Here is a 243,353-nt window from a genome sequence, read left to right as displayed (position 1 = left end):
TACCAAATTCTCTCTGTAGGAACTTACCGTTCTCTGCTCAAGATACCGTACTCACTATGTTTAGTGATTTTCTGTTGGATTTTGGAACCACAAATCAGTGGAGTATTTTTTCTTATTATTATTTTACATCTACAGTATGGATCTAAGTTTTTAAAAAAAAGTAAAGGTATTTTGCCTCTGCTTCCTCAAAATGCACATGCAATCGATTAAAGGTCAGTAAAAATTAGTTTTGAGACTATTTTTTTAATTACTCGAGTGATGTCATTTCTAAGATCCGACAGTAAGGATTCTTAAGCCATGTAAGTTTTGCCATCCAGCTTTTTTAGCTCCTGTCATCTCTTTAAGAAAGAGTCAATGGGATGCAGAATGTCCTTCTTTGTTCTCTCTTATTTTTTCTGAAATATCTGAAGGTCAGGGGGCATTGAAGATTAAAAAGCTCTGCTGAACCTTCATTAAACTCTGGTGGAGGCTTATGTGTACTCAGAATCAAGAGGAGATATCTGTGACTGCTTCATCCATCAAATTCACCAGACACCTGTCTCAGACACCCTGCACAAAAGCCAGTTTCCAGGGCGTCACAATGGATGTAATTATATGTAAATATAAAAATATGTAATTTAGCTCTGTTGGTTTGCCTGTCAGTAGATCATTTTATCACATACTTCACAAAGACAGACATGTGTCACCGTCATGATTTAATTATGATCAGTGTCAAATGGGATCAAGCCTGACGAGAATTTGCAATGAATGTTAAGATCATGATGTTAGACATTTGTATCACATGTTAAGACATTGGTATCACATAGAAATGTTTAAAATTGAATAGGAGAAACTAATTTCTTGCAACTAAGTTCCTATCTGATACTGGCTGACAGTTAATAACACCTAAGAAATAGATCTTGGCACTTTACAACAATTTATGACTCAAATTCATGTATTATCTAGTATGTCTTAACCAGTTCTGCAGATGTTCAAGTTTCCTCTGCTTCAGGCAACACTTTGATTTGCTTCAACTATGACAGATTAAATCAATGCACCTGATTAAACCAGTTAACCATCCTTTAGTATTTATCTTCTACCACTGCCAGTTCAGTGCATGGTTTACTCCAACTTTCACTTTGTCCCTGCTCTGACAAATGGGTCTGCATGTGTATTGATTGAATGAAGAGGTCAGAGGAATGTCTAACCAGTGACGTGTGGTGAGGTTGATGGCTGGTGAGGCACTGAATCCTCTGGAGTCAGATTTACAATTGCTAAAACTGCAGGTAAAAGCATACACACAAGAACATAGTTGTCCTACAAAGAACATTTATTCTATATGCATGGATAGAACACTCTTCTTGTGTATAAATTATTCATATGTACTGTAAACATTAGAAAGTATACAGATGTGTTCAGCACACATTTGACCCTCAGTAACTATTTCTAGTATTTTTCCAACTTCAAAGTCTAGTACTTTAATCAGTGTATTTAAATGTTTTCTGTGAAAATGATCATAAAAATAAAACAAAAGATTTTACTTAACAGTCTTTTCATTTTTTTTTAACATTTTTAAAAAACGAACATTGAAAAATGGCTGCAAGGTGGTGCAGTGGTTAGCGCTGTTGCCTCACAGCAAGAAGGCCCCTGGTTCAAGTCCCAGCTGGGGGACCTAAAACTGAACATCAATGGGGGACCTTTCTGTGTGGAGTTTGCATGTTTTCCCCAAGCACACATGGGTTTTCTCCGGGGATTCCAGCTTTCTCCCACCGTCCAAACACATTCTTCCAAATTGTCCGTGAGTGTGCATGGGTGTGTGATAGGTGTGACCCTGTGACAGATTGGCAACCTGTCCAGGGTGTCCCATGCCTTTACCCATAAGTGACCGGGATAGGCTTCAGTGACCCCGAAAGGGACAAATGGAAGAAAATGAACATTGAAAAACATGTTTTGCCGATCCCTCTACACACAAAACTCTATGATATGTTCAGTGACATCACAATTATGACAGGTGAGGCTGTCATAATCGAGATAAAATAGAAAAAGGTAAATTAAGTAAATGTTATTTTTCACTGATCTGTGTTAAATATACATTTTCAGTCAACTCGTCAACACGTGTTCCACAGTTTCTGAGGTTAAAACCGCCAAATTTGAGTGTTGCACGATCACAGATGGAGCGGAAACTCCGGGTGAGGCTCTGAAGCACTGTGCCTCATGTCTGTCTCATGTCTGACGGCAGCCAAGTCTAACAGGGATGTCTATTTATCATTCACATGTCAAAAGCTCTGTGGGGAAGAGTAACTGAGGTTTGATTGGCACTAACCTTGTTTTTCTTGAAAAATTATTAATGATTTAGGTTATTGGGCCTGCTTTTGTCATAAATATTTAATCAAACCTGCCCCCCAGTTCCCTTAATCTTCTTCAGAAGATCTGTGCACATGCTCCTGAACACAATGAGGGTGAGTTTGAACACAAAAGTAAGCAGTTTTTAATGAAACTGTTCAGAAATTCTTACACAGACACCAGAAATGCACTAAGTGAAAGCTAAACCAGATCATAGTTCAACCATCCATAGATAGAAAAAAAAGAAGTGATAAATATATTAGGAATTTTGATTTTCTATTTAAAGCTCAACATTTTTCATTAAATATGTATGCAAGTTAATGGAGCTGCACCTTTCATGAGTGTCAGCATCACTAACCCTTATTGACAGACCTTTTATTAGCCTGTCTTGTGTTTTCAACTTGTGATTTTTAGCAAGGAAGGGACACTTTTCAGAAATGTGTGACATAAACAAGATGGTAAAAAAATTCTAATATGTAGTGCTTTATGTGGTTGTATAAAATAAGTGTGTTTGGGATGTGTAATTGATAACATAGAGGTTATTGTGTTGGGATGCAAGGGCGGGCTTACCATTAACCACATTAGGACAAAGTAGAGAATGGTAAGGGGCAAAAAATGTCTAAAATAATTTCCACATCCATTATTACTGATCTCTGTCATAAAAAAACCCACATCCCTTAAATAGCATAAGACTGTTGGCCGTCTCATGTGAAAGTGTTTCATTCGCCCCCGTCCATGTGTGGCAACGGACACCAAATTGATGACAGATGAGCAAGTTTGCTGCTGATGCACCGAGGTTCATGATCCACAGCTGTCTTCAGTTCAGTTAATTACCCTCAGCCTCTTTAAGTGTCTTGGTTTCTGTTCATCCTTGTCAGGTCATCTGCTCTGTTGTGTCACCAGTTTGGTTCTCCCCATAGTTTTGTCGTGTTTCAGTTTGTTTATTAAATGTTTTATTTCCTGTCACCAAACCTGGTCTCCTGCATTTTGGGTCCTCCACCACCAGTTCCTGACAGAAAGGGACAGAAAAGAAGAGGAAAGGGGGGAGAAAATTGCCATTTTCAGAACATTTGTTTATTTATTTTTTTATTGATGCCACTACATAGTGTAGTAGTGTTTGTTTCACTATCCAAGGTTTTGTGTTTTTTTTTTTTCCCCCCTTTTTTATTAAAACTTGACAAATTAAAAAAAAAAACACAAGATCATCATTTATGTCTTACTAAAACGTGAACGGGTTGGTAACAAATTAGCACATTTATTAAATTAAATGTTTTCATGGAAAAAAAAAATTATATATATGTAACTGAGCACCTGGAAAAACATGTAAACTCCACGTTCAAACATCAACATCGTTTACGTCACTTAGCTTAGCCATAGAAAGAAGGTAAGAGTTGAGCCAACAATAGCTGCAGTCAAAATGACTATGTACTTAAGCCAGTGTTTCTCAAACTTTTTCTCTTGTTCCCCCCTTTGAAGAAGGAAAAATGTTCATATCCCCCCCAACCCCGAAAAAACAGTGAAAAATTAAGCCAAATATGTCAAACTTTAATACCATATTAAAATCTTAAACATTCTTTCTGCTAGAGACTAGAAAAAAATTAAATAAAGGATCATTCACCTTGTAAGAACAATAACAATAACCGATAAAAACCGACAAAAAGAAACAAAAAGTTGTGTTAATGGCTGCAATTTACCTGCTTTGTGCTACACATCTTTTCAAAATGAGGTTGTAGGTTTGTTACTGCAACTCTCAAGTCATGCTCAATATTGAACCTGGCTCTGTTCTTTGTTTTCAAAGTGGCAACAGCAGAAAATCTGGGGGGACAGAGGCATTACATCCATTATACAAGCATTTCTCCATTCTTCAACAAATATGATCACAGTTGCAAAGAAAGGTGGGTGTAGGTATTCTATCCGTACCAGTCGCACGTGCGAAATGCGTCAACATCCGGGCTGCATTACCGGTCAAGGTATGTGACTACAATTTTAAAATTCATTGAATTGCCCTGATCTTATTATGTCACTGGAACGGGCACAAAGAAACATTTCCAATGGTATAAATATCATTCAGACCGGTCAGAGAATAAGAAAGTTATGGCATTTTAAGTGTTCACATGTCGGTCATAATTTTATTCCTGAATCATAAAGGAAAACAACAAAAGGTTTAGCGACCTGAATCAAAGATGGGAATATTCTTAGTGTCATAACTTTCTCATTACTTGTCCAATCCAAGAAAGGGAGGTATCATTGTAAAGCTATTCAAAAGAACTACAAGAATTAAAGTTGACATCAAACCAATTTTTATTTCTTTATTATCAAATAATTAATTAGGCAAATAATCAAGAAAATGGTACAGTTCAATTTGAAGCTACACAGATGCTGTGAGGCAGAGTAAATACTGACATTTTCAGCATTACATTTAATGTTTATAAAATGATTTAGTGTAAGAAAAACACCTTTTAAAGCAGACATCTTATTTCCACTAGATATTTTTGAGTTAACAGAAAGAGAAAATCAGAAAAAAAATGAAAATAATCTATAAAGTCTGCAAAAATATTAAACTAAAGGGATAAAAATACTACGAAATATTTGTAAAAAGTCATAATTTATTTTTAAATAAATACAATAATAAAACAGTTATTTAATTAAAAATACCACATTCTAAAAGTATTTAATTAAACTACATCTGCTCTAGTATGTTTGTGTGCATTCACTGCTTTGACAAAGAGACTTGCGAACAAAAAAACAGTACCTGCTAACTTTTATTTTCTCATTAAATTTTCAGGAGGTGGAAAATACAACAAAAATCGTCTAGTATTGTCAGGAACTGGTGGTGGAGGACCCAAAATGCAGGAGACCAGGATTGATGATAGGAAATAAAACATTAAATTAACAAACCGAAAAATGACAAAAATATGAGGAGAAACAAAACTGTGACACAACAGAGCAGATGACCTGACAAGGATGAACAGAAACCAAGACACTTACATAGGCTGAGGGTCATTAACTGAACTGAAGACAGCTGTGGATCATGAACCTGAAACTTGAGTGACTGACAAGAGGGAAACCAAAAACATGACAAGGGAAACCAAACCACTGAATCCTTACAAGTATCAAAACTAGACACCAACTAACTTAACTTAAAAAGCTGACTAGTGGTTTTGAGAACCGGAATTTTCGTCCAGAAAACTTTCTATGTTATACTGCACGGATTAAAAATATTTGAGAAGCATGTCAAAAACAAATTTACTATGTTACTATGTTATTAACCAGATGTGCTCGACCTTATGCTACCTACTGTTCAAGCAAGTCAACGCTGCAGCCTCGCGCACAGGTCTGATCGCTGGTTTGGAAGAAAATTCCGGTGGTTAAGATACTCATATGTGTATGCTAAGACGTTAAAACAGCCGTTAACAAGATTCTTATATTGTATTGTTATAAATGTTGTATTTTGTATTGTATTCTGCAAATGTTCAATGAAAAAAAGGAAAAAACAGTGTGTAATCCTGGAACCGAGCAGGTGGCCCCCGTAGGCGTACAGGTCGCGCCCCGTCCCCTCTCCCGTCGGCTGCCTCAGCAGATCCTGGGTAGGTCACAGCCACATCTTCCAAGGTGCCGTCTCCCTCATCCTCCGATGGAACCCTGTCTTGCTTTTTTGGGATCTTCTGATGGGCTTTGCCACCAGGCGTCTGGGGCCTCGTCTTGGCCTTACATGGTTGGTCCCATCTGGCCTTCGTCTTGGGATTTCGGCTGCCAAAAAACAAGTATATGGTTTAAGTTGGTTGAAATGCACAACACTCTTTGACCCTCCCTGAACAGGAACAGTCTATAAAGCACTTCTGTTAGCTGTTCACGAACTCTAAAAGGGCCCTTAAAACACCTTTGTAGTTTGGCACACAACCCACTCTTCCTGGCTTTATTATGGACCCAAACCAACTCCCCCTCTGAGTAATATTGGAAATTAGCCCTTTAGTTCAAGTCATCTTTTGTGTGTGCTGTACGTGGCTTAATCCCACCAGCAGGACCCGGTTTCTGGTGTGGTGGCAGAGACATATGTTCAGGCGGTTCTACCAAGATTTTAACCATTGACCACACAAACTTACAACCAGCATGGAGGTCACTTCTGCTCACAACACCCCCTCACTCATGGTGAGGAACTTTACACCCAAGATCCCCCACTTCCCATGAGGTTTAGTAGCTGAAGATGGGGCTAACCCCCAGGTCGCCACAGTATTATACTCTGACTATGAATTCGGAAGCCTCAGTTGGACTATTAGTTAAATTTTCCTACTTTTCTACAGTAACTTTTCTTTAAACTTGTTGTGATGTTGTCACCTTAGAATGAAGCAACTTAAGAAAGATTTGACATGACAGTTTTACACCAGATGTGCCTTTTTACATGGAGTATTTCTTTTTTGATTCCATTCCATGACATGCTCAAAAACACACAAAACACTCTTGTCAGTGTTAAGGCTTACTTTGGATTCTGTCTGATTGATTATATATAAACAAAACATGTTATTTCTGGTAGTTCATTATAGAATGGACAGACGTACAATATAACTGACTACATTTGTATATCAAAAGACAATATAGGGCTTGCAATAGCTCTCATTAGATTTCTGAGCACAGTACATGTTATTTGATGATGGGAAACCGAAATATTTGTGATTTTAGAGCTTTACACAATCTTTTTAGTTCAATGTGCATGTGTACTGTAAACTATGATGTAAACGTGCATGCAAAACTGTTAGTGACGGCCAGTGAGACTGCACTTCCACAGATGTCAGCTCACGTAACCTTGCTTTAAACGCCCTGTTTTTACACCGATGTCCAGCGGTTGGAGTTCCTCCGTCAAACCTCCCAGAATGATAGCAAGCTCCTAGTTCATTTGCTTCACTTGTTTTTTCACAGGGTCTGTGAAATGTGCGCGCATGGAGTCACAGATTAACAGAGATGGTGACGCGTGGAAAAAACCAACTGGTTTCTTTACGTAAACCTCACTCAGCCACACTTCCTTCCCCCATTCTCATGCCGTCTTCTTCTCCGGCCGAAGTCCCACTACAACACTTTAGGTGCACCGCTTCATAGGGCGCCCCCTACATTTAAGACTTTTAAGTGCGCCTTATGGTCGTGAAAGCACGTTATTTAGTTATTCCCAGCCTATGTTAGAATATTTTTCTAGCATTTAAATCTCCCGAGCAAACTTCCGGAAACAGTCTCAAAGTTCCAAAATATACTTCAGCTAGCCTCAAAATAAAAGTAAAAACAATCATAACTGACTTAAACATCGCACCAAAACATCAGTAATTTTAATACCCCAGTAGACAAAACGGTAATATTTGAATTAATGGAATTCGACCTACTTTTCAACACATGACAAAACAGATATTTTATAAGGAAGATACAAAAGGAGTTAAAAACATGGTTTTCAGTGAAAGGACTAAAGACTGCGGTCAACCCAGCCGTCTTTCGGATCTCCGGTGTAAAATCAGCCGCTCCTGAAATTTGTGTGCACTTGTATTCTCAGCTTTACGGGATCTAAGCGAACACTGCTGAAAACAATTTCCGGTTTTCAAAATAAGTCCAAAACACTGAAAAGTCATATGACTGAAAGAAAAAGAAAAAAAAAAACCGTACTATTCCTATATTAATTAAATGTAAGTTTATCATGAAAAAGGCTGAGATACAATTGGGTGTGTATAAGCAACAAGTTGGCTACATAGACAATCATTTCCAGGCACTTTTACCGAAGAAAAGTTTAATTATTAATATTTGAAAACCCAAATATTTTGTTTTCATAAAAAACAATGGTCTTTTTCTGACAAAGGCACTATGTTTGAGACACTGTAGCAAAAGATTTAGCGCTAATCCATGATAGTAACCACTTTAATTCCCTTAAAGAACAAGTTGGCTACACATGTCCACGTACATTTACTGTAGAAAAGTGGAATTATCCTGGTATGGACACCTAAATATTGTACATTTTAACAAGTGCTGATTGCCTTTTTCTAACAAAGATGCTATGTTTGAGACACAGTAGCAAAATGTTTTCTTTGTGAAAACATAAAAAAATTGGGTTTTAAAACATGAATCTTCTTTCTCTTTCGGCTTTTCCCATCAGGGGTCGCCACAGCGAATCATCCTTTTCCACCTCACTCTATCATGGACATCTTCTACCCTAACATTAGCCAACTTCATGTCCTCTGTTAAGACATCCATGTATCTCCTCTTTGGCCGTCCTCTTGCCCTCCTGCCAGGCAGCTCCATCTCCAACATCCTTCTACCAATATATCCACTATCCCTCCTCTGAACATGTCCAAACCATCTCAGTCTGGCTTCTCTGACTTTGTCGCTAACACAGGCAACATGAGCCGTCCCTCTGATGGACTCGTTCCTTATCCTGTCTAACCTGGTCACTCCTAAGGAGAACCTCAACATCTTCATCTCCGCTACCTCCATCTCAGCCTCTTGTCTCTGTCTCACTGCTACCGTCTCTAACCCATAGAGCAGAGCTGGTCTCACCACTGTCTTGTACACCTTTCCTTTGAGTCTTGCTGGCACTCTTCTGTCACACAACACTCCTGACACTTTCCTCCAACCGCTCCAACCTGCCTGCACTCGCCTCTTCACCTCTTTTCCACACTCCCCATCACACTGAACTGTTGACCCCAAGTACTTAAACTCCTGCACCTTCTTCACCTCAGCCCCCTGTAACCTAACGCTTCTACCTTGATCCCTCTCGTTCAGACACATGTATTCTGTCTTACTACGACTGACCTTCATGCCTCTTCTTTCCAGAGCAAACCTCCACCTCTCTAGCTGTTCCTCCACCTGCTCTCTACTCTCACTGCAAATTACAATGTCATCCGCAAACATCATTGTCCAGGGAGATTCCTGTCTTACCTCGTCTGTCAGCCTGTCCATCAGCATAGCAAACAAAAAAGGACTCAAAGCTGATCCTTGGTGTAGTCCCACCTCCACCTTGAACTCCTCTGTCTGACCTACAGCACATCTCACCACCGTCATACTTCTCTCATACATGTCCTGAACTACTCTGACATACTTCTCTGCCACTCCAGACGACCTCATACAGTACCACAGCTCCTCCCTCGGCACCCTGTCATACGCCTTCTCTAAATCTACGAACACACAATGCAGCTCCTTCTGACCTTCTCTGTACTTTTCCATCAACATTCTCAAAGCAAAAATGGCATCAGTGGTGCTCTTACGGGGCATGAAACCATACTGCTGCTCACAGATCTCCACCTTCTTCCTAAGCCTGGCTTCCACTACTCTTTCCCACAGCTTCATTGTGTGGCTCATCAACTTTATTCCTCTATAGTTGCTGCAGTTCTGCGTGTCACCCTTGTTCTTAAAGATCGGAACCAGAACGCTTCTCCTCCATTCCTCAGGCATCTTCTCACTCTCTAAAATCCTATTGAACAACCTTGTTAGAAATTCCACTGCTGCCTCTCCTAAGCACTTCCATACCTCCACAGGTAGGTCATCAGGACCAACGGCCTTTCCGCTCTTCATCCTTTTCAGAGCCTTCCTAACCTCATCCTTTCCAATCTCTGCTACTTCCTGCTCCACAACAACCACATCTTCCTCCCTTCTTTCCCTGTCATTTTCCACGTTCATCAGCTCCTCAAAATACTCCTTCCATCTTTTCTGTACACTCTCCTGGGTTGTTAGCACCTTTCCATCTCTGTCCTTAATCACCCTTATCTGTTGCACGTCCTTCCCATCTCTGTCTCTCTGTCTGGCTAGCCTGTACAAGTCCTTCTCTCCTTCCTTTGTGTCTAACCTGTCATATAGCTCATCGTAAGCCTTCTGTTTGGCCTTTGCCACCTCTCTCTTCACTCTACGCTGCGCTTCCTTGTACTCCTGTCTACCTTCCTCAGTCCTTTCTACATCCCACTTCTTTTTAGCCAACCTCTTCCTCTGGACGCATTCCTGTACTTCCTCATTCCACCACCAAGTCTCTTTACCGTCTTTCCTCTTTCCAGATGACACACCTAGCACCTTCCTACCTGTTTCCCTGATAATTTCTGCTGTAGTTTCCCAGTCATCTGGAAGCTCATCCTGACCACCCAGACCCTGTCTCAACTTCTGCCTAAATTCCTCACAAGTTTCTTCATTCTGTAGCTTCCACCACTTGGTCTTCTTTTCTGTTTTCCCTCTCTTCTTCTTCCTGACCTCCAGAGTCATCTTACACACCACCATGCGGTGCTGTCTGGCTACACTCTCTCCTACCACCACTTTGCAGTCATTAACCTCTCTCAAATGGCCTCGTCTACATAGGATGTAGTCCACCTGGGTACTCCTACCTCCACTTCTGTATGTCACTCTATGTTCCTCTCTCTTCTGGAAGTAAGTGTTGACTACAGCCATTTCCATCCTCTTCGCAAAGTCCACCACCATCTGTCCCTCCAGATTCCTTTCCTTCACACCAAACCTGCCCATCACCTCCTCATCACCTCTATTGCCCTCACCAACATGCCCATTAAAGTCTGCTCCAATAACAACTCTCTCTCCTCTGGGGAAACTCTGTATGACCTCATCCAACTCACTCCAGAATCTCTCCTTCACTTCTAACTCACAGCCAACCTGTGGCGCATACCCACTGACTACATTCACCATCACCCCTTCGATTTCTAACTTTAAGCTCATCATCCTGTCTGAGACTCTTTTCACCTCTAGAACACTGTTTACAAACTCCCCCTTCAGAATCACTCCTACCCCGTTTCTCTTCCTATCAACACCATGATAGAACAGTTTGTATCCTCCTCCAATACTACGTGCCTTGCTGCCCTTCCACCTTGTCTCCTGCACACACAGTACATCTACCTTCCTTCTCTCCATCATGTCTGCCAGCTCTCTGCCTTTCCCTGTCATTGTGCCAACGTTAAGAGTCCCTATTCTCAAACCTATGTTCCTGCCTTTTCCCTTCTCTCTCTGGCCACGGGCCCTTCTGCCTCCCCTCCTTCTTCGACCAACAGTAGTCAAATTTCCACCGACACCCTGTAGGTTAACAGCATCGGTGGCGGTCGTTGTTAACCCGGGCCTCGACCGATCCGGTATGTCTAAAGTGTTGTGGATGATTCGCATGGTTATTTTGGCAATTTTTACGCCGGATGCCCTTCCTGACGCAACCCTCTCTATTTATCCGGGCTTGGGACCGGCACAGAGGCAACTGGCTTGCAACCCCTGTGGCTAGCCAGGGGTTGCAAGCCAGTAAAACATGAATGATTTCACTTTTCTACCGTAAAAGTGTCTAGAAATGACAGTCTGTGTAGCCAACTTGGTCCTGAAGGGAAATATAGTAGTTACTGTCATGGATAAGAGCAAAATCTTTTGCCAGTGTCTCAAGAATATGCCAAACGGTCAAATGTTTGATATTTCACACCTGGATTGTTCAGTCTTTTTTTAAAAATTGAGTGTGAGATTATTCAAAACAGTTCAGAAGTAAAATATACTTACTCTCACAAATTATGAAGAAATAATATTTAAGGATATTAAAAATTTTATCACAAATACCAAACAGTTTTAGACTTTTTAATCAAGCCAAGTGTGCTTATGTCTACACTTCTATGTTCCATTATGAAGTGTTTGTACTGAGTCTCGAAAATCATATATCATAACATGTCCACATGTGAAAAATTAAAATACAATTAAAATTAACAAAAATAAACAGGCCATGATATGATTGGGTGTATGTTTATACACACCCAATCTTATCTCAGTCTTTTTTTCATAAAAAAAAAATATACATACATATGATTAATATAAGAATAGTATGTCTTTTTACTTTCAATCATTCACATGCCTTTTCGGTGTTTTAAACTTATTTTGAAAACCGGAAATGGATTTCAGCCGTGTTCGCTTAGGTCCTGTAAAGCTGAGACTACGAGAGCACCAAAAATTCAGAAGCGGCTGATTTGACACCGGAGATCCGAATGTGGGCTGGCTGGACCGGAGCTGCGGCTACCTGCAGCAAAGCCAGTTCGCATTGCGCCGTGGAGGCGCCCCGGGCGGGTCGCCACAGTAGACTTTGTTTTGTGGGCTGAATGTGGGGGGCTCGAACGGTGCTGCTAATTTTCACAGCCGCTTGCTTGAACACGAATCGGAAACGCGCAGGCCATTCAGAGGGACTTTGGAGCTGGCTCTAACCACTGCAGCGGACCGGTAGAGAAGGAGCCACGAATGCCACACGGCCAGGCAGGAGAGAGAAAAAAAACAAAACAAAGGTTCCGGTCTAGAGAAGGTAAACACGTCTCCTTTCCTAGTCGATGACTTTTTAAAGTTAATCTAAGTGTACTTTTATTAGACGTTAGCGTTTTTGGACAGTTTTGATGCATCATTACATGTTGACGATTATAAAGCTTATATCGTCTTGCTGTTCTTAAGCCCACGATAAGCCTATAACCCAGCCCCCCCCCCCCCCCCCAGTGTTTAATGACATGCACTTTGTAGACAAAAAGAGGAATCAGCACATGTGAGGCATTGTTGTTTTTGCATCTTTAACATCACTATTTTTTATAGTAACTATAATAAAGCAGTATCGATCCATAAATCAAATGCCTTCTGCCAACCGTATATCACATATGCAACAGACTGTTGGGGGGGCTGCCCACCCAGACTTCCAAGTTCCCCACAAAACTAAAAGGTTTATGTGAAAGAAGCTGTTCTTACTTGTTCAGTGGCCCCAGGCCAGCATCTACTTCACTGTGCACAGCCTATTATCTGACATCTGGTCCTTCTTGACAAAGACGTATGTGGTAATAGTATGTTTCAGCACAGGCGCTTAATCTGTGTAATGCCTGTTGTTGGGAAGGCGAAAACACTTATTTCTCTCTGATCATCATTCGACACTTTTGCGTCTAAGACGCCAGGGGGAACAAATAAATATGTATTTTTTCAATTTCTGTAGGTCTTATGGGTTCTGGAAGTTTTTGGTTCCAGAGGACTCTCTTGATAAAGCATTCACCACAAGTGTAGTTGTGTGTAGTAAGATTTTCTCCAGCTCTCATGGTTTTTGCATGAAGCTAGAGATGGCTGCCTGCACACTCGTCTTTTTTTAAGTTCTTGGTTGTCAGCTTTTCGGAGATGAAAGGCAGTCATCTTCAGAGTGCTCCAACATCATGCCAGTGACTTGTGCTAGTTTGTGCGTTTTTACCCCCAACTTCTCCTGACACACATCTGCAAGTGTCGTTTTTCCATTATGAGATCATGATGTTTTCTACCGCCTGCTCCTGAAGCTTTTCGTCTTCTGTTGCTTATCTCTCTGTGTTGAGTGGGGGGTTTGTGACAAGGCTTTGTTTTCCACAGTCTGAGCCAACGCAGTCCCTACTGCTCATGCTCAGTGACAGGCCAAAGGTCTAAAATAAAAAACACATCATAAGCCAATGATTTTCCACAAACCCAGTTTTACACAAAGCAGCCTTTGGGGCTGTCAGAACAAAACAACATCTTTGAACCAAAGCGGCTGCATTTTTCTTTCAAATCTTGGAGGTATTGGGAAGGTCATCCTATCAGAACATGGTTGTATTTGTGCCAGAATTTGACACAGCTATTAACAGGTTTTCCATTCGTTAGATCAATTTTTGAGTGTTCAAACTACAAATATTAACAGTGTAAAGCAAGAAGCTTCACTTCCAACAAACGTAAATGTCTAAAGAGGTTGTGATCCTTGCACATCAGTCATCAGAGCTCCTCGGTTACCCGGGCGACGAGTATTGTGCTAGTGGATGCAAACGACACTGTCATATTTGTGAACGAATTGAGGGCAAAATAATTTTGGAGATTAGATTTTGTTCTAATATATCCACATTTTTTTAAACCTAACATCAAGCTTTTGGTTCTTACACCAACCGGACACAAAGAAAAGGCAATATAAATAGACTGTTTTTGCCCAAAGAAATGTTTTGGTTTCTGAACAAGAATGCAACAGACATGGCAAGCAATGTCAGAGTTATCCAGCTGTACAGTTTTGAGCCAGATATCAGATGAGGAAAACAAAGACGTGCATGGATCTAGTCGTCCACAAGTGGAAGTATCGGAATGGAGCGGAGCAGGGAGCTTGTGTTCCACCCAGTTTTCTATTTTCTAATTCTATTTCTCAGAAATGCAATTTTAAGCATAATGTTTTATACATGTCCTCCATCCTCAGAAAAATGCCACAAGAACATCTTAAAAACAGCAAAAACACGATTGTCATCGGAATGTGTCTTTAATGTATCTGAAAATTTTGGATTAGTTTTGAACTTGAACATTTGGCTCATTCTTTTGTAGAAAAAGCACTTTTACTTTGGCTTTTTGAATCATTTTTAAAACGTGCAAAAATATGATAAGATGATTTCATAGAAAATGAGATTTAAATGTGTTGTCTGGTTTTTATGAATCAAATGTTAGTCCCCAAAAATGTAAAATGTCATTGACTTAATCAGTCCCAGGTTGAGGCAGTTAAAAAGGTCAAGTATTACTTTGTGGTTTAAAAAACGTGATTAAATATGATTGTTTATCAAATTAACTTCGGGATATCTTTTCGAGACGACAATGCTTTTGAACTGTGTGGGTTTAATTAAGAGGATTTTAGCTGCACAAGATGGTTTGACTGCTCGCTCAGAGATTAAAAGGTTGCTGGTTTAATGAGCTCAAACAGCTCTTTTTGTGAGCTTCCACTGCCAAGCCAGACAGCACTGGGTGTTGCTCTCTGCCTCTTATCAGCTCTGAAAATGTGAGATTGTTTCCTGTATGGAGAGTAAAGGTGTAGCCCTCTGGGATTTTTTGCATTCATTTCCCTGAGCGCTCAGGCAGGGGCCCCCTCTTCATACTTTTTTAATCAGGAAAAACAGTCATGCAGAGCCAGAAAACCTACCAGGGATAGAAAAAAACAACAACAAAAAAGCATTCTCATCTTTATGTGTACTTTAGCTCTTTGCATAATCATCAGTTCAGGAAAAATCCAGTGTGACTGAATTAAAATCTTTCGGTCATATTTCCTTCTTGGTCACTAACTCGATTTTTGCTGCTTAAGCGGGAAACGCTTTAGAAGGCAATACTGGAAATGGCATTTTTGACACGGATGCTGGCAGACCTTCATCTCTGCTGCAAAAGGTTCCCCAGCTTCTTTGTTTTTTTCTTTAGTTTTCAGCATCAGCGATTAGTCGCAAATTGAAGACGAAAAGTCAAACTATGGGGTCAGCTGTTAAAACTCTAATGCAACATTCACACCAGGCTTTGCAACACATGTACAAGTGAACACATTCAATGAAAATTCTATATAAATGCTTGTATTCGCTCATTTCTGGCTTCTATGAACTCTTGGGTTCATACGTTGCTACACATGTTTTTAAGTCTGTTTTTGGCTCTAAATACAAAATGCGCTACCGTTAAACACATGTTCAAAATTAAACCAGTTGAAATTTCAGCAGTCGGGGACTCGGATTTGGTAGAGATGTAGCATCCTTTCAAAACACGGAAGTACCAATCATTTGAGAATTGAGCATGAAGGAGGAATTCATAATGCAGTTTGTGACCGGCCGGAATCATGGCACCAAGTCTTTCATTTATTGGAACAGTACTGTGACAGAAAAAGCCTGGATCAAAGATTCACAAGATATGCGCCGCTTTGGGTTTTTGCACCAAGCCTCGTCCCACTGTGAGTATGGGTACATGAGGCTAGTATTGGGTAGCGATAGTCCAGTGTGGACACAATAAAAGTTAATTGCAGATTGCTCGTTTAGTGCGTTCTTGAATGTACATTACATATCATGAGTCTAAATAACATTACGTGCAGAAATGACCCACTCCAATAAAAAGCATTCACTTGTAGGCGTCCTGATCCATCTACATCTTTGTTTTCCTCATCAAAGCTCTTTTAAAATAGCTCAAAATATGATTGGAGTGGTCTTTAAAGAGTGACAGAGTCTCTGGCACGTCCTCGATTTCATCACAGCCCTTTGATTATGTGGGAAGCAGGTCAAAAGTGTCTTCATAGCACTTCTTGTTAGTGACCAGACTTTGAAACTTATCCTTTCTGGACTCTCCGCCAGGGAAATATTTTTTTTTAGCTGTTGAACTCCCTTTGTCTCCTCTGTTTCTGCAGAGAGTATCTGACATTCACTGAGTTCTGATGAGGACAGTTTGACTTTTGCTTCTCACCTCCTTTTGATCACATTGACTTAGGTAAAAATGTTCTAATACAAACCTGCCTTCTGCTGCCATAAATCAAGCTTTGGCTCCAGGCTTTTATGTCTGCTGCCATTTGTCTCAAATAACCAAATTTTATGGATGTTTAGTTTTGCAGTACATACATCAAAAAATCCATAATGGTTGTTCTGCAATAGTCTCATTGATGTGATGTTTTTGTTGAGGATTTCCCAATCAAGTTTTTTTGGGCCCGATCTGATTCCGAGTCATTTGATTTGAGTATCTGCTGATACTGAGTCCTGATCTGATACTTTTCAGATTTAGGTTTTTCCTTATTTTTTTTATTTCATTGGCATTGTTCTATTATTTAACCCTTAAACAAAGCACGTCTGTGAAGTGGGTTGAACAGTCAAGTAAAAATTGTGTTACTATTGACTTGAAAAAAAAGTTAATTATAATTTATCATAGTAGTAGATCATCTGGACTTAGTTTTTAAAGTTAGAAGACGTTTCACCTCTTATCCAAAAGGCTTTGTCAATTCATTTCACAAAGCCTTTTGGATAAGAGGTGAAACGTCTTCTAACTTAAAAAATATAAATCTAGATGACAACCCCTAAATCTACTACTATGATGGAATCAACCTGGATGAATGAGAGTCATCGACTTAATTTTAATTTAGTTATATAGGTGATAATTAGTCATGTGAGAAAGCTTAGTGACTTTAGCTTTAATATCTTCAGAACGACTAAACATTTTTAACGTAATATCTTAATTTAAAATCATTTAAAAATAATGATCATTATTCATGACTAGCTGATATCATTTGAACCATTTATTAGTTGTTGTTGTTTTCTAGAGATAATGGAAGTCTTTTTTAAACACTTAAGACTTTAATCTTGTACGACACAATATTTTGGGTTTTATTACCCCAGTAGTTCATTTTCCTGACTGGGGCTCTGTCAGAGAAATATAAAAAGGCATAATAAAGAAAAGATCGGGTCTAAGGGGGTTAAATCACTTTTCCCCAGAGCTAGCACTTCTGCAGCTGTCTCACTGTCGCCGCAGGAGAGCTCCGTTCTATCAAAAAGATACATAAACCCGATCTTTTTCTGTTGAAATACCTTTGTGGGTCATCGTTTGGGTTGAGACAAACCAATAGACACTTGCTGTCAGGTTTAAGCTAGCTTGACAGAACTGTTTTTGTTCGCTTCCCGCTTGAACTGATGCCGTATTCTGCTGCGCTTTTTGGCAATAAAATGTTGTGATCCATTCATGACATGCAGACTACTAGTGGAGTATCCATCCAGAAAAATAAGCTTCAAATATAAAGCTCCGATCATAATCAGAATAAATCAAATATCCGATCACTTGACAGACAACATCTGATTTCGATTGAGTCAGCAACTATGTGATCGGCCCTGAAATTCCGATCACGTGATTGGATCGGGACATCTCTAGTTATTGTACAGAGGTGTGTGGTTTCCTAAGCATCCAAAACAGACAAGATTCATGTTTCTCTTCTTTTGTTTAATAAAATGTAACATGCAACTTTAAAACCACAATTGGTTCATCCAAAGATACAGGACCAGATCAAAGAGTTCTGGGGCTTCATTTATAAAACTTTGCGTAGGATTTGCGTCAGAAGTGGCGTACAGATGAAACATAGGACGTGCGTACGCACAGAAATATTCGGATTTATTAAACCGTGCGCACGCACATCCTACGCATCTTTCCCTTTATAAATCACAACCGATTCTAAATGCAGCGCAGCTTTTTGCGGCTACATGACACGCCCATAGTTGCCCATAAATAGTCCGTGAAACGCCCACAAATTAATATTCATGGCTTGCTAAATCATGGCAAACACAGAGAGGAAATCAAAAAAACGTAACTTCACTCAATGTGAAGTAGAAGTTATGGTTGACGAGGTGGAAAAGAGGATAAAACGTTGTTTGGAGGGCACAGTGTGGGCATTACTAATGCCAAAAAGGCACGTGAGCGGCAAACGGTGGCAGACGCCGTAAATGCTGTAGCCTCACAACCTCGGACCGTGGCCGAAATAAAAAAGAAATGAAAGAAATGATCGGACATCAAAGTCGAGGCAAAAAAACGTCTAGCGCTGCATCGGCAGAGTGTGTCCGCCACGTGGGGGGGTTGGGGGGGGGGCGGGGGGGGCGGGGCGGCGCTGACCCCTCTTGATGAGAAACTGGCCGCTATTATTGGGGAATCCCTATTAAGTCCCCTTATCGGCGTCCTCCTCGGAGGGGACGCCGACGCGCCAGGGTCAGGGTGACACAGGTAAGAGAAATAATTAAAATGAATGCAGTCAAGTCACATGTATGCAGGCTACACAATTACAGATTATTAATATAGAACAATTTTATTTTAGTTGCTGGGTGTTCCAGCGGGGCCAGTGGTTACGATGCTGCAGCTGAGCAGCCGTCTGGCCCCAGCGTCTCCACGGCACGCGGCTCTCAACCCTCCAGCAGTGGACGTTTCCTCACCGATGCAGTCCTTGAAATGCAGAGGGAAGACAGTAGTTCAATCAGAGAGGTGGCCAAGGAGTTGGGCGAAATCAAGATCGCCCTGACTGAAATAAACTGCACGATGAGGGAATTCTTAAATAAATAATATTTTCCACACCTCTTTTTCTTTATAAGCGACGCATCACTTCCAAACGCTGGCGCACAGCAGCAGCAAATGGCTCAAATGCGTGGGGATGGGGTTCAGGGTCGGGGCCAACACAGCAATCAGCGCCAGGGGGTAGAGGCACGTTTTTAAGCTGTGCCACATTGTGTAGCACAGCACATGCCAGCACGATTTGGCACACACTGTCACTTTCACGTGTTTCTTCCATCTGCCGACGGTGTCGCCATTTCTCATTTCACCCGTTTTTGTGCGTACGCCTGGGTCAGAGCTTGCGTGGAGGACCGCACATTTTCCCGTCAAGTTTGCTTTTTATAAATCTCAACTATTGCGTAGAGAGTGGCGTACGCCTTCTTTTGTGCGTACGCACAAAAGAAGGCGTACGCCTTCTTGTCCTTCTCCATTGTACAATGGTACTGGGGGCAATTACCATATCAATGAAGAGCAGTTAGCATCACTCAGTGAGGGTCCTTAGGCAAGGCCCTTAACGCTACTGCCTCCCGAGCGCAGTTCAGTTGCAGCTCACCGCTCCCCCAGGGGATGGGTCAAATGCGGAGAAGAATTTCCCCATTGAGGGATAAATAAAGTATACGGAAAAAAATAAATAAATAAATAAATGAGGCCCCTGGTGTTTTGACTGCTACTATGGAGGACTACTTGCTATTAAGTTATGGTATAGAAGCCTATTTAAGAGTCCACACAGCAAGGCGGTAGTAGATGCCAACTTATTCATGTGTTTAAGTCAATGATTTTTGCAATTGTGTAGGAATAACTTTGTGTCTCACAGAGAAATGTGTGAAAGAAAAACAGTTTTAAATTTCAACAGATGGGGTGGATGAAGTCATATGTTTACGTGTGACACTCAAGCCTCTTGATCTATCTGTGTAGGGCAGGGTTGGGCAAAGTACGGCCCGCGGCTGGATCCGGCCCGCCTCCATGTTTGGTCCGGCCCACTGAACAATATCAAAGACCCATGTTTTTTAATTTGTAATCTGTAATCAGACTCTGTGGATTTCATCGATCACGGGTTATTTTTAGAACGTAACTCCTGCAATAAACTAGGGAACTCTGTAGTGGTGATAAGGGAATGCAGATATATGCTTAGCTGCAACAGAAGACATATAAATGTGCTTTTTTCATTATTACTTGGTGAGAAACAGACGTGCAGGATACAGCGCAGTTGCTCAGTTTTAGCTCAAACTCTGAGACGTGTGAGGAGCTGCAGCCCTCAAAGTCTCAGCGGGTCAATGACGGGAGAGGATCCACTATTTGGTTTTTCTTTTAAATTTTTCAGTATATTTTTTCCTGACTTTTTGTCTTTGAAAATCACAGTTATTTGGTCATTTTTTAATTTCATAAATACACTCTAAAAAGAGTATTTGGGCTGTAGTTGGAAAGATGAACTTTTTACATTGATCTAACTTAATTATTTAGTTTGGTGAAAATAAATCATTTTTTTGAGTTCATTCAACTTAAAAATAACACTTAGTTTTCTGACATAGTCATTTTACTTTCCATCAACTTAATTCAATTAAGCTGGTATTACTTTGGTGTGAAGCTGTCAATGCGTCATGACGTCATAACGTAAGGCAGCGCAAGGAATTGTGGGATACATTTTCTTTGCCCATCTGGGCAGATTGTAAGTCTGAGTTTTGGTCCATGTGTTTTGATGTCTAGCTGTTTTACTCTGTTTTAATTAGTAATTTAAACTGTTATGTTTATTTCTTTCTGCACCCTGAGTTACAGTTTGGGAGAGGACGAGGACGAACTCCCTGGTGCGGAAAAACACTGCTCCCAGTAGTAAAGGCAGAGTTCACGACACGTGAGCTCCTGCCTTGTAATGCGAGACATTACTGGGTCACTCATGTCTCTGACATGGAAATCACAAGGCCCATTGGTTGTAACTTTAGAAAAGTGTGTCAATTCAAGTTGTATAAACAAAAACAAAAAAAATGTAAGTTAGATAAACTTATTAAATTGAGTTGGATAGACATAAAAAATTAAGTTGAATAAACTTAATTCAATTACGTGTTACCAATTGAAATGATTCAATGAAGTTGGATCAACTTTTTTCTTTTTAGAGTGTAGTGTTATTTATTTTATTAAAAGGATCATGAATTAATAAAACTTTATTATAGGGCTTTGCAATAACAGAAAGATAAAAGAAGTTTAAAGAAAAAGAGTTATTGTGGCTAGGGTTGGGCGATGTCCCCTAATTTGGCCGTTGACGATGTTTGCTGTCAACCATCGGGATGGACGATGACATCGTCGGGGGGGGGGGGGGGGGGTGTTTTTACATTTTTCGTTCTTATATAACTGCTATTCGTTATTTCGCTTTTTTCCTTTTATTTCCCAACTAATGGTTAATCCGCGATGATCCAGTATAAACTGAGGGAAGTGACTTTTACTGAAAAAGTAACAAGCAAAATAGAAAAGAAGTGGTCCGCTCCCGCACTTAACTAGCGAAGTGGACCGGCGGAGGGCGGATTTACAGCTTTATGTTTGATGGGAGGGGGGGGGGGGGGTACATGAGCGGTATGTGTGGGAGATTTAAGACTGCGATCCGTCCCGCAGCTCTAGGGGTACGAGCTATCAAACTCAGAACCGGGTCTAAACGTGTGTCTGAGCACAGTTCGAAACGTCAGCACACACAGCGGTTTGAGCTTCAAAGCAGAAATGTCACTCAGTTCTTAGAAAACATTCAATCAATCACGTGGATTTGTGTTTCCAGTCGTTTCCCGACTAAATAAAGGCTGATGTTATTCACAGGATGCAGCACCACCCAAAGCTTATGTTGTTAGCCCGTGTTAGCATACTGCTAATCCTGGCTACGTTCAGAAAAAGCACTGACCACACGGATTAAAATTCAAATGATGAGCGAACAGGTGTTTCATAATAACCGTAAAATTATTAAAAGCACGTTTAGAAGATCGTCTCGTATTTTACCGAGCTGACATGTCAATGCATATAGCCGCTCGGCGCTGTTATCGTTTTGTATTGAATTGTTACCTTCAATAAAGTTTGGAAAAAAAGCCGCTCGGCGGAAGTTGTATCTTCTTCCGGTTTTCAAACTGCGCATGTGCGAATACTGCGCGTGTGCGAATGATTTATTCCGACCGAAATTGTGACCTTAGTGAACGTTTTTATATTCTGAAAACATTTTTCTGGGCCCATGTACACGGTTGGATTCTAATCCGACCATTGATCCCATCAGGATATTTTGTACATGTAACCGCGGCTTATGGTGTCGACGCGCAACGTGGCGGGGGCGTGGCATCACGATGGTGGTCTCTCCATCGGGATGTCAGTCACCCATCACGATGGACGATGATATCGTCCATCGGCACAACCCTAATTGTGGCCCTCACAAGAAAAAGTTTGGGGACCTGCTCTAGCATCCATGTTGTGTTGGAAGATTTGTCACTAAAGTTTCTACCAACTAGTGTCTGGATAGGTCAGTTGATTAAGTGCAGGACTGGCACATAGGACATCAGGGTTTCATTCCCAGGGGGCACGATGAGCTTTATTTAGTGTGGGTCCTTGGGCAAGAGCCTTTGCGCTACTCTCTAACCATGTAGCCAAGTCTGGGTTCCCCTAATAAAATACAGGGTTGTGTCAGGCGTAAAAATCTCTGCCAAACCATATGTGTGAATCAGTAAAAGCTGATTCGCTGTGGCGACCCCTGAAGGGATATGCTGAAAGGTGAGTAACAACACTACAGTTTAGACCAAAGGAATGCTAAGAGTTTCCAGAAACCATACCATTTAGTTTGGTTACGTTATAGTTGTAACCTAGAAAAAAGCAATTGTAGGTTGTTCTTTTGCCTATGTCTTCAGTTACCATTGATACTTGTATGGATATGTGATGCATTACGAACGTACAGAAAAAGTCTAAGCTATTACAAATGTTTTAAGTACTCATTTATGGAAGTTGTCCTTTTTATCTGTAATTATTGTAATTATTTGTATTTAAAAAAAAAAAGTCAAGAATTATGACTTGCACAATGTGTTTACTTATGTACTTAACAAAGTTATGCTGTAACCAACTATTTGGAACTCTTAGTTGACAGTAAGTGCCCTGCAGACAAGATGGCAGTGTTTGTGGCTTTTATTATCTTCGTGTAGATGTATAAATGGCTTTTAAAGCCAGAGAGATGCTGACTTGTAGGACTTGTTCAAAGTGATGCATAGCTGTGAATATACGCGAAGACCAGATGCCTATGTAAGAGGTAATTTCTACCACAATTCCTGTAGTTTGCACGGATATATATCAGGGTGACAGTTACTGCTGTGACTGTGCTCTTTGAGCTCATTGCTGCATTGCAGTTTTAATGAAATCAAGTTAATCACTTCTCTCCAGACAAGCAGAAGTGTTTTATCCATTCTTTTATGTCTGCTGCCTCTTAGATTACATCAGATTACCTGATTCAAGATAGCTAAACTGTGGGGTAATAAATATTTACTCCATTCAATGAGTCTGCCATTCAAACCTCCCCTTGGGAAGCAAATATCCCTGTTAGCCTATTAGACAGCTGCTTGCGCTTGCACCAGCTGTCGATGGCAGATAATTGGCAGAGTATTCATTAGGCTTGAAAGCTAGCTCTCATAGAAAGAACAACTGCTACAGCCACAACCCTGTTGAGCATTTGGTGACCTCTGACCCAGAACCCCTCCCCAACAAAGTGCATAGTTTAACACCTATCAGGTGGTTTCCCTCTGTTTCAGTCTGGCCACACATAAAAAAAGTTGGCTTTCAAGGGTTTCACTCATTTACCTTGTTATCTACACTGGCAACATCTGGAGTTATTAATTGTAGATCATCGGGGTCTTTGTCTTTTATTGTGAAACCTGGTTTTCTGCCAGAAATGTTAAAACAGTGCCTCTGTTGTTGCTGAAGTTTGTTATGAGGTGCTTGTGTGAAGTTCTCAATGAAACATCAGCGCCTTTTTAGATCATCTGTACGTGGCTGTTTTGTTTTTTCCTAAATGTTGTGATCATTGGACTCCTGGAAACAGGTCTCAGTTACGTACCTTTAGGGTTTGCTTCATTATAGGACTCACATATAGGACTCCTTTCTCAGTCTTTCTGCTGGGTGTGTCAAGTATTGTCAGAATGAAGAGAAAATGACTTAATGAAAAGTGCTGAAAGTGTTTTCATCTTTTTCAATGACACCTTTTGAGTTAACAAGCTGTGGTTACATTCCAGTCCAGGCCAAAAAAAGATGGTTTAAGCTGCTTTTTCTAACTGTATCTGATAACCAATATCTCCATGACACAATGAAGGCTGTCTTAATTAACAAAACATTTACATTTAGCAGTAACATGTCACAAATGTCTTAAGCAATATTTTAAAGTCCCACTCCAATCACCTTTCGATCTATTGTCAAAGTCTTCCCAGTGGTCTTTTAATTATGATTGTAACATTTTTAGCCCAAATTAAAAAACCTTTTGTAGTTTCCTCTGACATAGTTTCTGCAGAGCAGCAGTAGTTCATCAGAAATTCACCTCTGAGTTGTGGGCGGGACTTTACTGAATTAACTTAATCAAACTAAACCAAAGTCTGATTACTGACCTCTGTGTTTGCAGCTGCAACATCATGCAGCATGTTTGGTTCGGTTAAATTAAATATATCTTGTGTACTTCGTGCAACAAGAGTTTATTATCCTTTTACTTATCCTTTATTATTCTAACAGTTTATAATCCTTTACTTTAGTCCACAGTGTTCTGTTTTAAGGTTTTTATTCTGTGTCAACAGGTTTTCAACCACCGAGACTGGTTTTGGGGAGGGGGGCGTCTTTACACTGGTGATTTATTTTTCAAGGTAGGGGAGTGGTCTGCCGCTTCAGCCTCCAGCCAACAAATTATGTCCTTGTTCAAACATAACAGTGCATTGTGTTGGCTGTTAGGACACAGAATCCCCTCCGAGTTGGTCTTAAAATACCTTGTGGTTTCCAAACCCCAAATGCACATTAAGGAGACATGAAAGAGACGAGTTCAATGAGCAAATATATAGAAATTTAGCTCTCATAACGTTTATTTCACATCTTTATTATTCACTTTGCATGAAAGATAATCCCCACAACTAGTAAACCTTATGTCTTAAAGACCCACTCAGATGAAAATGGTATTTTTTATGTTTTTAACATGTTCTTGTAGCATTTTTCTAATGATGGAGGACATTTAGTAAGAAATGAAGCTTAAAATGGCATTTCTCTAATTTTTGCAAGCAACAAGCCCCTTGCTCCGTTCCATTCTGATACATTCACTTGTAGATGACTAGATCCATGTGCGTCTTTGTTTTTCTCATCAGAGCTGGTATCTAGCTGGTCTAGCACAAAATTGTACAGCTTGATAGCTATAATATTGCTCACCGTTTTTGTTGCACCAGTAATGTTAGGTTGGGGTTGTAATGGGGCTATTAGCTAGCGGGAGAGAGTGTAAACAAATGGATGATGGGAAGTAGAAGTGGGCTTACTCCACGGCGACAGTAACACTCAGAGGCAAATTTTTAACCAACTACTGCCGTTCTGTAGAAACTATGTTTTAGAAAACGACACAGGTTTTTAAAAAAAAAAAAAAAAAATAAAAAAAAATAAAAAAAAAAAATATATATATATATATATATATGATATAATGTACAAAAACTGAAAGAAATATCCATAACACTGACTTTATTGTGATCTGTATATAAATATAATTTCAATTTGTAAGGTCTTGTGCTGTTTTGGTTTAGTTTTTCCTTCTATATTTTTTTGTTTTGTTTCTAGGTTAGATTCAGTTTTTAAACAATGTATCTACCTCCTTCATCTTCACACCAAGTTCCAGTTTGTAATGATCTCCTTTGCATTTTGTTAGTCACTTAGTTTCTGATTTTCAGTTTGTCCCTATTCATCATGTTCATTTTATATCATGGTTCTGTTCAGGTTTAACTTTATACACTGTCATATTTAAATTCCTGATGAAAACATTGTTGGAATATTAGATTATTTACCGTACATTACAGGAGGTATTTATGTCTGGCTAAATCTAATCCCTTTGTGATTGGTTGAAGAGCAAACAAATGAGCACGGCAAATCTATTTCCTGTTTGTATCTCTTTTAAGTTTAAAAAGGTTATCTTCCAGTGCACATGTAAATTTATTTTTCACTGTAGTCTTTGGCAGTTATAGACTGAAGATAAGATAAATTGGACTGTTGGGAGATCTCTGAACCAGACAGCAGATTAGACAGACAGCCTAATTATTAATGGAGTATTATGTTTTGGGACTTGGGGCTTTTCTCAAACCCCTCTTCGGTGGATTAAAGAAAATGGGGTTGGGCTTGACCTATTACCATATTTTGTGCACTGTAAGGCATTTAAAAGTCTTTTTTTTTCTATACGAGTGCGCCTTATAATCCAGAGTGCCTCATATATATATATATATATATATATATTAATTGGTTGAAAGCTATAAAGCATTCAACCCATTGTTTTCCTGTTTCTCTTTCTTTCTTTCTTTCTTATTGTATCTTCCGCCATTTTCTGGCACTTAACTATTTCTACAATCTTTCAGCTATTTTAACCATTCGACTAATAAAATGTTCAGCTCTTTCAGCTTTTTCCAGCTATAACGTTTGGTCCTCAAAACCCTTAAACTTTTTAAGATATTCCAGGATTTTAAGGCATTAATTACCTGTCAATTTCTGACCTTGTTTGTAACACATGAAAAATATCGCTAAAACAAATGTTACTGTCCGAATCTACAATTCCGGAACACCCTCGAAATTTCCCAGAAGTCTCTGCGAAAAACCAGTGTGCATTGATGCTCATTAGATTGGTGAATATAGACCACACTACAGTATGTTTCAACAATTTTTGCAAAGAAAATGTATTTAAATTTATTTTTTAATAAAATGTCAGTTTTCATCTTCATAACACAGTGGATTCATAAATGGTCATCGCAAAATGCTCATATTTAGGGGCACAGTTAAGTGGCAGTTTAGCTTAGGCAGTAGAGCAGGTCGTCCAACAACCGAAGGGTTGGTGGATCGATCCCTGCTCTCCCCAGCCAGCTGTCGCCCCCCCGAGCGCGGCTAGTCTGCAGCTTACCGCTCCCCCCTAGGGGATGGGTCAAAATGCGGAGAAGAATTTCCCCATTGTGGGATAAATAAAGTATCATTTATTATTGTTATTATATAAACAACACAGAGGGAAATCGATTACGTCATAATCTCTGGTTAAAAATAAATAAATAAAAAAAGTAGTGAGCATTGTGTCCGAATTGCTTTTATAATCCATGGCACTAGATAGTCCCACACTATATAATTTTTTAGTTTTTTAGTGGTTGGGTGGGAGTTTGGACATAGCCTGTGTCTACGGTAACTATCTGTTAGTAACACGTAAAAGTGTGCAGACAATACCTGTAACTCCCAACCTTGTTTGCAGCAGGTAAAAAACAGAGATACTGCTAAAACAAATGTTACTGTGACCAATTTAACGCCCAATATTGTTAGTAATACGTAAAAAAAACACACTACGACACGGCTACACATTAGTAGCAAAAGTGTATTTACGATAACGCCAAACTTTAATTGAAACTTGGTAAAACACTAATATTTTGACAGACCGTTGTACCTCTCAAAATTGCTTCGCCATGAGTAAGCACAACAGATTTAATCTTTATGCAAAGTGCTTTGGATTATATAGTGCACTGTCATTTTTGAAAGAAATTAAGGTATTGAAGTGCACCAAAAAACTGTATTCTCAAGCATTTACTAAGTGTTTTTTTTCTTAGAAAGATCATTTCACAATGACTTCTGTCAAATAACTGTAGTTAGCTCAGAAAATCTGTGTGCTTCAAAAAAAAGACAACAGTCTATAATAACAGTTTGATATTTTTAAGTTAGGTTAAATAAGTTTAAATTTGAGTGCATAGGACTTAATTGGTTCATAATGTGGTCATGTGATTTTTCTTTCGGTTAGATGTGGCATCACCAACCCTATTTTTTCTGAAACGGCAAATAAACCAGAAAGAGGCTACAATTGGTATACCATTTCATGGTCAAATTTAAAACAAATGTAGGTGCACTCTTAGTACAGTTTTCATAATTATAGGATTTGGCCTTGGAGGGGACAAGATTTCTAAAATTGACCCTTGGTAATAAATGGGGAATGACTTGCTAGAGTACAAATACTCTTTAGGCAGTTTGGTAAACTGTATTTGGTTCCATTTACCTCTATTGACAACCTAATTTTAATTCAAAAGCCAGCCTCTGAACCCTTTCAAAATATGACAATGGTGTTCCAAATCTAAAACTTTGTAATAAAGTCATTGGATGCAAAGTCAAAGCATCCTTATTTGTAAACTTGCTACTTTCACCTCCGATATAATAACCTCTTGGCGTTCTTTTGTTTTCAAAGAATGCTGTTTCTGAAGTGCAAGTTGTAAAGGAAGTGTGACCAATAGATTTTTTTCCTGATCGCTTGTCTGCTCTGAAAGTTGAAAAGATCCAGAGAACGGCAGCTTTTCCTTAAGGTTAGGGTCAGCAACTCCCACAGCGGGTGACAGGAAGCCAGAGGGACTGACTTTACACAGCACCTAATGAGCCTCTAATTGATATCCAGCTGAAACGCCCCACAGAGTCTTAATGCCACTTCCAATGGGCCCATATAATGTCCGCTCTTCATTAAACTAACAAGAGGCAGAATGCCTTGAAGCATACATTTTATAGCGGAAGTCACAGCACTGACATGGCAGTTGGTAAGCGAAAGAGTTTTCTGCTGGAGTGAATAGATAACACACAATTGCACAGTTGTACACACTCACAACCACTCCCTTTTTTTTGTTTGACCAACCAGAAAATTAACAGTGACTGTGTCCTTTTATTTCATTGCTTTTAATCTTTGTTGGTCACAGTTTAATGTCTCTTCCAGCTGGATTCCTGGAATGTAAATAGAAAATTTCCCTGCATTTAATGAGATATAATGCTTAAAATGCAGTGACGTTTAAGAAAGGGTGTTAATCCAAAGAAATAGTTTAAATCCTCTCTCCAACAACAACATTTTTGGTAGTTACGGATGTTCACATTTTGAGCATTTTAGAATGGAAGTTGGCATCCATAAAATATTTGGCATCGTTTTTAATGGGTCCCACTTGACTTGGTGTGCCCCAAACTAATACCTACCACCCATAGCCGTCTTCTGCGAGCTATTTTGTCAAATTGGGTTATCTCCAAGCTTGTCTTTAACATTCTTACACTGCTAGATCTTCTTGGATTTTGACGGTACAAAGAGCTTTAGAGTCTCTTTGTGTTAGCTCCCTACCATTGACTGTATAAGAGAACTTGCAAAAAATACCTTACTTCCAGTTCCCACGAAATTAAGTCAATTCTATCGCCATTTTTTACATGATACAGATGCTGACAAGTTGGAACCAGATTGGTCCGAGACTGTCTGAGTGTTCATTTCTATGCCAACCACTCCCACCAATCAAGAGTGACCTTGGTGGAAGTCCACACCCCTACTACTTGTAAACAGGCTTGTGAGAATCTGTCAATCACATGTTTTGAATTTTTGACATGAGACCACTTACAGGCATCTGATTGGCCAGTTTATAACTTGAATAACATTCACCACAGAAAAAATATCCTGAAAAACATTTGAATTAGCAACAACATGTTAAAAAAAGGTAATAGAGCAAGAATAGTCATTATGATTATTAACTCAAAAATTCTGGAAAAGGTAGTCTCTGAACAATTGTCAGAATTCTTAGATAAAAGGAGTATCTATGACACTTTTCAGTCAGGTTTTCGTAAACATCACTACACAGAGACCTGCTGAAAGTGTCCAGGGATATTTTAATGTCTGCTGATTCTGAAAAATACACTGTCCTAGTTTCACTAAATCTTTCATCAGCCTTTGGCACGTTGACCACCAGATCTTATTCGACAGATGAAGGGACCTGATTGGTTTGTCAGGGTCAGTTCTCCACTGATTTTCCCCTTACTTATCTGTTCAGAATTTCAGTGTCATGGGCAACCACATAATGTCTAAGTCAGCAGACTTACAGTGTGGGCTTCCTCAGGTCTCTGTTCTGGGCCCTGTTCTGTTTCTCCTACACATGATCACTTGGGATGATTGTTTTACGTGGTATATGATTTTTGTCTTCTAAACATATATATATATATATATATATATATATATATATATATATATATATATATATATATATATATATATATATATATATATATATATATATATAAATATATATATATATATATATATATAAATAAAAAGCAAAAAAAAAAAAAACGCCCCTCTCACCCTCCGTGGGTGGTTTCTCCTCCAAGCTCGGGTCCTCTACCAGAGGCCTGGGAGCTTTAGGGTCCTGCGCAGTATCTTAGCTGTTCCTAGCACTGCGCTTTTCTGGACTGAGAGGTCTGAGGTCTTTCCAGGTATCTGTTGTAGCCACTCCTCCAGCTTGGGGGTTACTGCCCCGAGTGCTCCAATTACCACAGGCACCACTGTCACCTTCACTTTCCATGCTTTCTCCAGTTCTTCTCTGAGTCCCTGGTATTTCTCCAGTTTCTCATGTTCCTTCTTCCTGATGTTTCCATCGCTTGGCACTGCCACATCCACCACAACGGCTTTCCTCTGTTCTTTATCCACCACTACAATGTCTGGTTGGTTTTCCATTACCATCCTATCAGTCTGGATCTGGAAGTCCCACAGGATCTTTGCCCTCTCATTCTCTACCACCTTCGGAGGTGTTTCCCATTTTGACCTTGGGGTTTCCAGTTCATATACTACACACATGTTCCTGTATATTATTCCAGCCACTTGATTGTGGCGCTCCATGTATGCTTTACCTGCCAGCATCTTACATCCTGCAGTTATGTGCTGGATTGTTTCAGGGGCCTCTTTGCACAGCCTACACTTTGGGCCTTGTCTGGTGTGGTAGATCTGAGCCTCTATCGCTCTGGTGCTCAGGGCTTGTTCCTGAGCTGCCAGGATGAGCGCTTCAGTACTGTCCTGGCCAGCCCTTTCTAGCCATTGGTAGGACTTCTTGATATCAGCCACTTCAGTTATGGTCCGGTGGTACATCCCATGCAGGGGTTTGTCCTCCCATGAGGATCTGTCCTCCAGCACTGTGTCCTCTGCTCTCCATTGCCTGAGACATTCACTGAGCACACTGTCATTTGGGGCCTTGAGCTTGATGTACTCATGCATCTTGGATGTTTCATCCTGGATAGTGGCTTCTACGCTCACTAGTCCTCGGCCTCCTTCCTTGCGGCTAGCATACAGTCTCAGGGTGCTGGATTTGGGATGGAACCCTCCATGCATGGTGAGGAGCTTTCGTGTTTTAACATCCATCGTCTGTATCTCTTCCTTTGGCCATCTTATTATTCCTGCAGGGTATCTGATAACTGGCAGTGCGTAGCTGTTTATTGCCCGCGTCTTATTTTTGCCATTGAGCTGGCTTCTCAGGACTTGCCTTACTCGTTGGAGGTATTTAGCTGTTGCAGCTTTCCTTGTTGCCTGCTCCAGGTTGCCATTTGCCTGGGGAATTCCAAGGTACTTGTAACTGTCCTCGATGTCTGTTATTGTTCCTTCTGGGAGTGAGACCCCTCCTGTGTGGACTACCTTGCCTCTCTTTGTCACCATCCGGCTGCATTTCTCGAGCCCGAATGACATCCCAATGTCAGTACTGTAGATCCTGGTGGTGTGGATCAGGGAGTCAATGTCACGCTCGCTCTTAGCATATAGCTTGATGTCATCCATGTAGAGGAGGTGACTGATGTTGGCCCCATTTTTGAGTCGGTATCCATAGCCAGTCTTGTTGATTATTTGGCTGAGGGGGTTCAGACCTATGCAGAACAGCAGTGGGGACAGAGCATCACCTTGGTATATCCCACATTTGATGGACACTTGTGCAAGTGGCTTCCCATTGGCTTCAAGGGTGGTTTTCCACAGCTTCATCGAGTTTCTCATGAAGGCTCTTAGAGTCCTGTTGATGTTGTACAGCTCCAAGCATTCAGTGATCCATGTCTGTGGCATTTAGTCATAGGCCTTCTTGTAATCAATCCAGGCTGTGCACAGGTTGGTGTGTCGTGACTTGCAGTCTTTGGCGACTGTTCTGTCGACCAGGAGTTGGTGTTTGGCTCCTTTGGAGTCTCTACCAATGCCCTTCTGTGTGTTACTCATGAATTGATCCATGTGCCTGTTTATCTTGGTTGCAATGATGCCTGACATGAGCTTCCATGTTGTGGACAGACAGGTTATTGGCCGGTAGTTGGATGGGATTGCACCCTTTGAGGGATCCTTCTGGATCAGGATCGTTCGCCCTTCCGTTAGCCATTCGGGGTGAGTCCCATCTCTAAGCAGCTGGTTCATTTGTGCTGCCAGGCGCTCGTGGAGTGCGGTAAGCTTCTTTAGCCAGTAGGCATGGATCATGTCAGGCCCCGGTGCTGTCCAGTTCTTCATACCTGAGACTCTTTCTTGGATGTCAGCCACTGTGATGGTTACTGGATTCTGTTCAGGGAGGTTGCTATGTTCTTTTCTCAGAGAGACCAGCCACTGGGCATTGCTGTTATGTGCTGTCTCTTTCTCCCATATACTTTTCCAGTACTGTTCAGTTTCCAGCCTTGGTGGGTCTGCTCGGCTGTTTTGACCCTGCCACTGAGTGTACACTTTTGCAGGTTGAGTTGCGAAGAGCCTGTTTATTCGTCTGGCTTCATTGTCTCTTGTGTACCTCTTTAGGCGGCTGCTCAAGGCTAGGAGCCTTCGTTTGGCAGTTTCCAGTGCTTCAGGTATGGACATCTGGCTGTATCTCTTAGGTACTTGCTTTCTCATTGTACCTCTTTGAGCCTCTGTCAGCTTACTCACATCCTTCCGAGTTGCCTTGATTTTGGCCTCTAACCGTTGCTTCCATGGTGGGTACTGTTTTCTTCCATGGTTGCTCTTATAAGCAAGCATCTCAAGGATCACTGCTGCTGAAGTGTAAACCAGTTCATATTTGGATTTTTGGGACCAGTGGCTACTTCCTATTTGGAATGCCAGGGTGGAGCGGTCACCAGGTCTAGTTCTAATATGTAGTCAATGACCCCAAACATATACCCTCCACCTAAAGCCATCTCATGTGAGCTAGTTCATCAAATTGTGTCGCCACGTCTTTAAACTGCTAGATCTTTTTGACAAGTCAGACATTCTTGGATTTTGACTGTACAAAGAGCTTTAGAGTGTCTTTGCATTACATATATTTTCCTGTGTTTACATTGTTAAAAGTAAGGATAAATGCATGTATATTTCTTTCACTCAGTAACAAAAAATTACACATTGTAAACTTATCAAATACTGAATATGACATCATATTTATTCACTGAGAGAGGTAGGTTAATCTCGCCCTAAACTTAGTTTAGAGAAGAATTGCTGAAAGGAAAAGCAAAAGTCAGCGCTGGCATGAAGTTGGAGACAATTTGCTTTCAGTGCTTTATTGAGATTGCATTATAAACTCCCCGCCAGACATTAAAAAGAGTATTCTCTATGACAAATGCTTTTAGAGTATTTATTCAAAATGAACAATTAAATGCTAATAAGAGAAGAGGTGCCAAAAGCTGACATATTTAAGTATAATTTATGGAGATTATGATAAAATGGGCAAAATTCATTCTGGAAATGTTGTCATCTCCCGTTAAGGGTAAATGCTTTGCCTCATTATGTTTATTACATTAAACATTGCAGCATTGTTTTTTTTTTTTTTTTTGTAATAGCAGAGACCTCTGAATGTGCATAATGGCCAGGGCCGGCCCTTGCCAATTTGGTGCCCTAGGTAAGATTGGTGGTGCCCCTTCGCATTGCAGTAAATTTAACTGCTAGTCTACATATACTTACAAGAAAGTCAATAACTTTGTCTCTGCAAATTTTTTTCTTTAAATACTGCAACTGCACATATAAAAATACTTAGAAAGAATAAAAAACAATATTACAAAAATGAACAATTTAAAACATTTTAAATGTTTGTTTCTCTTTCGGCTTTACCCATCAGGGGTCGCCACAGCGAACAAGTCGCATGGTAAACTTGGCAATGTTTTACGCCAGATGCCCTTCCTGACGCAACCCTCTCAAAGCAACCGGGCTAGGGACCGGCACAGAAGTAGAGAAGGGAACAGGGAGCAGCCCGGATTTGAACCTGGGTTTCACGGACGGAAGGCGCCGCAAACCAGCACGAGCTGTTTCAATTTAAACATCGAGCTGTTTCTGAATTTAAAACATTTTAAATACAATATAAATACTGTAGCTGAAAGTATATATTAATACATGTAAACAAGTGACATTAACTTAAAAAAATAAGATATTAAAGCAGGGGTGCTCATTACGTCGTTCGCGAAGTAAGGAAGTGATGGTAGATAGCGAGCCATGAAATTTAAATAAACAAAAACATAAAAATGTATTTTTAAAGAAATCCGTCACATCCTGTAAAATATGTCACTTGATTGACATTCAGAACGGCCAATCGAACATCCTCTGAAACAAAAGTCACTGTGTTTAACTACATTGAGGACACATTCTTTTACATACAGACATAGAGAGAGAAAGAGAAAAAAGAGAGAGAGATAGAGAATGAACTTCTTTTGATAAATGATTCAAGATGTAAGTCTAATGTAATCATATGATGATCACTAATGGCAACCGGATAAATGGAACATCCATATACCCTGTTGCTATAACTGTTAGTGAGATAAGACCAGAGAGAGAGAGAGAGAGAGAGAGAGAGACAAAGTGATGTACTGTAGATCTTTTGGAGCTTGATGTCATAAAAGTAGCTTGCATGCCAAAAAAGTATGGGCACCCCTGTATTGAAGAAACAACAAAAACATTCTTTTTTTTATTTTATTTAAAAAATGATCTTACAAAGACAAGGTGGCGCTTTGGTACTTGCCTTAACTTTAATTACTTAATGACTACACCACCACCTCCTCTTCAATCTGACAAAACCTTTTATTGGAGCAAAGTCTTTTAAAACATCTTCATATGACAACTGTTTTGAGACCATATAGTTTACACTTATGAGTTTATGACGGCATCTTCACTGAGACGTTCTTACATCATCATAGATTTCAAGTACGTTTTAATCAGTTTATCCTTTAACAGCGAGAGTGGCAGAGATTCTCAAAGTAGGTTGCAGTTAGCAGTTACCGTATCTGTTAGAGGAGATGGACAGTGAGCTTGCTCTATTGCTTGGTTTCTTATCTTCCACAGACAAATGCATTTTCTCTTAATGGATTTGTAGACTGTGCTCAAACCTTTGTATTTTTGAGAAATGAAAATGGGAAATCATGACAATATTGTTTAATTTTGTTTTATTGTCTTTAATTAATAATGATATGATGATGATGATGATAATGATGATATTTCTTCTTGTGTCTAGTTGGATCTCCTACAAAACAAATATTGAATTGATTGTTCAAGCTCTTGTGCTGTAATCTTTAATAGTAATGAACAGTAACCTTAAGGCAGACCTGCCAGTGTTTGTGGTTCCTTCGCACAGATGTTTGACGGTTAAGCAGTGTGCCTTTCAACAGCTGCTCAGACACAGCCCGCAAGCTGCTGTTACAGTAATCCTGTAAATGATTAGGCAAAACAGTTATGGTGCTGTCCAATGTGACAGAGGCTTTCAAACTGCCCAACGGAGCGAGGAACATCAGAGCAAACGACTGAGCGATGGGGAAATGAGGAAAGCTTCACAAGGAGCTGTTTTTGAACAAAACAATCTACACAACATGTCTTTTGTTTTAATAAATATCACATATTTTAATGTTTGTCTGCTTTTGCTCACCACAAAATGGTAAAACTCCAACAAAAACCAATGGTTCTAACTAAAAATGATTTATTTAAAAGGGGTCTTTGTGCTTCTACTATTCTGTGACAAACTACTAATGCTAAAAGTATTTTAAGTCTACTTTTGACCATGTGGTAGTATTTGAGTGTGTGGTAATGGAGTGGAAACAGTAACAGATTGGAATTGTTTGCTCTAAAATGCTTTTTTGGAATGAAATGCATAGTAGTGGATTGACGCTAAAAATAAACTCCCTAAAAGTAGAAACATAATTTAATTTGAGATTTAAGCATGCGATTTACTAGATTTGAGTTTAAAAAAAAGCCCTACAGTGAAAATTTTTTTAGAGTACCCATTAAGAAAAACCTAGAAACAGTTTTTTTGTAAGCGGCAGTGGAGTAGGAAGGTGCAGGAGTTTTCTAAAGTATTATGGCCAAAGGGCGATGTGCTATCTGGATTTGCTCTTTCTTCCTGCTTTTTCCCCCTGTTAAGTGTCTGTTTGAGGCAATATCTTTAACAAACATGCGGCAATTGTATATGCATGAAATCTGGGTAAAATGTCAATTTCAAAAAACGCAATGTGAAGGAAACCCCCTCAATAAAACTGGGAAATATATAAAAAATATTTGCCAAATTACAATCTTCAAGATAATCTTGATCTAAGAAAGCCCTAAGTTATACTTTTCTTTGAGTGCAATATATAATTTTCTTGGTATTATAATACTTGTTTTATAAAAAGTAATTTAATGTAATGTAATACAAATGTGAATGCATCATAAGTCGAACATTAGCAGTGCCATACAAAACGGGAACCAGCACTATCACCATTTGTAAAAACATCACCTTACGTTAACAATAACCGTTAACTAGTTGACTAATCGCAATAAAACAATTGTTGACTAATCAACATTCATAAATAAAAGACTTCTGGGAACACTTTTAAAAAACTCAAAAGATGATCAGAGTGGGACTTTAAAGAATTTTTTTTCACTCAGTGCATACATAAACTTAAGAGACAGAAAAGGGGATTCCCGTCATTTTTTATGACATGGTATTTACTTTAGTTGATTTAATCCTCACATGTTACACATTTTATAGCAGACAGACAGAAAGTCTTATTAAAACATACAACAATCTAAAACTATAATCTGTAAATTGAATTTTTGCCAATTTCTTTACCTAATGCAAAGCAGTAAATCTGGACTTCTGAAAACACATGTTTTTACTTCTAACTGTATTCGTTTGTACGTGTCTTCTGTCTGCTACACAAACACATCGCTACTCTGTGCTTTTTCCAGAGTTTTGACAAAAATAAAACATGATCCAGGGAGAATGAACATATGTTCTGAGCAATCAGGCCAGTTCCTCTACTTGTTTGTCTCACTGCACAGAGCAGTAGATGGTTCACGGTTTTTGGGCTCCAGCCAACTACATGAAGCCATTTGTACTGGCCGAAAGCTTAAAGACTAGAGGCCTCTGAGAAAGAGATGAGAGGAAAAGCTTAAAAGTCATTTTCAGTTAGTAAATAGGAACTTGGATTCTTCTACTTAGAGAGTTGTTTGATCTCAGTTCTGGCCTTTTCATTTATGAATGCACACACCCAATGGACACGGCAGAATTATGTGTACTGTCACATGATTAACACTTGATGTATCCATGGGAGCTGTCTCCATGGACGGTGTTTTAATGTTGACTGACAAGAGTTTTCAGCGAAAATCCCATCGTGGGAGACCATGGGGAGGTGTTTTGCCCCTTTGTATCATCATCAGCTCAAGGGGACAGCTGTCTAACCAATGTGACCTTTGGTTTAGCTGTGCAAGAGAAGTATCTTTTTGTGGCTTCTGGCATGTTCCTTTAATCCCAAACTAATGTATTTCTGTTTGTATTTTTTTTATTTTTTACCAATCATACTTGCAAGAAGTTGCCTAATTGTTTCTCATCATGGCTCCAGATGATTGATTTTTCTTGTCTCCTTTGCTTTAGAAACTCCTTTAATAAAATATTTGGGACAAATACAATAAATTGAATAATTACCCCGGCTTCTTCTTTTCATGGCTTTGATTAATTTAAAATTTCATTGGCACTTCTGTGCAAAATTCTTAAAGAGAAATTTGCAAGTCGTAATTAAATAAAAAGAGTAAAGTCTATCTGACACTCTTGAAAGTGAACACTTGAAAGATAGGTATGACATCACCGTGTACCTCGTCTCTGGCTCGCCTTTACTACTGCTTCTACTCCTGGCTGTGGATCCTACCTCTGGCTTGTCTCTGCTCTGTAACTGGCCGTGTACCTCCTCTCTGCTCCTGCTCACCTGGCTGTGGATCCTGTCTCCGGCTCGACTCGCGCCCCCGACTGTCCCCCCAACTCTGTCTGGATGAAGCTTGTCTGCTGGACTTTAAATATGCAGTTGTAGAGTTAGATAAGTTAGTTCTTCTCTATGAGTTCTGGTAAATCATCTGTCTGTCCTGGTGGAGGATCCCTCCTTCATGTGGGCACCCCTGAGGTTTCTTCGTTTTTTCCGGAATCAGTTTTTTTTTTTTTTTTTAGGAGTTTTTCCTTACCACAAAGGGGGGTCTAAGGGCAGCTTATCTCCGCTTACCTCCGCTTATCCGGGACCGGGTCGCGGGGCAGCAGTCTAAGCAGAGATGCCCAGACTTCCCTTGCCCCAGCCACTTCCTCCAGCTCCTCTGGGGAGAGGTGTCTATACAAATAACATTGAATTGAATTGAATAGTGCTCTGCTTTTTTGAAACTATAGGAAAATGGTTAGACAAAGCAATCTTTAAGGCAGCTTTAAAAGGTTTCTTAATGTCACCTTCAAATTAAAAGGCCACTTCTCCTCTGTGTGCTGTTCCAACCTAAAAGACAATTGTCAAAATGTACCTAAGGAAAGGTGCAGTGAAAATCTAGTTACAAAGATGGAGGATGTTTTCCAAGTAGATAGAAAATATGTTAATTTTGTGTAAAGTTAAAATTTCTTACTTTGAAGTTAAGACGATATTTGTTTTTGAAACAACTTGCCTGAAGTTGCGTTAACACCGCCCTTAAGTGGGCCACTCCCAATAACAATCTCTGTAAATATGTGCAAAAAGCGAGTTTCGTTCAAAACCCTCGCGTTCAGACGTTGCTACTTAAGTTTCTACAAATATTTTGGGGCTCTACATACAAAACGTGTGGCCATTGAACGTGCATTGAAAGTAAACCAGTTAAACTTTGACCAATCAGAGACTCGAATTTGGCAGTGGTGTATGGATGGCATCCGCTTTTAATGCATGTAAGTGCCAACCCTTAAAAAGTTGAACATGGAGGAGAAATGACTAATTGCAATTTGTGCCCGGCCGAAATTATATGACACCAAGTCTTTCATATATCAGAATACAGCTGTGACAAAAAAAAAACCTGGAGCAAAATTCACAAGACTTGCACCGCTTCACCATTTTACACCAAGTCTCTTCCAACTGTAGGTGGCAGACATGTACTGGTAAACCAGTAGAGAAACAAATAGAAGAAGATGCCCCTCCCTGCTTGTCCAGTGTGAACACCATGGACGTCAAAGAACCCGCTTTTATGCTTTCTTGAAGCCGTGTCACATGCCTGGTGTGTCTGTAGCTTAAGAGTTAAGAGAAGTGCACCTAGCTCTACTTGATTTCTATTTTAAATGAGCCTCAATCCTTAAGTCAAAAGGTAATAAGGCTGTACTATTTTCATGGTGTCAGTGTGCGTTTTGTATATAAGAAGCAAGGAAAATGTGAGCCCTGTAGAAGGGAAGAACCAAACTCCCTTTTACAGAAATACCTATTGTGGTTCACATCACATGACTTCTGACATCTCCCACATATTTGAGTCCTCCACTCTGAAAGCTGAAGGCAGCTGGAAAGCTCTGTTGGATAGCTGCTCATCTAATGATATAATGACACATTTAGGCAGAGTGCTTAGATGCTTTGCATCACTACTCTGAAAGCAGTTCTTTATTTCAGATCCTCCCACAGAAGAATCCTAATAACTGCCTCAGTGACAACCAGTCCTTGTTGCCCTGCATGCTTTTTTTTCTGAACCACCAGCTTTTGTTTGTAGTTTTTGTTGGATAAAGATCAGCAACAGAGTGAACGGTTACATGCCAGAGTGCCCACTCCTCTGGGCTTTATTTCAACTAAGCCAGATGTCAAGTTGTTCCTGCGATCTGCCAGTTCAGTCAGCTGAAAGGAAAGTTTGATTTGACTTGGGTGTCTTTGCAGAGATCACCGGATTTCAGCACTGCAAGAGGATTCATGGTCGGTGAGATGTAGCGCCCCATCGCTCTCAAAGCCAGATTTGTTGTCTGTTCATGGTGAGTCCTCAGCTTCACAGAACCTATGTTTACCTGCCAAACATCTCAGTGCACCAAAATGGCAGCGAAATGGCTTCAAAAAAGAAAAAAACAAAGAAGCAAGAACAAAAGATTTTTATTTTATGACTTTAATGAACCTTTAGGTGAATTTACAGTACTTTCATGTAAAGCTCCTCAATACTCTTAGTATCTTTTTTGTTTAAATCTTATCAAATTTGATAAATTCTTTACATTTTTACTGTTGTCTTTTGTTGCACCTGCCTCATCTTGTGTGCTTTTTATTACAGTAAGTTTGTCATAGTAAATATATAGTTGAACTTTTAATTTCTTTAGACAGACCACATTACTCAATTGATCTGCAGCTCCTCAAATAAACATTTCTGCAACAAACTTTAAAGACCAAGTTTGTTAAAAAGTGGATTGTTTTATTTTATGAAAGAACATGTCTTATAAGTACATTCTTCCTTATTTCATTAGGACCCACTCTGATAAAAATAGTGTTTTTGGTGTTTTTAACATGTTCTTGTAGAATTTGTATGGTTATGGAGCTCAAGTATAAAGAAAATTCTGCATTAAATAGCATTTTTGAGTATTTCTTTATTCAAATAACTGTAAATCAGGACCACACTGAAAAATGATGTCAGAAAAAGCTTACAGTTGTTACGTAGAAGTTAGAATCGGCAGGTTACCTGCTGCCTTCTCTGCCTCATCTAGCTCAAAACTGTACGGCTGGATAGCTCCAATTGCTGGCTATTTTTGTTTCACTGCTAATGTTAGGTTGGAGGCGTATAAACAAGGAATGATGGGATATCAGAGGAGGCTTACTTCTGCGCCAAAGGTCCTGCCCACAAATCAGAGGTAGATTTCTCATGGACTACTGCCCCTCTGTCCCTTTCTTGAACGTGTCCTCACTTCTGATTGATGTGTCAGCTTGAGGCCATATGTAATTACTTCGTGACTAGCCAGCCATAGAATTGTTGTTTTTGGCTCTGAAACCGATCTAAAGTCGAAGCAAAACCTTCAGGTGTTAGCATATACAGAAAACAAGCGCTGTCGAGAATTGATACAACAATTTTTATGAGTAAAAACAACAAAAAGAAGCAGGAAATTACAACTTTACAATCTCATTACCAACAATGCCTTCATTTTTTTTTGGACTATAAGTCGCTCTTGAGAGTAAGTCACACTTTTGGGAAATTTATTACCAAAATACAGGAAGAACATTTCATTTTGAAATGCAAGTAAAAAACAGAATAGATAAACAATAATAGACTAAATATATTGGTAATGAAGCTGAATATGGTAACCATATTCAGCCTCATGAAACATAGAAATCTAGTATATTTGCGCCACATATAAAGAATTATTCAGACAAGCATAACATAAAGAACAGGCTAACAAGTCAACTAAGCTCTTTATATCACTTCAAATCAATAAATCCATTGAATTCTTCATCCTCTCTGTCACTTTAGAAAAATTCCGCCAAGGCTGGTGTAAAAATGAGCAGCGCTTCTTCTTCTGTCTTGCTGTCAGAAGCAACAACTGATAAACACACCTACAGTGCCCTCGAGTGGTTGAGTACAAGTCCCCGGCCAAACTATGCTGAAAACTGAAGGGGGACCTGGCTGCAGAAAAGATGGAGCCATCATTAGCCAGAAGTGAAATGCCACAAGTTTTCAGAATTGTAGAACCTTTTATTAAAACTTTTTAGTGTGAATAAACGGTTTAGTGTGCAAAATGAGCTTAAGATGTTTCACGGTATGTTAAAGGGCATAGGTCTTGACATAGACATCTTGGTGTTAAAGATTTAAAGCTTAAACGGAGAAAAAAAAAATCATAATTGTTAGGGTCCCAGTTAAATTAGTCTTGTTCGATGAAAAAAATTAGTATTTTTTTAATCAAAATGTGGAGGAAAAAATCAACTTCTGATTCTGGTCTGAAAATGTTTATTTGTTTCAAGTGATTTTTGAACTTTGCATGTTGTCAATTTTTTAAAATACTTTTGTTTATGATATGTAGTTTTATTTGATCAGTTATAGATGAGTAATTACCTTTGTTGTGTTAGGAGAGTTTGGCTCCCAAACTGCAGGGGTATGCAAAGCGACACTCGCTGGCCCACATGTATACGGCTGTGACCAGTAAAACGCAAGCTGGTAAATGGAGTGGAAGACTAGCCCCATTAAACTCTGACTCTCCTCTGAGAAGGAGGCTAACAGCTCTGAATGCTGGCCTCTTGCTCCCTGGCAGAAAGTGCTGACACAAATTTTTCTCTGACAAAAATGCCTTCTGGCCGCACGACACTGGCTCTTTTCTTCCTTTTGATTGCTCCGCCGTAAAGCTGGGGCTACACAAAAGAGACCCAGTGTGCCACTGGCATATAGAGGGTGGCGTAAATTATAATCAGGCCATAAACTAGCACAAAGTACTGCATTGCTCACAGTTTACATGGGGATAAGTGAACCCTTTGTTTTGGAGAGGTGATTGGGATTTTACATGTTTTTTATACTTTTATCTCCTGCTTGCAAGTTATTCTGGGAAACAAACTGCAAGCTTCTTTGTCAAGGTGGTCCTATTTAACAACCTCATATACGATGCTCTGCAACATTGTTCAATCACGTGCAAATCCTAGTAATTTACTCGGCATCTGGGTCTAGGAAAAAGCGCCCTTTTCTTTTTAGCTGCTGTGCAGATCTGTCAGTTAGATATTGACCCATAGTGGTGACCGCAGTGTTGGCAAGTTGTCTAGAGAAAATAAATATTTCTTTCATCGTAAATTATTGGCTACTATTCCCTTTAGTATGCATGTCATAAATGATGGAAGGCATTTATGCTTTAAAAAAAGCGTTGATGTTTTTGCTGCTTATCTCTTACCATTAAAATGCTTTGAATACTTAAACTCCAGTCAATTGAAGGCCTTTTTTACTTAGTGTCCATCATGTATTGACCAGTCAGTTGCTTTTGGCTGCAAGTGCTTGTGGGGATGGTGATGGCTAGATTGATCAATGTTGTCAAGCTGCTAAAGGGAACGTGAAGAAGGTTGGTCCTCAGTGGGATGTGTGGGTGGGTGAGCTGCAGCCTACAGCTTCTGAAAGGGAGCTATGTTAAATCTGACACATCAAAGCCCACATCCCCAACACTGACAGCTACTGAAAACACATTTCAGTAGCATGATAAAGCAGGCTTGTTTCATTTTCCCATTTGGTAATGGAGGTCTATGTTGACATGTGTGTTGAAGCCATGTTGCTTTATGCCGATCTCATCTAACCTATTGACGGAGAACTGGACAGAGCAAGTGCGATGTCACCCAAAGAAAATGCCTTAGCGTGCTTGTTGGCTTTGCTCCAGGTGATAAAAAAGGATTGTGCTATTTGCCTTCTGCACAATTTGCAGTCCACATAACTCTGTTTTTGTAGTATTTTAAATAACTGAAATACCTCCACACGGGGGCCAAAATTTAATGTTTGAGTCACCGGCCAAGTTGGCTACTAGATTAAAAAAAAAGCATCTACTGACCAAACATATTTTTTACCGGCCAAATTATTTTTATTATATATCATTGACATTAAAGCTGCGGCGCTCTCATGAGGGAAGGAGGAGGATTCAGCACATCTGACAGGTCGCAGTTTTTGGTGTAACACCGACTCTGTAATGCTTCAGAGACACTGGTTAAACACAGTGGATTCAATTCTGGTATTATTTAGAAAATACAGTTTTTTTTTCATTAATGTCCAAAGAATTAATTTTGTTTTATTTATCTGCCACGTCCTAAAGTCTGGTCGTGAAAATACTGTCTGACTTTAAACCGGTATGTGTTTACATTTCGGCAACACACAGACCACCTTGTTAGCTTAGCATCATAGCATTAGCGTCTAACAATAGCGCTGTCTCCAAATCAACACTTCTTATTCTGTCTGTTGCTGCTGTAAGTGAAGCAGCTTTATCCTCCAGTTTTGTATACTGTTATAAATCGTCACATGTTCCGCCGCTAACTTCACATAGATGACGGGACTGTGGGGGTGGACGGTGTCTCGCGTGTGTTTGTTTACCTTGCAAACAGACGGTAGAGGAGAAAAGGAAAAAAAATTAACTGAAAGGAGAGTTAATAAACAAAACTAATTTTACGCAACGATTTACTTGCCATGTGGTGACTAACCCGCTAACTTTTACTCTCCAAAGAGGAGAAAATGCTCGCAACTGGCAAGTGTTAATTTTGAACCCTTCAAAGCAAAAGTTTATCGCGATAGACTCTGTTTTTTGTATAGAAAAAGTTCTATCACGATAAATATTGTTTAGTTTTCTTGCCCAGCCCTAGGAAAAGATATGTCCATATCTCCTCATGGGTTCATGAGGTCATTCAGAGACTCTCACAATACGGTGAGCCTCACAATATACTTCACGATAATCGCGCTTTGAGCGGTACTTCCGTTTCTCTGTGACCCAGTTTGACGACTTGCTGTCCCGCATTATAGTTTTTCGTTTTTTATTCCACTGTACCAAAACTGTGTATACAGATGACCTCTGTATTCCTGCACATCTCTTTCCCTGTTTATTTTTCTGAACACTCCTATTTTTGTATATATTCTTTCAAAATGTGTATTTGATAACTCGTCATTACCGTCTGTACATGCTTGTGCCAAACTCCTACTTGCTACTGTGACAAGGAAATTTCCCATTCGTGGGATTAATAAATAAATAAATCTAAATCTAAGCGGAAAGAAGGCCTGATCGGAAGAAAAATACGCCATGTAAACACGCTGTTCGGAATAGTCTACCCCGATCAGACTCGTTCGGATCAAAATTTCTTTCCGATCGAGATAGGTGGGTTATGCCGATTGTTGATCCCATCGTTGTGCATGTAAATAGTTCATTCCGATCGTGTGTCACTACTGCTCTTGTTTAACGTCATGCATAGACGGTGTTTCGCTCCAGAGAAAGCTTTGGAGCTCAAACTGGAACGACCGGCTGCTCTGAGGTTGCCGGTGTGCAGCGCGGAGCGCTGCTCCGCCCTCGCCCCGCTGGCTCCTTGCCTCTCCCTTCTCTTACACCCCTCGCAAGGGGGGTGCTTGGGAGGAGCACTTCGTGCCCCGTGATGTCTGGACCCTGCGCGGTCCTGGGTTCAGGTGCCGGTGGACGGAGCAAACCGTGTCTCTGAGCAGAGCAGCCAGACTTCTAACTTTGTTTTTGAGGGGAGGGGAGGATGCTTTGTCACGTGTGTGTTTTGTTGTTTTGTTATGTGTGGGAGACTTTGGACTGCGATCCCGCCGCTCTGGGTTAGCAAGCTGCTCGAGCAGAGCTCGGACCCCCAGCTCACACTTTGCTTTGGGGCGGTGTGTGAGCTTTTCAAAGCAGAAATGCTGCGCAGTCCTTAGAAACCATTCAAACAATCACCTGGATTTGTTACCAGTCGTGTCCCGACAAAATAAAGGCTGATGTTATTCCCACATATTTACGTGCAGCCAAGATGCAAATTGCAGCATTTCCCGCATCGATTCTATGTTCATCCAAGGCTAAATGTTGTTAGGGCCTGTTAGCCTTTTCCTAACCCTTCTTCCGGCTCCGTTCTGCAACAAAAAAAGCACTGACCCCACGGATTAAAAATAAAATGATGAGCAAACAGGTGCTTCATAATAACTATAACAATAATAAAAGCACGTTTAAAAGATCATCTCGTATATTAGGGAGCAGCCACATATCTATGTATGTGGCAGCTGAGCTTGTTCACAGCGAGACTCATTTCTTCTTCCGGTATTTTAAAGAGAAGTGCGCATGTGCAAATGATTTATTCCGACTGAAAGTGTGGCCCATGTAGACGTTTGTTATAATCGAAAAAGGTTTTTCTGGGCCCATGTACACCGTTGAATTCTAATCCGATATTTGATCCGATCAAGATATTTTGCACATGTAACCGCGGCTATTGAAACTGGATGCCCAAATCGCTTTCAGTGGGAACACAGCGTCAGCGAAATGGAAAAACACTTTTTTTTTTAACCTGTTTACTTATGGCAAAACCATAACAGCTAGAATTCACACTGGACTGCAAATACACCCCAGAACACCCTTAATGTGCACTCAATGTTTTAATTTTTTAGCAGGTGAGGCATGCATTAACTCCACAGTGCTTCATGATTCCTTCTTCAAAAAGAAATGTTCAGTGCTGTTTGCTGACTTATATGGTTGTAGCTAGCAGCTGATCTAATTGTCATTCTGCTCATTTAAGCATGCAGACTGCTGCACTGTTGTTGAGCGGACATTTGCTCACCCCAGGGATATATTAGCAATTATGTCTAAAGAGCCGTCTCAGGTGTTTTTTTTCTCCCCAAACAAGGACTTCCTTGTTTTTGTTCATTATCAGCATACAGAACAGAAATAATAGAAAATAGATAGCATAATATGTTGTGACTTTGCAATTTCTTCAACCAATAATGTCTCTTGGAAAAAAATGTTCGAGGAGAGCTAGTTTTTGTCGTCATTTAAATATTGTTTATCATAACTTTGACTTGCTTCCAGTACTCTTCACTGAGACCAAAGGTCTCCAGAGAAGGAATAAATAGCAGAGAAATCAATCTCTGCTAATGTGTGGTTTGAAAATAACATGCTGTGAACAGCATGAAAATAAGATCTGCATTGTTGTATTAGCAGAGCTCTGCAACTGTCATTCTGCTTCATACATAATTACTGTGTAGGAAGGAGATATGCAAAGTTGTCGTAAATCCATGTTTATTTTGTCAAAACAGGAACCCTGCTTCCACCACTTCCTAAAATTTGTGGCCTATAAATAAGAAATCGGTTCAGACCCTAGTCTGCATTCAGTTTTTCTGTAGAAATGTTGGATTGACTTGATTGCAGAGGACTATAGTAGTCCATGTACTCTGCTATTTAGAGGAAACTAATTCAAATGATAATTTAAATTGAAAAAGTATGCATACCAAACTGTAAACCTAATTTTCCAAGTCCAAAATAGTATTTTATAAAACTAATAAAGACAGCACATTCTTATTATAATAATTATTATTATATATATACCAGTACTACTTTATTAAAATTTTTCTTACACCATATGTCGCATATCGTGATTAAGTCAGGGTTCTAGTTTTGGTCCTACTTGTTAAAGTTGGTCATTGTCTAAAAGCTTTTCTTTTAACACGATCAGTAAAACATCTATGATCAAGAGGCCAATCAAGAGACCAACTTTGTGCATAATTTAGATGTGAAGGCTTATGATTATATTCTGTGAATTACCAAACAAACTACCCATTTGTTCCAGATATTAAATTAAGGCATAAAATGATTACGGGAAGTAGCTTGTCTTGCTAGTGTAACACAATGACCTGTTCACCTTGTGAATTGACCTGTCTTTAGTTACTTTTTCACCCTTTAACAATGAAGCTGTGGCCAGCGACAGCAAAATAATGCACACTCCTTGAATTACCTTAACTCTTCAGATGGTAAACCAGCTGACTGAGAGAGCACTTCACAGTAGTGATCATTAGATAATATATATTTAGCTTTAAATAATACTTAAAATCCATGGTGTTGTTTTTTTATGATTATTGAGCCATTGTAACCATTGCTGGCACATGTATTATGAGAAAAAAAGTCAAACTATTTCTCTTAACAGAGGATAATAATTTATGTAAAACAGAAAGATGCTAATTATTTACTGAAACACCATTGGAACATCTTGCTGTTATAAATGCATCAATGCCTTTCTTCTTCTTTATTGAGGGTTTTGATGTTTTATGGCTTTGTTTTCTGATTTTCTTTAGAAAAGAAGTTAATTTGTGGTAGTGACTAAATGTGGCAGTAACCTCAGCACCACATGTCCTTGTTCCCCCACACATGATTGACGTGTCGCGAGGCTCTGGCTGGAATCTAACAGACATTTATTGGTGGCTATCTGCCATCAGAGGTCGGTTGCTTAGTTAATGTGCTAATTGGCTTTTAGTTTCCTCTGGTCTTGTCTTTGCTTTCAATCAAACATCACACTAGCATGACAGCACTTAAAATGGCAGGTGAAGCTGGAAAAGAAATCAGTTAAAATCCTTTCTTTGCTTCCTACGCAGTGAATGGCAGTCCTGAGGGCCACCTTTGTCCTTGTTGGGCACACTTTTTCATTTTTCCGCAGATTCCATAGTCCTGGGATTGAAAAAAAGTATTCTCACCAAATATGAAAGTGGAACATAGGACATGTATGACAAGAATGTGATTGAGCAAATAATCGGAAAAATTTCCTTTAAATGAATTTCATTTTTCATCCATCTTCTTCCGTTTTGTCCTTTACGGGATCCTGGCCACTTAGGCGCGAAGGCAGGGGAGACCCTGGACAGGTCGCCAGTCTGTCGCCGGTGAATTTCATTTTTGATTCCAATATTTGATTTAAAATACATTTCAGTTTAATGTTAAATTATACTAATGTCAGCATTCTTTTAAAGGCTTATCTCTAAACAAAAACCTGCTAAATCTTTTTCAAAAGTTGTTGGAAAAAAAAAACATTAAACAGATTAGTAGGCTTAAAACTTGAAAACAAATTTGCACTTAAAACATAGTACACAACACAAAACACAGTTGGATATTAGATTAAGGAAAGGTAATGAAATTATGGTTTCATTTAAAAATTCATCTTGTTCTGAAGATCAAAATTTATTTCATGTCTTTGGATATTTATGGCTCTTTTGGAACATTCATTCATGAAGCCAGAAGTTTTAGATGCAATGATTTTCAGTCTTTTATTTTGTTTTGTAACAAATACTGAGACTATGTGGAATTTTGATAAGTTGGATTTTCTATCTGTCCGTCCGTCCGTGGCAGGGAGCATATACTTGAATATTTTAGCTTTTTAAGTATGTTCCACGACTTGATAAAATCAAGATGTTTGATTAGGTAAAACCTTTAAATATCCAAACATACTTTTGATAGTTTGCCTTTTGATTTAATGTTAATTAGGATTATTTATACTTTTTCTTAGAATTTAGTATTTTTTTCATATTTCTGACTTTTTTATTATTCCTTTTTTTCCATTATATATTATTTAGTTCCTGCTTTAATTTCAGACTTGTAATTTTCCCATTAATCTTTAAAGTATTGTTTCCTTTTCTGAATTCCTTCTTTATTCTTATGATGAAAAAAAAAATTAAAGAGTCATAAAGGCCTCTTGGCCCTAATCCTTTCTGCAATAATTAGAGCATAACCCCTTCATCTTTTTACTTTTAAGTGAAGTAAAACCTAATTACAATTATTACGTTTTCTTTGGTAACCCCATTTAACTGTAAGTGCTTTTATTATCTTCATTATTCTTGACTATTTTTGTATTTTATCCACTTTTGAAACAGGTTTCGTACTTAAAGTTTAAACAGAAGTCAATATGACTCTAAGGTTTTCACCCACGTTTTGCTTCTTCTGGTATGATTTTTTTGTTTATAGTGTTTCTTCTTTCATTGCTCGCCATAAGCAACACTGATTACATAAAAATGGAACAGTAATACAGTGTAAACCCTCCAACACTTCAGCTCATTTGCATTCGTAGGGCAGACATATTCCCTGCAAAAGCGGTTTGTGGATGAGATGAAAGAAGATTACAAAGGGTGCGCTGTTAATTCACAGTGGATAAAGAAGTTCTACAGTGAACGTGAGCATGGGAGAGGTGTACAGACAGAAGTGGAACGATGCATAATTCATCAGGAAACGGTTTCATCTCCCATCTCAGTCAGTGTGCCGCTTCAATAAAATCCTGATTCCATCCATGCCTGTGTAATTTGCAGTCTTATTTCCCCAGACGTGAACAAAACAAGCTGTTGTCAACAATCACTTTTGACAGTTGGACATGTTTTTCTGACTGTCTGTGAGCCCAGTTGTAGGCAGAAAGTCAATTTTTCAGCACCAAATGTCATCTTGAGAACCCATTCGACATATATAGAGTCGCTTTCAATCTCCCTCCCCCTGTTTGGCTGGATGGCAATATGTCATCGATCTGTTCTATTCTTGCCTCTGTTGTTTGAAGCCATACTCGCTCACTCGATCCATCCCATTCTAACTATATCTTAAGAGTAGGCAGAGTTCTCTGTACCTCTGTTGGATTACAGTAAGTTTGTCATTCCCTTTTTCTATTGAAATGCAGAACCATATATACAACCATTTTCTCTAGATTCCATTATGATTTAAAAAATTGAAAGTTTTACCCTTTTTTTTGCATCTTTTTAAATATTGCAAGCAAACTTTGTATAATACATCATTATTAAATGCTGTCACAATGAGTGTCATTCTTTTCAAGGCCATAATTATCGTCTTAGTTGAAAACAATCCTCCCCGTCTAATTCAGGCAGGACGCTAGGTTATTATTTAACATCACATCCTACAAGGTCAAGGTATAGGGGAGGGTTTAAAAACATCATGTGGATATGAAATCGATCTGAATTTTTTTAAAGTTGGTATTAACTCATTTCATTCATCTTTAGCATTTTTAAAATTTTCATAAAAAAAGCTTACTTATTTATAAATGTATTAAAAGGTTTTATTGTGATTTATTATTATGGTTTTCTTAAAGACCCGCTCCAACCCCCCACCCCCACCCCTGTACCCAGACAACTCCATCAGATTAAGAGAGCAGCTGCTAAAATACCATTACAATGCAGCAAGCACATATTTGAAACTGCTTGTGTCTCTGGAGTCCCACAAAGATCAAGGTGTAGGTTCCTCAGAGGCTTGCAGTTATGCATAAACCTATTCAGACACCCCTAAACAACACTCACAACCAGAAACGGCTGCAGTGTTCCCAGACTAGTCTTCAAACAGACTCGTTTACTGATGCCAAATGCCGTGCTACCCTGAATGGTCCCTGAATGGATGGATGGAGTAGTTGGTTGTTGGTTGATGGCCACCATGTCCCAACAAGGCTGTGACATCATCAAGAATGTGGCAGAGTTGTGTTTTGGGCTGGAATCATGAGGAGAGGACTGGTTGGCCCATTGACTTTTCGGAAGATGTGAAAAGGACCTCTGAAAAGTATGTGGAGTTTTTGACTGACCACTTTCTTTCGTGGTCCAAAAGGAAGAACTGTGTGTTTGGTAACAAAAACATCATGCATGACCATGCAATGGACCATCTCATGCTGCAAGGAATGCCTCTGCATCATTGGCAATGCAATGCCCCCCCATCCTCTCCTAACCTCAACCCTATTGAGAACCTTTGGAGCATCCTCAAGCAACATATATATGAGGGTGGGAAGCAGTTCATATCCAAACTCTGGGATTCTCTATTCTCCAAAGAAATTCAAGCAGAAACTCTCCAAAACTCACAAGTTCAATGGATGCAAAAATTGTGAAGCTGCTATAAAATAAGGGATCTTATGTTAACTTGACCTTTTAAGATGTTTTTGATTGAAATAGGTTTTTATTCCAGTAAATATGAACTCCTAATGCAGAAAATTCAACAAAAGACCATCTTCAGGTCTGCGGAATCAATAAAATGTCGTGGAACTCTGTTGTACGTAATAATGTGGAACAGTGCACTTTAAGGTTTTTGTTTGTAAAAACTACTGTTATCTTTAGGAGGTTTCTTCAATAACAATTAATATAGACTCTAATGGTTAGCGACTCAAAAATTATGCTATCATTTGCAATGATTATTTAGAAAAATCATTGAAAAATATAATTTACATAGCAACTTGAGATGCGCTGTAAATGTGTAATACCAATAATGTGATATGAAAAGGATAGAAATAGACAAACATAAGATTTTAAAGAACAGTGTAACTTAAAAATAAAATTAAAACATCTAATGGAATACGTTACACTAAATAACAAACCAAAGTCAAAAGATCTTGGTTTCAGTTTGAGACAAAACTGTGACATCTGCTGGCCTTCAAAAATTAACAACAACAAAAAAGCAACTGTTCTTTTTTTGCACTCGACTCTTTAGATTTTTTTAAACGAGTGTTACAAAATATTTAAAAGCAGAGCATTAATCAATTAACTTTCAAGCTATTAAATGTTTGCTGGAGACCTTGCAGATGAACTGCCAAAATGCATCTCCCAATAAAAATCCTGGCAGTCCGTGCAGAACTGCAGTGCAGCTGAATGGCTGTCTAATCTCACCATCCACTGCTTTGCTGCTGTGGAGCGCAACAGTATAAACCCATTATTGCAAAATGTAATGTTATCAAGGACTTATGAATAAATGCAAAAAGCACTACAGTGTTGGAGGAAGGCGTTTAATCCATGCACTCATAGGAAAAAGTTTTTGGATGACTTCCTGTGAAAGTAAACTCTGCGCGGAGCGGTTATGCTAAATATTGATTGTCACAGAAATCAGCATATTTTTTCCATTTGGGCTCACAGGGTGTAATGAAGTGTGACTGAATCGGTCATATGCTGTAAAAGATTCAATTCTGATGCACATCAAAGCAATCAAGTAAACAGTAAATAGTTAGGAAAAAGTGCAAATATTTTTAGACTTGTGATAATTTAATGTCATCATTAGTTCAGACTATAGATGGCCTCTTAATTTTAGTCAGTGCAAATGTTGATTACATGCAGTTACCCACATTCTAAAACTGACCATCATGCAATGACCATCTTATCCTTGAAGCTGCCTGTCAAACCCTGTCTTGTATCTCCTGCTGTACCTTTGTTTTGTGTTTTTTAGCAGCGCTGAAACAACAAAGGTGAACAAATGGGACTTTTCAAGAGAATTCATGCAAAGTCCTGTGGTTAATGAAATTTACATGTCATGTTTCAGAGCAAAGAACAGGTTCATCTTCATCGTTTAAATGTGGAAGTGGGTGGCAGTGGCTCAGGTGGTCGAGCAGGTTGTCCAATGATCGAAGGGTCGGCGGTTCGATCCCCGCTCCCCCCAGTCAACTGTTGTTGTGTCCTTGGGAGGAGGTCCTTGGGCCTCCAGTGTGGCTCAGCTGGTGTGTGTGAATGTACATGAATGTCCCGGTGATGGTAGAGCGGCCGTAGGCGCGAACTGGCAGCCACACCTCTGTCAGCCTGTCCCAGGGCAGCTGTGGCTGCATCAGTAGTTACCATCACCAAGCATGAATGAATAATGGACACATTGTAAGCGCTTTGAGCGTCTGGAAAAGCGCAGATAAATCCAATCCATTATTATTATTGTCATAACTCTTGCAGGGATTTCCTGATCCGATTGGAACTGATTTCCGATCACGTAGTTTCAAACTTGATCGGAAACGGATGTTGTGTCCCAGTCAGGGATCGGATATTTGATCAGCGCTATATTTCAAGCATTTATTACACTAGAACTCTAGGTATCAAGAATGGATGGCAAAATTTTATTGCCGTGAAACGAAGCGGAGTACGGCACAAGTTCAACCAGGAAGTGCACAAAAACAGTTTGGTGATCTAGTGAGATCTTCACAGTATCAGATCAGGGGATTTGTCAATTGTGTTTTTACTTTTTGACAATATTACTGCAATCTTTAACCTTTTTACACATAGTTGTCCTATTTCTGCTTGATTGTTTAAGTTACTTTACAGAAGTAATTTTTTGTTTTGTTTTAAATGATAAAAGAAGGTCAATTAAAAAATAAAAGGTACAACCTGGATCTGTTGATTACATTTGTTCATTTTATTAAATGTGTTACAAAAGTATCAGATGGAGACTCCGTATCGGCAGATATTGAAAATCAAATAACTCTGATCGGGGCCAAGAAAATCTGATTGGGATGTCCCTAATTCTTCTGCGACTTTTTGTGTGGCAGCATATGTTGCAGCAGCACTTGTGTAATGGCCAGCAGGTATAGCAGTGAGGTCTATAAATAAAGAGGCTGGATGAGGGACTAGAAATGATTGCTGCAAGTATTTAACTTCATGCAGAAAAAAAAATAGCAGTTAAATGAAACATTTGTTAAAGTATTTCACCTTTATAGCAAAACCATTTAGTCTGTTTATGGCTTTACCTTACCTGCACATTAATTAAACACTAAATATTTCCTCAAAAGTGATACTTCTGGTTACTAATCCATCTGCAGGTTCAGTCTGTAGGACATCTTTGTGAACATTGCATAGCGACACCTCTACCTAACATAGTTATTGTTGTTGTTCACAGAAACGAGCAGAAAAGAGCATGGCAAGCTAAAGTAAAACATAACGGAATCAGAGCTGCAATGCTGTTGTTGTTTTGATGTCTGCAGGGAGAAATGCTTTTTCAGAATTCACTTACAAGCCGTGCCGTCTGCCATTGAAGAGATTTCAAAGAAGACATGTGGTTAGACAGCTCTTATTGAATGGCTGTGCATTGTGATTTTTTTCCTCCATGTGCATAATCTGGCTAAGAGAATTTTGAGCACCTACCTGCATGGCAAACAGTATTTATTTGGTCTTCCCAGACGTTCTCTAAAACAAACGAGGCTAAATAAAAGGCCAGGAATTACGTTCACTTTCATTTGGCTCTTTGTGATTCTAATAAAGGTTGACAAGCTATTTTGGTCTTTTCCTATGAATGGATTTGAGTGAGAGGACAGAAAAGGTCTGAGTCTGTTCAAACTGGGTACAGACTTTGTAATGAAACCTTGTGACAGCTGGCTTGTGCAGGAGGACTTCAGCTTCCCCCGGGATCACGCCGCAACCAGTGCACACGGATATTCACTGAGTGTTTGGGATGCGCTGTTTTATAAGTCCTATACTTTCACAAGAGTTTAGTTCAGATTTGTTGTTTATTTTTTGTTAAAAAAAAAAGTCAGGCAAACTTATCAGAGAGAACTTATAGAGATATAAGTTAGAAAAATGTAAACTTTGGGTACATTCAGAAAAGTGTAGACAAAATGTCATTGTTGTTACATATTTTTTAGATAATTTTAAGGTTAATTCATGCATATGCGGATGGTACACTTATTTTTTTAAAGTTCAGACAGACATTATTTGGACAAAAGAATGTAAAGAAGGGGCCCAGTGACAGACTGGCGACCTGTCCAGGGTGTACCTCACCTTCACTAAACAGTAGCCGGGACTCGTCTCTGGCATTCCCGTGACCCCGAAAGGGATATAGTGGGTTAAAAAAAATTGATGGATGGATTGGATGGTTATTTACAGTTTTCATGGGTGTTAAAAAGTAAATATCCGTCCATCTATCCATCCATCCTTCCATCCATCCATCCTTAGAACCAGCTGAATCCCTTTCAGGGCCATGGAGTTGCCGGAGCCAAACCAGATACTGCTGACGGGGTTACACCCTGCACATGTCGCCAGGAAGTTGCACGGCCCAAAAGTAAATGTACAAAATGTATTAATAAACATTAAATCTTGAGATGAATTTTTTTTTTTACTTAACATATCCGCATCCATCAGAGTGTTTTAAAACTGTACCTGACAGATGGAACTAAATACACACACATAAAAGAAAAAAAAAATTCTGATCCTAAAAGTAACAAACGAGGTCTTTTAGACCAATCCCATCCCCCATGTGGTCCTTAGTGATATAGATGTCTGCACTGCCCATTGCAGTGCTAGTGGTGCCAGAATAAATCTAGATGAATAAATAATCTGTGGCAGGGCTGGAGGGAAATTTAGTCCGCAGCAACCCTAAGCGGTTTCTTCATTGCCTTGTGCGGCCTCTCACCTTGCGCGCTGGGCCCTGACACTTCCCTTATTGATATTGCTGTGATTAATGGAGCTCTGCCCCCCCCAACCATCCTCAGACAGGAGAATATGACTTATCTGTGTCTAAAGCGTGCGGGTGTGTCCTGCTGTAAGGAGATGCGAGGAGATTCACCACTGGATGCAACTCACTGGATGTTTTCTTGCTTGACTTTAGACATACACGTCCAGAATTTTCGGTTTAACCAACAGAAATGAAATGTTACATTTTATGAAAATATGTTTTATGACTATATCATTCTTATTTGATTTATATTCAGACAGAGAAATTGTGCTGTAATTAACCATTATTGAAACATGGCTGACCTTCAGTTTTTGCACGTTTCTTTCACATTTAATCGTGAAGAGCCCTTGAATGTTTTTGTTGTGTGAAGCTACGCGTGTTCGAGCGGGCACGTCCAATGAAAAGTCTATGTAAACGCAGTGGTACGCGCGTTTTAGGCTTCTGCTTTTAAAATTCTTGTGTTCGCGCACTGCTACCTATGTTTCTATGACCATTTTTGGGTTCTACGTTCTAAACGCGCTGCCATTGAATGCGTGTTGCAAGTTAGGCTAGGTTGAATTCTGACCAATCAAGGACTGGCTTTGGTAGTGAGATATGGATGGAATTACAAACTGTTAATTATGGAGGTGAAATCAATAACTATTGCTGTCAGAATTATATGACACAAAGTCTTTCAAATTAAATATAGCGGTGAAAGAAAAACACTGCAGCACAGTTCACAGTGCTTTGACATTTCCCACCAAGTCTGCCCCAACAGTAGGTGGTGGACGTGCTCTAGTATCGGGTAAAGACAGTCCAGTGTGAACACCATAGCTAAACACATTCTTGGTTTGAGTGTAGCATTAGAGCTATATTCCTAAAATAATTATTTTCCCCCACTAGTTTTCAATAACTTTTCTCCCTTTTCCTATTGGGCCTTCTGAGATTTCTGCTTTAAGGTAATCACATTAAACAATCCTGCCCCCCCATGAGAAGTGTGTGTGCTCTATTATTGTGTTTGTGTGGTTTGGAGGTTTGGAGTAACATAATAGAAATCCTATAAGACGGCCCAACTCTAACATCAATGGCCCCATTAAAATATACTTTATTGATTTGGAAAAAAAAGCTTTGTAATGAATTTATTGGGTGGGGGTAGCATTAGATTTGATTAGCATTAGTCTTTCATTCATCCAGATTGATTCCTTTGTTGTAGTAAGTTTTTACAAAAAAAAGCACTACACTCTATAATGAATTTAACTCAAACACACTCAACTGTTGTTTTTTTTTTACTTACTACTTGCATTAGATCAGTGGGCACAGTTGCTCCCACAATGTAGTCTTTTTTTTTCAAGGCTTTAGCTACGTACACACCAGACATGTAACAAACGCTCAAGATAGTGCTAAACGTGGGTTTTTAAATTTGCGTTTACTTAGCCCATGGTGTTCATGCTAGACAAGCAGGGAGGGGCTTCTTTTCCTTTTTTCTTTTTCCAACTGTAACATGCGGACATGTTACAGTTAGAAGTGACTTGGTTTCGAAAGGTTGAAGCTATGCAAATCTCGCGAATCTTAATCCAGGTTTTTTCTTTCACAGCTCTATTCCGATATATAAAAGACTGGGCCCAGAGTTATTAATGTCTTCTTCCAGAAACACACGAGAGCAGGAGTTTTGAACTCAGTGGACCCAATCCCGTATTTACGCCCGTTTACATAGACTTTATATTGGAAGTGGTCACTTGAATGCACTTTGCTGAGGGTGGTAGGAATGCAGCTTCAAAGATTCATTATTTAACTAAGAAATGCAATAATGTCATTTCATCCTTTATTTTAATGACACAAATTGTTAAACCATTATTTTTCCATAATTTCAACTAATGAAAGCCAAAAAGGTTTTTTGTTTAATACTACAGTGCCTTAGCTTATGCAGCTCATCTTAGATCCTGAGATGAGCTGCATCCGCTTACACATACATACAGATCATCTGTGAGAGTGTGCTGCTTCTTTCCAGTGCAATGATTGGTACACAAGGTCAGAGATGGTGAGAATGGTCATTTGCAACTCAGATTTGGAGCACACATCATAATACACATTTTTAGACGACATGGATCCCAAGTAAGCACAATGTTCTGTTTGCTTCGTATTTTCCTCAGCACGAGCCGCAATTCGTCAATACGCCGGACTCGGAGTCGCGGTGGTGCTACCAATACCAAGATGAATTTTGGGCAGCACCAATGCAGTCTCTCCATCTATATGCAGGATCCAAAAAGAGATTTTTTCGTCAAAATATGTTTTATACTCCTAAAAAAGTTCTACACTGGATGGAAAAGAAAGGGAATGAGGCAGATTTGAGTAGAACAGGTATAAAAAACAGGTGATGGAGAAAAGGGAGTAGATAAAGTGTGTGTGTGTCGGGGGGGGGGGGGGGGGTGCAGAGTTCAGAAAAAGTAGAGATAAAAGGAGTGGAGACATATAAAAATGCAATGAAAGTTTGAGGTTTAATGTTGCAAATGTCATTAATAAATACTCACAGAAGAAATGGAATTTTTGTACGTAACCATTCGCCCAAAACAAACAGACAAATACAATTAAGTACAATCCTGCATAGACACATGGAAATTTATGCAGATCAACACAAACAACTCTACACACAACATATACAAGCCAATGCAAAGACAATACAAAACCTGCACACAAACATATGTGTCTGTGTAGAAGCGATCTTTAAGGTGTGCTCAGGTGAGCAGTGTAGTGATAAACACACCTCCAAGGAACTAAAACAGTGACACCCCGGGGAACAAAAAATCACACCGTTGAAAAGAAAACTGGTCACCCTGGCCTCATATACTTTCAAATAAGATGCCCAAGACGGCTTTGTTCACCCTCAAAGTACTGTTGGACCACTACTCCCTTCCATTCTTCACTAATTACATGAAAGCATTTGATCCTTTGATGACACAGATAAGATTAAGCACTAATGAACAGGATCTCTTCCTGCATCCGATTTTAGATGGATAATGCCCATTAACTCCTTTTGAAGCTGCATTTTACTTCTCTCTTATCGTAAGAAAAATGCTTGAATGATATCCCTAATGTTCCTTCCAACTAATGCGTTATATTGTTAAGACTGTCGGGGAAATCTTCTGACAGAACTGGTCACGCTAAAGGAGCCCACAGGAAGCCTAAACACGCATCTTCTCTCTTTTTTCCCCCAGCAGATCTTTCTGTAGACGAGCATCTGCTGCAGCCATGTTCAGGAACAGCTTGAAGATGCTGCTGACGGGGGGGAAGGCCAACCGAAAGAGTCGCAGCAGCGGTAAGTCGGTCTTGTGATCGCAAATCACAACAGTGACACATCTGCTTGTCAGCAGCACATGAGGTGTTGACTCAGTTACTAAGAATATTTTAGGAGGCAGAACTGCAACTCAGGAGGTGCAATTTAAAAGAAAAAAAAAGTTAGGAGCAAAATGCACAGTTAAAAAAAAAATCAAACCAATAAACTGTGAAGAAGAAGAAAAAAGCTATGTAAGCTTTCTAAACTTAAAGAACCACTCTGATGAGAATTTGGTTTTTGGTGTTTTTTTAACATGTTCCTGTAGCATTTTTCTCATGAAGAAGGACATGTATTAAAAAAAAAATAAGATTAAAATTGCATTTCTGAGTATTTCTTTCTTCAGATTGTTGTAAATCAGGAGCAGGCAAAAAAACTGTTAAGAAAGATTGGATCTGTTACATAGAGAATATTCTGGGCCACAAACCCCCTGCTCCGCTCCATTCGGATGTATCCACTTGCAGACAAATATATCCATGTGCGTTTTTTTGGTTCCTTGTCTGAGATGGCATCTGGCTCAACTCTGTACAGCTGGATAGCTCTAATACTGCTGGCTATTTCTGTTGTAATGTTAGCTTGGGGTTGTCAGGGGCTGTAAGCTAGAGGGAGAGAGTGTAAACAGATGAATGATGAGAAGTAGAGGCGGTCTTACTCCACGCCAGCAGGTCCACTCACAGCTTAGAGTCAAATTTCAAATGAACTAGGGTCCTACTTACTAACTCGAAGAATCATTTTCTATTCTATCAAACCAGATCGATCTGTCTGAGGCAGCATCAAATCTAATCGACCAATACCATTATAAAATCATTTCAAAATGAAATAAATATATAACCAAATGGAAATAAGTAAATACCATATGGATTGAGACATGGAAAAAATGGAAAAACAAATGTTATTTCCAGTAAAGAAATAAAAAAAGTTTAGAAAAACGAAACACAACAAAAAAACAGAAAAGGTAGGTACTAAGGCTTATCACTAATTGGATCATGATATTCAGTATCACTTCATGTCAAATACCTTTCGGTTTAAATGATGGACAAATGTCATCATCCAATCAGTGATGTTCCATAGGATCTATGTTGACATGGTGCCTCTGCCAGCTGCTCTCCCCCTCCCCTGCCTGCTCTGCTCCGGACGCGACCAGCTGTCTCCACTTACCCTCATCACCACCATGGCCTCTTAAGGAGTTCCTGGACCTCCACTCGACGCCAGTTCGTTTACCTCCCACGGAATAATCTACTCTGGATCTCACCTGGTCGCAGTCCTCTAATTTCACGCCGTCTCACCTCTGGAATCCTGCAACTGCTCTCCTCCAGCCAGCCGCCGCGCCTCTGTTGGAAATAAGCCAAAACTCACCTTCCTATATAAAAACTTCTAAACTCACTTTAATGTCTGAGTCTCCTTCTGGGTTACAGCATCTGGGTCACTCCGAATTATAGTCATACCATGACATATGTTTTCCGGTTTCACGTTGTGTTTAGTTTTTCTAACATTTCATTTGGTTTTCAGGAAATTACTTTAGTTTTTGTGTTTTATGTTTTTTGTTCGTTTCTTTCACGTTTTGATTTCTGAAATGTAATGCTAAAATAGAATTTGTTTGGCTTTTTTTTACCTGCCTAAATGTTTTTGTGTGATTTGCACTTCAGGGCCACCGTAGGGAGGGGCTTCTGCTCCTTTTTTCTTTTTCCACTGTGAATTATTAATTTCTCCCTGATGATCAATTTTCTAATGGTTGGCACTTTGTGAATTAGAAGTACCATCCATGCAAATGGTAATCCCAAATCTTATCCCCTAATTGGTCAAAGTTTGACCTGAATTAACTCTTAACACGCCTTCAATGGCAGCTCGTTTTCTAAAAGAGCCTGAAAACGGTTGTAAATTTGCATTGCTACGCATGGATGCCAGAGCTGGAAGCCTAAAACGCGCATTTACATCGACTTTTTATTGGAAGTGGTCGCTTAAACAAGCGTTGCAGAGGGCGGTGTGAACGTAGCTCTAGATGCGTTTTGTTCATTTGGAGCATCTGCATAATGGAGAGGCAACGAAGCGATGGTGCCCAACTGTTTTGCCATCTTCATGTTTTCACTTGGCAGTGTTTGGATTCTTCCATCATGACATTTGGCTCGTCCAGCTTTTCTGCACTCGCCTATACATGTTTGCCCTTCTGAAGCTTTTACTTTACATTAACCATAAAAGAAAAAACCCTCAAACACCTGTATGGATGTATTTTTGATAAGCTGTTCAGCTATTTCCAAGGGCAGAGGGAGCAGAAGAGTTTATTAGGCAGGCAGCGCTCCCCACCCAGTTCCCACTCTTGATGCATCGCGAAAGCATTTGGCTCAAAGGAAGGAGTTTCTGCCCTGTAAAGAATGTGTTCGTGTACAGTCTGCGTGTGAATGGGCTGATTGAAACGCGCCTCTGATGGAAGATGGTGAGATGTGATTTTCGTCTGCTGTGTTTGACTTAAAAGGCAGTGTCAGACTTAAGGAATGGTGGAGCTGGAGGGGGGAAATAGACCCGCTAATCTGAAGACAACAGATGAACCGGCTGTCCCAGTGATCTGCGCTGGAGAAATAGTTTGAGCCCCAAGTTACCAAACTGGTGAATGGCAGTTTTAAAATTGAATAACAGAGATAAGCAGCTTGGAATGTGAATGGGATGAGTTGAACAAATCTGTGTCGTGGGGCACTCTGTGAAAAGAGCGTTATCTCACTGGAAAATAGCTTTGTGTTGCCAGCTTCATCCTAAGACGTTATCACTTATATTCGAGTGAGCCTTACATGTCATTGTACTTGGTCTAACGTCTGTCTGGTTAATCAGACGCCACTCAATATCTGAAGTCAATGCTCACTTAAGAGAATTTACCACAACACCCCAGGACTCAGTGTGCAGACTTCAGATAGAAGTATTTAAAAAAAAAAGTATTTTTTAACTTTAACTAACCTATTTTTCTGAGTATAAGTTGTGGTATTTTTTTGCATAGTTTGGCCCGGTTACTCAGGTGCAACTTGTATGCTATTTTCTTTTATATTAAATAGCGACAACCACTAGAGGGCACTGTAGGTGCGTGTATCAGTATTTGCTACTGACAGCAACATAGAAGAAGAGCTGCGTGTCACTACCCGATCGGTAACAGCTACCAGATCCATCCCCACATGTGTGAAAATAGATACTTCCACGGCACTTACTGGTCTTGAGATGTTAGAAGCAAGAAAAATTTCTTAAGATGTTGAAAAAAGAATGAAACACAAAATAAAAGTTATTGATCACAACTGTACGATCCTCACCGCAAATGTGCAAAATAAGATCACACGGCTGAGTGTACGCAATCCGTCCCGTGCATGGGCAAATGTCTTCTTCTGTTATAAACGGTTAATTTGACTGTAAAATAGTATTTCTCAGAATAAAAGGCCTTCTATTCTTTTCCCATTTCCAACAAGTAAAACATTGTATCAATGAGATTTTCATTGTCTGTATGAGGGAAACAGAAATTTGCATGATCAGGGAGTAATTGTTGTTATCTGTTGCAATGTTGGCGACAAGAGGAAGTGATGTAAGATTTGCGCATTTGTGGAACTCAGTGGTGGACCGTGCATGACGGTAGTTATGCGTGCATAAATTCTGGTTATTATTGTTACTTATTCAGTTATTATGATTTGTGTTTTAAGCTGAAATGTTCGTTCTTGTTTCCGTAAAAGTGTGACCTATATATGCTAATTTTTCTTCTTTATTATGCATTTATTGGCTGCTGCGACTCTGTGTGGAAGCCAGACTTTGTGACAGAGCTGCCAGCAGCAACTGCATGTACAAATGCACACTTTCCTGGAAAGCCACATCATAGCATGATCCCTGTACTGCATCATTTTTTTTTACACTGCAAACTGTCCTTTGCATTATAGATGAAGGCTTGTGTAAGTGTTTGGAATTTGTAGTACTTCTTTTCATTTCAGGGGTAAAAGTTCTACTATTTCCAATACTTTTTCCTGTCAGGGGTCTAAATTTGAAACAAAGTCAACTTTCTGACACCCAATTACAGTTTATGGCACTGACTGATTGGAAAATGAGAAATGGGGTTCGAAAGGTTGGGGTGTCTGGACAGGGAGCTGTTGCGTGACTAATAAGCACTTAGAGCAATGAGCGGGAGAGCTGCAGTGGAGCAGGGACAATGTAATTTACATAAATGTGTACATGGTTATCATGGAGGTTAGGTTGATTTAGGTTTTACAAAACTGAAGTTTAAAGTATATTTTGTGTGATTGCTGAAAGAACTGTAAGCTGTTTTGTGGAGCTGCAGCGCTCTAAATGTTTTGGGGATTCAATGCAGTTTGACATAATCTCCTTATCAAGCTTGTTTTAGGAGTCATTTTTTAAAATATTTCTGCCATATCAATAAAAAAAAAAAGCAAAAAAAAACACTCAGTCTAAAGATTTAGAAACATTCTGTTTTAAATCTTGCAACTATCTCCACCCGGGTCTGTGTTTAAATGCACCACTTATTTTTATTTATAGTAAGATATCTAAGTTTGAACAGCCTAGGTTACATATCTATTTCCAATGTTTTACAACTTTTTAAAAAAAAGTTTATGTAAAATAATGATTGAAATCTTTTTAATGTTGTCGCAGTTTGGTTCATTAAAAAAAGACCATTTGAAAGTTTGAATACTATGTCTTCAGTAAAGCATTAAAAGTCATATTTATTGAGTTAAAGAAATGTAACACTTTAATTGTTAATATAGCAAAAGGCAACACTGACAACTTCCTGTTTGAAGCATGTTCATAAACGAATCTATCTGGAATCAGGTCAGTTTAACTGCTTATCCATTGGTGGCTTGTGACGTTTGTACCATGTGACACATGGGCTTGTGCTTATTCAGTCCAATGTATATTGGCTCGATTTTGCAATTGTATTCAGGGCTCCAGACTAACTTTTTTCACTAGGAGCACTGTGGCCCCCAACTGAAAATTTTAGGGGCACAACCAGAAAATTTAGGGGCGCATACCGTAAATCAACATGCTAACCAAATCTACTAATTTCCACTGTGTTATGAATAAATACTTTAATAATGAGATGCAGAAATTACAATGTGCTGTTCCAAATTCAGTGTCACATTTTAATCTGCACTTTTGAAGTTGCAACAAAAAGGGAAACCGACAGTACCATCGCTGTCATGACAGTACAAATAGTAAACAAAAAACCATACATTCAGAATAAAAAAAAGTTTTTAGTAACGAAGTGATTACCGTAGTAACCTTTTGGTCATTTCACAGTTACAAACAATACTTAAATGTATGTAAACATTAGGGGATGGAAATACATCTTGGTGACACCAAATAGGTGCAGCCAAGATGCACAATAAGCGTGTTTGAGATCACCCAGGTGGACGCTGCACAGATCACCTGGTGTGAGATGTATATTTTTGTTTTTGCTCCAACATCACCTGTCATTCAAAACCAAAAAATATCACGAGAAAGGGGCGGGAGCAAGGCGCCAACCTACGCGAACACAGCTGGAAATTTAGCACTGCTCTGACTGAAAGCTGCCCTACCGACTACAAAACAATGCATTATGGGACATGTATCCTGATGGGCTTTTATATTTCAGTGATCAATTAAGATAATTTAAATTACCAACTGATTAAAAAAAGGCTACATACATTACAAAACAGTAAAATAATTATAAAAGATATAATATCAGAAATCACAGATCATACCAAGGGGGAGAGGCATATTACAAATAAATTGAATGTTAAGGACAACAACTTCCTGTTCACCTTCAGTCTCGCTGCAGCTTCGCCTTCATCTCCCCCCCCCCACGGGCCTGGTCTCCCCAACGATCCAGGCGCGGCGCTGGTTAGGTTGCATTTTCCCCACGTGTTTTAAGTGTGTCTATTGAGTTGTCGCTCACACGTGTTTAGAGCCCCGTTAGCTGTCACGCATGTAGGTGTGGGACATTTATGCTCCTCAGCTGACCTTCTCCCGCGGGAGCGATGTGCTGCCGTAACGCATGAGAACCGCGGTTTGCTTCGCGAGTTTGAACATCTGCTGCAGACTCTGACACTGGTACACTGGCTGCAGGTCGGAAGAAGGAATCAATAGTACACTTGTTCATAGCTCAGACGCACATATCAGCTTGTGATGATATTTGTCTCCGTTTCCTTCCCACAGATGTTTTCGCGCGCTCGATTATCTCTAGGCCCCTCCCCCTCCACGCATTTTAGCCACTTAGTGACTTTCCCTATTCTTCTCACACGCATTGGCTGCCTCACAGACAGGCTTCACTCAATGAAACGCGAGTGTGTGCTTGCGTCTCATGAGTATGTGTGCGAGTGTGTGTGTGTGTGTTTGCGTGCGTGTGCGCTCACGTCTCATTGATTATTTCATTGATCATTGACGTGCCCCTTCCACGTTTAATGTATAAAAAATATGGAGGGTGGGGGAGGCAAATTTATCGGTAGCACATGTGCGACTGTATGTAAAATTCAGTCGCACACTCTAATTTTGGTCGCAAAATGCGACCATTTGGTCGCAGTCTGGAGCCTTGGTTTTATGATCAAAGTAAATTCAATCATGCTTCAGCTGTAGAACAACCGTTTAAGGTAAGTTCTACCAACCGTCAGGATTAACTAGCTTCTATTGGCCCATTTTCAAAAATGTCTGAGTTCATTGAGTAACATTCAGCCTATGGTGACAACTTTAAATGTAGATATGGATAAATATAGATATGGATTGTTCTATATGCAGTCATTGATTTATGTTGACCGTGTTCAACTCACTTTTCCATGTTTTGTTTTGCTTTTTGAGCTGATCGGTTTGCATCAGAAACTCTTAATTTTCCTTGTTTGGGAGGTGTAAAAAAGGAAAAGTAAAAAAGTAAAAAGGTTTGTTAACAAATATAGCAAAATTTTAAACACTAGAAAATTAACTAATTTGTCGCTGTTAAGATGTAAACAATGTAATGTGCTTAATTAATAAAAATAAAAACAAAACTGGCTGTTCATGCACTTCAAATGGCCTTTTTCTAAAAACAAAAACAAAAACATTGCCTTGTTTATTATGCCTTATTCGTAACTGCCCTTACGGTTAGATGCGAGCTGTCTGCGGGTAATAAATGTGCAAACCTGTACGTAAACGGCACACAGGAAAATCAAGCAAAAATCAAGGACATAAATCCCTCAGTGGACCTGTAGAGTGAAAATGTCCATGCACATTTTTTTCTATGGAGGATGGTGACAGGTTGTAGCAAACGGATACCAAAGACAATGATGAAGTAAGGGTAAAGTAGGTACGTGTTGTCCAAATGTTTCGTCTCTCTCCCCCTCATATCCTGTGGACTTGTGAGTGCTGTTTACCCGATCAGTCAGTGCTCCTTACATGCCCCGTACAGGTCTGCCCATTCTTCGCCAGCAGATAGCCTGTATCCACCTTTAAGGGTAGTTGTGACTATTGGTTTATTAATGTCTAGAGTGTGGCTAGAGTGTGGCTAGAGTGTGGCTTAAGGGCACCGTGCAACAGCATCATTCATTCGTCATAAATGCGTGCAACTTAGATTAGCCTTATGAATACTTTACGATACCTCATGCACATCAATTCTACCTTCTATTTCAACGAGCCTCAAGGGAACTGCAAGATATACCTGCCCTCCCCTGAAGATGCAACCGCTCCTCTGTACAAACCTCCCTTAAGGGTCAACCCCCGTATGGGGTCTATGTTAATTTACTACTTGTTTTTTGTTCTTGGTTGGTGTGCAATACCACTCCCAAAGGGGGGGGGGGATCAATCTGAATGATGAATCAATCTGAATCGAGACAAGCTCCATAGATCAATAATCGATCTTTTATGCCTTTACTTTTCCGGTGACCTAACGCATGACAGCAGTAAAGCTAAAGTCTGCTAGCTTGGTGCTAACATATAATCGAATTTCCTTGATTGATTGACTAAACACACACTGCTGACTAAATGAGCAGCTTTTTATACTAACAGGCAGGAATTTTCCAAACTTTTAAAGAAGCTTTTTTAAAAAAAACAACCATTTGTGGTTTGAAACAATGGTTTTTATTTTATTTTGGAATGAATTGTAAAGCTAAAGCGTGAGCTCCACCTAGTGGCCAAACTATTGCTTATTATTGTATTTCTATACAAATAAATGTGTAAACAGTGTAAATTCAAAATCGAATAGTGAATCAAATTGATCCAGGCTTTAGTGAATTAAATCAAATAATTTCTTGAAATTCTTGGTGAAACCCAGCCCTTTGAGGTTCTTTTTTGGAGCTTTGAAAGTATAAATGTGCGCTGTTGTCATTAGCCTTTACAATATTGCGCAAATTTATTGCTATCACCATTAAACCTCTTGCGATATAAGAGAAACGTACTTTTAAATCACATTTTAGTTGACAATAAATGTATCTAAAATACATTAGTTTTTTTCTCTCCAGTGTTCCTTTGCTGCAGAACATTCAAACTTTCCGTTACTGGGAATACTGTTCAGGCAGCCAAGTTTCTCCTCCGTCTTAGTATGTGAATGTCTGAAGGCAGCAGGTTCTTGACAGGAATCAACCCCCCCCTCCCCCTAATTACAACAGTTTAATTGATGGCTCATTCTCCACTGTGGCTAAGAGATCTGATTAGAGATCATCAGATCAGCAAACATGCTTAGAGCTCTGAGGCACCAGCAAGAAGTGGCAGCCTTAATGCAGTTGAAATGCACTTACTGCCATGTCTCTACTGCAAGTTGCAGCCAGTTTCCTGTAGCCAAATAATATGCTTTGTCTTGTAGATGTGACGTCTTTGTAGATGATGTAAAGTGGACTTCATCATGCTCAAAGCACTTTTCAAAGTGTGTCTTTTCCTTTGTTCAGTCTTGCGCTGAAGTGAGTCCTTACATTTGAAGCGCTGTGACAGCTATAGAGTCCTTTGATTTCAGATTTGTAAATGAACACATATAAAAGTGTCATTTTTGGACAGCCACACCGACGATATATCATCAAAAAACATGACGTTTTTTTTCTGCAAACTGACTTTTTCTTTCAAATCTTTGAAGTTTTTTTTCTTTATTCTGCTTTGCAAAGATTTGCTTCCAGATCTCCTATTTTTATCCATTTTGTTCTTTTGTTGCACCTAATTCTATCTGCTGCTTTATATAAACATAACCGACTGCATAGAGATGAATCATTTCACCCTGCAGAATATTGTCAGAAAGATGCAAGAGGTTGTAGCAAAAGAGGCAGCAGCTTTACATGAGCCTTTGCTGGCTTTTCTCCATCGTGCGACAGATTGGCACCTACTGCTCCACAGAATGTTCCCTTCCTTCCTGTATTAATGAACCAGGGGAAAAAAAATGAATGGACAGATTTCAGTGAACCAGATCCTGTTAAGAGGCAAGAGTGTGGCTCTCCTGCAGAGCTTTCTTACACTGGGTTTGGACCTGTTTGCAGCAGATTTAAAAATAGCAACCCATTATTAGTTTTAGACCCAAAGAGTGTTGTGTTTTTTTTTAAACACTATCTGCCATTAGCAGTTAGTGCAAATTTGAAAATGGTTTAGTATAAAGACAGCTCAAAACATAGGATGTATTCAGACTAGAAAAGTCTGTTGGTCTGGATGGAGTTAGCATAATTTGGTCTAGAGTCATGAACCTTGCATTTGGTTTGTATTCAGACTGCTTTTCAACTGGACATATCTGTTAGGAACAAAGGTTTGTAAAAAAAAAAAAGCATTTGATTGAACATCTTTTCAGTCATTTACCAGGAGTTATGGGGGCGGGACAAAGGAACCAGAGAACAAATAATGGAAGTGCTACACTTTGCAATTTTTGTTGGTTAGTTCATTTATTCAAATTTAATATTTTGGTGACCAATTCTGAGCATCTGTATCAACATCAGGGACAACACTTTATACTTTGGTACGGTGGTGGCATACTGATTAAAGATTAGTGTGAAAGGCAATGTGTATCACGTTAGAAGTTGTTTTAATAAGCCTGGTGGCATCCAACCAAATTTCAATGAGTTGGTGTAACTCATCGTCATGCCTGTTACCTTCCTAGTCTGTTTATGTCCTGTAATGCCCTACGGTGACTCCAGTTGTTGCGCTCCGAGCATGTATACCGTTCTGACTGAGGAACCAGATCACAGTCCGACTGGAAACAAACAGAGGTCACCTCGAAAGATGGGTTCAAGAGCGGTTCCTGGTCCCGGACCAAGGTCCACTTGGGTGTATTCAGAATAAAAATTTGTTCCAGATTATCGGGGGAAACTAACTCTCATTCACTTTAAGCCAATCAAATGTGTCCAGTCTGAATATATACATAGTCTAAACCACAGATCGACTGAAATGTTTTCTTCAGGGCCGATACCGAAAATTAGTAGCCAGGATGGCCGATATTCAATTTATCCCTTCATTCATTTTTTCACGGATGATTTATGTCGTAAAAAGACATTTGCGTTAACGTGTTAAAAGTGACAGCCCTAGTAGTGTGACGTGCAAAGTACTGAATGATTGGTTCCGATAACATTTTAAAATGCTGGAGACAGAGCACCTGAGCCAAAGTAACTAGTTCAATATCGAATTGTCGGATAAAGAAAAAAATAATAAAAAGCCGATCCCTATAAATGTCAAAACGATAAATATATGTGCCAATAATCGGCATGGCAGATAATGTCAACCCCTAGTATAAAATACTAAGAATTGTAATATTTGTACGAGTTTCTATTTTCTAAAAATAGCTTTCGTGATCTGGTTGGTTTAAAAAAATCAAATGAAAAAACTGTAAATCCCATTTGTGTATTGCATATGTGCAACTTTTATACCTAGTATTTATCTTTCAGCTGATTTAATCGGATGGTTTATTTTTGCTTTTCTGGTTTCTTCATTCAGAAAGTGAATGAATGAATGGACGGGGTGCACAGCTTTAGAAAAGGATTTGACCTTTGGCTACTTGAACAACAGTCTGATGTCTGCGACCTCATTTAGCTTTACTGCGGCATGCCATTTTACTGTCACCCCAAAGCAAATGACATTTTGAAGTTGCTTTGAAAAAAAAATGCATGACTGCAAACTGTTTTTTAGAATAAAAGACTTCTCATCAGCAGATATGTGGGCAAGTTCATTCTGTTTCCTGGTCAGAACTCCAACATCCAGGAAAAGCTAGTTTTGGCTTTAGGAATTCCTAAAAGTTGACTTCCTGTTTGTAAGTTGCCAATAAAATGACACAGGTCTGCAAGGATTTGAATTTGGTAACACACATTTCTGTTGGATCCCTCATTAGTGCTTTAATAAAATGAGCAAAACTAGGTGATCAGGGATAAAGTAGTGTTTGATCTGATGGGGAACATGTTGTTTACTGCCCTTGTGGTTGGATATGGACTGTCTGCAGAGGAAAAATGAGCAAACCTGGCATATACAAGTGACATGGACAAAATATGAAAATTTTAGGCCACTCGATGAACCCGTATTGCAAAACTTTTTATTTAGGGTGACAGGTTTGATCTTTTGTCAGAGTGTTTATTAACTGAAAATGTTTGCAAGTAAATGCACTGCAGCAGGATCTTATGCCATATTGCAAGTGACAGGTCGTAACAAACATTTATACCACCCGTAAGTGTAAAGTAGGTGATACGCAGGCTTATCGTGCAGATTTTTCATATTTATACTTTGTGTTGGCATCCTACGGGGTCTTATAGGCACTTACGAATCCCCTCCACACTTGCACCCTACCACCTACTGGTATTAGTACGACAGAGTCACCCGTACGTCATAAGTGTGTGTAATTTACATGATCCTTATAAATACTTCATTATACATATTAAATACTTATTAAGTACAAATACATTTATTACAGGTACAACAATGGTATGTTCCATTTTCATGACTTACCTTGAGCAAGACTCAACGGGACTGTAAGACACACCTGGTCCCCTTCAGATGCGGCTGTTCCTGTCTATGACCATCCCCATGACCTGTATGGGTCAACCTCTGTACAGCTGTATTAGACTAAGGCTTCAGGCTAATCAGCAGGCACTTGTGACCTCATCTTTGAGTAACCTTGGCAACATAAACTTCAAAACAAAAGCCAGGTGAAGGTTAGGATCAGTCCAACTGTAGGCAAGCCGCCATTGCTTGGAGGTGTGGGTGAAGGGTCCTTGCTGTCTTGTGAAGTGTGCGATGCACTTATGGGCTCATCATCATGGTTCAGTAGAGCTACGAGATGGACATACCACCCTCGTCACAGCCACTTACGAGCCTTCACTAAATGACCTCCTTTAAGCCTGGCAGGCTCAGTAATGTGACAGGCGGAAATCTCTGCTGCGGTCCATTTTGAGACCTGCATGCACCCTGCAGGGCAGGAAGTCCTACCACTATTTTATTTTTACCCCAACTGTAATCCATGTGGGTTTACTTATTGTAAATAGTTTTTTACTTCTATCCCATTTGTGTATTGCATATGTGCAATACACAAAGGATGTAATAACACCTATAAATCTAATTATAATATCACACAAGCAAAAATGTCACTTACTTTGTACTTTGAACTATAATTCCAGGGTGCTTTATTTTTGAAAAATACTACAGAATTCAATGTAAAAGTGTTAACAGCTACAGAAAAAAGTAGAGCAAACTAGTCAGACAATATTCTTGCAATGAGCCACACTCATGTTCCTCTATTGCCACAATTATCCCAGTAAAGCATCTCCTCTTCTCGCTTTTTGCTCTAGTGATCTGTAGTGTGTGAAAAGTGTGTCTATTGAGCTGATGGTCCTCCCTCCTCACTTATCATAACTGCTCATTGGACTTGTGGAATAATGTCTGCCCTGAGACTGGAAAGGTGGGAGTTCAAATCCATGACCATGTCATACCAAAGACTCTAAAAATGGGACCCAATGCCTCCCTGCTTGACCCTTGACTCTGAGCATTAAGGGGTTGAATTGGGGAGGGGTTAAACCACTAAAGGATTCACTGCTCCCCCAGGGGATGGGTCAAATGCAGAGAGCAAATTTCACACATTTAGCAGTGTGACAGCAAATGGGACTTTTGTTACCATTGTAAGGCCTTGTGTATTGTAGCTAGTAATATTCACCCAATCAACGCTGGGAGGGATTCTTACTAAGATCTGAACGATCTTCATGACCTTTTTGTCTGCAGTGTGACAGCCCTTCTTGCAACTGATTTCACCTTCTGTTGAAGAACAAAGGGATTTTGCTGGAGTGCACCAAAATAAACTGGTTTTTCATTGTTTGTGCTGCCTATTTGTGAAAAAAAGTGTCTTCCAGTTGGAGAACTTCTTGATGATCATAGTCATGTTTTCATTGCCTCATTCTGCAGTCGTGTTCTTATTATAATATGTCCTCTGTGTTTTCTCATCTTTTGTTCTGAATCTGTACGGGTCACTTCTCAAGTTGATGGCGTGATTAATGCTGGGTGTCAATAGCTGAAGTGTGACTGATAATGTTTTCAGCTGCTGGTAGATCTCTGACCTAGATATGGTGGCATTTCTTAAGTGGTAGGTAAGTAGGAATGTAGAAAACAACTTTTGGCAGACCCCATCCTGTCTCCCATTATCCCACGTGTATTTTCAAAAAGGGGGAAAGAGCTGCTGTCAACGCTCGACTAACTGAATTTAAAAATAAACCAGTAACACATTTAAGCCTGAAAGATGAATGATTTTTTTTTCTACTAAAGATGAAAACAACTGTTCAAAGGCTTTTGTCACAACTGTTCAACAGAACAGTTTATGGGCTTTACAGCAGCTAAATTTATTCAGTACATCCATCTATTACTTTGTCTTCTGCAGAGTGGTGTTAGGGCTAAAACGTAACAACTTTAGAACAGCTCAACTCTAAAGCTAAGTTCACACTGTCCTCAGCAATGCACGTTCGAGCGACCACAAGTCAATTTAAACACGCATAAATGTGATGATTGAAACTATCGTGCTTACGCATCGCTATGTAAGTTTATATTAAAATTAATAATCGCAGTTTGTGCACGGACAGAATTATATGACACCAAGTCTTTCATATTTCGTAATCTAGATGTGAAAGAAAAATACTGGAGCAAGATTCACGAGATTTGCAACACTTCAACATTTCACATCAAGCTACTTCCAATTGCAGATGGTGGACATGCGCTAGTCAACAGTAGAACAAGCACAGGGTTTTGTTGGTAAAAAAAAATGAATCATCTGAATCAATCCAAGCCTAATAAATCAATAATCAATCCATAAAAGAAGAGATTAATCTTCTATGCATGTCCTTTGCCAGTGACCTAACGTATAACAGCACCAAAAGTTCGCTAGCTTGATGCTAACGTATAATTTGAATTTCCCATAGGATGGCTAATGCTATTGTTGTTTGACTAAACATACATTGCTGCCAAAAGTACAGCTTTATATAGTCACAGGCATCAATTGTCCAAACTCTTTTAAGTAAACATTTTTTTTAAAGTGACCATTTTTGTTCTAAAGCATAATTGGTTGCTATAGCGCGAGCTCCACCGAGGGATCAAACTTAAATGCCCTCCAGGAGAGGCAGAACAGAATGATCTGCACGTTTGTTGGAGCTTCTCCTTTTAAGTCATGTATCACTGTATGAAGTTCACAATCTGATTTATTATTTCACTAATAACATTTAACTGTATGTGAACTATATCAGATTAATATAAATATCTTCAGAACATGTAGATATAAAAAAAACCCTTCAAATAGACACATTTGAATTTCTGTTCAAATGTGCAAATCCAAATTGAATTGAATTGAATTGAGTGGATCAAAAGAATCTAATAAATTGTAAATCGGATTGATTCTGGAAATGATTGGTGACACCCAGCCCTAAACAAGAATAAGCCTCTCCACCCAGCTCGTCCAGTGTGAACACCATATGCTGAAAGGGGGTTCAAGAATGCACGTATAGCACGTTTTTGAACGAATCACTCATTCCTGGTGTGAATATAAGCTTGACACTCCCTTAGCTGAATTTGTATTCAACAGAGAGAATTGAATTAAAAAAATTCCAGCACAGGTGGAACATAGCTGTACCATGAATTTATAACTCTTCTGCACCCTAAATTCAAGTTTTTAGACCAAACTGAAGTTTTATCAATAAATAAAAGAGCTCTAGCTGTTTTTTTTATTAAGTCTGTTTACAAAAACATTTACTTTAGTCTTCTTTTGAATAAAAGCTACTAGTTAAATATTTATTCAGTGAGAGCTGGATAAGGGTTTTTTAGAGTGATGTTGGGGTTCAGTTTCTTACAAAAAACATTGACGGGTGAGTATAAGAGAACTGGACTGAGTTACTCCGATACTCAGGCGGTTGAGGCGCGAACTGGCAGCCACGCCTTTGTCAGTCTGCCCCAGGGCAGCTGTGGCTACATCAGTAGCTTACCATCACCAAGTATGAATGAGGAGTGAATGAATAATGGACACAATGTAAGCGCTTTGACCGTCTGGAAAAGCGCAGATAAATCCAATCCATTATTATTATTATTATACCACCTTGGTACCTGCAGGCTCCAAGAATCCAAAATCCTATAGACTTCTGTAGATAAAAAAAACAGCGATTACTGTCATTTTATTTGTCAGAATAGCCATACTTACTCTGCTACCTATTTTGACATGTTTTTTGACATGACAAGACTGGTTGATTACAATGATAACTTAGACTGATTCAGATACATTACTCCTCACTGACGTCGTCTGTCTCCAAAATTCAATTTTCTTAACAAGAAAAATGGTGACTGAATTGACTTTATTTTGTTAGAGTAAGTAAGGCATTTTTTATAGGTGGCGTGACTCAGTCCAGTTATATTATACAGTCAGTGACCGAGCAGCAACTCAGAACAGAAGTTTCAGGAGAACTAAAACCATTCTGGTTATCATTGTCTAAATGGACATGTAGTCCATTTGAGTTCCTGGATTGAGGTACTTATTTCTGGCTGATGAGGTTTTCCACGCTGGATGGCGCACAATGTGCATTGTTAAAGTTCAACATGGGTGGAATACATCAAGCTTAAAGGAGGCTTTGCTCTGATAAAGATTCATAAGAGCTCTGTTAGACATTTAAGCTGGAGTTAACTTGTGCATATTAGATTAGACTGCTTATATATTGAGATGTGGCCTGTAAAGAGCAGGCTCCCACCTTCACCCCACTGGATTATTAAATACTGGGGCAGGTGAGAAGCTTTTCTCTGAAAAAAATGTGAAAATGAAAAAACATTTAAACTTTTGTCAGATTAAAATTACAAATCCATGAGCCATGAGCAGCGTTGTATGACCCACAGGCTCTACCTACACCTACCCACCCGTCTTAGCCACTGTCACTGCCTGAGCGGCTACTTTGGGCCCTTCACTCTCTGCCTCTGCCATCCTGGTCAGAGCTGCATGTAATACATTCAATAAAAAACTCTTTTTTGAAAATGGCAGATTATGTTGGTTTTAATTCATAGCAACCATTTTTTGTTCGCCTGGGGATGACAAACGTAATTTTTTGAAGAATCGGCAAAAGTAAGCATTTGGATTTCCTTATCAACTGAGGTTTTTTGTCAACCACATTTTTTCACATTCCTATATTGTGTCATTGTTTTGTTCAGCTTAAGACAGGGGATTCATGTATAACATTTCCACAATATTCTAGTAAAGAATGTGCAAGCAACAGGGAAACGCCGCTTTTGCAAGCTCACCATGCTAACTCAATTCAAAATTTAATTACAACTTTTTTTCCCGAGTAGCTTCCTAACGATGCTCGATGAGTTAGGAGTCGATAGATCAAAATTCCTTGGAGGAGTTCAAATTTGTAGCTGGTACTAAAGGTGATTCCTTTTTTTTTTGTGGAAAACTCAAGGCAGTGGCCTCTTTCCGAGGTCAAAGGTAACTAAAACGTTGGTTGTGGTTGTAGACTTAATATAGAGGTATGCGTCGCCAAATTTCACACCACCACACAATGGCCACCAATCTGTAGATCCTGTGGCCATCCCATAAAATGTAAAAACGTCCTTTGGATATCCTCGACATTTATGTTTTTGTTTCTTAAGTGGAATTTGATTTTTCTTTTTTTAACCCTATAAAAGGTTTTGGCCCCATTGTTTTTTTTTTTTTTTTTTTTTTTTTTTTTTTTTTTTTTTTTTTTTTTTTTTTTTAACTTGTCCTGTCCAACAGCTAGGCAAACAGATGAGAGCTGAGGGCCTCTTGTGTTGGACATATTTTATTCTAACAAGAGGGGTTATTCATCTTCAGACAAACCAAAGGTATGTCTGAATAAACCCCTTTTGTAATTGAGGCCAAACTTTATTAATTTCAATCATGTTTGAAAATCTTTGGTGTTGGACCGGACGGAAAAGGAAAGAGGGGAACAAGAGAGAGGGACGTTAGAGAGAGGGGGGGGTAGGAGGGTGATAATAGGAGGGGAAGGGGGGTAAGACCATGAAGCAGCATAGAGCAGGCAGGTTTACTGGTTGTTTATCGTTACGGTACGGTTCAAATGTAGTACAAAAAGGGCGGGGCCTGTTCACACACACTCAAATATTATCAACACACCTGCTAGCCGCAGAAATGTCCACATGTCAACATGCACACAAAACAGATAGTGTTCACGAACGCATACTTATGCCTTTAAACCAACTAGTGTGAAATCTTTCATTCATTCAATCATGCAAACTATTAGTGCAAAGGTGAGCTAACACCTGTGCTCAGGTGAGTGTTTATGTTCTTCTAAAATGGATGGTGGAATGTGAAAAGAAGGAGGAGGAGCGCCCAGCCACCCCCACACCCATACCCCCGCCGCAGCAGCAGCGGCAGCCGGAATTCCCCCAGCGCCACACGGGAACAGGCAGGGAACAACCGCCCCCCGGGCGACCAAGACCGCCACCCAGGCCAGGGCCAGCAGGACCGCCGCGAGGCCCCCAGAGCCAGAGAGCAGGGAGGCGCAGAGGGAAAGAGAGCGCCGCCCCAGCCCAGCCAGGAAAGCAGCCCCCCGCCGCGCCGGAAGAGCCCAACGCAGGGCCCCACCGGAGAGGGACGCCCACAGCCCCAGACGAGCACCCCACCACCACCCAGGAGTTCCGGGCATCCCCCCGCCCCGACCCCAGGTACGAGCCAGGACCCCCCAAGGGAGACCCGCTCCGCACTCCAGGCAGCCACCCACCCGGCCCACGGTTGGTCCAGGTAGGAGCAAGGCAGGGGCCCGCCGCCCCCGCCCAGGAGGGGGGAACCCCGGGGAAAAAAGGGCGGCCCATAAGGGATGTTATAAATATGGCCCGACCAGGCTCGGCCATGTTGGAAGTTTGGCGGGGCCCAGCGCCCAGGGGCAAGGACCAGGACCCACCCCCCAGGGACACGAACACCCCCGGCTCAGGTGTAATATGAACCCCCCCACCGTGCGGAGAGAGCACCGCCGGGCCCAGGGAGCCGGCACCCAAGGGACACGGCCGCCATCGCCAAGGGGCCCACACCCCCCACCAGGGACGGGGTAGGGGACAGATGGACCCAGGTCCCACCTTCCTTGTAAAATGTGTGTGCGTGTATGGGTGTTTGAGAGGGTGTTTGTGTGCATGTGTGTGTGTTTATGTTTGAATGTATATATTGAAGGGGGAGGGGTGTGTGTACTAAGGGGGGTGCAGTTAAAATTGGCGAGTAGGGCACTAAGGGGACATCTCCTGATTACTCACAGTGATGTCCCCTCACCCTCCACACCAAGGGGCCCTAAATGTCTAAGGTGCGGTTAAAATTGGCGGGTAGGGTGCCAGGAGGACATCTGCTGCTTGCTGGCAGTGATGTCCAAGCACCCCCCCTACCAAGGACCCTACGTGTCTAAGGTGCTGTGACAACGAGCAGCTGTCACATTAAAGAAACAGACAGAAAAGGTTCATTGACAGAGTTTATTGTTTTGGTGCAGTTAAAGTTAAGCAGCGGCAGCAATGTTCTTCTAGGTCAGGAGCACCTGTGAAAGCACATAGATTTAAATATTTGTTTTACACCTGCTGCCTTGTCTATGCTTTGTCTGATTGTGATGACTTACCTCTGTTTTCTGTGTCAGAAATGGTCCGCCAGCAAAAGAGGTCCCTAAGGGTACAAGGACCTTATATTGGTTCCAGGGAGGGAACCAAAATCATTGTATAGTTAACAGGGGAGATTTAGATTAGTAATTTTAGTATTGGAGTGAATTATTGAAATGTTTTAGGAACAGTCTGTGTATTCTATTTTTGCATGGGGAAATTATCTATTTTTATAGGGGTTAGGGGAACTTTGAATGTACATATTTTAATATTTTGTGTAAATAGATTTTCTGTGGGAACCTGGGTGGATGGTAGCTCCCAAAGGTGAAATCCTATAAAGGTGGGAGTTGTAACCATTGGGGTTGGTTGTTGGTTGGTGGTTAGAGCTGGGCCATGACTGTGAAATGCCAACAGAAGAAATTGGAAAATAAAGTTTGAGTAAAAAATTAAGTCCTGAGACTCCGCCTGTGCTTCTACCATGAGGATGGCCTCCGAGACTACGAGCTGAACGTGACAAGTGGTGTCAGAAGCAAACAATTAAAAGCACAGTGCAGAAAATGACAAGAGGAAAAAAGACTGAGACCCCTGATCTTCCTTTGGATGATGATAAAGCCACCTCATCTCACCAGGAAGGAGCAGCTGCTCCTGATGAACCAGATAAATTGGAGGAGTTGACTACTCTGGTGAGGACTCTCGTCCAATCTCAGGCGTCCAGAGATAAACTGGTGGAAAAGGAGTCTGCACGCCAAGACCAAAGATGGAAAAACCTCCAGCATCAATTTCAGATGCTCCAAACACAAGTAAAAGAATTAAAAGATGATTTTGAGACCAGAGCGGAGCAGGATGATGATGATGATGATGTTGGAGAAGGGGCTGATGACGTGCAGCTTGCTATGCCAACCAGCTGTGGACCTGTCCCACCCACACAACGGGGACCAATACTGCAAAAACAACCCAAGATCTTACCACTTTCGCCTGAAGATGACATCGAACACTATCTCATGACATTCGAAAGGATAGCTACTGTTTGCCGCTGGCCTAAAGAGGAATGGGCTATTCAGCTCATCCCATTGCTCACAGGTAAAGCACGAAGTGCATATGTGCTTATGGATTTTGATGACTCTGAAGACTACGAGAAGGTCAAAGAAGTAATTCTGGCCAAATATGAGATCACGGCAGAGACATACAGGAAAAGATTTCGTGCTTTGGACATCAATCCTGGAGAGACCCCACGTGAACTCTATGTGCGCCTGAGGGAACTTTTCAACAAATGGGTGAAACCGGAAGCCTGCACTGTGAAAGAGATTTCTGAGAAGTTAATCCTGGAGCAGTTTCTTCGGATGATGAACCCAGAAATGGAAATTTGGATTCGTGAACGAGATCCACAGTCTGCAGAAGAGGCTTCACGTCTAGCAGAAGTTTTTCTATCAGCTAGAAGCGGGAGAGGAAGACCTAACTTTGGCCGTGACAGCTACTTCTCTGGGCGGAGTAAGTCTTATGCGGGTGAAAGGGGTGGTCAAACACATAGTAGAATGCATAATAGCCCCAGGCAATTTTCAGCTAAAGCCAAGGAGAGCAGATGTTCATTTTCTAGTTCTAAGCAGGATGTCCGCTGTTATCAATGTAATGAAATAGGCCACACCCAGTATACTTGTCCTGCCACTAGACAAAATCCACCTTCCCTGCTATGTACAGTGCCTAGACCCTCTCAGCCGGTTCAGGTCCAGAAAGAAGTTGTGACAGTACCTGTATTGATTAATGGTCAGAGAAAAGAGGCTTTGCTAGACTCTGGTTGCTTTAAATCGGTTGTTCTGGAGAGTCTGGTTCCAAGAGATTTATGGAATGAAGCTACTGCTACCATCGGTTGTGTTCATGGTGATGAGAAAGCGTATCGTACTGCTGAAGTTTATCTAACTATAGATGGTCAAACTTATCTCATGCCAGTAGTCCTTGTGCCAGAGCTGCCTTTTTCTGTTATATTGGGTAGAGATGTACCTTTGCTTTTTGATTTAATACAACAAGCGCATGCAAAGATGGATGGAGGTGTTTGTGAGACATCTGTTCAGGCTCAGAGGAAGCCAGTTGGATCAGATCATCAGCATGCAGTTTCTCTTTGCAATATAGTAACAACAAGAGCAAATGCAGCTAGAAATCTACTTGAGGAGCTTCCTTTTCACAACACCGAGTTAGAAATATCTCCTGTGAAAGTGCGAAAATCTAGAGCTCAGAGAAGAAGAGAAAAGTTCTTGGCTACAGTTGAAACACAGTGTGATGATGAGAAACAACCCAGCCACGTTTTGGATTTCCAAGTTCCAGCTGATATAGCTGCTCTCCAAAGAGCTGACCCCAGACTTAAAGTATGGTTTGACAAAGTCTCAGAAATAGAAGGGCAGAAGACCGGTAGAGTAGAGTGTCTGACAGATAAGATTTATCTGATTAAAAATGGCATCCTTTACCAACGTCATGGAACAGTTGAAGCCTTAGCACTGCCGCAATGTTTTTCAAAGAAAGTTATGGGGATTGGTCATTCCATCCCATGGGCTGGTCACTTAGCTTTCCAGAAGTCACTCAACAGAATAGCTAATAGGTTTGTTTGGCCTGCTATGTATACCCAGTTAAAGGAGTTCTGTGCTTCATGTGAAATATGTCAGTTAACAGCACCACAGGGAGTTGCCCGGGCTCCACTCCAGCCTTTACCACTTATTGAGACCCCCTTTGACAGAATAGGCATGGACATAGTGGGGCCACTTGAGAAAAGTTCATCAGGTCATAAATACATTTTGGTTATTTGTGATTATGCCACACGTTACCCGGAAGCTTTTCCCCTGAGATCAGTTAAAGCAAGACAAATAGCAAACTGCCTTATTCAACTGTTCTCCAGAGTGGGCATACCAAAAGAGATTCTGACAGACTGTGGAACCAACTTCCTTTCCAAACTGTTAAAACAAGTGTATAGTCTGCTAGGAGTTAAGGGCATTAAGACCACCCCATACCACCCCCAGACAGATGGACTGGTCGAAAGATTCAATCAAACCCTGAAAACCATGCTACGCAAGTTTGTGTCAGAGACAGGCACGGACTGGGACCAATGGCTGCCTTATCTTTTGTTTGCATACCGGGAAGTGCCACAAGCATCAACAGGTTTTTCACCTTTTGAACTTCTTTATGGTCGCCAGGTCAGAGGACCACTTGATCTCCTCAAAGATTACTGGGAAAAGCCAGTGACGGATAAAGACAATGTGGTGTCCTACGTCCTGAAGATGAGAGAGAGGCTTGAAAGGATGAGTACGTTGGCACAAGAACACATGAGGTCAGCACAAGCACAACAGAAGACGTGGTATGACAAGAAAGCCAAAGATAGAATTTTCCAGGTTGGTCAGCAGGTGCTGTTGCTCCTCCCCACCAGTGACAATAAGCTGTTGGCCAGATGGCAGGGTCCTTACAGCATCACCAAACGTTTGGGTGAGGTCACCTATGAACTTTACATGCCTGAAAAATTAAAAAAACATCAGCGCTTCCATGTAAATCTGTTGAAGGAGTTTCAGCTACCAGCATCAAACAAGCAGGAGTGCAACCAGACATTCTTTATCCGGGTGGCTGATGATGATGAGGAGGAGAGGGAGCAGTTGTTTCCACATGAAGAAATGGCATCCAGCCCTGTCGATGTGTCACATCTCCAACCGGATCGGCAGAGGGAGGTGGGGCGATTATTAGATGCAGAACTTTTCAAGGAGACACCAGGATTCACCACACTGGTTCAGCACAAGGTTCACCTGAAGGAAGATGCAGTTCCCCGTCGAAGGTACTACAGAATTCCAGAACGTTTGGTTGTAAAGCTCGAGAAGGAGATTGAACTGATGTTGAAGCTGGGCGTCATTGAGCCATCAACCAGTGGGTGGTGCAGTCCTGTTGTGTTGGTCCCAAAGAAGGATGGATCACTGAGATTTTGCATTGATTTCAGATATCTAAATGCAGTATCAAAGATCCAGTCATACCCGATGCCACGAATAGATGAACTGTTGGAGAGGGTTGGAAAATCAAAATTCATCACTACGCTCGACTTGAGTAAAGGCTACTGGCAAGTGGCACTTGCACAAGAGACCAAGGAGCTGACAGCATTTACAACACCTTATGGCAAGTTTCAATTCAAGGTGATGCCATTTGGTCTCCAGGGGGCACCAGCGACATTTCAGAGGCTCATGGATGAGATTCTGAGAGATGTTCCCCAGTTTGCAGCGGCATATCTGGATGATGTTATAATTTTCAGCCACTCCTGGCGGGACCACATGTCTCATCTGCGCCATGTTCTCCATCTAATAAAAGCAGCGGGACTGACGATCAACCCAGGCAAATGTGTCGTGGCCCAACAACAGGTCGAGTATCTGGGCCATGTTGTGGGTCAGGGTCTGGTGAAACCACGTGTTGGCAAAGTGGAAGCCATTCAGGAATATCCGATACCCACAACCAAGAAGAAAGTGCGGGCCTTTGTAGGGCTGGTTGGGTGGTACAGTAAATTTATTCCCCATTTTGCAGATCGAGCAGCTGTTCTTACTGATCTCACCAGGGCTTCTGCACCTAACAAGGTTGTTTGGACTGAGGACTGTGATGCAGCGTTTCGGGATCTGAAGAGGGCCATCACAAGTGAGTCTGTTCTATACAGCCCTGACTTCACTCGACCCTTCATCCTGCAAACAGATGCATCTGCTGTTGGACTTGGAGCAGTCTTGGTGCAAGAAGCTGAAGGGGAGAGGCATCCAGTGCTGTTCCTAAGCAGGAAACTCCTCGACCGAGAGACCCGATACTCTACAGTGGAGAAGGAGTGTTTGGCCATGAAGTGGGCGATTGACTCTCTGAGGTACTATCTGCTGGGGCGCCACTTCTGCCTAGAGACAGATCATCGTGCCCTGCAATGGCTGAGGAGAATGAAAGACTCCAATACACGTCTCACTGCATGGTACCTGTCTCTTCAAGCCTATGATTTCACAGTGCAATATCGAGCAGGAAAGACCAACTGTGTGGCAGACTGTTTGTCCCGTGTTCATGAGAATTGATGTACTATAAACTTGGGAGAGGGGGTGAGGAAATGTGACAACGAGCAGCTGTCACATTAAAGAAACAGACAGAAAAGGTTCATTGACAGAGTTTATTGTTTTGGTGCAGTTAAAGTTAAGCAGCGGCAGCAATGTTCTTCTAGGTCAGGAGCACCTGTGAAAGCACATAGATTTAAATATTTGTTTTACACCTGCTGCCTTGTCTATGCCTTGTCTGATTGTGATGACTTACCTCTGTTTTCTGTGTCAGAAATGGTCCGCCAGCAAAAGAGGTCCCTAAGGGTACAAGGACCTTATATTGGTTCCAGGGAGGGAACCAAAATCATTGTATAGTTAACAGGGGAGATTTAGATTAGTAATTTTAGTATTGGAGTGAATTATTGAAATGTTTTAGGAACAGTCTGTGTATTCTATTTTTGCATGGGGAAATTATCTATTTTTATAGGGGTTAGGGGAACTTTGAATGTACATATTTTAATATTTTGTGTAAATAGATTTTCTGTGGGAACCTGGGTGGATGGTAGCTCCCAAAGGTGAAATCCTATAAAGGTGGGAGTTGTAACCATTGGGGTTGGTTGTTGGTTGGTGGTTAGAGCTGGGCCATGACTGTGAAATGCCAACAGAAGAAATTGGAAAATAAAGTTTGAGTAAAAAATTAAGTCCTGAGACTCCGCCTGTGCTTCTACCATGAGGATGGCCTCCGAGACTACGAGCTGAACGTGACAGGTGCAAATAAAACCGAAAGAGGGGGGGCCCACTCCATACGGCAACCATAGGAGGGGGGCCACTCCCAAGTAGCCCCCCCCCAAGGCGCATCGCAGGCTAAACCCCCCACCCCCTCACCCTAATATGAGGTTATATAAGGAAGGGGGTAAGTTGGGGACAGCTGGTAGACTGTCCCCCGGTGGTCAAACAGCCGTCCCCCAGCCCACCCCCAGCAAAGGGGCCAGGGCCACCCAGCCCAGGGGCCCACCCCCGGAGGCGCCGACACCCCAGGCCCGGCACCACCCACCCCACACAGAGAGAGAGGAGCCAGAAAGCGTCGCCCCCCCCCTGGAGCAAGCCCAGGCCCCCACCCCCAGACGCCGGCCCTAGAAGAGCTCTGGTCAGGCCTCGACGGGACCGAGGAGGCCAACCGGCCGAGGCAACCACTGATTGCCTCAGCGGAGACCCCGACCCGCTAGCCCCCCCGACCCGTACTAATAATGGGCCCCCCCTCCCCCCCAGAACGCCCCCCCACAGGACAGGGCCGACAAGCCCCCCACCCCACCCCACCCAAGACCCCGCAGCCGAAGCGGGTGACACCCAGAGCGACCGGGGGCCCCGAGAGGGTTGTCCCGTCCCGTCCCAGAGCCAGGGAAGGGCCGATCCCAGCCCCAGGTGCAGATGGGCAGCCCATCCGGCGCCGCTGGGCCCCCCCCACCCGAGCAGGGCCCCCCGCCAACCCCCCCCAGTACAGGCAAAGGGACCACCCCCCCAAGCCAAGCCAGACCACCACCCCACCCCCCCACCACGCACCCCCACACCCAAGCCCAGAGGACCACGCAGCGCCCCAGCCCGCCCCACCCAGGCACCGGACCCGACCCCCCGACCAACGGAGCCCCCCACCGCCCCCGCCAGGCACCGGAAGCCCCGACCCCCACCCCAAACCACGGCAGAAGGGCAAGGAGCAGCGACGACCAGGCCCTCCACCCCCTAAGTCATGGAGTCAACCACAGGAGACCAGAGAGACTGAATTCTTTCAAAGTTACTTGAGCTTTGGGCTGACATTTTTTCCAAGCTGATATGATCAAACAGCAGATTTCTGTGTTGACTTATGTTTATATTTTTCTTGTTTTTCCAATTTATTAAAATAGTTTTTTTGGCAATACAAAGAGTTATGAAAATGATAGATGCTAATCCTTCTTCTATATCGATGGCACTCATGTCACCAAGCACACAAAGTGACGGTGAGGCAGTGATTGAAACCTTAAGCCAGACTGATAAATCGGCACATACCTGCTGCCAGAGAGCCCTGACAGGAGTGCAGAACCACAGTGCGTGCATGTAGCTGTCGGGTAGATTATTATCACAGTGCTCGCAAATGTCTGAGTTACTGAGACCCATCTTGAACATCCTCTGTCCAGTGTAGTAAATTCTGTGAAGAGTTTTGAGATGGATTAGCTGCAGATTTGGACTTTTTGTCAGTTTAAAGGTGTTTAGACAAAGTTCTGACCAGAAGCTTTCATCTGTGCTGATGCTCAAATCTGCATCCCATTTTTTTGTTGGAAGGGCAATATTGTTATCTAAATTACATAAAAGTTTGTATATTTTGGAGAGAGTTCTATTCATTGAAAAATTAATCAGAGTGGTAACTACATCTGGTAGCTTTAAATCGTCGTCTTTAATTTTATACTTTTTAGTAATACTTGATTTAAGTTGCTGATATTCCAAGAAGTTATTTATTCCATGTTTGTCTTGAAGTTCCTGGGGGGTTATGAATCTTCTATCAATAATTACGTGCTCTAGTTGTTTTATGCCCCCTGCTTGCCAAGCTGGGAAGTGAATCATTTTTTTGTTAATAAGGATGTCCGGGTTGTTCCAGATGGGTGTCATTTTGCACGGTTGAATTGATGATTTTGATATTTTGAGAAATTCCCACCAGGCTGTTAAGGTGACATTTATATTAATGCTTTTGAAACAATCCTGTTTTTTAACTGTTTGGCTAATAAATGGTAGCTGTGACAGGTTGATCTTTCCACATAACACCTGTTCCAAGTCTAACCATGAGTTGGTTTCTGGATTATTTTTTAACCATTTTAAGATATATTGTAATCTATTTGCAAGAAAGTATTTGTGGAAATTAGGTAGTTCTAATCCTCCACAGCTTTTTGCAGATTTTAAAGTTTTTAGACTAATTCTTGCAGGTTTATTGTTCCATAGAAAGCTTGATATGGATGAGTCTAATGTTTTGAACCATTTTAATGGCGGTTGTGTGGGAATCATTGAGAAGAGATAATTAACCTTGGGTAAGATTTTCATTTTAACCGTGGCTACCTTGCCCATAAGGGACAGAGGCAGGTTGGTCCAGCGTGTTAGATCGTCCTGTATGCTTTTCAGTAATGGGGTGTGGTTTAGCTGCACCAGTTCTGATAGTTTGGGGGAAAAGTAGATACCCAGATATTTGATATTTCCTGTTTTAACTGGAATTGTGAGTCTTTGTTCCATATTCCTGTTGAGTGGTAATAAAACAGACTTATTCCAATTAATGGAATAGTCTGATATGGAGGAGAATTCATTTATGATCATTGCTGTTTCATTTACAGAATGTAAATTCCTTAAAAACAGTAATATGTCATCCGCATAAAGACTAATTTTATGATGGCTGTGTTTGGTTTTTATTCCTATAATGCTCTCATTCTGTCTTATTGCTGCAGCTAAAGGCTCAATGAATATAGCAAAAAGAGAAGGAGAGAGTGGGCAGCCCTGTCTGGTTCCTCTTCCAAGAAAAAATTGTTTTTTGTTTTTTTTTTTATGGTTTGGCTGTAATGACATCTCAGCAAAAATGCAATTTTAAGATTAATTCTTATTTGTCCTCCATCATCAGAAAAATACCACAAGGAATATGGTTTAAAAAACAAACCTTTTCCTTGCAGTAGGTCCTTTAAACATTGTTGTTGTCTTGGAAGCAAATTTAAATTTAGAAAGTTAAGGATTTATTTTCGTTTGGAGTTCATGGATGTTTTTTTTCTGCATCAACTTTGACTTTACAACTTGTTTCTCCTGCCCCCAAGTGGCAAAAAAGAAACAAAAAGGCAGATGAATGTTCAGAGTGGTTTTAGAAAACAACATCGATTTACTAGTAATTTAAGGCTCAGCCAAACAGAAAAAGCAACTGTACCGCTTTGACCTCGAAGGAGTTAAGGAATTTCGCCATGGCTGGGGAGAAACACAGAGGAGGAGGATGGAGAGTAACTGCTGCCAGAGAACATGAAGAGGAGGAGTAGGAGGAGTGAGCGAGAGTACCCTGTCTGCTTTGGTTCGTGGGGATCTAAGTGTGTGTGCTTGAGTAGCTCAGTGAATGTATGCGCTCAGACACCTAGAGCTCGTCGCCCTCCTTCATTGCTCACATTGTGGCGAGCTCTCTGTCTGGGCCCTCCTTTGCCTCTCCCTCAATTCCTTTCTATTCTTTCCCTCTACAGTTTGTTTTTTTCCTTTCTGCATTGTTTTTCCCTTCTTTATTTTCCTTTTTTTGTTTCTTTTGGTGTAGGATTTTCTTTACTATGCTGCAGGATTTTTATTGCCTAGGCAGACGCTTTCTTGACTGATGATGAAGGTGAGTCGGATGAACTCTGAGGGTTTGTCACTGATGTGTTCGCTAAATTACTTTTTTAAAATTCCAAATGAATTAGCTTTTTTTTTTTTTTACAATCTAAGTGAGTGGCTATAGGTTTGGAAAAAGCCTCGGAGTGCTTAACCGTCCCTAAGTGTGTTATAGGGGAGCGCTGTGTGGCATCTGTATTTCTGAACTGGTCTCAGCAGCATGTGCGAAAGCCCAAGTTGAGCTCATTTGTTTGCTCGGCTGTGACTGCTGCGCTTGGTGTCACCTTGACCCGAGCTTTCACAGCAATTTGTGCCTCGACGACATCGTGCCACACCTTTGAGCATGGACACTGTCAGAATGTGTCACTGTAGACAGATACTGATGTAAGCGGAGAGGCCAATGGTGTCTGGCAGATGGCTCGTGGAGGAGGAATTAACTTCCAAATCATTCGTTTTTGATATGCTTTAAGTATTATGTTATGTCACTTCTTTTTATGTAAAATACCTGCGTGGCTATCGGCTTACAAATTGTTTGGTTTTTGCATTGTTTTATGAAAATGTGAAGTGAGATGTTTTCAATTTTCTAAAGCTTAAGAGTCAATCAAATCAGGTGACAGAAACGTTCATATTTTCCGTTTCTCCTTTTTTACTTTTAAAGTATTTTACATATTATTGCAATTGTTATATGAGCAAAAAGTACTTGATATTTGTTTTCTATCGAGACATCTTTCTTGGTCAAGTTGGAAAAATGTTTATTTTGGGCATCAGAAAGTTTCATTTTCTGACGCTACTACTTAGTTTTGCAGATTCTTGTCTACCGGTATGTATTTTGTCCTATTGTCCTGTGGGTACTGTTGCAAAAATACGGCTAACTCTGAGGTTTGTACTTGTTGTCTTTGTGTTGCTCTAAAAGTTATTGCTAAAAATGGTTTGGTTTTAGCAAATGTTGTGTCATATGTGCTCTTTGATTATCTGCCGTTCTTCTTTGTTTTCTTTTTGTTAAATCGTTTTAATCATGTCTGGGAGCTTTTGGCTGTAGCTCACACATTACGCTGTAGTGAAATGGACTCGTACGGGCGCTGCAGGTTTTTTGGTTTTTCAAACGCATGGAGGGTCATAGAGAAGAGTTGCTGCATCTTAAGAGGAGCGCAGGTGCGTCTTGCAGCTCCCTCAAAACTCATACAGCCACCTCAAGAGAGGTCATGAAAATGGAATGTATGATTGTCATGCGTATTGTATCATTTATCGTGAAGTATTATGTACCAGGTATGCTGTCGTATGGTCCCCTTAGTCTAGTAACCAGTAATGTGTGCACACCTACTTCACCCTGACTTACCCCTCACGTCATGTATAGGTGTTTGCTATGACCTTTGCCCCGCAACATGCCCATAGAAAGAGTGTGTTGCAGAGGGTGGTGTGAATGTAACTTAATGGTCAATGTGCTGGCTAAAGTGCTTTGAAAATGTAGTACAAAACGAAATAGATTATTAACTGTAAAACAAAAAAATGATTTTAACTCTTCTTTGGTCTTTTGCCTCCCCGGCAAAGAGAGTTAATTAACAAAAGCAGCCATTTGGTATTTATCTGTGCTTAAGTCCACCAAGTTGCCCTCAAGCATATATTGTGGACTAATTATTTTGCTTATTAAGATAAAACATCTTCTGTTTTTCCAAAATGGAATAACACAAGGCCTGTTAATTTCTCCTTTATCACCTCTGTCACTCCAGTTCCTGTTCTCTCCTCCTCTCTCTGTCATCACTTTGCAACTCTCTCTGTCTTTCTCACACACTCTTTCCCACCCACTCGGATATTTCTGGTGAACAAAAGGAGACGAAAGATCTGGAGATAAAACGCCAGAGCAGGGAAGACTTAATGTGCGTAGGGTAATGAGTCTTTGCCACTTCATCCCTCTTTTCCTCCCACTTTCACATCTTTTTTCCCTCCCCCAAGGTCTATCCATCTCTTAACAAAAATAGATGCTTCCATCCTAAGAGGAGTACCTTTTACTATCACTGGTTCTGTCCCTCCCCTTTTATCCCTCTGTTGCTCCTTTGTTTTTGATTGCTTTACCTACATTGATGTCCTTTTGTCAAGTATTACAACTTTACAGAATGAATATCTATTTATGCTTATTATTTCATTTTTTTTACTGACCAATCTTATTTATTATTTTCTCCTATTTACCACTTTGTGACTTCAATGACAAATCGTCGAAATACTCAGAAAATGTAACGTTACGTTCACGTCAGACACAGAAACGCGTGTGAGAGTGACCACTTTCAATGAAAAGTCTACGTAACTGCACGTATGCACGTTTCGGGCTTCCACACACAAAATTCTTGCATTCTTCCATCGTTGCCCAAATTGTCAAGTCAGTTTTTTTGGCAGATAGGTGAAACTAGGGCTGCACGATATGAAGAAAACTTGCGATATGCGATATCAGTGATTAATATTGCGATAACAATATAATTTGCGGTATATAAACAATTAGCAAAACAACCAAAAATATTATTCCCATTCCATTACAACAGCTTAAAAATTATACTACAAATGACCCTTGTTGACATAGGAGGCGAACATACAACATAATAGGGCGCCATCTGATTAGTTAACAACATGAAGGGGTCCATCTGATTGTTCAAATGCAGAAACGGATTCTTTCAATCCATTAAACACTTCAAGTTGCCATAAGATTGTTTGGCCACATCTAAGGTAACCATTTATTGCAAATTTGCTGTCTTTTGCGATATGCATATTGCACAGCTTGATATTGCGATAACAATAAATTTGCGGTATATTGTGCAGGCCTAGGTGAAACAATCGATCACTTCTGGATAGAAGCATGATCCATCCATCCATCTTCCTCCGCTTATCCGGGACCGGGTCGCGGGGGCAGCAGACTGAGCAGAGATGCCCAGACTTCCCTCACCCCAGCCACTTCCTCCAGCTCCTCTGGGGGGACCCCGAGACGTTCCCAGGCCAGCCGAGAGACGTAGTCTCTCCAGCGTGTCCTGGGTCTTCCCCGGGGCCTCCGCCCAGTGGGACATGCCCGGAACACCTCTCCAGGGAGGCGTCCAGGAGGCATCCGAACTAGATGCCCGAGCCACCTCAACTGGCTCCTTTCGATGTGGAGGAGAAGCGGTTCTACTCCGAGCTCTCCGCGGGTGACCGAGCTTCTCACCCTATCTCTAAGGGAGCGCCCAGCCACCCTGCGGAGGAAGCTCATTTCAGCCGCTTGTATTCGGGACCTCGTTCTTTCGGTCATGACCCATAGCTCATGACCATAGGTGAGTACTGGAACGTAGATCGACCGGTAAATTGAGAGCTTTGCTTTTCGGCTCAGCTCTCTCTTCACCACGACGGACTGATAGAGCGACCGCATAACTACGGACGCTGCTCCGATCCGCCTGTCAATCTCACGCTCCGATTTTCCCTCACTCGTGAACAAGACCCCAAGATATTTAAACTCCTCCACCTGGGGCAAGGACACTCCACCGACCGAGAGATGGCAAACTACCTTTCTCCGGTCAAGGACCAAGGCCTCAGATTTAGCGGTGCTGACCCTCATCCCAGCCGCTTCACACTCGGCCGCAAACCGCCCCAATGCACGCTGGAGGTCCCGGTTCGATGAAGCCAACAGGACAACATCATCTGCAAAAAGCAGAGAGGAAATCCTGTGGTCCCCAAACCAGATCCCTTCCGGCCCCTGGCTGCGCCTAGAAATTCTGTCCATAAAAACTATGAACAGAACCGGTGATAGAGGGCAGCCCTGCCGGAGTCCAACGTGGACCGGGAACAGGTCTGACTTACTGCCGGCTATGCGGACCAAGCTCCTACTCCGGTCATACAGAGACCGGACAGCCCTCAGTAAGGCTCCCCGGACCCCATACTCCAAGAGCACCCCCCCACAGGATGCCACGGGGGACGCGGTCGAACGCCTTCTCCAAATCCACAAAACACATATGGACTGGATGGGCGAACTCCCACAAACCCTCCAGCACCCTAGATAGGGTGTAGAGCTGGTCCACTGTTCCACGACCAGGACGGAAACCGCACTGTTGTTCCTGAATCCGAGGTTCGACTATCGGACGGACTCTCCTCTCCAGTACCCTGGCATAGACTTTCCCAGGGAGGCTGAGGAGTGTAATTCCCCTATGGTTGGAACACACCCTCCGGTCCCCCTTCTTAAAGAGGGGAACCACCACCCCTGTCTGCCAGTCCAGTGGTACGGTTCCCGACCGCCACGCGATGCTGCAGAGACGTGTCAGCCAAGACACTCCCACAGCATCCAGAGACTTGAGGTGCTCAGGGCGGACTTCATCCACCCCCGGGGCCTTGCCACCGAGGAGCTCGTTGACTACCTCAGTGACTTCAGCCCGGGTAATGGACAGCCCCACCCCAAAATCCTCACTCTCCACTTCTTCAAAAGAAGGCGTGTCAGTGGGATTGAGGAGATCCTCGAAGTACTCCTTCCACCGCCCGACAATGTCCCCAGTCGAAGTCAACAGCTCCCCACCTGCACTGAAAACGGTGCCTGTGGAGAACTGCTTTCCCCTCCTGAGTTGTCGGATGGTTTGCCAGAATTTCTTCGAGGCCAACCGATAGTCCTTCTCCATGGCCTCACCGAACTCCTCCCAGGACCGAGTTTTCGCCTCCGCAACAGTCCGGGCCGCAGCTCGCTTAGACTGCCAGTACCTGTCAGCTGCCTCTGGAGTCCCGCAGGCCAGCCAGGCCTGGTAGGACTCCTTCTTCAGCTTGACGGCATCCCTTACTTCCGGTGTCCACCACCGGGTTCTGGGGTTACCGCCGCGACAGGCACCAGAGACCTTGCGACCACAGCTCCGAGCAGCAGCAGAGACAATGGAGGTGGAAAACATGGTCCACTCGGACTCAATGTCCCCAACCTCCCCCGGTACCTGTTTGAAGTTCTCCCGGATGTGGGAGTTAAAGACTTCCCTGACGGAGGGCTCAGCCAGACGTTCCCAGCAGACCCTCACAGTACGTTTGGGTCTTCCAAGTCTTTCCGGCCTCCTTCCCCGCCAGCGAATCCAACTCACCACCAGGTAGTGATCGGTGGACAGCTCCGCCCCTCTCTTCACCCGAGTGTCCAAGACACAGGGCCGAAGGTCACCTGAAACAACTACAAAGTCGATCATTGACCTCCTGCCTAGGGCGTCCTGATGCCAGGTGTACTGATGGACACCCTTGTGCTCGAACATGGTGTTCGTTATGGACAAACTATGACGAGCACAGAAGTCCAATAACAAAACACCACTCGGGTTCAGATCAGGGGGGGCGTTCCTACCAATCACACCCCTCCAGGTGCCACTGTCATTGCCCACGTGGGCATTGAAGTCCCCCAGGAAGACAATGGAGTCCCCCGTTGGGGCACTTTCCAGTACCCCTTCGAGAGACACCAAGAAGGCCTGGTACTCCGAACTGCTGTTCGGCCCGTAAGCCGAAACCACAGTTAGAGACCTGTCCCCCACCCGGAGGCGGAGGGACATGACCCTCTCGTCCACCGGGGTGAACTCCAACACTTGGCGGCTGAGTTGGGGGCTCACGAGTAAGCCTACGCCAGCCCGCCGCCTCTCACCTTGGGCAACTCCAGAGTGGTAGAGAGTCCAACCCCTCTCTAAGGACTGAGTTTCAGAGCCCAGGCTATGTGTGGAGGTGAGCCCGACTATATCTAGACGGTATCTCTCAACCTCTCGCACCAGCTCAGGCTCCTTCCCTCCCAGAGAGGTGACATTCCATGTCCCAAAAGCCAGGTTCCATGATCGGGGTTTGGGCCGCCGAGGCACCCGCCCTCGACTGCCACCCAAACCACATTGCACCGGCCCCTTTTGAGGTCTCCTACGGGTGGTGGGCCCATGGGAGAGTGGTCCCACGTCGCTCCTTCGGACTGTGCCCGACCGGGACCCGTGGGAAGAGCCCCGGCCACCAGGCGCTCGCCTCCGAGCCCCGACCCTGGGCCTGGCTCCAGAGTGGGGCCCCGGTGACGCCAATCCGGGCGACGTAATCGGGTCCTCGTTGTTTCTTTTCATCAGGGGTTTCTGAACCGCTCTTTGTCTGGCTCGTCACCCAGGACCTGTCTGCCATGGGAGACCCTACCAGGGGCTTAAGCCCCAGACAGCTTAGCTCCTGGGATCACCCGAGCTCTCAAACTCCCCCACCACGTTAAGGTGGCGGTTCACGGGGAACCATGATATTTGACACAAATGTAGTCAACTAAGTCCTCTTTCATATAAAAGCAAGACCCACCTTGGATCTTGCTTGGTACTTCCATTATTCAAGATGGCTTCCATATATGGTTGCCAAAACATATTTTTGCTAAGAACTCAAAAATATGACCCTGTAGGGCATGATAATATTTTGTTAATTAATATAAACATGTACATTCTGCACATTTTAAGCCCAAGATCAAGTCTGTATGACAAATTGTTCTTGAGATCACATGTTTCATCTGAAACAGTGGGCAGGTACGACTGTACATTATTACAGTGTACCGTTCAAGAACAGCTGTTATAACTTCAAGTGTGGAGCTAAGTTTCGTTAACACTGGTGTCACTTCAGGAAAAACTTCCCAAGCATCAAATGCAGTCCTCTTGCCTCTGCCTGCAAATGAAGATGTGGTGTCTGAGCCACTGAAAGCATGGAAGAAAGGAAAGGCTTTGCACTTGTCAGAACCAAGGCAATACTTTCAGCCCAGCTCTGGTAATTTTCAAAAGTGCCACTCTTTCTCTTTTGGGCACGTGCTTTGTTGTATAAGCCAACTAAATGCAGGTTTAGTTGCAGGTTTGTACCAGCAAGTTTAGCAAAAATGTTAAATTGCACACCATTTAACATTTTCATGGACTTCCATGGTCTGTGTCTGGTGAATTGTACCACCCCCAGTTTCGCAGAAGAAGCAAGTGTCCCTGCCATTACTTAAGATGACTTTAGTATGAGTTTTCACAGGGCTGTCTGCACTTTCAGAGCTCTTTCAAGTTTTAAATTGCTGAACTTGTTCAAACAAGACGTGTGGCATAAGACTTTCTTAGACCTCAGAGACTCTGCAATCCCCTTGCCCATAATCCAAAAGTTTCAGGTTAATTTTTACTGAAACTTCACCAGCATCAGAAAATGTAATGTTTTCAGCAAAAGTGACATCGCCTGAGCCATGTGACGCTCTACTGCTTTTGGCAGGACAGATACTGAACAGTTTCTGACTGGCATATAATACATTTTGTCCAATCCGTCACATTCTTTTGACTCCCACTTCTAGATTTTAAACAGGCACAGTCTTCTTGTGGATCCATGTTGTCTCACTTCCTGGTAATCTGCAGTTGATGAATTGTTTTCACTAGCACCACTGCTAATATTTTACAATAACGACTTGGAATACCTGGAAAGAAAAAGAAAAAAGAAATCATACAGGAATACCCGGCGGAAAAAAAAAGAAAGTTAAGCAATGATTAGTGCCTTGGTCAAATAAGGCCGACCGGGTTACACATGTTTCATTGGAAGTGATTGCTCAAACTCCAGTTGCCAAGGCCGGTGTGTATGTAGCTTTATGCTAAAAGCACATTCAAAAACCCTGCTTCAGCGCCTTTTTGAATGTGCCACACATGCCCGGTGTGTATGAAGCTTAAGTGTTTGACCATGTTATAGTCACAAAAATGTTAGTTTGAGCCCACATACATGTCTGATTTTTGACTTTTCATTTGGATTTTTACATTTTTGACTTCTCACTATTAATTGCTTTGTGCACATAGACACCGGATTGCAATATGAAGGGAGCAAACACCGTCTTGAATCAGAATAAGGAAATGCTTTAGGAGTGCCACAGCAAGATAAACCCAACCCAGACTGGCGGTACGTCCAAAAATGTCCTAGACTGAGTGTCTGATGGTATTGATTGTGTTATCCTTGAAATTATGTCTGCATTGTATGTAAGTCTGTAGCTTTGAATAACTTTGAATTGGTTATTTACTGCCCCTTCTTTCCTCCTCTTCAGGATAATTGTGATCTCTGTGGGGTTTTTTGTTTGTTATACAGTAAATACATGATTTGAACATACTTCTTTCTGGGCTCTTCAGAGATGCAGTTTTGGGAACCACAGTTAGCTTTTGAATTTTTAAGGTTCCTCTGTAAATATTTTATCCTCCAGACCACATAAAAAGCAAAGGTTAGGTTTGTAGTAGAGTGGGACAACAAAGAGACTGATAAAAATAGGGTAAATCCTCAACTTCAGGATTAAAGCTTGTTTAAAAACAAAAGAAACTATAGTATAGTTTACCAAGTAACTACTGTTTGGCTTTTCAACCAAGCAAGTCAGTCCATCTTCACTCATGTATTAATGACAAACTTCATATCGGAAATCAAATACATGCAATGAGAAAACATTTCATTTTCTCACTTCCATATACAGTTATTTGTAATTTAATTTGCTAAACCATTTTTATCCTTTCCATTTAGCTTTTGCTTGACATATTTGGGGCTAAAAAGCACAAAGAAAGCAAGAAAAGAGAATCTCCTGAATGTAATATCTGTTTTTTTTTATTGGTTAGATGGGTGCACAGGTGTGATGTTGTTGACGTTTATCTGTGAGCTGTGCTGGTGCTGAATCCAAAACTGCCAGCATACTGGGATGAATCTAGAGCCCACAGAACCATAGATATTACATAACATAGGACTGCCATATAGCATTACATAATACAGGGTCATTTTAGCCCAAATGTGCGGTAGGCTGTTTAATCAGAGAGCTGCTTCCAACCAAGGAACTGTTTTTAAATTACAATATTTATTGTTCGATTGATAAAGAATAAATACATCCCTTTAAAATGCAGCTTAAACTATGAAATTACTAAAAACATTGCAATATAATTGATTTTAATTGTAAATAATTAGTTTTAATCACAAAATTATATTTAATAATACCTGTATTTTAATCACTATTTATTGCTGATCATTAAAAAGCTGCATTGGCTATGTGCTTGATTCAAAAAGCATCCAGGTGATCCATAACAGCAAATGTTTAATAATGACCACCAAAGATGCCACTTTCCTTTAATACTCGAACCTTAGTCAGGTGCACCTGTACTGGGGTTGACATGTATGGGTGCTGTGGGTTTTTGGGTTGTCGGACAGGAACGGCCACATCTTAAGGGGAGTGGAAGTGCGTCTTAAGGGTCGACCAGCCACCTCAAAGGATATCATAAAACTGGAACATATGATTGTTGTGCGCTTGGTAAGCATACGTGTGATGCTGTTGTACGATGTCCTTATCTCGCTATCTAGTTGTTTGTAAGGTGCACATACTGGTTCCTCACTGACCTTGCACAAATTGCACAGTCTGCAGAATTCGGGAGAGTTAAAAAAATGTTGCATGTCACCTACATCACCCATACTTGTTAATGTGGGTGACCATGCTTTTTAGTGTGTGCTAAGACTTAACGTGCCTGTACAACGACAATGTTCAGTAACATTTTTGCTCTACCAACTGACAGAGCGACCTACGACCTTGATATTTCATGCGGGCCACCTGCACACCCCTGCTGGTTTGCCCATTTTATGCCCGGAGACAATCCAATTGTAAGGGCAGTTGTGACTAAGGCTTAAGCAGCAGCAACACATCATAGTAACTTACTTTTGAAATCTCTAAGTTTTTTCAATGGAAATGCAAAATGAGGTTAGATGATGTGATTCATGGGAACCTATTATCTCATGTTGGACTTTAGAGAATTCTAATGACAAATAATTCCAGAAAATAATGGACTTAGTCACTGGCGAAAAAGGATAAGAAGAAAATAAATTCATTTTTTTAAGTCAAAATCTTTTAGTATTTAAAAAAAAGCCTACTTATATCGTAGTACAGCTATACCACTTACTAAGCAAGACCAACATTTAGACAACAAATGCTCAAAAAAGAGCAATACATGGTACAAAAATGACTGTACAAAGCCACCATGCTGGAAATGTTAAGATAAATACTAGGCGTTCTTGTAAAAAATCTACTCAATGAAACGTTCTTGGTTTAATACAGCTCATTTTAGACAAAAGTAGTTGTTTTATGCAGTAACTCTTCACATTTTGTGCAAAAAACTACATCCATTTAAAACCTTATCGGCATATGTTCTAACGCTTTCAAAAAATAGTCCACCAATTTGTATGTTGTAGCTGTCATGTTGGTGATAAAAGACATCTAGCTCCATATAGTAGCCTACTTTCTCGGTAAGTGTCTGCTGTGGCACTGCAGGCTCCTCAATCCCCCGGTCTACTTTATATTTAATGTGTATTTCATTATTCAGGCTGGCTTGTTTGCAGCAACAGAGCCATCTTCATAGCAGCTGAAGCAATGTGTGGGCATAATCTGTGTGTGTGTATGAGTGTGGTTTTTCTTGCCTCTTCAATCGTCATATTGACACTGAGAACAGAGTGAGTTATTGCATCGCTGTGGGCAAGAATGGGATAAGAATAGCAGAGAGCCATGAGAGAAGCTGCAGAAGCAAGACGGCCCGTGTGGTTCTCTCGTTTCACCTTTCTTCTTCATCTACGCTTAATCTGTTTCTATGGCCACACTTGATGGCTACCATTCTTTTTTTTGTATTCTCTACTGTGTTCCCTCTTTTTGGGTGTTTTTTTCCTCTTGTCATTATTTCCCCCTTGCAGACTGGAAGCTTTCTCCACTGAGAACAAAAACAAATTGACACTTCACTTATGTGCCCTTGGCCTTTTTTTACCCAACATGCAACAAGGTCTCCACTGTCGCCTTTACAGTCGTGTTTCTATGCTTACGGCTGTTCTTGGCATAATGTGTTCTGGGCTTTTTCCCTCTGCTGTACTTTTCATTGTTATGTTTGCATTCAGTTTCTGTTTTACACAGAAAGCCAAGCACTGACTCATCAGTTTAGATAAAGTAGAGTTTAGATTTCATCCGCTAAATGGTATGGTCTTCTTTTCTTTGAAACTTTTTTTTTTGTTTGTTTTGTTAAAGAGCTTTCCCTATTTATGTGGCATTTTCTGAAAACATGACTCATTTCAGGGTCATCCCTCTTCAAAATGAATATAGCCAACCAGCCACTAAACAAATTGATTAGTCATGCTGCCTGTAGACAGACCACAGAATGTTAAACTGATTCCTGTGACTTTAAGAGAGAATTTATATAAAGCATAATCTCCTAATCTACAGCCTTTAGCTGTGTCATCAACACTAAATAGATATTGGACTGTCAGTAAGAAGTTCTGTAAAGGCTTTAAACTTTAAGCTGTGACGGTGATTCATGTTTGTAGCGTATTTTCTGTGCACCATCGATAAATAGTCAATTTTCAAAATTATATAACAAATAAGACGCACCAAAGTATTAGGGGCCTTTAGGTGAGGCAAAATTGTCAGAGATAACACATTCATAGTAACTGTAGAACTTGTTTGTGGCACTACATTCTAGCTATATTACAAACGTTAGCTTATTTACAATGCCTGTAACTTCCAACCTTGTTAGGACCATGCAAAAAACTGCAACTACAATAACTCCCAACCTTGTGACATTAGTAGTAACACGTAAAAAAAAAAAACACAGTACAACATGCTAGCATTATTAGCATGTTCACAATAACGCCCAACTTTGTTTGCAGCAGAATTAATCCACATATAAGGCGCTCCGGATTTTAAGGTGCACAGTTGATTTTTGGAAAGAAAAAAAGTTGCTTTTAAATGTGCCTTATAGTGCAGGGAAAACAAGTTTACTTTGTTTGTTTCTGAGGTTCCTTGCTTTTATAAAATCCACACAGTGGTTTTTTCTGGTTAAAATCTAATCTAATTGATATGAAATGGTGGATACAAACAAGAAAATAATTAGCTCGCCAGGCAAAGTAGTCCATAAAACAAAAACCACTGATATCCACCCTACGTTGTTTTGTTCTTTTGCTTTGTTGTTTGTCTGGCAAAGACATTGAGGTTTATGGAAATATTTTTTTAATCTTCTATTATCTTCCACAGGTTGACTTAATGTTTCATTTGTCTCCTCATATTTTCTCCCCCCCCTTTACCTTCTATTTAATGCCCAAAGTCGCGACTGTAAATACTGAAGACAGATATTTTATTAGCAGAACAAATTGTGTTGGGGAGAGAAACCAACAAGCTGACAGCAACATCAAACTGGTTTTTAATTGAAATACTAATAGGGATCTGGCAATGGATGCCAAGCAGTGCATCTAAACTGAAGGCTGAAACAGAGAACAGAACATGGTATGTGACTCATCTGAGGAATTCAGCTGTACAGAGGAATATTTCTTATGTCAGATAAGGTAAATTGAACTAGTTCAAATTTAACATGACATTCAAAACAGTTCAAAAGAAGAGTAAACTCCTCACTCCTCTGCTTTCACAAATCTTCGGATGACTATGTTTCAGCTGTGTGTGTGGGAGGGGCAGATTTACCAGCTACAGCATCAACTGATTGTTAAGGACTGGGCTGCTCATTCCTGATGCTCAAGATCTACCAGCATACCTGTTTTCCAGCTTGCCCTGAACTGCTTTCTGCTGATTACCTGGACCAGGTGTGTTCATTCAATCAGAATGCGGGGCTAATCAGCAGCTAGCAGGACTTGGAGATCTGGAAAACGGTCCGGGTGGTAGATATCGAGGACTAGGAATGAGCAGCCCTGGTTAAGGAAAAGAAATGTGTGTTCCATATTGGAATTTTTTTTTGTAACTATTCTTTTAATAGCTATAATAACTTAATTAGTACATAAATATTTTTTGTTAAATTAATATTTACAGTTTGGTCAAAGTGATTAGTGCATTCTTTTTTGCCTGTAGATGAATGGGTTGAATATCAATATGTGAGTCAGATGGGTTACCTCTTCCAACTGGTATTTAATACATGGGTATGGTGGCTGTAATGTTCCAAATAAAAAAATAGCAAACTTTAGTTGGAGAATTACTGAGATTCAGTATATAGAACAGTGCTTTAACCCAGAGAAGTCAAATTAGCAATATACGCAGAAATGAGTGTCCACTAGATTATTTCATTTAAAAGAATGCACTGAAGTTTTTTTTATTTTTTTTTTATCATGAAGCTGGCAGGAACATGCAATGACTGAACACCAACTCTAAACCCTAAAGTTTAAACCGAAGCAAAGAATAACACTTCAAATATTACAAGATATAAAACCAAAACCTAAAATATTCAGATAACACAAGAAAACAACAATAGATCTGATAAATATATAACATACACCATGTTTCAGATATTGTGCAATCATGTTAGGAGTCTCTTGAAAATATGTAAAATAAATAAGTAAAATTAACAAAAGCAAAAAGTGCAGATTTCTTGAAATGCAATGGTTATTTTTAAGATCATTAAAGAATGAATTATACTTAATATTGTTTCATTTTTTTATTTGCCCAACATCTGGTTTAAACATTTATAGCACCTCTCAAAATACACAATGTTTATGTAGTTATTAAAATGTAAAAAGTCCTTCAGCTTCTACCCCAGAATTAATAATAATAAGACTTCTGCTATTACTCAACAAAAGAAAAGCCTTTTCCCCCTAAAAATGCTAAAATTTAGAAAGATTACTCATTATATTAATATTATAAAATTTTCCTATATTTCTCTTAAGGCAGCAGTGTGGTAGTTGGTTTCTTTTGCTGTCTGTCATTGAAGCAGGTAATGTTAAAGCTGGAAAAAAAATCTTTAGCAATAGAAAAGAGCACCAAGTGCAGCGGGAGCTTTTTCCTCCTCAACCTCACTGTGGGAATTCTTCAGGATTCCAAGTTTTTCTCATTAAACAGTGTTCCTCTATGCAGAGAGGGGCATCTGCAACCTTAGCAGGAGTCATACTTACACCTCCCTTCTCCGCAGACAGCCTGAGGTCAAAGGGACCTTTAGGTGATGCTGTTCTGAATACTACACTAAAACACTCCAACGGTATGCAGACTGAAGTGGGGATGTTTTAACAAGCTGTCAACTCATCAGTTGTTGGTATTTTGCCAATAAATTAAGTCAATAAATTGTTCATCTTACAGTTTTACATTCAGAGAAACAATGAAAATGTCCAAATAACTGCAAAAATGTGTAACATATTTATTGTTGCAGTTTAAATTCTAAATCAAATATTAGAAAAGAATGAAAAACCATCATGGCGGTGCTGAGCTGAGCCTTTTTTGCACAGTTTTGAAGGGGAACTTCAGCTGGCGTTGGCATTTGAAGGTGCCTCACGCTTGCCGAGAAGTGAATCTTCTGTTTTCACACGCAGGCTGCAAGACCAACATGTCACTCCAAACCTTGGAGTTCTTGCAACATGTTCCTGACACATTGCTGGAGCTTAGATCCTGTTCTTTGTGCGTCAACGTTTGTGTGATTGTTCAGACATTTGAAATGATTGTGGTAAACATAAAAAAAAAAACCTGGTAGATTTATCAGCAATGGTTGCTGATTACGCAAAAAAGACTAAAGACTATAAACCAACATATTCTGTATATTATTAACATCGTGCACACTGGCGTTAATGAAATGGTCTATTTTCAAATGTATGTCACATATACGGTGCACCAAACTATAAGGTGCATAAAGCAAGACAAATAAATTAGAGTGAAATTTGTCAGTGTGGACCTCTCTAAATTGCTTCAACATCAGTAAACAATTAATCCCAATATAAGGTGCTTTAGATTATAAGGTGCAATGTTGCCAATAACTGTTATTTTAGTTGCAATTTCATTTTTTTAATGTTTTCCGTGCAGTGATTAACAGCCTTTAATTCAGATGACATAATCTGCAGTTTGAAGACACAGAGTCCAAAGGAATTCTGAGCATGAGCTTTTTTAAATTACAAAATACTAGTATCTTGTTTTTGCAGATGATAATTCAGAGGTTGTGTGTTTTGATGTGACAAATGATCAACTGTTAACCTCTTCCTGGTTAAATGAAAAACAAAAACAAAAGAGGTTTTTATACATATAGCTACAATGAAAAGTCTGAGTATTTGTGTTCTTGGTCCTTTCGGCCAAATAATGTTTTAAAATAGTGTGGTAGTTGTGTTTTATGTCTTTATGAAACATATTTGTTATTTTGTTTATTTTTTTGGAATTGCAATATTCCTTTAGCTTTCATGGACCAGGATTTCTGTTGAAAACAGTGACTATATAAGAACTGGACTGAGTTCAGTGTCACATCACCCATGGACAATTGCTTACTTACAATTGCCATTTCTTATTATTGCGGACGTCACCACGTCGGAGCCAGACGTCGTCACTTAGCAGTGATTGGTCCGAGTTGGCTTGAGTCATCGTTTCTATGGCAACCACGCTCTCCAAACTGGAGTGAGCTGGTTAGAAGTCCACATCCTTAGGGCTCTGGAGAATCCGTCTATCAAACACTTTGAATGTTTGATGTGAGATGCTAGACTTTTATTGAGTCATCTGATTGGCCAGTTGATCATTTAAATATTTGCAATAAAATATATATTCAAAAAATTAGCAAGAATATTTTAAAAATGGGTATCAGAGCTCGAAGGGTCCATAGGAGTCTATACGATTTTGGTTCTTGGAGCAGGCAGGCACTTCCTATCTGGAATGCCAGGGGGGAGGAGCCACTTAGTTTAGTTCCTATATGCAGGCAGTGATTGAAACTGTTGTAGAAGTAGACATCATTGTTTCTGCATCTCTGTGTCTTGAAAAAGAATCCCAGATTTTTCTCAAGAAAGAACCTTTTTCTTCACTTCTGTGTTCGTCCTCTTCCTCAGTCTCATCCTTACTGAAGCAGAAACCTTCCAACACTTCCATTTCCGTTTGGTTATTTTTACTGCAAGCGTTTCACATCTCTGCTTTGTGATGTAACTCCAGTGGTGTGTCAGACTGCAGGTAGGAGATAGTGATGCCGCCTCCCTCTCTTTTTTTCCAGACTCTTATTCACTTGCTTTTATTTATATACGTTTTAAACGAAGCCTGCCCACTCAGCGCTGCGACACTGCTTTTTTCTGAGCAATTGATGGCAGTGTGGGAGTTAAAGCAGATCTGGGGTTTTTTTGTTGTTTTTTTCTGTATCTTTGCTCTATAACAAGTATTATACACACTCACTATCTCTTCCTCTTTCCTCCATCATAACACCTCCGTCTGTCCAGGACACTGCTGAGTTGTAGTGCTGTCAGCCAGAGCCTGACGCACTCAGTCACTCTCATATGCGTCACCTCACTGGCTGCCTTCCAGTCGTACAGTACTTCAGTAGAATGGGTCAGTTTTTTTGGAGGGGGGGTTTTAGACAAATTTTTAATGTAAAGGAACGCCCGCTGGAGCGTGTAATATATTTTTAAAGCCTATTTTCTTCAAACAGCATTGTCTACATCAGTTTTAAATCATGAATGTTTTTTTTAACAATTAAATATTCTTTACCTTTTGCATAGATGCTACACTGATCCTCAGTAACATTGTCTTTAGCCATTTGCGGTTCCAAGAGATTCCTGATGTTTTTCAGAAACATCTCGCAGGTAACCAGCCTGTTTACTGTTGTAGCTCCAAAACTATTTTGATGCTCCCTTTAAAATGGGCGTATGTTTCAGGCAGACCAAAGAATACATACATACATACATATATATAACAATAGTGGAATGAAGACACTGGACAACTTCAAACATTAATTTTTTGTTTGACCTCATATTTTTTGGACATTTGCTCACAAGGGTTGTTCAAAGTCTGTGCCAAAGTTGTAAGAACAGATATCGTGTAAATGGTAAATGGCGCATACTTGTATAGCGCTTTTCTACCTTCCTCGAAGGCCCAAAGCGCTTTACAGTCACAGTCCCATTCACCCATGCACACACACATTCACACTTGTGGTGGCTTCGCTGCCGAACACTGCCGAACACAGGCATACGAACATGGGTCGACCACCCTACCTCTGCACCACGGCCGCCGTGTACTAGAGTGCGCACCGGATAATAAGTCGCAAAAATAATGAATGGTTTCTTTTCGAACTTATGTAATATATAAGGCGCATTAAGTGACACCGAACACCCAACCATGTTGGTTGTAAAAAACAGACTGAGCGCCGTGTATCTTTCAAAGTTGCTTTGACATTAGTAAACACAACCAGAAATAAATTATATATAGGGTGCCCTGGATTATAAGGCACACTGTCGATTTTTGTCTAAAGTTGAGGCTTTTAAGTTTGTAATAAAAAAAAGGGAAGAAAAATAGATGAGATAAGATCTTTTTCTTTTTCACCTCAGATTAAAGCAATGCACTTGATTTCCTTTGGCTGGGTTAATCTTAAAGGGCCTATACCACGCTACTCTTAAGCCTTTTAGAGCAAACAATATCCATGTATATGATAGTATTTTACCTTTGACACACAAAAAAACGACTTTGAAATAATTAAATAGGAAATAATATGAAATTGAGTTACTTTCGCAGCTCAATATCTGAGGCATCAGCTTTTGCTCTTTGTTGGTGCTGCCCATTTAATGATGTCAACCTAGAGCGAGCCTCGTTTTGCGTTTCACCCAAGAAAACAAACAACATCCAAACTTTTGCAAAGATGGATGTGGATATTATATATATGAAAGGAAAGTGTTTTGCCAAACGGTGTTACCACCGCCCCCACCAGCACCGAGGGCGGTGCTGGCAGCGCAAACTCTTCTTGGAAGGGGCTCTTCTCACTCATCTGCATCAGCTCATAAGAATCCGCTCGTTTTCGTGGGTTCAGAAGGGGCTGGTCCTCAGAATGCAAGTTTTTAGAGGAAAACTCAGACATGCGTGAACGTATCAAAATACCGCTTTGGGGTTTCTTTTAGTGAGGAATGAACATTATAATACACTTATAAGCTCAAAAAACTGATTTTGCATGGTATGTATATGCCCCTAATTTTTTTTTTTATCTGTGGTCGCAAGAATACTTCAGAATAAAAAGTGCTTGAAAGTATTGCTTAATTACTTATTGAGCTTTTGCTTTACATCCTTCACTCAAAAACATATTTTTAGTAAGGTGTTATCGTAAATAATGCTTGATTTCATTCAACGGCCGCTGTTGGCTAATATTTGGAGAGGTCAAAGTTTAATGATGTCATATCCTGCCAATGAATATTAAATAAATAGTATGAATTATGCACAGGGCAAGTGATCTCAGATTTTATCCACCTTTGGATGCTTGACGCTGTAAAACACACTCGAAGCTGTTTTTGTTTATGTAAATGGGGTATAGATATTTCCTCTTTCATTGCATTCACGGTTGCTTGATATATTGGACGATACCACTGATCTAGAGTTTGTTCCTATATCAGTAAACTAAAAGGAACAACAAATGAGAAGAAAGGGCAACAACAATCATTTGTATTCATTATATGGCATTTCTCATAAATACGAATCGGGATTATCTTTGTTTGTTCTGCTTTAATAAAGCATTTTGGTTCTCTATCTCTTGGAACATCTCTTTGTTGAAACTTAAACTGAAGTTCACAAGAACGGTCCATCTATTCCTTCTCCTGGGGGTCCTTAGACCTGTTTTCCTTCAATATCAGACTGCTTAAGACTTGACAGGATTCTCTTTTACTCTGTCACTGCAGGTAATAAAAGCAGTGACAAACAGTTTCCTTCTTTGAGCACCGCTCTTTTTTTTTTTATACCCCTCTAAGTTCATTTAAAGGATTGGGTAGAATAGACTCAAGAGTGTTTACATTCTTTAGATAAATGAAATCATCTTATTTACTTTTTTTTCTTTAAGTGTCTGATTTTAAGTAAAATTAAAATGAATGCTAATTTATGTAGAAAATAAGACATTCCTTCAAAATCTTTACCCAGACACTTGTTTTATTTCTCTATTATAGTTATCTCTTTGCTTTTGCTATTATTTGTATATATTTTTTTGTTTAAAAAAATAAATGTCCTATTAGAAATGTTAGTTTTTGATGTCATGAAATTAATATATAAAAAAGTAACACTTTGTAGAAGCCTGTTCTAAGAAAAAATGTGCAGAGGTGTATTAACTGCCTATAATTGCTGCTACATGTTTTGACACTGAGAAATGTTTTTATAAATGTAAAAACCTAAAACTTTTTAAAACTTACTGTTTTTCAAAATTATTTAGTGGTTAGGCTCTCTTCTTTTCTAAACTTAGGTCAAAAGTTTTCCCAATATGTCAAAATTGTTTCGATTAAACAATAATATGAATGTGATGTAGTAGATTTATTCCGTTTTTTTTTTTTACTATTTAAATCCTTAGTGATTTTCTGTATAAATAGCAGTTATTGCTCTTTAACAGTTTTACAGACGTAGAATATTTTGGGATCTTTTCGGTTTTGTGCCGCTGGTGTGTGGTTCTTGTGATTTTCGCTCTCCGTTTTCAGGCTTCTGCCGCCCCGCTGTGCCTCAATTATAACTTGACACTTTTTTTTGTCTAAACAAATGACTGAAAAGCCTATTTCAGATCAAAGGTGGGATTCCGTCTTTGTTTGAAACAGCCCAGATTTCATCTCGCAATGTTATGTCTTACAAAACCAAAGTTTAATTTTCTTATAGAAACAAGCAGGATTTTGTCATTCTGCTGAATATAAAAACTAGTGTGTCGTTCTAATCTTAGCTCAACACCTTTGCTTCATATGTATGAAACACAGATAATAAGTTTTTGATGAAAGGAGATCCCTGCTGTTTATTTGGCAGGATGTCAAAGCCCTCGACTTCCTGTGGTGAACCCGGGCCGGCTCACTACCTCAGGGTACTGATGAGATGTCTTACAGAAAATGGGTGTGTTTCTCGTTTAGATCCAACAGACAGATTTTTATGGGAGCCTCCACAGAGGCAGAGGAAGATGTTTACCAGATGTCTACAGTGTTTCATTAAGATGTTTCCTTTTGTTGTGAATCTGGTTAAACAAAGCTTAAGTGAAAGTTGGACCCCAAAGGAGCCATGAGCTTGTTTGTGAACTACAAACTTCTGCATTCTGGCAGAAATAATATAATGAGCAATTGATTCCTAATGGACTACCGGAACACCGTGATGAAGGTGAGGCTGTCTATATTGATTTTCTGCCACGGCTCAAATGAAGCTGTAGAAAGTGTTGCAGACATCAGTCCTAATTACTTCTGATTTATGCCGCTTGACAAATATTTATAAAAGTTAATTTCTTGTGATTATAAAATGTTTAGCTCTGTGAAATCATATTGAAATATACGATATAACAGCAGCATCTTCGCAAACGTGATGCCCACTTTACATGTTGAAATTGGTTTTTTTCTACTACGTATATATATATTTCCTTTTTTAATATCCAAAATGCTTTGGCAAATAGTGCATCTCCCCACAGGAGAAAGCCTCCTTATTTAGCATGATATGCACACCACTTTGTAGTTGTGTGGCCCGCTGTGCGCTAAATAGATGTCAGGGTGTTTTATTATATTACCGCCCAAGTGATCCCTCTCTTTCGGTGTGCGAGATTTACTGGGATTCGGTTGGCTTAACATTTAACTCTCAGGAAACAAGTGTCTGGGATTCAAAGGTGTTTATTAAACCAGAAACATGTTTCTTGTTTTGGACTGGTGAGATTGTATAATGCTTTCTAAATGTCATACTCTTATTCAGGAAAAAAAAGGAAAATAACCTAAGAATTCAGGATCTCATCTGCATTTGTCAGGTTTTTCTTCTATGCTTTCCGTCTTTTTCTGATTATTATTGCAAATCACAATAGGACTTGCGATACATCATTGCCATTAATTGCAACAGATTTATTTGAACAAGTCAATAAAACTTAAACTGCACTCAAAATTACCCTTGTCTACCTAGGAGGCAGGCATCAACCATAAAAAAAGCTTCATTCGATTGGTCAATGATTTTAAGAGGTCTGTGCAATTGGTCAAATGAGTAAAGCTCTTTTTGTCATTTGTGAAATTCTTAAAGCCTCTATGAATTTGTTTTAGCATGCATGTAAACATTTATGGTCACCATTCATCACAATTTACTGTATTTTCCGCACTATAGAACGGACCGAATTATAATGCGTACCGTCAAAGCATGGTATAGTTTCAAAATTATGTCACATATAAGGTGCCCTGAACGACAAGAAACATTATACAAAAGTCAGAGATAAGTCAGTCAGTCAGACTTCATTAACTGCGTCCATAGCAACTCTAGAACTTGTTTGTGCCACACTACATGTTAGATGCATTAGCATTCTCACAATACCTGTAACTCCGAACCTTGTTTGCAATTTGTAAAAAAACAGACTGCTACCACTAAAACAAATGTTACTGTGACTACGCTGACTCCTAACCTTGGTAGGAAAATGTTAAAAAACAGTCTGACACGGGTAAAGGTCAGCTCCTTCATCATATTCACAATAACACCCAACCATATTACCCCATATATGATCCTTACACACTTAAACATTAACCCAAATACAAGGCACTCCTAATTTTTTGGGGGGGGGATTATAGCTTTTTAAAGGGTCTTATAGTGCGGAAAATACGTAAGGCCTGTGCTATATGGGTATTGCACAGGCTGATATTGCAATGACGATCAATTTCCAATTTATTGTGCTGGCCTGTAAGCAAGTTTGTTTTCTGTTTACATTTAGTATGTACTCCAATCGTGTGTAAATTCAAACTTTTCAACAGATGTAGAATTTAAAAACAGATTTTTGTTTCAAAGATAGTTTATATATTTTTTCTCCGTGACAACTGGATTGGTGACTCCACAGTCCAACCTTTTTAGATCTTTTGTAAACATAGGTAAACATCAGAAACCAGCAGCAGAGTTTCTTTTATCACTGAGTGACAAGAAATTGCATTAAGGTAAAGTAAATCTTTGGATTTTATGAATAAATATCAAAATTTTCTTATTAAAAGACTAAATTAAAACTGAAACAGATTTTATTTCAAACCCACTTCAGTGCGTGTGAGTGGTCGAATTGTAATATTCCACCTCCATCCTCTTGTTTTAGCTAATGAAATGAAAATATGTCTCCATCTTTTGGTGCCCTGCACTCCTCCATGTCTGTGTTGACTTCCTAAAAAGCCATTGATCTGTGTGGCAGGACATGCTGCTGGTATCATAGATAATTAAAGAACATGTGAATGGGCGGGGTCAGTGGAGTTCTCTAATGAAATGTCTTTGGAAAATAAACTGTATCAGACCCACATGAACAAAAGGTTTATTGTGAATTTGTGAAACATTCCTCTGCATCCATCTAGAAACAGCCATGCGGTTGTTTACCAGATGTGGGTAAGAATGAAGCCTGCATGTTTTATTGTGATTACGGTTTCTGCTTCCCACATGCAGTTGTGTTTGAATATTTCCACACATTCCTGTTGGATACCAAAGCTTTTGCAAATCCTCTTTGAGGTGTGCGTTTATTTCTACTGCACAGGTTTTGATGGGGAATGTAGTTTATTGTGTATACAAAGAGAGATGTTTATTGAATATCCAATTATTTGTAAGTTTGTTTTACCTTTGTCGGGGGTAAATTAGAAGTGAAATCCCATTCTCATAATCAAGTATTTGTGTTTCTTGGCCCCCATCTATGAAACTCATACCTACCAGGTATTTGATGCATGCTCTTGAATGTGCATTAAGCCCTCGGTGTACAAGCGTACACACTGAAAAAACGGGGAGAAGCTTCTCTGTCTTTTTCTTGTTCTACTGTCTACTATCGTATGTCCACCGCCTACAGTTGAAGGAGGCTTAGCAGGCATTCCCACAAATCTCACGTTTTGGACACGAAGCAGAAACTGGTTCGTTGCTAGCGTCCTTACAACGGCGGGATTGAGTGGACCTGGTTTAGTTTTTATTTGAAAATCAAATGCAGACATCGTCAGGCTCGTTGCCGTGCCTGTGCTCACCAGACACCAACTGTGCTCTGAGTTTGGCGAGTTTCACCGAGTCACTACCTAATCCAAGTCCCTGATTGGTCAAAGTTTGACCTTGTTTAGCTTGCAATGTGAGTTCAATGGCCACGCATTTTGTACGGAGTGTCCAAAAACAGTCGTAAAAAGGGTGAACGTCAGAATTGTGAACTCAGGAGCCCAAAGCGCGGATTTAGACGATTGCATAGACTTTTCATTGGAGGTGGCCACTTGAACCTGCGTTGCTGATTAACTGCAGACATCATCGTACATAACCGGAAGTCCTTCAGTGGAACCATAATTCTCCCCATATTAGTCAAAAAACGTTTTTATTTTCCGGCTACCCTAACAGTTACGGTTTGTCCCGTTTTAAACTTTAATAAAAGCTTTTTTACAATCATGAACGCTTGGTTATGATTAGGGTTAGTTGTAACATATTCGCTTCTGGCTGTTGATGTCATCTTGTCTGCAGCAAGGTTGCTCTTGTTGCCGAGGGGGGTGTAAACGTAGCTTAATGTGACTTAACTCTAATAAACCTGCTAAGATAAGAGTGAAAGATCTCTGCAGAGGACTCCCTCCATGGTCATTTTCTGGCTTTCCCAGTTCTCACACAACCATGCCCTCCAGCTGATTCTATCTGTTCATCGACAAGCTTGATCTTTCCACCAGTGAACCAATCCAGCCTGCTGTGCGGTTTCTGGCTCACAGGGAGAGATTCTGGAATGAAACACATAATAGTTGAGTGCTTATTTTGGTTTCTCTGAGTTTGTGTAAGCTCTAGGCTTGAAAGTCATGCAAGGTTTGCTAAAACATCTGTCAATCAAAGGATAAACAGAAAGCCCTTTTGCTTCATGCAACAATCTCTCATCTAGCTTCATCGGATAAAACTGTTTTTTTTGGCCAGTTTTTATTCTTGTAAGTCTGATTTATTTTTAGCCTGCTTTGTTCTGCTGGGATGTGAGAGTACTTCACTTTTTTTTCCACACCTTCTCTGTTAGCCTGCTGGCCTTCACAGTCAGATCCATCTGCACATGAGTAGGATTATGAAGCGATCCTCTGGTGACATTCAGTCTGTATTGATACCCCCCCCCCCTTTCAGTCCTATCCACTGTGGGATAATTCTGCCTGCTCCCTCAGGCATAATTGATCCTCATATCATTAGCCTTATGTGGATCTTTTCGGGGAAACGCCTACAGTTTTGCTGCTGTTCCTCTTTCAGCGAAGCGCAGAGCTAAGTGAGCTCCTCATTTGTGACGGGGATCACAGGATTGCTGTAATGTAAACTACGTTGTTATCAGCATGGGCAAGCCCAAGCTTCAGATGACTGACTCTTTAGTCTAAACATGGGGAGGAGGAAAAAATGGAGCACGAAAGCACGCTCCCATTTTTCCACAATAAGGGGCCGATATGGGCAAGGGAGGGAAGGAATTGAGGGTCTGTGTGTGAGCAGCCTCTTAGGGGTCCTCCGATCCCACACCTGGATGATCGGGCGAGAGGACGTGGCTTTCCTCCTGGCCCCCAACATCTCATTTTGCCACCAACGAGCTCATTCCCTGTCTTTGTCTTTTTGCTCCTCGTCTGCAGATGGCGGGAGCGATGACTTGGCAGACCCTCGCTCACCCAGCCTGGACCCTCATCTGAGCCACATTGGCCAAGGTAAGAAAAACTTAAATTAAGTTTAGGGAGGAATTATTGTCTTTTACAACCAGCAAAATTACGCCTTAGAAATACAGTTTTGCGTATCAGGAAGTGTGCTAAAGTGTGTAAAAGAAAGTTGCTGGAAACACTTTTACCTTCTCATTTCCTGTAATGCCCCCCGTAGACTGTTCCCAGACTCAATTTCTGCTCCCTCAATATTTCCATTGAAGCAAAGTCTGTATTCCGGCTGTATTTTATTAGACTTTATAGCACAGAGGAGTTTATGACTACAAGGAATAAACTTATATTTACAGGAAGGGAACTTTTTATGTACCTGTAATTTTGTCTGTAAATCCGAATTACTTCTTGAAGGCGGGGGCAGAGTGGATGACCCAGGAGGAGTTTTGGAATTCATGTTTTGGTGTTTTTATCTGAGCACCTTGATGAGTGGGTGTTTGTGCTTATTTGAAGGACATAGAGTGGCCCTTGTGGATGTCTCTTATCGCAGTCTAAAGTAAAAACAGTCATTTCCACTTTGGCACATTTTTTTATCCTCTTCTTTTCACCTCAGAAATGCAGCAGCAGCTTCTTCTTTTAAAGGCGGTGCATCTCCATTGAGTTGACACAAAAAAATAGAACGCTCATTAATCATTTTGAATGTTTACATCGTCTCTGTCATGCCTACGTCTGATGTTTGTCCCTCTGCAGCACAACTTAATGCAAGAGTTTTAGTTCTAGTCCGTTCCAGCCAGAGAAATGACAAACAAGGTTTCTAAATACAAACTTCCATTGTACTTTCAAAATAAGTTTGTAGAAAATGTTATTGTAAATATAAGGTGATGTGCCTAAGCAATAATCCAAGTTAACACCACGAAAAACACTGGCGTCCATAGTCATTTAAGACACAAAACATGCATTTTACAAGAACACAGAGAGGAAGGAGAGGGCCTGATTGCCAAAGTTTTGGATGTTGATGACTATAGAAAGTCATGCAAAAACAAAAACTTAATACTTAAATTTCAGTGTATTCCTCTGTGCTTCAGAGCACACCCCTGTGAAGAAAAGTGCTTCTCCTCAGCGCTACAAGTCCGACGCAGATAACTGTACTGGCAGACGAATAGCCAGCCCTAAGTCGCTCTGGCTCCTCTATAAAAAAAAAAAAAAACACTTTTGGACACCACTACAACTTTAATTACCCCCACAGTTGTAGCAATAGGGAGAAGTCAGAGGGGTAGGGAGGCAATTTGGATTTGGCCTGTGTAAACTAACTGGCGGTCTTGAGACAGATTTTCCAGGCAACTTGGGGGAGACATGCGGCACGGACCAGTATATTCCGGGATAATTTATGTCCTGAATCGGAATTTATCTTAGAGCCATGCAATACATGTCAGCAGGCAGTGCCTTACTTGGAATATGCGTGGTCACTGTCTGAAGGTCAACAGAAGAATATTTCTCTTTGTTCTGGAGTTTTGGAGGACGCTAAAATTATGTCGTATAGTGGCTGCCATTAACTGCTGCCAGAATACCAAACCACCCATTGGTATTCACACCACAGGCTGCATGCATGTGGACAGTTCACATGCTGGGGGGAGGTTACCGCCATCCTGGCTGTTGCAGGAACATTCCCCAGTGAATGGATGGACTGAATCCAGCACTACTGGAACCACAGAGATATGCGTGGATTTGATATTCGCTCCAAGCTGTTTTGTTCTTGTGTATTTGTATTGCTGTAGCTGATTTACCAAACACCCCCCCCCCCCCCCCCCCGGCTGGAATTGATAAATGGATGTGTTTACAGACACTCCCTCTTTTCCTTTTTTTTAAAACTTTTTTTTAATATACTTGTTTGCACGAAGTAAGAAAAGAAATTCCTTAGTTGTCATAATCTGCGGTTTTTCAAGAAAGAGGGGAAAACTGGGCAGATGAAAGAGGGTGGGTGGTTGTTTATGCTCTTGTCTATAATTACCGCTCATTGTGAGAGGCTGTGTTTAAATACTCTCCCATGGCCATGACTGTACCCTTCTTTGATTTGTCTAAACACATTTGAGGTGATTTCAAACCCCTTCTTTTTATTATTCTGAAATGAAAGGACAGGGTTTGAGCGTGAGGCCAGGGGGCCCACAGTCTGTTATGGTTCTATCAAAATGGCATGTGACGCCGGCAGGGGTGTTCTCACTTTTGGGTCATGCTTGCTTTTACGCTCAATAATATTGTCAAACTGATTCCAGAATCTAGGAACCAGCACGTAGCGCTGCGCTCTGACCGTCCTGAAGTTCTTTCAGAAAAAAAATTAAAGTGAGACTTAAATATTAAAAACCCACTCCAATAAAAATGCTGTTTTTGGTGTTTTCAACATGTTGTTGAAGCAATTTTTCCATTTTGAAGGATATATGTAAAGAAAATTCAGCTTAAAATTGTATTTCTGAGTACTGCTTTATTCAATCATTGTGAATCAGGAGCAGACAAAAAAATGATTTTTGAAAAAGCCTGTAGGTGTGACGTAAAATCTATATCGGAGGCCACAAGCTCCCTGCTCCACTCCATTATGATGCACTTGTAGACAAATAGATCCATGTACGTCTTCGTTTTTCTCGCCTGAGTTGACATCTGGCTCAAAACTGTACGTCTGGATACAATATTGCTAATTTTATTGCACTCGTGGGCTGTAAGCTACGGGGTCCCTAAGCTACCTCTTTTCGTCTGCTTCTGATTCACAACAATTTGATCAATTAAATATTCAGAAATGCAATTTTAATCTTATTTTTCTTTTGATGTGCCCTCAATTATCAAAAGAAATTACAAAAACATGTTAAAAAACAAAACAAAACACTATTTTCATCTGAGTGAGTGTTTTAAAAAAAGGTTCTGCTTAAGATTCAAAAGGTTAAACCTAATAGAAGTTATGGTCTCAACTAAAAAGCTGTTTCTCTTAATTATCATGGACGATGATGTCATTGGTTTGGTAGGGATCATGTGCTCCTTTGCAGATTTAGTCCAAATCCCTTCAATCTATATTTTTGCCCCCTCCCTCTCTGCAGGTGGCAGCATAGATAGTGACTGTGCCTTTGAAGGCGACTACGCCGTGCCTCCGCTCTCCATTACTGAGGGCATGCAGCACATTCGAATAATGGAGGGCGTGTCACGCTCTCTGCCCTCCTCCCCGCTGCTCACCCACCAGACCATTGGTGTGAGGCTGCAGCCTGTGAAGAAACTCACAGGTAAGCCCTAACTGCCATTGTAACAATTTATAACCTGAGGTAAGGAGAAAATAGGCAGAGATATCCTATTCAGGGTGTCCTTGCCCTATCGTCTCATTGGGTTGATGTAGTCTATGGTTTATTGTACCAGTGATTCTCAACTGTGTACCTTGAAACTCAATGTTTTTTTTAACAAAATCTTGGTTTTTGAACATTTTTCAGAGTCCTAGTACTTCAGGTATCCCGTAACTTGCTGATAGGCTGTAATCATTGTGCTAGGTTCACACGGTGCTCGTGGTCTTAAATGTGCCACACATGATCAGTTTGTATGTAGCATTAAACTTATTTAATTCATCTGGACAGAAACATCAAATCTTGTTTCTTGACCTGGTTGGACCAAACTAATGTCAAGAATACCTCACTAACTGCAACCTCCGTCCTTGATCACTTTAATCTTCCAGTTTTTATTATTTGCTTCTTCAATGTAACCATTCAGAACGTGGATCAATGCCCCCCCTCTCTATTTTTCTCTAATAACTGGAAAATGAGACGTCTTGTGCCTTCTGCTGTCAAAATGGGGGAATCTGTAGGTTTTCTACAGCCTCCGCATAGAAGCACAGTGGGTGTGTGGTGAGATTTAGGAGCCACCACTAGGGTGCACCAGCCTCCCAGCATCCTCGGATTATTAACTCTTTCAAGCAGCATGATCTTTTTTTTTACCTCATACAAAATGATTTATGGTTTTTCTTGGGCCATCCGGACTCTGGGTATTAAAGAGGAAACACCCCATAATTTCCCCTCTATTTTTCCTGGAAGTGCCAAACTGCTGTGGAGGGGGAATTCATCAGAGGGTGCAGCATTAGGGTTTGATTTAAGAACAAGTCATTTTTATCAGGTCAAATCACTCCTTTCCCCTTATTTTTCCTTTTCATCTTGTTGCTTTAAGAGCAACTCTTTCCTTTTTTTTTTTTTTTGCCCCGTATCATGCTGTATCATGGCAGATTCAGCCTTCACTTTCATCTTTGTGTTTCAAAGTGAATTTTTAAGAGGCCCAGTAAGTGCGAGAATCCTTAAACACCTATGTGTGTATGTGCTTGTTTTCTTGATAGCTAAGAACAGCTTGATTTATGATGCAGGGAGCCATGTCTGTTTTTTCTGTTCTTTTTGTGAGAGGTCTCTTTTTGAGCTTTGGCACGCATGTCATTATTTGGCTTGATGCATTACACCATTCAAATGCTGCTTGTTTTGTGGGTGGCTTTCATTTCAGGGATTAAACTAAGATGTGAGGATTTGCGTGTCTTAGATATGAATTTAGATGTAGTGTTTTCTGTTTTGTTTTGTTTTTCCTACCATTTAACTTTAAACCTGGTATGAAAAGTTTACTTTTTTTTCATGTGAGTGAACAAAAAAATGATAATCCAAAAAACAAATGCAGCGCCAGAAGTAAACATTGCTCTTAAAGCCCCAGAAATGTCTTCTATATATATGTTTGTGTGCATGTGTGTGTGTATATACTGTATATAGGCACTATACATTTATTTTTTATCAGATGCCTCATTTTGAGATATTTTTCATTTGCATTTGCGACATTGTGAAGATCAAATACAACTAATAAACTGGCCTTATGAAGTTTTCCCAATAGAACAGACTTCCAACCTCTACTTTTACATCATCACGGGGTATTTTATTCAAACAAAAACAAAACAAAAACGCAAGAACAAAACATCAGGTCCAGAGTGCTCAAATTTAACACGCAAAAACAGTAGAAACATTTTTTGAGCAATTAAAAATATTTTGATCAAAAACATCTTAATAACACCAACATAAATGTTGACATATCCCGTGCACATGCTGCGTACACAGTGGTACTCAAACACCAAGACGTGCACTGGGAGCAATGTAAGAGACGAGTTCAAATAAAACGTTCATGCAAGTAAAGAGTGGGATCTTTGGTTTTTATAACTGTAAACATGACAATAGTTATAATTAAAAAAATAGATTAACGTGATAAAAAAAAGGACGGGTATATTAAATCGATTTGCTTATTTATCGCTTAGCAGACTGTATCCATCCGTAGATTCATGTTGTGACTGAGGCATTAAATAAGGTCTACTGTCAAAATGATACTATAAAATGAATCCCTTGTTCTGAGCAAGTACGATAAATTAACTTAAGTAAAAGTGCAGCCGTGGTGCACTAGAGCGGTTAACCTCTGATTGGAATACTGCAGGTTTGGTTCCCGCATTGCCTGCCCATGTGTTGAAGCGTCCTTGGGCAAGACACTGAACCCCACGTTGAACCTGGGGGTTATAAGTTTGCGCCAGTGTTTGGCAGCGGATCCGCCATCAGTGTGTGAATGTGTGTGTAAATTGGTGAATGGTACTGTGGCTGTAAAGCACTTTGGTTCTTCTAAGAATGTAGTAAAGCGCTAGTATACGCCATTTACCATTTTAAAAAGGATGGGGGAATAGGACCACTCCTAATATTGCAAAGACTACTTTTAGGAGTTGTTGTAAATGTTACCTTAATGAAATTCATCACCAGGCCTATCTATTTTTGATTGGGGCTCAGCTTTTGTCTACTCTACTTACCTGTGGCTGAGAGTCCTTATAATCACAGAAGACACTTTATTTTAGCATGAGTTTGCTCAAGTAAAAGGTGACTACATGCAGAAGTGGCCTGAGCTGCACTCCCCCCTTCAGGTCCTCAAAGGCTTACGCATATCTGCAGCACCAGATTGTTCCTGTGCTCAGAGACTCCAGCATTGTCACCCTTTAATTAATTTCACTCAGCACCAGATCCGGCACCGCTGACAATGTCAGCTTGAGTGTTTTTTTTGGTGTCACAAGCCAGAACCCCCCGTCCAGGCCAGAGATGGCAGAGATGGCTGGAGGAGCGATGGCAGTGGAATGCACCAAAGAGCAAACAGCGGCAGGTCTACAGGCTTCAGCGCTTTGATCCTCTTTGGTAGCCTTCATCAACGGCAGCTGTCCAGCGCCCTCCTGCGTACCTCCTGATTGGACTCAGTTCGGCAGAGTGGTGATGTTTGTACGGACTTCAGTTATTCAACCTCAAGGCTCTGATTGAATGAATTAGTTTTAGAAAGCCATTGAGTGTCTGATTTAATCCCTTCTGCTTGCCTGGAGACTCTCAGGGGGGTCTGCAGATGCTCAGATGGTCAACTGAGGAAAAAGGAAGGATTGAGACATATGAACACCAAATACTTCAGCCAATGTAGGTATTACTTGAATTTTTGCAGAGGTGGTCAGCTGTCAACTTAGTCTTGCTGGTTTTTTCTTTGCTTTTTATGACTTCTTTTTTTGTGGGAACATTTTGATGGTTAAGTTTCCTAATTCAACTCTTAATGCTGGGTCATTGACTGTACATGGGAACTGGACTGACCCCTCCTTCCCGGCGTTCCAAACAGGAAGTCCTTGCTGGCTCCAAAACACCAGAATCCCTTTGACTTCTATTGAGAAATAAACAGCTATTACTCAGTCATTATATTTGTCAGATTAAATATTTTTACTCGGATACCTATTTTTTAACTTGCTAATTCTAGTTTTTTTCAATATATATTATCTGTAGTGCAAGTTATTCAAGTTATGAACTGGCCAATCAGATGCACATAAAGTATGTGGTCTCATGTTGAACGTTCAAAACGTTTTAGAGTAACCAGCTTTTAATTGCTAGGGGTGTGGCCTTCCAACAAGCTCACTTCTTATTTGCGAGGGTGGTTGCCATAGAAACAATTACACGGACTGACTCAGACCAATCACAGCTTACTGACTTTGCCTGGCTCCAACATGGCAGCGTTCATATCGTGAAAATTGGCGACTTATTTCTTTTATTCACTACTCTATACCACTTTGAGTTCCTCACTTTTGATTTTGCTCATTTTTATGAACTCATTCTTTGCTCTTACTCAAGTGTCAAGCTCACTAGAGCTTTCGCCTCACCTAATTGATTGGTTGCTTCCACTCAAAAACATTTCAGACGTTTTTTTTTTTTCAACACTTCTTCATTGCTTGCCCCTTAATGAATTGTGGCAATCAATGCAATCACTGCCTCCCCACAGATTTCCATATCAAAGTGTGGCATTTGGCTCCAAAATAGCACAGTTTTATTACTTTTCTTGAGTAACAATGTCAAAATGAGGAAGCCTAATATGTCAACGGTGATCAAATATGGTGTGTGAAGAGGGACATTTTACTGATTCAGTCATTTGATTTGTTTTCTCTCATAATACTTTACATTTGTAGCTTCTTTAATGCCTTTAATATACTATATTAGATTTATTCTAAATTCTATTCTTTCTCTTAATATTTTCTGTCACTGAATCATCTCTCTTTCAAACAGCTTTATGACCACTTTTGTCAAACCAGCAATGTTCCACGCTGTGGGCATTTTGCAATAACTATTTGCTTATATCACTGTGGTAATTTTGAAACATCGCTCACGCTCACCATGCATCTTTGGCCAGCTTTATGTTTTATGAGGCATCTGTTCTTTTTTTTTTTTATGCAAACTGACATTTGAGGCATCTCTATCTCAACGCCTCCTTAGCCAGCCTTGCACCCTGAGAAAATTGTTTCTCAATTATTGTCATTATTTCCTCCCTCAACTGTCTGTGCCAGGGCAAACCCAGCAAATCATTTATTCCCCTGAAAGGAAATGTGACATTTTCAGCTCTATAGTCACAGGTGAGATATTAGGAGTGAAGGTTAAGAGTAGAGAAGGGTAATTGAAATCTAAGTAAGAAAGCCCTATGGAGGTGCAACAAGCAAGCTGCTGCGACAGAAATGCTTTTAATGTTACAGACATTCGGCTGTCTGGATATTTGAGCAATCAAGTGTCCTTAAGCGCAAACATCCGGTCTGTAACCCTAACCCCTCTTTTTTAGCCTTTTCAGAAGCTACATACACAACCATGTGACACATGCTCAAGAACAAGCTAAATCTAGGTTCTTGAACGCGAGTACAGCCCGGGGTGTTCACACTGGACATGCAGAGAGGGACTTCTTCTTTTTCTACAATTAACCAGCTTGTGTCTGCTTACAGTTGGTGCGAAATGTTGAAGCGGTTCAAATCTTGCGAATTTTGCTCCAACTTGGCGTTATATTATCACATCTGGGCACAAACCACAACTATAAATGTCTCCTCCATGATCAGTTTTTGAAACGGTTGGCACTTTTGTGAATGAAAAAGAATGCCATCCATACGTCACTGGCAAATCCCAGTCGCTGATTGGTCACAGTTGAACCTGGTTTAACTTTTAACCTGCGATCAATGGCCACATATTTTGTACATAGAGCCCGAAAACAGTCGTAGAAACAGTCGTAGAAACGTAACTGCGCAGGAATGTGAGAGTTTTGAATGCAGAGTTCTGTAATGCGCTTTACTTGCGTTCATATAGACTTCTTGTCGTAAGTGGTTGCTTGAATGCGCGTTACCAAGGGTGATGTGAATGCTTTTCCAGGATGGTTGTTTCTTAAATCCTCATTTGCAGCTGTGGTATATTTGATATTCTAGACAACTACTATTCACCTCAACGATTTTGATTTGGTGGTATAATATCTTTGGAAAATGGCAGCAGGCAAAAGCGCCAAAATATAAAAATACAGCTTTAACTATCTATTTAGAAACCAAATGGTGACCCTGAAAATCAGCGTGAAGAAGCTATAAAAATAGATGCATAGAAAGTGCGGGGGCAAAAGTTTTACCTGCAGTTGTCTTCATAGCTTGTTAAGAATATCTTAAAGGGGTTTGAGAAGCTCATCTGGGGTAAATAAGATTGAATAAAGGAGATAATCATAAAAACCTGAACTGTTGGTCTCTAAATTAACAGATCAGGACTGCGACAGAAGCAAAGGCGGGTCAAAATAAACCCCTCCAATTGGTGTTTGAGCCCTCAAAGTAGCTATAGAACATGGCTGTGGCTGTATAAATAGAGTTTCAAGGGTACAACAAGGACAGACATTGGCTGCATGAGCCCTGAATGAGAATAGAGGTGTGTTTAACTGAATCCCCTTGTTTTTCAGATGCATGTCTTTTTTTTTTTTTATTCTGAAGCATCCCCACAGCCTCTATACACACGCAGAAAAACTGTGTGCCTTTAATAACGCCCTCCCCTTTTTATGCCATTTTCTTTCCTGCCTCAATATCCACCCTTCTCCACCCCCTCCTTTTGCGCTCTGGTTGCTATGACAACAGCAGCACTGCAGCATTCATCTACTGGAGACCTAGGCTCCTTTTTTTTTTCTGTAGAGAGAGTGCGCCTCTCACATCTATACATAACTCACTAAGAGCTAATGCAGTCACAGAGTCGAAGCAGGAGCTCACCTCACTCTGTGCACGCTGGAAAACACCCTGTGTTGTTTGGCTTGCTTTGTTTTGTTTTTTTTACCTGTGTTTTTTTTTTGGTGATGGCACAGGTTTAGGTCACCTGTCATCTCCCCCTGGTGGATTCTGCCATCACAGAGTTTTCACCTCTGTGTCTCTCTCTTTCCCCAGTGACACAGTGACTGTTACATTCCTCCTCGCCTTTTCCTCCCTCTATCCTCTTCCTCCTCCTCCTCCTCCACCTCTCACTCTTCCTGTCACTGCCATATCCGCCTGGCTCCGTATCATTTGCTGCGCCTGCACTGAGCGAGTAGCATCACCACTGAAACCTGTGGAGATTTCTTCAGCGGACAGAGAGGAGCTCTTTCCTTCCTCTGCATTAATCCTCTTCTTCACTGCGTTGTTTTTTGTAATTTAATTTTCATTTGCTCGTTCATTTCGCTCTTGGTGTTTTTTAATGAGCTGGTCACCGCTCAGGGGGGACGGACTGCTTGTGTCGCTGGAAGGGGAAGGAGGGGAGTTGGTTCCGTACTCCAGCCTTCAGGAATGCGAGATCTGGTTTGAGAATGGTGAGCCCAGCCACACCCTCATGTTTTTGTTTCATTCCTCCATCTCCGCCTGTAAACCGCCTCGTCCTGTCATTTCTTTACCTGCTGCTCCACCTTTGCCTCAGCCAGTCTCGCCTGCCTCAGTGTTGACCACTGGTTCGAGTGGTCCATAGATAGGGAGATAATGTAGGGAAAGTGGTCAAAGTAATTTTGGTCTATGAAGTGATGCATTTGTCAAAGGGCTGAGGTCTAATCACAGTGTGGGCTCAAGGGCCTGTGAATCAACCAGAGTGTGACAAAGTAAGGGTTTTTTTTTCATTGTTTTGTAGAAAGCTGGTCTGTTTGATGCGTCAGCGTGGGTGATCCTTCAATTGTCTTTGTGTATGTATGTTTCCATACATATGTGTGTGTGTGCGTTTGAGTGTGTCTAAGCACTAACTGTAGGCGGCTGATGGTGCTTGTTCCTGTTGTGTTCCCCCTTTCCTTCCAGAGTACAGCAGTGTTTATACAGCATACGGTTGCATAAGTAGCTTGAAGTTAGATTGTCCTCCAGCTTGTTTTTATGTGCTAGAATCACCCTGTCAAATGCTGAGACGTGGTTCCATCTTCTGGTTCTGCGGGCTCCCCGTCTGGTCCCGAGGGACAGTTTGATGATGTATAGACAAAACAAAATGTCTCAATAACATCACCAGCAGAACTCAAGCACCCCATCAGCAGCTGCTGCCGCTCGTCTCAGGTGAACACTTTTGCGAGGTGTCTACAGCTGGGTTTCACACCACTTTGTTTCACCACCTGGAGGGTTCGATCATGAGCTTTACTTGTCACTTGTCATTCAAAATAGTATCCCTGACCCTAAGAATCTTCATTTTGGCCTTTTAGGGTTAATAGTTAGCTTTGGCTTTAGTCTCTGGAGAGGAGGAAAGTTCTCCAAGAAAGCCTCATTGAGTTTTTAACCTGATGGAGCAGAGCGTGCACAGCATGCCCTTCCACAAAGCATGAACTTTTGCATCAAACCAGCCTGAAAGACCAAAATGTCAAATGTCCAAATTGATTTTAAGAGACTTTATATAAATACCCATACAAAACAAAAGCAGGAATGTCTGCCCATCTTAATGTGTTTTGTGGATGGTCCCATGTTGACCATATGGTGGAGCTCATGCAGGTGTCTTTGTTGTTACATCTTTGTTGCACTGTGATTACAGCACAACAAAATATTAATAGAGATTATTTTAACACCAAAGTAGACGACATGAAACATTGACCCTTTGTTTTGTTAATTTTAAAAACAAATTGGCACAGATTAGGACTTGGATTGGAAAAATCTCTTCCGAACCACCTCTGTGAATCAGTGAAAGCTGATTGGCTGTGGCAACCCCTGAAGGGATATGCTGAAAGGAGCATAACAGCATCACTGTACTGTAGCAGAACAGTCTGTAATTGTGTCCCAACAAGTTGTTTAAAAGTTTTTTCATTACAATTTGTGACAAAAACATATGAATTTTACAGAGTTGTGTCAAGACTTCTGCTAAAGGGGACTTGTGAGCATCTCAGAGATTTGAGGGGCTTTTGGAAAGTTAGATTACATCTTTTCTAGAATTTAATTGAAGTGTGTAACATTTGACTCCCTTTGTGGTGTGGCTAACATTTCAAGTAGGGACTTGAAATGCTTTAGTTCTGTATACTAGATCAAATTTATGGCAATATAAACAAAACAGACTTAAAGTTCCATTAGTTGTGACGCAGCTAGGTGTGTAAAATTAGTCACCCATTTCACCCATCCCCTGGGGGAGCGGTGAGCTGCTTACAAACCAGCGCATGGCAACCATGTGGTGGTTTAAGGCCCCAATCCAACCCCTTATTGCTGAGTGTCAAGCAGGGAGGTATTGGGTCCCTTTTTTAGCCTTTGGTATGACTCGGCCTGGATTTGAACACACAACTTGGGGTGGACACTCTACCACAAGGCTAGTCATTTACACTTGTTGCATTCACATGTATCTCATATGTTGTTACATTTCTGGAGACGATGATCATCAACTTGATGAAGTGGAATGTTGAAAAGCTGATAAACATTGTGTTATGACTGGGATCAAATTGAAAGCTTGTTACAACTTTTACTCCAGTTTTACTTCATGTGAATTGTGAAGGCATGCGTGCGTCATTTTCCCATAGAAAACATATTTGTCTTATTATGCTTATGCATTTTTGAATGCACGTTCTTGAACGCGCTTTTAGCTTATGGTGCTCACGATGGACTGTCGCTACTCTATACTAGCGCATGTACCTACAGTTAAAAGAGCGGTGCAAATCTAGTGAATCTTGCTTCAGGCTTTTGTCCTCCACAAATCTATTCAGATATTTGAATGACTTGGTGTCAAATAATTCCAGTTGGGCACAAGCCACAATTCTCCTCCATGATCCATTTTTTTAAACGATTGGCACTTCTGTGAATTAAAAGGGACTCACCCATATATCACAACCAAATCTAAGTCCCTAATTGGTCAAAGTTCAACTGATTTAACATTTGCCACATGAGTTCAGTGGTTACCAGTTTTGTACGAAGAGCCCAAAAATGGTAATAGAAACTTGCAAAGTGACGCGTGAATGTGAGAGTTTTTAACATTGAAGCCCGAAATGCACACATACCCAAGTTTACATAGACTACATAGACCACACTTCACATAAGAACCCAAAGTCTGGACTGTATTTGCTTCTGCTGTTAGAATTTGGCGTATTTTCATGGACCGGCCGTTAGGACGTGGTAGATAAATAAAACAAAATTAATTCATAGGACATTAATAAAAAAAAACTGTATTATGAAATAAACCATAATTCTCCAGCAAAAAACAACAAAGATTAGCAACAATCTAAACTACGAAAAGAAATTCTAAGAATTTACTTTTAGTTCTTAGCTTATTCAAAGGGTGTTGACAAAAATTGTTGTCAATTTTGTGTTTGATCTGTAAAACTTGAAAACATTAGAATTTATTTATAGAATTAATGCTTTGTTTTTCAATGGAACTGATCAAGCAGTTTAGCAGTCTTTTTATTTAAGTTCTCTTTTGTAACTTGAAAGCTTTTGCTTTATGTTCGTTCAATGCATCTATTATGTTTACAGGATGATAGGAAAGAAATATTGAAATCTAAACAACTTGTTGATTATTACACTTTTTTATTATGCACAGAGTGTTCAAATTTGACAAATATAGTTATTTGGATTATATCGAGACATGTATCGTTATCGCCTGATGTGAAAAAGAACGATATTGTGATTTAAAAATTCTATATCGCCCAGACCTGTTTGGAAGATGGAATGTTTTCCCATGATCTTCATGTTTGTGGAGAATTGGTTCTGTTTTTTGGAACAAAATGACAAACCCCGACTAAAAAAAAACAGGGTTTGAACTGTGATTTCATTTGAAGTCAGTGAAAAGGTTGGAGGGTGTGATAACAATGTTTTTTAAACTTCTTCGTTGTTTTATGGTTTGTAATTTGGTTTAAGCAGGAGTAATTTCAAGTAATGAGTTAAATAGTTTAAAAAATATTTTTGTCTTTGTTGAAATATTATTCTTTAAAGTCCCACTCTGATTATTTTTGAGCATGTCCTTTGGTCCTTTATTAGGGTTATGCTATTTTTAGATATAAATCAAAAAACCTGTTGTTTTCTAGGAAGAAGTTTCTGCAAAGCAACAGGGGTTCAAATGAAATTCACCTATGAGTTTTGGGTGGGGCTGTTAGCATGGAGCAACTCCGCCTCCCTTCATTCCACATGGCTGAGAGCTTTCCGTTTAAAGCTCTCCGCTAGCTTAAAGCCCCTCACACCCCCCACCCCAACGTTACTGGTTCAACAAAAATGGCGAGCAATATTTGAGCTATCCAGCCGTATAGTTTTGAAGCCGGTGTCAGCTCAGACGAGGAAAACAAATACGTTGATGGATCTATTTGTCTACAAGTGAATGCATCAGAATGAAGCAGAGCAGGGAACTTGCGTCCCGCCAACTGTATTTTTTCAACCTTGTCTTCTCCTGATTGAAAACATTTTGAAAATAGAAATATTCAGAAAAATTTAAGGTTGTTTTTTTTCATATATGTCCTTCATCACAAAATGTCACAAAAACATGTTCAAAACACCAAAAACACAATTTTTAGTGTGTTTTTCATACTAATTAGTTCCAAACATACAGAAAGTTGTTTTTGATGTTTGAAATCTTTTTGGGACAATTTTTAAAAATTGCTTCCTCCTGTTTCGATTTTCTGAGTATTTTTTTGTTTCTACTATGAATTTGATTTGGGGATTCAGCTATACCTTCTGGGCAAAGCCACATCTTCAGCGTTGAAAAGAGAAACCCGCAGTGTGCTAATAATAGCATGATAATGATTTGCTTACAAAACACAGCAGCGGGTTACATATACCACCTCACTGCATTCTGCTAATGCTTTCTGGGGGGGAGCTGAGCAAACATTTCTTTGCGAGGGGCTTGAGCACATACCTCCAGACAAGTGTAACTGCGTGTGTGTGTTCATGCATGTCTAAAGCTACAGTGTCTGGCGCACAGCTCTGCACAATGGCACCAGCCACAGTATTAAAATTCCCCTCTTGTCTGGCTGTTGTTAACTTATGTGCCCAGAAGTTTCAATGATGCTGGTCCAGTGTTAACCTCAGCTCGGGTATAGTGACTCCAGTCGCCTCAATGGTAGCAAAAACTCAAAAATTGAAACACCTTGATGCACAAAAAAACGTACATGCAGATTTTCTCAATGACAAGAATGTGGTTGTTAAGTTTGGTGTCTCTGGGAGGTTATAAATATCCCCTCCAGGGGCTGATCTCCAGCTGGAACAAAGGTCATGGATATTATTAGATCACCAGATCAAATGTTGTCCTTGACAATTGTTAGTCTCACTTTCCCAAAGCACTTTCATTTTTAATTTTACAGTGTGCTGCTCTCCTCGAGAGTACAGACCTTTCTTGTCCTCAGGAGGAGAAAAGTGTGTTAAAAGTTCATTTGTGTGTGTTAGTCGTCCCCTCCAATAAAAGGAGAGAAATCAGGAAAAAGTGATTTTAGAGCAAAGTTTCTGGCAGAAACTGTCCCAAAGCAGAACTCAATCAGAAGAGAGCTCTCTGTTTACAAGAGAGTTCTTTTGAGCGCACGTGGACTAGAGTGGGATTCAGATAGAACACAGAGCAAATTACTGATTTATTATGGAAGCGATTCTGTAGCATAAATAAAAAGCAAAGTCAAAACCAGAAATGCTTTTTCATTTTCAAAATGAAGCTTCATTTTTTGACTCAAAAATAAAATGAAAAAGCAATCCACCAAAATGCTTTTTCATTTCCTTCCTCAACACAGCTTATTCTGTCACTTAATTAAAATTAAAATGAGAATGGTATTTGACATTTCATTTTCAAGACGTTCTCTTGTAAATGTGTAGCAAAATTCATTTAGAAATGTCTAATTTGACATTTAAAATGGAGTAATAGAAATGCTTTTTAATTTTCAAAATGAAGCTGCATCAAATGCCTCAAAATTAAAATGAAAAAGCAATACTTCAAAATGCTTTTTCATTTTATACTTCAACACAGCTTTTTCTCTCACTTAATTAAAATGCTAATGAAAATGGTTTTTGACATTTCATTTTCAAAAACGTCCCTGGTAAATGTGTAGCAAAATTCATTTAGAAATGTCTAATTTGACATTTAAAATGGAGTAATAGAAATGCTTTTTAATTTTCAAAATGAAGCTGCATCAAATGACTCAAAATTTAAATGAAAAAGCAATATTTCAAAATGTTTTTTCATTTTATACTTAAAAACCGCTTTTTCTGTGTTATAATTAAAACGAAAATGCAAAGAGGGGATTGCATTTGCATTTTCACATCCACCCTGCGAACTTTGTCGCAAAATTCTTTCTCAGTGAGCATTAGGAGAGGGGAGGCGGGGCGATGACGTCACTGCTTTCTCTGCGTGTCCGACCGCTGACAGACACAGACACACCAGGAACAGTGTGGCTTTCTGTAAGCAGCAGAGAAGACGGCTTTGTGTTGGTTGTGAACTTCTGATGAGTTTCCACAGCTTCTCAGGACTACATAGCAGTATGTCCGCCTTCTGCGGTCCTCCTGACGCACCGCGGATAAGCTTTTTCTTCGGACCGCCAGCCAGCTGCCTTCGCATAGCGGAGCGCGAAGCTCCCGATCATGATCGCTGAAGGCGGAAATGCTGCTGCGATCTGAGAAACCATCATATGAATTTGTGTTTCCAGTGGTGTCCAGAACAAAAATAAAGACTGATGTCATTCCCACATATTTAGAAATTTATTTGCAGCTTAGCGCTGAATTTGCTGTTCGATGACAGCTGGAGCCCCATCAACAGATAGCGGATTTCACCGTGGTAAACGTTTGCTGGTTGGACCAAAAACACTCACTCAGCGCGAAGCTCCAGGAGACTATCTTCATAATGCGCTTTTATAACACAGTTAAGATTATATTTAAAAAATAAATAAATAAATAAAACAAAAAAAAAAAGATTAAGGGCCTGCTCGATCATATTATTTTAAATCCGTGCGGTCAGACGACGCTGAAGTTGGCTTTCGATTCACAGCTTCTGATTCGCGAGGGCACTAAAGGAACATTCCGCTGCATTTTTCACATTAAGATCACCTAAAACCGGGTCCTGTTCACAAACCGCTGAACCTGGACTGCTCAAACCTGGATTCCTGGATCTTAATGCGACAAATGCAGTGAAATGTTCCTTTAGTGCCCTTGCGAATCAGAACCTGTGAATCGTAAGCCAACTTCAACGGTCGGACACACAGAGAAAGCAGTGACGTCATCGCCCCGCCTCCCCTCTCCTAATGCTCACTGAGAAAGAATTTTGCTACAAAGTTCGCAGGGTGAATGTGAAAATGCAAATGCAATCCCCTTTTTGCATTTTCGTTTGAATTATGACACAGAAAAGCGGTTTTAAGTACAAAATGAAAAAGCATTTTGAAATATTGCTTTTTCATTTAAATTTTGAGTCATTTGATGCAGCTTCATTTGAAAATTAAAAAGCATTTCTGTTTATCCATTTTAATTGTCAAATTAGACATTTCTAAATGAATTTTGCTACACATTTACCAGGGACGTTTTTGAAAATGAAATGTCAAAAACCATTTTCATTAGCATTTTATTTAAGTGACAGAAAAAGCTGTGTTGAAGTATAAAATGAAAAAGCATTTTGAAATATTGCTTTTTCATTTTAATTTTGAGTCAAAAAATGCAGCTTCATTTTGAAAATTAAAAAGCATTTCTATTAATCCATTTTAAATGTCAAATTAGACATTTCTAAATGAATTATGCTACACATTTACCAGAGAACATCTTGAAAATGAAATGTCAAATACCATTTTAATTTTAATTTTAATTAAGTGACAGAATAAGCTGTGTTGAGGAAGGAAATGAAAAAGCATTTTGGTGGTTTGCTTTTTCATTTTATTTTTGAGTCAAAAAATGCTGCTTCATTTTGAAAATGAAAAAGCATTTCTGGTTTTGACTTTGCTTTTTATTTATGCTACAGAATCGCTTCCATAATTTATGGTTCACTACAGTGAGAAGGCCAGATATAGGCATTGGCAAGAGGGGGCCAATGCTTCCCGAAATTCTGTCAGTGGAAAAATGGCTTACTTAAAGGAAATAATTATGGTCAGAATTGTGGTACCTTATGTATTGTCATTGTTGCAGTAATTACTGTGTCCATTTCTAGATTTCAATCTAAAAGGGGGGCTTTGGGGGTAGTGTAAATTTTACAAATTTTATAAATCTTTTTTACATATTTGGTTGTTAAAGAAAAAAACAACAGGAGAAATTCTTATGTTTTGAATTTTTTGTTGACAAAAAGGTTGAACATTCTTTCCATTTGCCACTGATGTAATCCCATCCATCTGTCCATCCAACCAGCCATTAATGTATTCATTTTGGGGTCACAGGAACCAACCCAACTACTGTTTGGCAAAGGCGGGGTACACCCGGGACAGGTCGCCTTTCTGTTACAGGGCCACACAGCCACACATGCACACCTAGGGACAATTTTGAGATATGTTTTTGGACTGTGTGCTAGGAAGAGGCCAAGAAGCCATTGGCTGTTCTTAGACCCTCCCTCAGTGCAGTGAAAATGCTGCCAGTGTTTGCACCTTGCTTGCTAATCTTCTCAAGGCTTTAGCTGGTAGATGCGCTCGCGAATGTCTGCAGACACATTCCCTCACTCAGACACGCAGCTAGAACGAAGTCTAACTAATGGACTTGCAATTGCTGCTTTCTGTCAGCAGGCTCCATGTTGCACAGCAACATCTGCTCTGCATTGTTTTGTTGGGAAAGTCAACAAGAGGGGCATGCATAATCATTTGAGGTCTCTGAGCTGGATTAGAGCGTGCACAAGATCAAGCATTTAGTCCAGATATGAGGAGGTTTTATTCCAACCTTTGTTGAATACAAACCTACATTTTTAGGTGGGAATATTGGATTTTCTTTGCAGTTATTTGGAATTTATTTAAACATATTTTAAAGTGTGTTTTTATTACCGGTATTCCTACATTTGGCCTAAAATGTATTCATCTTCTCTTGTGTGTCTCTGGGTCCTCCCAGGATCAGACTATTGGCTGAAAAAGACCAGCTCCTCTAAAGGAGCTGACATTTCTTTGATTTCATTTAAGTAAAAGGCGTTTGGTTTGGGTGAAGTCGACGTTAACATCACCTCAGAGAGGTGGACAACTCTTCTCCTGTTTCCCTGTGCTGTTGCCATAGTGACACTAGCCGCCTGTTCAGTCGATGCAGAGCTCTGCTTTCGTTTGCAGACAGCGAGGCAGAGCATGTCCTCACCCACATCATTTCTGTGTGTGTATATGTTAATGCATGCATGTGTGGGTGCCCTTGTCTCTGTCTGAGTGGGTGCCTGAGGTTGTATGTAATCGAGACAGTAGAATTGATGCTTCATTGCTGGAGAGATGTTTGCATTTGTTTTTGTAAAAGTTGATGTCTTCACTGGACATCGATCAGACAATTTTCAGTGCTCGTGGAGGCCAAATAATCATTTTGGGAGCATTTTTGTGTGTTGAAAGTTCAGATTGTGTAGATTTTTTTTTTAAATCATCTTAAAGTCCCACTCCAATCATCTTCAAAACTGTTGTAAAAATGTTTCCAATGGTCTTTTAATTTTGATTTATCTGTTTTTAGCTCAAATAAAAAAACCTGTGTCGTTTTCTAAGACATAGTTTCTGAAAAGCAGCAGTGGTTGGAAATGAGGAATTTCCCTCTGAGTTGTGGGCAGGAGATCCAGAGCACCTCCGTCCCCACCTCCCATCACCCAAAACTGAGAAATCTCTGTTTACATGCTCTTAGCTCATAGCCCCTCACACCCCCAACCTATAATAACCGTTGCAACAACAATAATGGTGAGCAATATCACAGCTTTCCAGCTGTACAGTTTTGAGCCAGATGCCAGCTTTGACAAGTGGATGCATCAGAATGGGGCAGAGCAGGGAGCTTGTGGACCTTTCAAATGTATTTTCGATGTCATTAATACAATTTTTTTTCAAACTGCATTTTTTTCATCTGCTCCTGATTGACAGCGATTTAAGAAATACTCAGAAATGCAATTTTAGGCTTAATGTTTTCTTAAATTCTCTCCATTATTAGAAAAAAATTCCACAAGAACATCAAAACACCAAAAATACAATTTTCATCGGAGTAACTTTAAACCAAACTGCTAAACCCTTACATTTTTTTCATTTTATGAAACCTATCCTCACATTAGATGGAACATCAAATACTTGAAAAATGTTATTTTCTGTTAGCTTCTTTTATTTTGCCTGCAGCCTTTTTTTGTGCATCATCTTCCTTTATTTTTACCCCATTTCCACATGCATGTCATATGCATATTCATATTCACACCCTCGCATGCAGGGCTTCTAACAAATATCTATTTTACGGCCACATGCATCTGTACACGCAGACATGATATATTTATTCATAAGCTCATTAGACGAGTGGATCTGCCTGCTGCCATCCATCACACTGCCACCCATCTTCGGCCTGGCACACACTTACAACAGAAGCAGAGAAGTCCATGGGATTTAGCCTCCTGGAAGCTTTGAATTGAGAAGATTTTCTGCAATAGAGGAGAAGTTTTCTTGCCATTTCGAAAAAGTGAGACTAGCTAGAGTTCAAACATGAGTGAATAATCTTTGAATGTAATCTGGAAGTTACAGATTTGAAATATTAACAGTTAAAAACAGCCAGTGCATTCATTTTTAGGGTTCTAATTTGACTTTTTTACTTTTTTACTTTTATAAGTCTCGACCAACAATTTCCATGTCATTTTTCTGTAAAATACTGTCAAATTCATGGTGAAATTGACAGCATTCACTTCCCGCTGAATCTATTGGGACTCCATTTCTAGTGGAGCTGGGTATTAAAATAGTCATACAATTTGTGGTACCAGCACCAAATTTGGCATGGATGTATCTTAGGATCCCTTCTATCAGAAAAGCATGTTAGCCACAAGAAAATGCAAAATTTTAAAATGTATAAAATGTACATATAACAGTATTCTGGAGATAACACTCAAGTTTAAAGACTGAATTTTGTGCATGAACAGCCCTTATTGATCAGACTGGGGCAAATAGACATTGAATATTTTTGTACCAATTGAGGTCCCATCTTTATGAATGGCCATTTTTGGCTAACATGTTATCCTGAAAGAGGGGATCCTAAGGTATATTCATGCCAAATTTGGTGCTTTAACTACAAAATCCAAGATTTGACTGACAAATCAGCCTAACAATTTCTGCTAATTAAAGCATTTGTCTTTTTAGCTGGAGTTAGCCGTCATGACCTTATTTTATTAACAATGTGTTAAGAATGCAGAAGCTTACACCGCAAATACGGAATCTAAAAAATTATAAAAGGACTTTTGCTTTAAGAAACCTCTTCATATTTTTTTCTTGCAAAAAAATAATCTTGCTAAGACCGTTTTTTTTTAACCAAATTGGCAGAGTTTTTTCACTTTAAGAAAATCTTCCAATAGGGTAAGAATTTTTGACTTATTTCTAATGTGCCTGGTTTTTCTCCAGCAAAAACGTCCTAACTTTTACAGAATTGTAAAAGTATAATTACAGTAAAAGGAGATGTCTTCACTCTCATTCAGTCACAGAATGACAGCCAGTATGGACTCCTTCTCTGTTGATTGAAAACTACATCTATGTTGTAGTTAATATAATCAAATAAGTGGGCAGCTGGACTTGGGTTTTTTATTGAAGATGTTTCCCTTCTTCTCCAAGAGGCTTCAAGCCGTTGTTGTTTAATCAAAATGAAAGGATGTTTTGTGAAAGGCAGTTGTGGATCTCTCTGGATCCTCATTTTGGCTGTCAGAAGTCATTTATCTGTGTTGGCTGACTTCCTAGATTTGGTCAATTAGCAGACTCCACTGTAGTCCACACCAGAACATTGTTAAGGCACTAAGACTTCACTCCCATAGATGTAAAACAAGTATTCTTTTTTCTCTAATAGGGAAGGGTTTTGTTGTGAGACAAGGGAGAGTTTGTAGGGATTATTTTTGCATACATTTTGTAACGTTTGCAGATAGCCAAGTTTCTGTATTATCCATCCTTCTTAGACAAATGAAAGTAATTTTATAAATATGATGAAACATTTTGGTAAGTGTGCTTTACTATTTTTCATCATATTTCTAACATTTTTTTGTATTCGTCTCAGAAGGATGACTAACACAGAAACTTGACGATCCTATCGTCCCTCATCAGGATCTATTCTATCAGTCATCAAAATGTCTATTGAACAGTAAATTCTGTAGATTGTTCGATAAAGACAAGCAAAACTAAAATCCTAATCTCCGCACTATAGGGCGCACGGAATTATAAGGCGCACGTCAATGAATGGTCTATTTTTGAAAAAAGGAGGCAGACCTATAAGGTGCATTACATAACACAAGAGTCAGATATAAGTCCATCAGTCAGTAAGACTTTAATAACTGTGTTGACAATAACTCTAGAACATTTTTGTAACATGCTACACGTTACACACTTTAGAATTGTTAGCCGTGTTAGCAAAGTCACAATACCTGTAACTCCTAACCTTGTTTGCAACATGTAAAAAAACGGTTGATACAAATAAAACAAACGTTACTATGACTACGCTAACTCCTGGCCTTTGTTAAAAACACGTATGAAAAACACAGACCGACACCGCTATATATTAGCTGCGTTAGCATACTCACAATGACACCCAACTTTGTTTGCAACTCGTAAAAAAAGCCTGCCAAATCAAAGTTCTTTCTACAGTTCACTCCTTGTCCATGAATCCCAGAACAAGAATAATCTATATATAAGGCGCTCCAGGATATGAGGCGCATTGTCGTTTTTTGAAAAAGATTGAGGTTTAGAAGTGTGCCTTATAGTGTGGAAAGTATGGCAGTGTTATTTTTATCTCCTTAAAAATAAAAGAATATCTAACTGCAACATTTAAATCTATCAAATGTTTTGGGAATTATTTCTATTTTTCTTTTCCAAAGAGTCATTAAGGACTCTATTTGGGTCATCTGTAGACTATTCACTAACTATTGCATTTTGTTTATTTTATGTTTTACTTCTTACCATTCTAAAATTCCATGACATGTCGTTTAACTTTTCTATATGGTACCCTAAGATATGGATGCATTTTTATTAAGCCTGGGATATGCATAACATATTTTATTACTGTTTGGTAATGAACATAAACAAACACATTACTGCTTCTTCTGCATGTCACAAAATTATGTGTAATGGAAGCAATTTATGACATTGTTTTAAACGCATTTTGCGTGCAGTTAATTTGGAAACCATTTCATGTAGTTACATAACCACAACAGTTATTTAAATTTATGGATGTACATAGTAATAGATGGTAGAACTAAAGAACTAATATATTTAATCTGTTTCTTTTTTCCTGTTTTTTTGTGGTTCAGCAACTTCATCAGCTTAATTTAATGACTTTCTTTCATTTCAAAGGTTTTTACTCTGATTTTAAAGCATCAATTGTGTGCTATGCATTAAAAATTATTAGATGATAAAACATAATATGTTACCATAACACACAAAGAAAATGCTAATTAATAAGTGTCATTACGGGATTTACTACAATTATATCTCAAACCTTGAGGTAAACAAGTGAGCAGGAGCAGTAAAAGCAATAAAATACTCTATATGTTGTCTTGTGTTACCTGAAGTCATGTTTTTGATACATGGTAGAAAAAAACTCAGTGTTGTGTATCTGGTCTATGGCAGAAGCCACATTAGCATAATTATAAGGACTTTAATGTTTAACCATCACAAAATCTCCCCGAACAGCCAAATGAAGTAAAAAAAGGGTATTACAAACTCAAGCAATGGGATGTTACATAGTCAGAGGAAATAAAAATGTTGTTTAAATACAGAATATAGGAGTTCCGGTTATTTCCCCTACTCCTTGGGAGCTTGTAGTGACAAAAGCTGTGACATGATCCCTAAGTCAGGCTAGAAAGGAACCTATTTTTGTTGTGAGGTCATTGTTGCTTGAACATATGTTTCATGGTTTCCTGCTCGCTGCACTCTTGTCCAGCGCGGTGCTGCTCGCTCAGATTGCTTTGGACATGTGCACTCACCCAGTTTGGTAAACAGTGGTGCCTATAGACCATGTTCTAGTAATTCTTTTTAGCAGATAAAGATGCTACTGCGTGATGCACAGAAAAAGATCCACTGTTGATTTAGAGATTATTTAGAGATTATTTAAATTGAAGTTTTAGTGAAATTAAGTTTTCCGATGTGACTGGAGCATGGTTGTCTGTGACTGTCAACAGAAAAAAGGAGTGCTTGCCAGTTTCGACTGCGCGCCAATGTACTAGCAAAGCATTGTGGGATTTGTAGTAGTCGTGGTACAGTATATACTGCAGGCCAGCTCTAATGCACATTTGATATGATCTCGTGGGCCAATTATAATTACACTGCGGGGCAGTTTGGCCCCCGGGCCTGAGATTGACACGTGTGGTTTAAGGGATTGAATAAATATAAAAAACACTTAAACTTAGTCGTGAGTTTCTTCTTAATTTTGCTTCCTCTACCACATTTATCGCCTTGCACTTTGGTATTGACTGAAAGAGGTGGTGGGAGAGCATAAGGCTTTGTGGCCATGTTGGTACTGTTGTGGAGAAGCACAGAAAGGGATTCAACATAGTTCTTTCCATATTGATTGGCCACTTTTGGAGGAGCACTCTGTGATCAAAAGACCACTGGGAATGCTTTAAAGGGATAATCGCAGTAGAAAAAGTAAATCTGAAATGAAATTATTATTATTTAAATCATTTTTCGGAACTGAGTCAGAATGAAATAATGTCTAAATCCTCTTATATTTTGAATATAGTAATAGTGGCCTTGTCTTCGAAATCCTGTGACGTAGAAACTGCACTTTTCTGAATCGAGTTTGCTCATATAGATTAAATGGTGCAATGTCCACGCGATTGCACTATGGCCGTAAATTCCAATTGTGGATCATGTCAACAGCTTGTGTCACATTTCACAGCAGTTGGGAGAATTCCCTTTTGATGGCCTTGCAACCAATGCGATTACAAATCTCTATCAAGTTTAAACCAGGTATCATGGTCTGTCTAGCAGCTCTGCAGCCTCTGTTGTCACATTGTATCCTATGAATCTCTTATGATACGTCTACACCGGGATGGAAATGCCTGTTTGAGCGACCGCTTCCAATGAAAGTGTGTGTATATGTGCGTTTTGGGCATCCAAGTTTTAAGTGTAAAACACCCCACAATGGTTACGCTCTGAAAATTAAAGCAGTTGAACTTTGACATGCCTTTGACATTTCCTCTTTTAACTGTGACTACGAGCCGACGTTGTCCAAAAGTTTTGCCTTGCCCGCTACCTGCTTGTCCATGCCACTTGTTTACTCATGCTTTAGCTTAATCTGACTTGAGGCAAAAGCAAGCTGCACCAAAAAGCCTGCTCGATGTTTGCATTTTTACTTGTGTGCTGCTTCAAATTCATACGGTCTCTGTCTTTCTCCCTTTCTGTCCTTCTCCTCCCTGTCTCTCTGTCACTCCTCCTCATCCCCTTCCATCTCTCTGATCTGTGTGTTTCGTTGTGCGTTTATGCGTGTGTGTTGTCCTCCTCTCTATACGTGTGCGTGCTTTCTGCTCCCAGCCCCTCTGCGGAAAGCAAAGTTTGTGGAGAGCCCTCGCATTCCACAATCAGAGCTTGGCTTCCCTACAAACACCTCCACCACTGCCAGGAATCCAGACCTGGACACATATTTCCCTGGTAAGTTTTTTTATGTTGCACCTTGTGTGTCCACAAAAGCATATGAGAAATGGGTGAAACTTATGAGTTTGGTAGTTTTTTCTCACCAGCTGCTGTGGGATAAAACTCCGAGGTCATTAATCAAATCGCTCGTGCCAACAGTGCCCATCCTCATTGCCTCCTCCCTCTCAGACTCTTTAATCCTCCTTTGCTGCTTTCTCTGAGCTTGTTTAGTTGCCACTACTGTTTTATGTTAACTTCACTGTCGGCTTTTGCTTTGTAATCCTGCTGATGGTTCAGATCCCCTCCCCTTGCCCTCTACCCCAGCAATTCTCCGTCAAACCCGCCTTTCCCGCCGCACTTGCTTGGATATTAAAGCGGTTCAGTTGAGGACAGAGCTCTGCTGGGACTTGGTTCCGGGTATATCTGCTTTCTCATCTAGCAGTGTAAGCTTACGTACTTTGGTTGACTCAACCCCTTGTGGTTTTGTGGATCTCTTAGGTTGATGGCAGGGAAGGCTCTTAAGTTTTAAAGCGAAAAACCTTAGAAAAATGGTCTTTCTGTCTTTTGCCGTCTGTCAGCCTCTTCTGCTGAATTTCTGCCCCGTGGGAACACCAAGTAGGTGATTTATACTAGAAGGTAGTTTGTAGAAATGAGACATTTCTCTGGTCCACTTGGATCAACTCTTTAGTTTTGGTGTTGACCTTAACTGTGTTGATGAGCTGTGGTATTTTAAGGCTTAAATAATATTTTGAGGAAATAAAATGGTTCATTACTCACAAAAGTTCCTGTTTGTGCAATGGCAACATGAAGCTTTGAGGACCGGGTGGATAGTCTCATCTCCTGGAGGACAGATGGACACATGAGCTTTTAACATGCCCTCCATGGCACGAGTAGCAGCAGGAAGGTGACTTAAGCATCTGACTGCATGCCAGTCCTCCCGCTGCTTCTGCTGACCCGCACTCTCAACAGGAGCAGTCCAGTTATCTTTGTTGGTCATCTTTGTTTATGGCCAACAAAGACGTGTGGTTTTGTTAAGAGATTTGCTAAATTTCTTGTGAAACTCCTTACCAATCATTCTCTAAATGGAACATTTCAATAATTGCTGGAGTTCTGCCATTTTTATGGCAATTAAAGTGGATGTTTATGTGTTTTTAAATCATAATATATTCACTTAAAGTGGCTTTACTTGGACTGGAGCTTCTCTACAGGTAAATGTAGTTTTAATATTTTGGTTTAGTTTGAAGAGTTTTTGCTTATAAATAAAGTTAATGTTTTTATTTGAAACCAATAGACCAATAGACATCTGTAGTGAAATAAACAGCTTATCATTATATTTGTCAGATTAATCGTTCTTGCTCTGATACCTTTTTTTATTTTCTTACTAATTATTATTTTTTTCAATGGTATTTTTCTGTAGTGCAGATTATTCAAGTTATAAACTGGCCAATCAGATGTCTCAATAAAAGTATGTGGTCCAGCATTTCAAATGCTGATTGACAGATTCTTCCGAAACCCTCTTTCAAGTGATAGGTGGTGGACTTCCAACAAGCTCACTCCTGATTGGTAAGAGTGGTTGTCATAGAAACCATGACTCGGATCAACAACATTTTACAAAATTGTTTAATAATAAACGTACACATCCTAAAATTCTTTTTCCTACTAAACAGGAAGTGACACCGCTTGAAAACAACATTGCTTCCAATAAAATGAGAGGAATTCTGGGAGCACACAACATCCCAGAAGAATTCCAGAAGTGACACAACTCTCAGACTCTGACACAGCTCTGAAGTGACTTTTTCTATTTTTGAAGAGACTTGTGCCTTAGTTACAACTGTCCTCACGGGTGGATATGGGTTAGTATACAGGAGACAAAATGGGCAAACTTGTACGGGACACGCAGGTGCCCAAGAAATGTCGAGGTCGTAGACCGCTTGGTGAGCATGTAGATCGAAAATGTTCCTTTATTTTCTACGGGCATACTGGAAGTGACAGGTTGTTTTGAACCCTTAACACGTAAGGGTAGGTAAGGGGCAAGTAGGTGAGGCGTCTTATACCGATTTTTCTTTTTTTTTTTACCCCCAAACTCTGCGTGCTTGGCAAGAGGCTTTTTTGTGCTGTTCAAGTGATAAGTGGGGAAATTAGACAAAGTGTACGGTAGAGACAAAACCCCTTGGGTCCAGTATTGGGTCAATAAGGGTAGTACACACACCTTACTAATGACTAGAGGCTACCTTACGTCAGAATCACTTGTGCATCATAAGTGCAAACGACTAACATTATCCCTACAATACTTTTATACACACTTTTACCACAAGACAAAGGTACATTCCATTTTTACAACGTTTCTTGAAGGGGTTGTACGAGGAACAGGGGCGTGTGACTAATTCCTTAGCTGAGCGGTTTTATTTTATACAAGATCCAAATGGCCATGCAAAGTTGTAGGAAGCACTCAAGTTTTCCTGGATAGATTTTTAATTTGTGTTTAGTCATTATGTTCTCATATTATTATGTCATATTTTTATCTTGATGTGTATTTTGTCTCACATTATCTAAAGAGTAGGTCAAACACACTGAACGAGGCTATCCTACAAATGATATTAGTGGAACAACTGGAAAGAATTCTGCTTTACATGTCATTCTTTCTCCCTTCTTTTGCTGTGACCCCGACTTGAGAAGTGCAGCAACTTTGTGAAAAGCTGATAAAGTAGCACATTGTAACAGCTGAATTTGTAAAAGCTTTAAAAGAAATGCAAGGTTTTTTACTTTTCTCATAATGTCTTTCCTAAGCTCAGTAAAAAAGTAAGATCTTTTTCATCATCAAAACATTTTTCCACACAGAATTCAGACATTATTTGCAAATAGTTTCTCCTTGGGACTCATAATGAAATATTAAACCATTTTTCCCCCTTAATTCAGTAAACAGAATAAATTGTTTATTGTCAACATAAATTTATATATTTTTAAATCGCAAAGGAAACATAAAAAGTTTTACTAACACATTAGCTGGCGAAAATTGTGTGTAGATACCGTCTGCAGATCGTGGTGCTCTCCTGACAGTTAGTGACTTTGTTTGTGTGAACCCTTCAAATGCTTTTGCAAAGATAAAATCACAGCTCTGTGCATCAGGAAAACTAAATCTAGACACCTGATCTCAATGTCAGCATTCCCCTTGCAGGTTTTCATATGCCTGTATAGATATGTTTAGCATTGTCCTTAAAGTTCCTTGTTTGTTTTTGAGTCTCACATCACTCAATTAAGTCCCACTCCAATCATCTTTTGATCTATTTTAAAAGCGTTCCTAGTGATCCCTTAATTATGAAAATGCTGATGAAGCAAAATCAATAACACTGTGTCGTTTTCTAAGACATAGGTTTTGTGGAGCAGCAGTAGTTCATTAAAAATTTGCCTCTGAATTGTGAGCGGGACTGTTCCCTGTCCTCATATCCTATCCTCTCTTTGTTTACACTCTCTTGGGCTAGCTTACAGCCCCTCACTACCACAACCCAACATTACCGGTGCAACAAAAATGGCGAGCTATGCAGACGTATAGTTTTGAGCCAAATACCAGCTCAGACGAGGGAAACAAAGACGTGCAGGGATCTTACTCTCTACAAGTCTATACATCCGAATGGAGGGGAGCAGGTATCGACTGCTTACAACGATTTGAATACAGAAATTCTCATTAATGCAAGTTTAATCTTAATTTTCTTTATATATTTCCTCCATCATGTAAAAATGCTACCAGAACATGTTAAAAATACAAAAAATAATATTTTCATTGAGGTGGGTCTTAAAAGCTCGTTTACAGTTGAATGTGAGAACCAAGTTGTGTTATTTTCTAAAAGGGATTTTGTATACGGTAAAATACCTATTTAAACTCACTCAAGGACAGGTGAAGAAGAAACAAGGGTGCTGTTAAAACCATCACCGTTTCGATCTGGTCCAGTCACCTGCCAGCCGCACACATGGCTCCTCTTGGTGCGAGAGGGCAGCTCCGAGGATGGCCAGGCAGAAACAGATGCGCTTGCACAGAAACACATTCTTAGCTGCGTGCAAAGATAGTTTCTATGGCAACCATCTGTCTCCTTTGCAGCTCAGGAATTCAGTGAACAGTGAGCCTATATATGTTGGCATGGACTGGATGAAAAAGGGTTCTTTTTGGTCTAAAATTAACCTCTTTTTTTAATCAATTATTTTGTTGCTGGACGTAAACACAAAATGATAAAATGATCACAGCTTCATTAGGAGTTTTCTAATGATGTTCAGTGTGTGTGTAGCAATGTAGACCTCTGTAGTTTCAGTATTACCGTCATAACCTGAACTTAAAGCACAAAGGGTGGAACTGGAAATGGAATGAGGAGTTAATTTACTTAACAATTAAGACAATTTATGGTTTGACCAACCAAAGGTAACTCCTTGAGCCAGAAGCTGCAACTCAACATATGATAATGCTGTTTAAAGAGATCGTTGATCTTCTGCTTAAGGGGAGGGGTTTTGCTCCCACAATTGCGGCGGCCCTAAGGTGCAAATCAACAAATTATCTCAACGCAAAAACATATTAATGATCACAATGACAATTAAAAAAAACGCAAAAGGATTAAAAAAAACCATCGCATTTGAGGAAATCAAAACAAATTTATCAAGTTCTGGAAAAAAAATGATACAAAATAAAAATAAAATATTTCGGAAAACACAAGTAATGTCTAGATATGAAATGTTAGAAAATGAAACAAAAGCAAAAATGTGAAAGGTAGGTACTATGGGACATCACATTGTCATTATGGGATAATAACGTTATGCTTCGTACTAACCTTAAAACTTTTATTAGTGTGCAGACATTAAAGATGCACTTGAAAACTAAAACATCAAAAATCAAGCGTCATCATTCAATCAGGCTTCCATAGTACCTACCTTTTCATGTTTTTTATTATGTTTTATTTTTTTATGTTTTCAAAAACGTTTCGTTTTTATTTTGTCTGTAATTTTTTTCGGAATTGCGTTTTGGTTTCTGGAATTGAGTTTTAATTTCCAAATTGAAAAGTTTTTTACTATTGCTTTTTAAATTGTTGTTGTGATCTTTAATATGAATTTACGTTGAGTGATTTGTCGGTGCGTTTTAGGGCCACCGTACATGAACACAAACTGCTCATAAAACACAAAGGCTGCAAAAGGAAGAAAATAAAAGAGGAAATTTAAAAAGTGGAAATGAAAGAAAATACTGGATTACCGTGTCAGCAATTTGCTAAGGACTACAGAGGTAGGACTTCAAATCTGTTATAGCTCCTTAACAAATGATTAATAAATAGGTAGTGAATGAAATGTATTTATTAAATGAAAAGTATTTATAAAATACTTGTTAAATAACAGTTAACAGTTTGTTAAGGGTTGATAAATGTGCATTACAGATAGCCAATAGATAAATAAGTTGACTAAGTATAGCGTAGAGATATAGAGATATAGATATTAGTATTAGTTAGTAGCTTATATTATTTATTTGGATACTATTCTAAAGTTGAAAATGCTCCTCATTTACTAACCTTTAATACATTTTGGATAGTTGTTAAAAACAACAACAACCCAGTAACCTATATAAACTATTAAGTTATACTTATTAAGTTATTAAGAAGTAACATACTAACACCTTGTTCGTGATCCATCAATAATTAATAGGGTACAGTTATAAATCATGAAAAAGTAATTAATAATTTGCTAACAAACAGCTTGTTCATGTGCAATCTATTAATAAGTAATATGGTACAGTTACAAAACAATAACAAATAATTATCAAATAATTAATAACTTGCTAATTAACCCGTAGTTAGTCATCTGTTGGTTATCTATAAAGCCCATTTATAAATCAATAACGAACTGTTACGTGTCATTTTACAAGTCATTGATAACTCCTTAACTAACAGTTTATTAAGGACTTGTTAAATACCTATAACGAATTATAAAGTGTTACCAACTTCAAAGGCAGAGTAAATCGCAGACCCTGCTTGATCTTGGTTAGGGTCACAAACCCCCTTTCAAAAGCAGTGGAATAACCTTTGGCTTATGTATTCACTATTCAGGATGAGCGGACCATCAACTCAGATGCATTCTGCTTTGCTTCTTTTCCCGTCGAGGTAATTGGTGAATCTTGTGCATTCATTGTGCTCACAGTGAACCCAGATACTCCTCTAAGCAGTGATGGCCGGCCCACCAAAACCCGTGCCTGATTAACTTGTTTGGAAGCTGACACGCGCCTTGATTACCTAATTATTGCTCGCTGCTGTGCGTGTTTTTATTGAAGCTCTGCAGCATGTCATTTTGATTCGATTCAAAGGTTTCATTTTTCTTTCTCCTGTCTCAGAGAGTGCCTATCTTACTTACTCTCAGACAGACTCTAGAGTCAATCTAATGAGGATCCTGCCAGTGATCTGCCTCTTCTGCCATCCCCGAGTGAACAGAGAGGGGAGCCCAGGCTTTAGATTGCCTGTCTATCCCCACAAGGTGCTCTGAGGAGTGAGGGACCACAGGCTTTAGACAAGCTGTCTTCAGAGGAGTGGGGTGGTGGCTGGGACTGTCTAATGGCTGTCAGTTAAGGCTTCATGTGGCTACCTGCTTGTCTGGTTCAACCTGCTTTGGTGTGAATGAGAAAACTGGTCCTGCCACTTACTGATCTCGCTGTTGTTTGTTTGGACTCCAGCCATCTGGATCTGTTTGCTTCAGTCTCATTAATGTCCAAACCAATTCAGAGACGTGGACATCCAATCAAGTTTGGACACTAGTTAGTTTATTTACAACCAGGAGAGTAAAAACTTCAAACTGGGGGAATAGCAAACAGGGCGAGACTGAATTAGAGCTGGTGTAGCAGGGCACCTCCAGGTGTTGTTGAAAACCTGACACCGACATTGATGGGTTTGTTTGTGGGTGGAAAGTAGCCAGGCAACCGGGGGGTAGGATGAAGTCATGTTGGGGTTTCTTGCTTTGACTCCTGTTTTACGGCTGAGAGCTAACACCCCCTCCGTGTTTGTCGATTGCTTCTGGTGCACGACGTGTCTGTAAATAGGATAAAGATGTGGGTACACGCCCGCTTTGTCCTGAAAAGTTGTTCTCCCTGTGACTCACTCGCGCATGCAGGTGATGGGCGTTCCTCATTGCGTCACTCAGGTTGCAGCGGTGACGAGTGGTGCGGAAGGAGCAGTGTTTTTGCCTTCCTACCATTCACTGTGAAACTGTTTTCTAGACAGTTGGAGACTTCCGCTGGCTGAGGAGTTTTTGTTAGAGGATTCGCTAAAGAAACGTCCCGTTTTCTATGGAATGCATTCACAATGCACAGCTTTAAGCAACAAAAAAACTCAGGTAGTGTTTCCTTTGTGTTCTCAGGGGCAGATCCCTTGTATCCTGTGTGCAAGTTTGATCTTTTTAGATGAAAAAGTGAAACATTTTTTTGTGTTTTACTGTTGTTCAGACAAAGCTAGCAAAGTCTTGTTTTTTTATACACAGATATGAAACTGAAACCCTCTTTTAGTGTCATATTAAGCTGCTGGTGTGTTTTCCGCCCACCACTGACACTCGTTCGCATGCTTCTTTCTCCTCTGTTCCTCTCCCACATCTTCCTCATCCTCCTCCTTCTGTCTATCTGCCTCTGCAGGGGAGTCAAGCCAGGAGCTGGGGCCCCCTCCATCGGTGGATGAGGCTGCCAACACATTGATGACGCGGTTGGGTTTCCTTCTGGGAGATAAAGTGAGTGAGGGGCCAGTTGGTACCCATTACAGCATGGAGGAACCCGAGGCAAGACAGGTAACACTCAGAACCACACCTGCACACATAATAAGAATAAATCAATGTCATCGTCAGAACCTACAATGCATTTTTAAATCTGAATTTAATTTTAAAATATCTATTTGTCCAGAGCTTGTTTTTTAATAAACAAAAGCTTTTAGTAAACAATGGTGCTTAGCCATCCTTTCTCCAACATGTTGTCATAATATGACTGGACCTTCCATCTGAAATAAATAAATCAGCTTTCACCTTTTAAGTGGCTCCTGAGTAGCATTTAATCCACAAATATTCTTCATTAATCCTCTAAAATAACTTTGTCCCTGATTTTCTGATCTCCATTTTTGCCCTTGAGCTCACACAGTACAATATTTCTAACCTCAAGCTGAAATATATTTAATTTTATAAAGGAACTGCCCCAGGCCTGTTAAATAAATTCAATGCATGACATGGATGTACAGTTTTGTTGAGTTGTAGGTGATTTATGTAACTTTGTTAAAAATGTGCTGTTTTTGACACATTTAAGTTCAACTTTGGACAAATTAATCCTGTTTAAATGGTAAATTAGTCATTACAAAAACTAAAGTCTGCATATGTTTTTTGATTTAACTTTATTACATCTGAAACTAGAAACAAAATGATTTTTTTCTGGTCTAACTGTCCAACTTGATAATATTTTGAAATTTTGTAAACTTTACTATTTAAATAAAAAAAATACTACAAAAAAAAAGACAAATAATTTATTGCAAAGTTTTATACATTTTTCTTCATCCACTATTAATATATTTTATGAAAACAATTAATAGTCCCACCCCGATCATCTTCAACCATCAGCATCAACATGGAAAAACATTGTTATTGAGTGATGTTTATTAATATTATTGAACTGCTGGAAGATCCAGCCACATTTTATCTTCAGTGCTCTCACTGATGAAAGGAGGTTTAGTCTAAAATCTCTTCATACCCAAAGAAAACCCTATCTTTAATTCAGATCAGTCGTTTTTTTCCCACTTTGCAGAAAAGCAGCCCCAAATCATGATGTTTCAACCCCCATGCTTCACAGTGGGTATGGTGTACTCACCATTATTTTCCCTCCAAACACGGCGAGTGGCGTTTATACCAGAGTTCCATTTCTTTTGTCTCAGCTGACCACATGACATTCTCCCAATCCTCGTGTGGATCATCCAGTTTGCCTCTGGAGAACTCCGGGCACTTACTGGTTTAAGCAGCAGGGACATTTAGAGCACTACAGGATTTTAATCCATGACAACGTAGTGTGTTATAGTAACTTTTGTTAGCTCTCTTCAGATTTCTGTTTCCTCACTGTCCTGAAAATCATGTGGTGAGAATTTGGATGAAGCTCCAGGTGGAGGCGGTTGGATGCAGAAACTCTCTTACAGACATCAGATAACACATCTTATCATCTAATTACACCTCTTTGAGTAACAAATTCTTCAGAATTTCTCTTTTTCTTTCACTTTGATATTACTATATGAAAACAGGCATCTTGGTTCACATCAAATGTGCCAGAGCACCAAAACCCTTCTATTAATGTGTTGCGCAACAAACAGCCCCTGGCACAGCGAGCGGGCTGCTTTCTCTACCCAAACCTAATTTGACACGAATTTTCAAACTGTGGGAGGAAACTGTTGTAGCGCAGAGATTGTGAAGAAGTAGGGAGGTGGGGAAAGGGGTCCAACCTGTTGATGAGGCAGCCGTCTGCACTACAACAGTGTGGATAAGCGATTACACTGATAGACAGCCTGCTCTTGATGGGGGCACAGCTGAAGCAATAGGGGTGTGAAAATTGAAATAAGGTTATTTAAGCAGTTCTTTTTTTGAGATGTGACTCATGCCAGGATACACCATGTTCACTGCATAAAACCTCCAGTATTGCAGTTATTTTTAATTAATTTCCACCAAAACTGACAGGTTTTCTAGTGCCTGCATGTTTTTGCTGATCGTTGAGTGAGGCTTTTGTTGCATTTTGCTTGAGGTTTCCTTTCTTTAAGTTGATGCCAGCAGACACAGGCAAGCATATGAAACACAATATGCTGAAAAAGCAATTTCTGGTTCCTCTTTGCAGCTCAGCAGCGACCTGATACAAGATAACCTTTGCAGTGCTCTGCAAATTCCAGTTAACATTTTAAATAGATTCTATTATGATACATTATCAGATTTAAAGAAAAAAGTGCTGAAATTTGTGAAAAAGGTTGCTCTTTCTATTGGGGAAAAATGCTGCGGCTCCTCCTGAAACAGCTCATACTTTAAAAATTATTTGAGTTTTTTTTTTTTATATATTATGTAAGCATTTTAAAATAATGTTTAAAGTACAAGCTGTTTATTGATTCTCCATATTGCCTGACACTGGATGATTATATTTTATTATGGCAGTAAGTAGCGTCATAAATCCTGTTGTCTGGTAATGTGTCTTTGGTCTTCTCTTTAACTTACAGTAGAAGGATGCAGTTATCAGGCTACTACTATTCTGAAATGAGAGGATGGTTGGTGGCAAGATATGATACTGGGATGGACACTTTTGACCTTTTTCTGCTTTTTACCCTTATGTGGAAAAGAGTATTCAGCCGATTTCTGTAATATCTGAAACTCTTTTTCAATCTGGGTTTTTTCTCTTTCTCGAAACCAAGATTTTTTTTGTTACATCTTTCAGCTTTTTTCTCTCATTTTCAGTCCACTTTTTTGTACCTGACCAATGAATTATTCAATTCCCAACACTAACTAGGAAAATTCCTTTTCTCTTTGGAGGGAAAATATATCATAAATCTTTTGCAAACTGCTGTGGTTAGAATCTTTTTGTTATTTAGAGTAAACAACTCTAATTAGAACAAATGATGTACGGATAAAAAGTTATAGAAAAAACGTTGGACTAATTTATGAGTTTTTGACATTGCTTTTTATCAGTGCATTATTTCAAGTTTAAACCTCCATTTTTGTGGAGGTTTTTTTATTTATTTATTTATTAATTTCTAAAGCAACAAAAACTCAGAGAAAATCATTTAAAAAATCGTGTAATGAGCAAACAACAATAAAGATTAACTTTTTAGTTGGCTCATACTAAGCCTGATGTAATATAATAAAACAGTAAATAATAAATCCTTCTTAAATTCAGCACACCTATTTAAAGGGCCTATATTATACTTTTCGTGAGCCTTTTAGAGTACATTATAACCATGAATATGAAAATATATTACCTTTGGCACACAAAAGAACGCATTTCTTATGAAATTATTTTCGCGAGCTCATTTTTGTACCTACAAGTAAGATGACTCGATCTCTTAGGCACCGCCTTTGGCTCTGTGTGTGTGCTGCATTTTTCATATGGTCAACCTAGAGCCAGCCTTGGCGGCATGTCTGTGTTTCGCCAACAAAACGACATCCAAACTTTTGCAAATATGGATGTGCATAATGTGCATAGGAAAACTAAAGCGTTTTGCTGATCACCGCTAGCTCGTGCGGTGCTTGAAGCGCAGCCTCTTCCTGGAAGGGGCTGTTCCTCACATTCATATGACCCGCTCGTTTTCATGGATTGGGTTGGGAGGGGCTGGTGCACTGAGAGCAGGTTTTTGGAGGAATACTCAGAAAGGCGTGAATTGATCAAAATATGGCTTTGAGGTTGTTTTTCACAAGCAATTAAAATTATAAAACACGCAAAAGCTCGTTGATTTTGGATGATATATGCCTTTCGACATGAACATACTGGTGTTCAGTAGGACTTTCATCACCATTTGGTGCAATGGTTTAACATACGGTTCGGTTTTAAACCAAGAATTGTGGCATCCCTAATAAATACACATATATTTATAGTCAGACAGACCTATAATTGCTTTACACCAGTGTTGGTAAATTTTGGTCAGATGCTGTTTGAAACTGAGCTAAATGACCTCAGCAATAAGCAGAACAAAGTGACCTTAAGCTGCAGGAGCAGTTAATTGCCCTTCACTGCTTGAACAACTGCGGTGCTACGAGTTCAGCTCAGTCCCTGTGCAGCAACATTTAAGGTCAAATCCTCACAAGACCAAGATCATTAGCCCAGATCTGCAATCCAGATCTGTGAATTTGGTCTGTGAAGTTGTTAAAGACCAACCATTAAGAAATGTATTTGGCAGTAAGGAGTAAGATTGTTACCATTGTACTATTAAATGAACACAATGACATTTATTTTAAATGAGTTTCTAAAACAAATCTTTAATTTAATCAAACCTCTACTATGTAAATTATTTGAATGCAAAATGTAGTCAAACTTGATCACATGAGAAATGTTACATTTTGATTTCAGCTCATCAGTGTTAAATTTGAATGTCCTCCATGTTGATCAGGTTTGTTTTTTTCCAACTAACTTCTAGAGTCTTAAACCATGCATATTCGCAAAAAGTAAAGGAAAGAACCCAAAAGAAAATGTTTTTGAGTACCAAAATCTTTTGCTTTGAACTGATTTGGCCATTTTTGATAAAGTTATTGCTGCAGTTGTGCCACATCCTTTCATTCAAACCATGCACTGCAATGACTGAGCTGCAACAGTAAATAGAAGTGTTATCACCAAAGCCCAGTATGAACTGCTGTTTGCAGCACCTAAAGATTTATTTCCTTCCCAAGGAGATTCCAACATGTTGAGAAATGGATCTGCGGATCACCCACTTACCTCTAGGTTAACTGACAACCTTCCCTCCATCACCAGAGCCGAAACGTCAGGGGACTGCAGCAGATAAATGACAGATGGAGCAATGTGAACGTTGGGACCCTCATTCTAAATGACTCATGGCTAATGTATTAGTAGCTTTGTCCCTTCTGTCTTTTTACAGGCAATTAATGTAGACTATGTTTACCCTTGAGCACCACTTTATTCCTCTTGTTCTCTATGCTTCAGAAAGACATTAGGGTTTTGAAAAGTGTTTGAATTTGGTCTTCTAGTTGACGGTTTACCAAAACAAGTGGGATCTTTGGCAGCTAATGGAACTGTGGTCCTCAAAAACACAATATGACAGATTTAGTTTGCTTCTACCTCTTTTCCACACCAACTTCCTCTAGCATTGTAAGATCATTCCCAGTGTGGGAGCTTCTGAGCATGCTCAGATCAAATATGTCCAGATAAACTGGTAATTTTTTGAATCACTTGGGTGCTCATTTATGGTTTCAGTTCAGTATTTGAAATGCTCCGCTTTAGCTGGACTTCCATATTTGTCTGACATAATGCAGTTCTACTGTTTAGCATCACTCCCTCCTCAAACCTTGTAGACGTTGTGCTTTCATCTTTTAGGCATGTGCACCTGTGTGTGTGTTTTGTGTAACACTAAATACGTGGGCGCCTGCCGCAGCTGATCGGACGCAGCAGAGTGTTTTTATTTTGTCCCCTGTGGTTGCCTGTCTTCTAATAAGAGCTGACATTAAATGGGATCCCTGCAGGGTGCCAAAAGAAGGCCAGGACTTTAAAAGACCCTTTTTTTTTAGATTAAGTGGAATTTTATATTCATTTCTTGAATTTTATTCACTTATTTTAATAGAAAAGTCCAGAAACCATGTGGTTTGTCAAGAGATAAAAATAAAGTTTCTTAAAGACATTAGGACATTTGTAAATGAAAATATTACTCACTGGAGGGGGGGTTGCTCTGATCCAATAGTCCAGCCCTTAACTGACAGATGAATTTCCAATGAACTTCTGCCGCTCTGCAGAAATTATGTCTTCAAAAAAAAATACAGGTTTTTTGATTTTGCCTAAAAACGGCATCATCATATTTAAAAAACCACTTGGAACACTTTGAAAATGCTTAAAAAGATTATTAGAGTGGGACTTTAATAATAAGTAATAATTTTACTTTCTTCCCTTAAATGTAACTTTAAAAAAAGTTACTTTTATCCCAGAAACCTTTACTAAGTTTCTATAGAATGAATAAAAAGAATTTAAGAAAATATTTTCATTCTGTATTTATTAGCTATAAATTCTTAATGAAATTATTGTCACTGCAAAAAAGGAAGATAGCTCTTCGCTCTTCGAAGATAGCAAATACTGTTTTTATCAGAAACTATATCTTCTCAAGTTCCACATCAGAATCACAGGTTTAAGATCAAAAATGGAAGCTGCACCTGCGCTCAAGAGGTCAAGCCAAATCTGGAGGTTTGTGTTTATGTGTGTATTCCAGAGCCATAACCAGAGGATTAGTCCCTGCTCAACCCTGACCAGCAGCACTGCCTCCCCACCTGCAGGCAGCCCCTGCTCCACCCTCCCCCCCTCCATGCCAGGCCAGTCCGGGAACAAGGACTGCGCCTATGGATCCGTCACCAGTCCCACCTCCACGTTGGAGAGCAGAGACAGCGGGATAATTGGTGAGATCTGCATCCTCGTTTAAACCAGAACTCAGAATCATCTGGTTGTTTGCACAATCAAAGAAATGCTGTAGTGTAAAGTTTGCAGTCAAACTGTCTGTTTTCTCACAGTTGCAACAATGACCTTCACAGCAAAACAGGATTAGTGGCTTAGCAAGGAAACTTCGGCTGTGGCTTTTATTTTGTCACGCAGGTGGTTTACATCTTCAAGTTAGGTATCACTATGGCAACTCATGCTGGACTCTGAACCTGGTTCATTCTTCCATAGGAGATTAACAAAAAAAGAAAGTTAATCAAGAACATTTGGCACATAGTCAGTTTTTTTCCTGTATTTAAAGTAATATATCCTCTATATTAGCATACAATGTGTCAAGACTATCAAATGGCTTTAGTATTGTAAGTATTGAAAACATCAATACAGTATTAGGGTTTACCTTAAAAAAGCAAAAAATCCACTTCACCTTTTTTGTAAATGTGTAGCTTTATTTATATAAAATTATTTTTCTTTGAAAAATTAAAACTTTTTATAACATATATACAAATTAATTCTCATAAAATGTTGGCTTTTTCCTCGTAAATGTCAGACTTCACAAACTAGAACTTTTTTTAAACAATTTTAAGACTTTGACCTCATAAATGTTGACTTTCTTTACTCATAATGTTACACCTTTTTTTCTTAAAATTTAATTTCATAAATATATTTATTTATTCTCCTTTTAGGTAGCCCCTATACTACATGGTAGAAATCTTTTGAGACAAATATTTAAGAAAATACTCAAACAGCTAAAATTCTTCTGTAAAATGTAACTTTTTTGTCAAGAACACTGAAATGTGACTCCAATGGATCCATGTAGAATGTTAAATTTAGTTTTTTCTTAAAGTGTCACAACTGTTTTTACTTTCCCCTAACATTTTTCTTTTAGCCCATTCAGTAAACAAAACAGAAATATTTGATAGTTGGTTGTTTTTATGAAAACTATCCAACTTTGTTAACGTCATCTGGCGCCTGCAGCATCTCTGTTCCATTCATGCACTTATATCCAGTGTCAGTTAGAGCCTTACTGCCGTAACTATTTGATAACAAGTTATGTCTTTAGTTTCAGGGTGAGCTAAAGTAGAAAACTGAAAGGATTTTAAACATGATTTGTCTTATTGAACTCTTTCTGTTTAAAGCGGTTTGGATCCATTATTGCATTTGCATCACCTGCAGCACTTGCATGTCAACAGCAGGGCTGAAAAGCCTGCTGATGTGAAGCTTTTTTTGTCTAAACAACTGTCATCATTGTTTCCTGGCAACCATGATGAACACCGTCAGCTTGAGAAGAACAACACGATGCCAAAAAATTATTGACTCAGAGCATCAGTAAATAGATTAACACTCATGGGTTTGGAAAAGGAGGCCAAGGTGGACCGGTGTGGGATTCCAGTGTGAAAAGTACCCTGACAAAAACGTTTTTGTTTGTTTTTGTGTTGTTTGTGTTTTTGCAGCCACGCTTACCAGCTATTCGGAGAACATGGAGCGAGGCGGGAAATACGGCGAGGGCTTGCGGGGCAATCTCAAACTCTGGCAGTCCCAGAAATCAGGCATGGACTCGTTTCTGTACAGGGTGGATGAAAACATGACCGCATCCACCTACAGCCTCAACAAAATCCCTGAGCGCAGCCTGGAAAGCATGTCCTCCCACTCTGCCCACTCCATCCCTCTGTACCTCATGCCCCGTCCCAATTCAGTGGCTGGTGAGTCCTTTCCTTTTCCCCTACTGGTTCAACGACTCAAACTGGTGAATATCCATGCAGTAAACCCACTTTGTCGAAGCAGAATACATTTTCTGGCAAAATGGGACTGAACTGCTAATGTTCAGTCAAGTCCTCCCCTCTTTTTTCCTCTCCTTTCATCCCTTGTTACCTTGCCTGTTTTCTTCTGAGATGAACCAGCACTCTTTTATGTAATTCGTTTGATCAAAATATAACAATGCGCTAACATTTTTCTTCTGATGAATGAATATTTTATAAGCTAGCGCTGGTCGACCTGCATTACAAAACGCCAGTTCAGGCTCTGAATTGACATGTCCAGCATCACCTAAAAGATGCTTCTGACCAACACTTCTTCTGGCCTTTGGCTTTCATTTGCTACACTGACAAATCACCTGCTGACCTATGATGTTTAAAATTTCCAGACAAGAATGTAGTCGGCTAAAAGCAGCATCTCGAGTCAAAAATAAGACATTTCTGCTCATCTTTTATGTTTACTTCTGCATTGTTGCTGAGAAAAACGGCCTTTTGAGTTAATCTGAAGGTTGGAAATTGCCGTTCATCAGGCTTTTCTACTGTTTGTTACTGAGCCGCATGTTTTTCTGCAGCTCAGTAGTCACCGTTGATCTGTGGTAGAAGCTAAAATAGTTAAACTGTTTAAGAGGACGAAAGCTGCAGACAAGTTAAAGGCTTTTTGCTTAGCAGGCAAAAGTGAAATCTGCAGCAAACTTCCTCTGTTGCATAACTGTACTTAAAAAAATGGAGGAGATAATTTAAAAAAAAAGTGAAACAGTGTTATTAATATACTACCAGAACTTGGTCATTTTGGGTTTATATTAATACTTGTCTTGTTTTTATCTTCCTGTTTTGCTCATCAGTATGTTTGATGTGGTGTTTGTTGTCGAGCTGAGTGTGTGATGCAAGCTTCCTTCCATTCAGACCTGGTTTTAAAGTAGTGAGATGCATTTTTGGATGCATTTCAATATAATGCCAGGTACGAATGAGCCACTAAGTCCCACATTGTTGCCGCATGTGTAAAAATATCGAAAAAGGTTGTTGCATTGAGTAAGGCTTGTTATGCTGTCTACTGTATGAGTGCGTTTGGTGAATTAGAAACGCACCACAAGAGGGTTTGTAGAACATAGAGTTCCTTTTAATGTCAGGATTGTCAACCTTTAGAAGTTGCACCATACATTCTTTGTAATAAGGAGTCCAAGTAAAGGGGTAAAGCTGGAGGAACTGCAGCAACCACAAAAACAAACACCACATAATATAAAATACTCATTGAAATCAGAAACTAAAAGCAAGAAAAGTGATTACTAGGGCGCACCGGATAATAAGGCGCAACGTCAATGAATGGTCTATTTTTGAACTTATATCAAGTATAAACTTGTACAAACTTTAGGGCGAGCCAAAAGAGTCAGAGTTAAGTCCGTCTGTCAGTAACTCTGGAACTTGTAACCTGCTACACATTAGCCATGTTAGTGTATTCACATACTTGGAACTCCATACTTGGTTGTTGGATTGTTGGAAGATCTTGGTGTTGGAGGGTGTTTTCGTACCAATCTTTATTAATGGCTGTGTTTTTGTGAATGATCCCACGCCCTTGAATGAGAAGCAACCCCACACATGAATGGTCTCAGGATGCTTCATGTTGGCATTACATACGACTGATGGTAGCGCCCACCTTTTCTTCTCCGGACAAGCCTTTTCCTAGATGCCCCAAACAATTGAAAAGAGGCTTCATCGGAGAATATGACTTTGAACCAGTGCTCTGCAGTCCCCAGGCCATACTTTTTGCAGAAGATCAATCTGTCCCTGATGTTTTTTTTGTAGAGAAGTGGCTTCTTTGCTGCCCTTCTTGACACCAGGACACCAGGCAAGCTCTGCACTGTTGGCACTCCGATCCCGCTGAATCCTCTTTAGGAGACGACTCTGCTGCTTGTTGGACTTTCTTGGACGAAGCTTTCTTAACAAGAACTGAACCCTTTTCCTTAAAGTCTTTGATGATCCTATCAATTGTTGATTTAGTTTCAATCTTAGTAGCAACAATATCCTTGCCTGTGAAGCCATTTTTATGCAACGGAATGATGGCTGCAGGCGTTTCTTTGCAGGTCACCAAGGTTAACAATGGAAGAACAAGGATTTCAAGCATCACTTTCCTTTTAACATGTCAAGTCTGGCATTCTAACCCAATCAGCCTGACATAATGATCTTCAGCCTTGTGCTAGTCAACATTTTAACCTGAGTTAACAAGACAAGTATTGAAATTATCTCAGCAGGTCCTTCAGTGACAGCTATGAAATGCAGTGGAACGTTTTTTTACTGGATTAAGTTAATTTTCATGGCAAGGAAGAACTATGCAATTCATCTGATCACTCCTCATAACATTCTGGAGTATATGCAAATTGTTATTACAAAAACCTAAGCAGCAACCTTTCCATTTTCCAATATTTCTGTAATTCTCAAAATTTTCGGCAATGACTGTACGCGTTAGGCCCGTCACAATATTTACCATAACCCTTAAATCTTGTTTTCAACAATTAAAAAACAGTCTGATAACGCTAAAACAAATGTTACTGTGACTATGCTGTCACATTCCCAGATTTGAATCTAACACAATTTCTCAAATTGAAATGAGTTGTTTCTTTTATCTTTTATGATCATTTGGAGTAAACTATTCTAATATTTGAAAATCTAAGTGACGGCATGCATGTAGGCCTAGAATCTTAGAAAAAGCATGTGGAGGAAAACACTCAGAGTGGAAGGACAGTTAAATCAGCCGTTTGTATCGTAAATGCTAAGGTCTTTTGTGTGTTTTATTGTTAGATATAAATGCAACAAAAATCTCCCCAAAGTAAAAGAACATATTGCAGAAAAAATAGCAGTTTTATAACTAAAGAAATCCTCATGGGTCTGATTGTATTCTTCTTTATATCTTTAGAGAGGCTGCTACAGACAATGAGCTATATTATGCACTTCTCCTACTCCCACTGGAAAATGTCGGCTTTGTGTGTGATCGCACACTCTTATGTATTTTCACTGAACGCAGTAATGTGTCTAACAAGGGCTGTCGCTGCGCCTCTGACCCGTTCCTTATGCCGGTCATGTTCTGCGGTTTGACGCCTCTGTCTGGCAGCGCTGCCACTCCGAGGTATACATCCTCGATATCATCTCTGCCCCTTGGTGCCCAGATCTTCAAAGGGAGCCGAAGACGGCTTCAAATGTCGCTGCAAGAAGCAAATGATGCAAATAAAATAGAGAATTGAGTTAGAAAGTGGGAGTAAGTCCATCACAAAGATGTAAGTGAGCCGCTTCATTTTTAGGAGGCACAATTGAAACTGCTCGCAGAGGAGATGGATACATCTGGAAGTGGTATGGGTGGAGCTATCAATCGACTTATTCAATGAATTGATTTATATTCTTACAATCCAACCAGATAAATCTGTCTGAGGCAAGCTGTTTATCAAATCAACATATATCATTATAGAATTGTTTCAAAATAAAATAAATTGAATGTAATTGATACTGGAAAATAGATAGAGAATACATGTAGATTGAGGAACATAGGTTTGTTTTACTATGACGTAAAAACGACAGTCCCGTGACAACCAACTACACACATGATCAAGATGATCAAGCCATCATTAGAATTTAATGTGGGGAAACACTTTGAACTTTTCAAAGACGTGTGACCTTAAAGTCCTGTACAGATGTCCTGGATCAATTTTAGGTCAATCAGATCAATTTGGTTCGTTCAAGATGAACCAATATATCGACTATGAATCGTAATGGCAACCACAAATAATGATATGAATCGAATCGTGGTTAAAATGAATCGTTACACAGTGGAGTGAAAGAGTTTCGGAATGTTTCTTTCTCTGCCCGTCTCTCCTCCACAAAGAGTCATTAGATGATGTAGGAATGGGAGGCAAACACAGGCTAAGGATTGGCCGGGCTCATGCAGCAGCGGAACATCAAAGCCCCCGGCATTAACCGTCTCTATTCCCCACAGTGATGGTGAGACTGGCTTTGATGTGTGAGGAGGGAAGGGGGGGCCAAACGGAGCATGAGCAGAAGGCGACAGGGGAGGAAAACAAGGAGTGAGGGGCATACTCTATTACCTAATGAAGGCAGTACGTTGGCAGAGCCTGAGATGGATATGGAGCGAGGAGAAACTAGGACCACGCATTTGCATTTCTTCCTCCCTCCATGGAGCTGCCAGTGAACAGACGAGAGCGGTGTGGACCAGAATTTAAAGCAAGCAACGGGAGAATTGAGGGAAATGCTTAAAAAAATGAAAGCATCAGTCTTTCTGCAGCTGTGCCTCAGTGTACTGACTCAAAAAAGGCTGTGTTCACCTGTTTAGTTTTTAAAGAGATGTTCAGAAAGCATCAAATTTAAATATCAAACTTGTTTGATATTTAAATTCACCAGCATTTCTTTTATAATTCTTATAAAGCTGCTATCATTAGTTGTTGTTAATTTTCAGAATCAACCCCTCTTCCTCAATTCTCAGGTTTGAAGCAAACTGAAAAGGATCCTTATTGCAGTTCCTCACATGGCCACTAGAGGTTGTTTCATAAGGAATCAAATTACTATTGACTCCCATTTTTAGTTCTAGTTACTATTGGGTCAAATCACAATCAGCTTAAAGTGAAGAAAATTCCAGATTTTAAATTTGAAAAACAGGCATGGTAAGTTTTCAAAACGTCTTCCACATCTTTCAAATTTACAATTTTTTCCTTCAAATTTTTAGATTTCTTTCAAGTTTACAATGTGTATGTTTGAGTTTAAAACTGTTTAAAATTATATTTTTATTTTATTTTATTTGCAATGTCAATTTTTACTATCTATAAACCACTTTAAGCTGATCCTAATTTGACCCCATAAATTGTACACTAAAAATAAACCAGTGTACTGCCTGATTAGAAAAATGTTAAAGATATTTATTTTTTAGTTATTGATGACAACTCTAGAGGCTATTAATTTTCAAATTGGCTGTTTTGATGTGGATAATACAAGAATTTGTTAATTATTGAGGCATTTGTATATATATTTTTTAAGATCAACATGCTTATCCTACATCACAAATTCTGAACAACTTCCTTTTTGCTCTACAGAATCTGACTTCAGAGATTATCTGTCATCTTAATATTTGCTAAAAAAACATTCCAAAAAGTTTGGTTTGCAGTTTTGCATCCCTTCTCTTCATCCTGAACCTCAAATAGACTCATCTGGTAAAAACAGGCTGATTATTGTTGGAATTGCTTCGCACACACCCACACAACCATATTGTTTACAGTAGATTTAAGTAACAATGAGTGATGCATGTGTGCTTCTGAATGTGTAACTTGATAGGTCAAACAAGGACAGCAGGGCTTGTTCGAATGACAAATAAACACATTCCTTGTATTCAGCCTTTTTTTAAAATATTATATTAAGCTGATTTTTGCACTTGTTTTTGCTGAATTCTGAGGGCAAAAACATTGTTTAAAAAAAAACATTACAAATTACAGTACTTTACTTCATAACCTACATGATATAGAAACATTGACATTATCAGTTTATGTAAATACAGTTTTTAGCTAAAATCACTATATAAATGAAATAATATTTTTTCCTTTTATCTGCTGCATGTTTATGAAGGATTGTCCTACATTCAAAAGAGGTTTATGTAAGTCTCATGCATTACAGACCATAATACTAATAATACTTGCACATTAATACAAGTAGAGCACGACATGGCAGAGCTAGACTTAAAATCTTTATTAAATCCTTAATGTACCAATCGGCTTGAATAATTAAATCTTGAAGTATTTTTGACTAAAAAAAACTTTTACTAAAATTTTCGTTTTTTTTTTATCATCATATCTACTTTGGGACTAATTGTTGTCACGTTCCAAATAAAAATATTATAATATTGAAATATTAAAAATATTAATGATAAATATAATTCTCAGTCAGATGAGAGTTTTTATTTTAGCTTCCTTGTGTTTTTAAGACAGCGAGTCAGCATGTAGGCTGACGCTGGACAGCGGCTCAGCTGTTGTTTTTTTAGGGTGTCTGCATGTGTCCGTTTAGACAGTCACTCTGTCTCAAAAACAGGAAGTGTGTGCTGTGTGGGTTTAAAGCTCTCTGTTGCACAAAGACTTTTTCTATGACCAAGCCTCCTTTCACTTTCTGCTCCATGCTGCTTTCTTCTGCCGGCACTGAAGCACAGCGTTTGTGGATCCCCATCAGGCTGCTGCATTGCAGATAGGAATGATGAGCACACAGATTCATGCTCTCACAGGCAGAAGAGAAAGAGAGGAAATATCCTTTTATATTTTAAAAGAAAAGGATTTTCAGCTTTTTAGCCCTGAGTCATTCTTTGGATTGGTTGCAAATTAACTACTTGCAGTCCAGTTGGTCGAACACCCCCACCCCACACTGAGATCTAACCACAACATTCTCAGCTGCCATTTTCCCTCCATTTTGGGAAACCCATGTGGCTCCTTTTTTTGTTTTGTTTTTTTGTTTGGGGTCCTTGGTTGGTGTGACTCAGCAGCACACATACCTCCGTCCTTGACTGAGCTTCACTGGAAAAGCAGTCAAGCTGCTCCGTGACAACCAGAACAGGATGAGGGGATCCGTTTTGAGCTTTCTAAAGGTAATGGGTGGATGGTTGAGAAGCTTCAGTCCCCAAGGGATTACTTACAGTAGCAGAAGATGCACTCAAAAGCAGCAAGGATTTTAGGTGTCCTCCTCCTCCTTGAAATTGACTGAATCTTAAAACTTCACCTTTTCATGTATTGTGTGAAAACAAAAAAACTCCATACTTTACCTCCTACTAAAGGCAAATGCTTGCATTTTGATTGAAATGTGTTGCTGCCAATGTTTACTCTTTGATCCCTAACGGTGCAAATATGCACCAAACCACTTTGGCTCGAAGTTACCTTAACTTAGCATCTACTTGAAAAGAAAAACAGAAGTTTGTTTGATTTTTTTCCTATCTTGGACTAAATTCAGGCGTCAAGGGGTTAAAAGGCCAAATCAAGCTTATTCAAATGTGCATTTTGTAAATTCATCCTAACAGCAACAATTTATGCAAAACACATGTCACCAGGTATTTGTGTCTAGTTTTAAGTTTAAATATCTTTTTACACTGGATATAAGAAAACAAATCTCCTAGTATTTTTTCAATAAAATCTAAGAACTTGTTTTAAGATATTAAATCTTAAATATCTTGTTGCATCATTTTGATTTGGGAAAAATCATATTTTAAGCAATATTTCTAATGATACTAGTTCTTTAACTCATAATTTGCATAAATTATGGAATTGTAGTCTTATTTTAGTTGGTCTATAAAGGAGAATAGTAGGACTGCTAAAAATAGAATATTTTTTAAGGGAAAAGCAAGCATGTATATGTACCTACCGTACTTTGAATTTTTAAAACTGTTTTTTATTATATTTTTTTGAACAATATACACTTATTTCAAGAAATCTCCAATTACCAGAGCAGTATACCTAAAAAGGAGTATTTATAGCCAAAATCAAGATGTTGGATTTTTAACCTCCAAGACAAAAAGCTCATGAATTTTTGTGTAGCCACAAACTGATGAAAGTGGAAGTTAATCTGCACCATTTTTTGTAAATCAGATTTCCTAAGTTTCTGAAAGGAACTCCACATGTTCCCTGTCAGAACTGTGGAGTTCAGGTGTGGTAGTTTACCCAACCTGCTGCTCGATCACACCAGCAATGTCCGATCTCATCCAACATTCAACGGCTCAGAGTGTTCGCCCTGAAGACACACTGGTGTGAACAATCAGCAGCCAGTGTCAGACGGCGCTCTCTCCATGAATAAGACATTTGTCTGTTGAGCTAATTAATCCTGAGAGGGGCCGGATGGCATCTGCTTCCATGCCGCGTGACAGACACGGAGAGGAGGGGATCTGAGGGCTGAAGTATGCTGGGTTGGTTCCCTCTCTGATGAAGGAGTTGGCAAATGTAAGAGAACCAACAACCACCTCTGGAAGCTAATATGAATCTTAGCCACTGCTGTGTGTATCCTTACTATAGGTTTGTTTATGGCTCACTATGTAGCGTTGTTTCAGCGATTTCGCTTTCTGACAAAAGCTGCTTTGTTCTTTAAACAGCCACCAGTTCAGCCCACCTGGAGGACCTGGCATACCTGGATGAGCAGAGGCACACACCCCTACGCACCTCGCTGCGAATGCCGAGACAGAGCACCACCTGCGGGCCGGGGCGCTCTGGGCCGGACCTGAGAGGTGAGCACAATACTCCCACTTTTCACAACAACTGTGAAAGTTCTCACACTTAAAAAGATGAGAGGCCTGTAATTTTCATCATACACATACCTCAACTATCAAAGACAAAATAAAAATCCTGAAGATCACACTGTCGGATTCTTAAAGAATTTACAGTAAACCCTTGTTTTTTCGCGGGGGTTACGTTCCAAAAAGAACCCGTGATAGGCAAAATCTGTGAAGTATAATCCTTTTTTTTTTTACAATTATTATACAATGAAATACTCTATTATACATTAAAAAGAAAGAACAAACCATTTTACAGGCTCAAACATTTGTTTCACAAATCAAAGTACTTTAGAAACGTTTTATTGAACAAATAACTTCTGTACTGTACTGTCAAATAATAATTTTAATCATCGATGTGAACAGAAGGCATCAAATTGCGAAGATTAGCCCCACCCACCGCGACCCGAGTAATTGGAGTCAACGGGACAAAATTTTAAATGATTATGAAAAAAAATACAAAGTACAGTTGGACAAATAGTGACTCAGGTGTATTTCACTGGTATTCAGACTGAGTCGCTGCATCCTGATTCCGCTCTGCAGTGTTTTCTCCTTGTGAAGCCCGCGGTGCAGGTGTGTTTGTTCAGGACAAGAACAGTGATAGGCAGTTGTTGTCACTCTTTTTTTCTATGGGTTTTAGAGAAACTCGAAATTGCTAGAGAATTTGCACGTCTGTGATTTAAATTTGGCAAGCTGTTTTACGTACGTGTACATATTAAACTGCAACGTTACTGACGCACAGGTAGAGAAGAAGCGGAGTGACTTTTTAGCCAATCAGGAGAATGCAGAACACAATGCACGATGCAAATCCGTGAAGTAGCGAAACCGTGAAAAGTAAACCGTGTTATAGCGAGGGATCACTGTATTAGCAAATTACGGTGGAAAATAAGTATTTGGTCACCTACAAACAAGATTTCTGGCTCTCACAGAGCTTATTTATATTACACTTATTTTCCAACATAATTTCTAAAAAAAAAAAAAATATTTAAAAATCAGACATTGTGATTTCCTAGATTTTTTTCTCATATAGTCTCCCATAGTTAAGGTAAAACCTATGATGAAAATTACAGGCTTCTCTCATCTTTTTAATTGGGAGAACAATTGATGGCTGACTAAATACTGTTTTGCCCCTGTGTGACACACACAGAACAACATCATTGAGGAATTGTCTTTTTTTGAACTTATGTCATTTGTAAGGAAGCGGTCGCATTAAGTGAGACAAAGGAGTCAGAAATAAGTCTGTTATTCAGTTAGACTTTATTAACTGCGTTCATATAACTCCAGAACTTGTTTGTGACACACAACACATTAGCCACGTTAGCCGTGTTCGCGTGTTCACAATAAAATTCCCGACCTGGTTTGCAACTTGTAAAGGAACAGACTAATGCCACTAAAACAAACGTTACTATGACTACGCTAACGACCTTTGTTACACGTAAAAAAACACAGACGAAACACTACACATGAGCCGCATTAGCGTATTAACAACAGCACCCAATCTTGTTTGCAACTCGTCAAATAAATGGAAATGGAAATTTTGTTGTTTTTATATTAAGTGTTTATGGTAAAAGTTTTGGCTCGAATCTTGAATGAAGTGCTCCAGTCAGGATGTTAGCAATTAAAAAGCAAAAGTTCAGTGTCTCAGATTCTGCTGCACTTCACATCAAACACTTTGTGCAGAAGGCACCATTCTGCTGCAATTTTCATCCACTAGCAGCACATCTCAAAGCACGTCAAATTGGCGAGGCAAAGTGTGCTTAAGTGACTCTAAATCAAACAGAGAACTCAAAAGAACTCACATGTGTTGCTGATGTGGCGAGGGCAGTTGTCAGTGGACACTGAATGTTCTGAGCTGTCGCAGGAAATAAACAGGGGGGCGGGGGGTACACAAAAAGCCTTTTGTCCACCTTGAGATTCTAAAACTCCTAAATTTGTCTCTGTGCTTAAAAGTCAGCATGCACTTAACTGCTCTTTGTTCCTCCTCTACCTTCTTACCAAATGACCTCATGTCACATTACTGTCCCATCGCCCTTCCTCCTCTGTCCCGAAGCGAGTAATCCGTGCCATCATGGCAGCCTTGTCAGGCAGACACAAATGGGAGTCTGTCTGTTTTTAACACCTGTTAAGACCCCACTCACTGAGACCATTCTCTAGCGAGCCCTGATGTGATTTACTCCGCTTCAAGACAGCTGGCTGCACACAAACGCATTGTCAGAGAAAAAAAAAGCTGGACGGGGATGGACAGAGACGCAGAGAGAGAAAAAAAAGAAGAAGAAAAATAGACTAACCGAAAGAGGTAGTTCCCCCCTTAAAGTCTTGCTGCCAAAGCCTCTTGTTTCAAACGTCCCTCTCTAAGGGCAGTGGAGTGTTTACAAGCCAAAGGACGGCGTCCTGGCCGGCTCTCTGCCTCCTCAGCTCAGTGTCAGAACCTGCATTAGTGTGTGGAACCTGTGGTTTCAGTGTAGGAGGCAGAAAAAGAGATGGAAACAGACAGGACAACCTAAGGATACATTTAAAGTCTTTCACCTGATTTTATCGTAAAAATCTAAAATGATTTGTCAAGAAAATTAAAAAAAAAGGTGAGTTTGTAATTTAATAATTGTAGATTTAACATTTTATTGGCTTAAAGTCCTACTCCAATTGTCTTTTGATCTTTTGTAAAAGTGTTCCCAGTGATTTTCAATTATAATTTTTTTCCTTTTTTTAGATGGGATGTCCAGATCAGGCTGTTATTGTCCGATTCTGAGTTATTTGATTTTCTGCTGATACCGAGTCCCGATCCAATAAATACTTTTGTGACACATTTTTAGCGAAAATTAACAAATTGCCAGGACAGATTCAGACAGACAAACAGATTCCGGTATTCCTCTATTTTTATTTCATTAGAATTGTTTTATCATTTAACCCTTAAACAGAGCACTTCTGTGTAGTAACTTGAACAATCAAGTAAAATAGTGTAACTATCAACTACAAGAAAAATTCTTGACCATTTTCTAGTTATATAGGTGATAATTAGTCATGTGAGAAAGTTTAGTGACTTTAGCGTTGATATTTTCAGAAATATTAAGCATTTTTGACATAATGCAATTTGTATTTTAATTTAAAATTATTACAAATAAATTATGATTATTCATGACTAGTTGATAACAGATGAACCATTTATTAGTGTGTTTGCTTATTAGTTTTTTCAAAGATTATGGGAGACTTTAACCTCTCACTACATTTTTTCAACATTTTGGATTTTATTGCCACAGTAGTTGATTTTCCTGACTGGGGCTCTGTCAGAGAAATCTAAAAGGCATATTAAAGAAAAGCTCGGCTCTAAGGGGGTTAAATCACTTTTTCCCAAATGTAGCACTTCTGTCACGTCTCTCTGTCGCCGCAGGAGAGCTCCGTTCTATCAAAAAGAGACATAAACCCGATCTTTTTCTGTTGAAATACCTTTGTAGGTCATCGTTTGCGTTTAGACAAACCAATAGACACTTGCTGTCAGTTTTAAACGCTTATAAAAAGTTATTGATCCTGGAAGTCTGAATGTGTGAACATCTGGCTAGCTTGACTGAAGTGTTTTTGTGCGGCTCCGGCTTGAACTGATGCCGTATTCTGCTGCCCTTTTTGGCAATAAAATGTTTTGATCCGTTCATGACATGCAGACTTCTAGTGGAGTATTTGTCCGTAATAGTAAGCTTGAGATATAATGCTCTGATCATCAAAGGAATAAAAATAAATATCCAATCACTGATTAGAAGACAACATCCGATTTCAATCGAGTTATCCATCACGTGATCTGGCCTGATTTCCGAACACATGATCAGAGCAGGGCATCCCTAGTATATAGGCAAATTTAAAAAAACTTTTAAATTTTTTATGACATTTTTTGTAGAGCAACAGTAGTTCTTTAGAAATTTCCCTCTGAGTTGTGGGTGGGACTGTTTTTCGTCTGCTCCTGATCCACAACAATTTGAATAAAGAAGTATTTTCCTCGCGTGGGGTTTTAAAAGGCTCTAAATAAATTGACACAAGAAGTTAGCAGTTCTGAAAGATTATTGTTACAGGTATTTTGCAGTCTTCATCCTTGTGCCTCTTCTTTTTTATTGTTTCTGTCCATCTACAGCAAACGCTGTCCATTTCTTTTTAGCTTTATCCTATAAATCCAAGCTTTTATAGCTTCTTTTCCCCATTTCAAGCAGCTTGGAGCCAAAGCAGCTGAACGAAGAATAGAGAGGGCACTTCTGCTGCAGCTCTTGTTGGTTCACTCACACTGCAACTGAATATGAAGCACATTTTGTACACACCTATCTGCATACATTTATGGTGTTTCTGTAAAGCGTAAGCATTTGAGGCAAACAGTCAGAAGCGAGGCAGTGAGTGACGTTAGCCAGAACCCTTGACTGTTATATGAGAACTACATGGAGGGAATGGGACATCACTCACTGACAACAACGATTCCTACAACCACATTTTTTCAGTTCAGTTGCCATTTTTTTGCTACACGGACACATCCATGTTGGAGCCAGACATCGTCAATAAGCAATGATTGGTCAAAAATCTGTCAAACAAATGTTTTGAATATTCAATTTGGGGTTACATACTTTTATTGAGGCATCTAAATAATCAGTTCAAATATTGAATAACTTGGAATAAAGAAAAAATATCATGAAACAAATAGAATTAGCAAACGGATGTTAAGAAAAAGATATCACAGCAATGATGTTTATCCTGACAAATAGAATGACTAAGTGATAACTGTTAGGTGGTTCTTAATAGAAGTGTTTGGGATTTTGGTTTCTTGCAGCCAGCAGGTACTTCCTGTTTGGAATGCGAGAGGGAAGGGTCACTTAGTCCAGTTCTCATACACAGTCAATGGTCAGAACTAGTCAATCTGCCAAAGGATTAAAAGTGACCTGCCCTGACCTTTTGTCTATCAATCTAAAACTGTGCAACAAATGAGCCATACACCCACTTTCTATAGCAAAACACGAGGTAAACGCAGAAAAAAATAAGTGTTTAGAACTCGGAATTTTGAGACGGATTTCTGCAGGCCTCGGAGAGCTGCCATTCCAAGGCAAGAGACATGGGATGACACAGAAGCCGCCCACTTATTTTCACTAAGCTGTATGCTGAACAAACACTTTCTCTTTCCCTATTTACTGGACTGAAAAAACAGGTTTTTCATAAATTTATCTTTCATCTTTCTTTAACTTGTTTAGAGCAGTTTACCCTATTCTTCAAACTATAAATCGCTCTGAAGTGTGAGTGGCTTCAGACAAAAAAGGCATAATAAATAAGAAAAACATTGTATGTAGGTAGTACTGGAGTATAAATAACACCCCCAGCCAAAGTATGCAAAAAAACATCACTTATACTCTTAAAAAAAATGTAATTGTTTGAATCTAGTTCTGGATTAAAAAATTCCAAGTGTGCCAACAATAAGCACATTTATCTGTGCCTAAAAGCAGGGGTGGAGCTACAGGGGGGCAGCACCCCCCAGCAAATGGGTTTGCCCCCACCCCCCACACACACTTGTCCCCTAATTTTTGAGTTATTACTAACAAAGATTAAGTAATCATCAATACAAGCTTCTTTAGGCATTGAAAAAATAGCAGCTAAAATAAAAGTAACAATAAATTAAATTAACATACATGTTCTCATTTGCCACCCTACCAAAGTCATATGCCATCCCATATGTCTAACATACTGTCTAAAAGTGAAAAAATCATATGTATATATACGTATGATTTTTTTTTTTAGCCCAAAACAACATTTTTCTAAAGTTGCTGATTTAAATGTTATTTTCTAAAATAAACGGCATATATTTTGACCTTTTTCATAGTTTAATGTGCAGTCTACATCATAAAGGGCCTCCTTAAATTTAGCAGCTTATAACAGATTGAGTTGTCCATTTTATTTATGATATTTTCTTTCATTCCCTCGAGAAATACTCTTGAAGACGAGATCCCATGAGATACGCCTCCATCCAGATTAGAACGGCTATTTCTGGAAAGTATTTGTTTACAGCAGTCAAAAGAGTCCAGCCAGAATCTGTGTTAGATAACAGTAAAATATTTAAAACAAACTGACAACTACAATTCTGGCTGCATTGTCTGCTATCTGTTTGACAAAAGTATGTCATATATTTTGAAAAAAACCTGATGTTATCTGTTGAACGCTTAGTTTGACTTGTAAAAATGCCGGTTTGTATTGAGCCATTACATATTGATATGGCAGCTCATTGATGTGAAAAAAAGCCAAATCCGTATTCTTCCACTACTCCTAAGGTTTCTCCCTACCCCTACATTTTAGCACTCTATACTGAGAGTTATGAAAACTAGTGATGTCATCAATAGTCGCCGGTCAGCTGAAATGCATATAAACCTTGGTTTCATAACTTTAAAAATGTCATGCTAAAATGAAAAGTCATTACTTACATTAACATGTAAACTACTTTGCATCAGAGCACACCCACGTTATGAGAAACGCTTACCCTCCGCAGCACATTACGACGCAGAACACCCTCGCGACGGAGGGCTTGGCATTCCCATGCCGCGAGGGTTAGCCCCTAAAAAAAACTATTTCAGACAAACCTACCCCTCCAAATGCCCCTACAATTGCAAGGATAGGGAGAAGCCTTAGGGGTATGGGAAGATTGTGGATTCGGCCAAAGTAAACTGATTGATATCTGAAACCATTATCTGCAATGACGATTTATAATATCTTTTCTGGAATAACATAAAGCAATAACACATTAGATAAGAATTTTTTAAATAAAAATTACATACAATTTAACTGTTGCAGTTGTGTAAATATTTACTTTGTTGTTCTTTTTAGCTGTTGTTGTCATCTTTAATATGTTTTTGCGTTAAGTGATTTGTTGTTGTGATTTGCACTTCAAGGCCACCTTACTTTTGACCCAACCTGGCAACCCATCTCACCTCTTACAAACTCCTCATGACCTGACTGATCATTTGATCAACTCCTGCTCTATTCATTTCCTCATTTTGCCTCCACCCGTCTTGTTCATCACTCCTCTTTGCTCCTGATCCTCTGCTTCTCTTTTCCTCTCAAGGCTGCTCAGCCACCGTGAGTCATCCCAACCTGGTGAATAATTAAAAAGTCTCAGACTCCCTCTGTCTAGCTGCGATGGTTCGATGTTAGGCGAGGAAGAGAAGGTGAAGAAATACCTTGCTCAGCGTAGCCAGAGGGGAAATGTTATGGACAGGATTATGAGCAACTACCATCCATCCATCCATCCATCCCTCACACGGAAAATTTGCTTTTAGCTTCCTCGAAACAACTCCCTCGTCCCTCGTTCACCACACAATTGCCTTGTTTTCCTGGAAATCTGGCGCAGAGGGGCAACAGTGGCCCCTCAACTCTAGGCTTGATGTGGTAAATCGTTTTGGAGGATGCTGCCTGGTGGCGCATCGTTAAGTTTAGTAGATCCATGAGGACAGGAGCGGCTTTGCAGGCACATTTGGCATTCAGTCACACCCCCCATCCTCAGGATAACTGGATTAGCCCCACTTTAATCAGAGTAGCTTTGCGTCTTTAGCTCCTTATTTCAGTGATCGATGGCGTTGGCAGCCCCGGTCACTCTATTGCATTTTCTGTCGCCAGTATTGCATCAGGTGTACCACAGGAAGAACATCACAGCAGAACTTTCTCCGCGTTTTTGACCGTCATTATTTTGTGTGTTTGTCAAGTTGGCACAAAAATAATTAGACCTGGGACTTGAATAATGAAAAGTCTCTCATTACATCGGGCTGCAGCTGGCGGTAAAAGCCAGCACAGGTCCCGCAGTGTCTCACCAGCCCGCCGCCATCTTCCAGATTTATCAGTTTATGCTTTTTTGCTGATTGTGTCTGGAAATTATCACGTTTTGCTTTCCGTTTTATGATTATAATTAACGGTCTTGGAAAGGAATACGGTCGAGGGCTGCAAAACGGCATTAGGAGCAATTTCAGCTGGTTAAATCATTTAGACCGTGCAGTTTTCCAAGCTGAGGCGAAGAGCTGGGCACTCCCCTGGACTTACAAAGCAGCAGACTGCTGGGAGAGCAGGAAGGGAACTTCTGTGCTTTGCATAAACATATTTGTAAACGACTCAACTGTAGCTGTTTTACTGATCATGTGCAATGACACACCGCACAGGCTTTCGTTTGACTAGTTCCTTCTCCCTGATGTCTCCTATCCTTAGGATAAAATGCTACCAGGAACAGATTTAGTTACTATTATAGGGATTGATTGATCTCGCCTAAGCGCTAAGGAACCAATTAGATCCTCCCCAAAAGGCGAACCTTTCCTAACCTCCCCTGCAGACTCACTACAATGTAATTCAAAGGATTTCAATTAACAATCGACCTTGGTTTTGGTGGGTTTGCAATATATCTGACATCATTATGCTATTGCTGCTTCCTCTATATTTCTTTTCTTCAACCTGCGCTGCACCTTGACCTGCCCTCTTTGCTTGTTTCTGTTCCTGTCCTCACTGCCTTTGCTTTTTCTTTTTTAATGGCTTCGTCTCCTTTCTGCTTGCTGCTTGCTTCAGCTTCTGCAAATAACACCCATGCCTGGCAATCCCAGTCACGTAAGTTATTCCACCTTTCATTTGTCGTTTCTTCTTTTTTGGGGGCTTTATGAGTCGACCTCAGAAAGCAGACTTCTAACCCTGATGTCATTTCAAAGTAATGACACAGCCAATAAAGAGAAAGTGTTTTTCTTTTAAGAGTTTAAATCCCTTTAAAAAAAGAAACCCCCAAGAGATGACGCGCACATCTTTTTTTATGTCACACAACTCTAGAGGTTCATACCAGATTCGTTTCAGCCTCTTTAATGTTCTATATGTCCTGCAGAGAAGATGCCCGACCTCTGGAGGACTTTGGTTTAACAACTCCCCCTAGTGAGGAAAAATACGATTAGCGATGGATTTAAGAAAGCAGACTTTTAAAAAGTTAATGAACAATTATAATCTTACACAACATTTTTATTTATTCACGAAATTACAAAAACACAGATTCTGCTGTGAGTTTGTTCTCCAACATGCTCTTCTACGTTAACGCTTTCTCCCTTTCCCTGACCCGCCAGTGCGTTTTGCACCCTATCGACCTCAAGACATCGCTCTCAAACCGCTGCTCTTCGAAGTGCCCAGCATTACCATGGACTCGGTCTTCACTGGACGTGAGTGGCTCTTCCAAGAGATTGATGTCCACCTCAACAGATCACACACCAGCATCAGCCAAGGCGTCGTGATCGTGGGCAACATCGGCTTTGGCAAGACGGCCATCATCTCTCGCCTGGTCGCACTCAGTTGCCACGGCACCCGCATGAGGCAGATTGCTTCCGACAGCCCTCAGGCCTCACCCAAACGTAGGCATCCATTTATGTTAGACACGTGTTTTTGATACAGTTGAATGAAATATTTTTTTTCACTTTAGAATCATAAGGCATCAAAAAAGCTAATTTGCACTTTTGTGTGTAAAGGAATGACAGGCTTGAGCCTTCTTTGAGTGAGATTTTATTCTATTGTGTACAGATGGAGAGGGGCTCCCTCTCACGCAGCCACAGCCCACGCACGGCACCCTGGGAGGAGGCAGCTGCCCTGGAACCCCCGAGATGAGGCGGCGTCAGGAGGAAGCCATGAGGAGGCTAGCATCTCAGGTACACAACTACGCAACCACACCACTGTTTACTTTTTAAACTCAGATTTACTTCTTCTATATGTTCTTTCAAAATTAAACAATTTTAAGCTTCTAAATCTTTTTTTTTCTACAAGGATAAAGAAATTCCAGCTTACCTTTTATTCTTACATACTCCGTTGAGTGCCAATTAAAAAGATTTATATTCTTATTATTTCCTAGCTGTATTGCCTTTTTAGAAAAGAAAAAAAATGTATAAAATTAGGATAAAAAAAAACCTGCAAAGTATTTTAAAAACCCACTCCAGTCATCTTTTGGTCTCTTGTAAAAGCGTACCCAGTGGTCTTTTCATTATAATTAGCCTGTTTTAAGTCCAAATTTAAAAAAAAACCTGTGTAATTTTCTAGGACAAAGTTTCTGTAGAATGATGGTAGTTAATTAGAAATTTGCCTCTGATTTGTGGGCGGGACCGTTGGCATAGAGCAACCCCGCCCCCCTATGCCCTCCCTGTTGCTAAGAGCTGTCTTTTTAGCGGCGTAGAGGGCTTGTGGCTTGCCCAGTGTATTTTATACGTCACAAATAGACTCTTTTTAAATGACATTGTTTTGTCTGTTCCTGTTTCTCAGCGATTTAATTATTAAATATTCCGGAATGCAATTTTAAGCTTAATTTCTATTAGTATATGTCTTCCATCATGACAGAATTGATGAACATGATGAAAACACCAAAAATACAGTTTTTATCTGATCTGGTCTTTAAAATATCAACATTTTGCTGTAGTTTTGTTGAGCTCTGCTGAGCCACAGTTGTAAAAATAAAAATATCCTATTTGGTTTTGTCTGTTTAAATAAAGATTAAAGATGAAAAATAACGTATTTTCTTATTTCTATTATTTAAAATTAGTGAGAAATTGTTTCAATGCAAGTGCACACAGCTTTGGATTTCTAAGAAATCTTACATTTTAAAGTCTTTGGGTGAATTTGGGTGTTACACAATTTACAACAGGTGGGGATCAGTTGTGGAAGTCGGGTCATTGTCTTTCTTTAAACCTTTTTAAACGTGGACAGCTGCACTCTTTTTACCCCGTCTATATAAACCTATACGACGAGAGAAACCTGCTCTCGTTTTCTGCTCTTCTGTCTGCTATAACACCTCAGTCCCCCTTTTCCTGCTGCTTAGCCATCTGCCTCCCCAGCCTGATGCATTATGCAGATGTGTTTAAAAAAGAAAAAACAACTTTGCCAAGGAGCCTTATGAAATATTTATACCTGCAGAAAGCCATTTCCCAGTCAAGCTATTAGATCTTGTTAACTCTTTGTATTAATAATTGAGCTTACTCCTTCTTTCACCCCTTTTGTCTTAAAGCTCTTTACTCCATTGTGACCAAAAATTAGCTCTTTTTGATTAACCCCTTCCATTTATTATATATTTCTCATTGGAGCCACACCTACTAAAATGTTATACCCAATTATTCAAAAAACTAAAAACCTGCACTTGATTTTCCACCAGTGTCTGTCTTTTCGGGACTGTTTCTTCACCCGTTCGTCTGTTTAATCTTTCATCTGATCGTGTTTCAGCTGTGAAATGTGACAGTGTAACACTTGACTCCTTCATGCCACAGTCATCTCACACATGCGTGAGCCAATTCCGAATCTGTCTCCCCTGGCAGCCGGAAGCAATGAATTAATAATAGCTAAAGCCATACAGCAAAACGAGAGGTATTATGTTTCATTATACTCCAATCATTCACCATGAAGTTGACTCAGTCCCAAACGAATTAGGGCTGTAGTATACCCTAGAAAAAGTCACTTTGCAATAACACATCCTGAAAAATGTCTTCATTGAGATGAAATTTATCAATAGTCACTAACTTTTTATATGGTTGGTGGAGCAGAAGTACTGCAGTTTCCCACAAATCACCTCATTCTTCTTGTCTTTGCTTCTCTAGGTGGTGGCGTATCACTACTGCCAGGCGGATAATGCCTACACTTGCCTGGTGCCAGAGTTTGTGCACAATGTTGCAGCGCTGTTGTGCCGCTCGCCACACCTTTCAGCCTATAGGGAGCAGATGCTGAGGGAGCCACACCTGCAGAGCACCCTGAGCCTGCGCTCTTGTGTCCAGGACCCCCTGTCCTCTTTTAGGAGGGGAGTCTTGGAACCTTTGGATGCACTTTACAAAGGTGATAAAAGTACTGCTAAAATATAAAAGACTAAATCTATTTTTTTATCCTCATACTATATTTATTACATTCACCTATTTATCTCTTTTTCTCTGTACTACATGTTTTTCAGAGAGGAAAATCAGCTCTGAGGAGGACCTCATCATCCTCATCGATGGCCTAAACGAAGCAGAGTTCCACAAACCCGACTACGGAGACACCATCGTGTCCTTCCTTACCAAAACAATAAACAAGTTCCCTCCTTGGCTCAAGCTCGTGGTCACAGTCAGGACCACGTTGCAGGTGCTTTTGTTTTAAATGCCATTTTAATGCTTCTGAGCTTTGCGGATCATATGAATAATCTTTTTTTTTTTAATCATTTTTGTCAAGTTGACCTTTTAGTTTATTTTTGGGTGTTTGCATTCCTGCAATATCATATTCCTCCTCTTTGCACAACTTGTCTAACGTTGATGGAAACTTTTTGAAACATTTTGTTCTCAATGTTTTGTTTCTACCTCTATGATTTACTATGAATGAAATCAACCTCATAACTCTAATTCTGCAGGAGATTACCAACGCACTGCCGTTTCACCGCATCTCCCTGGACAGCCTGGAAGAGAACGACGCCATTGACCAGGACCTGCAGGGCTACATCCTGCACCGCATCCACAGCAGTCCAGAGATCCAGAACAACATCTCGCTGAATGGCAAGATGGACAACACCACCTTCGGGAAACTCAGCGGGCACCTCAAAGCTCTGAGCCAGGGATCCTATCTGTACCTCAAACTCACCTTTGATCTTATTGAGAAGGGCTACCTTGTACTCAAAAGCTCCAGCTATAAGGTGGGCATTGATGCACACGTAATGACTAAAAGGACTTTGGTACCTAACTTATTCTACCACTGACTGGAAAAGCATCTGAAATTAAAATTTTAGTCTAAAAGAACATGCATTCTATCATACAAACTCGTGTCACACAACCTATTTACTTCTGACAATTTAAAAAGATGTCTGATTTTCTAATGTTTTGTATATTTTGTAATGAAACATTTCATCTCACACCTCCAACGTTCATTGAATTCTCTCTTTGATGAGTTCACATTCTCCTTTCAGAGGAAGGCCCAATGCTATGCAAACACAATTCATTTCAAAGAGAAGGGATCCGGAGAAAATCAGCGTGTTAAGTCAGAATTTCTGTCCTTCTTTCCTCAGGTGGTTCCGGTAAATCTGGCAGAGGTGTACCTGCTGCAGTGCAACATGCGCTTCCCCACGCAGTCGTCGTTTGAGCGGGCTCTTCCGCTGCTTAATGTGGCCTTGGCATCGCTTCATCCTCTGACGGACGAGCAGATTTATCAGTCAATCAACGCTGGTTCTCTGGAGGTAGTTAGCCTTAAACATTCCTTTCGAATATTGTGGAGTTAATGTAACTTTTTTAAGCGTTTGATTTGATTAAATGGTTTATTGTTGCATGGATCTTACATTTTGTACCAGATTGACCTACTTTTTATCTTCATTCATGAAATTCTATGTTTTATTAGTTTATTTGGCACCACAATTTTTTCTATCAAGTAAAAAAACAAAAAACTAGCTTATTCGGAGGTATGTTTAGCCACACTGATTGGTGACATGCTGATCGTCTTTTGATCTACTTTAAAGCATTCCTTGTTTCTTTTTAGTTATGATGATGTATTTTTGAGCCAAAATAAAAAAATCTGGGTCGTTTTCTATGACAGAGTTCCTGCAGAGTGGCAGGAGTTCATTAGAAGTTCGCTTCTGAGTTGTGGGCAGGAGTGTTGGCTCATAGTAAGCACCCCCCCCTTCCCATTATCCATCTGTTTACACCTTCATGGGCTACCTAACAGCCCCTCACAACTCCAACCTAACATTAGTGGTGCAACAATAATTGTGAGCAATATTGGAGCTATCCACCCCTTTAGTTTTGAGCTAGATGCCAGCTTAGACAAGGAAAACAAAGGCATACATGGATCTTGTCGTCCATGAGTGGATGCATCAGAATCGAGCGGGCCACTTATGGCCCACCCGTCATATTTTTTACGTCACAAATAAACTCTTTTTAAAATGGCATCTTTGCCTCTGCTCCTGACTTTACAACTTTGAGATGAATTTTCTTTACAAAGTCCTCCATCATTTGAAAAAAGCAACAAGTTAAAGACTCACTTATTTTTTTTAACACAGGTTTTTGGCTAAAAACAGCGTAATCATCATAAAAAGACCACAGTGAATGCTTTTAAATCAAATCAAAGAATGATTAGTGCGGAACTTGAAAAAGCTTTCACGTTAGAATGTCTTTTTGTAAACATTCGATAACTTTCAGTGTTTTTTTGAGCACGTCTAATAGAAAAAGAACATTATTTTTTCCCCTTTCTTTTAAGGTAAAAACAACAAATGTTTAAACATGTATTATCTTCAACGTAATTGTTGTAATAAGTATGCAAACTCTGCAAATATTTACTTTTGTCGTGGCAGGGAACACTGGACTGGGAGGACTTCCAACAGCGTGTGGATAATCTATCAGTCTTCCTGGTGAAAAGAAGGGACGGTACCAGGATGTTTGTCCACCCCTCCTTTAGGGAGTGGTTGATCTGGAGAGAAGAGGGAGAAAAGACAAAGTTCCTGTGTGATCCAAGGTAAGGACGAGGGTGATGGAATACTAGCTAAATAAAAAAATGAATATTGTGTGAAAGCTTAACAACAAATTGACTTAAAACCTAATCATTCATTCATTCATTGGACAGGTCGTCAGTCTGTCGCAGGGCCACAATCACACACCCATGCACACTCACATTCACACCTATGGACAATTTAGAGTAACCATTTAACCTATGAAGCATGTTTTTAGACGGTGGGAGGAAGCCCAAGTCCACGGAGAAAACCCACACATGCACGGGAAGAACATGCAAACTCCACACAGAAAGGTCCCCTATTGGTGTTCTATTTTACGTCCCCCAGCCGGGACTTGAGCCAGGGGCCTTCTTGCTGTGAAGAAAGAGCGCTAACCACTGCCCCACAGTGCAGCACAGTAATAATGGAAGAAGATTTAAAACCTTCCTCTTGTGTTATGGCTAAGACCAACCCAATTTCTAATTTTAAAAGCTTAAAAGAACCAAAAATAATTTGTTTATTGATTCAAGGCTTTATGACTTTGTCAATGACCTTGTTATCAAAAAAATATATTGGTTGTTGTTCGTTTATCCTTGCAAATCTATATATTTGTTCTGACTTATTCTGCTTTTTATTTGTATTTATTTTCAAGTTTTGGGATCCAGAGAAAAAAATTCTTTGTCGTTTTCTTGAAGGACAAACAAATAAATAAAAAATGAAGAAATAATAATGTAACAGCAATCTTTTATTCAATGATGGGATTTATTTAAGGTAAATTTTATTTTTATCGTTCAATCAAAATTAAAATGAAGGGGTATCCTGAAAACTATCCAAATGGCTCTGGCCTAAAACATCAAAAACAATAATTTCTTGGATAAGGAGACCTAACAAGCTAATAAAATAATAATAATTTTTTTTTAAATGGGGATGGTAATTAATGGTTTTTAGTGTATTTTATAGCTGATCAAAGATGTAGGTCAAAACTGACCTGTCACCAAAAGGTGTAGTAACAGAAAGCTAACACAGAGGAAGGTTAACAACATCTCTTGTTAGTTTTTCTTCAAAGTGCCACTGGAATTGCAGTTATAAAGAGTTTAAAGACATTTTTTCTTGTATTTCAGTTTTTATAACCAATAGACAATGTCATCAGCAGTAAAATAATGTAATTATGTGATGTAAACAGTCATCTCTGTTTATTATTTGGTTACTATGTTTATTCAACAAAAAACATGTTTTTCACACTCTTTTTGATCAATCACTTGCACCATAATTTTGCAAAATTGCAAAACGTCTCTCACTGTTTGCTATTGCTTCAGCTTCAAAACTCTGTTTATTGTCTCTGTAGGAATGGACACACCCTGCTGGCTTTCTGGTTTTCTCGACTGCAGAACAAGCTGAACAGACAGCAGACTATTGAGCTCGGACATCACATCCTCAAAGCACATATCTTCAAGGTAAGTCGGTATATGTCCTCGGCGTTATCGATACAAACACACGCCCCCACACAGCTGTGCCTGAGCCTCTCAGTAATGAATATTTACTCTGTCTTCAAGGGCCTTAGCAAGAAAGTTGGCGTTTCCTCATCCATCTTGCAAGGTCTGTGGGTGTCCTACAGCACAGAGGGTCTTTCGGCTGCACTTTCCTCACTCAGAAATCTCTACACCCCCAACATCAAGGTATAGACTAATTTTTAAATGTCACAGCATTTACTTTTCCAAATATTTGGGGATGTTTATTGGATATCCCCTGTTTAGGTGAGCCGACTTCTGATGCTCGGTGGTGCCAATGTCAACTATCGGACCGAGGTGTTGAACAACGCCCCCGTCCTGTGTGTCCACTCCCACTTGGGATACATGGACATGGTGGCCCTCTTGTTGGAGTTTGGCGCCTCGGTCGATGCTCAGTCTGAAAGCGGCCTAACACCGCTGAGCTATGCCGCCGCAGGGGGAAACATGGCCATTGTGACTGCGCTCTGTCGCAGAAGGGCAAAGGTCTGTCACAATGTTTAAAGAAAAAGAATACAATGAAACTGAAAGTCCTTCAATTTGCAACTGTTTTTTTTTTTTACCTTTCATATTTTTCTCTTTATCAAAGGTTAACCATCTGGATAAGAACGGCCAGTGTGCTCTAGTTCACGCTGCCCTGCGAGGCCACATGGAAGTAGTGAAGTTTCTCATCCAGTGTGATTGGAGTGTGGGGTCACAGCCGCAGCAGTCACCACAGATCCAACAGCAGTCTGCCTTCACTAAGAGTCAAGCAGTGCAGCAGGCTCTCATCGCAGCAGCCAGCATGGGGTACACTGAGGTACAACTGCTGCTTTCACAGTCATTATTGATAAAGCTTTAGCAAAGAACGTCTTCCCAAGTGTTGATTCTGTGCACAGACACATATACATCCCTCTTTTTTCCCCCATTTCCTGTTTTGTTATTTCCTAAATGCTTCTCCCATCCCCCCCCATTCCCTCAATCAGTTTCAAAATGATAATGATATAAAGTTTGTTCACCAAATATAATATTTTTCATGAAAGGACATCATGTATATCAAAAAAATGTATCAAAAATGAGCCTAAAATTGTATTTACCTTTAGCAAAAATTTGTTCATTTGAAATGTATTTTATTAAGTATACTTACGTATAACAAGTGTACTATAGACCAGGGGTGCCCACACTATTTTGGCATCTGCAATCTACAATCTTCAATTCCAAAATCCAGTGCTCTGGAAATTTCCCAGCAGTCTTTGCGAAAAAATAGTATGCATCAACGGTCACTAGATTAGAAAATATAGACCATAATGCATTGCATTAAAAGATTTTTAATGTGAAATTTTTTTTTTGTCTATTTTTTATAAACTATCCAAGTTTTCATCATCAGAAAAAAGAATTAATAAATGGCCTTTGTATAATATTCATACTTATTACATTTTTAAAAAATAAGATAGGGGGATAGTTAGATAAGAAGAGAAGATAGATAGTTGAGACAAATAAATAAATAGATATGATACGATAGATATGCCTTTATTCTCACTGTCCTCATGTACCATGGGCATTAACGGTTCTTCCTATTTTTTCATCAGATTGTGTCCTACTTGCTGGACCTGCCTGAGAAAGATGAAGAGGAAGTGGAGCGAGCTCAAATCAATAACTTTGACACCCTGTGGGGGGAGACAGGTGGGAATACTTACAGCATCTTGATATTACTTATAAAAAATCACTCCAATACATTCATCTTTTGAATGCTTAATCTCCTCTCGTGTCTATGTGTGATGCACTCATACTGAGGGTTTTATCCTGAGATGTGGAAAATTATTTTTTTCAAAGGATCTGCAGCATAATCATACCATGTGTTCTCTGGGTGGGACTGCAGATGTGAACAGTTGTTTATATGAGTCAGCATCTTGGTGCATCAGAGACTGATGACAGAGCTCACCGTGTCATTGAAGTACATTTGGGATTTGGCTTCAACAGGAGGAGGCAACAGATAAAAAGGGTACAGGGCTCCTGGGACAAAGACCGGTTCAAAGATTGTTTACGTCTTTGCAGGTTGTGAAGAAAGTCGTGAGTTATTGTAACCTAAGGCTATAAAAGCTCATTCTAATCTTTATTCCCCAGCTGCAGTGTTGGTAACCCTTTTCCTCACTGTCATCTAGGAAAAAAAGGACATGTTCTCCTCTGCCACAATTTTACTATTTATGACTGAACAGAAGATAATAGCTGTTCTGGAAGAGGAGCAATGACTTTATACTAGAGTTTTAATACCATGTAATGGGTTCTTCTAAAGTGTCAATTTTAAAGCTGGTATCACTTTGAATGAAGATATTTTGGGATTTCTGATTTATAATACCTGGCAACTCCAAATGTACACCTAAAATAAATGTATATACAGGATGGTTTCAATTTTTTTTTCTTTCTATTGCCTGAAGACCCATTGCGATCATCTTTTGGTCTATTTTAGAATCGTTCCCAGTCATCTTTTAATAATGCTGTATATAGCCAAAATGGAAAAACCTGTCTCATTTTTGAACACATAATTTCTGCAGAGTGGCAATAGTTTGTTAGAAATTCCCTTCCAAGTATGTGTAGAACAACCCCGCCCCCTTCCCCTCACCTTGTAGCATGGAGCTTGTTGCCTGCCCGGCATATTTTCTACATCACAAATACAATCTTTTTTAAACTGCATTTTTTTCTCTGCTCCTGATTCACAACGATTTACATAAAGAAATATTTTTTTTAGATTTGTCCTCCACCAACAGAAAAATGCAACAAGAACATATTAAAAACACCAAAAATACAATTTTCATCAGAGTGGGTCTTGAATTCATGACAATTCTGACTGAGGTGGACTTTTTTTTAATTAGCAGAATTTTTAGGGATGTGGTTTTTTGATAGTCAGGTTAGTTGACCTAAAGGTGAACCCAATAGAGCATCAAACGTCCCTCTGGTCCCACCCAATTGGTGTCATCAGAAAATGCTAGAAGTAGATGAAATAAACTCTGCTCAATGTTCTTGTGCTACTCTAGATTCCAGGCCTTGATGTCAGACTTTGTCGATCGAGTGTGTTTACATCTTTGGTCAATTCAATGTAATTTGGGGATTTTATAATATACATTATCAAACTACTTTAAAAGGTTTTGAGAATCAAATAAGTGTCTGAGTTAACCAGGCTTTTTTGGGATGGTTTTGTTTTGGTCAATTGTAAAATATTGTTTGCTTTCAAATCATCCAAATATAAATTGTTTAAAATGTCAGCTTCATCATTCATAACTTTTGTTCTATTGCACCAAAAATGCTTTAAAATACTTCAGAAACCTCGGGTTTGGTAGAAATGCACATTCCCTTCATCATGCCTTAAACGTTTGTGCGTCCAGCTCTGACGGCGGCCTCAGGACGGGGGAAACTGGAGGTCTGTCGCCTGCTGCTGGAACAGGGAGCAGCTGTGGCTCAACCGAACAGACGAGGCATCGTCCCCCTCTTCAGCGCCGTCCGACACGGACACTGGCAGGTCAGTGTAGACCTCATACATTGTTTACAGCTGTTTTCCTCTTGAAAGCTGTTTGGTAGTGATGTGACGTTCACGAACAAATCGATTCTTTTGAACGATTGGAATCGACTTGTGGTCGGCTGAGAACCGTTCTTTCTTTCATCCTTTTTTTTCTCCGTCCCCTGAGTGTTTATAGAGCCTCTGAGTCGTGGCGCGTTGCAGTGAGCGGGGGCGCTCAGTTTTGTTCTAGAGTTGTAGTCGTGAGTTTAAGTTGTTCTGTTTTTGGTAAAATGTTTCCCCTTAGGTTTTGCATGGAGCTTCTAACTAGCCTGATCTGTTTCTTATCTTGTATCAATATTGGGTTTGTTGGTTACGGTTTGTTACCATATTTAAGTTTATTTTTTCAATAATGTAATCTTGTAATAGTAAAATAAATTCGTTTTTAAACACTCCTGACATTACACCAGATTAAGAGGCCTTATGTTTTTTATCAATCCTCCAAAATGCTCACGTCAGATGACTGAGTAAAATGATGATTACCGGTAAATGTATTGTCAGAACTATTAGTGTTTATTATTAGATTAAGTTTAAAGCACATGCTCTTATCTTCTTATATAGCCTATTGAAAAGTATAACACTGTTATAGATTAAATATTGTAAAAATTTAAAAGCTGCATGTTATAACTAAATGGCCTAATGGCCACAAAAAAGTGTATTTTTATAAAAAGAGTAGTCAGATTTTGCACCTCTTACTGTTTTTTCAGTAAGAAACTAGACCAAATGGTTCTTTTGGAGGTTGCAGACCCCTGTTTTAGCTGTTACTGTAAATTAAAAACACAATTCAAAGTACAGATACACTCTCCTTATACATATACATGCTGCATATGCTGGGAGTGGAATATTCGCAATGAATCCATATTAGACTTTAACATCTATTCCACACATGTCAAATGAAGCTATAATTGATATTTCCAAAATAATTTGAACTCAATTATTGGTGGAAAATCTGACTTTCAATTATTCGGCTCCAGATTTCAGCCCATCAATCCTCCCTGAGATTATTTCCAGGATTAAATGAATAAAGAAGTGAATAAATATAAAAAGAGCCAAATGAGCCAGTCTTTTGAGCTTCTCTTTGAAATGATCTGATCCAAGAGATTTGACTCCCTAAAAAGAGCCATGAATCCCATCACTACTATTCAGGATAACTGGAACCTATCCCAGCTGTCATTAGATGAAAAGTGGAAGATTTTAACAGCCACATAGATTTATTACTTTACTATTTTCAGGGAATTCCTGGAAATCTGAACATTCCAGTCTCTCAGTAATGATTGTTGCTTTTACTTTCACTTATACTGTCTGCTTTAAGCAAGATTCTCATTTTTTTGCCAATTTGCAGTTTATGAGATGAGAAAGATAGCTGCAGATTAACGGTTATCAGATCATTTTGCTTTGCTCCTCCAGATTGTGGACCTCCTGCTGACACACGGAGCAGATGTCAACCTGGCAGATAAGCAGGGTCGCACACCTCTGATGATGGCTGCCTCAGAAGGTCATTTAGGAACTGTTGAGTTTTTGCTTGCTCAGGGTGAGTACTTCCTTTGTGTAAAATACATTCAAGCTCTTTTTAATAAATATTGTACAATATTTTCATTGATTTACAAAAAGTCCAAAGTAATTCTGTTATCAAATCATTGTCATTAGGTAAAATATGATAAAACTATGAAATAAATCTGATAGTAAACCCGATTAATCTTCATCATAAACTCTGTATTTCCACTTCCCATATGACTTTTTCATTTTCTTGATCTTTATACAAATTTTAAAACAAATGAAAGCACATTGATTGAGGTGAAATGTGACGCAGACATTTAATGCAGCATGCTGGAACAAAAGTGTTTCTTTTTCCAGGAGCTTCTCTGTCTCTGATGGATAAGGAGGGTCTGACCGCTCTAAGTTGGGCGTGTCTAAAGGGCCACTTAGATGTCGTTCGCTACCTGGTGGAAAGCGGCGCCGCCACTGACCATGCTGACAAGAATGGACGCACACCTCTAGACCTTGCAGCGTTCTATGGCGACTCAGACGTGGTAAGTTTGATCATTATTTTTAAAAAATTGAAGCTAAAATCAAATTTTTTAGTCTTTTTGAATTTTATTTTGAAACTCTCTAGTGGTTTTAGAACTGACCCTTTGTCCCTCTATCCATCTATCTAGCATATTATGTTATAAAAAGAGCAATGGTGCAGTGAGTTAGTGATCTAAAATGACAGAAAATACCCATGCACTCCCACCGCTCAGCTTTGCGAGTTGCAGTAACTTTAAACACAAAATCTGTGTTTTTTGTTTTGAAAATTCAGAGGCAAACTTCATGCTTTTATTTTCTATCTGAACAAAGATGACTTTTTGTCCATGGAAAAAAATTCAAGGCAGTAATGCCTAACTTTTACTTTCATATATTAAAGTAAAATGCAAAGAAAAGAAAAACTTGAAAATCCCAAGATGCCTAATAGTTCATGGTAAACATTTACCTTTTCAAATGATCACTTACTACGTTTAGTTTTCCTGTTTTCAAAAGCCAGATTCCAATCATAAAAATGTGTGCAAATCTATGTATAATTAAAATTTGGCCACTTTTATTTAATAGTTTTTGTCAAATTCATTGCAGAGGTGTGATTGGGTTGACTCTGAATCCCCTCAGTGTCATTTAAGTCACATTTGCATTCACCCACAACAGATTGAGGTTACCTGCAGCCCAGCTCCATCTGACTGTCTGTTCCTGGATCAATGCAGTGCACGCTCGGCTGCGCAATCATTTAATTAAAAAGTGTTTTTCCCCTGGTTTTTTTCAGGTTCAGTTTTTAGTTGACCACGGGGCCATGATAGAGCACGTGGACTACAGTGGGATGCGTCCTCTGGACAGGGCGGTGGGTTGCAGAAACACATCGGTGGTGGTCGCGCTGCTCAAGAAAGGAGCCAAGATAGGTAAGAAGGAGGTCGAAATGATAAAAAAGGAGTGAATGCAAATGAATGCAGCCTGTTTGTTCTGCCCTGTCATGAGGAAAGGCTGAAATAAGATACAAATTCAGTCTGTATCTTATTGCATTTTGATCAAGTGAAGTTCAAGAATGAGCTGCATGAAGACGGAAACTATTTTAAAGTTGATTTCCTCTTAAGGACACACTGCTTTATGGAAGCGTGTTGTATCCAAGAAAAAAAAAACAGCTGTTTTTCTTTCTATTTTTTTTTTTTTAAGAACTACAAAAACTCCAAACAGGCTGGGCTCTAAACTTAATGTGCTTATGAAACTCTGACCTGCAATTAAAAGTTGATAAGCCGCAATGTGTCGGTGTCATTGACATGATCTGTGTTCGTTATGTGCTCATCACGATATCGCCAGCCTGTTTTGTTTTACAGAGCAAAACGCTGGGAAGCATTAAATATTGACCAGGTTGAATTTATTTTCAGCTTTTTGATAGTTTTCTTTCGTTTTTTTCAAGATAATTTTTTTAAGGGTTACAACACTTGTAGTTGTAGTTACAACTGTTGTATGTGAAGTTTTTTTTAACAATATTGACTACTTGTGATGTTTTTGAAATTTTTTAAAAGGTCTTGTAGAGGAATTGATATTGTTTGGTTTTTTTTTTTGTCTGTACTTTATTGATGGTCCCTGCCTGCCTCTGAAGCGTCACACACCTTAACATCAACTCAAAACTCAGAACAGGCGGATCATATTTATTAAAGACAATGGTTGTAACTTGTTTTCTGCATCAGCACAAACAAATAAACAGTTCACACTGGTTGATAGAACTAACACTTCACCAACGTTTTGCTCTGTAAAGTCTGTGGATAAAGTAAGCAGGAAAGACAAAACAGACTGGCGATATCTGATGAGCATTTAGACTTAACGGGTAATGTCTGTGACACGTACAGTTTTTGGCTTTTAATTGGTGATCATCTCATGAGCAGATGAGGTTAGTGCCCAGCCTGTTTATACAGTACAGACCAAAAGTTTGGACACACCTTCTTATTCAAATGAATGGGAAGGTGTATCCAAACTTTTGGTTTGTAATGTAGGTCTTTTGTAGTTCTTAAGAAAATGTGCACTAAAAACACAGAAAAAAATTAGATTTAAATTAGATTTTATTTAATTGGAATTGGAGAAAGATTTGTGTTGCCGTGTAAAGTAGTCCCCTTTCTGTACGCCATCCGCCCCCTTACTGCCGCACTGTCTGCCTTTTCTCAGCTATTTCTGGTTCTGATGTTTTGTTATTGTACAGCTCTCCCACTGTGTTGTTTTGCCTCTTCTTCTTTTTATCATGTTATTTCGCGGCTTCTATCTTTCTCTTCTGCTCGTTTCTCTCAGTCGCCTCTTCAATTCTTCTGCGGTTGCTCAGAGACGCCATTAGGGCTTCCAGTGTTTCCTCTCTTCTCTTTTTTTTCTCGCTAAAAGGCCTTTATCTTTGGCTTCTCACTGCTGCTTATGTTCCTTCCCTCACTATCCTCCTTCACCATCGCCACCTCTTTCTTTCTTCTCACTCCCACACCTCTATTTCCATTTAAAATCCTCCTCGCCCTCCTTTCCCCCACCTCACTCTAAACCCTCACTCTCGCCCCAATGCCCCACCTCTTTCTCCGGCACCAGGATGTCAGACGCTGCCCAGTCGACCCAGAGGTAAAGCCAAGGCTGTCGACTTCTCACCCTACCAGGCATTTTGACAGCTCTATCTCCTCTCTCTGTGTTGTCTGTGTCGTCCTAAGTGTCGGCAGGCCAGCTTTAGCTACCTTCTCAAACTGACAAATAATAATACGCAAAGGTATTAACACTGACAGAGATGCAGTCTGGATTGCCTAGAGGTAGATGTCCAAATGGTTAATGACAGCATGCCCAGCTTACAGCCTGAGGTTTTGACCGTCCGTCCTTCAGATGCATGACAGAAGCTCTAAGTAACTCCTGGGTGGTAGTTATTCAGTTCCAAATGCATGCATTTGTAATTCCTCTCTCTGTACCCCCCGCCACCACAGACCGCAGCGATTAAACCCTCTGCTCTGCATCCATCCTCCAGACGTTTCCTCTGTGTCAGCTATAGTCCAGTCAACAGCATTCCTCCCTTCACCGCCCCGCTCAGAGGATGGCTAACGCCTGCAAAGACTGCTCTGTCCCTCCTGCTTGCTTCTTTTGTTTCTTGTATCTGTTTTTTGGTGTGATATCCCTTGCTTGTCTTGTCTGTCACGTTTCTGTGTATCTGTGTTGCTGTGTAGATGCATACATCTGGGACTTTGGTTTTTAACCCTCAAAAAGGTCTACGGGGATGATTTGCAAATACCGTATTTTTTGGACAACAAGTCGCAGCAGCCAAAAGATTTATAATAAAGAAGAAAAAAAATCATATATAAGTTGCACTTTTGGGAGAAATGTATGTAACAAAAATCTGGAACAAGAATGGACATTTCATCTTGAAAAGCAAATCATAATAACGGAATAGATAATAATAGGCTGAATATATGTGCACTTCACTATTGTAACACATCAATGCTTCATGAAACTGGAATCTAGTATATTTGCACAACGTATGAACAATCATTAACATAGCATAGAATAAACATAGAACATGCTAACAAGTCAACTGAACTCTATATATATCACTTTCAATCACAAACTCCATTAAATTTTTCATGATTTGTGTCGCTTTGGAAAATTCCATCAGACTGAGTGGCACTACTTCTTCATAGCAAATACTGATATAAACGTCCACAGTGCCCTCTAGTGGTTGCTTTTTTTCTTCTTCTTCTCCAAATTACATATATGTTGCAACTTGGTATAAATCACCTCCCTGGTCAAACTATGCATAAAACTATAATTTATACTCTGAAAAATATGGTAATCTGACATTTAGCTCAAAACATTTAACTGTTTTATGCATTTGTGTGAAGTTTGTCTGGGCTAAAATTAGCTCTTTTTGATTACAATTATACATCATCTCTGTCTTGTGGAGTTATATGCGGGATTAAAAAAATAGCAGCTAAAGCCTAAAGTAAGGTCACAATGAGGCATCAGAACAGGTTTTTTTTTCATCTTTTTCGAGGTGATCTGCTTGTCTTCTCTCTTCCATTCCTCATGTTGGTTGATGTCTTTATTGCTGTTCATACTGCTGTGTAGTATGTCTCCCTGCCCTCTCTCGTATTGCATTCCTGTGAGGCTTTCTCACGGTTTTTTATCTGCTCCTTCCTGTCTGACACAGGTCCAGCAACGTGGGCCATGGCCACCTCCAAACCCGACATCATGATTATCCTGCTCAGCAAGCTCATCGAGGAGGGGGACAACTTCTACAAGGTCAAAAAAACAAGCAGCAGCATTGAACTGTTACACAATGGGGAACTTTTCTTGATATGTTTGAAATAGTTTAGGGTATTTCTTCACCAATCTCAGTTAAGACATCCTAAAATGTATTCAATGACACTTTACATAGAACGAAGATAAGGTATTTTTCGGAAATCCTTTGAAATTATAACAATTGACAAGTTCTCAAACCCTCCAGCTCCATATCCGTCATTTCCACAATCAAGTACAATGATATTGTAAAAATATTTAATTGCCAAACTGAGAATTTTGGAGTGCAAAGTACTTTAAAACAATAATAGCAAATCTCCCACCATAGCTGCAATACCAAATATTTTACTGAATCAGAAAAAGTCCAAGAAGAGCTATTTTGGACTGTTTCTTACTGATCAAAGCCTAGAAGAAAGTCTATTTTGTCGCCTTTAGGAAAATTTGAAACTACTTTGCATTCATTGCATTATTACTTTTATAATAAATATGAATTATATTTCTTTTTTGACATCACTGAAAGCAGAAATATGAAAAGAAATTAACATTTTCTCAAAATGTAATTTTTGTTTTTTACTTTTCACTGAAACTCAAATGACGTCCATTCAATGTAAACGACTTCCTGTGCCAAATAGGATCATCTCAGCACAGCTGATGTACTTCTACAAAAGGTTTTAAACAACAACAGACAAAAATGGCATTTTCTCTGGTTATACCTTAAGTCTACTTTGGTTTTTCCTACTTACTAAAGCTGTTAACCTGAACATAAACATGAATTCATTGGTTTACATATTTTTAAGCAACTCCCCTCTGGAACAGCTACTAACTATTGTTGTGCAGCACAAGATAATTTGCGCTTTGAACTCGTAAAATAAACTGAGTTATCAGAAAAAACTACACTAAGTTTTGCTTAGCATCTGAAATATGTGCATTCTGGAGAAAGCATAGAGCAAACAAGGCCTCTAGATGTCAGCAGGTATGTAAAAAACATTTACATAGCTGATCTTACTACTAGGTGTGCATCAACCATACATGTATAAATAAACTTAACTAATCTAAATTAAATAAATTATTATCAAGTAACCTTTACTCTTAAAAATTATTATTATTTTAGTTTTTGTCAGCCATTACGGAGGGGTAAAAGAGCCACATGTGGCTCCGTAGCCTCAGGTTGCAGATCCCTGGCCCTGTCTAAAACTGCCTTTTTTATTAAATATTCTTGAAAAAGCTGTTTACCAACAGCTCACTGACCTTCTCCTGCTAAACATTTGTTATAATGACTTTGAGTCAAATTTTAGGTTGTATCAAAGCACTGAGTTGACTCTCATTAATGTGGTTTAAAGCAGTCACAGATCAAATTCTGGTAATTTTGGGACTGCAGAGACTAAGTAGGCATCTCCAGTTCTTCCAGTGGGTTAAGTCTTATTTTGAAGTCAAGTTGTACATCATTGAAATTGGTGTCTTAGACCAAGGAGCCTTGACCTGTGAGGTCCCCCAGGGCTCCATCTTGGGACCTCTTTTGTTCAGTACATGCTTTTTCTTGGCCAGGTGTTAAGCAGCAATTTTACCACAGTTATAAAGGTAACCCATCTCACCCCTAGCAGGTGAATATGGATCAATGGACTTAGTCTGTCACTGCATCCAGCAGATCACTGATTGGATACTACATTTTTTATTGCAGTTTAACACAGGCGAGTACAAGATAATCATATGTGACCCGGAAAAATAAGAAAAGGTGTTAACACCTTTCTTTTAAACCTGAAACTCAGGTTAGAAGTCTAAGGCTAACCATGGACTCTGACTTGAGTTTTAATAGTCACATTAAATCCAAGACATCATCAGACTACAAGTGTATCAGTTTCTGTCCTCAAATCAGTGCACTGCCTTCCTGTTCTCCGAAGAACTGGCATTAAAAAGCTCTGCTTGTCTTTGAGTCTCTCCATGGCTTGGCACAAAAGTTCATCTCTGACATGTCAGTTCCTTTCAGTTTGATGGATTTATAACTTGCATAAGCTTTAATTCTAGCCAGCTGAAACTTCGCTATTGCTCTCTGTGCTTTTATTATCATTTTATTTATTTTAGTTATAATTATTTGACTACTTTACTGTTGTACTTCATATATTTTATTTTAAATGTAATTTTTTATATGCAACTAAACTTGCCCTGTTTACTTAGAAGAAGTTAAATAAAGAATTTAAACTAAAATGGAGCATTTTTCTTTTGCAGAAGGGGAAGGTGAAGGAGGCAGCTCAACGTTATCAATACGCTTTGAAAAAGTTTCCGCGGGAAGGCTTCAGTGAGGACCTCAAGACGTTCAGAGAACTAAAAGTGTCCCTCTTCCTCAACCTGTCCCGATGTCGCAGGAAAATGAATGTAAGCACTCATGGATGTTTGCTAAAGTTCATTGTATCTCTTTAACTTTTAAAATCAATACAACATTATGTAGCTTTCAATAATACATTTGACAGAGACATTATGCAACAATATTGAATACAGCTAATGACTACAATCTAACTATACTTTAACTTCACAGATCTGATCTTCAACTTAAAACAAGCTACTTTTTAAAGATTATTGACTTTGTAATCATACATTTGGTTGCTGAATGGGAAATATGTTTTTTTTACTTTTGATTTAAAAAAATAAATGAAAAAGAAAGTTAATTTTAAAAAAAATCATTAAATAGTAAATAAAATAAATCATTATTACCTAATTTCTTTCTTAAGTTCATTAAAATGTTAAACTTGCCAAAGTTTATGGAGATTGTTGCTGTTTTTATTATAGGGAGACAAAAAAAAAAATTAAAGTCAGTGACTTAGTATTTAAATGTATATACATAACCTGCATTACTTTCTCTACCTTAGTTATTTGGACATCTTATGGTGCCATTAAACCCTCTCCGATCATCTTTTAAATTATTTTAAAGTCTTCCAACTTGTCTTTTAATTATGATTATCCCATTTTTAGCCAAAAGCCCAAAATCAGTGTCGTTTTCCAGGACATGGTTTTTGCAGTTTGCAGGAGTTCATTAGAATTCTGCCTCTGAGTTGTTGGTGGTGAAACATTGGTTCAGAGCAACCCCGCCCCTCTTCTGCTCCCCTTTTGCTGAGAGATCTCTGTTTAAGCGGAGGAGGGGAGCTAGTGACCTGCCCAGCATATTTTCTACACCACAAATTCAATACTTAGAAATGCTATTTTAAACTCAATTTTCTTTATACGTGTCCTTCATCATTAGAAAAAAATCACAAGAACATGTTAAAAACACTTGCATTTGTTACGACATTAAAACAACTTTTTTTCATGGAAAATCTGTATACACTTGTTAAAATCTAGATTCTTTTTTCCAGATTTGTGATGTTTTCATTTCAAAAAGATGATCCAACATAAAAAAGTGCTGCTTTAATGGTTGATGCTCCTTACATTGTGTTTTTTATGGTCACTTTTGTGTTTTTAGGACTTTGGGATGGCTGAGGAATTTGCTACCAAGGCACTTGAACTCAAACCAAAATGCTATGAGGCATATTACGCCAGGGCGCGTGCCAAACGAAACAGCAGGTGTGCTCTCTTTGCTCCTTCTTATTGTTATCTTTCAGTCTTTTCATTTAAATTGTTTCATATTTCCTACAATAGAGTATTACAGTCCACATGAAATTAAAAAAGAAATTAAATTTACAAGAATAAAGTCACAAAATTATGAAGAAAGAATCGTAATTGCACATGAATAAAGCTGTAATATTACAAGGAACAAGTCATAATTTTACGAGAAAGAAAACGTAAAATTGTAATAATAATTTCAAATTAGAAGAATTGAAGAATTATCAGAATCAGAATCCTTTTTATTGTCATTGTTTATGGTGATACATAAAATTGCAGCAGCCTTGGAGTGGTGAAAATAAAATAGAATAAAATAAAAAAAAGAAAATACTGCAACTCACATGTCTAAACAAAAATGTACAATATGTACAGAAACAATTGAATATTAAATACGTATGAAAAAATAGAATGGAATGAGTTGAGTTTCCATGAGCGCAGCATAGTAGATATTGTGCGTTATTGCACAGAGACCTGGTTATTGCACACATGTATAGTAGTCAGTAATTTAGCATTTCTAAAAAGTTTGTTGTAGTTGGTGGAAGTGTGTATGTGTTCCGTATGGTGATTGCCTATGGAAAAAAGCTGTTCCTTAGAGTAAAAGTTACTTACGAGTTAAAGAGTCAATATTTGATGATAATAAAGTTATCATTTCACAAGTTATAAAATTAGATTTGACGAGATTAAAGTCATACATTTATGAGGCAAAAGTCTGTATACTAAGAAAAATATAAACAACAACAAAAACTGAACAGATGTCATGTTCTCTCTCATGCTGAAGCATGAGAGATGTCGAGTGCTGTGTCTTTTTGTCGTTTAGTGAGTCAGCGTTTTTTACTGAAGACATTAAAAAGAATTTGCAGAAGACAGGACCTCTTCAGAAGAACATTTTTGATCCACAAGGAGTGGATTTTTTCTTGAAGGCGTCTGCAGTATAGTTGTAGAGGTCCAAGTGCATTATGGTACATCATATGGTGATTATGGCATCACCTCCAACTATGTAAAGTTGATCTGTAAGGATGTATTTAGTTAGCATGTAATGTGGATGGAGGCTAACAATCAACTTCATTTTGAAAAAGCATGGATAAAGCATAAATTTATGACTTTTTTCTCATAAATTTGCGACTTTATTCTCATAAATTTATGACTTTATTCTTATATCATTACGAATTTTCTCTTTTAAAATTATGGCTTTTATTCCCATAAATTTCTGACTTTAACCATAAAAAATTACAACATTTTTCTTTTATTTTTTACACTTTACAATCATAAAATTACAACTTTTCACTCATAGATTTACGACTTTATTCTCGTAAATTTGCCACTTTTTCTCGTAAAATTACGAATTTTTTCTCTGAAATTTTCACCTTTTTTCTCGTAAAATTAAGACTTTTTTCTCCGAAATTTACGACTTTATGCTCATAAAATCTTGACTTTTTATGGTGGCCCTAAATTAACCCAGTCTTAGTTTCCAAAATAAAATGAACAAATTAAAAAGAGTTGTTTTATTTTGCAGACAATTTGCTGAAGCCTTAGAGGACCTGAATGAAGCCATAAAACAGTGCCCCAACAACCGAGAAATCCAGCGGCTACTCCAGAGGGTGGAGGAGGAATGTCACCAGCTCAACCAGGAGGACCAGCAGCAGCAGGAACTGGAACTGGAGCCTCCACCCTCCCCTCCTCCTACGCCTCCCCCAGAAGAGGAGGATATCCTGTCAATGCCTCTTCCACCTCCCCCAGAGCCCCGTCTGGAGGACATGGAGCCTGTCCAGGACCTGTTTGAGGATGAGGACTACCTTGAACAGGAGTTGGAGGCCATGTCAATTAATCTGCCCCCACCTGACTCTCACAGCAACCCCTCCAGTCTTCCAGTCATTCAAAGCCCACCACTATCCCCAACACATTCAGATCAACTTTACATGGTTGGAGGCTCACCAATGGGCCAGCCCTATGAGTACCACCCCACCTCCTCCTCCATGTCCTCCCCGACTCGTGGTACATACCAAACAACATCCCCCTCTCTGTCCCCAACGCATCAGAACTCCCACTACCGACATAGTCCTCCTCATACGTCTCCAGTTCACCAGTCCTCCTACCGCTACAGCCCACCCCCTATGGGCACTGGGGGTCAGGGGATGGACCAGAGCCCTCCCCCTTCCCCTTTACGTCGAGCTGCTCAATACAGAGCCAGCCCGCCACTAGAAAGCGTTTGCATGTACAGGTCCCAGTCTGGGTCACCTGTACGCTACCAGTCAGAGCAGCTACCTGGGCGACCCAAATCTCCTCTTTCTAAGATGAGCAGCCAGCGTTCATTCCAGCTGAGTTCACAGCCTTCTCTATCTTCACACCACCACCAAGCTCAAGGTCTTCGCCTCCAGCCTTCAATCGCCCAAATAGTCCGTACAAACCAGCCTAGCAACGTGATGGGTAATAGCAGCTTTGGCGGCCAGTTAGGCCACTCCATTGGTGGCCGATACCAAGGAGGTTCGGTTGACGTGGAGAGCCGCTTGGTATACCAGCCCTCCCTAGATGGACGGTCTATGCCCCAAGTCCAGGCCAGTCTCAGCTCTGGGGCCCTCTGTCAGCACGGTGGCCGAGGAGGGGTTATGGAGTCAAACCTGTTAAAAGATGAGCTACCCCAGCGCCCCTCCTCTGCGTACCGCGCCAGCAGCGGGGGCCCGGGGGGCATCAGATATAGCCAGACACCTCAGATAAGCCGCAGTCAGTCAGCTGCCTACTACCCGGTCTCTGAGCACGTTCTGGAACGGGCCAATGCCATGCCTCCCTGTCAGCTGGGCTCTCCTGAGATCTCCCATATGATGAGACGCCCGGTCAGCGCCAACACAACAGAGATGAAGCAGCATGTACCCACCCCCAGGCCTCTCATCCATTCTCAGAGTGTAGGCCTGCGATTTTCCCCCTCTAGCAACAACATCTCAACTGGATCTACATCCAATTTAGGACCAGGCTTCAGACCTTCCTCTTCCATTCAGCAGATGGAGATTCCCTTACAGCCCACGTATGAACGCAGCTGTGACGACATCTCCCCTATTTCCCCTCCACAGGGTGGTGGGGGGCTGTATCAAGGCGAGAGCACCCGCTCTAGAAACACTCCATTTATGGGCATCATAGACAAGACCGCACGGACTCAGCAGTACCTTCATCAGCCCTCTCGGTCCAGGGCTATGACATCCATGGATTCCGCTATTAGTCCAACCTCGCCTGGACAGCTGGTCCAGCAAGGCTCCACCTACAGTCCCCCACCCTCGTTGGGCAATATAGCCTACTACAACAAGACCAACAACGCCCAAAATGGTCACCTGTTGGAGGAGGACTACTACTCCCAAACCCCTTCACTGGGCAAGCTGGCTAACGGCTCCCGTGGAGGTGGCGATATTCTGGAACGGGTCAGCCAGGTGCCCACCTATCCAGACGTGAAAGTGGCGAGGACTCTGCCTGTTGCACAAGCCTACCAGGACAACATGTACCGCCAGCTTTCACGCGACTCCCGAACCCAAGGCCCCACATCCCCCATCAAACCAAAGAGACCATTTGTGGAGTCGAATGTGTGATGGGCTGTTTGTGACTGGATGGTTGGACTTAGTGAAGGAGAGCGTGGAAGGATATTTATCTAGACAGCTAATCTGTGTATGTGTCATGGACAAACTTATTCCATGGAAGTCACAAGGGAAATTCCAGAGGAACATGCAGCTGGCTCCATTTAGTAAACTAGCGATCATCCTGGAAAAACACCATAGACGTGATTATTTCATTATCATATTCTGCACACAGGTTAAATGATAGGAGGGTTCTGGGATCTCATTCTCAGTCAAAGACCGTTGCACTTCCAAAACATGGCATGGCACAAAGTTCCCACAAGTGACTTTAATGAATGGAACTGAAAGAGAACCCATAAGACTCTACTGTGGACTCCTTTCCATCTTCTTTTCTTTCAGAGTGTGCTCTTAATCAAGTTTGCTGTTAGGCGCTATGATATAAAATACAGTTCTATCTGTTCAGAAAAATACAAATGGCTCATAACTCATTACATATAGAAAAAAATTACAATATTTATAAAGAAGCTATATATTGTACATAGAAATAAAGCAAAACATAGTTTGCATTTTAAATTGACTTACGTTTGCCTCTGCTAGTCATATGGATGTGGAAAACCGGCCACTGTAAGGAAGGAATGAGGAAGTCAGACCAACTTTGACGCATAATTACCTCTTTTTGTGTCTTTTTATCGCACAAGATGGCAATACCCTGCAGATTTCTTTTTACAAAAGGGCGGAAACATTTTTTTTAAATGTTTCACTCATCTTTCAGTCTTCTCATCTGTTAAATCTTTCAGAATGTTTTCTTTTTTTTTTTCAGCAGTTTTCTCGAATGTTTAGTTGTCTGATAAAAACATACCACTTTGTTCAATTAGATCGGGAATTGTGACATTCTGTGAGTCATTTCCATTTGTTGTAACCTTTATTTAAAGAAAACAAAAAAAATGGTGAAGTCCTGCCCATATAAAGCAAGAGTTCTTAAACCTCCAAAAACTTAAGGCATAGAAATAGATCTAGCAGACGAGTTATAATTTAATTCTTGACATTTCTTCAGCATTGGAGGCTTTTTGGAGTATTTTGTGGTTGCCAAAACTGTCAAACCGCTCAGAAATAAGGCACACTGTGCCAAAAAGAGGGGTGGAGAGTTGATTCTCCATCTTTTTGGTATATTTCCAAACTGAAGGAGATATTATTCTAATGTGGGAAACTGGTATTCAGCGTATCTTTGAAGAAGCACACGTACACTAAGCTGCAAACCGTATATCTAGATGTCTTTACCTCATTTAAGACTGGTAAAACATACCAAATACATCATTTTAACCAAAAGTAGATCTAAGTTTTTGATGTCTTTTCTTTAAAAAATTATTACTTTAAAAACGACTTTTTATGTTGTGTTTTTTGTGATTTATAAAGTACCAACGCCTTTATATTCTTGTCTATTAAGACTATCTGTTAACACCATATTTGCTAAATAATACAGTATAGACGGGATGAAATGGATGATATGAATAAGTCCAGGTTTGCACAAATGACTGTGCTACTCAGAAAAGGATGGTGCAATAACTATCTTTGGGCCTAAAGATTGTTAACCCTCATTTATTTAAGTACTTCTGTGAACAGAAAGCTGTCATGAGGGGTTTTAGTTGGTTTTTTCATCTGTGTCAGAGTTGCCTTTCTTCCTCCTTTGCGTAGTGATGGGTAAGAACTCAGCAGCTGCAAGCAAGCAAATTCATAACCCTTTGTTTAAGGTTTTGATTCCTTTTTCAGTTTATCCTCACATTGCATTTTTTCCAATCATTTCTGCTCAAAGAAGGCTTCGCTTTTAACTAAGGTTGCACTTTATGTATGAAACATAATGCTCTGATGGCTGAATTGGAAGAAAATGTGTGCGTGATGGGTCATGTGTCTGAGTGCTGATGCATGACTTTTGTAAACACTGGTGGTTTGCAACACAACACAGAAATGGATTACCGTTAAAACCCAAAACAAATGTTGATCATCTGCAGACTCACTCTAGCACAACTTAAAGAAACTGGCTCAGATATTTCTCTCCGTCCAGCTTGGGTTTGTTGTGTCTCTTTAGGTGCCAATCATTTGTCATAAAATCTCTGGATCAACCAGTGTGATACACCACTATTGAGCACATTTGAAAAAATAGTCAAACTACTGCAAAAAAAAACAAAGAAAAAAGGTTTTAGGAGCTGAAAATCCATATTTGGGGTTTGCTTTATACAGGTGTGGGATAATAAACATATTCAAGTTGTTTGTATATGTTGGAAACATTATGGAGTGTGTGTGAAACATTTTATTGGGATATATGATGAAGAAATTATATAAAAAAGACAGTTTCTCCTGATTGTCTCCCGCTTGTCTTCACCTGCAACCGGAGATGCCCTATTTATCTTTACAGAAATGAAGGTTTAGACTGTAAAGTATTTAATTTAAACAGGACTTTCTAAGCAGATGCTATCTGAGAGTGTGTGCTTCTGAGCAGTTGTATATTAGGTCACTGTAAATAGTTTAATGCATGCTCTGTTCTTTCCATGAGCTGAAGCAGAAACATGTACAGAGGTGTGTCTCTGGTGTGTGTGATGCAACGTAGGGGGTCAGGATAAGGAGACTTTACTGCTGTTTCCGGAACCGTCCTTATCATTTTCCCCTCAATCTCACCAGAGGAAATGGTTTCCTTTCGTTTTATTTTAATGTATTTGCTTGCTGAGCAGAGTTCTCTTGTCTGTAAATGTGAGCTTTCAGATCGCTGTGATAAAAAGTTTCATTAAAAACAATAAAAAAAATAAAGAAAAATGTGTTTTTATCTCATAACTGGTTGGAATATGTACAGTCAAACCCATGTGTTGGTATAAAGAAGCTATTTATAAATATTATCAACTACAGCATATCATTTGTTTGTTTTTTTTACTAATTTCTGCATTACATTCACATGTATAATGCAAAAGACATTCATATCTGCAAATAATTATCAACTAAAAGACAACCAATTGCTTTTTTATTTTACAAAAAAAATGTTTTTGTCAAGTTTGAAGGTGACTCAGTTAAATGTATAAAACAACCCTATTCAATTGGTTTTTTTTGTTTTTGGTGAAGAAATAATTTAAAAATCATTTAAATTATTCTTAAAAAAACTATCCCAACAAATTCTGTTCAATATTTACACTTAAGGCTTAAGTACTCTTTAAATAAAAATAAAAGCAACTTTGTCAGATGATTTGCAAAGCATGAACATGTAAACTAATTAAAAGTGTTACTTCCCCTTGCACAAAATAGAGATAAAATATTGTAAGTTTTTGGAACAAATGAAAAGTTTGTGGTCCTTGGAGATGAGTTACATTAGGAGGAGCACATCTAGTCTTTCTTCTTTTTGTGTGTCAAAAGGTGCACCAGCCCCGGCACAAACACCATGACGATCTGAGGGACAAGAACAAATTTGACGAAGAACAGACTATAGAACAAGCCCTGTGGTTTAACGGGGAGCGGCAGCCGATTCACATGGTAGAGTCCCATTGACGAAACGGCCAAAGATAGCGCCCTTGGTGCCCACGGCAGAGACCATCCCCCTGGCTTCCAGTATTGAGCCAGCCCCAAACCTACAAGCGCCCCACAGTCACGGGTCAGAGAGGAAAACGGGGCTGTGTCCAAACGGATCCACTCCGCACGGCTGCACCATTTCTTCGCCAAAGAAATTGACCTGTACAAATCAGAACCCAAAGCAACAAATTAGTTAAATATGAATGTGAAGACACCTCCTAATGCAGGCAAGTATAGGAATAAAAACTCACCAATAGATGTCAACTCCCAGCTGCTGCAATGCAACGTTGAGTATCAGAGCGCTGAGCATCAGACCAGTGCTGAAGCTAAGAAAGAACAGCAGGGGGCGACCTTCTGGAACTGTGCTTTTCAGAGTGACAACCAGAAGGAGCCCTGAGAAGAATCAGATGTTAGAAAATGGATTATAAAACACTTAGTTTTATATATTCATATTAGTATCAAGTTTTATTCTGCCTTTATAGTTGTTATTTAAACTGTTATTGGTATCTTTAGGTAAAAACAAAAAGTGAAAAATAATGTAAGAAGTGCTGCATTAAAGCAGATGCATTTTTTGGCTTTCATAATACAACAGTCAGACCTGTTAGCCAGCCAGCGATGACTTGATGAGGGAAATGGGCGAGGATGAAAATCCTGGAGATTCCAACTGCAGCCAGAAGTGTGACATAAAGCACGTAGGGAAGTCCTGATATCACCCAGCTGGAAGCAGATTAAAAACGAAAAAAAACAAAGACTTGTTTAAAAAAAAAAAAAGAAATTTCCATGAATTCAATGCTTATTCTACTGACTGACCCACCTGTGAGTACGGGAGTAAATGAATGACCCCAGTGACGACACAACAACCCACCAAACTGCTGCTGTCACCATTGCATGTCCAGATGGACTCCCTGAGAGACAGACACCAGTTTAGGAGACCTGCAACGTCTTACGTGTGCCGCATTTTTCTTTCACAACTTCTCACCTGGTCCGGTTTCACAAGTGGAGGGAAACTGATGAACTTTGGGTTGGTTGGTTTTATCATATAGACGGGATTCACCAATCCACCAAAAAGGCCTTTCTCCAAACAGCATCCTGAGGGAAAAATGCAAAAACACTTTAGTGTAGATAATTACTTTATAGCAGTATATTATATATTTATTTCGGGAATCTCATGCTTATATTAATATGGGGGGGGATGACTGCCCTCACAATTGCTGTTTGCTTTGATAAGGAACATCTGAATGATAAAACATGTGACTAAACTAAATAATAGGCCCAAAAGAGAGAAACATTTTACAAGATAACAGAAAAGTGCTTTTTTATCTATTAAGTGATAATTGGGAGGGGGCTTTAACACAATATTACTTTTTGGGGATCGTATATTTCCTATTTAACTATTTTGGATTGTCCCTTGGAAAAAAATTGTACACTTAAAGCTTAATTTGTTAAGTATGTGAGTATAGCAAAAATATTACTCTACCTGTAGTGTAGGAAGTATTCTGAGTACTAAATTAGAAAAATTTAAGTGTACAGTATTGAAAAAGTAAACTTCAAGTATACTGCTTCACTTTTAGAATAGACAAACTATACAGTAGTACACTTTTTTTTTTGCCAGTAAGATATTTCCAACCAAATTGTAACCTTACGTTTGGTGTCTAGTGAAAACTCATTTTTTCATTAGCAACATATTTAACCCTTATATTGTGTCTGGGTCAAAATGGACTAATTTTTTATGGAACTATTTTAAACACAATTTAAGGGTTCAATTGCTTAATAAGTTACGTTTCCTGCCTTTTTTTAAATATCAATATATATCTTTGTATATAAGCAGTTCATTTTCTCTATGTATGTTATCTTAAACGTTTGATATTTTCTTGTTTTAATAATTTTATTAAACAAAAAGTTAGGTAGAAATTGAACTTAATCTCATATTAAAGAAGCGTTTTTAGAACACTATAATTCCAAACCTGTTTATTTGTTAATTGGTTATTTTCTGCTCACGAAAACAGCACCGCTGCTTTGTGTACTACATGTTCCCTCATGTAACACATTTGAATCAGCTAACCAGCTGTAGCCTACAGATACAAATTTTAATTTCAATTTCACAGTTATTAGAATCAGGTGCGCCAGACAAAGAAAAAGGGGTAAAACGTCCACGGATGGGATAAATGAGGACCAGTGTGGAGGCAAAACTTCTCTAAAAAATAGAACTTTTACCCATTCCCAAGAGATTGAGTTCCGCCGACATGTTTCACCCCGGATTAATTACAGGGTAGGACTGCAGTGCTGACCGGAAGCTAACGTGTTTACTAATGAAAAAAACTACATTTTAAAATGAATTAATGCAGACACGAGTAACGAATTGGTATATAGACCTACAAGCATCGCTAAAAATGAATTAAATTGCATGTTATTTAGTAGAAGTACCTCGGATAAATGTTAACGTGCCAAGTTTAATGAAACAGCTCAAACTCAAACGACCTTACCATTTAAACACTAGGTTTAACCACTCCGATATAGCAGCCACCCAGACAATCGCCAGTCCAGTTCGTTTGCTGATGAAATAAGTACAAGGAAAGACGAGTAGAAAGGCTGCTTTAGGATCTCCAAGAAGAGTGACCGTAAGCCAAAACTTTTCTAGATGACTCGTTCGTTCCTGAAGGATTTCAGCCACCCAAATTCCGTGGGTGTATACTGTCTCCATTTACAAACTATTTATTTGTATATGTATGGTGAGTGAAGATGCAGCCGTCTTATGTTGCTTAGAAATGTGCAGCCAAAAACCCCGTAGCGCGCATGTTTTCTGTAGCTAGGGGGCGCTCAGAAAGACAGGAAATGGGAGGGGGGGTCAGTTGGTCAAGGCGTAAATTTCCACTGGATTTTTAAATTAACGTCTAAAATAATTAAATTAAGAGTCCAAAATAATTTTCTTGTACGTTTTTCTTCTTCTTTTAAATCTAAAATAATTATTTAAAATTGTTCCTTTGACATGAAAGACCGGTACATGTCGTACAAAGACACGCCCAGATTTCATCTCACCACGACATCACGCTGCTTTACGTACGGCAGGCGCTCCGGTTTCCTGGCGGAGAAGATGGCGGCTCCTGGACCGGGGGAGTATTTTAGCGTCGGGAGCCATGTCTCTTGCCTCACCTGCCTAGGCCAACGTCTGCAAGGAGAAGTTGTCGCATTTGATTACCAGTCCAAGATGTTAACTTTGAGTATCCTTTCCCTTTTTTCGTGTTGCTAGTAGTAGCCTTGCTGGCCTGCTTGGCTGCAAGGGGCCTCTAGGGTAACCGAAAAAAATATGTCAAATAGTGCTCCGCGCAGGCGTAATTGGTGGGAGCTCAGCTACACATCGGTGTTCGTTTTAATTTATTTATAATTGTCAATATGGCTCTTCAACTGTTTCGTATCACTGGAAGACGATTTTTGAGACACGCACGTGTGCTGAAACGTTTCAGCGAATCGGGCGGTCGTGTGAGTGTTTTGAATCCTCTAATTGTGGTGCCAGGCTTGGACATGGATCACTATCTGGCAGCGAACCCTCGTAAGGCATCATGGCTGTGTGTGCTCTCAACGGCCGGAGCGGTGCTAGTTAAGTTAGCGGGCTAGGCTAACGTGACATTCGCCACATCCCGCTCCGGTTGTGGTGTTCTTACACGCCTTTCGCCGTGTCCAACGCCGTTAGTCTAATACGCCATTGGTTATTTTGTCAAGTTGTTTTGAACGACTAATAGCCACACTAGTGGCTGGCCACTAATAATTTCGATGTTAGCTTGGCTAACACATGCTAGGTAAAGTCGAAACCAACACACTGCCGCCGCTGTTTTAAAATCTCATTTACGTTTTCTACGTTCAATATAATGGTGTCTGTCTCGTCACCCTTCGATTTAGCGACTTTAATGATTTTCTCTGAGTAAATGCCACATTTCGGCGACAATGTCATTTGGGGTTCAGGTGGGCAGCATCATGGCTAATGATTACAGTCAACCTTAGGCTTAGCTGTTCGCTGAACTTGCCTACAGCTACACCCATTCATTCAGTCATCCGTGTCACACTGAGAGTGATTCATAAAATCTGTCTCTGAACTAAACTGTCTTTAAATGCCGTTCAGACTTAAAATATTTCATATTGCTTCGGTAGGTGCAACACAAATTGTAGATTTTGGGCTTTTATTTTGTAGTAAGCTCAATCTCTGGTTTTACTGGAGAAAAACGTCTTGTACAATATGTTCAAATGCTGTAAAGGAAATGGAAATGAGGCGAAGAAAGGACAAATTGTTTTGCCAGGCTCAAATGTTAAAGATGCTGCTGCTGCTACTACTACTACTACTAGTTACATTATTTTAAATATTGGCACATTTGTGGCTTTTACGCAAAACTGCATAGATTACCCAGCTTTGTTAAAGACCAACCCAAACAAAAATCATGTTGTTTTATTAAGATGTTGTGGAATTTTTCTGATGATGGAGGAAATGTAGTATTGAAACTGGATTTCTGAGCATTTCATTATTCATATCATTGTGAATCAGGAGCAGACAGAAAAAAGGCAGTTGGAAAAAGCTTGTAGGTGTGACGCAGAACTTACAACGGCCACCCACAAGCTTCCTGATCCGTTCCATTCTGATTCATCCACATCTCATCTTACTCCTCTGAGCTGGCATCTGGCTCAGAACTGTATGGCTTTCCATTTTTATTGAACCAGTAATGTTATGTAGGGGTTGTAAGGGGCTGTAAGCTAGCAGGAGAGAACATAAACGGAAGGATGATGGTAAATGGGGCAGGCTTACTCCGCACAAACAGTTCTGCCCACAACTCGAGGGCAAATTTCTAATGAACTAGTGCTGGTCAGCAGAAGCTTTAGTCTAGAACACTACAGGTTTATTTATTTTTGCTAAAACGGCATTGGTGAAATGAGCGGATAATTTGAATAATTTTTTTCTATTGGACAAGTTCAACAGACTTCTCTGTTAACTGAAAGTGAAAAGAAGGAGGGTTTTATGTGCTGATGCTGGGGACTGTCAGCATTCCCAAACAAATTGTTTTTTTCTTTGTGATACCATCTGGTTTTGTACATAACCTTCATGAACCTTTTATGCATTAAACCTTTTGGAAACTAACCTTATCGGAGATTATTTAAAGTGGCTTTTTTTAACTTTCAGTTTGCATTTTTTAAATTAGCTTTAAGTGAAAACTGTTTCGTTGGAACGTACAAAATATTTTCTCTTAATTTATTGGTTATAAGTATCATCTCTTATGTTTCAATGTCAGCATTCCTGTTTTAAATGGGAACATGATTCATTTCTCATTTTGTTCTTGGAGATATTATCATGAAGTTGTCCATCTTAACTTGCTCCTTCAAAGAATGTGCTTCCTCCAGTGGCAAGCCAAACCTGCACGACGTCATCCTGATCAACTTAGCCTACGTTTCTGAAGTGGACATAATTAATGACCGCACTGAGACTCCTCCTCCACTAGCATCACTGAATGTTAGCAAGGTAAGCCAGTTGGTTTATTTTGTAGTACCTCTGTTGTCAGACTTTTTTTTAAGGGTAAGATATTGGTGAATTTTTCCATTAAAGTCCCCCTATTACAATTTTTAAAAATAAAAACGTTCTCAGTGGTGTTTTAATTATGCTTATGAAGTTTTTCAACCAAAACCCCACAACCTAAATGTCCTAAAAAGCCATATTTCATGTTTATCTGAAGCCTCCATTTCCCAAATCTCTATATGGGCGTGGCTATTGGTGCTGAGCTGAGTAGCTCCACCCTCCAGCCCCCCTTACTACAAGCTGCATCTTTGCATGAGTGAAGAGCTTGACACAAGGAGGGGGGGCCCAAACGACACTGTCTCAGAATCGAAGAAAATTGGTAGATTCACTTGCACAGCAGATAAAATAAAATGCCAGAAATAACTATCCAAATGTAATTTTCCAAAAATGTGCTGGACTTTTTTATTGGCTGCACAGACCGGAGGAAGGGTTAAGGATTAGATTATGGGTTAGGGTTGAGCTGCATTCTCACCGAACGCGATTCGTGCGGCACAGGCGGCCAGTTTTAATGTTAAGTCAATGGTACAGATGCGATTTGAGGTCCCGTGGTGCGATTTGAGCGACGGCTGTGGCGTGATGGCTTTGGCAGCATCGTGCCATGATTTGGTACCCACCAGAACTGTCTGAACCAAATCGCCTAATAATACCAGTCTGTCCCAGGGCCAATGGAGCTGGAGCGATCCCGACCACTATGCCAGCTCCTGGGAGGCGGGGTGGGGACCATCCCGCCTCCACCCTGCTCTGGCCTTTTTGAACTTGATAGTTGTCTTATTTTCATCCGGGCTATAATGTAATGTTCCCATGATTTTCATTTTTTTATTTTTACCTTCTCTGATTAATGCGGGACAGCAAGCCTTCAAACTCAGTCAGAGAGGGAACACAAATGCAGAGAACACATGTAGGAATTTTAACTTTAAGTTTAAATTCGTGGGCCAACAACAAAATCCAGCTTTGGAAATACGTTCAGGCACTGTAGCAATGTTCCATCTTCTCTTCTCCGGCACCTAAGCTTGTGGAGCTGGCCAGGGCCAATCGGGGGGCTTGTGTAATGCATGCGCTCCTGGGCTGTTGTGACCTCACAAAGATCCATTAATTCAAACAGAGCGTCTTTGCAACAGTTTATTGACAGTAAATAAAAAGGACAAATAGTCAAATCCAATTGGAATTTTTTTTTAATTACATTTGTTCTCTTTCATAAGAAAATGCTACAAGTACATGTCAAAAACTCAAAAAACATGATTTTCATCAGTGTTCATCTGATACAACTGATGGCCAAATAAACAATGAATGTTTCATAGCATTTTGTTGGTTAAAAAAATGTTTTTGCTTAAGAGGCTTACATTTTTGAAAGTCTTATTTTAAGTACAAACATATTGTCCTCAAATCAATAATGATTTAACATGAACGAATCCGATTCAACCGCATGTGCAGAGGGCTTTAATATAATTCTTAATGCTGCTAGCATAATGCTATAGAATCTTAATGGTGGGGATTCATATCCTTTGTTCACACAGTCTGGGTTTTGCATCACTTTTTTTCTGTTTCTGCATCTTGAAGTCGTGTAAAAAAAGTTGTCTTTCATTTCAGCCCGTGTTGCATGTCTGTACTATCCTCCATGTTAAGAAAGGGGGATTTATTAAATCACCCAAAAACTTCTCAATCATCAAAAGACTCATTTAGTTAACTGATTCTGCAATTAATGGTTCTTGCGTCGAACAACTTGGCACTTAGTTCCTGTAGCTGGGTTGTGTGACTCGTACAGAAACGGTGGTGCTTTATCAAATGCCAATCTTATTGTTTCAAGTTCATTGTTGACGTTTCACAGTGGCTGCATGGAAGTGGCTTGTGGGAATTCAGATGCATGGCACATCAGTTTAGCTGACTGTTTTTTGGCTTAACTCGGGGTGGCCCCACATCTGTTAAGCCGGATCCTTTCTAGTTTAAATGAGTTGGAGCATTCACGATTCTTGCTCTTATGCTGCATATTTAAGAGATCAGACTGAGTTTACTTTGTGTTCCGAAGACAATGAGTCACTTTTAGTCACGAACCAGTAAACAAAGGTTGAAAACCTGCCGAACAATGCTGTCAGTCTCTCCATTTGACACTAAAACTGCTTTTGTGCTCTTCATTTCTTCACAGCTTGCCAATCGAGCACGGACAGAAAAGGAGGACAAGCTGTCCCAAGCCTATGCAATCAGTGCTGGGGTTTCTGTGGAGGGCCAACAGCTATTCCAGACTATTCATAAAACGTAAGATCATGTGTCCTTTCATCTTCCAATAGTCAGGCTCTAAATAAAACCTCATCTGTTAAAAATAAAATATATTGATCAACTTTTATGTATTTTAAAGGCTTCCATTAGTGTACAATGCGGAAAATCTTGACCTAATGAAAATTCGTTTTATTATAATGCTATTGACAACTGTTTTGTTTGTTTTTTTGCAATATTTGACTTGTATTATTATAAATGAGTTATACTCTGAAGACCGTCATGAAATATCTTTCTTTTTCTATTTTTCAGCATCAAAGACTGTAAATGGCAGGAGAAGAACATTATTGTGATGGACGATGTCATTATCTCACCGCCTTACCAGGTCGAGAACTGCAAAGGCAAAGAGGGAAGCGCTTTAAGTCATGTACGCAAAATAGTAAGTGTGTTTCTGTTTTTTTCTTCCACACATTGTTTTTAAAAAAAGATATGCATTTATTTTGCCCGTCTGACTCAGGCTGTGTGGATTTGTTCAGCGCCATTCTTGATCAAAGTGAATCTATGGCAACTTTTTGGTGACTGTATTTGGACTTGGGTTGTTAAATCCCGGCATGTTTTCCTCAGATGTGATGACTGGAAAGTTCTGAGAGAAGCCCAGCTGATGGAACGTGGACTTTTTCACTCAAACTCTTTTGATTTAAAAAAAAAAATAAGTCCATTCAAATGTCAAAGTAAAGGTCTTGTGAGGACTAAGCGTTTTACTTTTGTCCAAATATTTCCACTAATATTTCTGTATTTGTATTTTAAAGTTTAGCAGCAAAGCAAAATCTGACTTTTCTATCTTTTTGTGTACACAAATAAATGGCTCTAATGAATTTTTAGACGATATCAAAAAATCTATAAATATCTTTTTGCCACTGTTGAAATTATTTTTTTTCTCTAAATATCAACAGTAGTGCGTCCTAAATGTTTTCTAGGGTATTTGGGGAATTTTGAAACGTATGGTGTACCATACAGACAGATGTCAACCGTATCTTATAATTTTAGAACTGCATGATTAGGATTTCTTCTTTAATATTTTCCCAATAAATCTGTTTACCATGCACTCCCATCTCCACACAGCACTATTAAAAAAACAAAAAAAACATTCAGCAGACTTTAAAAAAACTGCACTTTTGCCAAGAAGAGATTAAAGTTCATCCCAACATCTGCTAGCGTTTTATTAACTGAGACGGTCCTGACTGCACTTTGTTTCAGCGAATTTTGCTTCCCCTGTCACTCCACCCAAATCATTTCAGAGAAGTCGTCATGAAATTCTTGGGAACGCTGCATTTGAACCATAAAATGCAACTGATGGGAAGCACTGTCTTAGGAAATGCTAAACCCATTCCATGATCTTTTGATCTATTTTTAAAGCGTTCCCAGTGGCCTTATAATTATGATTTTTTTTTTTTTTTTTTTTTTTTTTTTTTTTTTTTTTTTTTTTTTTTAACTTTCATTTTTTAGGACATAGTTTCTGTTGTGCAGCAGAAGTTGATTAGAAATTCACCCATGAGTTGTGGGGAGGCGGGACTGAAGCTACAATCACACCAGCCTCAGCCATACGGGTTCAAGAGGCCACTACCAATTAAGTCTATGCAAGTGTGCGCTTCGGGCTTCATGACGTTCACACGCTGCTATGCAAGTTTCTACGACAGTTTTTGGGCTCTACGTACAAAACGTGTGGCCATTGTGCGTTGAAGGTTAAACCAGTCAAACTCTAATTTGGAAGTAATGTATGGATGGCGCAGGTCTTTTATTCATGGAAGTACCAACTGTTTGAAAATTGATCATGGAGGAGAAAACTAAAAAATGTGCTTTGTGTCTGGCTGGATGTCTATGACCCAAAAGTCTTTCAGATCTCTGAATAGAGATGGAAAAGAAAAAGCCTAGAGCAAGATTAACGAGATTTTCACCACTTTGACATTTTGCACAAAGTGTATCTGTAGTAACAGTCCAGTGTGAACACCATGAGCTACATGTGTGTTCTTGGACATGCAATTCTCTTTTCCTTAAAGACATGATTTTTCTGTAATTATTTAAAAATAGAACCACTAATGTTCTTCCTGCTGTGCTCCAACAGGTTGAGAAACATTTTAGAGACCTGGAAAGTCAGAAGTCCATGCAACGTTCACAAGCACAGCAAACACAGAAGGACTCCACTTTATCATCTTGAGTTGGCAGCGTGGGTCGGCCAGAGAAGGCGACGCGGGCGGTTCTGTTCCCACTGCCAGACAAAGTCAGCATTCCTTGTCCTCAGTCTGAGACCACAAGGAGGAGCGCTGAGGGCCCTGGATCCTGAAGATCAAAATACCATGAAATAAAAAAAGAAAAGAAAAAAAGAGATTAAATCTTAAATTAGACTTTATAAAGAATAATTTAAAACATGAACCATAAAGCAACCATAGTTTCCTTCAACTAACTTTTACCATTTTGTCCCCGCCCCAATTTCCTTTTAACTCCTCCCCTTCTGTTCCTGAAGCATTTTTCTGCCCTCCTTCCTTTGCCTTCAGTTCCATTATAAAGAGAGAAAACTAGAGCAGTCAGAAAGGCTTGTTAGCTTTATTTTCTGTCTTGGAATTTTTTTTTTCTTCTGTATCCATGTTCTACTGTCTGTATTTTCTGTATTTTAAACAAAAAATGTGACTTGAAACGCCACACTTTAAAGGACATTTTCTAAAATAAAAGTAACAAAAATTCTGACTGTAATTTGGAACCACTTTGTGACTGGAGACGTCTTTCAGCGAAAGGGGCTGTCAGACTTTGGGGTCATATTGAGTGCAAACCGGTGGATTCTTCAGCTCTTAATTCATTTTGTCTACAGATGGTTTGTCCCATCTTTTGTTCATATGAGGTTATTTCTGGTTACGGTTTGACAGCCATGTCAATTCGTGGAAGTGACCATGGCTCTTCTGTCATAATCCTCTCATTTCTGTTTCTCTGACATTTGCTTTATCCTCTGAACCACAAAATATTTAAAAATAGCTTTTAATCTTTAAAAATGTGATTAGGAAGTTTGGTTTCCACTGATTCTCCTGCATGTTGCATAATACGTTCTGCATGAAGCATATGTCTGCAAGTTGCTGAAGATGCTCAGATTTACTGATGGTACACGTTCATACCCCCAGCAGTTGAGCCAATCCGGTCAATGTTATGTAAGGGAATGCAGCAGCAGGATGAAGTGACTGCTATCATGCAAACCTGCTTAACATATCCATGTACCGAAGTGGATGAAAATCCCTGTTTTGGGAAGGCATCCAGAACAGACTAGGATTGCTTCCCAAATATGGTTATGTGATCATCGCTTTAAACCCATAAGCCCTCTCTAATCAGGAATATTCCACGTGTGCTCGCTGTGGGGGTCTGCTGCAGCACGTTTTCATGCAACGTTTTCAGATGCACGGCTCTGAGTCGAGCAGATGCAGAGAGGAAGATGTCTACCAGCTGCTGCAGGATGCTTTCCTTGATGTCTCTGCTGCCTCTTCTGAACGCCACGGCGAGCTTTAGGCCGTGCCCCGGCTCCTGTCTGTGCTACAGATCTTCTGACTTGGTTGACTGTAGATCTTCAGGATTGGACCAAGTCCCTTCAGATGTTCCCAAAGGAACCTGGCTCCTGGATCTGAGTGGGAACAAGGTTGAAGATGTGCACACCCGATCGTTCATGGGGTTATGGGCCCTCCGGATTCTTTTACTGTCCAACAACAGCATCCATACTCTACATCCACAGGTATGGATTCATCTGGTTTAGGTGTTTGTGGAGCATTATGTTGAGATCCTCCAAAACAGTTGGGGGTTAAGTATGCTTTTAAATTCAGGCACCTTTTTATGAAGAAAAACATACACATGCTGTCCACTATTAGGTACAGGTGTTAGTACCAGCTTGGACCCCTTTTGCCTTTAGAACTGCCTTATTTCTCCGAGTTTGGTCCATATTGACATAATAGCATCACACAGTTGCTGCAGATTTGTCGGATGCACATCCATGAGGCCATTTGGGTACAGTAAAGTCATTGTCATGTTCAAGAAACCCATCTGAGATGATTCCAGCACATCCTGCTGGAAGTAGCCATCAGAAGACATTCTGGTCATAAAGGGATGGTCAGAAACAATATTCAGGTAGGCTGTGGTGTTGTAGCCATCCATGCCCAAATGGTACAGGCAAAAAAAGTGCCAAGAAAATTTCCCCATACCATTTCACCACCACCGGCCTGAACTGTTGACAAAAGGCAGGATGGATCCATGCTTTCATGTTGTTGATGCCAAATTCTGACCCTATCATCTGAATGTTGCAGGCGAAATGGAGACTCATAAGACCAGAAAAGGTTTTTCGCAGTCTTTCATTGTGCAGTTTTGGTGAGCCTGTGTGAACTGTAGCCTCAGTTACCTGTTCTTAGCTGACAGGAGTGGCACCAAGTATGGTCTCGTGCTGCTGTAGCCCATCTGCCTCAAGGTTGAACGGTTGTAACCCATGGTTATTTGAGTTCCTGTTGTCTTTCTATCAGCTGGATCCAGTCTGGCCATTCTCCTCTGACCTCTGGCATCAACAACAAGCATTTCTGCCCACAAAACTGCCGTTCACAGGATAATTTCTCTTTTTCCGACCATTCTCCATAAACCCTAGAGATGGTTGTGGGTGAAAATCCCACTAGGTCAGCTGTTTCTGGAATACTCAGACCAGCCCGTCTTGCACCAACAGCCATGTTACATTCAAAGTCCCTTCAGTCATCTTTCTTTTGGTGCTCAGTTTGAACTGCAGCAGATTGTCTTGACCATGTCTCTATGTCTAAATGCACTGAGATGCTGCCATGTGATTGGCTTAAGAGAAATTTGCTTTAATGAGCAGTTGGACAGGTGTGCCTAGTGTAGTGTAGAATAAAATATTCAGATTTTCTGGGAATAATGTGTCATTTCTGGCTTTTTAGGCTCTCTTATCCCTCCAGTTTTTGGAGAGATTGGATTTGAGTTTCAACCGGCTGCGCTCCCTACCTCCAGACTTCACTCAGAGTCTATCCTCCCTCCAGGAGCTCCGGTTAGACCACAACCTCCTAAAGCACCTGGACTCAGCTTCACTGGAGGACTCTGATAATCTGAGGAAACTAGACCTCAGTCACAACCGCATCCAGTACATGGATGTTAGAGCTTTCAAAAGTCTGAGTCGCCTGCGCCTCCTCAATCTGCAGGGAAACCGTCTAAACGTGCTTATGAACGGTCTTCTGAGCAGGCAGCAGGCCCTGGAGGTCCTTTTGCTGGGTCACAACAACATCTCCACCATCGAGGCCGAAGCTCTAGCTCCCCTGCGCAGCCTCACGCTGCTGGGTCTCCATGGAAACCAGCTGGAGCACATCAAGTTTAAGACCTTCCTAAAATTGCAGACCACCAGCACCCACATCCAAATGTCCCGCAACCCGTGGATCTGCGACTGCGACCTGCAGCGCGTCTTCGGCAAGATCCAGCATGTGCGCCACCTGCACGTGGAGGATTACAAGGACATCGTTTGCCACGCCCCTCCGCAGCAGGCCGGGAGCCTCCTAGCCTCCATGGACAGCCAGCTGTGCATGGCTGAGACGGCCACTGTGCTGGTAATCACCATCACGGTGATGATTGCAGTGATCGGCGCTCTCATCAAAGCTGAGCGCAACCGGAAGAACAAGCAGGCCGCGAGCGATGCTGAGTCAGCGGAAAAATGAGGATCTGTCAGGTCAGGAAGGTCGACTGAAGACACATACTAGAGCTATAACCCTTGTGCTATCTTAGATGACCCCACCCTTACATTGACGTGTTCTCCCTACACAAGGGATAATATGTATTCATTCACTTAGACACTAGATAGTAGGTAACATTTGACACTATATTAACTATAAGAGTATTAATATCCGTTCTCAGGCCTAAAACAAGATTTTTTTTATTGCCAGAAGCAGAATTAATTTTTTTTTAAAACGGCTAATTTCCAAAAATTCGTTTAATATCACTATTGATATACCCAAAAGACCTCACTGTGTCAAACTTGGCTACCTTTTGTATTTTTAGATATTTATTGATTACCTTTAACCCTTGTTCTATCTTAGATGACCCCACCCTTGCATTGACGTGTTCTCCCTACCATGACAAAAGTGGATAAAGGTGGAAAGATTTCATGAAATCCATGGACACCAGTGAAGATCACAAATCATTTAAGAAAAAAGGTTCAGAGCACTGTCTAGTGGGTCTAGATGACCCAACTCCCAATGGAAAAGTGCCCAGGATAGCACAAGGGTTACACTACCCGTAAAAGAAGCAAAAATATGAAATATAATTTAAACACGGGGGATTAATCTAAACCACTCTTTATTGATAATTGACTTTTTGATTACAGGATAGTAATTTATTTTCATATTTATTTTCACTTTTATAAAGATGACAGCAGATTTACATTTAACAGTCCCCATAAGTATAATAAAAATACCTTTTTAATATATTTTCATGAAGCCTATTCCACATTATTAGTTGCTATTATTATTGTTAGCATTTATATAAAAACTATAGAGCTGTTGTGTAAAATAAGACATTTTGTTTGAGTACAGAGAATTGAAAACATTTTCTTCACATTTGCCTCAAATTCTACTTTTTTGATTTAAGAAATCCATGAATAAAGCCCCAGATCAAATTTAACAATGCAGTTTTTTTTCCAGCAGCACATTAACAATAAAAAACCAACAATTATATACTTTTACCAGAGCAAAGGCATTTAGGAAAAAAAATCAAAAATTAAATGTTATGGATACAATAATGCAAAAAAACGTGTTTAATCACACCAATAACCTGGAGAATAAGCCTAAGAACGATATTCTATACAACCTTTAGTCAAAAGAAGACAGTACTTGAGTAAAATATTTTTAAAAAATTTCCCTTGTTTCCACAGTCTTTTCATAAAATCAAGCCTTTAAAAAATATATTTAACCCTATAAAGCATCAGCTTGGTGATTTATCTTGTCCAACCGGTTTGATCAAATCAAATGTCTAATAACAAAATAAAATTAATTCAACAATATGAACAATATGCGACTCTGGTGTAAACTTTCTCTTTTCTCAGTAAATTTCCATCAAATGAAGGATTTTTATGGATATTTCATTATTTTTAAATAACTATACACTTTTACCCCCACAAATAATGTGTAACTCATATTTCACAAAGAACATAAAAAAAAATGTCTCTTTAAGACGTATAAACCCACACTTCTGAAATGTTTATTAACAAATAAAAAAGAGCAGTGCAACAACATTTTCCTTTTTTTGTGAAAGTTTTAAAAATGCGCTACCAACCAAGTTCTGAATACTTTTACTGGGGTGAAATTTCCTGCATTCTTCTTCTGCAAACTGTCAAGTGTTGTGTCGCTTAAAAAATGTAAACCTGAATCCGAAGAAATGGCTAGTAAACAAACAAAAACAAAACGTGTGTTTCCTTGGAAAAGCAACATTATCAGATGGATAAAAACAATCCCAGCAGGATGTCCGACTGGCTCCACTCAGAGAGTCCTGAGGTGTCACCATGCGAGTGCAGCTTCAAGTACAGGTTGGGACCAAAAAAAGGCCATAATAATCTCACCTTGAGCAAACATCAAAATCTCTAGAAGTCCATAAAGGCCTGAAGCTTTAACCATCAGTAGCCAGGATCAGCAAAGCGCCCAAAATGCCCACGTTGTGACCAATCAGCTTCATCTGGTTCCAGAACTCCACTTTGCTATTGTGGTGCCAGTACCCAATGTTCCCGTCGATGAACAGGATCACTAAAGGAAGGACGGTGGCGAGGATCTGAGCGGCCAGGCGGATGTACCAGCCCGAGAGGAACGCCAAGGCGAGCACACCGAACAGCACCTCCAGCAGCATCAGAGTGATCTCTCCTCCAACAATATGGCTCAGATAGGCTTGCCTGTCCTCTTTGCTGTGCTGCAGGGAGTACACCTAGTGGAGAAAAGTGTTAATGCAGGGGTTTGAGTTGACAAATGTTTTTTAGTGTGAAGTTTCTAGTTGTTTATTTAAACCACTTTAAAGTCCCACTCTGATCATCTTTTGATCTATTGTAAAGTGTTCCCACTGGTCTTTTAATTATTAACCTATCAGTTTTTAGCCAAAATTCAAGAAACCTGTGTCGTTTTCTAGGACACAGTTTCGTCAGAGTGGCAGGAGTTCATTAGAAATTCATATCTGAGTTATGGATGGGATGTTGGCGTGGAGAAACCCCGCCCCCCTTCCCATCCCACTGCGGAGAGCTCAGAGCAGGAAGCTTGTGGGCCTACCAGTTTATTTTCCACATTACAAATTTTTCAAACTGCATTTATTCGTCTGCTCCTGATTCAGGATTTGAATAAACAATAATCATAAAGAAAATTAATCGTAAATGTGCATGTCTATGTGTCTTCATCAAGAGAAAAACGCCACAAAAACATGCTGAAAACACCAAAAACACGGTTTTCGTCGGAGTGGGTCTTTAACAAAATGATTCAAAAGCCACCTTTTTTCTGTTTCTGTCTTACCATGCAGATTAGATAGATTCCAAGGAAAATCTGTCCAGTGGACTGCAGAGATCTGCTGCGGGATTTTTGTCTGTATATCTCCCCCGCGCCGCTGGCCAGAATCAAAAAGCCTCCAATGATGGCCAGAGCTCTGGAGTACATTCGTACCTGCAGGACCAGAGTTCACACTGTTAGAATCTAAGCTCAATTGTTCTTTTTGTCTTCTCCTAGTGTCTTCATGTAAACATCCGTAGGCCAGGTTTGCCATGAAGTTTTAACTAACAATACAGTTTTAGGATTTAACAAAATATTTACACCTTTTCATTTTTGGTAATGGAAAAAACAACTTGTAAAATGTTTGGACATGAGGTAAAAAAGGGTATTAACTGATGTAATTACAGCTTTATTACAAAATTAAGACAATGCGTATAAAAAAATGTTTGAAAATCATGTTTAGTTGGGTAAATATATGTTAATTTGTATTTACAAACGTTTTTTAGAATTTTTTAAAATTAGTATAACAGTAAGTTTGATAAATACAACATTTTTAAAACCATGATCTGTATTTGGAGAGGGAACTATAACAAAGATTTACTAAAGCACACAATTATATACATGTATAGTCCTTACTGCAACCACATGGGGGCACTGTCCAGTGCTTCCATGTTACAGTTCCCATTTCCACATAAAAGCAGACAGTTCGGTTTGGGGGGACAATCGCCATAAAACTGAAGGAAAACTGCTTGTGGGAATTGTAGGATAATTCACTGTACGGATGCCTGAATGGAGCCACCAGTGAATTTAAATAAATATTCATTTGTTTTTATATTAAAATAAGTCTGTTTAAGAAAAGATTAAAGGAAGAACATGTCATCCTTTTCTTTGACTGTTTTAAGTTGGCTCTCATCGTATAAAACCAATTTTTTTCCCCTTCTCTTCTTCTGATCAGACTTAAACATTTAGATTTTCCATCTGTTGCCATTGTATTTCATACAAGCTCAAATTACAGCTAAATGATCGTCTGCATATCAAAGGGTGTCACTCACCTTAAGCCACTCGCCATAATAAACCTGCTCTCCAACATAGGATGCGTAGGTGCTAACGGTTAGCTGCAGGGCAGAAGCTAAAGCAAACCACCTCCTCTTCACGCCAAATGACATGAAGCTGGCGCAGAGAACTGCCACCCCCATGTCCACATACAGGTACGGTACATGGATGTCTGGCTTTCTGAAAATCAACAGAAAGATTAGAAAGAGTCACAGTCTTTCAGTGTTACAGCAAAATTCAGCAGTCACTCCTAATTTTGGGTAGTTACAGAATTTATTACAATTTTTTCATAAAAACACCTTCACAAACCAAACTAATTACTATACATTCTTTTTTTTTTACTTGTCCTGTCCAACAGCTGGGCAGGCAGATGAGAGCTGAAGGCCTCTTGTGTTGGACATATTTTACTTTTACAACAGGGGTTATGAATCTTCTGACAAAACAGAGGTATGTCTGAATAAACCCCTTTTGTAATCGAGGCCAGACTTTATTCATTTTAATTATTTTTGAAATTCTTTTGTGTTGGACTGGACAGAAAAGGAAAGAAGGGAAGAAGAGAGAGGGATGTTAGAGAGGGGGGATAGGAGGGTGATCATAGGAGGGGGGAAGGGGGTAAAACCATGAAGCAGCATAAAGCAACAAGCTACTGGATGTTTATCACTACGGTAAGGTACAGATAGAACACAAATCTCAAAGGGGCGGGGCCTGTCCACACACACACTCAAATGTTATAAACACACCTGTTAGCTGCAAAATACTATACATTCTCTAACCCCCCAAAAATTTTACTTTTTTTTTTAATCTTGCACTTTACTTTTTATTGGATAAAAGCAACATGTTGGAGACATAATGCAGTAAATAAACATTAAAATTCTGTTTAAAAAAAGGAAGAAAGAAAAAAAGAAAATCAAACCCTGAAGGCTAAAAAGAGCAGGGATAATTACAGCAGTGATTAAATAAGCATACGTTTAAAATGACTCAAAAAGGTGGGTTCTATAAATAAGATCCATTTTCTGTAATTACAGGATAAAGCGCGTGCAAGTTGAACCAGCCCACCACTACTGAGAGAAGTTAGACTACACCTTCAATTTTCTTTGCTACAAACCTTTCACATAAAAACTGACACAAAAAATGAAGCTGCCTTTAGACTACGGCCGGTACTGAACTATTTATTTGTCATTTTTAATCACTGAAACTAAGATATTATAATAGTTTTCATGGAAATTCCTCGAAGTTATAGTGAATCTGAACAGTTACAGTGAACTTCCTGGCTAACGTTAGCTCAGTGCTGTCGCGCTAGTAGCACTTTTGTTAAATTGTTTTACCTTTTTGAGTCCGCTCTTTCAGCAAACAGCATCAGCATACTAAAGCAGTTCCAAAACCCGAACCGGGTCAGAATGAACGCCCCTAACTGGGAAAGGAACCGCAACATCTGCTTCCTACTAGGGCCGGCCATAGTTGCAGCTGTCGTATCCGCCGACAGAGGCTGGATGTTGTTGATTTCCGGATCCGGAAAACGTCATTTTTGTAGGTTTCAAAATAAGAGGATGCATTGGCTGTTTTCAGTTCAGTCACACGTCTTCTTCTAGACTTCTATTTTGGAAAAAAAAGAAGAAGCTATTACTCAGTGTTTCTATTAGTCAGAATGACCATTCTTGCTCTGAAACCTTTTTCTTAATACCTTCTTGCTAATTCAAATTTTTTGCTATGATATTTTTCTTTATCGCACGTTATTAAAGTTATAAACTGACCCATCAGATGCCTCAGTAATAGAATTGTGGAACCAGCTGGCGCCCACCTTGAATATTTGATTGACAGATTCTCAACAGCTGCTTTTGAACCAGCTTACTCATGATTGACGACAGTAGTTGCCCTAGAAAAGGGACTCAGACCGACTTGGACCAATCACTGTGGACTGGCTCCAAATGGCGGCGCCCATATCGTGGAAAATTGGCGACTGAATTAGCTTCATTTCCCTGGAGCTGGAGGTAAGGCAATATCTATGGATGATGTCACACCCACTTTGTCTAGTGATATATACTGTCTATATTGTCTCAGCCTCCTTCTACCAATAGATTTACTGTCTGTCTTCTGGTCATGTCTGAACCATCTCAGTCTGGCCTCTCTGACTAGCTCCAAAACCTCTAACATGTGCCGTCCCTCTGATGTCATCATTCCTGATCCTATCTATCCTGGTCACTCCTAGAGAACCTCAGCATCTTCATCTCTGCTACCTCCAGCTCTGCTTCCTGTCTTTTCTTCAGTGCCACTGTCTCTATGCCGAACAACATGGCAGTTTTGTACATCTTTCCTTGAGCTGAAACTTTTCTATCACACTTGACACTTTTTTCCACCCATTCCAACCTGCCTTTACTCCACTTCTTCTTTTCTTTACTCTCTCTATTACTCTTAACTGTTGATCCTAAAATCCTCCACCTTCTTCTCCCAGTAACTTTACTCTTCCACTTGGGTTCCTCTCACTCACACACATGTGCTCTATCTTACTGAGGCTAACCTTCAGTCCTCTCCTTTCCAGGGCAAACCTCCACCTGTTCACTACTCTGCAAATCACAACATCATCTGAAATCAAACTGTCACACATGTCTCTTATTTTGAAGAAAACCGACAGTAACAATAGAGAAGCTTTTTCTATTGGCTGAGATCAGCAAATGAGCCAAGTGTGCCACTTACTGGATATGTCTATATTTTTTGTAACAAAATTTTGTTTGACACACGAAGATCGGATTTGTTACATTTCTCTTCCACATTTGTCCAATTTATATACTTAAAAAAATAAACAAACTGTAAATTAGTAATTTTAAAAAATAGTTTGTGCATAAACCATACACAATTTTGCTATTCTATCACAGTTTTCTCTTTTAAAAATAATATAGGCTTTTTTTTAAATGTAATTTGTCTTTTCTAAATTGCTAGGGGTTGTTTGTGCAAAGGATATGCCTGGATATTATATACTATAAAAGGTCAAAGCTTCTATATGTCATTGTGCTGTCTTGGTGTAAATTGTAACCAACTCAAAGAGTTTGACTCACAAACCTGCACAGCCAAGCCTGTTAATCCAGTGACGTGTTCGAGGCTAATCGTGAGTGCTAACCCAGATCCTGAAAATGGCTTAGTGTGAGTCCTGCTAAACGTTCACTTCAGGATTACCTGTTTGTCATGTCCAACATCAAATGTCAAATGGAGGTGATGAGTACAAGAACACAATTTCTGATTAGGATGTTTAAGTGAAATACCACATTTTCATTTTTAAAGATTTGATTGTTTCCGGCTTTTATGAAAAGAAGTACATCCATCCACGCACGCACGCACGCACGCACGCACGCACGCACATACATACACACAGTTCAAATTTCAATAACCACAGCTTTCTCTTAATGTGGACTAAAATATCAACTGAGTTGGTTTGCAAAAATGAAATAAATAATGCTTTCAGGATTACTAAAAAAAATATCCATGGTAGAAATACACAATTTGCTTATGTGACCTAACTGACTGAAATATGTACAATTTGACCCCTAAATAACAAATTTTTAATACTATTTGGGTTTTTATTTTAGAAAGTGTTTTTTTAATGACATTGGTTAGACAGGGTAATCAGCTTTCTCACTTCCTTGGGTTGAAGGGATTGTCACGTGATGTGAAAGTAACTGACACCATTTAGTCAAAGTCTTACAGCTTTTACTCCTTTTTACATAATAAGTTTTCCATGGTTTCCTTTTAATACCACTGTTCAAATATAATACTCATTCACCAATACTACCAGCCAAATAATAATGCTCATCCTCAGTAGGCAATAGGTAGGTGTTGTACCTGAAATACATTTTTGCTAAGCAAATATGTTTGTAAAGGCAATATTGACATGAACATTCTCCACATGTGGGTAATAATTTCCACAATCCCCCATTTTCACAGAATCACATTCTCTACATACATTAAGTACATATGTGCAATAATGTAGGCCTATTGGACCTTTAAAGAACGTGAGATGTGTTAAAGTACCGAAAGGTGAAACTACAGTTGAAATTATCCAGTTATTAGAAAATAACCCTTCTCCTTGTCCAATTTTCTGATTCTATTTTTTTCTGTTCAAGAAGATGCCAAATCAAGTGGAGTCCTGGACCTAATGGTACATTCCGAATTAGTGACATATGGCGTGAAGGGGTTAAATTCTGCTGCACAACCTCTGTACAAGCATTGATACACTCTAATAAAACTATCTATCCATACAAGATCAACATTTTAATTCTGAAAAAATACTATGTTATGAGAACAAGTGGTGTTTCCCATCAACCCAAAAACATTACATCAGCAGTGAAGTAGAACTTGAGAACTTTTAAACCGCTTACAGAAGAGGAATGCACCGTACTGATTTAAAAGAGAAAAGGGTGGATGTTACAAAACATGTGGAAAATCATGCTGTTATTCAAAAGGATGATCAAATTGAAACAAGAATTGACAGCAGCACACAAATCAAAATCAATCGAAAAAGTCAGATCCTATGGAAGATGCCCACAAAACTACATTCTCAGGGGTGTTTTTGTAAAAGATTGGGTCAAAATGGAACTAGTTTTCCTAATGTGAGCAGCCATGGTATGCTATTTTCAAGATTAAAAAGAAAAGTACTAAAATATATATTTTTCTGCATTCAGTAAATTTGATAACACAATCTACCTGGTACAGAAGATCAAAGAGTTGATATTTTAGCATTTAAATGCATGCCCACAAACCTATTATCTTAATGGACCTACTATCTTTGTCCTATTTGCTGAGAAGAAATTGCAGGAATCTTCTTCTTTCCTGATCAGACTTTAAAGCCGCTGGTTGCTTAATCTCATCATGGCGGATTGGTGACATCAGGTCCAATCCTGTGGCGACCTTGCTCAAAAGCCACAAGTGAGGATCAGCTTGGATCAGGAGCAGTGTTACACTGTAGATCGATCAGTGGTCAGGAGTGACCAGACCAGAGGAAAGCACACAACTCATGCTGAGCTCTTAGGAGCCAACACATTTCTCTGATTGTTGGGGATCCCGCCATTCAACAGGTAAATGCTAACAGCTGAGATGTTTCTCTTTGATGGATGCAGTACTTTTTTATTTGGGGGTATGTTTTCAAGATTTTAAACAAAGAAATGAACTTCCTGTTGCAGCAAGGATGGCTCGGGATATGTCAGATAAGGAAATCCTGAAAATGGAGTTGGACCAGTTGAAGAAGGAAGTTAACACACCAAGATCAGCAGTGAGTAAATAGCATTTATTTATTTACTTCGGCCTATAGGATTAGAATGAAAAGGGAAAGTAATTATCAAAAAACATATTTTTTAGTAAATTTTTTTCCCCTCTGAACAGGTGAGTAAAAACTGTGCGGACACAATTGCTTTCGTGGAAGGATTGATGCCAAATGATCCGCTGATCAAAGGAGTTCCGGATGACAAGAACCCCTACAAGGGAGACAAAGGAGGCTGCACTATAACATAGCACACTGCTTTCTAAGGAAAAGTAAAAAATATGTCTTTTTTTTCGTTTTTAAGAAGAGTTGGTTGCTTTGGGATGGCAGAACTCTTGAATACTTGTAGATAAAATGTACAGTAGAAAAACTAGTGTGATGATTCTTCCAGAAAGAACTTTTCCACCAATGAGTATGTATTTCAAATAAATAAAAACCTGTTTGACTGTAATTAAAAGTAAATAGATGTTTAAATCTTAAAACTGAGACTGAGCTGTGTTTTTTTTTCCGATGCACACCTGCACAGGTACAAAGTGTTTTCTGACAAATTTCTGACCTATTTTTTTGATTCACCTGCTTTAACAGAGAAAAAAAGGCAGCAGTGGTGCTGTACCTCCTGCTTAGTCCGAATCATAATAGGATTTCTGTTCTGCAGCGCAGTCGGCCTCTTGAGCTTGAGCCTCTTCCTGTATCAAAGTCTTTAAGCTCATTTTACTCTTCATCTCTGTTTCTGCTTTCAGCTTTCCATCCCATTAGCGTCATTTGGAATCCTGTAATTTGTTTGGCAAATTGCAAAAAGGCAATTGAGATAAAGGGATTTTCCGTTTGATACTGAAAATGTGACAGACTAAAAAGAAAAAAGGCTACTGAGGGTTAAGGAACACAGAAAGGAACATGAGAATTTCAAATAAAAGTGACACTACAGGTAAAATATTTTTCCATTTATAAGTGAAGTAAATTATATTGAATAAATTAATTAATTAATGTAAAAAAAAGTTTTCTTGACTGTTAGAGGCAGGACTAGGCTTTAGGCAAAAGTACTCCTGATACAAACATTGTACACAACGGAAAGACTAAAATTGCAAATAGTTTGGATTTATTCAGGGGTTAACTCGGCCCTGCGACAGACTGGCAACCTGTCCAAGGTTTACCCTTCCTTCGCCCACAAGTAGCCCGGTGAGGGATAAAACGGGTTTAGAAAATGGATGAATAGATGGATCAAGGTGAACTCCTCTTTATTTAAAACTTGATTTGAATGACGAAAACAATGGCTTTTCCTTTGTCGCTGAATGACATGAGTAGAGTGCAGAAGCTGCAGAATTCTTTTGCAAATGCTTCTTTTGTCCGTTAAAAAATAGTACAAAACCTTCCAAAATGATACATTTCTACTATTAAACTTTCTAGTTTATGCAAAAGCTGGTTCTCTCAACTGTTTAGAGGATAAATTTGGAACTCATAGAAATTAAAGTATTTTATTTTCTTTATTAATCAATAATGACCCTGAAATTCAATTTAATGGCACTGAGGTGTGCTTGAGAACTAAATCATGATTAGAATCAACAATTGCACTTCAAACTGTTTGATACTTGAAAAGATTCAAAACCTTGTTTCTAGCCATTCAAGACATTTAGTACTTTTCCAGTTTAATTTTCTCAACAAAAATGAGTAATCTGGACATGTTTTGGTAGTGGGATATCTGAAGTTATCCAATTAGAGCCCAAATGAGATTGGAAATGTTAAGAAGAACCTAAGAAGCTCCGTAATCAAATCTCAATCAGGAGGGCCCACAGATGGACCACAGCTTCACAGCAGCTTAGAGAATAGAACTAGAACTAAAGCAATGTTATTAGAAAATTAAAGATAAGATAATCAAAAAAGTCCAGTTGGAACCTTTCCAGTCAGAAGCAGTATGTCAACATGACATGATTTTTAGGCTGACGTGTCTGTGTTATCTGTGCGCTCTGCAAAGTCAGCTGAAAAAAGGAAATACTGCAACTTCAAAGCAAAGTCCAAGAACAGAGTCCACGAAACAACAAGAAACTGGGATTGTCACATCAAAAACAGTTGAAATTTACAATCAATCTAAAGGGCAAAAAAAGGACATACTGCAAAAAAGGCCCCTTACAATAGGTGACAAATTCTTAAAATTTGAAAAATGATTCTTTTTTTTCAAACTTTATTTGTCAGCTTTTTCATTCACAGTATCCTGTTACAGTATTGTTGGGCTCATATTTATAGATATAGACTGGAAACAAAAACAAAACAAATTTTTTTGTCATACATAAACAGGTAACAGGTAGAAAGTAGAATATAACTAAGAAATAAGCAAGAACAAACAAAAAGAAAAAAAAAAAAAAAAAAAAAAAAACTCCCACCCAACCCGCCCTAGGCTCTAAAAACAGAGGAAGGAACACTAAGAGAAACAAAAGAGAGATGATTGATAACAGTCTCAATTTCCCACATGCAAGTCCTCAATCGTCAAAAGTAAATGTTTTCACATATTCAATAAGGGGGTGCCACGTCACCGAAAATTTTTGTTGAGTTGATTTTACCCTGTATCTGAGCTTCTCTAAAGGCAGGAAGGAAAGTAACTCTTTTAACCATTGGGAAACCGACGGAGCTTTGTCAGATTTCCAGTGGAATAAAATCAATCTACGTGCGAGTAGAGTTGCAAATGCAATGGCATTTTCCTGAGATTTGTTTGCTTTATGTTGAGGTGTCATAATACCAAAAATACCAATCCGAAAGTCAGGTGTCAGTTCTTTTCCATAGATATGGGACAGGACCTGAAATATATTTCCCCAGTAATTGTGTAGATTGGGGCAGGACCAAATCATGTGGCCTTCAGTAGCTGGTACATGTTTGCATCTCGGGCAGGCAGGATCGGCACCTGGAAAAATCTTTGCTAGCCTCTCTCCTGTATAATGGAGACGGTGAAGTATTTTGTATACGAGTCAGACAGGATTTCCACTCTTGTTTCGACACATTGACTCCAATATCTTTTTCCCATCTGGTTTTGGTTTTTATCCATTTAATAGGTTTCACATCCAGCAAAAGTTTGTAAATGTTTGAAATTCTTTTCTTGCCGAAAGCATCTAATTCTAAAAGGGTGTCCACTTCATTTTTAGGCGGTAAATAGGGAAATGAAGAGTACAGGGTCTTTGCAAAACTACGTATTTGTAAATATCTGAACATGTGTGAGGCGGATATGTTGTAATCCCTGATTAGACTATCAAATGCGCAGAAACCATTGTCCGAAAAAAGTTGATAGAAGAATTTTAGACCTTTGACATGCCAGCTTTTAAAGGCATTATCTGTGACAGAGGGCAGGAAGAATGGATTAGAGGAAATGGGGAAAAATCCGCTGGCTTGTTGAAGTGCAAAATGTTTCCTAAACTGGAACCAAATCTGGATAGAAGCTCTGACAATCGGGTTCATGTTTTGTTGTGGTCGATTTTGAGATGATGAAGAAGTTAGCAGTGGTATTGGATTAGACATCAGTTCCATTTGTGCCCAAACTTCCCCTTCATTGGTCTCATATAGATGCTTCCAATGCAATAATTTGGTGATGTTTGCTGCCCAGTAATAGAGAATAAAATTTGGGAGTCCTAGCCCTCCTGCGTCCTTTGGTACCTCCAAATAGGTCTTTTTCATTCTAGGATTTGACTTATTTCAAATAAATGCTGCTACCATTTGATCTAGGTTTCTGAAGATGGATTTAGTTATGAAAATAGGAATCATTTGAAAAGTATATAAGAATTTTGGTAAGACGGACATTTTAATAATATTTATCCTGCCTGCAAGTGAGGTTGGTAACGAGGACCATTTTTTTAAGTCTTGTGATGTCTGTTCTAACAAAGATTCAAAGTTTCGAGTTCGTAGTTCCCCCATTGTGCGGGCGATGTTTATTCCTAAGTATTTAAATGTATCTTTTTCTACTTTGAAGGGGAAAGCGGAAAAATCACTGTCAATATTATTAATGGGAAACAACAAGCTTTTGGTGTAATTCAATTTATATCCAGAAATGTGACCTAATTGATCTAGTACGTTGAGTAGTCTAGGTATTGATATAGATGGATTAGAGATATACAACAACAAATCATCCGCATAGAGTGACACTTTATGTATAATACTCCCTCTGAAAAATAATTCTAAAGATAAGCAAAAAAGAAATCTGCCAAATGGGTACGAAAACTGGTCTTTCCAACAATTCTTATTTTAAGAAAAATGTTTAATCACTTGGAAATGTTTTCTTAAGCTGTGATTACTTTTCATTTTAAAAGTTTTTCTTAAGATTATTTTACTTGCAAGACATAAAATAAGACATTGTTTATTGAAACGGGACAGAGGATGGAAATTAGCCTAGGCTACAATCCTGCATATTTACAGTGTCTCATTACCTTTACAGTATTCTACACTATTTGTTGTATGCGTTGTCCCTTAAATAAATAAATACAAATACAAACAAGGGTTTCATACTTTCTTAAAAGGCCTGTATCATGCAAAATCAACACTTCTATTTTATATGCACAAAATGCACATCCATCTTTGCAAAAGTTTGGATGTTGTTTGTTTTCATTGGTGAAACACAGACACGCTGCAGAGGCAGGCGCTAGGTTGATATCATGAAATGGGCTGCACCCACAAGGAAGGAAAGCTGGTGCCTCAGTGATCAAGTCGTCTTACTTTCGGGTAGAAAAAGAACAAATTTGTGAGCCAAAGGTAATGTATTCTCATATATATGCAGTTTACTCTGAAAGGCTTATGAAAAGCATTATATAGGCCCTTTAAGATTCTGTTTTCGCAAAATGTGGTGGGACTTTACAGAAAACTGAGAGGCAGGTTTTTTTTTTTTTTTTTTACAGATTTTTGACATTAAAATGTGGGGGGGAAAATCAAATCCAATTTGAAAGAATTTGTTATTCTCAGGATTCTGAATTGAGTAAAAATGTTTCCTTTTCTTGCAAACTGGAGTTCAGATTTGGCTTTCATTACAAATGTGACTCCTTTTGCAAAGTCAGGGCATCTAGGTTTAGTTTTTAAAGTATTACAAGCAAAATGTTTGTATTTTAGGTCTGAGGAAATGGACACCCTTCCAGCTGACTTAAAATCTTACTCTGATCATCTTTTTGTCTATTTTCAAAGCATTCCCAGGGGTCTTTTAATCATGATTACACCCTTTTTTTAAGCCAAAATCAAAACACCTGTGTCATTTTCTTGGAGATAGTTTCTGCAGAGCGGCAGTGGTTCATTAGAAATTCACCTCTGAATTGTGGGAAGGACTGTTGGTGTGGAGTAAACCCATCTCCCTTACCATCATCCCTCTTTTTATGTACTCTCCTGCTAGCTTACAGCCTCTAACAATCCCAACCTAACTAACATCACCGGTGTAACAAAAATGGTGAGCAATGTTGGAGCTATTCAGCCATACAGGTTTGAGCCAGATGCCATCTCGGACGAGGAAAACAAAGACGACACGGCTCTAATCTTCCACAAGTGGAAGCAGCAGAATGGACCAGCGAGCTTGTGGTCTGCCTATTGTAGATTATACGTCACAAATACGCTCTCTTTCCAATGCCATTTTGTGTATCTGCTCTTGATTCACAATGTTTTAACGAAAGGAATACTCAGAAATGTAAATTTGAGCTTCTCTATATATGTCCCCAAAAATGAGAAAAAATGGTACAAGAACATGGTAAAAAGACCCAAAAACACGATTTTCTTAGAGTGGGTCTTGAAATGTTCAAAACTTGGGGTGAAAAGAAAGAACCAAAGTTAGGTTCTTGGTTCCTAATATCATGGTCAGTCATAGCAAAACTATACCTTCAATGTCATTATGAGGATCTACATGGCATCTTTTATCAAAATTTCGCTGATTCAGACGTTTAACTGAAAGATACACACCAACAAACATGATTGCTGCAGCCTTGGACGGGGTGTTTGTGACCTTAAACTTTCATGCTTTAAAAGGTTAGACACCTGTGCTGTGAGATGGTGGATGTTTGCAGTTCTTCATTTACTTCAGTCCCTGTGACCAAAGCCCGGTCCCTATCTCAGCTGAAATGCTGGAACTCAGTCTTCTCTCTCATTTGGACAGCTGTAAAACCATAAAGTAGAAACTAAACTTTTGAAATCTATGTAGACTTTTACTTTGAAAGTTTATCTAAATTGCCTTATTAGATAAAACCAATTCTAGATACCATTTATCAAATGTAGGCATTTTTTTTATCTTGGAGTTTTTAGGCTTACACAATGCAGGAAAGTTTATTCTTTGAAATAAAGCTTGCATTCTTCAACAATTTTTTTGTGTAGTTTTTTAAAATTAATTATTGAATTAAACAAATATACCAAATAACTCGTTTATATATTTTTGACATTTCCATTTGCATTACAATAAGCTTTTATCAGTTTGTACTCTCTCATCACAGGAAAAATGGGTCTCTCCTCACTTTATCTTTACTGCTGTTTGTATCAAGTTCCTCTCCACACCCTAGCCCCTAACAATAAAAGAACAGCAGCCAGGTGCTTTGCTGCACAGAAAGAGACGGACTTTCCTTCATTCAAACATGTGGCTCTTGATTGCCGTACTGGGTCTGGTTGTGTGGGCAGGTGGTACATACTGGTACCTGTTTGGGAAGCCCAGCGCCTTCTCCTCAGAGTCAGTGAGACCGCCTGGACCTCGAGAGTTTGACCAGAAAAATCGAGACAAGATCATCAAGCAAGGTAACAATAAACAAAAACAAAAAAAACCCGGCACAAAATGGAATTATAATGTATTTGAAACTCAATTCATAAGAATAAATGTCATGTTGAATCAGTAGTTCTAATTTTTAAGAAATATTTAAAAAGAGAACTATTAAACTTTTAAAACCTTTAACTTCTTAAATTCACATTTGCACAAATATCTATTTAAGGCAAAAAAAAAATAGTAAAAAAATGTCTTTAAACTTATATTAACATAAATCCATTGGAAGTATAAAACTTTGCAGAATCACATCACTACACAATGCTTTCTATTGCCGTTTATAAAAGTGTAGTAACATTTACATATTTATTTGTTAAAGCACGCTGTCTGATATTATCAAAAGACCTGCTTTACCATTACTACATCGAGCTTTATCAAAGATCAGGCGAATACAGTGAAATGAAAAAGAGAAAAATCAGCTGAGAGTTTCCTCAGAAACCCGCCTTGCAAAGAAAAAGAAGACTGACATCCCTACTGAATGAGGCTGAAGAGTGAGAGCAGCAATGACTACAAAAGTCAAAGCAATGAAGGGAAGAAAAATGTACTTTCAAGCTTCTACACACTGGGCATGTGACACATGCCCAAGAATGGGCTAAACTCAGGTTCTTGAGCGTGTGTTGAGCCCATGGTGTTCAAGTAGGGAGGGGATTCTTCTTCTTTTTCTTTTTTACTGTTTACCAGCGCATGTCCACCAACTACAGTTGGAAGAGGCTTGGTGGGAAATGTCAAAGCGATGCAAATCGCTCTTGGCTTTTTCTTTCACAGCTCTATTTGGATATATGTAAGACTGGGTGTCATATAATTTTGGCCGGGCACAAACCACAATTATTCATTTCTCCTTCATGATCAATTTTCAACTTGTTGGCACTCCAGTGAATTAAAAGGGATGTCATCCATGTGCCACAACCAAATCCCAGTCCCTGATCTAGCTTTTAACCTGCGTTCAATATTTTGTACGTAAAGCCCAAAAGCAGTTGTAAAACCGTGTGTAGCTACGTGTGAACATGAGAGTTTTGAAAGCCGAAATCTGATACGCATGTGTACGCGTGTTTAGTTACACTGCTCTTAGCAATTTGCATTTTAATCAGCCCCTTCCAAGTCTATGTAAACACGCATAAACTTGTGTTTTGGCCTTATGCATTCAAAAACTCTTGCATTCATGTGTTTACATCGTTTCTTGATAGTGGAGATAAAATAAAAAATTGCAGTCTGTACCCTGCCGAAGTTAAATGACACCAGGTCTTTTTCTGGATTGGAGTATAGCTGTGAAAGGAAAAATCTGGTGCAGTTTTCGTGAGATCAGAACTGCTTCAGCATGTCGCAGCTTTTTCCAGCATTACAGGTGGCGGACATGTGCTAGTTAACAATAGAAAAAGAAAAAGAAGCCTCTTCCAGCTTGTCAAGTGTGAAAACCATTGTCTTGAGTTTTGCGCATTCTTGAACATGAGACACATGCCTGGTGTGTCTGTAGCTAATGACATCAGTGGAAGTGGCTGCTTGAACACGTGTTGTCAAGGGCGGTGTGAAAAATAGCTTCAAAATCTATATTGCAGGTAAAGTTGCTGTGGAAAATATTAACAAAATGCTAGTAAATATAGTTATCCACAGAGAAAGTCTTTGCATAAATGACTGAATTTCAACAAAATATAAAGCAGAGGAAAAACTTTTTTGTCTGGTTCTTGGACCACATTGGTCCAAGAAAAGGTCTTTTCCCAAACAAATTTAAACTTCATTTCCAACCTACCTTTCATTGTGTGACACCCATTTACTGCCTGCATGAAGAAATATGAAATACCAGAACAAGATGGCTACAACTCCAAATTCCCAAACCCATACTCTTCTTTATTCCTAGACCACACCCACTCCTCTATTTGTGTGGATTTTGCAAATCAAATGGGGGATTAGCATCTCCACCTCATGCAGAGGTGGAGACACACATCCTGTGTGTCAACCTATGTGTCAATAATCAACCTATTGATTATTTATCCATTTAAGTTAAGTACAAAATTGGTGGAAACTCTACACCTATGTGTCATAAACTAGTTCTCAAATGAGCAGAAGTGCAGTGACACTTTTATTCAAGCATTTTATCTAAATTAGATTCAGAAAGATGGTCTGACCAACAGCCCAGAGATCTAGTTCAGTGTTTATGACAGAAAAAAAACACATTTCAACCTTCAGACTGAGTTATATAACATACTGTATCATGTTAATTAGGATAACTGTGAGAACTTAAACACATAAGGTTTGCTTGTTTATTAGGGATACCCATTCGCTTCCAACAGGATGGGTGCTATTTTTTCCTGGGGTTGGAAAGGAACATATTTCTGTACATTTTGCTAAAAAATATACATGTTGAAGATTACAAAAATATTCTCAAATTCAATGGAAAGCTCTTAATTTTTTTTAGTGAATACTAAACATACCAATACTCATGTAAGTGTCTTTTTGATGCAGAATAAATTCAATTACTTCTTAAAGGTAATAAAAGTAATGCCACAAATGTGTTTTACATTTTAGCAGCGTGAAACCTTCAGGTTCCCAAACAAAGTACTGATATTTATTTCTATTAAAAGCCAACTTTTGCTCATTTCATCAAGCAATTAGTTTGTGCCTTTTTTTTGCATTTGTAAAATGTAACCTATGTGACCTGTCATTGGTTAAACAAATTACTATTTCGTTTCCACGAAATAGTAATTTATTTCCTCGAAATAGTAATTAGTTCCCTCAAAATAATTGTGACCTTTTACACACCCCTTATTTTCAACAGGAAATAAACTTGAATGCTTCCGGTTACATATTCACTGTAAATAAGATTTGGTTTAAAGTAATAATAAACAGGTTGCAAGTCCACTGCAGGGCCACACACTCACATTCAATCCTAGGGGCAATTAGAGTCACCAACTAACTTATGAAGCATACTTTTAGACTGTGGGAGGAAACCCAGGTAAAACCAACCAGGAGAACTAACCCCACACCACTATGCAGCCCAGCATTTAACAAATATGTCTTGTTCAAGGTTTGTTTTACTTTCCAGGTTGACTTCATAGCTAAATCTTATGTTGCATCATCAGCAATATTAGCATGCCAGCATTTCTTAACCATCATTTGTACATATTGTGTATAATAGTGGACCTATGCAATTACTTTGTGTCACTCAACGTTTTACCATCATAATATCTGCATAAAAACCTTTATAATAGACTGATTTCTGTAACATAAATACTATAAGGTGATCATGTCAACAGCAGTATTTTATTCTCCAGGTTTCAGTGCTTCCAAAGTTCCCAAGAACCTGGATGTGATCGTCATCGGCAGTGGAATCGGTGGGCTGACAGCGGCAGCCACGCTGGCCAAAGCTGGGAAGAAGGTTCTGGTTCTAGAACAACATGATCAGGCAGGAGGCTGCTGCCACACCTACATAGAGAAAGGCTTTGAGTTTGATGTTGGTGAGTTTACGATTGTGTCATGACGGATGCATTCATTTTCTTCTTTGAATAGGCCTGAGATTGTGTTTTTTCTAATTAAAATCTAATTTTTTGCCGGAATTGTCACAGATATTTGGTATTTAAATGGTCTCGAACTGAGAGGAATTGAAAATTAATGTGCAGCATTACAAAATAGTTAATTTTATTAGTGAGAGAGAAATGTTTTGTCTAATCAAAAGTGCAAATTTAAAACAATAAAAATAAAATAGGAGAAGGTTGTCATAAATATCCTATTGTAAGAGAAGATTAAAACAGCTGAAGTATTTTATGAAATCCCAGGTGTTGACACACCAAAAATATATATTTTTCTATTAAGTTTTTTAACTATCTGTAGTATTTTATTCAGTTTGTTTCATTTGAATTCAGTTTACCTGAATGTTAATTCCAGCTGACAAAAAGGGTAATTTAGTTTGCATTTTCGCAAAGGTTCGTTTAGTGGTATTAATTGAAGTTGTGAGATTTCTGAATGCAGCTAAAATTAATACTTAACCATCTCTTCTTCTTCATAATCTGAATTTTTTTTTTTATGATACCCCTTTTTAAAATAAAATGTAAAACATGTTCTAAAGAAAAGAAAACAAAGACTTTTGCCACAGGGAACACAGAAAGAGTGACAAATGAAGTAGTTCAGTAATCACTATTAAAGTTGATACAGATTTACTTAAAGGCACCAAAAATATTCACTGACAAACAGGAAATAATGCAGTAATCAGTACATTTTCAGGAGAATGTGTGTATAATCTAAGACGATACTGATTGGTCCTAATTTAAAGGTTTCAACAAGTTTGGAAAGTCTAAAAAAAAAAACTTTGTTATTTTACAGTTAGTTTTTGAAGTAATCCAGCGCAAAATCAAAACTTTTACAAAAGTAATGCTAATCCATAAAATAGTAATAAGATTTTTGGTACCTAATACAAGCATTGGTAAAAAAAAAAATGTAAGTAATGCTTAGCTTTCAGGCAACCAGTTTGTTCCTCAATTGTTGTTCATCTTTCGGTCTTTGCTGTTAGGAGTCGCCACTCCGAATCAGCTTTCACTGATTGGCACAGGTGGTTTGTCAGAGAGTTTTCTTGCCGGATGCCCTTCCTGACACAACCCTGTTTTTTCAAGGCACAGTGAACAAAAATTCTGGTTTAAAACCCAACTGTATCCCAACCCATTTCATTGTTACTTGTTTAATAGCAAATTTTAAAGATTTTTCTGAATTTTTCATTTTTTGTTGTTTTGTAATAAAAAATAAAAAATCCAACCGAAACAAAACCCTAAAATCGAGGTTTGAAGCTGAAACTTGGAAAGTGAATTGCTGAATCCCTACTAAACAACCTTGAGTGTATCTTACTATAAAACTTTTCCGAGTTGGCATTTTGGGAACATATTTTATTTTATTTTAAATCAACTTTTATTTTCTGTATGTAACCACAACAGTGACCTTTTATTTACTGTTCTCTTCTGTCCAGGCCTTCACTACATAGGTCAGGTCCACGAGAACAGTCTCCTGCGAATCGCCTTTGACCAGATCACTGAAGGACAACTGGAGTTTCAGGAACTTAATCCACATTTTGACACCGTTGTGATCGGCCAGGGCAAAGATAAACGAGAGTACACAATAGTTTCTGGTAAAACGGAAATGAAAACCCATCTGATGAAACAGTTCCCTGATGAGACCGAAGCCATAGAGACGTTCTTTAAAATCATGAAGGTAGCAATAGTTTCCTATATTTCTTTTTTCAAAATTCCTGTTCTATAACTGTCTCTAAATGTCCTCCATGTTTCAACAGCTCTCCGCTAAGAAAACCCACTATTTGGCCACTCTGAAGCTGATTCCTCAGTGGCTGTCTCTGTTCCTGCTGAAATCTGGAATTGCAAACCTTGTTTCTCCTGTTTTCCGTCTCTCAGGCACATGTGCAACAGATTTTGTGAACAATTTAACCACAAATAAAGATCTTCAAGTCATCTTTTCCTACTTTTTTTATGGTAGGCCCTCAACCATTGCTATGTGCAGATTTAAAGGGTTTTCAACACTCAGACTTGTTTGAGGACATTTAAATTCTTATCAGTAAACTGAAAGTTTTTTTCTGAACATGCAGGTGTTCCCCCAAGTGACTCCAGCATTCTGATCAATGCCCTCCTGTTTCACCACTACAAACGTGGCGCCTACTACCCCAAGGGCGGCGCCAGTGAGATTGCGTTCCATATCATCCGCACCATTCAAAAACATGGAGGGAACTGTTTAGTCAGAGCTCCTGTTTCTCAGATCCTGGTCGATGACAAGGGGGCAGCTTATGGTGGGAAACTGCTCAATTCCATTGAAATTTAGAGATGTTTTGAAGGTAAAACGTTCTGTTGGTGCTGTGCGGCAGGAGTGAAGGTGAGAAGAGGCCTCGAGGAGGTGGAGGTTCACGCTCCTGTGGTGGTTTCAAACTGCGGCATCTTCTCCACCTTTGAGAAACTGCTCCCACCAGAGATTCAAGTCAAACAAGGTGAGCAACCTGATGGATTTGAATGCAGGTTTTTCAAAAAGATTTTAACAAAATTTTTTATTGGGGCATAATGATTAATTTTACCCACAATTCCATCCATATCATAATTTACGATTCCTAGTCGATATTAGTTAATTTTTAACATTGATCTTTTTTTGCTGCTATGAAGCGTGTTGTCGGATGTGATGCACTTGGTCATTTTTACGTTATAGTATAAACTTACTGTGTCTCAATCCAAATGGTATTTTCCAAGATCAATTTTAAATTGATTTATCGTTACACCCCTGATTTCTAATCTTCTTTTAGAGATCCAGGACAGACTGAACATGATGAAACACGGCAGAGGTTCACTTTTGGTCTTCTCTGGCTTTGATGGAACTGAGGAGGAGCTGGGCCTGGTGTCCACTAACTTCTGGCTGTACAAGGACAATGACATGGACAAGTCGTGAGTATTGAGGAAAAACCCTACAGAAAAGGAAGAGAGCGGCCTCAAGGGGGTGCTGTTGCATAACAACAAGCTTGAACTTGCTGCAGGGGAACTTTCAATCAAACAGGCAGAAAGTTTAATTTGAGCATTATTGGGCTTTTGAGTGGAAATTCATTTTAATCACGGCCCTTAGCAATCATAGACCATACCATTTTTGCAATTCTTCTTTCTCAAAAACTTACCAAAATCGCCTGTTCAAAATTTTTAACATAATGAACGACCCCTCCAAAAAAAGATATTACAGTAGGAGAATCCAGCACATGCGACGCCACTGACAACTTTAATTTTAATTGCTTTTTCTATAAGGATGGATGAATTCTTTGCTTTAAGCAAAGAGGAGGCCCCTGACAACATCCCCATGATGTTTATCACAGTGCCTTCAGCCAAAGATCCAGAGGCCAAAATACGGCATCCAGGTACACATGACTTATTTTCCACAGCGAAAATAGAGGCTGGGATTAAAGCACCATAAACACATGCAAGATGTCAAAAACTTAGTTTGATGTTTCAGACTGTGATGATTCTGTCCTCCTATAGGAAAATCCTGCATGACCATACTCACCATGGTTAAGTATGAATGGTTCGAAGAGTGGAAGGACACAACTGTGCGCAAAAGGGGGGATGAATACAATAACTACAAAATGAGATTTGCTAAGAACCTCTTTGACTGGGCCTGCACTTTATTCCCCCAAATCAAAGATAAGGTGGGATCTGTCATTTTCCTTCAGACCTGCACATGTTTAACTAAAACAGCACCTATTTGCAATTCTGATTTGACTGTTTTTTTGTTTTTCACATAATTTTTCCAGTTGGTGTTCCAGGATGTAGCCACTCCACTCACAAACATGCACTACTTGGGATCTCAGCGGGGTGCCATGTACTCTGCAGAGCACAATCTGGAACGTTTTTACGCCAAGGCAGTTGTTAAGAACAGGTGCAACACCCCTGTCAAAAACCTCTACATCTCAGGTATAAAACGGAATTTAAAAACTTTCTTATATACAACCTTGTAACAACCTTATATTAGGTTGTTACAAGTTTGAAAAATAGCTTTAGGAAACAAGCAAAGCTGAACTAAAAATATTTGTATTTTGCATTGTTGCACGTCTCTTTCAGGCCAAGATGTGTTCAGCTGTGGAATAGCTGGTGCTCTGCATGGAGGACTCCTCTGCGCCTCCACAGTGTTGGATCAAATCGTCTATATCGATTTGCTTCTCTTGAAGAAGAAGTTGAAGAGGAGAAAAGCCAGAGAGCTGGCCCACCAGGCCAAGAAGAAGCTGCAGTAAGAGCTCCATTGCTTCCCTGCAGGACAGAGTAGAAGCCTTACAAACATGATGCAGGACTTTTCCTGACTGAATCTAAGAGAAAAATATAGGAAATATTGTATGTCTTGGGTGGCAAGCTAATGATACAGTAAATGTTGTGCAGTCTGTATTTTAGCATCAATTTTTTACATTGGAGTATCAAACTGAACCTCTATGGGTGCTTGTGTGGGATTGGTTGAAGTGGGACCTTTTTTAAAAGGTCAGGGGAGTATTTTTTAGTTTTTGGGTTCAAACTGGTGGAACTGAAAATACATCACGCAATACTTCATTGTGGCATTTTCCTCATGATTAAGGGCATTTAAAAAGAAGATTAAGCTCAATATTGCATTTCTGAGCATTTCTTTATTGAAATTGTGGTGAATCAAGAGCAGACGAAAAAATGTTGTTTGAAAAAGATCATACTTGTGATGTAAGAAAACGCTGGGCGGGCCATAAGCTTCCTGCTCCGTCCCATTCTGAAGCATCCAATTGTAAACAAAGAGATCCTTTTATATCATTGTTTTCCTTGTCCATGCTGGCATCTGGTTCAATAGTGTGTAAACAGAAAGCTCTCAGCAACGAGGAGGGGCTGGGGGGCTGGGTTGCAACAATAGTCCCATCCACAACTACGAGGCAAATTTCAGAATTTCTGCAGAAACTATGTCCTAGAAAACTACACAGGTTGCCAAAAAAACAACAAAATCTTAATTAAAAGACCACTTGGGACTCTTTTAAAATAGATCAAAAGGTGCTCGGAGTGAGTCCTGTTAGACAAAAACATGGGAGGAGAATGTTTTGTTGTTCTTTCTTGTGTTACTCCTAATAAAAAAAACGTTTTTCTTCCAAAGTGCAGTTTCTTGTATTTATTTTAAAGAAAGCTGATTGTTTTCTCTATCATAAACTGTCACTTATGCACAAAGAAGCACATCAGCATACAGCTGACTGCAATGGCACACAACATAACAAACTGTACCACAACATAAATTAAAAAACATCACAAACAAATCATAAATTTGCCAAATTGACCACATGTTCTGTGGTGGCCTCACTGTTTAAAAATTAAACTATAAACTTAATATAATATATATTTAAGGTTCTTATATACAAATCTATTCTATAAAAACGAATCATTTTTTAATAGCTTTTGTTCTTTTAGTTTGAAGGCATGACAAGAACCTCAGAAATCTACTGGTGTCAATATTTTTTTTATCTGGCAAAACTTTATTTTTTACAGTTGTTCTCATGATAAAAACAACAATTAAAGACAAACAACTCAAATATAAAGTGAAAATAAACACAATTTCAACAGGATTCAAACGTTTTTCCTGATGGCGTGAACATCCCTCACAGGTGAGCTGAGGCCTCGACAGTCCTCTGGGTTTAGTTCCCACCTATGTTGTTCTGACCTGACTTGTAACCCTGCTGTTGTTTGCTTTTCTGCAGGAATCAAACGTTCAGGGTGAAACCTCAGATTTCCTGCACTAAGTGAACATTTCCTCAGTAAACGCTGGGCAGATTGGCTGACAAACTGTGGCCTACAGGGGATGTCTGAGGGGATCTGAGGAGAAGAATGAACCCTCTGTAAGGAAAGCGGTGGGAAGCAAGAGCCTTTTTTCCTCTGTTAACCTCCATCCTTCTGCTTTTCAAGAACAGAAAAATCATATTGACACAAATGGAAGCTGATTTTTCTAGTTTAGAGCTTTCTATTCAGGGATATAAAAATATTTAAACTGCAGAAAAAACTAAAAAGTACAAGTAGGGGTTTAATATTATCACTTTGGTTTAGTGGATTAACCTCTAGACACCTATTAATGCACGTATACACCAAACTACTTGTACTCATAAAATTACTAAAATTTTTTATCTAGATGAATACAAAAACGTAAGTGATTTTTCTTTTCATAGCTGGAAATAAGTTCAGGCATAAGGGCTCTTGTTTATTAAGCCTTCTTTATTTCTCTTAGACAGGGCACCAATTAAGCAGGATTAGCTACTGTGGTAATTTAACCCAATACGTGATGTCCACAAATGTGGACGCCAGGTCTTCAGGGGTTACGGCTTATCATTTCCACAGCTTGATTAACATGATGGTAACTCCCAGATGTACTTTCCTCGGATTGACTCAGACACCAATCTAAACTTGATTTAGCCGGTTCAAAACCATGATGGTTTTTGCCATTTTTCCAAGTGACGTGTCCCGGGAGTCAGCCTGTCTGCTGCTTGGCTGGTGAAACCACTCATTTGGTTGAGTTGAAACTCTTTTGGATGGGTCTTGGTTGATAGTGTTTACAGAGTGATGTTTACTGAGTTTCAAAATCCCAATTTCCATTGCTTAAGAAAGTCACATTTTCTGTTTTTATTATAAAAAGTAAATATTTCCCACAAAATAAAATGTACAGCTTATCAAATTTAATGAACTGATGTAAATATGTTAATAAATTATTAAAAATCTAATTGAAATGCCACCAATTACAGTCATTATTAGGATTATGTCAATATTAACTTTAACAACACTCTGGACCAAAACAAAAAAGGAGCCAGAACTGCATCACAGAATGAACTGATCCTTGTGAACAAGGATGAACTTCTTTTACTGAGATTATGAGATTTCTTTTTTTTTACAAAACTCAGTCAAAGCTTCCTCCTATAGTTCCCCTGAACAGCTGAGACAGAAGAGGGAGCTCTACACATTCATCAGCATCCCTCTGAAGCTGAAAGTCAGATGTAGAACAGACGCAAAAAGCTTTGTCACACCCACCCTCCCTTCTCACTGATCATACAAGAATTGGAATACATTTCTGACTCTAAAGTAGAGTCCTCTTTTTATCCCTGTATGATCCAGAGGCCTTTCTGGTGCTACCCATAATGCACTGTTACAGCATTAAAGTATTTGTATTATTTTAGACAACAGGGGCTTGGTGAGGTAAAACTGTGTGTGGGCCAACAATTCAGTCTGCATAACATTTAATGCAAATTGACTATTTTATAAAAAAAGATTTTTGCCAAATGACACTTTTCATTTCTACATACTGAACAGAAATACACCTAAATACACTTTTGACAAAATTACTGTGAATTTCTGATTTGAAGGCTGGAAATAAAATAAAAAAGAAAAAGTCTAGAATAAAAACTTTCGTTAATAATTAATCTGGGTTCTTATGAAGTGTTACATATCAAACGCTCACAGTAAACTTCTAAATGTAAATCTTGTGAACAGGAAAATACCACAAATCTAGTTTTGATCAGAGAAACAAATGCATCTGTTGTTCTTGTTTGACCCTTAAGGCTTTGTTTTTAGTTAATAAAGAGCTAATACATATTCTTATTTAAAGAGAAAGAAATGAAAAATAGATGATGATGTGCACATCTTTTAAACTATACAGAAGAACAAAAAAGAAAGGTAGAAATTCTGCTAAAGAGATGGCTGATTATCGACAAAGCATACATTTTACTCCCAAACACCCCGGATTTGAGATTTTTTTATCCAAAAGAAAAGTATTTTTAAATCAGCTTTTAGCTCGATTAACGTGTTTCTAAACATAAGATGTTTACAACCTCTTCCTTCTAATTTACACTCTGTGGTGCCGTGACATATAAATACTTTTATATATGGCGAAGAACCAATTTATCTTTGATGGACGTCATATAAAAGGTGAAACATTTGTTTTTGCTGAGATGAAAAGATCTTAAATATAGAGGATAAGCGAAATAAAAATATGTTGATAAAAGGGTACCAGCAGAAACCAAAGCCAAAGGTTTTTTGACCAGCAGAAGCAGAACTTGGACCTCTCTCACTAGTAATTTCTTTTTTAGGCAGCTCCCACATGTTTAAACTTGATCTCACATGGAGAGGCCCACAGAGTTGTACTTCTTCTACCACCTTTACTGGTTTAAATACATGACAAGGAAGAACAATCTACAGAAACTGCAATGCTCTTCTTATCTTACCCTGTTAAATGTGTGTTTTTGTCAAATAAAGTCACAGTGTAGCAGCAGGATTGGCTCAGTCTGCTTTCACATTGCTGTTGCCTCTGCGCTCAGCCAGATTTCCTTCTTTTCCAGATGTTGAAGCTCCTCCCCTTTGGCCTGCCGCTGCCTCCCACAGCTCGGGCTGAGCCAACAGTTACAGCTGCTACCAGTCCGACGGCTCGCAAGAAAGAAGAAGAGCATTTATTTCCTTTTTGGTGGCCCAGAAGACAGGGAGACATATGTGGCCTGAAGACACGAGCAGGTGATTAACGGTGCAATGTGGCAATTTAAAGGTCCTTCAAACACATTCTTTTTGTCACTCAAGGTCATGAAAAATAAAACATTCCAACCTTTTTGAAGCAGTTTTGACATTTTAGTCAGGATTTACTTAAGTGTAAAAATAGTTTTCTTCTTTGCAAAGATTACTGATCAACTCTGACTGGGGTCAGCTTTGCAAAGTGCTTTTTTTTGCATTTCCACTGTTTTTTCCTCTCTGCCAGAAAATACTTCATAGACCAACACTGAGCAAGTCCATACAGTAAACCATGCAATAATAAAAAACAGTTTTCAAAACATTCCCCCTCTAAAAAGAAAAGGCCTCTAATGTCCTGCTTCCTGTTATCTTCAAAAAATCATGTCTGAAACAACACCAACTCTTTGCTCTGAGACTGCAGGCAACTTTGTGGTTGCTGGAGCTTCCAAGTTCTCATTTTTCAGCTGTCCTGTGGAATTAAAGCAATCTTGATCACCGTATGCTGACAGCCTTTTTGATTTTAGAACCACTCATGTCCTTTTTGATTACTCTTTTTTTCTCTCATTTTAACACCCTAAAAGACCTAATTCTTGTATTTGAAAGGCTCTGTAATTGTAAAAACTGTGTTCATGAAGGTCCTCCCCTTTTATGGCTTCAAATATTATCCTCCATAAACATCACACAGGTAAACATAATCTATATCTTGACACAACAAGGATTTAGTAAAGATATCTACGATGAGGCCTTCAGATTGAGAGCTTTCCCCTTTAAAACTCCATGGTGACGTGGGGCCCCAACACAGTTCTATCCTTCCCAGCTGTATTTCCTGTGAGGCTGCTCTTCACACTCACTTATAAATTATGCTCTATGTTGGTATTTGAATAAGAGAAGACAAGACAAATGCAGGGAAGCCCAAACAGAGAGGAATGTCTAAGTTTCCAATGGTGCCTTATCGTCTCAGAAACGAATCAGAATCAGAATCAGAAATACTTGATTGATCCCACACGTGGGAAATTTGTTTGTCACCATAGCAACTGACAGCAAAGGGAATAAAAAGACTTAAAATGATATAAAAAACAAGAAGAAAGAAAATGTAGCATAAATGCAAACATCAAAGTAGTATAATTAATTGTACAAATGCAGATTTGATTGTTTAACACATGTTTTTTTAATTTATATATGATTGATATTTGTTTGATTTGCATCAGTTCATTGTCACACGTTTCTTACAGCAACAATCAAGAGAGGTAAGAAAGCTGCAAACTTTTCAAAGTGAATATTTAAGCTCAAATGCACAATTTGAACATCTGAACTTTTGAGAAATACCTAAAGTACCTGAAAATAAAAAAAAATTAACCCATAAAGCTTTGCTCTGCTGATCATCTTTAAAGGTTTTGCAAGCCTTCATGGGTTTGCAAAATTATCCATGAATGCATTTAGGAGAACATGATGACCCAGTAAAAACTGGGTCCTGCATCAGAAAATGCTTGAAAAATGACTCATATATGAGATATTTTCAGGTGATGTCTTTTCTCTTATCCTTTGAAACAAGTCCATCTTCCAAACTGTATTAGTTTTTCCTTCTTTTTGATACAGTCTGCCGTTTCTTTGTCTGCAGTTGTTCCTGTCTGAGACAGTGGAGGGGGCTCTGATGGGATCAGAGGCAGCTCTCAGTGGTTTAGGAACACACATGACCAATCTTAGGAGCTTTTCTTCTCAACAATTTTGGATTTTCCAGCAGTGATAATATAAAACAATCATACTGGTTGTCTTTATGTAGATAAATTTGGTGTGACCTAATGAGATCCTCCATCTGGAGGTTCATAAGCTGAGGAAGGTTGTGAAATTGAACTTTTCTGGTTTGCTCTCAGTACTCTTCCTCACACCTTTTCCAGGTTTTGCTCTCTGCTCCACAGTTTGCTGAGACATGCTCAGCTCTTGATCTTGACACACACCAGATGTTTGCTGTTCCACTTTACATAGATGTGGGAAGCATTTGACCAGAAGGTGGCATCCTTCAGGTTCTGTCCTATTGGTGCTTTTTAATTTAGGGTTATATTTACCTAGTAGAGCTGGAGTTTATTACAGTTAAAAAGTTATTTCTACTCTATAAAAATACCAAAAAAAAAAACAACTTTAAAAAGAATGGCAAAAAGAAATATTTTTTACGGAAGTGGACAGCACCAAAGACAGTCATAAATGTTCATGTCAATCAGGACTATTGGTCTCCAGACTTCCACTGGGCACCATCCTGCTGCTGATTACCTGGATTAGAGGAGTTTTACCAAAAAGAAGCTACAATGTAGCTGGAAAACTTGTGACACAAACCCTCCAAACGTTGATTCTTTTTGTTATTTTCCTGTGTTTTTCACTTGTTTTCTTTCTAGAGAAAAGAAAGACACTCTGGACTCTGGTTGTGCAGCACTAATTACTCTCATCTCCTGTCAGGTCAAATGCTACTTTGCTGTTTGACGGGTGGTTTTCTTTGACCTCTACGACCCAGCACCACAATTTAAAAGGGGTGGCGGTCATAATTTAGCATAAAAAAGTTTAGTCATTTTCAGGTCTGTTTTGTATTTCTAATGAAAAAATTGTGAATATTGGCAACTTTTAAAAAGCCAAATTTTCTTTATTAACTCAACAAAATGTTTTGAAGATTTCAATCCCATCTTGTTGCCTTTTTTGCTTTGTTCATGTCTCATAGCTCACAATGGTGAAAAGTATGCATTTCTGAAAATTAAAGGCAGCAGATGTGTTCAAAAGTGTTGTTAACTATTGTTCCTAGAGGTGAATGCAGTCTTCTGCAAAGAAGACCTTGTTATCAACATCTTATCAACAGCTTGTCTTGTTTTTTTAGGAAGTTACAAACAATATTTGGCAAGCCTTGAGATGTAAAACAAAATCAAAGAAGCAGCCCTAAAGAAGAAACTTGAGCAGTCAAGAGTCAGACATTGGTGAGCATTGCCAAGTGAAGACAAGAAACTCTACCTCCATTAACCTCATTTTTATAAATATGGTTACACGAAGCTGAAACTAAGCCCCAACATGATTAAAAAATAACTTTGCAGAATATTCCACATTCAGTTCTTCAAGACCTACTCTGATAAAAATTGTGTTTTTAACAGTTCTTGGGGCATTTTTCTGATGATGGAGGGCATAATTAAAGAAAATTGAGCTCAAAATTGAAGTTTTGATCATTTCTTTATTGAAACAATTGTGAATCAGGAGCAGATGGAAAATGCAATTTGATAAAGCTTGTAGTTATGGCGTAGGAAATATGCTGGATTGCCCACAAGCTTCCTGCTCCAAGCTCTCAGCAACAGGGATGGGAGAGGGGTGATGGTCTGCACCAAAAGTTTCCCCCCTACAACTCAGAGGTGAACTTCTAATGAACTGCTGCCGCTCTGCCGTAACTATATCAAATTATATGTTGATTTATATGCTGATTTTGGCAACAAAAAAAATCATAATTAAAAGACCACTGGGAAAACTTTTTCAAAAGTTGATCAGAGTGGGACTTTAAGGAATTACATGCAGATGACCTTTGGACGCTTTCAGAATGTTAATGTCTGAAAGTGACATGACAAATGCAAAAGACCGAAGCGTGATTTTGATGTAGGAGTGAAAATGTCAGTAAAGTGGAGAAAACTTTGCAGAGTTTACAAAGGTTTTAACTGAAGCTTAACCTGGCAGAAAATATCTGACCCCTGACTTTAAAGTTCCACTCCAATCATCTTTTGATCTATTTTCATTGTGTTCCCAGTGGCCTTTTAATTCTGATTGTGCCATTTTTAGGCAAAATCAAAAACTTGTTGAATCAAGTATTTTCGGTAGAAATGCAAGTTTTTTATGAGCTTATAGTGTACAGTTCTGGTAATTGTGGTTCCTGAATTTATCCTAAAAATCTATCCATGGATCCACCCACTTCTCTTTAATTGGGGTCAGAGGAGTGGTAAGCTAAGCAAAGAAAGACAAAATCAGTTCAGTGATCTGTGCTCTGCCACGAGGTCTCCTCCTAGTTGAACATGCCCTGTTTTCATTTTTTCCCCTTAAAGTTTTGCTTCTGCGGCTGAATAACACAGCACAGCAGAGGAAAATGCAG

General features: G+C 39.4%; 7 protein-coding genes across 18 annotated transcripts; 5 read left to right on the top strand and 2 right to left on the bottom strand.

Moving 5' to 3' along the window:
* The first annotated feature begins 12,237 nt into the window (after positions 1-12,237).
* tanc2 (tetratricopeptide repeat, ankyrin repeat and coiled-coil containing 2) lies at positions 12,238-196,579 on the top strand. Of its 10 annotated transcripts, none has more exons than XM_023949339.1 (32): positions 12,238-12,592; positions 40,174-40,265; positions 59,075-59,172; positions 111,915-111,986; positions 115,007-115,186; positions 137,265-137,381; positions 145,000-145,148; positions 151,283-151,466; positions 152,955-153,203; positions 161,359-161,490; positions 170,083-170,121; positions 170,619-170,900; positions 171,067-171,191; positions 173,118-173,349; positions 173,462-173,631; positions 173,894-174,172; positions 174,542-174,709; positions 175,817-175,977; positions 177,297-177,405; positions 177,505-177,627; positions 177,706-177,942; positions 178,046-178,255; positions 179,025-179,118; positions 180,816-180,949; positions 182,393-182,516; positions 182,840-183,015; positions 183,777-183,909; positions 185,570-185,599; positions 187,167-187,258; positions 189,479-189,625; positions 190,707-190,807; positions 192,360-196,579. In XM_023949339.1, exons 3-32 carry the CDS (start codon positions 59,106-59,108, stop codon positions 194,413-194,415), a joined length of 6,372 nt encoding a protein of 2,123 aa, XP_023805107.1. In that variant the 5' UTR covers positions 12,238-12,592; positions 40,174-40,265; positions 59,075-59,105; the 3' UTR covers positions 194,416-196,579. The 10 variants fall into 10 exon arrangements, with proteins under 10 accessions (XP_023805107.1, XP_023805106.1, XP_023805111.1 ...); XM_023949338.1 differs by having other exon boundaries at positions 59,072-59,172; XM_023949343.1 differs by lacking the exon at positions 137,265-137,381 and having other exon boundaries at positions 59,072-59,172.
* Positions 196,580-197,195: 616 nt separating this feature from the next.
* On the bottom strand, positions 197,196-200,841 carry g6pc3 (glucose-6-phosphatase catalytic subunit 3). The gene is made up of 6 exons (XM_004080597.4): positions 200,430-200,841; positions 198,926-199,035; positions 198,761-198,851; positions 198,545-198,663; positions 198,198-198,339; positions 197,196-198,106 (listed from the first exon to the last, which is right to left on the bottom strand). The coding sequence occupies exons 1-6, from the start codon at positions 200,645-200,647 to the stop codon at positions 197,764-197,766; spliced, it is 1,023 nt and encodes a 340-aa protein (XP_004080645.1). The 5' UTR covers positions 200,648-200,841; the 3' UTR covers positions 197,196-197,763.
* LOC101162877 (protein LSM12 homolog A) lies at positions 200,069-208,443 on the top strand. 2 transcript variants are annotated; one of them, XM_004080598.3, is made up of 6 exons: positions 200,069-200,215; positions 201,013-201,164; positions 203,310-203,443; positions 205,638-205,747; positions 206,018-206,144; positions 207,828-208,443. In XM_004080598.3, exons 1-6 carry the CDS (start codon positions 200,190-200,192, stop codon positions 207,918-207,920), a joined length of 642 nt encoding a protein of 213 aa, XP_004080646.1. In that variant the 5' UTR covers positions 200,069-200,189; the 3' UTR covers positions 207,921-208,443. The 2 variants fall into 2 exon arrangements, with proteins under 2 accessions (XP_004080646.1, XP_020567568.1); XM_020711909.2 differs by lacking the exon at positions 200,069-200,215 and having other exon boundaries at positions 200,940-201,164.
* A 130-nt stretch (positions 208,444-208,573) lies between these two features.
* Positions 208,574-211,844, top strand: LOC101168993 (protein slit-like). Its single transcript, XM_004080619.3, has 2 exons — positions 208,574-209,471; positions 210,667-211,844. The coding sequence occupies exons 1-2, from the start codon at positions 209,178-209,180 to the stop codon at positions 211,429-211,431; spliced, it is 1,059 nt and encodes a 352-aa protein (XP_004080667.2). The 5' UTR covers positions 208,574-209,177; the 3' UTR covers positions 211,432-211,844.
* A 207-nt stretch (positions 211,845-212,051) lies between these two features.
* Positions 212,052-216,752, bottom strand: tmem101 (transmembrane protein 101). The gene is made up of 4 exons (XM_023949642.1): positions 216,606-216,752; positions 215,280-215,460; positions 214,255-214,401; positions 212,052-213,682 (listed from the first exon to the last, which is right to left on the bottom strand). The coding sequence occupies exons 1-4, from the start codon at positions 216,734-216,736 to the stop codon at positions 213,374-213,376; spliced, it is 768 nt and encodes a 255-aa protein (XP_023805410.1). The 5' UTR covers positions 216,737-216,752; the 3' UTR covers positions 212,052-213,373.
* A 453-nt stretch (positions 216,753-217,205) lies between these two features.
* LOC111946430 (guanine nucleotide-binding protein G(I)/G(S)/G(O) subunit gamma-T2-like) lies at positions 217,206-221,011 on the top strand. Of its 2 annotated transcripts, XR_002872154.1 has the most exons (4): positions 217,206-217,268; positions 220,107-220,343; positions 220,449-220,537; positions 220,648-221,011. XR_002872154.1 is itself a non-coding variant. In XM_023949643.1 (3 exons), the coding sequence occupies exons 2-3, from the start codon at positions 220,454-220,456 to the stop codon at positions 220,774-220,776; spliced, it is 213 nt and encodes a 70-aa protein (XP_023805411.1). In that variant the 5' UTR covers positions 220,111-220,343; positions 220,449-220,453; the 3' UTR covers positions 220,777-221,011. The 2 variants fall into 2 exon arrangements, 1 of the variants encoding a protein (XP_023805411.1); XM_023949643.1 differs by lacking the exon at positions 217,206-217,268 and having other exon boundaries at positions 220,111-220,343.
* Positions 221,012-227,047: 6,036 nt separating this feature from the next.
* On the top strand, positions 227,048-235,876 carry LOC101162403 (putative all-trans-retinol 13,14-reductase). The gene is made up of 11 exons (XM_004080596.4): positions 227,048-227,248; positions 230,537-230,719; positions 232,216-232,457; positions 232,537-232,732; positions 232,846-233,043; positions 233,119-233,238; positions 233,545-233,683; positions 234,032-234,141; positions 234,263-234,429; positions 234,535-234,694; positions 234,842-235,876. Exons 1-11 carry the CDS (start codon positions 227,092-227,094, stop codon positions 235,009-235,011), a joined length of 1,842 nt encoding a protein of 613 aa, XP_004080644.1. The 5' UTR covers positions 227,048-227,091; the 3' UTR covers positions 235,012-235,876.
* The last annotated feature ends 7,477 nt before the right edge of the window (positions 235,877-243,353 follow it).

Source organism: Oryzias latipes, chromosome 19 (genome assembly GCF_002234675.1).
Source record: "Oryzias latipes chromosome 19, ASM223467v1".
Classification (NCBI taxonomy): Eukaryota; Metazoa; Chordata; class Actinopteri; order Beloniformes; family Adrianichthyidae; genus Oryzias; species Oryzias latipes.
Note: the sequence above shows the minus strand (reverse complement) of the source record. Positions and strands in the feature narration are given on the sequence as shown.

Coding starts and splice junctions, on each gene's coding strand:
- tanc2 (XM_023949339.1), top strand. CDS start 59,106: ATGTTCAGGAACAGCTTGAAGATGCTGCTGACGGGGGGGAAGGCCAAC. Junction 170,122..170,618: donor TGCCTGGCAATCCCAGTCAC/GTAAGTTATTCC, acceptor CTGACCCGCCAG/TGCGTTTTGCACCCTATCGA. Junction 182,517..182,839: donor TGAGTTTTTGCTTGCTCAGG/GTGAGTACTTCC, acceptor TTCTTTTTCCAG/GAGCTTCTCTGTCTCTGATG.
- g6pc3 (XM_004080597.4), bottom strand. CDS start 200,647: ATGGAGACAGTATACACCCACGGAATTTGGGTGGCTGAAATCCTTCAG. Junction 199,036..200,429: donor TTAAACCTAGTGTTTAAATG/GTAAGGTCGTTT, acceptor TTTTTCCCTCAG/GATGCTGTTTGGAGAAAGGC. Junction 198,340..198,544: donor CATCGCTGGCTGGCTAACAG/GTCTGACTGTTG, acceptor GATTCTTCTCAG/GGCTCCTTCTGGTTGTCACT.
- LOC101162877 (XM_020711909.2), top strand. CDS start 200,948: ATGTCGTACAAAGACACGCCCAGATTTCATCTCACCACGACATCACGC. Junction 203,444..205,637: donor CATCACTGAATGTTAGCAAG/GTAAGCCAGTTG, acceptor ATTTCTTCACAG/CTTGCCAATCGAGCACGGAC. Junction 206,145..207,827: donor TAAGTCATGTACGCAAAATA/GTAAGTGTGTTT, acceptor GTGCTCCAACAG/GTTGAGAAACATTTTAGAGA.
- LOC101168993 (XM_004080619.3), top strand. CDS start 209,178: ATGTCTACCAGCTGCTGCAGGATGCTTTCCTTGATGTCTCTGCTGCCT. Junction 209,472..210,666: donor TCCATACTCTACATCCACAG/GTATGGATTCAT, acceptor CTGGCTTTTTAG/GCTCTCTTATCCCTCCAGTT.
- tmem101 (XM_023949642.1), bottom strand. CDS start 216,736: ATGGCCGGCCCTAGTAGGAAGCAGATGTTGCGGTTCCTTTCCCAGTTA. Junction 215,461..216,605: donor GAAAGAGCGGACTCAAAAAG/GTAAAACAATTT, acceptor GTTGATTTTCAG/AAAGCCAGACATCCATGTAC. Junction 213,683..214,254: donor GAATCTATCTAATCTGCATG/GTAAGACAGAAA, acceptor TTTCTCCACTAG/GTGTACTCCCTGCAGCACAG.
- LOC111946430 (XM_023949643.1), top strand. CDS start 220,454: ATGGCTCGGGATATGTCAGATAAGGAAATCCTGAAAATGGAGTTGGAC. Junction 220,538..220,647: donor TTAACACACCAAGATCAGCA/GTGAGTAAATAG, acceptor CCCTCTGAACAG/GTGAGTAAAAACTGTGCGGA.
- LOC101162403 (XM_004080596.4), top strand. CDS start 227,092: ATGTGGCTCTTGATTGCCGTACTGGGTCTGGTTGTGTGGGCAGGTGGT. Junction 234,142..234,262: donor GGCCAAAATACGGCATCCAG/GTACACATGACT, acceptor GTCCTCCTATAG/GAAAATCCTGCATGACCATA. Junction 234,695..234,841: donor CAAAAACCTCTACATCTCAG/GTATAAAACGGA, acceptor CGTCTCTTTCAG/GCCAAGATGTGTTCAGCTGT.